Genomic DNA, 288,358 nt, shown 5'->3' with positions numbered 1-288,358 from the left:
GAGGCGGATGGACTCTTCATCAGTAACATTCCACAAAGCGGCAATCAGTAATACCTTTTGGCTATTATGTAAATGATGTGTAATCATTTGTTTATGCAATGGCTTGCAGCCTTTATGTGAAGTTATTCGAGACCAGCCGTGTTTCACTTCACTTACACTTTACAGATATGTCGACTTTACACAAGAGTTGAATGTTCCAAACTTCGTTTGCCTGTCGATGTGTGAGCTCGTCCAAACTGAGTAAAGTCAACCGAATGCCATCCTTGCTTTACTCTGTCTGCAGTAAACATCTTCTTCGGTACCGCCGACTGTTGTTATTGTACAACCAAAGTAACAGAGACTGTAGACGAATTCCAATGCGCAATGGCCAATTATCGGTACATGGCGTGAGCTGGTTTGATTGACTCTCATAGCCTTGGTCTTGGGAATGTTGACCCCCAGTCGCGACGACCAGTCCGCTAAAGAATTTGGCTGGCTAGATCATAAGAGATTATTTAGTAATTTTTATACCTAATTAGTAATTCGACTGAGATGTATTTACTCAAATTAAATAATGTTGTGGTTTTTAGGTGTTAATCATCAGCAAAAATTGTATTTATTCTTATTTTAATATATTACTTCTTCCGTTTTGTTAGTATTTTCACTTTAAAAATTCATTTTTAAAAAATAATTTTATGCGAAAAATTTTCTAGGTTCAGGTGAAAAAAGTAAGTACAGCCATAACTAGAAAAATTTGCAACCCAAAATTTATTAAAAACGCAACAAAAAAGGTAGGAAGTGAATTATGAGAATTTATGTATTGCGCATAAGTGATTTTGTATAGAAATTTCTATTACTTACATGAGTTTAGCTGAGTAAAAAAAAACAAAAAAAAAAAAAAAAAATCGCTCCAAGAAGTTGTTCGTTCTGCTCTCCATAACCTCTTAATATGTGCTCAACCGCCTCCACTGCCACTAACTCACTCACGTACAGCAAACAAATAAAAAACAATTATGATGTACAGGCAAGCACTTTCGTGTGGAACAACATAATCAATATCAGCAATGAATGAGGCAGTCAAGAAAACTTGCAAAGTTACCAAACGGGCAAAGAAAGAAAGCTGGCAAGCGGTTGTGGCGGCTGTATGGTTGCTGTTGTTGCGATTATTGTAGCGAGTTAATAACATCAATATTACGTGCACACACACCTATATATATATAACACATCCACACATATATATAGCATAAGAAGAATGAGCATCTAAGTATGTGTGCTTTTGTGGGTGTATGCGCGCGTGCAGTAGATGTGAAACCGCAAAAAACACGCCACGCAGTTGTGAAAACATGCACGCGTGCGAAAGTGTTTATTGAGTTGCACACGTACACCAGTGTGTGGCCAGAGTGGTAGCAGGTGTGTATGTATGCGAGCCAAACACCCAGCATTCCACTCCACTTCACTCATTTATGCTCTCACCACACAGTGTTAAGATTTTCGGATCAGCTATGCCATAATTTATATTTATTTACAAACTTGTATTGTATCAGAGGCGTTTGTATGAGTGTATGCGCGTGTGTAGTTGTGAGGCATGGAGGTTTGCCAAGAAATTGTTGCGTCTGTGTGAAAAATAAAACTGAACGCAACTAACTTTGCGGTCTACTTAAGTTCATTTAACATTTTACAAAATCAGGCAACTTCTGACGTTTACCGGTTTCCTTCCCACTCAGCTTAGTTGTGTGTCAAAGCCACTCCGGTATTGGCTCTTGTTATACACTTAACTACTCACACAACAACACTTTATATATCCGGCTATGCCCATTCGTGCGGTCAGCGCAGTGTTACCGTGTGGCAACAGAATCCAGTACTTTTAGTATGCTGAATCTAGAATCTATAAAATCTATGTTAGATTATGTCTAATAGCTGTCCCCAAATGTAAGTGGGCTCACTTGGTCTTGAATACTGAATTCGTTTAGGGCAGTGCCATTGAAGGCAAGGAGGAGAAACAGTAAACGGGGCTAGGTAATAACGAAAAGCACAGCGAATGATGACTAGTGGTGTCTTTTGTAATCTCTTCGTGCCGATGATGAAATTCAGAAACCGGTTAATTCCAGGCCTTTCAAAAGGCATGCCTAAATAGTGAAAGTCAAGGTGTTTGAATCTTTGTAATGTTAATGAATGGACGGGTTAGGCTAAAGCCTTTATGCACTGCGACCAGTTTAATCAATTGTGTGTTCCTAAATACTCAGTTATAATTATTGAGTATACCGAAGAATCGAACCAGCCTTTTAGGAGGGAGCAATTGTAGGTCTTCCTTCTCTGTAGGTACGAGCCCAGGATTCTGTGTCTTCTGTGGCCTAATGCCTCACAGTTGGTGATTAAGTGTTCCATAGACTCCTCTTCCTCACAGCAGAACCTGTACAATCTTGTATTAGATAACCCTATTGTGTTAAAGAGTTTATTACAGGCAAAGTGACTTATAAGTGCTCCGCAGAGTAATCTTAGGCCATTTTTCTCTAGGGTTAACAGATTTAGCTGTGTCTGAATCTTAGTCTCAGATGTTTCCACCTCATTCTCTGGACAGCTGTAACAAAAGAGACTCGAAGTGCTGTTAAGCCTCACCGCTTGGGTGCCTATCGAACATTGCCCGTTTAGTATGCATACCTGCACCAAAAGAGAGTAGAAGTTTTGTTAGCCTTAGGAGGTACTATCTCTAGTATCAAAACATTGGTTTTTTGTTCGAACAGCATAAAATATTATTCATACAACGTCTGTAAATGCTGAAGAATTGATCAAAACCAAAAACACTGATGAAAAAGGTGAACACTATATTTTAATATGCAACGGCCTGGGATGATAAAAGTGCAGAACTTCCATCCCAACCGGCTGCGAAGAAAGCTCGAATACAATGTAAAATCCTGTAACCATCTAATAACTAAGAGGAGTTGTGAAAATATTGTATCAAAAGTAGGGCTAACTTAGCTTCTCTAGAGACTTTTAAGTTAGTGACATGAAGATTTTGGATGAGAAGACTCCTAGTATAATTTTCCGGGGAATAATTTTCTAGCACATTTTAACCCCCCTAAACCAAACTTTCCAAATTTTATTTTTCAGGGGTCCCTTGAAGTAAGGGTCAAAACGACCCGATTAGGTGGGAGCAAATGGGTTAGAATGTTCTACGAAAATGTTCAACGTAGAATTTTACTTTACATAACTTAATCTTTAATTTTGCTGAGGCATACATTTTAATCATTTTTCAATTTTTGAAAACAACTGAGACCTTGACATGAAAAATTTAATAGTACTCGTATGCCATAAAAAAGTCGAGTCAACTTTTGCAAATCCATTTAGAGTTTTACTAATCGATAGGAATACCTTCAGGAAATACTAGCAACCTACGGCCTAGCTTGAGTTGCCATAAAATTGTCGCACAATTAAATTAATCCAGTTTTTTCGGTTACGGCAAACTGTACTCTCTTCGATACAAACCTCAAGAGACCGTAGTTCTCTTTCTTTTTGTGTTGGAAAAAACAGTAAGCAGATTTGTGGTATTCAATTCATCCATCCACGTATGAATTGGAGTAGCTTGCTAGTTTTTAAAGCACTCAGACACATGGCTAGTCAGCTTATTCATATTTTCTAAAAACCACTGCCCTGAACTTACCTGAGAAGGAATGAATCCATACAAAGTGTTTCGTTACCTCATCGTGAATGTTGTGGCTTGAACAATGAAGTTGTTTATAATGTTTAATTAGGGTATTTAAATCATGGATTCAGCAATTCAAAGAAGTACCTGCAGTATTTTTTATTCAATGAGTGCAGATGTCTTGATAGATCTTTTGAGTTTGAGGAGACTAACTATCTCTCATTACCTCTCAAACTTTACTAAGCCAAAGATGTCTGCACTTTATGATGGTAATTTCGAAAGCCTATGGGGATGTGCTATAACAGACTGAGAGACTGTAGACCATAGAAAACTTGGCCGAAGACTAGTCTGACCAAAATGTTAGATGTTTGATTTTCAGATAGTTCGTTTTTGGTTCATTTTTAAAAGGTCTTCCTTCTATTTACTTATAGTTACATAATGCAAAGCTTAGCTTAGTGTGGGCTGAGCTATCTTCAAAGAAACCTAAACTCTTTTCTGGCAATTCAGATGCGGTAATTTTGATATTTCCGACTCACATCGATCAGGAAGACCAACAACTTTAGACAATGACGTATTAGAGGTGGAAGCAAATCCATGTTAAACAATCGAGGAACTGTCAAATAATCTTAACCAACTTTGGTCAATCAATGGTCGATCATCTAAGAACATTTGCAACAAATTGGTAAAACAAACAGAACACAGCAGACGTTTGTATTCCGCATAATCTTACTGAAGAAAACAGAGCTAACCGGTCCACGGTATGTAACTTATAGCTTCAACGGTGCAATACAGAAACATTTTTTGATTGCTTGATCCCTGCAGATGAAAAATGGGTCCTGTATGATAATCCAAAATGCAAAAGGCAGTGATATGCCGAATAAACAGCCACGAAGGAGTGCTAAGCCAGGGTTTCTCCGCTTTTGTGTGGTAGGGGGTGTTTGCTTATATTCAAGCGCTTAAACCTGCAAAAAATTTTAATGCAGATCTTTATTGTGCACGATAATGCAACTTAAACTTAATAGAGGTCCTGACTCACCCGCCATACTGACCCAATATGGCGCTATCGGATTAACAAACAAAAAATTCAAAAATATGAAAAATGCCATATCCAGATATTTTACTGAAACCCCTATTAATTTTTATCGATCCGGCATTGACAAAAGGTTGTTGCTAAAAGAAATGTAAGAAATGTATTTATTCGAATTTACTTTACTTTCCGGCCCCCCAATATAAGTTCGGTTGCGATTTTTTGACTGTAGGCCAGTATAAATCTTTGGCACTAAAAAGTTGGAAGCATACTTACCCAACCTGGTGACAGAGCTTTAGCCTTGGGCTCAAACTTCAGGTTAGTAGAAATGTAATCCGACTGAAGATTTATTTTCTTAGATTTTTTTTCTTTTATTATTTATTCTAATTTTTATATTTGGTGTACAGAATTAAAAATTCTTGCAGGCTAAGAGCCATTTTCCCAACTTATCAATAGAGTAAGTTTTACTTCCGAGATGATAAATTGTTACTCACTTTAAAATACCCTTGACTCTTTTTGTTTTTTCAGCAATCCGTCAAATAACAATTTGCCAATTACGAAATTATGGCAACGCACGATTTGCCATACATTTCGGACTCAAACTGACCTACATAATTCGGAAGCAAATATCGAGAGTTTAATAGAGAGGCAGTGCCTGAGAGAACGAAAGTGCGTTTACAGTCGCTATAAGGTGGCCTGTTGAGTTAGAGGTTTGTTGAGAAAGCGGCAGTAAGTAAGACAAGATTAGGCCGATAGCCTCTGATACTAGCTGCCTTACTACTGTAATAAAATTAAATGTAATTATATTTCATATAAATAAAAAAAATAAAAATAAATATTAAAAAAAAATTACATTAATTAAGTACTCACAACTTTCATGCTAATATTTAAAAAAATTCTATTATTTAGAGTTTTTTAATAATTATTTTTTGTAAAAAATATTAAAGTAAAAAATTGAAGAAAAAGTTAAAATAATTAATTTTTCGAATTTAAAACTAATTTGGACACATAAAATCCTAAAAGGCAAGTGAGAAGGAGTGACGCACCTGAATCCAGGACCCACGGCTCTCCTAACAGATGGCTCAATGTTAAATATGGAGTCAGATATCGTACTTATTTAAATGAAAAAAAAAAATGCTATGGTCACACTGTTCTAAATACTAAATACTTTCCATGCTCATGCTGCCCTTTTCTCGTACGCTTGGCTCTCAATCACCTGCTGAGTTGTTGCTCAAAGGTTAGGCAATTGATTGATGCGCGCGGGTGCTAGTGAGTAGGCAAGGCCGAGCGTGAACGGGAAAGATGTGTTCGAACGGCAAATTATGGGGGTGAGTAAATGTGAGCTTGGCAGAGTGGGAAAAAGAGTGTGACAAAGAGTTTCGTGGGGTTCATAAAGTGTTGCGCTTACTTTTATTTTTTCTTTCTCTACATTCACACACACAAAGCTCTAATCGAAAGTGGATAAAGTTGATCATTTTTTGAGGTTATAAATAAGTTGATAACGTGTTTTACGTCATTGGCATACGAAATGAGGGACTCAGCACTTAACAGCAATAGCCCATATGAGGGGAAATACATATCTATAATACACACACGTGCGCACATACAGCCACTCACTCGGGGTCCCGAAAATGATGAAAGCGAAGTGAGTGTGAGGGGAATTATATACATACATACATACATACATTCATACATACATACATAAATATATATAGATACATATATATGTATGCGTATTTTGCTAGCGGCTTTGTGTGGTTCAGCATTTTATTTAGGATTCCATTTGCACAGATTAAACGGACGTTTGATGAGGGCCACTGTTACCCAGGGTATATGGCTTATATTTCTGGCTGATATCACTTTACTACCTCTCATTTAAGTAGATAAACAAACAAGTTTGCAGTTTGCTTATCAAATGCTTGTGCGAGTAGGTTTGCTTGATTTAAATACTATTTCCATTTGACAGCTTTGAGTTGGGTTTCAACGTCAAATCCGAGAAATAACTTAGTTTCGGCCACTCTTTCCTTTTCTCATTGTTTTGTCCGCAAGGCTCATTTAAATTCCAAATCTTTGCAGTTTTACTGATATCTAACTGGATTCTTTTTGCTAGCTGGTTTGCATGTATGTGTGTGTGTGAGCATGATTGTCGGAGTAATTGTGTTCGGCAAATCGTTTATATTTGTACGCCAGCAATTTAACTAAAGCTAATTTCGTTGGAAAAGCTTTTAGGCTATCGAATTTGGGTTCGCAATTAAACTCTTAAAAATTATTTGTTTTAAATCTTTTATCTTTTATTTTTCGAGCTTCTTTGGACTTTAAAGGCTATACACAATGAAGTAAAAAAGTAGATTTTTGTTTTTTGATAATCAAAACTTTTATGGAAAAATTAAAAAAAAAAAATTAGAATACTTAAAAAAAATTTTTAATATATTTTTTATTTTTTAAATTATTTTACTTGATATTTTTTTAACGAAATATTATTATAATTAATATAAGTAATTAAAAAAAATTAAAGAGATGAATTTTTCATACCCGGCGCTTTTTTAAGCTTCACGGTGCATGAGTGGAAATAAATTCTAAGTAAAAGAAATCTGCAATTTTTTGTAACTTAATAAAAAAGAAACAATTTTTTGTTAATTTAAATTCTAAGTGTACGAAAAAAAGAGAAGTTTTGTGGGTCATGAAATGAGATGCTTTTAAACTTTTGAGCATATCGACCTAGAAGACCTGCGCTCTAATATAGAGACGTTTTTCCTGGCCTGATTAAGTAGCGCCTTTGAGCGCCTGACGTTCCATTTTGGCCAAATTAATTATTTTTGTAGCGTTACATGTCATACTATCAACCCATCGCGTGTTGGCTGAAGTGGCAATGTTACTTGGACAATCTCCACACCAAGAGGACGACGAGTGGCAATGCCTTCTCCCTTAAGTGTATCGAGAAATTTAATCTACTAGGAATGCACAATTGTATCCGATTATTTGGGTCCCAGGACACAGGGGTATAAGTGGGAACGAACTAGCGAACGTATTGGCGAGAGAGGCTGCGAACTCGCCTTTAAGAGGACCCGAGTCCCTTCTTGCTGTGGGACAACACACCATCAAGGAGAAGCTCAGGAAGGAACAGTAGCTCTAGCTAATGGAGGTTTGCTGGCACCAAACTATGGGGCTACGTCAGGCGATGTCCTTATTGGGAGGGTGAAACCAAAAGAAGTTTAAAAGACTCATAACCCTCCCCAAGGATAATATGATAATGCTCACGGGCATCCGCACTGCTCACTGACCACTGGACTCTTGCCGTTTCTGCAACCAATCTCAGGAGAATCCGATGTTCCTGGAATGCAGCGCTATAGCGCGGAGAAGGTTGAGACATCTTGGCCAATTGTAGCTCTATCCTGAGTTTAATAAGGGGAGTGGGCTTGTATGAGCTGCTGTGCTGAGTAGAGGGAACAAAAGGCTATGATGTCGAAGTGCAAATCTCATATATCTATTTATTTATCTATCTAATACTTCTCTCGCTAATTTGTTTGCCTAACAACTCTCTGGTATGCCACTACACCCTGGCATCTATATCAAAGGGATGCAGAAATATTCTGCCATCTCGTTCAGAGAAGCCCGGCGTTTGCGAGCAATAATAGGATTAGTCGCAACCCCACCAAGAGATTTAGTCGCCGATTGGCTATCAGAATAAATATAGATTTGTCTAAAGGTAGCCACATTTTTGTCTAACTAGACATCCTCATTAATGGCTATAATTTCAGTCTGAAATACGCTACAGTGTTTAGGAAGACGAGATGAAACGCTTGCTTCAGGCTTTTTATAGTAGATGCCAAAGCCAATTTTATCGTCAAGCTTTGAGCCATCACTAAAGAACCATTAGCAGTTTTTCCTTTCCAGGTATCTCATCAACCCACTCAAGTCTAGGTGGAATTCCAGCATTAAATAACGTATTAAAAGTTGGTTCATCCAACCATAGTCAATAGGATCAGTGTGACGTAGATCGAATGTTATAGCCGTGTACCGAACATCTAAATCGCGCCATTGATTAGTTGCGGCAAGCCGAGCGGCAGAGTTTCCTGCATTTTGTTTACCAGCCAAAGAGCTAAGAAGAAAAGGGGAGGTAAGAAGAAACGAGTATTCAGAGCATCAGAGGATGTGATTTTAAGAGCGCCGCTGATACAAATAAGTGGCATACGTTGAACTTTCTGAAGCCTGTTTCTAACCTGGACCAATAATACGTCGGGAAAAAGTAATTTCAAACTCAATACCTTACTTGACGTATGCAACGACCACGATTAATATCATTTATCAGAGTAACTTCTTACGTATTTTCGGAGGTCTTTTTGGAATTTTTTATTTTTAATTTGGGTGGATGCATAACACACCGCGGCGTGGGAACACATCAAAATTTTAACTAGTTTTGGCTATTTTGCTCTTTTTTTATACATTCATTTATCATATTTTTGAAGCGTAGCTAATTGTCTACCAAAGTCCAAATCAATCGCATAAATTAAAAAAAATTCCAAAAATTTGTAATCCCAATTTCAGGGCTTCAACTCGAATCATTAAACAGTTTTTGTCACGCACTTTAATACTTTGTTAAATTTAGAATAATGAATTGTAGGTTTTAAGTAAATAAAAACTTCCGCTAATTTTTTCCTTAGCGGCGCGTTCATACAAGAAAAAAAAGAAGAAACTCGTAGATTTGCTATTCGAAAATGCAATTCAAGGGATTTATGACTTCTACTTAAAGAGTCTACCTGCAACTTCTGGAACTTAACATAGAAAGTTTGAGAATATTAATGGTTATATAGCAGGCTAATAAAATAATGACTTAAAATAATGGACTTACACTCTGTTAAAAAAGTGACCCGCGTGGATTATTTTAAGAGCCAGTTTAAACGGATTGTCATATTAAAAAAAAGAGGTCAGACGGTACATTTTTTTTTTAATTTTAATTTTGTTACGATTCTTATTAATTTTTTAGCACCTTTGTACAACTGCGCTTAGTATAGGGTGGGCCATGTAAAATTCGCTTTTTGAATCGGCTATAAAAAAAAAAACTAATCAATATTTTTTCAAACTTGCTTTTTTTATTTTGAAGATTGAACATTGTCATTTATGAGCAAAAAATAATATCGTTCAACGCCATGACTGGCTTTACAGTAGGCCATTCGACAAACCCAATTTTTAAGCACATTTTCGATTGTTTGGGCTCCAATTTCATGAACGGCAACTTCGATTTCGCGTTTTAAAGCATCAATCGTCTCTGGATGGTTCGCATAGTATTTGTCCTTAACGGCTCCCCACAAAAAATAGACCAACGGGCCTAAATCACAGCTCCGAGGCGGCCAATTGATATCGGAATTTCGGCTGATATTCGGTTTTCAAAAACGGTAGCCAAAAGTTCGAGTGTAACTTTGACAGTGTGACAAGTTGCACCGTCCTGTTGAAACCAAATGTCGTCCATGTCATCCTCTTCAATTTTTGGAAACAAAAACTCGTTGAGCATGTCACGGTAACGCTTGCCATTTACTGTAACCGCGGAAGAAGAAGAAGACTCACCACTTTGGAAATAGATTTTCAATATTTCCCAATTTTGTTCAAGCGCATAGCGTCCCGTTTTGTAAATGGATGCTAAGGATGCTAAGGAACAATTTCGCTCTGATTATTTAACCTGTTTTAAGAAGTATTTTACAATATCAGCACTACTCGCATTCCATAATGTCTGCCCGGTTCTGTTGTGCGCTTTAAATGTTTTTGAGAAGAACTCAGCTGAAGTAAGCTGGGTGCTACCTCTTTGACCTGATTTTTTAGTTGCTGTTTGTGAGCTATGGCAAGTTGCTTCGTTACTTCATTCACAGTAGATTTTGCAGCAAGAGAATGCACCTACTGCGGCAGGTTAATCAGCTACCCTCTCAGAAATTAGCGGCAGGCTAATCACCTACCCTACCAGAACTCAAATAGATTAACGTAACCAACGTAAGACAAATGTTTTGTCGAGGTTCTATACTCCCGAGAGGAGTGAACACGCATGGCTTTTCAAGCTATGAACTTAAAAAACATCAACCGTAGTCACCTGAAAAGGCTCCGGTTGACGTTTTTCGCATTCCGAAACTCAAATAACCACTTCGGCGCACCCACCTTCAGTTCCTAGAAGATAAAGAAAAACACAAAAAAAGAGAATTTGCGTCGAGAACTGAAGTCGGTTTTGGAAAATTAGTTTGAAAAATAATGGGTATGGGAATAAGTTTCCGTCCTCGTGAAAGAGGTGTCGCTGCTGATACTATTTTTGTGTTCACTCTTGTAGTATACAGTAGGTTCTGTTTTTATGCGGCTTTTTTTTATGCGGTTTTGAAATAGTGCGGTTTTTTTTTTTAAATTACAAAATGCATGTCGACCTATCGGGTATTGTACATATAAACAGGATTCTAAACCAGCTAAGCAAAAACTCATCACAGATTACATCAGAAATGCTAACCCTACAAGTATGGAACTGCCTGCATAACTATCTAGATCAGACGTGTACATTTAATAAAGTGACGAAAGTGATTGTACGCCAAATCCTAAGCGAACGCGCAACATGTGGGTATTGTCTGATTCTAATATTTCTGACTTAAATTTATTTTTCGATTCTGACGTTTCTTAAATAAAGATATAATTTTCAAAAATACAATATTTTGTTTATGCGATTTTATTTAATTATTTCAGATTCACGCGGTCTATGGAACATATCTATAGTTATAATATGGGACTAGTGCCCTTTTTTAAGCGATTTTATTACATTATTTCAGATTTATGCGGTTTTAGCATTTGAAACGTATCTATAGTTTTACTATAGAACTAGTAGCTTTTTTTATGCTGTTTTTTTTATGCTGTTTCTTGCGGAACGTATCTACCGCATAAAAACAGAACCTACTGTACTGGTGATTTGAAGGTGTATATGTGAAGTCTCGATCGCAGTAGTTGGCATTCGTTTGAAGCGTAAAGATCTTTGTTTATTTGATGTCAAAAATGTCTGCGTTCGTCCCGAAAAAACTGCATTTGCCAGGCTTCATTATTACCTTTTAAGGAAAAGTGCAGCTGAAACGTGTCGTATATTGATCAATATTTTCGGTAATCACGCTCCATCAAATACAACTTGTAAAGAGTGGCTTCGACGCTTCCAAAGTGGCAATTGCGACGTGAGTGATAAAGAGCATGAGGGGTACCGAAAAATTTCGAAGATACTCAACTACAACAATTATTGGATGAGGACATATGTCGAACCCTTGATGATATGTCTAAAGAGTTGAATTTTGACAGATCAACTGTCGGTAAACGTTTGCACGCAATGGGAATGATCCAGAAAGCAGATAACTGGGTGCCACATCAATTGAAGGAGAGGGAGGGATATCGAGAGACGTTTGGTGACGCGTGAAATGCTTCTTGAACGGCAGAAAAGAAAAGGTTTTCCGCATCACATCGGCACTGGCGATGAAAAATGGATCAATTATGATAACCCTAAGCGTCGAAAATGTTGGAGCCTGCCAGGTGAACCAGGTTCATTGACAGCGAAAAAAATATCCATGCTTTAAAGGCTATGTTGTGCATCTGGTGGAATCAGAAGGGTGTCATATACTATGAACACCTTAAACCATCTGAAATCATCACTGGTGATCGTTACCAACTGCATCTAATGCGTTTGAATCGAGCTCTCAAAGAAGACGGTAGACATGACAAACTGATTTTGCTGCATGACAACGCCAGGCCACACGTTGCTAAATCGCTCCAGAAATATTTAGAGGGACTGAATTGGGAAATCTCGCTCCACCCGCCGTATTCCGCAGACATTGCACCTTCGGATTACCATCTCTTCCAATTAATGCAGTCTGTCCTTATTAGAGAGCTATTCGCTTCTTACGAGAGCATCGCAAACTGGCTCAAAGAACGGATGAAGTCAAAACAACTCGAATTTTTCGTCAGAGGAATTCGTATGCTGCCTGAAGGATGGAGTAAAGTTGAAGCTTCCTATGGCACATACTTCACAAAGTTTCATGCATTATTTAATTGTTTTAATAACTCGTAACTTTGGCTAAGAAATGACGGAAACTTATTCCCATACCCAATATTTTATTGATTGAATTATTATTTAGCATAAGCGTATCATTCGAGAAAGCGATTAAGCTCGCAGGTGTTGTAATAAATTTGGCTGAATATAAATATATCGCTTTTCATTTACTCATTCCTGATACCTTATTGACAGAATGCACATTAGCGTGGCAGTTATTTGACCTGTTTTTTATATACAATATTTTTTCGCGGGCTACCCTAAAGTTTGGTTCCATTCTCTCCTCTGTGAAATTTGGTGCCAATCGGATAGGGGAAAGCCTTTCAATATGCAAAATTTACCCCAAAATGACAAAAAATTTTAATTTTATTAAAAGTGTGTTTTTTATTTTACATGAGTATATATACAGTGTAAATAAGGAGTAAAAGAATTTAATTGGTAAAGTATATTAAATTATACATATATAAATTGAAGAAGGAAATTATTATCCATACAGTATTTAGCATATATATGTAGTTCCATATGACGCTTACTTCATTGCAAATTAGTTTAATAACAACATATAAAAAAAACTAAAAAAAAGAAATAACTCATTGAAGAAAATAAAATAAAAATGAATTAAAAATCTTTATTTTTAGATATAGTTTGTTTATTGCTGTCTGGGAACTTCTGTCGATAGTCATTTACAACTTGGAGCACGCACTGCATTTGTCGCTCGTGTTTTGTATGTAAAGAAATTATATTTCTTATTATATTTATTACATTATATTACAATACATTACATTACATTATATTATATTACAATACATTACATTACATTACATTATATTACAATATATTACATTACATTACATTATATCACATTTTTTAACAAATCATGAGTTTTAACAAGTCATTTAAGCTGCAAGGTTAAAAGGGAAAGTTCGAGTAAAATACTTTAAATGTAGTTTCTTGTTTTAGGTAAGTTAATATTGTATTTAATTTTATTGCATATTAAAATAAAAATCTTGTTTTAGAACAAAGCAACTCGTTTAATTTATTAAGGAACAATATTCCCAGCAAATAAGACATAAACCGTCTTATAAAACTACATTTTCTAGTGGAAATCAATAAATTAAAATGGAGAAACTACGCTTCAAATTTGTTGTACTGGGGTCTACAGACGGAAAAACCAACGTAATAAACATAACCTCAATTGAAACACCAGACGGCCATTAAGGAAGCAATAAGATATTGGCAATACTGGTTAATAGGAAAGTCTTTTACGGTATATTCAGATCACAAACCATTGGAAAATTTAAATATTAAATCTAGAACGGATGATGAATTAGGAGACCTTACATATTATCTATCACAGTATGATTTTAAAATTAAATACTCACCGGGTAGAACAAATATAGAAGCAGACTGTTTGAGTAGGAATCCTGTGTTAGAAGCAAATGAAGACACACATGAACAATTAAAAATTGTAAACCTGATAACGAGGACAAAACGAAGTACCTCCTGTCTTCAAACAAACAGTCGGCGCACTCGCGTATCGGCACCCACGTCACTGTTGACAGTTATAATTTTGAGGTTGTAAAAGACTTCGTGTATTTAGGAACCAGCATTAACACCGATAACAATGTCAGCCTTGAAATCCAACGTAGAATTTCTCTTGCCAACAAGTGCTACTTTGGACTAAGTAGGCAATTGAGCAGTAAAGTCCTCTCTCGACGAACAAAACTAACACTCTACAAGACTCTCATCATGCCCGTCCTAACGTATGGCGCAGAAGCTTGGACGATGACAACATCCGATGAAGCGACGCTTGGAGTGTTCGAGAGAAAGATTCTGCGTAAGATTTTTGGACCTTTGCACGTTGGCAACGGCGAATATCGCAGACGATGGAACGATGAGCTGTATGAGCTTTACGACGACATAGACATAGCGCAGCGAATAAAGATCCAGCGGCTTCGTTGGCTGGGTCATGTCGTCCGAATGGATACAAACGCTCCGGCTTTGAAAGTATTCGATGCGGTACCAGCTGGTGGTAGCAGAGGAAGAGGAAGGCCTCCTCTGCGTTGGAAAGATCAGGTGGAGAAGGACTTGGCTTCACTTGGTGTGTCCAATTGGCTCCGGTTAGCACGAGAAAGAAACGACTGGCGCGCTTTGTTAATCTCGGCCAAAATCGCGTAAGCGGTTATCGCGCCAATTAAGAAGAAGAAGAAACCTGATAACATTAAATGATATTATTATAATAGGAATATGAATAAGTTCGTGCGGTTTTACAACAGATGGCGTAACTTCATTATTATTCCATCGATCCACATTTCCAAACATTCATTGGAGAGCTACTGTCGTAAGGCACAAACGTCAGTATAAGTTTTTTATTTGAAGCGTAAACAACAATATTTTTACCACACTTGAAAATGTCGAATTTCGTGCCAAATAATGTGTTTTTGCGGGGAATTCTTTAATATGAAGAAAAAAGCAGCCGAAAGTCATCGTATCTTGGTGGAAGTTTATGGTGAGCATGCTCTAGCTGAGCGAACGTGCCAGAAGTGGTTTGCACGCTTTAAAAGTGGTGATTTTGGCTTGGAAGACGAAGAACGCGAGGGTGCGCCGCCAAAGTTCATGGATACCGAATTGGAGGAATTGCTCGATCAAGATCCGGCTCAAACGCAAGAAGAGGTTGCAAAAACTTTGGGAGTTGATCAATCAACCATTTCCAAACGTTTAAAAGCCATGGGAATGATCCGAAAGGTAGGCCATTGGGTGCCGTATGAATTGAAGCCAAGAGACGTTGAACGCCGTTTTATGGCATGCGAACAACTGCTTCAACGGCACAAAAGAAAGGGTTTTTTGCATCGAATTGTGACTGGCGATGAAAAGTGGGTCCATTACGACAATCCAAAACGTCGGGCAACGTATGGATACCCTGGCCATGCTTCAACATCGACGTCGGCGCAGAATATTCATGGCCTGAAGGTTATGCTGTGTATCTGGTGGGACCAGCTGGGTGTTGTGTATTATGAGCTACTGAAACCGAATGAAACGATTACGGGAGATGTCTACCGACGACAATTGATGCGTTTGAGCCGAGCACTGCGAGAAAAACGGCCGCAATACGCCGATAGACACGACAAAGTTATTTTGCAACATGACAATGCTCGGCCACATGTTGCACAAGTGGTCAAAACATACTTAGAAACGCTCAAATGGGATGTCCTACCCCACCCGCCGTATAGTCCAGACCTTGCGCCATCCGATTACTATCTCTTCCGATCGATGCAACATGGCCTGGCTGACCAGCACTTCCGTAATTACGATGAAGTCAAAAAATGGATCGATTCGTGGATTGCGGCAAAACCGACCGAATTTTTCACAAAGGGAATCCGCGAATTGCCAGAAAGATGGGGAAAAGTAGTAGCAAGCGATGGACAATACTTTGAATATTAAATTTGTAACCATTTTACGTCAATAAAGTTTCAAATTTCGAAAAAAACCGCACGAACTTATTCATAGTCCTATTAGATCAAAAAAATAATAAACAAATCCAATACAAAAAAGACAAATTGATTTCAAAGCAGAATGTTTACTATAAAAAGATTAAAAAAAGAGATAAAATTATTTTATCAGAAGAACTTAGTAAAAAAATAATCAATGATGTACACAAAACCATGTGCCATATAGGTGTAAAACAAATGCAAAACAAAATAGGTTCAGTATATACGGCAAAAAATTTAACATTAAACATTAAAAATCAGTGCAAAAATTGCGAGATATGCATAAAAAATAAATCGAGAGGACAACAAAAATATGGTCTTATGTCACACTTAGGACCGGCGACAAAACCATTTCAAATAGCCTCAATTGTTACGATCGGTGGTTTTGGAGGCACACGATCAACAAAGAGATATCTACATCTATTACACTTTACACGATACGCCTACATAATTACATCAAAAACACAAAACGCTAATGATTTTATTAAATTAATTAACAACGTAATAGAATCATATTCAATTGGAATGCTTCTTGCTGATCAATACCCTGGGATAAATTCAAAAGAATTTAAACAATTTTTAAATGAAAAATCAATACCATTAGTCTTCACCGCAGTAAATGCCCCTTTTTCTAACGGACTAAATGAGAGACTTAATCAAACAATTGTTAACAAAATCAGATGTAAGATAAATGAAAATAGTAGTAAAAAAAAAGCTTGGACGACAATTGCTCATAATTGTATACGGGTTGGGTACAATATGATTTTGGTTCAAAATTCTGTATTTAAAATTCTGTATTCAATATTCTGTATTCAAAAATCTGTAATGCAAAATTCTGTAATGTTAAAATTCTGTATTGCGGAACACTGTAATTTTAAATTTTGTAAATCAAAATTATGTATTGTCAAAATTCTGCATTGCAAAATTCTGTATTGAAAAATCGGAAGAGCATGTGGATAAATAAAAAAAGTGCGCACTTTTTTTATTTTTCCATATGCTCTTCCGATTTTTCAATATAGAGTTTTGCAAAACAAAATACTGCCAATACATGACTTGTCTTGACCCATATGGTTTCCTATATTATCAAGAAAAATTTACATAAAGCATTTTATTTATAGCTTCAGAAACAATGTGAATGAAATTCGAGCAACCGTGCTAAAAAATATTGTAAAATAATTGCAATATTTTCTGTATACTTCGTTTTTTTTCTTTAATTGACGTATGTATATATACCATTGTTTCTATAAAATCAGAATTCCATTATTCATAAAATAAATGTGCTATTCAAGTAAGCGTGCTTATCTGGTTATCTGCTTATTTGGTTATATTTTTACAGCATTTTGATCGAAAATAATTTTGATTCCAGAATTTTAATATACAGAATTTCAGTTCTCCATCATTTTGATCATACAGAATTTTAAATACAGAATATTGAACCAAAAGAATTTAGGCTGGACAGAATTTTTTTTTTGATTTTTACAGAATTTTCATCCAAAAGAATTTTGAAAAGCAGAATTTAGTACCTCTCCCATTGTATACACCAATATAATAACACAATACATACAGTTACTGGTTTTGCACCAAAATACCTATTAGATGGTACAGATGTCTCAATTTTGCCAAGTGAACTTAAAAAAGATAAATCAGATGTAGAATGGGTCAAAGATAGAAAATTAGCATTAAGCAATTCAATTAAATCACATAACTACAATAAACAAATATTTGACAGAAATAGAATACAACTAAATTTCAATATAGGAGATATGGTATATGTTGAGAATGGGAATAAATTAAACAGAAACAAATTAGATGAGCTAAAGATTGGTCCATTTGAAATTGTAGAAAAACTATCAAATTCAATTTATAAAATTAATACAGGTTATAAAAAAAACAGAATCTAATCTTTTTCACATCACAAAACTCATACCAATTTTCAAATAGATCTAATTTTTACTAAAGACAAAATATAATATTGTATTTACAATAATTTTATTGCATATTAAAATAAAAATCTTGTTTTAGAACAAAGCAACTCGTTTAATTTATTAAGGAACAATATTCCCAGCAAATAAGACATAAACCGTCTTATATGTATATAACTTATTAAAATTCTCTACTAGTTTAACACCTCTCTCCGCCGTATCATTTGTTACTTTAAGTTTATTAACTACTTTTAAAGCTTGGACGAAATCTTCATGTTTGTGCCACCGGGCAGGATCTGTGCATAGGAATTCGTCATTTATGTTAAATCTTGCAAATAATCGTTTTGTTTTGTTGGAGACAAATTGTTCAAGTCCTTGGTTTAATAATTCAGGAACTTGGCTTGTTTCTACGGTTATCCTTTTAATACTTTTTTCACATTCAGTATCAGTTTCACGATTCAACGCCTTTACCATTTTAATTTTTGATTCTGCCGTCACATTTGGATCAAAGAAGGCCAAGGCGATGGATTCAGCTGATAAATACCACAAATGATTTTTGATTTTTTGTAAAGCCACACGAGAGATGTCTTCGTCAACTGTCCGGTATTTATAAATTTTAGAAAGAACACTGAAATCCAAAAATGGTGCTTTGGCTGCAGAAGGTTCACAAAACCACGCTTCGATATATATACTGATAAGGAAAATGCAAATATCACAAATTGCATTTTCCTCACGCGCTGATAATTTAAATTCATCGCGAAACATGAATATCTTAAAGCAATAAATAGCCTTAGCCATCCACCTTGCATGATGGATAGCTCCTGGAGCACGGAAGGATACTCCACGAGATAGTATTTCGCCAAGAAAAATAGCAGCCAATTGTAAAAATTCTCGATAATCCTCTCTCGGTTGTTGTCCTTGCAACGTGCTTCGTATAAAATCAAGAACTCGGGAAACATCGACCGGATCCAAATGTTTTCTGATCTTCTTATTCACGATTCCGGTTTTTAAATTATTTACATTTATTTTAGGCCAAGCAGTTTGGAACTTTTTTAAGATTGGTACGGTTGGGCCGGTAGTTTCACCCATCTTCTCCTCGAAAACGGCTTTTAAAATGATTTCGTATATGTGATGGCGGCAAGGCAAATATAAGAGATCTTTTTCTAGAAAGCTTTCAATCAAAACACACGCACCATTAAAAGCGCCCGTATTAGAGGCAGTAGTGTCAAAAGCCAATGCTTTTACATAGTCCTGAAGGCCCCATTCCGCAAGGGTTTCGCAAACAGCTGTTGCCTGTTCTTTACCACTCCCTGATTGCAATGCAGGTACACCAAGAAGTTGATCCGCACAGCAATTTGAAAGAATAACAGGAAGTCGGTCTACTGTCTCTTTACCTGTTAGTGATGGCAGTAATTTACTATCCCAATGTATCGTAGCGGCAGGCAATTCCTTATCCTTAAAGATATTTTTGATTTCGGTAGCTTTCTTTTCGCGGAGTTTCTCACGAGAATTGTTAATAGACCACCTGTTGATCGCAAAAGTCTCCACATCTCGACCAAGGGCTTCAAGTGTAGCTATAAGAATATGAACTGCATTCCTGTCACTGATCTTGCACTTACCCAAAGCAGCAGCAAGCTTAGGAGTTATTATTATTTGTCGTCCTCTTTTTTGTTTTGCTGGTACAGACAAATGTTTTGAGCATTGCGGAATTTCCTCTGAAGCACGCGTTTCTAAATCTTCTCCGCTGCTTGAACTCGACGTCATCAGTATATCAGATTGAGCTAGAAATAGTATTAACAATATAAGTACGATTTAGTTCGATATACATAAATATTCATGTTAAATAGGGAGAAGATGAAGATAAATACTTACTCAGTTGTAGAACTTCATTATTGCTTCGTTCTTTTCTCTTCTCCTCTCTTAATTTTCGCTCAGAAACTCGAGTCTCTTTCGCACTTAGCTGGTAATCAATTCCATACATAAACCCCGGGCGTCCTTTCATCCGATGATTGTTTAAGAACTACTTATCCTCTTCAATCGGTAGATTCTGCATTGAATATATATTTTTTAAGCGTAATAATTTGAATTATCATTGTAATGTGATAAACTAAGTGCTCGGCTACTTCATTTAGTACTAGTACTTATACTACGAATTTTCGGTTTTTTTGAAACTTTGAAGGCCCGGGGGCACACTTTCCACTTACCAGATTTACTTCAAACTTTTTTCCCACCATTTTTATATATAAAGGAACCAATCTGGGGGGTAGCACCACTAAAAAAAAAATCTTGCAAAATAACTGCCACCCTAATGTACATACAGGTGAGCCACAGCTGGTGAACAGAGCATCACCCGCCATAAAACCGTTTATCACGCAAGGTATTGCCAAATATTTATCAGCCCCATTAGCATACTTTTATTTCAAAACGAGTATTTACTGCTGCAGCAAAACCCTTTCCTCGACAAGCCAGTAAGTTGAAAGCGAAATTTATACTTGCGCACTAAACTTTTTGGCAATTTTTTTTCGATTGTGTTTCACTAACTTTTATTACTTTTTAATACTTTCCTTCAGTGCTATTTCCAAGTTTGCGTGTTTTTCTTATTGTACCTATGTTTTTTTTGCTGCAACAACTTTTCACTTTACGCTCTGACCTCACTTTACTGGACTTTTCATGTGTGTATGTATGTATTTGCAATACTCAATTTCCGTTCACAATCTCCTTTCAACTTTGTTTGTGTAAAACATTTCTTACAAACGAGTGCATTTGGAAAGGTAGCAAACCGAAACACATACGCACACTCATACACACACACACACAAATATATCAATTGTTTGTTTTACTTTACTTTCTCGATGTTTTCGTTACGTGCGTTACCTTTTTCGTGTGAAAAGTCAAAAGTTTTAGTTTTCACTCAACTATTATCAAGTGAGCTCAAAGCTCGGTTTACTTGCGCCACCGTTGCACCGCCTGCTACTCAAGCGCTTGTCGGCAATTTCCTTTGCATAAATTTTATAGCATTTCATTCGTAAAGTGAATATTTCATTGGAATATTCATGGCCTGAAAACCATGACAACAACCCGTTTGTACTGCTTTGAATGAATACGAGTACATGTATGTGTGTGGATGGTATCATCAAAGGTAGCATAGTTAAGAGAAATAACAACTAGAGTTGAGAAAAAAGTCCATACACTTTGATTGCTGCTGCAAAAATAAGATAAATTTTGATTTTGTTTGCTTCCTTTCGGTGCTATGCCTTTGCTGAGTCTTCTCTCTCTCTCTCTCTCTCGCACGCGCACATACAAACACATACACTCTGAAGTAATGCCATTTGTGGTTCCTCTTGTCGTAGCTAGAGCAGCTGCATTAATAGACTTCTTCTTTTGATGGACTTGTTTCAATATTGAATGTTATTGACACGACTCAGTAAAAACCGCAAAATAAACAAAGGCAAATGAAGGCAAACACAACAGCACATACAAATGCACACACACACAAATACATATGCGCATATTTAGCCACAACCAGCAATACATGACAAACAAGCCAGCACGAGCAGTAAAAACAATTATAAGAACAACAAATGCAGTAGCAGTCGCAATCAGTCGCAAACAGCAGCAGCAGCACCTCGAATACTAGGGTCATCTGAGAAGTTCGTACAAAGTCAGAGTGATGGCACTACTGGCGCGTGTCGCATCTTTTTAGTCAGTAGCATCTCTTGGAAGGACACACAGCAAGTTTCAGCCAAATCGGTTTGCTTCTTCGCGTTTGGCATTCGTTTGAATCGAGGAAGTCGAGTGATTTTCAGAAACTTTCTTTTCCATCAAGACAACGCATCAGCTCATGCCTCAGCAGTTATGGGCGCAAAATTAATGGAAATGGGATACCAACTCTCTTCACATTTTCCCTATTCTTCAGACGTGGCTGCCTCGGATCTCTCGAACTACTATTTATTCCTCAGTTTGAAGAAATGGCTGACGGGAAAAAGATTTTATTCAAACGAGGAGCTGATTGCCGAAACGATTGGTTATTTTCAGACTTGGGCAAAAATCCTATTATTGGGAAGGATCCAACAAACTAGAACAGCGTTGGACCAAGTGCATAAGCCTAAAAAGAGACTATGTCGAGAAATAATAAAATGTTTACCTCAAAGAAGTAAGTAGTTTTTATTTTTGCAAGCACTTTTCAAACGACCTTCGTACATACACCTGTGTTCGTAGTAGTAGCAGCGAGCCATAACGTAAGGTTTTGACTATTTATTTATTTTTTTTTAAGTTTTTATATTCCTTAATAAAAACACAATTTATGCTACAACAAAAATGATGTAATTTAAAGTAATATACAAATAAACAATATTTAAGAAAATTCAAGAAATTTTCAACCAAATTTCTAACATTTGAATCACAATTTTTAGAAAAAATTCGCATATGCAGTTTTGTAGCCAATCGAATTTTGGTATTACAAAGTGTAAACTTGAAGTGGCTCAAAAATCGTATTAATTTTTTAAAATTTTTTGTCTGGTGGTCTTTTGCATTTTCTTTATTTACAAAAATTTCGACAATCGTAAAGAAAAACAAAATTCTGAAAATTCGCATTGATTTTTGAGCCACTTAAAACGTGCGTTTTATAATACCAAAAGTGAATGGGCTACAAAGCTGCATGCTCACAATTTAACTGAAAAGTTGGAAATTTTTTTTAAAAGTACAATATTTAAATTTTTTTTTAATTTTATACAAAGTTTAAAACTTTGAGCCAAGTGGTTTTTACGCAGTATAAACTATATTTATATAAAAAAATTAAAAAAACTTGCTCAACAATTGACATGGGGATACTCACATCTCCCACCATTACTTTAGCGATTTATTAGCAGGCAGTTCGGCAAACGTGTTTTGATGTGAACGACCTTTTCGACGCATTTCTCTTATTTGGGTGCCTGGACATTGTGGTATTGTAGGGAACGAATTTGCTGATAAACTAATCTATGGATAAGTTCGTGCGGTTTTACAACAGATGGCGTAACTTGATTATTATTCCATCGATCCACATTTCCAAACATTCATTGGAGAGCTACTGTCGTAAGGCACAAACGTCAGTATAAGTTTTTTATTTGAAGCGTAAACAACAATATTTTTACCACACTTGAAAATGTCGAATTTCGTGCCAAATAATGTGTTTTTGCGGGGAATTTTTTGATATGAAGAAAAAAGCAGCCGAAAGTCATCGTATCTTGGTGGAAGTTTATGGTGAGCATGCTCTAGCTGAGCGAACGTGCCAGAAGTGGTTTGCACGCTTTAAAAGTGGTGATTTTGGCCGCGCCGCCAAAGTTCATGGATACCGAATTGGAGGAATTGCTCGATCAAGATCCGGCTCAAACGCAAGAAGAGGTTGCAAAAACTTTGGGAGTTGATCAATCAACCATTTCCAAACGTTTAAAAGCCATGGGAATGATCCGAAATTCAAATTTCGAAAAAAAACCGCACGAACTTATTCATAGCCCTATAGTAAATGAAGGCTCTGCTAGCATACCACTAGGCCCTTTCTAGGCGTTAATTCTGCATCGATTCAATTATGGATTGGCTATTTCATGAAGCTTACCCAAAAAAGACGTTAGTCTGAGTTGTATTACTGCAGAGTAGCCAAGTGTTTAGTGAAAGAATCAATCACGAAACTAGCGACCTTTCTCTTAAAACTTAGTAGGAAGGACCCAAGAGTACTGGGTGGGTGTAATCACAGGGCACAACGCCTGTGGTCAGCGTATGGCTACCATAGGAATCATTGACGACCCAATACCCACTTTATTTTCGGTTTCTGGCGCTTGCGAATTATATGCGTTTTCTTCTAGAAAATAATTGTCTTGAAAGAAGAAGAAAATATTCTTGAAATATAAAGTTTTTGATATAAAAAAACAACTCACTTAATTATGTTTTCCTTCACATTTTGACATTTTAATACTACACCTCGCGCCTCAATGTCAATTGCCGATCAGCTGATTATTATTTGGCCAACTACGACAAAATATATATGTAAAACTGCCAAGTAATGAGGCAACAAAGCTAATATGTCTTGCTGCTATTATTGTGCGCACAGCTGTAATTGTTTATATATTTATGAGACATACATAGGTATGTGTGACATCGAGTAAGTCAACTAGCAAAGGATCTCGTTCTGAAAATCCACATTGACATTGGTGTCATTGGCAATCGCAGCAACAACAATGCCAACAATATATCTTAGTGGTGACAATCGTTGAAGAAAAATTAAACAACAAATACTCTGAAGCACAATGAATTGCAACAATAACTTGCAGCATTCCAATCGAGCACAAAATATGCCCTGCTCATTCATATTTTCTCCACCTCTATGCATTTATTCGTGTATTTATAAGGCAGCAACAAATTCCGGTCGCCTTAGCCGCAAGGGTTTGTGTGTGACTACTGAGGACATGAAACATCAAATCTGTAGAATTTTGATAAAATGGCATATGTGGCTTTAACAGGTTGAGTTTTGAGATAAAAAAATCTGAACTGTCAAAGAAAAATTTAGTTGTTTGTCATGCTTTTATGAATTTGATTACTTAAGCAACGGCTTTGAATGACTATTTGAAAGAATTTAGTGCTTGACAGGAAAAAGGAGTAAATTAACTTAAGTTGTTTTGTCAAAAGTTCACAGAATTTTTTTAATTTTTTTAATTCCATTTATTCAATACAATCTGTCATGAAATGTCCATCACAAAAATGAAAAATTCACAGCAGGATAGAAGTCCACACCACAAATTGGAGAGGATGCTGAGCGAAAGACTTGACAACAGGTTCGGCAAGAGTTTTAGGATTGGATAATTACAAAACTGTTTTAAGCATCTCAAGTCGTTTATACTCATTTATTTCAGTTCTTCTGGTTCTTTTTTTTGCTAGAAAAATGCTTTTGTTTATGAATTTCAAATAATAACGCAAACCAGCTCTTGTTGCTCAAATGTAGCAAACATTTTTTTTATAACGTTTTTGCAGAAATATTTTGAAATCCAGACCTCTACCAATCTCACATAACTTCAAATATTGTCGAAATTCGTATTTTGCACAATTTAGAAGGAACTATCTGTAGAAGCTGTCAAGCGGAAGAGGCGAAGAAAAGTCTGTTCCACTATTTATGTGAATGTCCGGGACTAGCCAGGGCACGACTCCGATCCTTCGGTAAGCTTTTCCTACAGCAAATTAAGGAGATCTCAGTCATCGAGATAAAGGATTTGCTCCTATACTTGGACTTCACTAAATGGATCTGACTTGGAAACAACAAAAAAAAAAAAAATAAATAAATAAAAAAAAAATAAAAAACATCTCATCATTTCACGAGATAGTGGTAGTAAAACGGTGCCGGTCACTAATTAGGAGCATTTCAGCTAAGAAATGTTCAACCACCTCAACAACAACAACAACAACAGAAGGAACGTATTTGGGAACTAGGCAAATAGCGATGTCACATGACCTCAAATGTAGCCAAAATCTTGTTTTTGCCACTTTTGTGGAAAAATATCTTGAAAAATTTAACCTAAGGATATTACATAACCTCAAATATAGCTAAAATTGTGTGTTTTTTGCACAATTAAGAAGGAATATCTGGAAAACTAAACATCTAACGATGTAACATAGCCTCAAATATAGCAAAAAGTAGTTTTTTGTCGTTTTGTGAAGGAATGTCTCGAAATACCTATATCTCAGGATGTTAGATAACGTCAAATATAACCAAAATTGTTTGTATTTTGCACAATTTAGAAGGAATATCTCGAAAACTACACATCAAAGGATGTAACATAACCTCAAATATAGCAAATATTTGTTTTTTGCCGAAATTCTACATCTCAGGATGTTACATAACCTCAAATGTAGCCAAAAACTGTTTTTAGAACAATTAAAAGAAATATCCTTAAAATTGGAAATCTAACGATGCACATAACCTCAAAGTAGTCAACATTTTTTTACCACTTTTTTGAAGAGATATCTTCTGTATCAACGCATGCTACATAACCTCAAATATACCAAAAAACTGTGTGCTTGGCACAATTAAGCAGGAATACGGTAAAAACCTGACATGATTGCGTTATCCTGAGATTTGGATTCTTCAAATTCGAATACAGCAGGCCAAACATCTAAATCAGGATAAAAATTTGTTTCAGCCTTTGTTATCGTCTGTTACTTCTATTCATTTGATTCTGTAGAGAACTTTTTTGGGCATTCATCTTCGAAGGTATCATTTGCAATGAAGGTGTCTTCATCACCCTAAAATAGAGGGGCAACTCTATCGTAAGCACGTAAAATCAACAATCGCTACATTTAAAATTAATGAAGCACTTAACATTCAATCGCCTTTCAAGTGCAAATATGACTGCTCTTACTCCAGTTGTTGTTGCTGTTGGCAGCAATGTAATTAGAATCAATTTTGTGCTAATTTTAATGTCAAAAGTAAATGGTGTACACTTGCACACATACGCGCGCATATGCCAGTGCATGCAGGTGTGTAGGTATGTGTACATGTGCATTACTCTTTACAAACTCATTCATCAGCTTCAATGCAAATAATGATTTATTTGCTGTCGCAACGTTATTTTAATTATGTACAGCAATTACAAAAACACCAACATATTTGCTTACATGCACACATACAAACATGCATAGAAAGCTTCACTGTAACCACAGCTGTCACACTCGTATGTTGGTACTTATGTATGTATGTAGGCACAACTACCAGCACACATGTGAAGGTCTTGTAATCAGTGGCATTTGTTTGCTATAAATATTCGCTCGTACTTTTTGTTTTTGCAAACATGTTTGCTTGTCATTGCGCTGCCGTTTGCCGCCAGCCACAAAGGTAAAGTGTGAAAATTAATTCGTCAGCTCTTCATTTGCAGTAACTGTAACGGCGCTGACTGATGATGGTGATTGAAATGTGTATGTATGGATGTGTGTATGTGCGCGCAGGTAAGTTGGTAGGCAGTGTTGGGGGAAAAAGTTTCTGCCGTAACATTCTGCTTTATTTTGCATAAAATGTATCAAGAAGACAAGCAAATTGTCGAAAATCTTGCAATTATTTGAAGTGGTGGGTGGAGAAATATTTAACTGGCAGTGTTCTATAATTAAGTTCGTGGCTTAAATTCAAAATATTACATCAAGAAATAGGGATTTTGTTGACGTCTGAACTGGCAAAGAAAAAGCAAGTCACATTTTTAGCAAGAGTTGTAGGAAATTTATATATTTTCAAAATTTATTTCTAGAAGTGGTGAAATTGAGCCCAAAATAATCGTGTTGCGGTCGATGCTGATTGAGTGACAGTGTTTGACGCTTAATACGCCTGTAAGTATGCAGCAGGTATAGGTATTGCGCTTTTTGCTTAGCAGAAATATTTCTAATAGGGTTGCCAACTAATTGAAAAATGAGATTTGATTAAATATGTAATAAAATAAGTGAAGTATTTGAAGATTGGTTTAAAATGAAAGAAAATATATAGTAATAGTTCGTTCTTGTCGAACGTAGCTTTATTGAAAAATTCGTAAATTTATCAAAAATTAACCGAAATCATCGCTGAAATTCATGGAACCGGAGTTGGATATCTCCGAAACATCGATTAATCACATTTTAACTGATCATTTGGGCTTCCGAAAGGTATGTGCACGTTTCATTCCGTACAAGTGAACTGAGGGCCAAAAATTGCTTAGAATTCATCATTCGAAAGACCTCATTAAATAAGCGGGAAAAGACGAGAACTTCCTTTACAACAATGTCACTGGTGATAAAACGTGGTGTTTCCAACATGAACCTGAAACTAAGCGCCAAAGTGCGGAATGGAAGGCCCCAGACGAGCCACCACCCAAAAAAATCGCATTTGGAGAAGTCAAAAATCAAGTCTATGGTCATTTGTTTCTACGATTCCAAGAGAGTTGTCCACAAGGAGTTTGTGCCAATGGGCCAAACCGTCAATGACGTTTTGAAACGTTTGTTGCATCGCATTCGTCGAATTCGCTTTGAATACCGCGAAGTAGGAAGCTGGCGCTTATTGCAAGACAATTCACGGTCTCATCGATCCTCTCTTGTGACTGACTTTTTGACTAGAAATCGCACTTTAATAGATATGGCTCCCTCTGACTTCGACCTATTCGGAAATTGCATTTGGCCATGAATGGAGAACGTTTTGCATTCGTAGAGATCATCCAAAAGGCTTTTACCGACATCCTGAAGGACATTCCGGTCAATGACCTGAAATATTCTTTCGAAAAGCTTTTAGATCGCGCAAAACAGGGTATCGAGACCAGAGAGGAATAAATAAACTAGAAGTTATCAAAACAAAGCTCGTGTCGTTTCAATTTTAGCTCAGCCCTGTGTATTGGGCTTCACCTTGTATATGCATGCATGTATATTAGGTCTTATCAATTTGTATGGAACGATATTTGACGTTTGCTTTAACCCTCCGTTGGCCACCCGTGTCTGGCAAGACATTTTTCGACTTTGGATGTGAATTAAACATATTTCTATTATAGCTAACGGTTAGATCTTCCAGGTAGCGCCCTAAAATGTAATTTTCTATCGATTTATGTATATATATTAACTTTTTGAAAATGATCCTCGAACAGGACAAGAAAACAGGATTAAGAAAGTTACACCTCAGATCTGGGTGCACCCCTATACAAGTGTATGGAAATATGATGCATTTAAAACTAAAATTTTGAATTTTCCACAAAAAAATTTTTTTTTGCTTAAATTTAATTGAAATACTCGTATTCTTAGAACAATTTTAAAATGTTTTCGATAAAATATGTATCAGGTCAGTCCATAAGTTCATGCGTTTTTTAAAGGTGGTTTCAAAATTAATAAAAAAGATGGTTAAGGTATTTATTAATCAATAATATATTTTCCTTCATTATTTGCAATGTCTTCCCAACGTTTAGGCAAATTTTTAATTCCCTGCTCAAAAAATTGTTTGTCCTTGGAGCCAAAATACGCTTCGATACCCCTTTTTATAGCTTCTTTTGAGAAGTAGTTCTTGTTACTCATATGGGATTGAAGTCCACGGAAAAGGTGATAATCACAAGGTGCAACATCCGGAGAGTATGGTGGACACGGCATTAGCTCCCATCTGAGCTCGTTCAGCTTGCCTAATGTTTGCCTGGCGGTATGAGGTCTCGCGTTGTCGCGGTGAAACAACTTTTTACGTCTATTCACTAAAGACGGTCGATTTTTTTTAAATGCCTCATGCAGGTTTGATAGCTGATGGGAATAATAATCAGCAGTTATCGTCTGGTTTGGTTCCAGAAGTTCCTAATAAACAATACTGGCCTTATCCCACTAAATAGACAGGAGAATCTTCTTGGGGTGAAGGCCATTTCTAGTGGTCGGTTTTGGTGTTTCATCTTTATCCAACCATTGGCGTTTGCGAACAGGATTATTGTAAAGGACCCATTTTTCATCTTTCAAACTTTCATTTTCAAGCCGTTGCAGCAGCTGTGAAGACATATTCACTCTCTGCTGAAGGTTGGCTACAGAAAGTCTACGCCACCCATTTTTCCAGCTTTGAAACCCTTCCCAACTGAATCAGGTTCCTGTGAACTGTTCCATGCGATGAATTTAACCTCTGAGCTATCATATCGACAGTCAAATTTGGCTCAGCTTTCACGAGTTCGAGCAAGGCGTCGGAGTTACAGACTTCAGGACGACCAGCGCGAGGGGCATCCTCCACTTCGCAGTTACCACTTCGGAATTTTGAAAACCACTTTTGCGCAGTCTTTACACTCACGGTATTCTCTCCGCGAACAGTTTCTGCAGCAGCAGTTGTTGTATTTTTTTATAAATACAAAATATGCCTCTTATACGCGTTCGAAGATTCCATTTTATTTTTTAACAACACGTGCTTCTATCCGCGATCAAAATCACTTGTTGAATACACTAATATATATATCAAAGAAAATACAAATAGTTCCGTTACATTCCGCGAATAATTTTTTGTACGCAAAAACCGTATAAAAGTGAAATTATGGGTAAAATACGCATGAACTTATGGAGTGACCTGATGTTTATATAATAAGAGAGGCTATTTATATATATAAAACGCGGCAGGTGAGTGCAGGAAGCTTTGTTTATATTTTCCTTGTTTTCCTCGAAACGACATTTTTCAAAGCAGGAAGCATGATAACTCAAGCATTTTTCAACCGAGTGAACTAAAAATTGATTCATTTCTTTTAGAATACATTCAACAGAGAGTGGCGTAGGAAGTTTTCAATTGGTTGATAAAAAATAAAAATAAAAAATCTAAAATTCATAAAAAAATATTAATTAAGTGGCGTACGATTTTTTCAATTGGTTGATAAAAATTAAAAAAAAAATCTAAAATTCTATTTTTTTATAATTTATAATTTTAAAAAAAGAAAAAGAAAACTCTAGTGCTCCAATTTGATCAAAAATTAGAATTTTCCAAAAGTCTCTACATCACTCTGTAGATAAAACTGTACGAAAAAATCAAACTGAATCTGTTAGAGGGCAGAAAAAACAATTTATATAATTGTATCGGTGATTTGAAAGTTTACGTCAGAATTACATTTTAGCGGGGAGGTCAATGTTTTCACAATTTTGCACATTCTAATGGTAAATCGGCATAGAAAAATATGTGATGCGTACATTTTAGACAGCAAAGCTGAAAATTCAACTGAAATTGAACCAGAAATTAGTCAAACGAAAAATATTTGAGGGTTAATTTTATTAATGCCTATTGATAAAAACGTTTTGAGTAAAATCTCAATATAAGTTAGCATACGAAAGAAGGTCTTAGAATAGTAGAAATCTCGTTATTTAACCCTTTCGACCCGACATTCGCACAGCAATCCTGGAAGAAAATTGTTTATCGAAGTTGGTTAATTAGGTGATGTATAATTTAAAAATTATTAAAAATCTGAGATGCAATAGCAGGGTGGCGCGATGGGTGGTGGTAATCCGTTGTACCACTCGGGATATTATGTGGTACAAATAAGTACCAGCCGTCCTGTAAAACACACTTTAGAAATAAGAAATAATATACACAAAAATGTATATTTTATTTATTTATTTATTTTTTATATATATTTATTTTTTAATTGTTATATTATTCAAGAAAATTTTAGTGAAAAATATCTTTGTATTGTACATAAAATTCACGTATGGTAAGGTGCGAAGCAAGTTTTGCAAAGCGGTACTTCGCACTCTTTACATATCGTCTCAGTGCGAGTCTGAATTTTTTGAGAACTGCAACAGGTACAACGACGTCGTGTAGTAGCTTCAACAGGAAGGTATATTGCCTTGCGTTTGGCAATTTGTGGTGCTCGTCCAGGTTTTGAACGACGAACGGCTGTAGTTTGTAAGCGGTCCTGGATCAATGCCTCAGCTGAAGTAACTGAAAACTATTTGAGTGGTATCTTTTTTCCGATTGAGGTCGTTATAAATAACCCAAGCGTTCACTGTTGTCCTCATTATCAGACGGTAAACACATAAAGCCCAGACATCTGATCAACCAAGTCGACTTCTCCTGTTTTCAACGTTTTTGTAACATTAGTCACAGAAGGTTCGTGACAATTACTCAATACCAATACTTCTTTCGTTCCGTGTCTGATCTATACTTGAATGTCTTGGTATGTGGTTTGATATTGTGCAGTTCCAAAGTCCATAAAAAGTCTTTTTTTGGTACAAAATTTTCATCTGGAGTATTCCGAATAATATTTATTTTCGATGCGCCGGGGCTCGAAGCGACGTCATAAATGTCGCTTTCAGTACCATCGTTACCGCTCTTAGAGCTCAAGAATCTCTCGTCAGCATTCTCATTCTCCTCGTCTACTGAATCTTCGCTATCACTAGAAGTAGTGCAATCGCTTGGAAGAAAATTGTCGGAACTTCCCCTAGAGAAGTCTTCTGAGACGCTGGTAGTATCAGCTTCATCTTCCAGGATTTTTCGGATATCTTCAGGGTCCATTTTCTAAGGATAATATAAATTTTGATCAAAACGAAGAGTCACATTTTGTAATATTTATAAGACTTGTGGTACACATATGTACCACTATACCGGACGAATAGTACACACAAGCGCCATATGCTAAAATAAATGCAAACCAATATTTTTTTTTATAAATATTTACATGCAAAAATTGTAAACACTTTTAGAAATCTTTATTTTATTGTAATTTCTATATTTTTGGCACCTTCGCACTGAATATCTTAGAAAAACTCCGCGAAAACCAAGCGCGATTTTATTTTTAACTGCTTGCCAATGCAAACAAACAGACTCCGTTAGTACAGGCAACAAAAATTCTAACGGAACTTATCAGTATGTATTTAGAAAAGAGTAGAGATGATCAGGTGAATAGCATAAACCAGCAGAAATTTACTGAGTCATTATTGTGACATTTAATCTTCAAGTAGTACACATGTGTACCATTCGGGTCGAAAGGGTTAAGCAAGCTTTTATTTATTAAATAGTTTTTGGCTCCTGGAAGTTATATACCATAACACTGTGGAACAAATTCAGGTTAGCAAAAGTTAGGTCCATTCTGAGAGTGGCGGGTGAAAATAGAGGCGAAATTAGAAGACCCGTATCGCGGCGTTTGTTTATGTTAGTTCGAATTTTTTTTTAATCGGCCTTCGAAGTTTGCAGTCAAATGCCGATTTTCAGTATATTGTTTATATGGTTTTTTGGCTATAACTCGTCGACTAATTGATATTTTTTCAATCTGTAAAAGCCAAATTATTGCTAGAGACCTGTGCAATAATTACAATTTTTGAAAAAATTGATTTCGAAAATTTTTATGGTACTTATGAGGCAAAATGTTGGAAAAATTATTTTTTTTTCATGTTTTTTGAAAATATTTTCAACAAAACTAAGTCTTTTTTACATTTTGTGTGGTCTATAATATGCTTCTCAGTTTCTTAAATAAATGTAATTTGAAAAAAAATTGTCTTAGTCGACAATTTGCGCTTTAGGCATACAGTCATAATACAAAACTTGCGTTTTTTGAGCTTAATATTAATTTATTTCTCATTTTTTATTTACCAATTTTGTTCAGTGTTGGTTTTGAAGAAACATAGAAAAAGAAAATATAAAAATATGGAAAAAAATATAATTTTGAAATGTTAATAATGAAAAGTTTTAAGTAGAAAAATAAAATAAATTAAATTAATAATTTGGCCAGCTGCCGTTTAGCAGGCGGCTGTGGATCAACATCACTGCTCTCTCTAATGTCTTGGTCATCGTCATCATCATCAGAGAGATCGATTATTTCGTCCAACAGATATTCTGGATTTTCATCTGTGTCTTCCCCTTCTTCCTCTGTTTCCTCGTCTTCCTCTTCTTCAAAGGTGTTTTTATACCACCAACAAATTTCAGCGAGTATCGCATCTGGAGATTTCTTTCCTCTGTACCTGAAACGAAAATAGTTTTCAATCGTTAACATGTTTAAATTGTGCACTCTGACCAAGATATTAGAAAAATCTAGGAATTCAAAATATGCACACTCTATAGTTACCTTATTTCAAATGGAAGCGCAGTTTGGTGATGACGTTCGCCTTGCTCATCAGATTCAGTTGGCAACTGTTGAGCGAGTTTTTCAAGATGCTGATGCAAGAGATGAATTTTGTATGACATATTAACCCCAATTTCAGCGAAAGCTGCCAACATGTTTGCAACAGATTGCCTGTAGTTTTCTTCACGTTCTTTACCCAAAAGTCCTTTGATGACTGCTTTCAATGCGAGCCATCCATTTAATTCTCGGTCTGTCAGAACTTGCTCAAAATCTTGACGACTCATTAGTTTCCGTATGTCGGGACCATTAACAACCCCTTCCTGAATTTTGGCCTTACTTAGTCTTGGGAAAATATCTTTCAAGCGGTTGAATACTGCTGGTCTTTTTGCGATACATTTCAAAAAATTTTTAGCAATGCCAAGTTTAATGTGGAGCAACGGCAACAAAATTTTCATTTCAGGAACAAGACTTTCGTGTAGCCTATTGTCATTAGGCCATTTTCGCCCAATTCGACTACTCCAGTTATGTTGTTTGTACTGGTTTCTTCCTTTAATACCTTCTCCGTATCGTGAATCCCAATCGCACAAAAAACACGGATATTTTGGACGGCCAGATGCTGTTAAGCCTGTAATCAAGGAAACTACTTTGAGGTCGCAGCAAATGCGCCATTGGTGTTCGTTATATTCGACTACTTCCAGAATGTCTTTCAATTTATCGAAAGTTTCACTAGTGTCAGTGCTATACGCAATCGGAACAGAAGGCATTCTATTTGTCTTGTGCAAAAGCACAACTTTTAAGCTGATTAGTGAACTATCGATAAAGAGACGCCAATCATCTTTTTTATAGGTTAACCCTATCGCCTCCATTAACTTTTCAATATCGTTGCAATAAGCGAAATTTTTTGCATCATTGACATTGAAGAACTTTTGTAACTCTTTTTGGCGTTTTCGATATGCTGTTACTTTTGTACCTTTCGTCAGCAAATTATTTCCTTTCAAAAATGACGCCAGTCGTTCTGATTTTTTCTGAGTCAAACCCAAATTTGCAACAATTCCATCCAATTGGTTTTGTGTTATTAGGATTGGGTCCTTTGATGTTTTATTTGATGTACCTTCACCAGGGTTGAATTCTGAGGAGAAATCCATGGGTGTGGCAGGGGTGGTTGTAGTACTGATACCTGTTTGAAGATCAGTACTTCGGTATGTTGGTACTGGAACGAATTCTGAGTGCGGTAATGGTAATTGGACACTTGACACTGCTACATAAGTTTTATTCTTTGTTTTCCTTCTATTCAAAGTTTTATTGTAGTTGGTACATCCATAGCAATTTTCTTCTTGATGTGGGCTATTATCTGACCAAATCATTGGTACACCAAAAGGCATAGCCTTCTTCTTTTCACTTTTCCATTGCATAAGAATTGAATAGCAATTAAAGCAAACTTTTTTAGGGGCATAGTTTACGTCATTGATAAACTCTTGCGAGAAATATTGTCTATAGATTTCCAAAAAAGAATCAGTCACATTGCCGCATTTTTCATCGCTTACTATGAAACGTCCACAAATATTACAAAAATGGTTCATTTTACATGTTGGTTCCGACATTTTTAATACAATATATATTATAGAATGTTTTTTTTTGTTAATTTTATGAAACTGATACACTTAACTTAAATCACTCAATAAATGAAATAGGTTCCAAAAGAATGAATAGCAAATTTTATCACGACCGAGCGAAAATTAAAAGACATCAGCTTCGGCTGAGTTTCGAGTCTTAACTGAATCTTTATTTTTAAAATTAGTTCGCATGCAACACAAATGTTTACAAATATTATTTTAATAGCTATTGATTGTTCCTGGAAATTCCCTTTCTTAATTGTATTCTGGGAATTTCCTTTTCCTTAATTATTTTTGGAACATGCATTCTTCTCGGAAAATCCCTTTTTTAATCCATACTTAGCATTTCCTTTTCTTTAATTGTTTTTGGAATGTTCCTAATTCTTGAAACATCCCTTTTTAACTACTTCTACCGAAATCGATATTTATTTAATGGTTTCGGGAATTTTTAATTACTATGTGTTTACTAGGAATTTTGGGTTTTTTTACATTAGTTTTATGTAATGAATGTGTGTATATCGCACAAATTTTCGACTGATACTATATTTTTTTCCATGATATTTATGTCATGGATTGAAAACTATATTTTAGATAAGAAAAAAAGCGAAAAAAATGAGTTGCTTGCCAGATATTAAGAAATAATAAGGAAAACGTTAATTTTTCGAACATTTTGTGACTTTCGTCAAAGTAGCTGCCAAAGTATTTAATCCCGTAATTTTCTTTTCAAATTACATTTATTTAAGAAACTGAGAAGCATATTATAGACCACACAAAATGTAAAAAAGACTTAGTTTTGTTGAAAATATTTTCAAAAAACATGAAAAAAAAATAATTTTTCCAACATTTTGCCTCATAAGTACCATAAAAATTTTCGAAATCAATTTTTTCAAAAATTGTAATTATTGCACAGGTCTCTAGCAATAATTTGGCTTTTACAGATTGAAAAAATATCAATTAGTCGACGAGTTATAGCCAAAAAACCATATAAACAATATACTGAAAATCGGCATTTGACTGCAAACTTCGAAGGCCGATTAAAAAAAAATTCGAACTAACATAAACAAACGCCGCGATACGGGTCTTCTAATTTCGCCTCTATTTTCACCCGCCACTCTCAGAATGGACCTAACTTTTGCTAACCTGAATTTGTTCCACAGTGTAATCAGCCATGCCCAGTGAATTTCAGACATAATGGAATGAATACTCTTTGTAGCGCTCTTGAAATGGTGCAAATCCATTATAGGAGCCCTGCAGGATTTTGTCTTTTCTTGTAAAGTCTAATTTATCAAACTTTAACAAAAAGTTTCCATTTACTTATTTCAAAAGTGTTCCAGAAAAATTGCCTGACACGAAGGCCCTTAAAAGTTAGAAATTTTCCCTACGGCGGCTGCAGTAGCCGAATGTGTTGGTGCGTGACTACCATTCGGAATTCGGCGTACGTTGGTTCCAATCTCCGCGAAACACCAAAGTGAAGAAAAAAATTTTTTTTTAATAGCAGTTCCCCCTCGGCAGGCAATGGCAAACCTCCGCCACAAATAGGAGGAGGAGTTCGGCTAAGCACCCAAAAAGGGTGAAAAAGGGTCAAATCTACTAAACTTAAATAAATATTGTTTTTTTTTTTATTTTATTACTATTGCAATCTAGTTAACAAAACTAATAAGCAATTCATTTTACATATATTTAATTAAATTAAAACATCTCATGTAAAGACAAAATTTTGTGAAAAGAGATCATGCGGTTTCGTCCTTTTTAATCTTCTCGTGAGGTCATCAGTTACAAGTAGTTTTGCTGCTTCATCATTGATGTGCTGCTGAAGTCTCTCTTTATGTTTATTTGCGAATTTTTTTATGATATCCGTAATGCTGTCTATAAGGGTAAGGGATAAAAATCGATTTTTTTTTTTTGCATGTTATTGTAGTAAAACATTTCAAAAATACCGTGTTAAAATTTTAAGTCAATCCGAGCAAAACTTTTTAAGTTATAGAGCATAAAGCCGAGCCGCCTCAAACATCTGCCGAGACGCAGCAGTTGCGCGCGTAGTCCGTTACAAACTTTAAACGCAGTTTTCTCGAACCTTTTTTTTTTAAGTGCGTAGTCATTGGCATTTGAAAACTACTCAACCGATCCTTTTGAAATTTTGTACACATATTTTACATATAAAAAACCTCCCCCCAACGTATTTTTTTCGCCATTTTTTTTTTTTATATTAAGGTGGTTTTACACCTACAAAATGGCGGCATTTTTTCGTCAAAAATCACTTTTTACTTCAAACGACTACCAAATGGCTGAAAATGAAAATAAATCGTCAAAATAAACGTTGGGGGGAAGTTTAACTCATACTTTAACTAAATTATTCGATTTTTTTGATTTCAGATGATTCTACGCTGAGATATGCTGACTACTGTAAAATGTATTTTTGAAAAGACGTCTACGTAAATGTGCTCTCATTCGCTCATTTTGCAATATTTTTACATGGAAATTTTATCAAATATTCTTGAAATGTTACTTTATAATATGCAACAACTTTTAATAAACTGACTTGAACCGTTTCGCTACAATAAATTCATAAAAAAAGTGTTTTTTTTTAGCGTTTATCCCTTACCCCCCCTTAAGATCCTTATGTAGATTGCATCTAACGATGTCGCGTAATACTTTATTTTGGAATCGTTGAATGATGTTTTTGTTGCTTTCACTGATGCAGCCCCAGAGCTGTATGCCATATGACCACACTGGTTTCAGTATTTGGTTGTATAAAAGTATTTTGTTATAGATAGAGAGTTTAGAATGTTGGCCTAACAGCCAATACATTTTCTTATATTTAAGAATTAACTCCTCGCGTTTTTCATCCTTTCCATCTCAGCTTAGCATCTAAGGTCATTCCTAGATATTTTGCCGTATTTGCATGCGGTATTGCCGTATTATTGATAAGTATTGGTTTATAATTTATATTTATATTAGTTTAACTTGACACGCCATTTTTTGGTACAATTTTGAATTGCATTTACTGATGCTTTTAACTTCTGAATTGCTTCTAAGTGTTTTTCATCAGTTGCTAATACTGCAGTATCATCGGCAAATGTTGCAGTTGTTCTATTGCTGCATGTGGGTATATCGTTAGTTTACAAGATATACAAAACTGGCCCGAGTACACTGCCTTGCGGGACACCTGCATTAATATCATTCAGTTCTGAATAGATATCTGCTTGCTTTATTCTAAAGTATCTGCTCGTTAAGTAGGATTTTAAAATTTTTGAGTACTGGATTGGTAGAACTGCTTGAAGTTTATGGATTAGTCCCTCATGCCATACTTTATCAAAAGCTTGCGATACATCCAGGAATACCGCAGAACAGATTTGTTTTTCTTCCAGTGATTTTTCAATTACATGAGTAATGCGGTGCACTTGATCAATCGTTGAGTGCTCATTTCGAAAACCAAATTGATGGTTTGGTACAAGGCATTTTGCATCTAACAATGGTTTTAATCTTTTTCGCAAGATTTTTTCAAAAAGCTTATATAAAATTGGTAACAACGATATTGGTCGGTATGATGTCACATCGTGTGGTGGCTTTCCTGGTTGTGGAAGCATAATAACTCCCGCTATTTTCCATTGTTGCGGTACATATTCTAAACGAAATGCAGCATTAATTAAATATGTCAATTTGACATAGCATTATTGGGAAATTCTTTTAATATTTTCCCTGTTATAAGGTCATAACCGGGTGCTTTTTTGCTATCTATTTTATTTTTAATAGTGTCCTTTACCTCTTTAAAGGAAGTCAAGGGGATTTTATCGATTTTTTGTCGAATAAATGAGGTATATATTTTCTAACTCATCTCCTTCGTTAGGATGAAAAATGTTTTGAAGATATTCGGCAAATCTCTCAGCTTTTTGTTCGTTAGATTTGGCCCAGCTGCCATCATAATTTTTTATTGGTGGGGAATGCATAATAGGCCTTTTCAAGGTTTTAGTTGCCTTCCAAAGTGAATAGTCCGTACGTTTATCGCTCGTTAAATTTTCTAGAGCATCTCTAATTTAGTCATTTTTAAGTTGTTTTATTTCTTCTTTTAGTTGTGTAGAGAGTTTGTTGAGTTTGGCTTTGTCTTGTGGTGCTCTGTTTTGTTGCCATTTTCTTCTCAATCTACGTTTACTTTTTATTATCATTAAAATCTCCCTCGGATAACTATTTCCTTTAAGTCTTCTTTTTATTTCCGGTGTGCATTGCCAGGCCGCTTGTTGGATAATTTTGATATATTTTTCGATAAATAAATATGAAAAAGTACTACGACTTACAGTTTTATTAAAAAAAGAGAGATTTTTAACCATCTAATTTGCATGCTGTCATACTGGTGTTACACCTTACATATATATGTATTCAGAACAAACTCTTCGACAAACTCCAGTAATTTATACTTAAAAATGTTAAAAAAAAAAATGCCATACAAGTGAAGTAGTTAACCATTTTATGAGTTTCCCTTTGCAAAGTAAATTTAAAATCGGCAAAAAATGACTGAAAACATACAACAGCAAATGATTGCTGGTCAGCTGCCTAAAAACCGCAAATCGCACATCCTCAGCTCATTTTATAACCAATACTACTACGAGCATACATACATCGAAGTTGAGTTGTGCACGCGCAGCTCTCAAAAATCTCCAACTGCAACCGATTGTTGCTTAAGCCACAAACGCTTTCGTACTTTTCCGCAGAAATTTGCAAAAGTTCTTCAGTTTTTTTTTCACCAATTTTTATTTCATAGCTGAGTAGCGCCGCAATTGCAAAGGGGGGCTATTTCGATGGGTTTCAGTGATCGCTGTAACGGTACAGCAGCATAATAGCCACGCGCTAAAACCGGGTCAAGTGAAACTTTCTTTTCCGTGCGGATTTTACGCCATTCACGACTTTTGTTTTTTTGATGAATTTTATTTTTAATTTTTTAATCTTTGCATTTTTATTTAATTTTTTGTTTTCGCTACCTACACACTTTTGCATTTGCAAACAATACATGGCATGATTTTTTCGCATATTTTTTGAACGTTCCGTTGGCCTATTGTGTTTTTCCAACTTTTTCTCATTTTTCTCTCTGTTTTTTTTTGTGTATTTTGTGTTTTTGATTTTTTATATACTGTTTTTTCTTTTGTTCTTGCACAACGCTTTTTCCTTACTTAACTTTGTTGTTTTTCGCTTCAAGTGAACGTAATTGTGCGCTGCGCCGCAAATTGCATTGTTTTTGAAAAGTTTCATGCAACGGAAATTGCGAGCGGAGCGCCGCAGTAACAGCCGCCTCACTTGTGGTCATTGAGCGAAGCGGCAGGGGGGTGGTAAGCGGGGGGAAGGTGAAGTATGTGGGAGCAGTTGTAAGACAAGCGGTCGGTGGTACTCTCAAGCAAACTAAAGCAAACTCAAGTTTTACACTGGCTTGCACTTGTTAACCTTTCCTGTGCGCAATTTCAGTTTGCCAGCAAAGCAAAAAACAAACAAAACAAAAAAAAAAAGGAACAAGAAAAATAACGTTAATGGTTGCTTTATTTTTATTGCCAGTGAGTGGATAAACGGCGTGAATATGTGTATTTGTGTGCGTGTGCGCACTGGCAAGTTGTGGCCAAAAAAGTACCACAACGCTTTAAAAGGATATGCAAAAGACGTTTGTATGCGTGTATGTGTGTGTGGTGACACCCTGCAGTGAAATGACAACTCATACTCAGAAAACATTATAGCTCGTAAAATGACATTTGATGGAAGAAATCATACTAGTTGGAGAGGGACTAGTACTGCATCAGTTACAAAGTGAGCAATTGGAGATGTATGTAAAACAAATTTTGCTACTAGTACTATAACTAATAATAAATATTGTTCTACTAAGTTATGTACTAGTAGTGGACTAGTTGCAAATTGACCAATTAGAGATGTATGTTAAACAAATATTGCTCTACTAAGTACTTTAATTAATAACACATACTGTTACATTATGTAATGGACTAGTCCTGGACTAGTTGCAGAGTGACCAATTAGAGATGTATGTAAAACATATATTATTCTACTAAGTACTATGAATAAATATGCTTCAAACGTTGAGGATGCACACAGAATGTAGATGGAGTAAACGATCTGCTTGTTTTGTCCACTACGAAGTGTTTCATTATTTGGTATGAAACTGATGCAGAGGCTAAGTAGTCTACTAACTGGTATGAAACCGGTGCGAGACTACCTAGTTCTTTTACTGATATGAAACTAAAGCAGAGGCTAACTAGTTATTTAACTGGTGTCAAACCAGTGCAAAAACTAACTAGTTCACTAAATGATATGAAACTGGTGATAATCTAACTAGTCCACTAACTGTTATGAAACTGTTGATGAACTAATTCACTTTAAATTGTATGACGCTGACATTTGAGATGTGGAAGGAGAAAAATACCAGTAAAAGATGAAACTCCAACTAATTCAGCTGCACGCCAATCTCATATAAAATCACTTCAGAACTAGTAGATTTGACCGCAGGGTAGTTTGTGTCTGCGTTTGTGTGTGTGAATCGGTGGGTGAGTGGCGCATGTTTCATGCGGCCTCGTAAGTTTTGTGACCTCTTAAAATAATTAACAAACAAAAGCAGTTGCAATTTTTGTTTTTAATTTTTTATTGTTTTTTATTCTTTTTATTTTTGATAGCTCGAAAACCACAACGAGCAGAGAATTTTACCACAATTTGTTAAGTTAGTCAAGTGGTGGTGAATTTAAAAAGCTAAGCTTGTTAAGTGCACTAAAATTAATAGAATAAAGTGCGCTCCGAAAAAAAAAAACAAAAAAAAAAGATTTAATTAATTATGGAAACTGGAAAATCTGGGCATACTTATAAGTATAAGTAAAGTATATTAAACAGTAAAGGGAAGTTTGAAGGCTGCCTAACCGTACCACCGTGCAAAGTTGTGTCGCTCATTTGAACGATATCTTAGTCCATAAATAATGTCATAGATGGGTTTTTCGAATATAAAAAAAAGTTCTTTGATAGACATTTTTTAGCATTTTTATGTCATTCCAGTGCTTAGTAGAACAATATTTGCTCTGCATATATATCTAATTGGTCACTTTGCAACTGTTCCAGTACTAGTTTCTCCCGAAGTATGACTTCTTCCATCAAATCTCATTTCACGAGCCAAAATAATTTCTGAGTATTCGTTGTGATATCACATAGCACACACACAGCATTTTTTATGAATTGGCAGCACCACATATTTTAATTCAAGAAGGTGCCTTCAGATGAATCTAAAAGACAATTCAGCTCTAAGAAGTTATCTGCTTGGATGCTTTCTGCTGTAAAAGTCCAACAAGATTTGTTGGCGAGTGGCTTAAAGCTGCAGAGGAACTTTATCAGCCGAATAACAGAGCAGGCCGTTGTCCTAAGTGCGGTATTTAGACTGGTCTGTAGCTTTGGCCACTGTGTTCTGCTGGTATCCGTTGACCAAATTGGAGCTGTGTAGTTTAGTATCCCTCGACCGTGAACATTGCCGACAACTTTTCTTTACCGCAAATTTCTTTGCATTTCTCAGAGTGCGGCGGATAGCTTTTGGCGGCTCTGCTTCTTGTTTAAGAATTTATGTGTATGCTAGGCGAAGAGGTGTATGCTGTTGAAGGTAAGCCCACAAAGTTTTCGAATATAGCAGACATTTGGAAATATTAGTTGTTTTTAGGTTAATTTCTGATTTTATTTAATGCATGGAAAAATTGGAATTGAGAAATTCTTACCCCAGTACTTCTTATTTTGCTTTCTATTCTGCTAGAATAAACATTTTTCATAAGATTTTTTTTTTGTTTTGTTAGATGTGTCCAAAAATCAATTAAATAGTCTGGAGCGAAGTTTTTCGCTCACGAGTAATATTTTTTAAGGCGCTCGGCATAATTTTATGTTTTTTGTAATTTTTTAATTTGTAAAATAGCATTATTTGGAAATATGGTTCTAATTCTGAGAAAACTCTCCATCCAGAAATGTATTTTTGCAATAATTTTCAACAAATTTTTCCCAATTTAATGGTCTCAGAAACTATTTATTTTTCTTGACACAGACCTTTTTTATGTTATTAAAGTTTTCTAGATAAAACAAAAAATAAAAAAAAAAGTAAATAATTGACGCTTACACCCTTTTTGGGTGTTAGGTCGAGCTCCTTCGCCTATTTGTGGCATGCGTTTTGATTTTGTCCCAGAAATGGAGGAACCTACAATTTTAAGCCGACTGCGTGTGGCAAATGGTTTTTTTCATGGCAGAAATACACTCGAAGATTTGCCATTGCCTGCAGAGGGGCGACCGCTATTTTTTGCAATTGGCGCGCGTCGATTTTGGCGCCCTGTGGCAGCCATTTTGTTTTGATGACATCTGTCAAATCTTTTGTTTATTATTCAGTTGTTTATGCCAAATCATCATGGCAAGTTACACGATTGAACAGCATGTTCAAATGATAAAACTTTATTATCAAAATGAGTGTTCATTAACGCAAACGTTGCGCGCATTGCGCCCATTTTTCGGTAGACGTGGCGGCCCTTCCGATTGCTTATGGCCCATATTAAACCATATGGACCTAGACGACATAGATGTTTTTGAACATAGTTCTAATATTTGCGATTCTTTTACTGATCTTTGAAACCTTTTTTCATTCAGCAGTTAAATTTTTGCATAGCATGTAAGTTTTCTCTAAAGTATTTGAGAACCATAGAAATAGTCTTGTGCAAAAAGCTTAAAAAATTCTTTGCATATTTTGTTTTCGCTTCATTTTTCTGAGTAGTTTCGTTACCCCGATAGAAATTTTTTAACATGGACTTAATACTTGGTTTCCTTTAGACTTTTTACGTATAAAAACTTTTTTTTCAGGAGCCATTATTCAACCAAATATGTTTGTATATAAAATATTTGGAATCTTTCGAGGTTTTCAGCTCTCGAGCTGATGTATTTTAAAGTTCTTTGCAACAATTCCGGTGAAAATTTGAAGAAAAAAATGTATTCTTTTGAGTTAAAGGGAAGTTTTTTAGCGCTCTTCTTTATACTCCCTTCATGTGGAACAATGTTTTCCATGTTTTTTAACATAACTCTAATAATTGCCTTTAATTTTCTAACAACAAATATTAGCTTGGCGAAAAAGAAATCCATTATTTTTGCGTAAAAAATTGCTATTTTTATTCTGAAAAAATGGCTACAAGTAAATCATTGAAAGTATTGCTCATGACTGGCTACTACTTCTTCCCACCTTTCTGGTAGATACCTTCGTGGTAAAACTGTTCTTCTTTTGAGGCTATCCACGGATCAAGCCATTTTTTGATGTCTTCATTGGTTTCGCTTGGTTTTAACAGTTCATTATAAACAACACCAAATACATAGCATAGCCTTCGCAGCGTGAATATTCGGCCGAGGCGATGACGTAGAAGCATGACCGGACAGTCCCTTTTACTTTCTTTTCTTTGGATTGCTGTAATGAATCCATTTTTCATCACCCGTCACGATGCGATGAAGAAGACCCTTCCGTTTCAATGACGTTCAACATCACTTGGTTTTGGAAATTGATTGGCGGGTAACTCCTAATATTGAAACAAGCTCTTCCTGCGTTTGACACGGATCCTCATTGAGCAATGCCTCCAATTCAGCGTCTTCGAAGGTTCGTCAACATTAAAATCACCGTCTTTGAAGCGACGGAAACAATCTCGGCACGTTGTTTCACTTAAAGTAGCGTCTCTATAACGTTTTTGTAGCTTTCAATGCGCTTCAGTCGCCGTTTTTTTTTCGAATGAAAGAGGAAAATCAACACTTCCCGCAAATTACGATTATTCGGCACGAAATCAGACATTTTCACAAAACCAAAAGTATATGGTACCGAAACAAAATCACTAATGTGTCGAATCAGTTTGTTTTCCATATGTCTAAGCTTGGTTTATGACGTTTAGGTTATGTTAGAATCGATTAGCACACACTGCTGGTGCCATCTATTTACAAACAGCGGAAACTTAGTTGCGCACCTAATATAAATTTTGCCAATTATCAGATGTATCTGTTTAGTAACTGTGAGTGTACTGTATTTTGTTACTTTTTTGAAATATTTGCTATTTTCGCAATAGAAATAGAAAAGAAAAGTAATTTTATAAAAAAAAACTTATAGGCATTTATTTAAAGGCCCATGCAACAAAAACCTAATTGCAGCTGTCAATGATACTAATTTGGTAAACAATTTTGTTTAAGCGCGCCCCTAAAATCACGGAGGCTACTACGTAGAAAATTGCGTACCATTAATTTAGAAACATTTTTGTTTACATTTCAAACGCAAAGTTGCTCAATTATTTATTGTAGTTAAATTTAAATACTCAGAAATTCAACTCAACCCAATTCGGTGAGCGCTGCTGCAGCGCAACAACGAAATCTCCCACATATTGTAATCACCAGCGTAACCTACTTTTAGGCTGGCATTCTCTTTACGACAATATAGTTGCACGCAACAAAAATGACTATTGTTTAGAAAATGGAACTCACCAAAGCAGCCCTGACACTTTCGCTCATGATAGCCAGCCATGCATACATACATACACACATGCACACATGCAACCCCATACATAATTTACGCCCATAAAATTTACGTAAATCTCAGCTAGTGATTCTTGGGCAGCCAGAGGGGTTAGGAATTTCGGCATTAGTTTATGGAGTATAAATATAAATTCCTGAAAGTGTGCAATGAATAATAGTGCTGTGGGGAGGAGAGGGGATGGCACGCGGGGAGGCAGACAAATGCATAAATATAAACATCCGCATGCGAATGGAGAAAAGTTAGTGTTGCGAAAGCAAAATTACTGTGACACGCCCACATAGCGCGCATTAGCGTGCCGCCGGGATTGGCGAGGCAGCGTGGCGGGAAAATTGGGGTGAGCTGGGTGTTGATTACACACTCCTCTGTATGGATGCTCTGTGTTTTGGCAATTGCGTATTTTTGCCCAAAAGCATATTTTATGCTGCATCAGAGACTTTGTGATTGCATTAAAATGCATATTCATAAGTTTGTTGGTTGTTGCGGCCGATATGGTTGTTATTGTTGTGGCTGTTGCTGTTTTATTTAGCCTAGCAAATGTTTGTAGTTGTTGCTGTTGTTTGCATTTTCGCTAAATTGTGCCATTTGCCAAGAGCCACAGCCCCTTGCCGCCTGTAAATCGTTTGCCACGCATTCCGCAGCTCTCTAGTTCTGTCTCTCTCTCTCTCTTTCTATCTCTTTCTTTTTCTCTTTCCTTCATTCTACCTTCTTTTCTTACATCCTGCAACAAAATATGTATGTGTATTTCGATATACTTTCGCTACACGCTGGCAACTCTAACCCAACCAAGCGATCAAGCAAACCAACAGCAATCGCAAAATTTTGCGTTTTATACTCAATTGCCACAAAAACAAGGGCAAAACAAACAATCAGCAAATAACAACAATTCCTACAACAATAATATACAATTTTAATTGCTGATTGCAGGCGCTACGCTGCGCTGCATTGCATTGCACAGTGGCTGAACTGTGGTTAAAAACAGTTCATAAAATCTAAATAAATCACTAATGGCTAACTCAGCTTTCGGTGTAGTTCCTGCTTTTTATAAAGAGCTTTTGAACTGCTTATCTGGTTCTATTTCTTGTTGAAGGCTGATTTATGGCCATTGAACGCTTTCTGGGGCGTTCCTTCTGGATTTGTCTTTGGTGTAAGTTTCCACATAAAAACAAAATAAAGCAAACTAAATTTTGAAAATACTCATTATTTTAAAACTTTCAATGAAAAACATAAAAACTTCGAATGTATATTTATATGACGTTTTTCTGAATTTTTGGGAGAAATCTGTAAAACTTCTTTTATTAGAAATCACATTTTAATTCATCGCTCAGCAAATCACAATCTAGTTATAATTTTTTCGTTTCGTTGACTGTGGTCTTTGAAATTTTCGATTTACAAAAAAAAAAAAAAAATAAATTGCTAAAAAATCAAATTTTATTTCTGAGAGAAAAAAAATGATTAAAAAATAACGAAATCATCATTTCCGAGCGAGTAAATAGCACCTTGATCAAAAAGTTCCCAGAATATATTGAGAAAATCCAAAATACAAGCTTATTCCTCAAAAGTAATATCGAAAAAGGGACTGTAGGCTGCTGGTTAGACTGATGACGGAGGATGATACGGCGCACCACTTTCTGTGCATCTATCCGGCCTTCGTTCGAATTAGGGTTGAGGTCTTTGGCACTGATGTGTTAAGAAGCGACCATCTTGGCTCCTTGGCACAACAAAATCTACTCAGATTTCTTCGAAGATCGGGTAGATTGAAAGAAAATTAAAAAGGGAACGCGAGTGCTGACTTAATGTTGAGTCTGAGTGCTGTACTTGGTAGTTGTCCTTTCTTGTCGACAAAAAAAAATCAAAAAAAAAAAAAACAAACGCTTCCAAAGAACTCCCCTTGAACTCTCGACACATTTCTAGAACTCTACTATATTTTGATTTAACATACGAAAACAGCCATGATAGTCCGGCATTTCGCGACGATTGAGGAGATAAAAACCGATTCGCTGAGAGAGCTCAAGGACATACCAAGAAGTGCATTTCAGAACTGCTACGAGGATTGGAAAAAAACGCTTGCGCAAGTGTATTATGTATATCTGAGGGGGACTATTTTGAAGATGAAATATTTAGAAATTGATGAATAAATAAATGTTTTTGAGAAAAATGGAAACTCACCTTATTTGTTGAACACAACTCAAAACAAAAGGAATTTAGGCTAGCAGCAACGCACTCCCTTATTGAACCGCAATACTTATTAAACAACCTTGGATTAAATTTTTTTTTTTTACTGCATTTCAGCAGTTAAACCGCGTTAGCTGTAGTAGTTCTTTGACTCGATCGAACAGAAAAAAAACGCAGGGTGCCAAATCCATTAAATTCGATGGCTGTTGGATGCTATTCATTTCGTTCTGAGCCAAAAATGAATTTCCCACAAATCCTTTCTGTTTTTTGGCGAATTGCTTCACGTAAACGTCTCATAACGCCCAAATATTAGTCCTTTTTTAATTGGGTGGTTTTGTGCTGTAAAATGCCGTTGTGGTCCATAAAAACCATTAGCATTGCTTTCTATTTTGACTGAAAACGACATAGTTTGTTAGGCAACGTTTGTAGCTCTCTACTCACTCGCCTGATGTGTGGATTTCACGTTGTAGTCATAAACTCATGTCTCGTCTACAATAATGAGGCGTAATGATGAGTTTTGGTTCGGATTCAGTCTTGGAAATCTTGTGTTTGGTGGTATCAACGTGGTCTCTTTTTTGCATGAAATTTAGGTCCTTTGCGGCCAACTTTGCAGCAACATGCATCATCATCGTTATCCTTACTTTTGGGGAGATCTTGCTTCTGCAACTCATCAACTCAGCGTTCTTTCTGCCTCCCTCGTATTTTGCGTCTAATCGGTAGCCTATGGAACGTTGTACTGGCAGCTTAGTTATTGTGCATTCCGGCCGTATACTTTAACTAACTTTTTCTTTGCTTTTTGATGAAACGTATCGCATTTTCATGATGTATCAACTTCCCACCCTATAACACAAAAAATTTAATTTGGTCATGGTTAGGTTCTATCATTTACTTCAACTCTAGTACTTCCCAGTTATGGGTGAAATAAATTTATTTATTAACGTAGGAAAATGGCTGGTTTTATTATAATTAAAGACAGATATAAAAAATACTATACAGAATTCTAGAGTATTCAAATCTAATATTTCCATGACTCAAATTAGTTCGCTTTGTCCAGGCTGGTTTGCCCAAATTCTGTGTTCAAGTGGAACCTAACTAAGCCCTCAAATATGCCAGTCTTCGAATATATTCAATTTAAGCTAGAATGTTTGATTGATCGATAGGTAAGCATATACGAGTACTAATATTATGCATCTCAATACAGGGATTCCGGCCGGCGGCATCATTGGGCCGTATTTTTTTCAAAATGAGGCCGGTCAGGCAGTTACTGTGAATAGTGTTCGCTATCGTGAGATGATAACAAACTTTTTATGGCACGAATTGGAAGATATGGATGTGAACGATATGTGGTTTCAACAGGACGGTGTGGTTTCACACAGCTAACGAAACAATGGCTCTTTTGAGCGAAAAACTCGATGCCCGAATAGTCTCACGTCGCGGCTATGTCAATTGGCCGCCAAGATCATGTGATTTGACACCGTTGGACTTCTTTCTTTGGGGTTATTTTTTAAGCTTTTTCTATGATTGGATTTTTACGTCGTAATACGGAAGACTTTTCAGATCCTTTGACTTCGAAAGCACTCTACGTCTCCTTAATTCGAAGCCGACTAAATTATTGTTCTCTAATATGGAACCCATTTTACCAATATCATATAAATAAAATTGAAAGAGTCCAAAAAGTCTTTACCAAATATGTGTTGTGTAACCTGCGCTGGCCTAAAGGGCTCTCTAGTTATATAGGCAGACGCAAATTGATTGGACTGCAAAGCCTTGAGGACAGACGAATCTACTTTTCGATTCTCTTCTTGTATAATCTTTTAAATTTCAATATAAATTGCTGTGAGTTACAGAGTTTAATTACATATCAAACAAAGCAGCATGATTTAAGGCAGGCTCGTTTATTTGTAGATCAACGGTATAGAACTAACTATGCCCTCAATGAACCTTTGGTGAGATGCATTCGATTCTGCAACAATCCTAGCTTCGACTTTAGACTAAGTTTATATAATTTTAGGCAACAATTGTTTATAATCTTTAACTAATAATTAAAAATTGTCTAATATAGTCTGTAAGAATTATTTGTAGACTGAATAAACGAAATAAAAGAAAAGGTGTACATCGATAAGCCAGCAACAATTCAAGAGCTAAAGGATGAGATAATTCGGCTTATTAACGGCATAGAACCTCAATTATGCCTCAGCGCCATCGAAAATTTGGACCATCGGATGGAGGTGTACCGGCGAGGCCCCTGCGGCCATTTGGCCGATATTTTATGCCATACGTAATTGAGCTGTACCAGTATTATTATAATAGAGAGAAATGACAATAATTCCGAAAAAAATTGTATTTTATTCAAAAGCTATACCGGCGCTTGAAACTTAACCACCCTTTAGTAAAAAATGTAACACTAATTTTTTGGTTTTCTTTCTAACATGAAAGTCAATGTAAACATAAGTTTTACTTTGTTATAATACGCAACATTGAAACACTCAATTTTTTTATATTAAATAATATATATAAGTACGCAGAAAATCCTACTTGTTGTTGTTGTATCAGCATACTAAATCCTGTTAGTGCAATGTATGCTACCGGTCGTCTTCGTCTAGCTAACGGTACGCCTAGGAAAGTTGCTGTTTCGGCAGGTTGGGTCTAGAGGGAGAGGGGTGTTAGATGAATGTCTTTGTTGGAGTATGTGAAAAGGTGGTTAGTATCGTTACACTGCGAAATTTAGAACAGGACGACCAATTGTTTTAAATGTCGCCAGTAACATTTTTTTTCTCCAAGTCTTTTCTCCATTGTTTTTTCCCCAAGTACTGCCGGCTAGCGATTTGAGGAACTTGGACTTGTTGCGGGTTGCTTACTGTCCGTATTGGTGTATCGTCAACTTTAACCTTGAGCTGTAGTTTGACCTCCTTTGTCCAGGTTGTAAAGAGGTTTGTGGTGGATTTAGAGGGGCATGCTGTAGATTGCTCTCAGTGAAAAGTAGGGAAAGATTGGTGAGGTAATCATTTACTTTTGGGCACGCTATTACAATCGTTAGCTTAGGAGACTAGGGAGACTCTCTCTAGTGGTTGAGGGAGCTTCGATATAGACAAGTTGAAAAGCAAGGGTGAAAGGTGTAAATCCCACTAATTTCTGTATATTCCACCTAAATTACGCGAGATTCAACTAGAAAATACTTTGCTTACTTTTAAGATTTTTGCACCGAACTTTTTTCGACATCAATCCATCCATGTTTGTATATTATAAAAATATTATTAATAGCCTTGATAACTGTTGAGTAGCCAGTTTTTGAGAAATTTTTTATATGAATAGTTCGTGACTTTGGCTGATTGACTCCAAGGCGTTTGCAAACGTGAAAATATAATATAACCTAAGTGAATCCCGCAGCGGTGAAAAAAGTAAAGAAATGTTTAAGAAAAACGGGATCCTGAAAGGCTCGGTGTTGTAAAAATCGAAAAAATTTACGTCTATAGAACGTTTGTATAATATAAAAATATTTTGCAATTAATATTAAAAGTTAGTGACTTGGGCTGATTGACTTCAAGGCAGCTGCAAAAAAATATGGCCTGTGTAAATCTTGCAGTGGTGGAAACTAAAGAAATATTAAAAAAAAAAACACAAAACAAATTTCATCGATTCTCCACACTGTGCTTCGTTTTGCTTTGTTGCTCCACTGCTGTTGAAGCGTCAAGGCTTCTCAAACTTTTTGCCCGTAGCTCGGTTCTGTTGCTCGTTATTGCTGTCGATTTTGTTATTTGGTTACGCTTAATTTTTGCTGCTGTTTTTTGTGACCTGAACTTTGTTAAATGCATAATTGTTGCATTTATTCAAAAACATTTCAGATACAATTTTGTATTTTTTTTGCTTGCTTTTTTTCGCGTTTCCCCCTATTAATCTTTTTCAACCGTTTTGACTCTGCGCATTACTTCGTTCATATTTTAATTTTATTGCATTTCTTTTAGCTCAACGCAGTGATTAATATTGATGAGTTGTGTAAATTTTTTATGTTTTTAATGTTAAATGTCACAGAAAATCCGATAAAATGCAACAAGAGAAACGGAAAATTTCAGTAAATGGGGGGAATCATTTATGAGTTTGCAAACAATATTAATGAGTGACACACCATTTATATCAAAAAAAGATGTTTTGTATACAAAACAAAAAAAAAAAAAATACAAAAAAAAAATAAACATCACTAGATTTAAATGCCAACAAATATTATTATTATTTTTTATTTCTGTGGTTGTTTTTTTGGTTTTATCATGCACGTATGTATGTATGTATGTAAATATTTTGGGGAAGCAAATTTGTATAAATATACTGAAAAGATGTATCGGACCTCAGCGACTTTGGGCGAAGATAAACGACCAGAGACAGGAAATCGTTGTGTACAAAACTTACCTTTCTTTTGCCAACTCTCTGATCAATTGCCATATCAGCAAAAATTGCAAAAGAAATACTGAACCTAAGAATGTCCGTATCGGTTGGGCACCCGTGTCTGGCTGGATCCTTTTTAAAAGGTTATGTACATAAATCTATAAAAATTAAATTTTAGAAAGTTACCTGGAAGCTCAAGTCGTTAATAGAAATATGTTAAATTCACATTCGATGTCAAAAGAGCCAGTCTGGATGCTCCTGCCATTTTTTCGCTCACGTAACTTCTGTAGAGTGTGCGGCACTCAGCCTTTTAGTAATTCTGCAAGGTTATTAAGGAAATATTTCGCAGTATATTTTCGTCTCATTTAAGAGAGTGCTGAACAGTGCCAGTTATTATGATTGGAGCTCGCCTAATTTTCGCTTCTACTACAACTTCCTAATGTCCACTTTCCTCCGGAATCTTTCGCTTCCAATTTAGCTTCGTCTTCTTGTTTGACGCGATAAATACTTAAGCAATTTTGGTTGAGTTTAATGAAGCGCGCCAGTCGTTTCTTTATCGTGTTAACCGGCGCCAGTTGGACACATCAAGTGAAACCAAGTCTTTCTCAACTTGATCTATCCAACTCAGAGGAGGCCTTCCTCTATTACAACCAGCTGGTACTGCATCGAATACTTTCAGAGCCGGAGCGTTTGTACGTTTTCGTACACCATGGCCTAGCCAACGAAGTCGCTGGATCTTTATTCATTGCGCTACGTCTATGTCATCCTAAAGCTCATTTAGCTCATCGTTCCATCGCCTGCGATACTCACCGTCCCCAAAGTGGAAAGGCCCAAAAATTCTCCGCTGAATCTTGTTCTCCTATACACCAAGGGACGCCTCATCGGATGAAGACATCGTCCAAGCTTCTACGGCCAAGCTTCCAAGCGATGGGATGGAAGTGATCAGAGCTTTTTAAGTGTTATTTTTGGTCGTCGAAAGAAAGCTACGATTATGTTACCAGTTAATGATATACGTTACAATTGAAGGTTAGGTTAAATGGCTGCCCTAGCTAAAGAGCTCACTTAGACAAATGTAATTCGTCCGTTGTGGTGCCATACATGGGAGAGGGGAAAGGAGATGGGAAGGAAGAAGGAGCTTTGGGATTTGATACGGTGATGACCATACATTTTACGACGGCGCCGACGGGGGCTGATTTGCGTTCGTAGTTGGCCGTAACAAGCTACTAATGAACTTCATCAACTTTATGACATCTACACCGGCTATATCCGCAGGCGTAGCGAAAAAGTAAGAGCCCAGATATCTAAGTCTTTGCCAGGCGAGAGCAGGGCAGCTGAGAAGAAGGTGTTGAGATGAGTCCACCTCGTCCTCCAGACAGTTTCTGCAGAACGGACTTGAGGCAATCCCAAGTCTTACGGCGTGAACACCTAACGGACAGTGTCCTGTAAGGATGCCCACCAAATTTGAGAGCTGGGGTTTTGTTAGCCTTAGGAGTTCTCTTGAGCGTCCCCGATCTACCCGTGGCCAGAAGGATCTCGCGACCTTGCACGTTTGCGCAGTAGCCCAGCGCTCGCTGAGTTGACTCGAGGCCCATCTTTCCAGGAGCAGACCACAGCTTCTCAGGGGAACCCCAATTCTCTCATTACGCGACGAAACCGTCTACAAAGTTCTACAATTGAAGGAGAAGGATTTATTCAACTCCATTCTAAAGTTTAAAGCTTATACCGCGGTCATCTTGAACCGACATATGTTTGATACTGAGGATGCTGGTGAACTCATTAAAGATGCTCCTAATCGAGTCGTACCAACTGGTCGAACAATCCGGTGCTAGTTGCTCGACTCGAACCTGATAAATCCTTACGAGACGTGGTCTCCACCGGACTGGTCGTTCGGACGAGAAAATGCTGATGTGGCTGCCGATTTTGCTAAGAACGTAAAAGCAACAACCAGTCTACGAGCTATGCAATCGGGCATCACCGGACGGACCATACAGCAAACGTTAATGGCAGACTAACACATCTTCCCGTAAAAAATACAAACAGAGTACCACTCAGTGCCTGTTGACTGTCAGTCGCGTGTAAATTACCGTCAAGCCATCCTCAATATCCGCAATGAAGAGGACGATTTTTTGTAGAAAATTATGAGCGACAAGACGCATTTCTATTTAAGCGGTCACGTCAATAAGTAAAATCTTCGTTTTTGGGGCACGGAAAATCCGCGCGAGATGCACGAAGCGCCATTACATCCACTCAAAGCTATTGTGTGGTGCGGAGTTCACGCAGGAGAAGTGATTAGGTCGTGATTTGTTTGAGATCGTCATCGGCAATACGGTCATTGTTACTGGCGAGCACTACAGTGCCATTATAAACGACTTCTTACTGCCGGAGTTGGATGAGCGGGCTTTGGGCGTCATGTAGTTTTAACAAGATGGTGCAACCGCGCACACAGCGCTGACCACAATGCACATATCCTGGTCGCATAATCTCCTGTTTTGGCAATTTTGCATAGCCGGCAAGATGGACCGAATTAACCATCCCACACTACTGTTTGGAGCTACTTGAAGTCGTGGGCTTATGCCAGAAATCGTAGCTCTTATGGAGAATATTCGATAGAAATGCGAGCAGTTACCACCAGAAATCTTGCACAAAGTCATGGAAAATGCGTCAAAAGGAGCGAAAATGTAGATCAACACAGGCGGCAGTCATTTGACGGGTACCAGCTTCTTCACTTAACAGAAAAAATTATAAAAGTCCAAATAAAGATTTCCAGCGCTCAAAATATTTTTTTTATTTAGTACAAAAGTTATTTTAAAACGAAATCGGGTGATTAATTTTTCGTAAGACATATTTTTCCACAGTCAGCAACTTTTTAGACTTACATAAAAGAAAAAAGTAAATATTAAAAATAAAGTGAATAATAAAAAAATATGGCACCCACCACCATTTGGCATTTCAAACCCCACAAAAAAAAAAGAAAAAAATGTATTTTCCCACATTTCGTGTTTTCGATTTTCGCCACACTATGAAAATTCGAAAATTTCTACGCCACAAATCGGCCTCTCAAAAGCATTCACTCTGGCTCACACAAGCCTACATTGATGGCAAATGGCTGGACGCCGCGAACGGCGCTAAATTCGAAGTCCGTAATCCAGCAAATTTGGAAGTAATCGGCAGTGTGCCAGACATGACCGTTGACGAAGCACAGCGAGCGATTGATGCGGCGACTAAGGCATTTTATGCCCCAGAGTGGAAATTCATCACAGCGCGTGAGCGTTCTCAGTTACTGAAAGTGAGTAGCCTTTAAAACTCTGAAATCATTTACAAATTTGCGCTTCCTCCGTAGAATTGGTACGGACTAATAGCGCAGCACGGCGCCGAGCTAGCCGACATAATCACGGCCGAATGCGGCAAACCTTTATCAGAGTCAAGAGAGGAGGTGGCTTATGGCAGTTCGTTTGTGGAATGGTTTGCTGAGGAGGCGCGACGCATTGATGGACAGATCATTGCTAGTTCTATGGCAAATCAGGAAATATTAATACTGCGCGATCCAATTGGTGTTGTGGGACTTATAACACCATGGAACTTTCCGATGGCGCTAGTTTTACGTAAAGCAGCGGCGGCACTGGCATCGGGTGTGTAGAATAATTTTCTGCGCTCGCAAAGTGTGTTTACATGGCAAGCAGGCTCAGAAGAATATTTACTTTAAAAGATCTTTTTCTAAAAAAAGAGAGCATTACCTAAACTCTACTTACCCATTCACATAACTCTTTTTGCTTCTATTTTTATTTAGGCTGCACTGTCGTTGCGAAACCTTCTGAGGATACGCCACTTACCAGTCTGGCGCTTGCCAAGCTATCGGAGTGGGCCGGCATACCAGCAGGCGTTTTTAATGTGATCACTTCGAACACAGCTCCACCCATCGGTGAGCTCTTCTGTAGTAGTCCACTGGTGAACGGCATCTCCTTTACCGGCTCCACTGAAGTAGGCAAACACTTGTTTCGCCAGTCAGCTGGTTTACTTAAACGTGTCTCGTTGGAGCTTGGCGGCAATGCACCTTTCATTGTCTTCGAAACGGCTGACATAGCAGAGTCTGTGAAGGGCGCGATGGTTTCCAAGTTTCGCAATTCCGGGCAGACTTGTGTCTCTTCAAATCGATTCTACGTGCATTCTTGCATTTATGACACCTTTGTGGAGCAACTAAAAGCTCAAGTTGAGGCGCTCAAAATCGGTCCGGGTCAAGACAAGGAAGTGCAAATCGGTCCACTTATTAATGCAGCACAGCTAAAGAGAATTGAGTCCTTCATGAAGGATGCGCGACAGAGACACACGCGGATATTATGCGGTGGCAAGCAATTGGCGGACAAAGGGCCGCTTTTTTACGCGCCCACCATCATCACCGACGTAGATCGTACAGCGCGCATATACCGCGAAGAAGTATTTGGCCCAGTAATTGTTTTGGCAAAGTTCGAGACGGAAGATGAGGTTGTGCGTAGGGCGAATAACTCACTGCGTGGTTTGGCGGGTTATTTCTACAGTCAGGACTTGCAGCAAGTATTTCGGGTAGCGCGACAACTTGAGGTCGGCATGGTGGGCGTAAATGTGGGATTGATGTCGCAAGCGGAAGCGCCATTTGGTGGCATTAAAGAATCGGGCATTGGACGCGAAGGCAGTCACTATGGTGTTGATGAGTTCACTGAAGTGAAGTATATCTGCTTGGGTGGGCTGAAGTATGATTGAATGTAGGATGAGGTGGCTAATCAATATAGCAGTCATGCTTTCAGGGGGTTGAAGTGAGATTTAGACAGCAGCCATTGTGACATCGAGTACCTCATACAGGTGAAGTATATCTATTTGGGTAGGTTGGAGATTGATTTAGTGGGAGCAGTTGCGCTGAGAAGGAGTGGTAATCACTATGACATCAATCAATTAATGGAAGCAAAGCTTTGGGTGGATTAAAGCATGTTGGAGTGGGAGTAGACGCATTGAGGAGGAGGGATAATCACTATGGCATTAAGCAGTTTATGGGGGTGAAGTAAATCGGTTTGGGTGGACTGAAGTTATGATGGATTTGAGGTACTCGCATTGCGAAGAAGGAGTTATCGCCATGGCATCAATAAATTTATGACAGTGAAACTAATTTTTTTTTACGTGGACTGAAGTATGGTGGATTGGGAGTAGTTGCGTTGAGGAGGAGGGGTAGTCACTATGGCATCAATAAGTTTATGGCAGTCAAATATTATTTTTTTTTTGTCTGGTTGAACTGAGGTGTGTAGGAGTGTAAGTAGTTGGATTGAAAAAGAGGGCAGTCAATATGATATAAATGAGTTCGTGGAGGTGAAAAATATGTATTTGGGTGGAGTTGAAGGTGGCTGAAAAATAGATAAATGGAAAAAATGTATAACCTGCGATCCCCATCTTCCCAACTTATTCCATTAAACTATGTGTGTGTATTGTTTTTAATTTGTTTGAAATCACTTTATTACTAATTTTACATAGTTACTCTAAAATAATATATATGCACTTGTATATTATACTTAACTACATACATTTTTTTCTTTCTCATTTATCAATTTTTTTATTAGGTTTTGTTTTTCTTACGTGGTTCCTTGTGCTTGTTTAATTGGTTCTTTTTTGCTTACATCTTATTCGTAATTTTACATACCACTTAGTGTCTACTGCTATATAATTTTTCTCTTTTAATTCTGGTTTTTGTTTCTTTTTTTATATAATTCTACTGGGGTTTTTACAATTTTTATTTTCAATTCAGAATTTGGTTGCATTTTTTCAATTCACAATTCACAATTTTTATTTTATTTTAGTTAATTATTCTCAGCGCTAAATTTGCTGATTTGCGTTTCGAAAATTTGGAAAAGGGCTTGTGAGTTTTTCGGAATCGCAAAAAAATAGTTTTTATATCCATAGTTTTAGTTTTGTGGAATTATAAGGTGAAAATTTGTAAGATTTTCGTCTTGAGAAATTACGAATTTTTTAGACTAACAACAAGTACAAAGAGAAGCGCTGGTGGTGAAAATCATGTTTAGTACTCGCTTATAGTTTTCTATTTCTGTAACAAATCCCGAATTTATTGAACTTAAAAAATCCTAAGAGACTTCAATATATATATATATATATAATTGGCCCGTCAAATTTAGAAAGAAAAAGGAAAACAATTAGAGAAGCTCGATTGGTTTATGCAAATTCAACACTTGAGCAATTCCAATGTCAAGTGAATCAAGTATTTTGGACATCGTCATTAGTTCTTCTAAGCATTGGTGTATTTGTAGAGCTGAGTAACCAGAAAATATTTTGGAAAAATGTTATAGTTTTGAAAAGTGTTTAAAATTTTGGTATAGAGTTTTAAAGTGCAATATTTTTTTTTTCTATTTTTAGAGAAAATTAACATACAAAAAAGTTTGGGATTTTTTTTATTAAATAAAAGAATTATCTTTTTTTCCAAACCTCTGACAATTTTTTTTGTTCGTTGTTCAATAAAATAACAACAAATTTGGGATTTTTTTGAAAAAACTAACTGTAACTTCATGTTTAATTTTTATTCTTATTTTTTCACAAAAAAAATTGTTTACTTGTTATTTTATTCATAAAAATTGTTTTTTTAAGCTTTTTAATTTCAATTTTTTCCCCAAAACAAACGGTTTACGTGTTATTATATAAAAAAAAAAATTTGTTTGCCAAAAAAATGTTTACTTAATTTTTAATTTAAATTGCTGTTTCTTAATTTTTTTTTCCAAAAACAACTTTTTGTAGTTTGGGATTTTTTGGATTAAATAAAAGAATTATTTTTTTCCCAAGAAACTAAAATTTTTTTGGCTTTTTGAGTATAAACTAACACATGAAAAAAAACTGAAATTAAAAAAAAAAATTTAATAAAAGTAAATAAATAATTTTAATAAAAGTAATAAATAAAGTAAAATTTTAATAAACGCAAATAAATTGTTTTCTCCCCAAAAAAATGGGTGGTTGTTGTTATATTTAAAACTTTTTTTTTTGCTTTTTTAGAATAAATAGCACATGGAAAACAAATAAAAAAATTAGATTTATTAAAAAAAATTAAATTAATAAAAATTAATTTTTAATTTTTTTCCCAAAAACAGAAATGTTTGCTTGTTATTATAATTAAAAAATAAGAAATTTTTTTGCCAAATTTTATTTTTTTCCAAAAAAAAGTGTAAACGTTTTTTAGGATTATTTGGATTAAATAAAATTATTATCTTTTTTTCCAAACAACTAAACATTTTTGTTTCTTTGTTTGTGAAAAAAAAAAATATTCTCAAATAACTGTTTACTCAATTATTATTCTTATTTTCTCTTAAAAAAATGTTTACGTGTTATTTTATTCTCAAAAACAATTTACATTTTTGTAATGTTTTTTAATTTTAGATTTTAATTTTTCACAACAAAATTTTTTACGTTACTTTATTAAAAAAAAAATGTTGTAATTTTTACTTAATTTTTAATTTTAATTTTCATTTAAAAAAAAAATATTTTTTCCCCAAAACAAATGTTTATATTGTTAATGTAATATTCTTAAAAAAAAAATTTTTTTTTTAAGTTTCAAAGAGCGGAGATATTTTGCTTTAGAGACTCTATACCAAAATTTTCAGTATTGAATACATCTCAAAATTATGAACTTTTTTTCAAAACGTTTTCAGTCTATTTTCTATTACTACTGAAGCCTATAAAAAACTAATTTTTAACAAAAATGTTCAGCAATGTTCAGAATACTTCGATCACTTGCCATGGATTCGTTCTGTTACAGAACCCAGTAGAAGTGTGCAATCTGAGTAGACCATCAAAGAAAGTTCGATCATTCGTAAAAGTCATTGTTAATACACATTTGGGGTAGCAGCTAATTCTATACGCCTCAGTGACCTTAATCGTCAAGCTGCCAAACCTGGATTTTTATTTAGAAAGTGCTCAACAGTCTTCTTCTCTGAAAGAGAAGCTTCTGCAATGGGGGTTAAATGGTAGCCCTAGCTTTTTCGCGTACATATGTACCGATCGTCCAGTGACCTGTAAGCACAGCTTCGAGTTTGATAATTAGATGGTGAGGAGTCCAAAAGACATTCTGAGTCCTCCGAATATTGTACTGTGGCTAAAGGGTTTTCGAAATAGCACATGAAAAATTAGAGCTCCATCTTTTCTGCGCTTTCCTGAGAAATAATTTGTGGAGTTTCAATTCAGTCCCTTTCCTGGCGAGCTTATCAGCAATTTCATTTCCTTCTATGTTCTTATGTCCTGGAACCCAGATCAGAAAAATGTTACCTGCAGACCCGAGAGATTTGAACTCCTCCTTACATGAATTCACTAGTTTCGATCTGCACCACCCGCGTTCCCTAAGCATTTTGCATGTCTGCAGGATCGCAAAGATTTCTGCTTGAAAAACACTAGCAGTATTCGGCAGCTTAAAGGAGATAGATAAATCTGCGCTGATGCCAATGAAATTATAGCCCTTCCGAAGAGCTTCCCACCAAACTAGGCAACCATATGCTAAAATTGGCAGAACCACTGCGATGTACAGCCACAGCACGACTTGTGGCTAGAGTCCCCATTTTTTACCGAACATAGATTTGCAGGAATAGAAGGCTATACTGACCTATTTTACCCGATTTTCAAAGTGTAGCTTCCAATGGAGTTTGGAATCAAGTATCATTCCAAGATACCTAACTTCCGATGAGAGCGGGAGAACGTGGTTGTTTAATTTGGGGAGTCAAGAGGGTGGATGTTTATATTTTCTGGTAAATAGCACCAGCTCCGTTTTGTCAGAGTTGACTCGGAGGCCGCAAGTGTAGCCCAGCGACTGAGTACACAAGTGACTGGCTTGTGTGCTTTTATTCTTAAATCATTCAAAAGGTGACTATACAGGTACTCTAATCAAAATTAACCATTCCTCCAATGTTCGATTTTTGGATTTTGTTTTTATTTAACTTCAGTACATGAAAACGTCATTAGGTGGTCGATCTGGTATGTGTTCCGTTGACACTGACCATATTTCCATTGATCATTTGCCGTTTTTTTTTTATTTTCTCTAGAATTTTGTTTATAATCAAAAGCGCAATAATTTTACTGCTTATTTCATCTGCTATATGAAAAAAATTAGCTTGGGAAAATTGGATGTATAGGAAATCGCAACGTGTGAGCCTAATGATTAAACTTCCATCCGACTTGTCGCCTAGACCCTGAACGCAACATGTGGCGACTATGTACAGCAAGAGCTTCATTACACAGCATTTTTCTCTATTATAAACAATTTATTTCGGTATATTTATTATTAATTCTTTTTCGTTAAAAATCACAAATTTCAGTGTATCCCGGCAGCTTTTATGTTTCAAGGATGGTGAAATGAGAAAACAAAAATTATTTTGAGTACCTACAAAAAAAGAGACTTGCGTTTACTCTGATTTCGCGAGGGATTCGATTTTTACGGCTTCTAAACGTTAAGTTCAAGACATTTTAGAAAGTCTTGCATATTTTACACCCAAATAGAGAAAATCGAAGAGCTCGATATTCGTTTTTTGTTTTTAATTTCCATAATATTCTGCGAATTTCTCCATAACTCAAACAGGATTGTGCGTACAACGCCGTGGGACAAAATCAACTTTTTTCGGTATCAGAGAAAAATTCCATATGCATGGGAAACTATGGATTTTATGCAGTAATGCTGGGTAGTAAATTTTTTATTTTCTCATCAATTAAGTTTTTTAAAGGACTTTAAACTTTTGAAGAGAAAAACCTAAGCAGAGGCATCCACTGCGTATACTTTACGTCATAAGTGAAAACTTCAATTGTTTTTTACGTTTTTATGAAACAGCACGAAAAACAAAGTTGAAGTATATATTACTAAATACCTTTGTTCCTTAAACACATATTTTTTTCAAAATAATTCATTAGGAAATTTCAAAGATATTTAAGGTTATATTTTTCAAAAGGCTTTATTGTACTGCATTTGTCCTGGCGAAAGGTAAAAAAAATTCACTTTTTAATAGCCGAATGTTTCCTCTTTCATCTAATATCCGCATTAATATCATGGAGGGACTATAAATATTGAAAATCATTTTTTGAAAATTTAGTCCTTTTAAGTTTTAAAATCCTTTAACAAACTAAATTCATAAGAAAATGAAAAACTGAGTATGCAGCGTTTCCGGGTAAAACCTGGAATTTCAAGTGCATTGCAAATTCTCGTTGATAATTTTTACTGCTGCACAGCGCAATTAATGATTTCAGAGGCTCAAAGTTGGGAATATCCAGCCATCAAGATTATTTTCGAAAAAAAAAAACAACTAAAGCGCTTCCTGACTAGAACAAAAAAGTTTAGTAGTTCATTTCCTATTCATGGACTTTATTATTTTACTTAGGGTTCAACGCCTTTACACAAACTTACACTTAAAACATTTGTTTATGTGTCCACATTGAGGCATAGTAAATACAACTCATCAAGTTCTGTCAGTGGTCCTTTAGTATTTCTGTTAGCACTTTAAGGGTATAGATCAATTCGTTTTTTTTGTTTTTGTAATTTTCCTTGATTCTTTTTTCGCTTCAGTTGCAATAAGACTGAAATGCAAATACAAAAGTCTAAACTCGAGTTGTTTGCTTAAACTCTTAATGAGTAACTACAATTAGACCTTCTAATTTATTCATTTAATGCCCTCTTCATTTACTACTTAGCAGGCAACTATTTTTCGCTCAGTGGGTATTCCAAAAAGGTACAATACTTAAGTGTAGAAAACCAAAAACTTAACATTTAATACTTTCACATTAAAAATATATGTATGTATGTATTTTCCATAGCCGTTTACTACTACTGCGGCCCAAGCGCAAAGTAGGTATGCCTTCATCGACAACATCGCCATCTACCGACAGTGCCTCACCAGTGCCTGCCCCGCTGCGCACAACTGCTACACGTGCACGCCAAGCGGTTTGCCATGCAACCAACACTCGTACTTCTAGTATCTGCTGTGATAGGCATGACCCGGCCCCCGACACATGCGGCACAATATCGCCACGAATAGCGTCAGCATCAAGCTTAGGCCCAGCGTAATCAATATCAACTTGCCATAGGGCAATTCGCTCAACTCCTGACGCAGGCATATCTCTGGTGATTCGTCGTTTAGCACAAGTTCCTTGTAGTCGTGCGCACGATGCAGTAGACCGAGTTGCTCCAGATTCCACTCAATGTGCCGCGTTAGTTGAGCCATCGTAGAGATGTGCGTCACGTTCGGACAATTGTCGACACCGTTGCAAAGCAGGTGGCGTGGTATGCAGACCTCTGTGTCGCCGGGACAACGAAAGTCGCAGCCGCCGTCCTGTAGCAACGACGACGCCAAACTACCGTCGGGATTGCGTGGCAAATGGAACAGTTCGGTCCAGACCAAACGGAAGGCATTCTTGCCCGGCTGCCCATCGCCGGTATATTGTATCAGCACTGGCAGTGGTTCTTGATCGGCACCGAGTGCACCTAAATCGGCTGCCGAGAGTATGGGTAGATCGCGTGCTAAGGAGATATTCTCGGGGCACATAATGAAACGCGGTTCCAGTCGTCCCGCAAGGTATACTTCAATTTTGGCGCTATCACAACTGCGATCAGCAAAACGCGCTTTCTCCAAATTCAGCCACAGATCGCGTTGTGCCGCTACTTTCAGCTCCCAAATGCACTTTTCGCGACGGTAATGATGCTCAGGCACGGCGGCCATTGGGCCCGCCGCCATCGCCAATGCTTTTTTGAAGGGAAACACCAATTCACCATCGGGCGAGGGCCCCAATGTTATGGGACCGCATAGCGGACCGTGCGCAAACTCATAAGACGCCTCGAATAGTGGATTGGGATTCTTGAAATAGGACGTGATTGCATGTTGGCCCTGCACGATCATCTCGAGATTCATTTGATCGGCGGAGGAGATGACACGCACTGCACGCGGTATATTATCGCAGAAGCAGGCGAGATTATTCTGGAACTTCTCGCGCTCCTCCCAAATCACCAGCTTGTCGACGCGTTCTTCGTGACAACGCGTACAGGCGTTGTTGTTGTAAGGCAACTCCTTGAATGACACCGAAGTGACTTCGATGACAGCGCGCGCATACAGCCGACGATCGGTGACAAACTTATATTGACAGCGCACATCCGAACCACCGGTGCGTTTGAAGATCAGCGAGTTCATGGGCGAACGTATCTTGCCGCCCGGATGCTTCCAGGCGTACATAACCTCATCGCAGAGCGTATTCGGCACCGGATCACCAAAGCGGGTATTATTGAAGAAGTCATAGTGTGCCCAATAGTAGAGTGACGAGCCGCTGTAGGAACCTGTTTTCGAGTCGAATTGCACGTAGAGCGAAGGACTGGTGCTCACGAAGTCCACTTTTTCCATGGGACGCGAAAACGTGTCACAAAAGGTTTTGATAATTCGTGCAGGATCGGGATGATCAGAGTCGTAGATTGTGAGTGATTCGCCACAGTCGCCGTCATACTTGAGAATGGGCGATTCAATGCGATTGATACGGAAGCTGCAAAAAGAGGAAAAAGATGGAGTGAGAAGTTGAGCAAAAGAGAGTATTTATGCTGAAATTTTTGCTAGCAATGCTTTTACAATGATAAAATATCATGAGCAACATCTATTACTTAAAGTAACAGGCACTGCAAATAAAATGTCCTAATCCCAGTGCACTCAAAAGTTCGATCTGAGCACCAACTAAAGCCGGGATTTGGTGAGGATTTCCTTTAAGAGTCAAAAAACGGACGATGGCCACAACTTTGGTAACTTGGTAAAGGATGGAATTTATTAAAAGTCACCTGAAGAGAGGCTTTTCAGTTACAGAGAAGTATGATTGGTAGAGCTGGGGTTCTTTTAAACAACACGCAGAAGTGCTAGCCACGATGTTGTTGACATCCTCTGCCTAGTTTGAGATTAGAGGTACAGAAGAAGAAAAAGGATGTGTGGTGCCTATTTCGTGCCCTGCCGGAAGGCGCTTTAATGGATACTAAAAAATAGAATAGTCTTAACTCAGTTTCTAATATACAACTAAAGGCGATTGCTATCAGTGTCACATAAATTAGTTACTTTAAAGCCTCAGATCTGAGTTGACACTATCACGATTTTTTTGCTTTTACTTATGTAATTCAAAAAAAAAATTATGAGCCCACTATTTCCGCCTCCCGGAGCCTGAAGTTCTTATTTACTTGAGATGCAGAAAAATACGTGCCTTTATTATTTTTTTTTTTTTTCTTGTTTCAAAAAAAGCAAGGAAACTAAGTAAGCAGACATGTCTGGCAACGTGCCAGAGAAGAAGTGTCCCTGTAGTGTAGCAAAAACTTCATCTCCTCTACAAGTTGCACTTGTGCCCAGTTCACCTTCTTGCTGCTGGCCTAACTGTGACATCACCTTGTTACTGCACTTAATCCCCCAGAAATATACACACATCCCAAATATGGTAGAGTCGTATGGAGAATCTGAAATACGAAATGGTTCGTCCACACAATTTCCACTTCGTCAACACTGCTCTGAATTGGTTGACGCTGCAAAAGCCAGTTAGCACGACCGTACGATGAAGTCATGAAGATATGGTGTGACCAAAGTATACGATTTGTTTGTGTTTTTTTTTCTTGTGCGCTTTTCTTCATAAAATTGCATAACCTATGACACAAATACAGGCATACCTGTATAGCGCTATGAGTCGGCACTTATTGGTATACGCCCACCCAATCCGCTCGGGCAGCACAGCGAGGCACAAAATCTGCTACTGGCGCTAAAGCACGGAGCTCGGAAATTCTGAGCTGCCCTAAACCTCTGCTGCAAAGCCTACAGGTAGTGAAGGTGGGCAGCCAAGCAGCTAGGCAGCTTATCAAAGGGTATGAAAATATATGGATGTACGAACATATGGACCCATGTGTGTGCACCAGCAGGCAAGGTGATCATTTGCTGTTGCAGCACGAAATTTTGTGAACAGCCCGGCATGACAGTGGATTTCACACAGTCGTGCATACATGTGGGTGTATGAAGGGAAGGTTTGTGTCACCATAAGCTACCTACAAACTGGATTATGAGGATATGAGCACCGCCAGCACATCCCGTCGTGCAGCCGGCAGTCAGATAGGCGCAGCACTAGGCGCTCTTGGCGATTACGTAGCGTGCAAGATGCTATAACGCTGTTCAACATAGCGCTGCGTGTCATGTTTGTGTAGCCTACACGTAGCGTCCGTAAATATTTTTGTTGTGCGCTTGCGAATTGAGTTGCCATGGCATGAAGCGTGGAAAATGAAATTTGGTAATTGGCTGGGAAATAATGTGTGTACATGGTGTTCATAGTGACTAATTTTGTGCAAAAATTCAAAACTTTTTCTAAGTGGAATGTCTGGAATTTTCGGAACAGATGCGTTTTAAAGTCTGGCGCTATATGTGTGACTTTTGTTACTAAAGTTACGTAAATTTTTCTTAAGGGAACGTTTGGAATATTCGAAACATATGTAGTTTAGTTCTCTGTCGAATTAATCTCTACTCTTACTAGCACTATTTCTCTCGTTTATCTGATTCTCCACTGAAATTTGTATTTTAATGCGGCAACATGTACAATTTTCAAACGAAAATGGCTTAAAATATGAATATTATTAATACTCGTAAGCACGTACTTTCTGTTACATTTATCTAGATCTGACAAAAATTACAATAATTATTATTTTTTATTCTGAGTTCTCCACACAAAAATCTGATATTAAGATTTAATTTTTTTTAAGCTTATAACCAACCAGACTTTTATACAGGAATTAAAATTTTTATTATTATTTATTCATGTGTGAAAAATGCTTATATCTAAATATGCACAAGGAGTACTAAAGAGAAGTGTTAGCTTCCAGGACTAACGACTCTATGCAAATGAATATGAGTTAGGTGCTACGAAATTATAGCTAATTCATTTCATTCACTTAATTTATTCACCTGTTCAAAAATGTTGTTCCATTTCTCTATAAAATAAGAAGATACTCTTTCGTTGAGTTAATTTAGTTTATTAAAGAAAAACAATATCTCTAAAAAACAGAGTGAAGCTTCCAAACACATGACTTGTTGTGTTTTATTTCATTTTAGAGCATTTCATTTAAAACTTTAGTAGTTCACATATAATGAGAATTTAATAGGCCTTGAAAAATACTGTTGAAACTTATTGAAACTTCATAATGTACAATTTGTTCTGCAAAAAAATAACAAACGCATTGAAATATGTGCAAACTAATTTAAGGGGAACGAGTGGAATTTTCGAAACACTATATTTTTTCTATTATTTCAAGAGAATTATGGTATTTCAGCAAAATTTCCAAAAAAATGGTGAAATGGAACTAGTGGAAGTTACGAAACAATTCAAAACATTTTGCAAATCTATCTAATCATTTTTACCCTTTCTTCTACGTTTTCCACTATATGTATAGTGTAATTTTATTATACCCACGAAGGTGTATGCATACATACATACATATATACAATGAAGATAAAAAAATTGTATAAATGTTGCCATACTAACTGCCATTTTATATGGATGCTATGCTCTTTACAACCAACCTCTACCAACCTACTTAGGCTTGGTATTGCAGTCTATAATAAAATATTATGTCATATTTTATTAGGCAACGAAATGTAATTGTATGAATTCCAGCGCCCATTTAGCGCACAATTCCCCCCAAACTCGTTTCCTCTCACCCGCTACCTCGCGTTTTCTCTCTCTTGTTTGTGACTAAATATAACTTTTATGCTGCACGTAAATGCCCGTATGTGTTTGGGCGTATGTGTGTGTGCATAGCTATTATAGATATTTGTGTGAGAGCCTTAGTGCACTGCCCGAGCCTCAGTTGTAGTCGGTTGCTGAAACTGGCATTTTTGTGGTTAGCTGATTGTAAATGCTCAAGTTGGTTGGCGCTTTGCCTTTCACCATTGCTGTGGATCAAAAGCGAAAATTGGCTTAAACTAAGTTACTGTTATTATTATTTTCATTTCATTACGTTTACTAGTTTCATTTCGTGCAATTTTTATCTGCCATGTGAGTTCGCTTTTTCAGCTATTTAGTCACATTTGCTTTGAAAGTTTGCTGGTGTATGTGTGGAAGTAAGTGAGGGCATGGATTTGGATTCGTTTCCATTTTTCGCCAGCAGGTCACATTTTTATTTTTTTAATGCAGTCACGCGCCTTCTCTTACCTTAGTTTCCCTGCTACCTGCCATATGCGGTACATTTACTGCACACCGCACAGGAACAAACACACACACATGTATATATATATATGTAGGTGCTTTCAAATATGTTCCTCGTCTTGGCTGACTACTAGTCTGCTTGCTTGTGTGGCAACAATAACTACAAACGCTGACTTCTTCCCTCTCGAACACTTTGTTGCTTCTATTCTCGTTTGACGTCCATGCTCGTAATTGAAAAAGTTTTTGTCATCTGAATTGCTGAATTACATATACACCCCCCAGACGTACCGCAACAAATCGCTCTATCCGTACCTAAGTGGATTTTCAAAGCATCAACTTTGTGGCATGCAGCCTTGATGCAGATTTGCTAATAATAATATTTGGAGCATTTTTTGGATATTATTTTTCCATATTGTTTTATGAGGATTCCGTAATAACTTTCACATTCCTCATCCTTTGTATTGTGGTTTAAATGCATAAAAATACAGTACATTGCTGCATAAAATATATAAAGAATTTGTGGCAAGGTTTTTAATTAAAATATTATAGTAAAAGAATAATGTGGTTTTAGCGTTTAATTAAAAATAAACAGAAATAAATTGTTTTAGTAAAGGTAGTGCAGATTATGTTAGATGGTTTCGCAAATTTAGTTAGAAGCATATATTGAGTGAATTCTAAAAGCTAAAGAGTAATTATTTTTCAATTTTAAGTGCAAAATAGCGAAAAAATTGGGGGAACAAGTGGAATTTTCGAAACGTAACATGAAAATACAATTCTCGTTCAAGACCGACATTCATGTGCGAACTAAATTGGTGAGGAACAAATGGAATTTTCGAAACAAACAAAAAATAATAATAATAATGAGAATGATATATGTATATACGGAGAGTGAGAAGGATAGAGCATTTACTAATATATTATAAAAATTTCAATAAGTATTGTGTTATAAATGAAAAGCGACATGTTGGTCAACTCAAATCTGTGAGATTCAATTGAAATTGTGCTTGAATTTTTACAGGACACTCACAATATTCCAGGCAGTTATTACTTCGGTAATATTACTTTAACGCAGTTTTCACTGGACATTCGACTAGAATGCCACACAGACAACTGCTAATATTTGTTTCACGGTATTGAGTCAACTCATTGAAGCAGGCATAAAGAGAAATTTAGTTATGAAAACAAAAATAGAGCTCACAAAATACATTCCTAAACGGCATCTGGTATAGCAATAATAATGCTCCAGAAATACCGAAAATTATAACTTTGCTGCTCCTGAAATTTAAATAAAATTTGCGTTACTCAAGGAAAGTAGAGTGAAATCCAAGCCAAGCTAAAGTGTAATTCAGTTGGTTACAAAAATTGTATCTAATTTATTTTATCAAATGTTTTTGAGACATTTTTATCACTTGAACTGATTTGGGGAATCCTTTTCGAAGTAGTTTCAGGAAAACTATAAGATTAGTTATCGGAGATTTAGCCGAAATCAAGTAAGACAGGCGAGACAAATCACCTATTTAATATTGATATAAAGTTTATATTTGAGGTATAGTTTTTGAAAATTTTAAAAATAATGGAAAAGTTTGGTACTTTTGATAATTGATGTAGAAAAAAAAATAGAAATTAAAAACAAATACAATTTATAACTAAATTAATACTCAAGTTTAGTAAATTCTTAGCATAAACCTAAAAAGGAACAAATGGAATTTTCAAAACATATTTTAAATGAATGATTTTCTTAAAAAAAATGAAACAACTATATCCACTTACGAATAATATGAAAATATAGCTTGATAGGAACGAATGGAATTTTCGAAACATATATTCTGGCCTGAACTATTTACACATCTTTAATGTGCGCATATGTTATGTGTTTTTATGTAAGATTTTTTCACTTCATTAAATTCACTTTGCGCATTTTCACTTGAAGAACAGTCGTAATGGTATATTTGGCTTCCATTCAAAGGTTATAGGCAAGATTAAAGGCATTTATTTTAATAATTTATGCTGAAATCAATATGTTTACTTTAAAGTAATCGAATTTTTGAAAATTTATTTTCAAGATGCTTTAAAATTAGTGAACATTCGAGATTTTAAGCAACTTACAGCTCAGTTCTTAGGTGATTTTCTTATTTATATTTTTTCTTTTCTTTATTCACTTACACTTGTTCTTTACACTTTGTCCGTACTCTGCTCAACAGTTTTCGCCCTGCGATAATTCCGCAAACACTTGCTAAGCACAGGGATAATATCATTTTCATAACTTTTTCGAATATTTATACCATATATCGATAACATGCGCCAAGAAAAGCTTTTATTTCTATTTACTTTATGTTTCCAACAGCTTCTTTTTAAACTTTCGATGTAACACAAATATTTATTTATAATCGCAAAGTTTTTTTTGTTTTTTGGTTTTCTTGAGCGTAAAACATGTGGCGGAGGCATTAAGATTAACTGCCACAAAAAAAGTTCCTCTTATTCTATAGTGCAACTGCTATTCGACTTATTCTGTTTTCGGTACACACACATAATCTACGGAAGGGGTTTGGTTTCGGAAAATATGCTTTAATTTGCACTTATGCTGTGTGTCAGTGGAGATGGTATGGATTAACAGGGAGAAAGAGGGAGGTAATTAGAGGAGTGTAAAATCAAAGCTTATAAAATATTGATTAAAATTAACAGAGTTTTCTGTTGTATGACAGCTGGAAGTGTTTGTGTAAAAATTTGTGCTTTAATTAGACGATTGCATTTAGAACAGTGGGGTCCTTAGGCTTATTTTATTGCAAAAAAAGAGGGCACTTTATCTGAATATGGTTTGAAGCAGTAAAATATTTTTGTAATTGCAACAACAGTGGCCTTATCTGAATGTGTAAATAAAAAACGTGTACCATAATTTGGAATAAATGAACTTATCGAAGCAGAGCTCAATTTAAAAAGAAACCTTACAAATTTAGTAGTTATTTATAGTTCTTAAAACCTAAGCTCAGTGAATTTTATCAAATAAATTTTAAATTCCAAATATATAGTGCACGAATGCTCATAAAAGTAAGCAACGAATAATTAACACAGCTTTGGAACGCAAGGAATTTTCGAAACAGAAAATTATTGTGTATATCGCATTCGTTATTTTCAAGACGTATTCCCTATTTAGTTATCTAGGCATTAGAATTTTTTTTACCAAATTGGAACGAATGGAATTTTCGAAACACACATTTATTTTCATTAAATTTAAAAAAATTTCGTTACAAGTAAGTATACATGTTTTTTTTTTATTTCACTAGGCGTTGTGATAGCGCGCTACCATACCGCGGGACAACCGTCAAGCATTATTTCGCGGGGAGGGAAGGCGATTAGTCGCCGTTGCTGTGCCGCAGTCTTTCCAGACGCCTCATCTCTTTCATAATCTCGGCCACTAAGTCGCATGCCGCGCAGTATGTCATGTACAAATGTTTCTGGCGAAGGAGATTTTCCAAAGGTTCTATAGTGTCTTTCTTTTGCAGAACGGAAGCGCGAGCATGTGAAGAATATGTGTTGAACGTCCTCTAGAATGTATCCATCGCAGTAGTCGCAATAAGGATTGCCGTCGTGGTTAAACCTGTATAGATATGCTTTGAAGCATCCATGTCCACTCAAAAACTGGGTCAGGTAGAAGTCCACTTCTCCATGTGGCCTCTTTAACCAAAGCTTTAGGTTGGGAATGCATCTGTGCATCCAACGCCCTTTGGTCGAGTTGTCCCACCTAGTTTGCCACTCGTGGATGTAATTATCTCGTAACGCGGCCCGAGTAGACGGACTTATAGGACGCTTTGCTCTCGCTATTTGGGCAGTTTCCATTGCTAATATGTCTAGCGGGTACATGCCAGATACATATTATTAAAGCTGCATCGTCGGACACCGTTTCAAATGCGCTACATACGCGTAGTGCGCACAACCGGTAGGTAGACTGTAGACCTCGGAAGTATGATACGTGATCCGTTTTATTCGCCCAGATTGGAGCACTATCTTGGTTCTTTCTGGAATCCTGACACGGAGAACACCGTCGTACATTATATTCCACAGCAATGGCCCGAGAACAGATCTCTGTGGAACGTCACTTGTTATTTTAACTTTTTTTCGTCCCTTTGATGTACTGTACCATAGAATTCGGACATCGCAGTAACTGCGCAATATTCTCCTCAGGTATATGGAGACTCTAATTCGCTCTAGGGCGTCTAAAGTTTTCGCACAGTTTGTAGAGTTGAATGCATTTCTGACGTCTAGGGTGATAATCAGGCAGTACTCTTTGGTGTCATTTAGCCAGCGGATGCCGCTGATTGCTTTCGTTGCAATCTGGATTGCTGAAGATACTGCAGCTATCGTTGACTTCCCCTTTCTAAATCCGAATTGATTTTCGGACAGGCCTCCCTTTGATCTAACTTCCGCGTCTAGTCGATCGGATAAAATTCGTTCGAGCACCTTACCCGCAGAGTCGGTTAGACATATTGGTCTGTAGCTCGACGGCTCCTCCGCTGATTTACCTAGTTTTGGAAGCAAAATTAAATTTTGGCGTTTCCAAATTGACGGAAAGGTGCCCTCCGAAAGGCAACTATTAAATACGTTGCTAAACACTTTCATTTGTTGTGCGATTGCTAGCTTCAAGCATTTATTTGGCACTCCATCTGGTCCAGGGGCTTTTGGGTCTGTTAAACTGCTTGTAGCCCTTATTATTTCGTCCTTTGAAATGAAGTCGAAATTGGTTAACTTGGTGTTGTTGATTGGGGACACCAAACGTTTATGTTTTGGAAATATCGTATCCACGATTTTAGCCATGAAAGACGGGCACATAGGCGCTGCGGATTTGCTGCTCTTAAGCTTTTTGGCTACTATCCTGTATGCGGAACCCCAAGGGTTTCTTTCGGCGTCATCGCAAAGTTCCAAACAGCTTTTTCGCTTACTCTCTTTTATAGCGTTTTTAAAAGCTTTTCTTGCTGCTTTAAAATTTGCCATACTTTGTAGAAAGTTTACTCTCCCTCTAGACCTTTGGAATTTCCTTCTTGCCTTAGGCATTCATGGAAATTCTCTAATTCCACCAATTCTATGCGATTTATATGCAGTTTTTCTGTTCATCGATGCATCACAGGCCGCTGTAATACTCTTCATTACGCATTTAGCCATGTTGTTAGTGGAACCGGAACAGGAAGGGTTTTGTAGCATTATCTTAAACACTTCAGTATCAAGCGTGTTGATCTTCCAACCAGATGGCTGCCGAGTCGAGTCTGAATGTTTGTTGCTAGTTTTTATGTCGCAAATTATCACTGCGTGATCGCTGTGGGTGTAGACATCTTTTATGCCCCATTGGCATAGCGATACCTGAACTAGCAAACGTTAGATCCATGATCAACCCAAATCCGTTGCGACTAAAGGTGTGCTGCGTATCAGTATTGAGAAGGGCTACGTCTAAACATGCTATACTTTCGAGGAGGATTCTCCCTCTAGGGCTTGTTCTCGAGAAACCCCATTCCTGCGCCCAGGCATTGAAGTCGCCAGCAATACAGAATTTATTCCTACTCTCAGCGTCGATAACCATCTTCAAAACAGTCTGCGTATAGGTATCAATCGGAGCGCTGGGTGGTATATAGACACTATAAATACATATATAGGTCGTTTACTTTGGCACAGACAAATCCGGATTCCCTAATCTCATACGTCATGGTATTTGTTTGGTTTTTGCAGCACCAAATAGCTGATTTTCCGGTGGTGTCTTGCAGCCAGTTTGATGCCTTTGGCTTATAAGGCTCGCTGAGTACCGCTACATAAACGGTTTGGCTTAGGAGGTCTTGAGCTGTTTCGCAATGATTTGAGTTGAGTTGTAAAACTCTCATTATTTCCTAAGATTTTGTAAGGCTTCGAGATAAATAGGGCATTTGCTACTCCCGATGTAATGACCAATTTGGCTAGCATTATTTTTAATGCATAATATGCATATTGGTGAATTGGTGAACTTTTTAGAAAGGTTACCTTTCTCACCGTACTTAAAACAAGCGTCTTTGAAATCGTCATTGCTCGTACAATACCTGGACGTGTGGCCCAATCCAAGGCATTTGAAGCATTGTTGGGGTTGAAGTTTTTAACGTATGCGACAAACAACCCAACCTATACGTATTTTCCCGATGCTAATTAGTTTCATCGCCTAGTCCGTAGGTAGTGTCACAGAAGCAGTTTGGGTGCCACCGTATGCTTTATGCAAGGATCGAATGTTTGACGGCTCTGGGTTAAAATTAGCGAGGGGGCCATTAACGGCTTGACAGATTTCGTCATGAGTTGTAACCTCATCAATGTCACGGATTTCCAACTGTGTGATATCTGTGAGTTTTTTCACCTCTGCTTTTCCACCTAATACTTGCCCCACTGCAGCTTGAAGTTTAGAGGTATTTTCCTCAGAAGACTCGCTAAGTTGAAATAGCAGATCTCCTTGAGCCGTTTTTCGGATTTTTCGTACCATTGAACTCGTGCCTTTTAGAGTCTCTTCATTATTCACAATTTTGAGAATATCTGCATAGGAAAGATCTCCTGATTTCTTAACAACTATGGCATCGAGCGGTGCAGGCTTGCTTTTTGCACGTTTCTGCTTCACGACTTTTGTCCATTCTTCTGCCTGATTGGTTGCAGGGCCTTTAACATATGCCGGCTAGCCAATAGCAAGTTATCCTTCACAATTGATTTGGTGGGTGGGGAGAAGTTCGTGAACGTTTTCCTATTGGCTCAGTGATCGTGTTTGTTGCTCGATCGCTCTCAGTTAGCGACCTAGCTCTTTTCGCCTTATCATTCGAAACGATCAGTGCTGTTGTTTTTGTAGCTTTGGTCACCGTTGTTTTGGTGCCGTTCGTTGTTGTATATTTGCTCTCAACTGTCTCACAGAGTTTACATATATCTGAGAGCATGCTCTTCATTTGCTGATTGACATGCCGTTTCCCGTCCATCATCTTTTTTAGTGCTCCGAGTTTTCTACCCATGGCTTTGAGTGCTTCATTGTAGCCGAGAGAATAGATTTCTGCCGATTGGTTAGTATGAGTGGGCGTTGTGCTCAAAACTTCTCTACATGATGCCGGTGACTCCACCGCTTCCACTTCGCTATAGCACGCGGCCTCATCATTGGTGTCGATCTCATTGACAGTAGCCGGTTGACCGTTGTAAGTAAGTATATATGTAAGTATGCATTTTTGTATAAGTATGCATTAGACTGAATAATTTTAATAAAAGGCTAGGTGCACTACTTTACATTAGTGTGTAACCCCACGAGCTATGAAGCTCTAAAAAAATCCGTAAACCAGCTCGAACAGAGATTCTGCCAACACACCCTCAACAATTCGTTCTTCCACCTCTCTAAGCTAATCACTAACCTTTGTGTATAGATGCATTTTTAGAAAATTGGAACGAATCGAATATTAGAAACATATGTGGACTTACTTAATTATTCGACGAAATTTCAATTCTTACATACTGCATTCGAGCCCCGATCCCTACTCATGCGCCCACATCGAAATTTTGCAAAGGAAATTCAAACTTTCCAGGAGTCACGAAGACGTGCCAGCAGCCACAACCACAAAACCAAGCTGGCAAACTTAAAAATTAGAGTTAAACTTTGGGAGAAAATGAAAAAATAAAACTAAGCACTAAGCCGTTTCGCCAAGCAGTTGCCCATAGTATGTGGGCAAGAGCGGAATGGAGAAAAAGGCGAAATTGCAATTATAACCTACAATGGCACAGCAGGCAGCAAGTGTTTACAACTAGCAACAGAAACAAACAACAACAACAAAAACAACAAGGCTATCCTTTAACAGAGAGAGCAACTTGTAACAAACAAACTGTACAAATAATCTGTATGCCACGAGAATGACGCAATGAGCTGGCCAAGCAACTGGCTTTGGCTGCTCACTTTTGGCGAAGTGTTGCAGAAATGCAAAACAAGAAGAAGAGCAACACCAAATAATGCTGCATGCAAGTACATAAAACTTTTATACTTTTTCTTCAGTTCAGCATAAAACTAGCAACAGCATCGACAGCGTCTAGACAGTAGTGAAGACGAGGCGGAAGAATGTAGTCGTATAAGTCGTGCTATGATTGTAAAAATAGTCATACCTACGCAACAGTAACTCACAACAATAACTCACGGCCAATATGACGGCTATCTACCTATTTCGGCCGGTCAAGGTGAGCCGACAAGGCAGAAACTCTCTGTTAAACGAGATTGTTGCACTGATGGCTGAACGTGAATGAATATGGAATCATGGAATGATGGTTGAGGTGGTTGATATTTCACGACGAGAATAGCTGGCTGTGAAGTCTATATGTAGGAGTTGCTTTCTAAGTTATGTGAGTGAGCGTGTTTTGAAATGAGTGGCTTACTAAGAAATATATTCCGACCCTTGTCAGCCAACCTACTGGATCTAAAGCCGGTTATGTAAGAGTGTTCTGTGAGGTTGCAAAATTATAGGGACCGCCATACTGATTTTAATAATTTTCTTATTAACTAGCTGAATAGCAAATACGAATACTTTCGTTTGCCTTTTTCCCTTCTGAGCAAAGTTAGTAAGCGATCATAAATTTTCTTAACAACTGTACATGTCGACCATATGTTATGTCACACATAGGTCAAACGCGAGATTCGGCCCCTCACAATTTTTTTTATTTCTAGGACAGAAAGTTTTCGATGCGGTATCAGCTGGTGGTAGCAGCGGAAAAAGAAGATAGTCTGCACTTTAACTTCGCGTAGACCCTTTAAAATACGAGCACAAATCAAATTATACGTAGTCCACCCATTGATTCTTCAAAGAAGCCTACTGCATTACCTGTGGTTCAAGAAATCTATTGGTATCAAAGCCGCATAGATATACGAGCCGAATATGTTATGGAAAGAGTACAATTTTAACCCCCTTTCCTAAGCCACAATTTTATTGCATTGTATAAGTTAAGGCATGATACCGAAACCTAATATAGCAACAGCATTTCGTTGCACATACCTCACACACCCTACCGCTTTTTCTGTCAGCCCAGTGCTGACATCTAAGCTCAGTCGATGCAGCCTGACAACAGACTGGTATGATGTGAACACTTGCCTACAAAAACCCCATTGCCAACAACCCCAATATGCTCGCCATTGTGATATTGTTGCCTTTTATAATAACAAAATTTATCACAGCATAGCAACATCAATGCTCGAGTTTTATATGCAGTCCAACACCAACAAACATGATGATCACTACCTGCGCTTACCTTAGCAACAGCATGCTGGGCAGGCAGCGCAAATAGAAAGACTCTCGCCTGGCCTTACAAAACAACCCACTGCATAACAACAAACAGTGATCACTGCTTGCGCTTGGCTTGGCAACAGCATGTTAGGCAGGCAGACCAAAACACAACAATTGTTGAAAATGCTTAGCAGCACTACATGCGTGAGCTTAGCATGCAGATCAATTGCATGACAACAGCTCGATCAATGCTTGTGCCTGCCCTAGCAGCGTCGTGTTGGGTAGGTAGCCTAAAATGACAACGGTGCTTGCCTGCTTTAGTGAACCACTCATTGCATAGCAACGCATGGTTGACATGCTTGGTAGGCAGGCTAGCGGTACAACTTGTCATGCCATGATATCACCTCATGCGCTTGCAACAACACAATTGTGTTGCTAGCGGTAGAATCCAAGCGACCTTTTCGCGCAACAACACCTACAGGTGATTACCACTGATCGCGAGGGTATAAAAGGCGGTATCAATGTCTGTCGAGGACAGTTCTTGTGATGTTAAGGAGTTGCAAAGTCAACTTAAATTATAATTAAAAAGTTAATAAAGTGTTTAATTCAAACAAAGTGTTCAGTATTTTATTTTATAAGCAATATGACTTGCTTAACTTATATCATTTTATTGAAACAGTCGAATGTGAGTGGCACACTGCATAACTTTCGGCTTGAAAAATTAAGCGGGTCAAGGAAATCAATTTCGATATTCATTTTCTTGAAAGGACTGACTGTATTATTTACGGCCATCATTCTAACCGATGACGAAATTCGAATCAGCGCAGACGGTTCCAAATGAATATTAGAAAAAATTCGATCTATCTATTCTAACATATCTGGCGTCTTCTATTATCAACTTTTATTTGGATGAAAGTTTGAGACAACCCTAGTGTTTTTCAGGCTAAGATCGTTACATTTGGCATAATGGCGAGTTTGATAATAATAATGAACCTCGTTGCTTCAAAAATCGCCTATCTTATGGACAGTCTTGACCTTTGGTTGACTAGTATACTCCTTGGTCGACAAGGACTAACTTCTTGAGTGTTAAAGAATGTGAAAGGTTTCTAAAACCTCCTCGATGTGCGGTCAATGTCGCAGATTCTTAAAATTTCTTGTGTAGCACATTGCCAATTTATACTGAGTTCGGGGATATAGTCATATGCCGTTAAATGATAAAGCAGACAAGTGCGCGGGTAAAGCACTTTGGGAGCAAATAAGCACTTTCAAGATTCTAGCGCTCACAAGTTTAGGAAAAGCCATTGCAACAACCGACAAATGGTGGTCTTGTCGGTACAAATGCAGTGCTAGACATTTACTTCGAGCCATCTCTCTATGCACTAGGAAGCTTGAGTTTGCTCAGAACATCTAAAGTGGGCACACAGCTTATAACGAAAGCCCTTATGGAACACTAAACTGATTCGAAGCTCCACACAAATGTGGAAATATTAGGAAAATCGTCTCTAAACTGAATATACAGTTTCTCACGCGAATATAAACAAGAAACCATTAGTCTATTGGCCATGTGGTCACCATAGTTGGAGCTATAATACATATAACAATTTTTGCAGAAGCAGCAGGATGAGAAAGGAATACTTCTTGTGTGAACGTCCTCACTTTGAAGAATATATTTGAGCTTTTTGGGAGTCTATTTTTTCGAGAACCGAAAATTTTAAGGAATATTTTGACTGAAATGGCTCTTTGGATTCGACAAAAGATCGAAACAATTAAGAAATATGTAGGGATTCGTTGAAGAAAATCTTTTTCTGGGTATCCTAATAATCCTCTGTGGACATCGAGTGGACTATTGAAAAGTGTAGATCATTGTACTTAGCTAATCTAAATGAAGTATTGTTTGTCACTTTAATTCGTGAAATAATAGCCACTTGAATTCATCGGTCAACAAGCGACTTAACATAGAGCAAACCTTATCATTCTATCAGCGAGAGAACTGGTTACTGGGTTAGCAAAAGAAAAGAAAGCTGTAAATTTTGAAGATCATAAGTTTGAAATTTGTATTTCAAGTTATACATTTTGTAAGATGACTGGGAGTCTATCGCCAGCCTGGCAGGATAGAAATGTAAGTTGCAACCACTGGATTTGTTATGAACCGGAGCAGAGCTTCTATGTAGCTTCCTAAAGAGATTTATCCACAATTTATGCACTTACCAATACATACATGCATACACATACCACTATAAAGCCTGCTGTTTCCGGATATGATCCATCCATAATCACTCGCTTACAAAGCGTCTGGTTGTGTCACAGTCACATACATATTTAGGTATAGTATAAACGATAATACTATCACCTTAAAGACAAAATGTCACATAAATCTTTGCTCGAATTCTAATTAAAATACTTGAGATGACAATGAATGGAGAGCGAATGATGGCAGAAGAGGTAGAGCATCACTATCAGTAGCTTTAATGTCAGAAATCCAAATCCATTAAAATACTATCATATCTACACACATACATGCGAGTATTTGACGTGTGGCATGCGAGCGGCATGTGGCAAGTGAGTATGGTTGGTATGTAAGCAGTGTTGGGCAACAACAAGCTCATGTCATACCCCGTCGATTGCTGGCATTGCAAATAATGCTGTTATTTGCTGTGCTTTCTGCTTCGACGCTATTGCTTCCTCCGCTGCCTTCTTCATTTCGACTTCACTAGGAAACGCAAGAGCTCTTCATCTGCGTTAGCTTAACTTAAGCTTTTTGTGGTTTCAATGCTGTGGCATTGAGGCTGGTATTTAAGTTTGCTCACAAATAAATAACAGGCATTCGCAGAAGGCTCTAAGATGCTCTAGACGCTGCCAGACTATCAAATAATCTCGTTTCTCTCCACATACAGCCTGACTCATACTTTTGGTTTTGACTGAGTATTCCTGCTGCTTCCTCGTCATTTGCTGCTTCTTCGTTTAACTTTATTAAGAAATTGCATAATAAATTTCTGTCGAAAAGCGGAAAGTTATAAATAACAGTCGCCACATTGCCACAAAGCGAAGATTTATTGAGATATTTTAGAGCTACGAGTACTGACGTACATGCCTCGGCTTGGTTTGCATTATTGAATAAAACAACTGAGAATTCTCTCTGAATTTTTTCTATTTTTGTTTTTTTTTTAATGTGCTGGAATTTTTAACCAACATGAAGGCACTGGCATAATTAATGCTTTTACTCTTGCTGTGGTGTGGAAATATTTTTGAAATTGCATTTTATCGGCGCTAAATTTATCAAATACGAAATTGTATAAATATTACAAAATGTTACTCATACGCACCGCTGGGTGCAGGGCGAATGGAAACATTTTGTTAAGCGGGTAGAAATTGAAGAGTTCATTTGTTTGAATTGAATTTGTTATAGAAATTGGTTGAAAAGGAGAGCACATATTACTGTAAATATAATTATAATAAACAAAAAAATAAATAATGAAGCCGAAAAAGTGAAATTTCCACAGAGTTTATAATTGATAGTAACATCCAGTGGTCGAGTTATTAGATACCAAACGAAATTTAATTCATTTTTATTTTATTTTAAGGTTGAAAAATTGGAATACGTTCTATCACAAAGACGTAAGTGGAATTTTTATATGAGCTCCTTTTGAATTAGATACAATCATGAGTTCGAGCTACTAATTCTAGTGAACAAAATGGCTGGGAGACGTTATGAGAATGCCCAGAGAACAAATACTCGTAATACGAAAAGCGCTTGAATTGTGCCTGATTAGAACCTGAAGAAAAGCGCATTCAAGAAAAAGACGCCTCGAAGATGTGGAGGCAGACCTTAAAAACATAAATGTGAGGTATTGGAATAAATCGGATTTGAATAGGAAGAGAGGGCAAATTGTTATGAATGAAGCAATGGTTCATCAAGAACTAAGATGCTAAGAAGAAGACGAAGAAGATTTATATGCGTAAATTGAAAGATTTACATATATGGCGCAGAAGTGTGGACGATGACAACATCCACTGAAGCGACGTTTGGAGTGCTTGAGAGAAAGATTCTGCGCAAGATTTTTGGAACTTTGCACGTTGGCAACGGCGAATATCGTAGGCGATGGAACGATGAGCTGTACGAACTTTACGACGACATAGACATAGTGCAACGAATAAAGATCCAGCGGCTACGTTGGCTGGGTCATGTCGTCCGAATGGATACAAACGCTCCGGCTCTGAAAGTATTCGAGGAAAGTAAAGAGGAAGAGGAAGGCCTCCTCTGGAATCCCCTAATTATAAAATAGGCATTTTATTCGTAATTGCATGTAAGGAGTAAAATATTTCAGTGGCGGTTTTGGTTTGCAAATAGTGTTTCGTCTTATGTTTTATGGTAAAAATGAGTTCTAAACAACCCGTGTGCTTGACATTAAACAAAAGGTGAAAATTCTCGGCTTTTTAAAAAAGGGCTCATCTGTGACGATTTTAGCAAAGAAATATAATGTTGCTAAATCAGCAATTTGTAACAGTAAAGCGAAAAAGCAAGTGATTTGTAAATGCGTAAACAACACGTATTGTGGACCTGGAAATAAAAAAACACTGCATTCTTCAGAGTTGCCCAAAATGGAGAGAGCTCTTTATCGTTGGTTTATCCGAATGCGAGATAAAAACTGTCCAGTAAGTGCTCTAATGTTGAAAGAAAAGGCAAAAACACTGCATGTAAAATTTAAAGAAAATGAAGCAAACTTCTTCGCTAGTGATGGATGGCTCCAAGGATTCACGAAGAGGTACGGTATTCGCCTTCTTAATATATCAGGCGAAAAACTGTCTTCGCAACCTCAGCTAGTGGTTCCCTTTAAAGAGAAACTTACAGCTAAAATGACCGAATTGGAGTTGTGCAACGATCAGTTATATAATGCTGATGAGTTGGGGTTATCCTGGAGACTTTTGCCAGAGAAAACGTACGCGTCAAGTTTGGAGAAGAGAGCCCAGGGGTAAAGTCCGAGAAGCAGCGAATCACGTTTTTACGCCTGTTCGAACGCCACTGGATCCCACAAGCTTAAGCTTTTGGTAATTGGAAAGGCGAAGAATCCACGCTGCTTTAATAACCGACTATAAGAACTCGAAATCCGCCTGGATGACATCGGCTATTTTCAAGCAATGGTTTCATAAGTCATTTGTTCCACAGGTGAATACTCCTTTTAAGTTTTGCCCGATTTTTAAGGTTAACTGGTTGTTTTTTAAGGTTACATCGTTTTTAAAGGAGAAAGCTTTACCAATTAAAGCTCTCCTCCTAATCGTCAACGCTCCTCCTCACCCAAATGAGGCTGAACTGACAACGGAGAATGGGCAAATTTCGGCAATGTTTATGCCACCAAACGTTACTCTCCTCATTCAACCGATGGATCAGAATGCAATAAAAATCACTATATTGCATTAGAGAAACAGCCTTCTAGCTTCAATAGCAGCAACAAAGTCTGATTTGCTCGAGTCGTTGAAAAAATTAGCTTCAAAACAGCTATAAATCTTTTGGATGCGGCTGGGTCTCGTGTTGGTGCAGCAACAGTAGCTAAGTGCTAGAACATAATTTAAAATTTTGCGGTAAACAATGATGATCCCGAAGATAATGTTGGCGGTTTTAAAAGAAAAAATAGGAAGCTGAATTTCGAACCTTGGTGAGCAACACAGTCGATCTCCTTAGTAATTTAAATCCTCAGGTTCGTTCGTGTTCGCAGATATGCTCAAAGATATGTATGTGGGTTATTGAGCTTTTTTTTTATTAAAACTTTCAGATTGAATTCACGTTACCAGCCCTTCATGGATGGAACGAAAATATCGATGAGGGCAATGCAGATGACGATCATCTGCCTTGGTTTGAATTAGTTCACGTTATCGAGCGGGCGCTGCATTTGTAAAATATTTCGCTGACATTTTAATATTTATTTAAGTCCTTGCAACAAAGAGACCGCTGCCTTTTGCAAATGTGTGAGTAGTGTGCTTAGCCTTTGATTACAGCAATAAATTGTTTTATGGGAATAGCCATGGCACCTTTGGTGCGTAAAGTCTAAAAAGTTGCATTTAAAAGGTATACATCTAAGTGTAAAATTATCAAGTTGATAAAAAAATAATTTCTTTTTATCGAAATACTTAAAAAAAATGTGAAGATGTTACAACAAAAGAGTAAAAACTCAAGCTTATAGTGAAGAAGGGAAGTCTCAGGTTGAGATCGCCAATTTAGTGAGATGATTGCGTTGCACAGTCAAATGTGCTATTAAGCGATTTGTTGACATAAAATCCCATCATAAGAAATGAAGGCCGGAAGCTTCTACGCGAGCTTCTAAAGGAGCATAAAACATCCTCCTCTCACCTTGCAGCTACGCTGTCGGAAGATCCGTTAGTGCTCGAAAAACTAGAAGAAAGTTCTAGGAAGCAGGTTTAAATGAATGCAAAGCTTGAAAGAAGCTGCGGCTTTAAAAAAAAATCGTTTAGAACGGGGGCCCTCCGATACCAACATTTCACCGAAGAGGATTTGAGGAATGTTCTGTGATCTGATTAATCAAATTTCGAGGGAGACTAAGGTTAGGTAGTGCAGGTTGATCTGCAAAACGATCGCACTTTAACCCCCAGTGTCCATTATGTTGCCAGTGCTATGTATGTGGAGTCAAATATATCATTTTATATAATTCATTATGCACGTCTTCAAGCCGTTCAGCTTTTTATCAGCAATATCTCTCAATGATGAAAAATATGTTGGTCTTAAGCACATTTGCTTACAGAGAGCAGGGCATTGGCAAAGTACCATAGAAGTTCCAAAGTACCCCTAGCATTCGCTTCTTTGCATATGTTGAAGTAGGGTTAGCTCACATCATTTTAAAAACACGCTGCAGATGACTTAAGAGTGGAATTTGTGAACAGATTCCACATTTTAGCTTCCAACTCAAGTTTTGGCCAATATATGGCCATTTTTCCTTCATCCTTGGGAATTGTACTAAAATTGCGTTCAGAAAAGGAGATTGGCTCATAAGAATGCTCATCAGGTCATGAATTCCTTTTTGAAATATATGTAAGTTCCTTTTATTTAAAAAAATAAACTCGCACGTGCGAAACCCTGTACTTACACAAGTGCAGCATTCGCTCATGAAATGAAAAAAATATTGCTCATATGCTGACCTGCGTGGCTTTTATTATAAAATACCTTGAAGCAAAATATTTTGAACAAAAATAGTTAAATAATACCACAATGCACTCCAAGAGAAGAATTGCGAAGCACTCAACAAATACTGCACACTTTCACACACAGAAATATATGGCGCAGAACTGCATTTTAATATTTTAGGTGCATTACTTATGACGCATGTGTGTGCGTGTAGTTGCGCCTGTGTGCAAAAAATTTTAACAAATATAAAATATTTTGTAACATCCACTCAATGTTAAGCCCAGTTTGGTTTTTTTTTATTTAAATATGCACGCATATTTACATACAAACAATTCTTTTGTGCCTGATTTGGTAAAAAATAAGGGGGATTTTTGCTTGCAAAATTTATTGCAAAAATATTTGCCAATGAAAATAAAGCAACTTGAGGAGCATCATAGTTCGAAAAAAATCAAAAATAAAAAAACAAAAAAAACACTTCGAAGCTTTTAATTTACTTTACTTCGTAAAGTAAAATGCATGTTTTTTTCCCAATGAAAACCCAGTTAAAATATACCTTCAGAAATTTTCTTGCTCCGGTTAAAGTAGTAAAGTTATTAAATAAAAAATAAAAAAATGCGTTATAAGATTTACCAGTAAAGGAAAGCATTAGGCTGGGTGATTTTTCGTTTTCATAACTTTTGGCAGTCCTAGGCTTTCTAACCAATGATAAAAGAGTGTACAATATTATTTGCAGGAATCTTTGCCATAAGCCTCTTTTGAGTTCCTGGTCACAGCGACATTGCGGGAAACTGTGAGGCGGATGAGCTGGCCACACAAGGGACATATGACGTGATATCCCCGCGAAAGGATAGAATCGGGACTCCCCTGACTACCTGCCGTATGCTCCTGGAAAGATGGGCATCGCGCCATCTCAGCGAGCGCCGGGCAAGTACACAAACGAGTAAGGTCGCGAAATCCTTCTGGCCACGTGTGAACCGGAGGCGCTCAGGCGAGCTTCTGAGGTTGACAAAATATCAACTCTCTAATCTCGTGAGTTCTCTCACAAGACACAATGCGCTAGGAGTGCACGCTTTGAGACTTGGAATTACCTCAATTCCATTTTGCGATGCATGTATGGAGGATGAGGTGGAATCATCTCAGCACCTTCTGCTTAGCTGCTCTGCTCGGGCGGAGCTAAGATCTAGGCATATCGGCTCTTACTTCTTTGCTGCGCTTGCTGATATAGCTGGCATTGACATTAAAAATCTGATGAATTTCATTAGCAGCACAAAGCGGTTGACGCAAACGCAGCACATTCATCGTTCGTAATCCACACACTCTAAACCCACCCTCCTAACTATCGGTCTTCCTCTTTCACCTCACCTCGTTCATAATGGTATCACAAAGGACGGAACCATTTTTCTTCGTCCAAGTACCTATGCCTTGAGTAACCATACCAACCTAACCTATCCTATTTGCAGCATTGTATTCGCCAGATGCTTGCCTGTAGCACATCCGCAAATTGTCGCCCTTTTATCAAGTAGTCAGTCTAACCAACTTCTCCTTCTAATGCTCAAAAAGACTCTGCAGTTTTACAACGTGTAGTGTTGCTTTTGCAAAACACAGACGCTGCACTAGGATAAATTTTGTGAGATTGAGTTCAATGAGGATCACCTAGCTGAAGTACAAGTACCCTGTTCGACGGAATGTAGGAACTTTACTTGTGTAAAAAAAAAAACGCAAACTATTTCGCCAACTTCCAGATACCCTTCACATAAAACCGAGTCTCACTACTAACCCAATCAAGTTTAATATTTCTTCTTCTTCTTAATTGGCGCGATAACCGCTTACACGATTTTAGCTAGTTCAACAAAGCGCGCCAGTCGTTTCTTTCTCGTGCTAACCGGCGCCAATTGGACACAGCAAATGAAGCCAAGTCCTTCTCCACCTGATCTTTCCATCGCAGAGGAGGCCTTCCTCTTCCTCTACTACCACCAGCTGGTACCGCATCGAATACTTTCAAAGCCGGAGCGTTTGTATCCATTCGGACGACATGACCCAGCCAACGTAGCCGCTGGATCTTTATTCGCTGCGCTATGTCTATGTCGTCGTAAAGCTCATACAGCTCATCGTTCCATCGCCTGCGATATTCGCCGTTGCCAACGTGCAAAGGTCCAAAAATCTTCCGCTGAATCTTTCTCTAAAGCACTCCAAGCACTGGTGTTGAGGTCTAAACTAGTCTAAGCCCAAAGCCATGAGAATCTTAGCGCGATGATGGTATAGCATCTGATAAAAGTGGGCTGAGATGACTACTCTTCAACTTCCAAACAGCTTCTGGAGAAGATATTTGAAGCAATCTCAAGTCTCACCGCATGGATATCTAACGGACAAGGCATGTTAAGAACACCCACAAATTTACCAACTAAAATTTCTTTTTTTTGTTGTTTTTATATCCTTATTGACTCCGCTCGGGAGCATAGGGCTTCGTCAAGACTCTTCCCTCCTCTACGGTTCCGAGCTGTTATTTTTGCTCTGGCCCCACGTGATCCCGGCATCTGACAGCTCGCGCAACATCAACTTTCGCCAAATAATCTATGGCCGACCGCGACCACTGCTCTCTTGCGGGCTCCTGTCCAGTGCCTTTCTCGTGATGCTATCTGGTGGTTTTCTAAGCGTGTGACCAATCCATTGCCACTTTCTGTATTTGATTTGCCATTCGTTGATCTCCATAGCGCCTCGTTGCTGATGGTGTTCGACCAGTATATCCTACAGATGATGCGCAGCCAGTTGTTGACGAAAGACTGTAGCCTCTATGTGATGGTGTTAGAGACCAGCCATGCATCACTTCCGTACAACAATACCTAACTACACATATGAGCTTAATATTTGTAGTTTAGAGCGCTAGGAGATTTGTGAACTCGCCCGTACTCGCTCGTATGCAATCGCTCGAACGCCGCCCTTGCTTTGCTTAGCTTGCAGTTGACATCTTCATCTGCTTCGCTGTTTCTCGTGATAGTGCAACCAAGGTAGCAAAAGCTTTCGACAAATTCCACCGGGCGCCTGGTAGAGGGGACAAAAATTTACATGCATCGGCGAATAGGAAGTTTACATCTAAACTTTATTTTAGGAGTGCTCTAAGTTTTCACCTTTATGGTAAATCGGCAAATGAAATTCTGTGACCCTTGTATTTTAGATACATGAAGTGTTCAGCAGTTCTGTTTGAAAGGCAACATGAAATATTTCTGTGGAACATTTCGAATCTCTAACTCCTCCCTAGATAGATAGATAGAGATAGGTCTTTTTTGTCTATTTTGTGCGAAATGGCAAAAAAAAACCCATAGAAAAGAGATATAAAGGGTTAAAATTTATCATAAAAATAATTCTAATAAAATTATAGTATAAGATTGCTAGCAAAGTCAGTGCAACACTGCAGAAATGACGCAAAAGAGAAAATATGTATTATTGTTATTGAAAAAATTGCTTTTCCAAATTCAAATAACTATTCTTCTACTTACCTCGGAAAATAGAGCCGCACAATTTCGCCCGTTCGCCCTTTGATGTGATAGCTACACGACGTATTTGGTGGATACCAATGGGCAATACTCAAAAATATACCCTCACTAGCGCTGCTATCCTTCAACGAATCCGAGCTGAGTAACCAATCGCAAATGCCATGTTTAATGCCTGCCGTCTCGACATGACCGGGCCAATTGCCAACATTGAAGTGGAAGCCAGTATTGAGCAGTGGGCCCGCGGGTGAGGTGACGAACTCGACGTACATGAATTGTGAAGTGCCTGCAAAGCGGAAGAAGTAGAAAAAAGGCATTAATTAAGCGAAAGTGATAAAGACAAGAAGCGAGGCAGCAACCGAGGAAGAAGGAGGTGTAAGTAAAAAATTGCATGAACCCAGAGCTAAACTGCAAAATGTGTCTGCCCGTGCCTCAGCTTGTGGTGGGAAATTAGAAATTTGCAATTCTATTTCAGTATGATCCATGTGCTTGTGAAAGTGTGTGTGTGTATGTGTGCCTACGAGTGCGTGCACAGCCTGTAGCTGCTGAGCAAAATATTGCAACTGCGTGCGCGTAAATTTATAAATATTAATTGCATTAACCGCACAATAACCGAGCCAAGCGATGGCCATTGCCTAGCGCCACGAGCAGGTTAACCTCGGCATTTGTGGCGGAGACTAGTGTCTAATGGCGTGGATGGTTGGTTAGAGTGGTTGTTGGTGGTTGGAGCTGTTGCATTTACCATTAGTGAAATTGCAGTTGTTGCCTTTGCTTGATAATGTTCTTTTTGTTGTAGTTATTCTTGTTAGTCGTGAGCTCAACATGAATGTCCATTTAAATTGGCATAACTGACAATGTTTTATAATTGCGTTTCACCAATAAAAACAAAATTGTATTGCGCTGTTAAAACGAGCTTTGCTGGCAACAACAAAAAGCGCTTGCTTGTGGCGTATTCAATTTAAAAGAGAAGTGATTCTTTAAGGGGTGGATGAAACTTTTTCCAAAGTTCTAATATTTCTTGCTTATTCATACAGCTCTAGTTAAAAAGCACTTCATCATCTGCGGCCTACGCCTGAAAATAAAAACGCCTTCCTTCACTAATGAAACGGCCAGTTAGGGGCATAAAAGGTGTTAAGGTTGAAGTGAAAGCCAGTATACTCACGCTCATTGGAGGTAATGTGTGTTGGATAAAAAACAAAATTGAACACTCATATGAAAATATTTTTCTTATAATAGGAGAATATTTTTTCCATCTTAACGGAAAAGTAATAATAAAATATGTGTAAAAAAGTAATAATAACTATGTGAATTTGTGAAAAGTGTATTTTCCTACAAACCTTCACACATCTGGTCACGTGAATGACGCATTCAAATGTTTCATTTGCATTAAGAAAACTTAAAAGTCATATACTAGATATTCTAAATAAAATAAAAACAAAAAAAAAAGTATAAAAATTTCTAATTAATAATTTTTTCCATAAGTGGAATACTTTTGAGCTCCCGAAATTCAGTCGATAACAGAGATATTTTCATCTTCATCATTTCGACATAAAGTATCTGTTCCTGTCACCTACTAAATATATTTGTATAAGTGCTAAATCCTTTACTTATGATTGAGTCGAATTATTCAAATGCACAATATTTACAACAACAAAACTTATCCCTTTTTAATAAACCTTTAACTACGCTACTGCCTCTAGTACACACATTTGACGCTAAAGATAGAAAATATTGCCGATTGTTGCACTTTTACGCTAGGAAAAAGCGTATGCAACAACAATAAACAGTAACACCAAGAACATGATACGGCACGCACACACACACACATACGCGTATACGCCATAATTAGACTATAGAGTAGTTGCAGTCGAGCTTAGCGCTTCCCTGCCCCTTAGATATCCACAGCAAAAGCCATAACAACAACAGCAACAACTATGCCAATATGCCAATATGTGTTTGTAGCAGCACACCAGTCATTTATTATGCAATTTGGGCATTCACTTACACACACGCACACATATCTGAAACATCTGCCGTTACTTGCCGCGTCAACACTAGCGCCATATTCATTCTCATCAACGCAACAAAATGCCAATTTCATGTCGTATATGCAACATTTTGCCTGCCACGTGATTGTGATGGCTCTACCAATGCCATTGTTATAGTAACAATGATTGCTACTTGGACACGTATGTGTATATGCACACATACATATATGCACATTCATACCCTTTTCACAAAATTTCAGAAACTACTGTATTTGGTAAAATTAAGAAAGAAAAAAAATAAAAATTAATCGATTTCATTTCGAGTCCCTTTTGAAAGTTCGAAAAAACGGAGAATGTTGCGAGATATTTTTTATTTGCTTACTTCTGTAGAAAGAAAAATTCAGACAGAGAAACCATTATTGCTTTTTATGTTCATTTTCTCCCTTGTTTCGGCAAGAACCGAATATTTCACAGGTGTTGAGAAATGAAAAAACGGACCGACAAATTGGGCATCGGCCTATTTACAACAGTTTCTGCATATAAATTTTGGTGCAATTTTTAAGAGAGCTAGAGTTAAAAGTATTGCTGTTGAGCAAGGAGTGATTTCTGAATTTTGAATTACGAAATTAAAAACGGAATCGTTTATGGAATCCAGTCGAAAAATAAAATTTCACGCATTGAAGTATGAAACAAAAATCTATATTGAAGTCCAAGCCTTTTTGTTATCCAGTTCATAATTGCTTACTAAACTGAACACTGAAATCATTTTCACAATTTTTCTAGTAATGGATGGTACGAATGCTGGACAGACGAATCCACTGAACTACAGTAAAAGTTATCGAAATATGTTATTGTAAACGGAATTTTCCTAAATAAACGAAGAAGAAGAAGATTTTTGTGTTCTAAAAGAACTATAATCTTTTATTGCTTAATCAAGTGTAGAATTGGTTGTGAGGTGAGAGCTACAAACATTTTAAACGACATCGATTTTCAAAAGTCTTTGCGGATTTTTCTATGTAATCGATTAAAAAAAAAAAAAATTAATAGCAAAGTTATGCTCTTAACACTTTACTTATTTAATTAGGCCCAAAGTTGATAACGAAATCGAGTTTTGAAGTAATTTTCCAAATTTGCCATAAATCCGGTTTTCCAAATGAAATCGATAGTGTAATCTTCTTCTTAATTCTTTCAGTTCCAAAATTGGTTACGAATACTAGTTCCAGAATTGGTTACAAAATCAAATCCCAAGATAATTTCAGATTTTTTTTATCCCACATAATTTTCAAAATGGGAAAAATATATTTAAAATATACAAAATATAAGAAATAAATAAATTAATAGTCCAGAAATATTTCATCGAAGTAGTTCGGGTGTTTCAAGAAATTGATTTTCGAAATTAGTTTCAGATTTTTCTTTCAAATTGATTTTCATAAATATAGAGATCGGGTATTGTGGGCTATTCGGGTAATGTGGTCAACGTCTGTATTTTTCATAATAACGAACGTGCACTAGAAAGATTTCTTATAAACTTCAAAATTCATGTAACGGATGTTTTACGATGCTCGCCTTTTGAATTGGACTCTTTACTGATGAGCAGTTGATCAAAATATTTTGTGAAGTGCAGTCGATCTGTTTTTCAGTGGCTTCAGTGTAATATTAATGGTATTTTTGAGCAAATGATTATTTTTAGAGTGTGAAAGTTCAGACAGAATTAGTAAACTATTCTCCATTTTTTAATGCGGTAAGAAACTCTTTTTAAATTATTTAAACAAAAGTTTGTAATACTTTTTTCTTGTAAGTGGTACACAGGCCAATGTGGGCTAGTCAGCGTCGGGTATTGTGAACTAGGAGCCCACTCCCTTGCATTTTCTTAATTCTGGTTAATTTTCCTGTTTTGTATTTGTCAGCTATACATATTTAGACATGCCAAAAATGGAGAAATACGGAAATGGGACCCCGGTGTGTTGAAAAAAACCACTGCAGCTGTTAGGAATGAGGAGATGGGCACACTTTTTGCATCAAAGGCTTTTGAAGTGCCGCGTTTTACATTGGAAAGAATAGCAAGGAGTATTACATCCCCTAGCCTGCTTTTAAAAACCCCACTTGGACGTAAGCCAATACTGGACGAAGCCACAGAAAAAGGCTTTGTAAAATATATATTAGAAATGGAGTCAAGACTTTGCGGCCTTATAGGACATGATATTCGTTCCCTGGCGTTTCTATTGGCGGAATTGCCAAAGTGCCAAACAAATTTTCGGTCCCTAAGAAATTTGCAGGGAAAGGTTGGCTGCATAGATTCCTGCGCAGGCACAAAAAATGAGCTTGGCTTTCTCTCTCTAACGGGAACGTCTTTTAATAGAGCAAATTTCCATCATCTGCTATACATAATATGGATTTATATTTACCTAAGTTAAATTTTTTTTTTTTTCAAATAGTCAACCAAGAAGATCATTAATTAAAAAAAAAATATATACATGAATAAACTCGTTGACTTATTATTAACTCTTACATTTGTTTTTGGTGATTTTATCTAGTGGCCCACTTTACCCGAATACCCTGGGCCACATTACCCACCATTTTTCTTTTCATCAACTTTTAAGGTGGTTTCAGTTTTTCTTTATTATCCGACGGAAACGATTATATTAGGGTATATTTTGCAATAAAATGTAAAAATAATTCAATATCTGTTAGAAAGATAAAAATATCGCTTTTCCATTACGATTATTTTAGGAGAAATAAATATCAAGGTAAAATGGTGCTCACAATACCCGACTTTACTCTATCGATAAAAAAAATATTAACAGTTCATTATTTAAATAAGTTCAGAATTTTTTCATGTAACTGGTTTTCGAAATGAGATCGATAAAAGAAATCGCTGACTTAATTTGATGCAGGATTGAAATGAAATAATTTTCAGAATTTTTTGTTAAACCAGTTTTCAAAATGAAATAAAATAACAATAAAAATAAATTAAGCAAGCCGAACTAAGAGTTTTAAGGGGACAGATACCTTTCAAACGGAAATATTTTCCCTGATTTTCATTAAAGTTATTTAAAATGAAGAAGTCAATATATTTTTTTCAATATTGGCATACAGTTTATTTATACATTAAAATAATTTAAACATTTTCGCAAACTTGTAAATTCACATAGAAAGTAATATCATAGAAAATTTCGGCCAATAACTTTTCGAGTTATCGTGTACGCCAATTTGAAAAATGCAGTTTTGAGAAAAACGCGTCTAAAACTTGAATGCATGAAAACTCCTCTCCCAGCGTTCATACGCAGATACTTAAATTTACGTTCTAAACATTTTTTGACATATTCTTAAGGGATTATATTACATTTTATAAAAAAAAATGTATGTTTCGAAATTTTACAGGTATCTGTCTCCTTAAGAACAAAAAGTTTACTAGAAAATATTCAAAAGTAAATGTGATATGCCTTTTGGGAAATTTTAATCGGAATTTGTTACAAAGAAGAAAATGAAGTTACTTATTTTTAGATATTATTAAAAATTAGCTTTGGAAATCAACTTTCGAAATTTTTATTATTTTATTTTTATTTACTTCATTGTTTATTGCTTTTGTTAATTTACTTTAACTTATTTTGAAAAAAATATTAATTCAATCGTAAAATAAATACAATAAATAAAGCACTCTGAAATGGCTTATTGATTTTTTTTATTATCTAAATTGTTCAAAAATCGAAGAACTAAATTTTATGAAATTTTCTTTAAAACTTGAAAATTTTGGAAATTGTGCCACGAAATTATAAGAAAATCGTATTAAAGGTTGAAAGCAGCGCTCGGATTTGATTATAAGGTTTGATTTCGAAAACATTTCTAATTTCGAAAAGTTTTCTAAATTAAATAATGAAATTCTGGTCGGACTAAAAGAGTTTCGAAATAAATTTCCAATCAATGCAATCAGAAAATTAAGCCGGAACCCCTTATAAAATTGCTTTAAAACGATATTCAAATTCGTTGCAAAACTACATTGCAAATATTTTCGGAACTCTGTAGAAGATCGAGTTACACAACCGAATTTTACAATAAAATTCCAATAGCATTTTGTTAAAAAAGCTGGTTTTGTTTGAATTTGCATTGAGAGCTTCTTTGGAATTGATTTCAAAAGTCAGGCTGATCTCTTTTCAAAATTTGAATTTCATAAATTTTCCAAATATTTTTTCCAAAATTTCTCCATAGTGGCAACTCTCACTTTGTGTGAAACTGAAAATTTGGCCGTCCTCGGTTGCTCATTAATTTGTTAGATCGCTGTTGTGCCAATCCTAAATCCAGCATTTGCTCATAGCTGGTGTCACTTTTCGGCTGCTCTGGCTGTCCGAAATGAGGTCCCTCAAGCTTTCAAGTCATTGAGTGATTCAGCGGTTCATTTCGTTCACTCATAGCCAAATTCATTTATTCATTCAGCCATGCATTCATTCATTTCGACGTTGAAATGACTTTTGCCCGCGACCAGCCGAATGGATTTTAATTTCATTATTCGCTTTTGCTAGGCCTAGCTACCCCTCTACCTCTGTATTGCGTCATTGCAACCATCCCCTTGGTTCTTAATTTACTTTGTGCTTTTGCCTTTTCATGCATTTTAGGTTCACTGCTGATTGTCTTGCTACCTCGTCTCTCTTTTTTGCACACTTGCCTATTAGCCGGTATGTTGTTGGGGGATTGTGCAGGCTGATGGTTGTTATTTTGCATTTTCCATTTCGTAACTGCCATTTACCAATTTTTGAAATTTAGTTTGATATGCGTACATATGCATTTGCGTTCGGTATGTTTGTATGTATTTGGGCTAAGTTGCGTAATTGAAGTATTGTAATGTGTTGTACTTTATAGTGGAAACTATGTTTTATAAAAAGCATTATTGGTATGGAATTTATACAGAGGCACAAGCAGTGTGGGATTTTTGCAAAGTTTTGAGTAATTATTTATTCTTTTTTATTTTTATTTTTTTAGTTTTGTACGTTCAGTCCATGTAAAAAGCAACTTCGGAGATTCGTTATTCGAAAACCCCCAACTGTGTCAGTAAATAAAATCATCAAAAATCAACGCAAATTTTGATCCATTTTAAATTTTCACTTTATTATATCAAAATTTAATGAGCTACACAACTGAATACCCAGAACTTTTCTGAAAATACTGATAACAAAATTTTTAATTTTTGACTTTTTGAAATTTTATATAAACTTCGAAATTTTCAGAACATATGTATATGGTTTTTGTTGTTACTATTATTATATTATAAAATGGCTATTTGTGCACTGCGCCCTAAAAAGATATATTATGCAGCCATGTAGCCTACTCAAAAAGTTTTAGTCTATTAATAAATCCTAAAACTGCTATAGGCTTAATTTCTACCAGAAGCTTTGGATCCCAGTAAATTATTCTGTGTTGTGCCATTGCTGGGCAGTCGCATAGAACATGTTCTGTTGTTTCTTGTGCCTCTTTAAAGAGGCTACAATAATCATTTTCTGCCACACCAACTTTTTCCATGTGGTAATTGAGTTCACAATGTCCTGTTAGTAGTTTAGTGTAGAGTATGCCTTTTCTGCCGAGGTTAAAAATTGCCTTTACCTTTCTACGTTCTGAATCAATGAGTATTTTCGATTGCCCGTTTGTATGCCCGTTTTGGCCTCCAATGCTCGATTAAGCTTCGTTGTTCCCGTTCTCGTAAAAAGGCACTTTTGAATCAATTGCTTACCCCACAGAAAGGTTCGGGACCAAAGGAGGGAATGTTTGTGCTCTTTTTCGCTAAAGTGTCTGGAATTTCATTTCCTTCGGGTCCCTCATGTCCCGGTACACACATCAGAGCAACAAAGTTTCTTGATGGTAGAATTTAAAACATTCCCAGACCAACCTTGATTGAAATGAGAAGTTATCTAGCGATTCTAGAACTGCTTGACTGTGAGAGAAAATGTTGATATTGACACAACGCGTGCCCTTCGAAGACATTCCCTGGCACATAGTTCTAAGGCGTGCACCTCCGCCTGAAAGATGGAAGTCGTTTTTCCTATTGCAATTGCTTTCTTGAAGTGTGATCCGACAATTTCACTCCCGACACTGCCGTCTTCCATTGTGCATCCATCCGTAAACCAAACCTGTGCGCCCTGTTTTGAAGACATTTCATTGTTTCTCCACGCTGAGCGATCACTAATGACCACCTTGAAATTACTAGTGGTGGTTTTTGTTGTAGTATGACCTATATTTTTAGAGAAAGAATTAAACAGTAACCCCCTAAATAATGCAGCCAACTACGCAGGTACGCAATTGGGCGAAAACCTTACACAAAAACACAAATGAACTTGAAGTTGAAACAACTTTTTTGGTTCTTAAATAAAAATTTGAAATTATCAATAAACAACAAAGTTCTTATATAACGGGTGATTTTTTAGCTATTATCTTTTTAAACAGTTGGTTTAAACAGCGGACGCACGTTTCGTGTTTGGTTTCACTGTCAAACATCTTGAGTTTGGTCTATAATTTAATCATGAATCGTCTTACAAACGAACAATGCTTTCAAATCATTGAATTTTATTATAAAAATGCGTGTTCTGTTAAGAAAGTTTATCGCGCGCTTCTTCCATTTTATGGTCAGTTTAATAGACCCACTGAAGCGACTATTCGAGCTATTGTGACTAAATTTAGAACCAAATTTACATTATTGGACAACAAACCACCAACACGCTTACGTAGAGTGCGAACTGAAGAAAATATCGCAGCTGTATCGGCCAGTGTTAATGATGACCATCAATTATCGATTCGTCGCCGTTAGCAGCAATTGGGCTTCTGTTACCCAGATCGTGCGATATAATGCCTTTAGATTATTTTTTGTGGGGATATGTTAAAGCTCATGTCTATTCAGACAAACCTGCTTCAATTAACTCAGTGGGGGACAACATTAAAGCATTTATATGTGAGATACCGGCCGAAACATTGGAAGGAGTATGCCAAAATTGGACTAAGCGGATGGACCATTTGAAGCGCAGTCGCGGTCAACATTTACATGAAATAATCTTCAAGCATTAAATTATATGGACCGTACTATCGATTTAAATAAAAATTTGATACATTTTTCTGAATTTTACGTGTGTTTTTTTGAAAAACGTTCCTATAGCTCTTAAAAAATCACCCTTTATAATACAATAATAAAACCAGTATGGACATATGGACAACAACAGTGGGGTTCAGCAAAAAAGTCGAACCTAAACATTATTCAAAGGCAACAATCAAAAATATTACTACGGCTAATAGTAAATGCTCCTTGGTATATCACTAATAACGACATTCACCAAGATCTCATGGTCCCACCAAGAAGGCATTACTTCACCCTTGAAAAAAACAGTAACAATGAAGTTAATTTACTCCCAATAAAAGAACTGGCATCAAAAAGGAGGCTGCAAAGAAATCGACCCATCGACAAGTTATAAACATAGAAAATAAGTAAATAATTTTCATATACGCCATTTACTATAAAATGTTGGGGTGAAAATGGCCACCTCAACAAAATTCAACCGTTTATCATTAATAAGAAGTATGGAAATCTTAGTTTTAAGATAAATATATAAATACATTGGGGGAAAAAATAAAAAAAAACACCAAAAAAGAAGTCAACACTTTGCCAAGATCGCAGTGCTATAATTGCGATCCTCTTGAAGCGATATTTTACTTGGCTGCTGCGTTCAGCATAGATTGCAGCTTAGAGAAGTGGAAATATTCTCACAAGTAATACTTTTCGGGTGACTTTTGCAGAAATAAGGCACTCCATGGTTGGCTTCCTCAAATTTTCGAACTTTTTATTTAGAATTTTAGAAATCCAATTCTTTAAACTTTGTGCAAATTAAACAAAATTCACTAAACTTGCATCAATATTTAAGAAGTTTAAGTTTTAACAAAATTTTAGAAAAATTTATAGTATGCAGTTATACAGCCCATTAAATTCTTTTCTAACAAAGTGTAAGTTTGAAGTGGCTAAAACATTTCTTTGATTTTAGACAATTTTTTTTATGCCGGTTACATGGACAAAACAACGAATGTTATTAACAAAATTACCGCGAATTTGAAGCCACTTTAAACTTGAACTTCATTATAACAAATTTCAAGGGGCTATAAAACAGCATACCCCATTTTTTTCTAAAAATTCCAATTAAAAATTTTGAAATATTGATGAAAATTTCCTGGATTTTTTTTAATTTGCACAAAGTTTGAGACTTGGATTTGTATGGTTTTTGTAGGAGAACGAACAGTATTTGATGAAAGAATTATTAAATAAAATAAAATAAAATATAGGAATGTGTCAATAACGATTAATAATACGACAAATTAACGCATTGTAATTATGCTTATTATTTAGTTAGCTGCGATATGTATCCCAATGTTGTTTCGATATAAATGTAAATTATAATTTTTTTCCAAATGTTGCTTTTAAATATTCTTATGAAATTATTCAAGTAACAAAATGTTTCAGCTAGGCTTTTCAAATCAATTTTTAAGTCCTGCAAAGGAAAAATTCCTCCAAGTTTCATGCCAGCAAACTCTCGTTTTTATTTAATTTATTTTTATGTACACACATTTCCTACAGTTTTCAATAAAAAACAACAGCACAAAAACTCAAAAGAAACAAATACTCACCAATAATGCTAAACGGAAATTTGCCCAGCCCACAAAATTTGCCAATAAGTGGTGAATGCTCATCGCGGCCATCGTAGACGGCAAGCCAATCGTAGGGGCAGTGCTCCTTGCCGGAACCAATTGGCCGTATGGGACAGGTCATGACGTTTTCGCACCTGCAAAGAAAGAAAGAAGAAGAAAGCAAACACAAAATTACAAGTGGCCAAATACAAAAAAATGTATACATATATGTATGTGTATAAGTGCACAGTATAATAAAAATGTGAGAAAAGTAGGCGTTTGCTGGCACATTAAATATGCAAGCGCTACGATTAGGCGAAATGCGCCGAAAAATGCCAAAAGCAGTTAAGGCAATTGGGGGCAAATAGTTGCTGTGGGTATGCATATTTATGAATGCGATTGTTGCAAATTGGAAGACACGTTTTCGCGAACTGTGGGTTATAGATTCAAGTATAGCGATTGGGTGGTGTAAGAACCACTGAGGAGAATTTTCTAAGTTACTTAGGCAGTTTTAAAGTAGCTGGGTTTTGTGTAGAAAACTCACGAAAGAAGTATTTTCTGCCCTCTTAAATGGAAGTTGTAGCAATTCTTAGTAGGACTGTTAAGGGAACACAGACCCTTTGGGTGCCGTAGGACCAGCTAAGACACGATGAGAACTCAGTATTGTAGACAGCACAATAATCGTGTTAGACATGGGCATGGATGAACACGAAAAGTAATAGCTAATAACACTAGTTTACAGCCAAATAAGCCCAAGAATCATACTATTCATTTCTTGTCCTAAATCGGTCGCTGAGTTCCAAAATTTACATTACTTTTTTCGGCAGACCAAAAATTTCTAATATCTAAAGAACTCGTAAATCAAAACAAATGAAATATCAAGTCAAATATTATTCAATGTTTTCCTTCCCGTGCGAGTTTCATTTTTCATTAAAATTAAAAATTTCAAGATATCTGCAGAATTAAAAAAAAAAAAAACAAAAATACAATAAAAAAATACAAAGAAAAAATATTAAAGAAAACAATTTTCGTACAAACATTTTTTTTATCATTTCTGAAAATAACTTAGCAAGAAAAAATATATGATACAAATAAAAAAAATTAGTTTAAGGACAACTTAAATATATTTTTTTCATTGAAGCGGCCAACACAAAATCGATTTTTATGTGACCTTTAGTTGGTTTTCCTGGCTAGATTAGATTAGATTAGATTTGTGGTGGTTGGACAAGTCCAAGCACTCAGTCAGGAAGACTTTTGTACTACACCCGGATAGATTACGGTGGTAGGAATAGAGAGACAGGATAGATACAATATGGATGGTAAGACGGGCAAATTGGTTGAAGATCACTCTTGTACGAATCTTTTGGATTCATTGATGAATCTTAATAAATCCGCAAGAGGAAGAGTAAGAACTTTCCTGGTAACAAATTATTTTAGACTTAAGAAATAACAGCAAGAGCAGCGCTGCGGGCTTAAGAGAAAATTCGATAGATTGCTGACGTACCGGGTGTTTTTGTAGGCGCATGAGAACTATTGATATCGATAACTATGGTTTGACAGCTGAGAATGGAAAACTGTTTTAATATTTCTGATCAGTAAAGTTTGGCAAGCCATCATTAATCGTTTAATGTTAGAACTTTGAAAACAAAAAAATCATCGGCCCTTTTTTCTATTGAAATACAGATTCAGCTGCCGTTACGATCAATGGTGAGCATTATCGAGCCACGTTGACTGACTTTTTTATTCCCTAGAATTTATTAGGTAGACATCGTTGACATTTGGTTCCAAAAAAAAACGGCGCAAAGTGGTACAGCGCGTAACGCATTGGAAGCCAATACAAGGACTGTCACTCCAGCAGCATTCACCAAACCATTACGTTTATGTTGTTACAACAACAAACTACGTTCAACAAAAAAAAAACACAAAAAAACCGAAATTGCCTTGTAAAATACTTCACATTCTCCGCCGTTCGGAGGCGGCATTAAACTATAGATCTCCCCACTTGTGGCAATTGTGTAACAATTCGGTTAAACAACAAAATAAAGTTTAAGGCTGAGCTTACCAGGATTGTTCGCATAACTTCGCCAAAGACTTTTTTTGGCAAAACCGTAAGTGATTTGGAGCGGCTTTTAATTTGGTTTTGGAAAATTGGTTGGCCAAGACGGTCTTATGAGATATTAGTCGGGGCTAGTAGTGCGCACACTGACCGACGCATCGTAGTCCCTTACCGCAGCCCCTAGAGAATACAAAATTGAGCAAAACTTGTCCCATAGAAAACAACTGCGTTCTTTTAGTTACATATGTACACAATATATCGGTTTGTGTGTACTTGTGTTTGGTTGTATCTACACAATGTTGCCATTGATATGTTTGCTTACACACTTTTTCACACATCCGCGTTATCAGTTACAATTTTTCATTATTTAATAAGCCAAAGCCAAAAACCAACAAATACAAATAATTCATTTATCTATAACTAGCTGACCCGGCGAACTTTGTTCCGCCCTAGAAGCAATAAAAAAGCAGATTTATTAAGTTAATTTTTTTATTAATCAAGCATTTGATAAGTATGAAGTTTTAATAGATTGCACTCTTCAGTTAAGCACCTTGTGATACACGACATTTTTTTTTTTTTATTATCAGGTGCAAGAACAAACAACGGAGATGGTTTTCCGACCCGTGAACATGCCGTTTATCTACTCTGATCACGATTTTGTAGTCATCATTTGGCATGCGTTCCAAAGCACTCTTCCATTGATCCTTTGACGTCGATCATGTTGTTTTTCCAAGTTGCCCATGAAGTATATTTGTAAAAATTTATGCTGTGCATCTTTGAGAGGTTGCAATGATCCAATTCGATGGTAAAGCTGTCCTTGTATCTAATAGGACTATGAATAAGTTCGTGCGGTTTTACAACAGATGGCGTAACTTGATTATTATTCCATCGATCCACATTTCCAAACATTCATTGGAGAGCTACTGTCGTAAGGCACAAACGTCAGTATAAGTTTTTTATTTGAAGCGTAAACAACAATATTTTTACCACACTTGAAAATGTCGAATTTCGTGCCAAATAATGTGTTTTTGCGGGCAATTCTTCTTCATTATTTTAATATGAAGAAAAAAGCAGCCGAAAGTCATCGTATCTTGGTGGAAGTTTATGGTGAGCATGCTCTAGCTGAGCGAACGTGCCAGAAGTGGTTTGCACGCTTTAAAAGTGGTGATTTTGGCTTGGAAGACGAAGAACGCGAGGGTGCGCCGCCAAAGTTCATGTATACCGAATTGGAGGAATTGCTCGATCAAGATCCGGCTCAAACGCAAGAAGAGGTTGCAAAAACTTTGGGAGTTGATCAATCAACCATTTCCAAACGTTTACAAGCCATGGGAATGATCCGAAAGGTAGGCCATTGGGTGCCGTATGAATTGAAGCCAAGAGACGTTGAACGCCGTTTTATGGCATGCGAACAACTGCTTCAACGGCACAAAAGAAAGGGGTTTTTGCATCGAATTGTGACTGGCGATGAAAAGTGGGTCCATTACGACAATCCAAAACGTCGGGCAACGTATGGATACCCTGGCCATGCTTCAACATCGACGTCGGCGCAGAATATTCATGGCCTGAAGGTTATGCTGTGTATCTGGTGGGACCAGCTGGGTGTTGTGTATTATGAGCTACTGAAACCGAATGAAACGATTACGGGGGATGTCTACCGACGACAATTGATGCGTTTGAGCCGAGCACTGCGAGAAAAACGGCCGCAATACGCCGATAGACACGACAAAGTTATTTTGCAGCATGACAATGCTCGGCCACATGTTGCACAAGTGGTCAAAACATACTTAGAAACGCTCAAATGGGATGTCTTACCCCACCCGCCGTATAGTCCAGACCTTGCGCCATCCGATTACTATCTCTTCCGATCGATGCAACATGGCCTGGCTGACCAGCACTTCCGTAATTACGATGAAGTCAAAAAATGGATCGATTCGTGGATTGCGGCAAAACCGACCGAATTTTTCACAAAGGGAATCCGTGAATTGCCAGAAAGATGGGAAAAAGTAGTAGCAAGCGATGGACAATACTTTGAATATTAAATTTGTAACCATTTTACGTCAATAAAGTTTCAAATTTCGAAAAAAAAAACCCGCACGAACTTATTCATAGTCCTATTATAAAAAGCAAAATATTTCTTATTTATAAACACTTTTTAGTATAATCAGCAAACATAATACGTATGAAAAATTATAGTAAGTTCAAAAACAAATCAATAAAAACCTTGAATGCAGGATTAAATCCTCCTTCTTCGATAACGTCTGCCCCAAATGAGATCATTTGGAAACAACCATTGTATTTTTGAGTGTTTGCAAGGAAATGACGTGATTCTGGTGATTCACCACAAAGCAATGAATGCAATGGCTCAGGTGGCGGAGTCAATAATGGTAACTTCACTCTTCCACTAAGGCAGCACAATCCGGGCGTTTCTCCGGAAAACTTCAATGCGCCAAAATACTCGCAAACAACGTTCATTGGCCCAACGAAAACGCTAGGATGCAAGCAGTAATCAGTGTTGCAATCATATCGAAACGCTGCTCGATTCAAATCAGCACTTGATAATTCTGTTCTTGTGCGTTGAAAATAAGCTTTATGTTAATCTCTGTTATTCGCTCGACGATTTCGCATTGCCAACCGAGCCGTTTCAAAGGCTGCCTTGCTTTGCTCTTGTGATTGAGAAGCACGAAGTCGAGCCATACTAACGCGGCGCTCTTCACGGGCAATTCCTTGTGCTTCTTCTGTCGTTTCATTCGCAATGTTTCGTATCCTTCTTGCATTACGGCTTTGTCGGGAAAGATTCGATCGTCTTGGTTGCAGCATTGGTAATGATGATTCAATGAGAATACAAATTACTGTGATTATATATTTCTGACAAAATTTATATTATCCAATTTTCTACTTAACCATAGACAAAATTACGTTTAGCTGTCATTTGCGTTTTGTTATTTCATATCAGCTGCGTTTATTTTATACGAGTACCACATTTTATAGTGACTTCACGGAAACGCGTTCGAATGGGATAAAAAGTATCCTATGTCCGTCTCCTGGTTCTAAGCTACCCCTCCACCAATTCAGTTCAGCCGTTCTTGAGTTATAAATAGTGTAACTAACATGACTTTCTTTTATATAATATATATAGATTAACATTATTCAACAGTGTTTTTAAGTTATTTTAATAAAAATTATAATTTTTCTAAGTTTATTTTGCGAGTGATTTCGAAATGTACTGCTTGGCAACACTGTGTGGTAAGAGAGCAATCAGCTGATACGATTCTACGAAATTTTCCAAAATCCTACGACACAATCAACGATACTACGATGAGGAAAGGGTGGTAATTTCTCATTTACATGGGGCTCTCATTAATTTTATCGTAACAGCTTACACGATCTTGCTGTGTTTGATATTGTATTATTTCATAAAAAAAAGAAATCTCGCTTTTTCACAAATTCGATTTTTTCATTTATTTCACTTATTTATTTATTTTGTTACATTTTGAATTTATTTATTTACTTATGTTGTTATATTGTGACTTCCTCCTTTTATCCATCTAAATGAAATATAGGCGCATTTCTCACTCCTCACACCCTCCTTCATTCTACACTTTTTTCGATTCAAAAGCACAAACACCTTTCAATTAGTCATAATCAGTAGCTGTCACCAATAATTAGCCACCGTTAAAAAATACGAATCCCAAATATATGGATAATATTCTTATACGCGCTCACGCATGCAAACACAAAAACAAAAGCAAACATTTCATGGTAGAGTGTTGATTAAAAAATCTCTGCATATTTCAATTTGGATTAAAATAATCGACCGGAGGGCGAATTACTGACTACCCTTTGTGTGTTACACCTTACGCTCGCCCATAACTATTTATGTACAATCAGAGTCACTGCTGCATAGCTTGTTGTTGGTGTTGTTGTTTTTGTCGCCAACAACTGGCTACTTTTATGATTAATTAACAACGGAAAAAGATAATTTTTGCTATTATAAATCATAATGATTGGACAGACGATGGTGAAATCACAAACTGAAATGAGAACAAAGGTACTGTAGCGCCGCTTTGCGAGCGAAAGCAATGAGTGGAAGGGAACACTCGAGGCAGAGGAGAGTAAAATGGCAGCAGTAACCGGAATATCATAGCACAAATAATCAATGGGAAAATGAATGAGTTCAGAAATAATATTATGAATTTACACAATGCCAATTTACTTACGTACTCACATACATACATATGTGTGTGTGTGTTTATAAACGTGTACGGCGGTAAGGGAAAATTTATAGTTGTAGTTGGGCGGGTAAATGCGGTAATGTACAAGGAGTTGGTAATAAATAATATTGTATAAAAAATAAAAAACATTTAGCGCGAAAATTGGCGCTTGTATGTGTGCATACAGCTGACAAAATGGCGACTGCTTTGGAAGAGTGTGCAAGTGCGCAGCACAAGGGCTGCTCGAATGAATGGTGCGGTCTGTATAGTAAGATTTCAGACCAGGGGTGTCAAAAATTATGGATAGATTTCAACCCAAGGCAGGTAGTGAAAAGTGTGAAGCACATTTTTGACATAAAAATCTACTTACAAAAACTTATTTGAACTTTACAGTTGGCATTAAAGTGCAGATTCATTCAATTGTGAAAAAGATGGTTTCTAACATCACATACCTAGATTTGTGATAATAGAAATGAGAAATAGATGTCGCCACAAAGCAAGTAGCAGGTAACAGAAACATTCCAAATACTTTTTTAATACCACAATCTGCCCATAAGAGCATCCGCGCCCCCATCTTACTGAGGCCTCCATTATATTAAAAGTATGATACTAAAAGTATGATGGATGTCAACACCTCAGGTTTAGAATGTGAAACATGAAAGATAGATGTCGCTTCTAAGCACATTTCTGGCAAAAAAAGTCTTCGTAAAAAATCCATGCTCTCTTTAAAATTGATACTAAAATGTAAAGCCCATAAATTGGAAAAGAAAAGTAAAATGATTTCTAACACTTCAGGCTTGAGATACTAAAAATGGGAAACATATGAAGCCACAAAGCAAGTAACAGAAGGAATTTTGATTATTTTTTTATTCTTTTAAATTTCTTCTTCTTCTTGATTGGGGTGATAACCGCTAAAGCGTTTTTTTATTACCAAAATTATTTTTTAAATGTACCAAAATCTTATAACAACCATCCGAACCTCACATCTTACTAAGTAAAAATATGAAGAATGCCAATACATAAGATTTTGGATATGAAACATGAAAGATAAACGTCATCCCAAAGAAGGTAGTGGAAAACTTCTGAGCACATTTTTGGCATCAAAAGTCCTCTTATAAAATGCATTCGAACTTCAAAATTGGCACTATAAGTTAAGTTGTTGTAGAAAAGTTGGATGATCTTGAACACTTCAGGCTTGGGATATCCGAAATGAGAAAAAATGTAGACTCATCCGGTTATACCAAGAAGATTTGATAGATTGTATTATATCAGATTTGATGTATTAAATGAGAAATTCGTGTCGGCTTTTTACTGGTAGTGGAGTACTATTTCAGATCATATTTCTGACATGAACATTTTCTTACAGCCAATTGCATCTGAAGAGTAAGCAAAACCCCTTTCGCAATGGATGAGTTACTATTTCTGGTCTAAGTAGTCCTCTTATCTTTGATATCCTGATAACCCTATAACCCATGAGGAGTCCAACACCTCAGACTCCTGATACGAAAAATGAAAGATAGAAGTTACCCACAAGCCGGCAGAAGTTACCTCCCGACCTTGGAAATGAGAAAAAATGTAGACTCATCCGATTATACCAAAAAGATTTGATAGATTGTATTATATCAGATTTGATGTATCAAATGAGAAATTAGTGTCGGCTTTTTACCGGTAGTGGAGTACTATTTCAGATCATATTGCTGAAATGAACATTTTTTTACAGCCAATTGCATCTGAAGAGTAAGCAAAACCTCTTTCGCAATGGGTGAGTTACTATTTCTGGTCTAAGTAGTCCTCTTATCTTTGATATCCTGATAACCATATAACCCATGAGGAGTCCATCACCTCAGACTCCTAATACGAAAAATGAAAGATAGAAGTTACCCACAAGCCGACAGAAGTTACCTCCTGACCTTGGAATCGGCGCTAACAATTCGGGCTTGGAGTATCAAATATGAATGATAGATGTCGCCTGAAAGCAGGTAGTGGAACAACTCTGAGTCCATTTCTGATATGAATAATTTTTTATAAAAAGATCCAATTGTACAAGAAGAGTAAGGTGGAGTCCTATCACAATGTAAGAATTTTTAATTATTGTCGTCATGAGTCCTTTTATGCTTGAGGGCAACGATATAACCTATGAAGAAGTCCAACATCTCAGACTTCAGATATCAGAAATGAAAGATAGATGTCGCCTAAGGCAGGTAGTGCCAAATCGCTAAACTCTTCCAATTCGGCCACCAAAAACTTCTTATAAAAATCATCCAAGCCTCCTATACCTACATCAAACTATAGAGCGATCTGAAAAAGGCAGTTTGCTCTTCGCATACTGTATGATAAACGCGGCCCAAAGCTGACAACCACGTCACTATCATTATTATTAGCTAAATTTGTGCATATTATTGTTGTTGTATATACTTGTAGTTGTAATCTCTTTACGTGCGTGTAGTAGTGTGCGCAGCGAACCCTGGCAAGTCATCAATTATGTCCTCGGAAAGTTGTGAAAACTTTGCCACATCATTGTCGGCATCAATAACTGGTGCAACAACAACGCGAGAGAATTGGAAGAGCTGCAAGGGAGAGGAGGGATGAGTGTGTAGAGGAGTACGGTTGGCGTTGATCGGATAGCTTCGTTTGAACCGGGGCAGCAAATAGAAGTACGCAAATTATTTTTCACGCTGAATATTTTTTATATTCTATTTTTGTGCGCTTCTTTTATCACTCGCCAGTTTAGAATTTAAAGAGAAACTTTTTATGTGCGTTAATTACGTCGAATTTTGTGTTAATGTGAAATTAATTTGTGGTGAATTTTCAGCTAAATTATGGTTGACTGCTGTGTGAAAAAATTAGATACTAAATTCAGAAATTTAGAAATATAGAACATTTAGAATTTTTTTTTTTTTTTGAGTTTGATCTTTTCTATTCCTCGCAGAGCAAACAATTATTAAAACTTTTGTTATTCAAAATAAAACAAAGTATTTTTTTTTTAATTTATATGGATATAAATCTTAATTTGAAATCAACAAGTAGACTCGAAATGTCTTGGAAGTTGTTACTGGCCAGCGGCAGAATTTGTTTCTTTCTTTCAGACACGAAAAGTGAAGTTGCGTGAAGTAGCGGAGATTATCGGCATTCGATTTTTTCACGCTCTTTTAAAAAGCTTAAGCTTTGAGGATTCTGGACAAAATCGAAGACTAGTGCATAAGACAAGGTCTTTCCGTTCATCTGAACAAAACAACCATAGTCTTGTTTATGAAAAAACGGAAATTGGATGGACTCAGTCTTCCAACACTGAAAGGTGTGACTCTTGGTCTTTCCGGTGAAGTTAAATATCTAGGAGTAATTTTGGATAAGAAGCTGACTTGGGAGACACACGTTTCACTGAAAGTGAATCGCGCATTAAGGGTTTTTCAGCAATGGCGCAGAGCCTTTTGTAAAACCTGGGGGTCTGAAAATTGCTGTGGTCCTATGGATATACACAGCACTTATCAGACCAATCATCACTTACGCCTCTGTGGTCTGGTGGTGACGGAGCATGGTTAAGTCCTCAATCGGGGAACTAACTAACTGATGCCCTAAATGCTATGCTTGATTTGCTCCCTCTGGATCTTAAGATACAACAGGAAGCAATAAAAGCAATGTGCAGACTCTATAAATATGATTTCTGGCATGAAGACGGAACTTCGGGATACAGAGAAATCTTTAAGATGTTATTTGAGCAGTATCTACTGTTTTTAGCACCTAAAGACGACCGGGTATCAGGTTTCAGTTTGGAAGAAAATTTGATGTCAGATTTCCATTGCATGAGCAATGGAGCAATCCAGAATGCATTCAGGGAGGTTTGACGAATATTTTCTTTACCAATGGGTTCAAGAATGAAATAGGGTCTGGAGCCGGATGTTGCTTAAACGATAGTAATAAGTATCACTATGCTATGGGAGAAACGGCACCTGCTTTCCCAACGGAAGTTTTTGCCATCCTGAAAGTAGCCGAATGGATAACCGAGAGGAGATGGAGCGGGAATCAGATTGGAGTTTTCAGTGACAGTCAGGCTGCACTGAAAGCTCTGGAGAACACGAAGCCAGCCTCAAAGATTGTTCAAGAATATAAGAAGAAGCTTAGTTCTGTCGCAAGACAAAACAGTCTTGTACTTATATGGCTTTCAGGACACTCAAGTCTTCAAGGAAACGAAATTGCCGATGAATTGGGCAACGTGGATCAGCGGTTCCTCCACAAGGGCCAGAGACAATAATCGGGATCAGTTCCGCAGGAAGCATGAATTAGAACAGCGATTATGCAGGCAATATACATAAAGAGCGATGGTTCGGTCTAGAACGCTGCAGAACTACAAAGTGTTTTGTGACAAGTCCAAACAGAAAACTGTCAAACTTTCTACTAAAACTTGGAAGGAAAGACGTTCGGTTGATGGTCGGTATCAGTTATTACAGGACACAACCCATGGGGTCAGCATATGACCACCATTGGAATCATTGAGAACCCAATGTGTCTGTCGTGGTTGGAGGAGGCGGATAGCACTGAGGAATTTCTCTGTGAGTGCCCTGCCTTTGCTAGAGCAGGGCTACGAGTATTGGGTTCCGATGTCATGATAATGAGTAATATTCGTTCTCTAAAACTGGAGGATATTTACAGATTTGCCAAAGAATCTGGAAAATTCTCATAGGACTAACTATCTCTATCTCTGTCTCTATTCTTTATTATCTCTTTCTCTGATACTTTTCCCCTTCCCTCCTTGACTATCTACCCTCTTTTCGGAACTTTAAATGGGCTTTTAGCCTGAGTGTTTTAGGAGCCACCAAATCTTCGGGAGCTCCTTGGCTCGACGTTTTCAAATTTCAATTTTCAAGGTATGTTTAATATATAAATTTACCGAAATATTTCATTGAACATTTTCAAGGATATTTAAGGAAACATTTTTCAAACGACTTTATTGTACTATATTTATTTTGGCGGAAAGTAAGATATTAAACTGGCTTTTTTTTAATAGCTGGATATATTCTCTTTCATTCGATATCCATTTCAATATCATTGAGTAGGTACAAGTGTTTAAAACGATTTTTTGAAAATATAGTCCTTTGAAATTTTAAAGTCCTTCAAAAAATCAATTAGATGACCAAATGAAAAACTGAGTATGCATCATTACTATGTCTAATCTATTGCACCACCAACATATGAAAATTTTTCTTGATATCTTTTATTACATCTCAGTTTTAATTATTTCCAAAATGAAATTAAAATTTTCAGTAAAAAAAAAATGCATATATAATAAAATGCTGAGGCCATCACCGCAACAGATACCTGCTTTGAAGACCTTAAACAAATTTTTTGTTTGTACAAATATTCAAATGTTGGGGGACTGCTGGATTAAAAGCATTTTTCAGAAATAACCTGAGTTGCAGAATGAAAAGGACGTTCAGAAAAAAATTGCTACCTTTCTTTCCAGATTCGATACTTTTCATTTCATGCAGTTAGTATTTATAAATTTTGCAAAAATATTAGTATCCGGCAGGTCTTTCGTAAGCGATATATTTATTTTGTATTTTGGCGCTAGAAAGAGAAAAAAGCATTGACTGAGTTTTTTTTTTAGCAGTTTTTCGCATTTTCTTTCAATGTGTTATTTTTTCGTTTCACCCCTTCATTTACATTTCTCTATTTGATATCCGACCGAAAGCAATTAAGCAAACATATCACTTTTCTTCTAACCACAAGAGAGCACCCCTTTCAACCCGCATCTGATTTGTTTTTGTTTTTTGTTTTGAGACCGCACAGCTGCAATAACAATATTTTAGCAGTTTGAATTCACTTAAAAAACAAAACCTCGTCGTCACCTTTCAAACATTCCTTTCAAATCTCTTCTTTGCATTTCTGTTGGCGAACCATAAAAATTCAGCGAAATTTACATAAAACATTGAGAAATGCGAATATACATAAATGTGTATGCTTATGTGTATGTATGTGTGTGATATATAACACAACTAAAAATGAAAATAAAAATAAATAAACGCAAAAGGCATTGAAAAAATAATGCTTTCAAGAAGCAAAAGAACATAGAAGAAAATAAAAAAATACACAAAAATTTACTGCTTTATGAGAAGCATTAAGCACAAAGCAAAAAAGAACAGAAACGACCGAAATAACTGAAAAGAAATGACGCTGCAAAGATATTTGCATACCGGCCACACGCTTTGTGTATTTTAATTGGCGCACGTTCAACAATATGCTGGGGGGAAAAAGAATAATAAATAAATCAAAAAGAATGCCCTACATGCAATGCAAGTCGATCGTTGCTGCTTTTACCCTATATAAGACTATTTTGTTTCATCTCTAAAATATAAATATATTATATATACAGTGTATGTGAAAAGTATGCGGATTGGGAAATAAAGAACGCAGTTTAAAAATTTCGATAAAAACCGCCGATATATGGATTTAAACTCGGACATATACGAGCAGAAAACTTCAAAATTTTAACCGGTAGCCTAACCGCGATGAAAAGGATAATAAACTGGCTTTTTGCTAACTAAAACATTTCGTGAGTATGCGTAGAGATCTTTCGATTCAAATTAAGTCGATTTGCCTTCAGCTATATTATATTTTAACGATACTTTTGTGTTAAATGAAAAAATACTGAATGGCAAAAAAATTAATGAGACTCTTAATAAGGCAAAAATTCTTAGAATACGATAGGAAAATCTATGTTTCAGGAATATCACAAGCAGAGCAGGGCTTCATAGAGCTTCAATAAGTAAACCTTTTAAATATTTATTAGGCTGCTGAATTCAAAATACGCAAAAAGATAGACAGAATAATACGAAAGTCGAGCGTTCGCGAAAGGCTTGCATGATTTGTGCCTTAGCTGCGGATGTTATTAGATGGGTGAGGTGTACAACGGAGTTTATCCCAGAAGAAAACTTCTAATTGAGGTTGAAATATCGGTAAATAAGTAAAAGGAATTATATAAATTATTTATTTAAGAAAAAATTATAATAATACGAGAGCTAAATAACTAATTAAGTTGACAATGACTGCAGGAGAATGGCTTAGTTCCTACGTGAAGATCTGGCAAAGGCCACTTTTGTTTGAGAAGATTGAAAAAAGCGCGTGGAATGACCAAAAAGTAGGCGAATTTGGGAAAAATTCTACTTCAGAATGATATTTAATATTCTCTTGGATAGTTGGGTTTCGGAAATTTTTTTCCCATAGAATCGCAAATGTGTGGCATACAGCATGAGGTTGCTTTTCGGAGAAACGTTAGACAGTTAGACTCCCAAACCAAATACAGTGCACTCGCGATAACTCGAACTAATTAAAACAGGCGCTGTTCGATTTATCGAATTTGTTCGACTTATCAATTGAGTGTGCTATGTTAAAAAAACAGTCATCGATATCGATTTTTTTCAATTAAATTTATTTATTTACATATGGATATGAACATGAATATGTTTAAAATAATTAATTCGTTTCAATATTTTTCATCAAATATTTGGCAGTCTTTGTGTCAGTTACACAAAAAAAGTCAGCTTTAATAGAAAAGTTAGGCCGAAAAGAAAGTTGTAATGTGTGTTTGTCTTTTCTTGCCTGCAGCAATGTTGAAGAGTGTTAACCTTTGCGGGGCTTACTTGTTCAGTTGTGGCCCACTGAATTACCTTATTGATAGAGCTAACTGCCCCCTCAGATGATATCCGCTCACATGTCTCAGTTGTGTTGTTAAACTCAGACTCAGAATCACTAGTTTCAATTATTACTTCTGTGTCGGTAAATTCCGCACCATCATTCCATTTGTTAACATCATAAAGCGTAAATTCGACCTGTAAATTATGTTTTTCATGTTATGTTCTTTCAAGATGAGTCCACTTATTGGGTAATTCTTTTTTCTTTGGGACAGAAACCATTTGTATAAAGCGGCTTTCATTTTAGGAAACTCAGAAGCTTTTAAAGTTCTCCTCTTCCCAGGACCCAAAAACGTGTTGTTTACTGCTTTTAAAATTGCCTTGTCTTTCTTTTTTATAAGACTTATGGTGGACTTGGCTACCCCATATTCCTTCGCTAGAGAAGTAACACTACATCCACGTTTAATTTTGTTAAGGACTTCAGCCCTCTCTTTTAATGTTAAACACTTCAACCTTTTACGATCCATTACTCACATGCACTGATACACTACAAATGACAAATTTAAAGCAATTTGGTCAATGCAAGATGTTGTTCCCAGAAAACTAACGTGATATTAACGTCGAAATATTCATATGGACAATACACTAGTATACATATAATTTATATACATATACTATTACATATGTACATATGTATGTACAAAATGTACATGTTTGAAAAGAATGTGTGTACAAATAAATTTGTTTTTTTGTTCGAGTTATAGCGCTTTAATATTGTTCGAGTTACAAACTAGTCAATAGGGAAAAAAATGTGTTCGAGTTAGCACGTCGTTCGACTTAGCGGCTATTCGAGTTACCGCGAGTGCACTGTAATTTAATACAAAGATATTCAAAACGAACTTCGAGTGCAATGCTTCTTTTGCAAGGACTCTTCGCGAAGGTAATGAGGTCTCGAATTCCATTTCATTAGTACTAATTCAGTAGTCAGTAAGAACTTTTGAGTTTTTGACTAAAAAAAATTAATAAATAAATCAAAAAATAAAATATACTTCTGCCATAAGTCGAGCATATTCCTATAAGATTTTGTGTGCATCTTACAGACAAGGTAATATTGGGGGGAAATATTTTTAACTCATCTTTCAAATCGTACATTACGTATACTTTTCACACAACATGTACGTGAATGCATACTTCACATTTCATAAAAATGGTTTTGCATACTTTTCAGCATAAAAAAGGGTATATGTGGAGAAGAAAAATGAGATGTTGAAATTAATTTTTTTAGCTCCTCTTAAGGTTACTAGGATACAATAAATAAGAAGGGCAAAGCAATTTAGCGATTTTTATGTTTCTATTAATTACGATTGTCTTTCTTTTGGAATTTGTTTGCAATAGGTTGATGTGAGTAATGGATTGAATACTAAAGAAGCAGAAGGATATGGTAGGTTAAGAGGCTAGAAGGTCGGAAGGTTAGGAGGTTAGAAGATAAGGAGGAAAGAAGATTACCTTAGGTTAAGTAAGGATTTTGCATGCTTATAAGGCAGGAGAAGCCTATTGCGGATACCCGCGCTTGGAAATTTTGCCTAATTCGACTTATACTTATACTTATACTTATACTTATACTTATACTTATACTTATACTTATACTTATACTTATACTTATACTTATACTTATACTTATACTTATACTTATACTTATACTTATACTTATACTTATACTTATACTTATACTTATACTTATACTTATACTTATACTTATACTTATACTTATACTTATACTTATACTTATACTTATACTTATACTTATACTTATACTTATACTTATACTTATACTTATACTTATACTTATACTTATACTTATACTTATACTTATACTTATACTTATACTTATACTTATACTTATACTTATACTTATACTTATACTTATACTTATACTTATACTTATACTTATACTTATACTTATACTTATACTCATAATTATACTTATACATATACTTCTCTCTTGATTGCCTAGGCTTTCTATCATCGAATTTTCCACAACTTGTGATATGAAAAATAACCAGAGGATTTTAGATCATGGTGAAATTCCTGCGAAAGGCTTATATTTTCATAAATTTTAACACATTCCTCAAGATAACCAAAAAGTTGCAGCTGCTTTTTTAAACATTTCTTCACTGCTATGTTACTGTATGGACTCCCGCTATACTGGAATAGTCTGCACTGTTGTTGTAGCAGCATAAACATTCCCCATACTTACATACGGGAAATGCTGCTGGGGTGACAGTCCTTGGCCGGATATAAATCCGGGTCGTTTCGGTAACGTAGAACCGACTGTGTGGAAACAAATAGTCTGTACTCTTATAGCTTGCTTAAAAGGGATTTGCTGGGGATAACACCACCACACCTACTCCAGTAGCCATTTCTGATGTATCAGTGAGTGTCAGCACTCCTTGTGGGGAACGATATTAGATATAATTTCTTCAATCAGTTCTGAGGAAAAAAAAAATCTTGACCAAAGTCGATTTCCGAGGTTTGCCAAAGCAATTTATTTATTTAGTAGTTATTTATGCATTTCAAAGAGAAAAAAATGACCTTTGATCGTTAATCGCAGCTCTACGGCTTCTTTAAGTGTTAAGAATATTGCGTATTATTGAAAAAGAAATTATAAATAACTCTTTAAATTTTTCCATTATTTATATATTTGATTTTCTGGAATTTAAACTTTCTCTTTTCGAATACTAACTGCATCCACAACTTTCTTTTGCCACATTTTATTTAACTCTGAATCCAGCTTAAATACGTACTTGTGTATATTTATTTAACAACCTTTGATGCCTTTAAGTAGTTGAAGATTCAGTAAATGCAAAAATCTCAGTTTCACATTGTATACTAACCTCATTTGATGAGCAGCCCTTCACAGTTTCCTTTTCTGTATAATTCTACATTTTATTAAATACTCTGCACACTTGAAAGTCTCTGAGGACTTACCCATCGACTGACCCCATTTCGGATAACCGTATCCACTTAGATTCGCTTATTTGGTAAAACTCAAGTGCATCACTAATTAAGCGAAGCAGGCAACAACTGCATTACTATGTAAATAAGTAGGAATACAGATTCACCAATTACTTGTCAGTGCAACAAGCAACTGGGGAGTTGTTCCTATTCAGTCCGTAAATATACTTTTAGTTACAGTTGTAGTGGTAGGGATTGAGGAGTTGCGCACACAGCTTCTTGTGCTCGTTTACTCTTCGTGACTTACGGCGGGAGAAATGCTCTTTCAAAGCTGTCTACTCATTTATTTTAGTTTTATACTTACCAGGGTCTTTGGTGGTTCATAGCTTCGTTAAACAAAGTAAATGAAACGAAAAAATAAATGCACTTTAAGTCAAACTCGAAAGGGAGTCTATAACTATTTATATTTTTGGTAAGCTTTTCGACACTTTTTGACTTGATTTAACTATTATGGGCACTATTTTTTTAATTGAAGGAAATAACTCTGTGCTTGAGTTGCTCCTGAGTGTGATTTTTGTGCTATAGATCTTAAAAGAAAGGAGTAGATAAAATAGCGTATCACGTGAAGAATAAGTTCAGATCAATCTTGTAGAAAATTTGTTCTTGTAAAATGTAGAAATGCTAATATTAATACGCCTTTTCTCTTTAGATCATAATTGTAGGTATATATATGTATACATATAATTGGCGCGTGTATCCTTTTTGGGTGTTTGGCCGAGCTCCTCCTCCTATTTGTGGTGTGCGTCTTGATGTTCCACAAATGGATAGTTTCAAATGGACTCCAAAAGGTAAATGGTTTTTATGAGGAGTTTTTCCCTGACAGAACTACGCTCGGAGGTTTGCTATTGCCTGCCGAGAGGCGGCCGCTATTAGAAAAATGTTTTTATTAATTTTGGTGCTTCACGGAGATTCGAACCTACGAAAGGTAGTCACGCACCAACCCATTCGGCTATGGCAGCCGCCATCATAATTAGGTCCGTATAAAATCTGATTGCTGAATGTAGTAAAGATGATTTTCTACTATCATTGGAAGTAGGAACCTCTACTCACTTGAAGCCAATAAGTGACTGCTCTGTGGCATGCACTGTTCACTCTTCATTGAATTACTTTTCCTTTTTTTTTTGGTAATGTCAGAAGCATCATCAAAGGCATCGACGCACCACTAATAATATAACAATCCTTCACTCCGGGATTGAAAGAAATTTCATCAGAATGGAGCCACGTTTATGTCTGCTGGCACAACAGGTACCTGCGTCCAGGTTCCTCTCCTGTGGGCGTATGGAGACCCTACACCTTCCATAATATCCATTTCATCCTCAGCATGTTTTGAGTAAATGGTATATCGGAAATTTTGTGATAATGTGAAATTTACAAGCTGTTGCCTTGTCATCTGTCTAATACCTCCTTAGTGTTGAGTGTGAAAAGCATTCACATCCTTCTTCTACAAAAGCGAAACTCTGCCAAGTTCCGGCAGAAGAGGCAGTGACTATTGTCACTAATATACTCGAATCCATTTACAAGTAGATGGAACGTAGAAAGAAACTTGTTTCAGCTTCTCTTGAATTCACTCGATTTTAAGAGTTTGCTAGATATACCTGGATTGTAGGTATAGTTGTGATTTGAAAGCTCCGATATTTACGTTTTATCTAACTCATAATTTTTACACATCTTGAATACTAACAGCACACTTAAAGAGGCCAAGAGGCTAAACGGCTACACAAAGTCCACATAGTAAAGACTGTTTGTTGAGAAGTGCATCCATCGGTTTGACAAAAGTAAACAAGGAACGATTCAGTGAGAAAGTGAGATTAGAGGTATACATAGATATATTTTCACTGATTCTTGCGTTGACTCGCCTCATCATCAATCGTGAAGATTTCATAGCAGACCACCTTAGAACAGGTACAGCTTGTATTGTGATTAACTATGTTGAATTGGGTGCTGAGCGCCCTTTAATGCTGCAGTTTCAGACTGGAGTACGGGTCAGTGAACCTTAAAGCCAAAGGCAGGGATAAAGTTAATGCTTTTCTGAGTAGATTTCACTGCCAAACTTATTATTTAACATGGAACCATCAGTAAAGATGTAAGTCGATCCTGGTTTGAAGTTCTCACAATTTTTGCATGCATCCTTTCTGTGCTTTTTGTGATGAAGGTGTTTTGAAGGCAAATCGAGAGGAAGTTTAAACACCAAGGCTTATATAAATATAGGTTAGGTAGTGCTGCCTGATCAGTAAAAAAAATATCTCTCTTAGACCTCTAGAGTCCATTGTGTTACCAGTGCTATGTGTTTGGCGTCGAATTATTACTTTACATGAATATAGATGAATCAGAATCTTAGGATGTTCACGCTTAAGGTGCTTCCTTGTCTGAACGGCATGCAGCGACATTTCGTTTGCCACATAAATCTATCGGAAAAAGGTTAAGTAAAAGTTCGGGAGGAGCGCAAATTCGGTGTCGGATTTGTTGTGGGAGAGAGACTTCGTCGCCAAGTACTGTCGTTCACTCCGGTGGACGAGCGTCTCGCAACAATCCGCATCAAAGCGCGATTTTTTAACATCTCGCTAATTTGCGCCCACGCCCCGACGGAAGAGAAGGACGATGCGACCAAGGATTCTTTCTATGAGCGCTTGGAACGTTCCTATGAGCGCTGCCCCCGCCACGACATAAAAATCGTGCTTGGCGACTTCAACGCCAGGGTGGGCAAGGAGGGAATTTTTGGTCCCACAGTCGGAAAATTCAGCCTACACAACGAAACATCCGGTAACGGACAGAGGCTGATCGACTTCGCCGGGGCCCGAAACATGGTAGTCTGCAGCACCAGATTCCAGCATAAAAAGATACACCAAGCTACCTGGCTGTCTCCTGATCGAAAAACACGAAACCAGATCGATCATGTTGTGATAGATGGAAGACACGCTTCTAGTGTATTAGATGTACGTACAATCCGAGGACCCAACATCGACTCGGATCATTACCTTGTTGCAGCCAAACTGCGCACACGCCTCTGTGCAGCAAAAAACGTACATCTACCTACGCAAAGAATGTTCGACATCGAAAAGCTGCAATCACAACAGACAGCCAGAAGATTCGCCACTCGATTCTCACTCCTGCTCTCGGAGAGCACTGCCCAACACACCGGCATGCGCGAGCAATGGAGCAACATTTCTCGTTCCCTACGTACCGCCGCCGAAGAAGAAATCGGATTCCGGCGAGCCCGAAAAAACAATTGGTACGACGAGGAATGTCATGCTGCCGCCGAAAGAAAAGATGCCGCCTATAGAGCCACGCTGCGATCGGGCGCAACGCGAGCCATGTGGGATCGCTACAGAGAGCTGAAAAAGGAAGAGAGACGTATTATCCGACAGAAGAAACAAGAGGCCGAAATACGTGAGTGCGAGGAGCTTGAGATGCTGGCCAATAGGAACAACGCCCGAAAATTTTACCAGAAAGTTCGGCGGCTTACAGAAGGTTTTAAGACCGGGGCGTTGTCCTGTAAGAACAAAGACGGCGATCTGGTGACTGACGTACAGAGCAATCTTAAATTATGGAGGGAACACTTCTCGAACCTGTTAAACGGTGACAGCTGCGCATGTCATAGAGAATGTGAAGATCCCGATACCCCAATCGTTGACGACGGAATTGTCGTTCCGTTACCCGACCATGACGAGGTGAGAATAGCAATATCACGGCTAAAGAACAACAAAGCCGCGGGCGCCGACGGACTGCCGGCTGAGCTATTCAAACATGGCGGCGAGGAGCTGGTAAGGTGCATGCATCAGCTCCTATGCAGAATATGGTCGGATGAAAGCATGCCTGCCGATTGGAATTTAAGTGTGCTCTGCCCAATCCACAAGAAGGGCGATCCTGCAATTTGTGCCAATTACCGCGGGATTAGTCTTCTAAATATCGCCTATAAGGTTCTAGCGAGCGTATTGTGTGAAAGGCTGAAGCCCACCGTCAACCAACTGATTGGACCTTATCAGTGTGGCTTCAGACCTGGAAAGTCTACCATCGACCAAATATTCACGATACGCCAAATCTTGGAAAAGACCCATGAAAGGAGAATCGACACACACCATCTTTTCGTCGACTTCAAAGCTGCATTCGACAGTACGAAAAGGAGTTACCTGTATGCCGCCATGTCTGAATTTGGTATCCCCGCAAAACTAATACGGCTATGTAAGATGACGTTGCTCAACACCAGCAGCGCCGTCAGAATTGGGAAGGACCTCTCCGAGCCGTTTGATACCAAACGAGGTTTCAGACAGGGTGACTCGCTGTCGTGTGACTTCTTTAACCTGATGTTGGAGAGCATCGTACGAGCCGCAGAACTTAATCGCTCAGGCACAATTTTTTATAAGAGCGTACAATTGCTGGCGTATGCCGATGATATTGACATCATCGGCCTTAACAACCGCGCTGTTAGTTCTGCCTTCTCCAAACTGGATAAAGAGGCAAAGCGAATGGGTTTGGTGGTGAACGAGGACAAAACGAAGTACCTCCTGTCTTCAAACAAACAGTCGGCGCACTCGCGTATCGGCACCCACGTCACTGTTGACAGTTATAATTTTGAGGTTGTAAAAGACTTCGTGTATTTGGGAACCAGCATTAACACCGATAACAATGTCAGCCTTGAAATCCAACGTAGAATCTCTCTTGCCAACAAGTGCTACTTTGGACTAAGTAGGCAATTGAGCAGTAAAGTCCTCTCTCGACGAACAAAACTAACACTCTACAAGACTCTCATCATGCCCGTCCTAACGTTTGGCGCAGAAGCTTGGACGATGACAACATCCGATGAAGCGACGCTTGGAGTGTTCGAGAGAAAGATTATGCGTAAGATTTTTGGACCTTTGCACGTTGGCAACGGCGAATATCGCAGACGATGGAACGATGAGCTGTATGAGCTTTACGACGACATAGACATAGCGCAGCGAATAAAGATCCAGCGGCTTCGTTGGCTGGGTCATGTCGTCCGAATGGATACAAACGCTCCGGCTTTGAAAGTATTCGATGCGGTACCAGCTGGTGGTAGCAGAGGAAGAGGAAGGCCTCCTCTGCGTTGGAAAGATCAGGTGGAGAAGGACTTGGCTTCACTCGGTGTGTCCAATTGGCGCCGGTTAGCACGAGAAAGAAACGACTTACGCGCTTTGTTAATCTCGGCCAAAATCGCGTAAGCGGTTATCGCGCCAATTAAGAAGAAGAAAAGTTTTTGCAATCACGGATTTGGAATGAAATGGGACCTTGTGAAAAGCATGTCCAGTAATTGTAAACCATCATCTGTGCTGGTGGAAATGGTTGAGTTGTCAAGATAACGGGTGATCAATTAAGAGGAGTTTTTTTCATTTGCGTTTTTTTTACAGATCGCGCGCGAGTTATGGCAAACTGTCATCGTGGATTTGTTGAACAGCGTTTGGCATTTCATCATGGAAAGACTCACACCGCAACAACGTCTACAATTGTTCAACTGTGTCAGCGTTCTGTGACAAATGTTTTTCGTGCACTTAGACCGCATTATGGTCAACATAATCGGCCTGCCTTAAACACTATTCGACATACCATCAACAAATTTGAATCCGAATATTCATTGGTGGATAATTCTCGACCGAATAGACCACGTCCAGCAAGAAGCATTGAGAATATAGCGGCAGTAGCAGAGAGTGTACGTGAAAACCACGATGAATCGATTCGGCACCGTTCTCAGCAACTTGGACTGTCGTATGGAACAGCTTGGTCAATTTTACGGAAGGATCTTCATTTAAAAGCATACAAAATACAGCTCGTACAAGAACTAAAGCCAAATGACCTTCCTGCACGTCACCGTTTTGCTGATTGGGCTCTTGAAAAGATTGAAGAAGATCCGCTGTTTTCGAGCAAAATTTTGTTCAGCGATGAGGCACATTTCTGGCTCAACGGTTACGTCAATAAGCAAAATTGCCGTATTTGGGATGAAGAGCAACCAGAACAGGTTCAAGAGCTACCTTTACACCCAGAGAAAACAACGATGATATCGGACTTTTTGCTACCTGAAATTGAATCTAATGATCTCTACGACATTTGGTTTCAACAAGACGGAGCCACTTGCCATACAGCTCGTGAAACAATGACTTTATTGAAACAGATACCAGTCTATCTCGAAATTCGACGCCGCAAATGGAAATGGATCGGTCACACACTTCGAAAGCCATGTGGTGATATCACTAGAGCAGCCCTGGATTGGAACCCCCAAGGCAGCCGCAGACCTGGCAGACCATCTAACACGTGGAGGCGACTAGTAGAAACAGAAGTGCAACAAGCAGGCCGCTCCTGGCGGCAAATAAAATTCCTAGCTTCTAATAGATTTAACTTTAAATTGTTCATTGAGGCCCTTTGTTCCACCTAGGAACCACGGGAAAATATATATATATTTCGGAGAGCAGCTGATTTCACGTTTAGGACCTGTGAGTTGGCCACCAAGATCTTGTGATATCACACCTTTGGACTTTTTTCTTTGAGGATTCGTGAAGTCCAAGGTCTATGCTGATAAACCAGCTACGATTGAAGCTCTGGAAGCCAACATTACGCGTGTTATTCACGACATACCAGTCGATATGCTCGAACGAGTGATTGAAAATTGGACCTTCAGAATTGACCACCTTAAGCGTAGTTGCGGCCAACATTTGAATGAAGTCATATTCAAAAAGTAAATGTCAAAGAATGTCCTTTCAAATGATAGATAAAGGTTTTGAACATAATTTACATTTTTGGTTTTTTTTTACTATTGAAAAAAGCACCTCATGATTGATCACCCGATAGTTGCAAGAAGAAAACAGTAAATGGAAAAAAATTTCCAAATTACAGACTTTATATTCTCCAGTTCAGTCAGTTCCACGTATTAGCCTAATAAAAGGCCAATTTTAGTAAAAATTAAGTCTACAGTGCATTAGCTACTTGCCACAAGTTTGTGGAAATTTATTTCAATCTGTGAATTCTAAACAAGTTTAGCGCTCCAAGGCTAGACTCTTTGTCACACGTTCCCCGAGAGTCGGTTCTACGAGACCGGAACGACATGGATTTGTATCCGGCCAAGGACTGCCACTTCAGCAGCATTCCTCGTATATGTATGTGGAATGTTTATGCTGCTACAACAACAACAACAATTCGTTGTCATATTCGTCGAGTCCTGCGTTGTGCGACTTTTAGTTGTTTCCGAAGGCGACCCGAAAGAGCTGACAAAAAAACTCTGTTTAGAACGATCGAAGATTAGTTTAAAGTGTCGTTAGTGTAGAGAAAGGGTGTATTTTGAAGTTGATAATAAGTAAGAAGATAAACTAGTAAGTGTGGTATTGAGTGTTTTCTTCCGTATAAAGAAAAAAATCGCGCATTCGTTATATTGGGGAAATACACAAGACCGCCAATCTTCCAAATTTTTGAGCTACTTTAAACTTGCACTTCATTATACCGAAATTCAATGAACTATAAAACTGCATACCTGCTGTCGAAACAAATGCATAAAAGAGTCTGGATTTGGGGCTGAAATTAACAGCATAATGGTGCCTCAACTATCGTACCTGCTCATCGGACTTGGCCTTTTGCGCGTTTTTTTGCCCCCAAAAAGGAAAATACTTTGGAAAAGGCGGAAAGTTGGGACAATTATGGAGATAAAGCCCATATACTTGGCAAAGATCAGACCATACCTAAGCGCTTTTCATCAGAGGTGGCTCGAATTTCAAGAACAGCGTTAGAATAAGTGTATTATATCTGAGGGGGCTTACTTTGAAGTGGGCGAAATAGATATTGGTGAATAAATAAATATTTTTCGGGAACATTTTTTGTTTATAGTATTTACAAGAATTTCTCCTTTAAAGTATTAAAATTTGTTTAACTTTTGCATATTTGTGCCTCGTTTTTAACTCTTCGGATTTTTAAGTTTTATTTTTTATTTTATTTTTTTCTTAATAAAATGAAGGTTTCATATACAAAAATGAAGATAAATTAGAGCAACCAACAACTGCACGTTCTTTCAATTTTACGCGTTTGAACTGAGCAATGACGCGAAGAGCAAAGAGCACCAAACAAGGGAGCTTTGTTTTCCATCCAAGCCCATTGCAGGCATTTACTTAAACAAAACTTATTCGTGCAACCTGTAAACGCTACTAATTTTCTCAGCAATGCTTGCCAGCCGCTCCCTTGACACTACTTTGCACTTTAGTATAGCCTTTTATGTTTTGAAAGAAACGAAAACAAACAAAAATTTAAAGAATGCAAATTAAAAACAGATGGAATAAGAGGAAGGAAGAAAAATGGCACAACAAAGGCACATCGAGGTATAGAGCAGAACTATAAAGGGAAAACTGTACTGAGGGGCAAGCAGACTTGAAGTCAATGAAATTGAGGGAGTTGTTGTACAGACAAAACAGAGCACACAAAGCTTACACCTGTGCATATATAAATGCTTACCCACACCTCCTACATAATGGATGCTAAGTTTTATACACATAAATAAGCGCACTTCAAAACAGCAGCTTGGACGTAAATACCTGTAGAGGTGAAATGGCATTGAATGAATGCACAAAGCCCCTAAGGTATAGCAGGTACGGGTACTTGTATATGCACAATAAAATACGAGATCAAATGGCAGCGATAAGTTAAGAGGAAAAAAAGGACAAAAAGCAAAAACCCTAAATATGTGCTATGAATTTTAGCTTCCAGCGTAAAGAGGCAACTAGTGGAAGATGACATTAAATGCATGAAGCCACCTGCAGCAGGGAGGCAGGGCGACAAGTGGTAATCGAGACAAATGAATAGAGGAGGAAATGTATAACAACCAGCAGCAAACCAGTGAAATGAGTGGAAAGAGTGGAGCTAAGCTGAAAAAAGCGGTAAAAGGTGAAAATTTAATACAATATATGACAGGCTTGGCTGGCAGCTGTGTAAGGATAAGATTTTCTGCGCAAAGCGGGCGATCAGAAAGTCAGTACATATAATGAATGAGAAAGTGAAGCTAAGTGAAGTGAGCATTCAATATTTCATAGAATGCCGCAGCTGTAAGAAGAGCCAAGAAGCTATGGACCAAAAATATGCCTTTCGAACAACAGTACTGGCTAGCAATTCCTAGTTGACTGTACTTGCTAGCAAATATTAGATACTTTTTCCGTCATATGCGTTCTCCAAACGCAGTAAAGACTGCTGAACAGAACTTTGGGTTCCAAGTTAAAAGCTGCGCCAGCGATAGATTTATCCAGCAATATTATCGATCCTTATTTTATTCAGAGACGCCCGAAAATATCGAAAAGTAATAACAAACTTCAGTGTGCAGATGAATGAGTTTGGTAAGTGACTACCAATGCCCAGGTTGAAAACCCCGGACATGAAACATGTTTCTAATAGCGACTGTCCCTCGATAGCCAATGACAAACCTCCGAAGTGTATTGCTGCCATGAAAAAGCTTCTCATAAAAAGGTATGAGCCTGTCATAAATTATTATTTGTTTATAATTAAATTCTTTTTTTCGCGTTTACTTTTCTAAACTCATTTTGAAAAGTTGAGATTTTGCTATGCCATGCTCTGCTCTGCCGCTTGGAAAAACTTCGAAATTTTTGGCAACAACAAATTTGCAGCCTATAAAATATGTGTTGAGAATGTATATCAAAATGTAAATTCTACCATCATCCAGTGCTAAATATTTGTATTAAAACTATTGATGTAGTTATCAAATCTGGCAACCTTGTCTAAACCTGGAAATAAAGTTTAAGTCATTCGTTGCAAATCCATCCACGTGTGCTTTTCTTTCTTAAAAATATGTAATAAAAAATATGAAATTTTCGAGTAGTATTTGAAGTATTTCTGTGCGTAATAAAAAACTTTTTAAAGTATCTCAACAATAAAGTTTCGGCAGTTAAAATAGCTACACATATGAAGCGCAGGTTAAACTCCTGCTTATCCAGAATAGACCCCGACATAGTAAACATATGTCTTGCATGTGAAGACACTCCGCACGACACTAATCACCTTTTCACATGCACCTCTTGACCCAACCTGTCGTAACAACATGTTTCCTGGGCCTACCTTTAGATGAGTTACATGACGACGGCCGGTGGTATACACTACACTGACAGTGCTTGTACTGCTGCTACAACTGCGCTGTGATTACACTGTTGAGACTTCACCGCCACGCTTGCGAGGTATTCTGTCCTTTTCGAAATATTTTGATTGAAAAGAGCAATCATAAGTACACAGGACAGAAATCATTTTTAAGAACATTCATAGGTATATATGATATATATATAGGTATATTGTATAACTTCCCGATACCATTATTTGATTGCTCTCTCTTTCAGATAAGACTGGGAGAACCACAACTTAACTCAAGTAATGAAGAGGCATCCAGTTATCGTCTCTAATTTCGAAATCTCTAATTTTCTTAAGAAATAATAGCACTGATTTGAAAATCTCCAAATTTCTTAAGAATTGGAAGCATCAGGTGGCGTTTCGGAATCTATTGAAAAACGCGAAAAATACGAGTAACTACGAGTAGAATTAATTCAACAAGTGTAAGCGATCATTGATGAGGATCCTTCAAAGTCAATGAGGGCTCTTGCTCCCTCGTAATGTTTCTGAATGTTTTATCCGTCGAGATGTTAATGAAGATTTTCGGTATAAATCGTACGTTATGCGCAGAACGCCCTTTGAACAAAATTAAATAACCTGAAGCGCCCGAAATGTTATGGTTTTTTATGAAGAAAAAAAAAATTGTTGCCGAAGGCCAAGACACCAACCGCAGAAATGTCAGATGGGTGATATGTTTCAACCCTACAGAGGCTCTTGTTTTTGTGGACACGAAATCTGCAGCCACTGCTATGGTTTTAAGTGTTATGGGCAACAAAAGACGTGTCATGCCACCACTCTTCTTTACTCAAAGATTTCGAGTGAATTCTGCTGCATGTATCGAGGCTCTAGCGACAGTCGTGAAGCGCTGTATTGCTAGTGTATACGGCGACAGCCCATAAATCTTTCAGCAAGACTCACACAAAGCTATGGCGACACAAGATTGGATGGCTGAAAATTTCCATGACCATCCATGAATGAGAATGAGGTTTGCACTTTTGTGCCCTCTACTCTTCGCAGTACTTCAGCCAAACCCAGTTCGCTTAAAAACCTAAGATAGAGGATTGGGTTGAGCGCATGTGCCTTTCTTCTGTCAGAGAAGGGTGCTGAAGTTTCCGGGGGCTAGTCGTAGAAACGAGTGGAGTCAATGGATCATATCCCTATAATGTGCAGATGGTTACGCGATCTGCAGTGATCTGTGAGAGTGACCCTTAAACCTTAATCCCCTGGATATTACTGCATATGAGGCGTAGTTGAGCGTGAAATCTGAACTCTGCAATTAATACCGTTACGGTTAATATGAAGAAGGAGCATTCGATTCGGGCATGAAATCGTTTCTGGAATCGGATAGAAGAGGTTATGGCAGCTGACGGAAATTTTATTGAATGATTTTTAATATATAATAAGTTAATGTTGCGCAAAAAATTAGCGAAGTTTTATTAAATTTTGTTCAAAATAAAAGCGAACTCGTTTTACTCTCAAGTTGTTCTCAAATACCGTACGCTCTCTTTGTATAGAGAAATCGGTTTTTTCTTATCACAGCCAGTGAGGATGATTTTTAAGCTTAATATTTTGTCCCTTTGTAAAATACAGACAAAGCATATACAAAAAATGAATTTCCCTTCAATAATAAAAAAATATATTTTTTGATTTTTATAATTTAAATTTTCCACTCGTTTCTTTAATATACGCGATACGTTTTTTACCAATATTTATTCACTACTCGACACTTTGTTCCGATAGCAGAAACAGCTAAAAGTATCGATGCTAAGGTAGGATCGAATTATCACTATTCCTGGCATTGGCTCCATCATTGAGAAGTGAAAGAGAAAATAGATGCGTACAGGTGAACTTAATTAGGCCATCATTTTAAGGTACATGCAAGATAATATAAAATCTTATCAGAAAAATGCTGTAGGAAACCTACTAAGCGACGACAAAATTCTTCAAAAAACACCAACGAAATAAAGAAAGTGGCGAAAAAAATATATTCTTTTTATTGAAATGTCACGCATTTTCTTCCTTACAAGCAAAGGCTCGAATTTTTATAAGGAAGAAAAAGCACTGTAAAAAAATTGGCAATAATCCACGATATTTCGCAGTCATTTGAAACTTGCATTTTGATGCACGGGCATCAGCTGTCTGTCAGTTGACGAAAGGAGTGTCCACAGTATTGTTTACAAGCACGCGGAAGCATTTTGCCGAGAGTAAATGCGAAGAAAGAAAATCAGTAATGGATTTCAACCATAAAGCTGGAAAATTACAACCAGCAATTGTTCGTGAGCTCGATCACCTTAAAGTAAATAAAGCTTTTGTTTATCGCGCTATTACTCGTTACAATGAAATTGGTAGTATCGCGAAACGTCATGGAGGTGGTCATTAAAAAGCTGCAAAGTCACGTGAAATGGTTCAAAAAGTGCAGAAGCGACTTGAGCGTTTTTTTCAGATTGAATAATTCGTAAACTCCCCAGCGATAGGGTTTATTTGACCGAGAGAATTTGAGTCATCGATTGGCCAGGAGGCAGCACCCGCCACTCGTAATGGTTTAGGCCGCTGTAACCGCAGATGGGTGCTCTCCAATCGTTTCATCGAGCCTGGCGGCAAGGCTCATGCGAAATATTAACGGGAAAGTATTCTCTGGATGTTGTTTTGAAGCCGTGGGCTACAAATATATCGGTGGCAGATCATGAACGTTTCAACAGGACTCGGCCCCATCTCACAAAGCTCGAGTGAATCAATGGCTCTCAAATTCAACAGACACGAATTCGATGGACTATTTTCGTTGGGCCATTTTGGAGTGTAAGGTCTGAACTAAACGATTCACCAGTCTCGAGGCGCTGAAAAAAGCCATTGTCAGCTAAAAAACCTTTTTAAATGGTTACACTTCGAAAAAATGTAAAAAATCTTGAGGTAATTTTCTTAGCTTTCGAATGAACCCATTTTTCTAAGCGTGCGACTCCTACATAAAGTGATTTTTTTTAAATCCATTTCTTTATTGCGATCTGTTTTTTAAACATTAAGCAATAGTTTTACCGTTTAAAATATTTTACTAAATCTATTTAATTTATTTAAGAGAAACACACATTTATGAAATACACCCAGTGGTGCAACCATTTTAAAATACATAATAATTTAGCTATTTATTGTCACATGAGGTATTTTGTAGATTTTTCTTGAGTCTGGTGAAGGTAATGGGATTTGCAATTATTTCTGTGGCAAGAGAGTTTGTGTGCGATTGGAGTTGCGTGTTTTATGATGTGGCAAAGATACAGACGCACCTTCCTTGTGAGGCATAATACAAAAAACAAAAAAAAAAAAAACAAAAAATGGCTGTAATTTCTAGGGCATTCGAGTTGGACCACAACTTCTTGATTTCTTTCCTCTCAAATTGTTAAAAAACGCCCTGTGTAAACAGTTTAAGTACGTCAAGTCTCGCTATCCTATCGACAGCAAATATTTGCAAAATATACACCACTCATCCTGTGGTATCCCAAGAGGTTTTTATTATCGTCCGTTATTGTCGCTAATCTTCGAAAAATAAGGTCCAATGACATTGCCGGATAAATCATAGCTGGGATACAGCTTTCAGCGTTTAACCCAACGTTCTTGTCAGCAGATTCTATTATCTTTGGAGACTTCATGTGACGGAATTGGCTCATCTAAGTTTCTTCTCTTCAAGCTGCTCCCCAAGAATATAAGAAATAATTCTTTTCAATCCAAGCAGCTATTTAACAGGCGCTGGTGTTTATTTGCCAAATACTTTGAAGAGACTGAGCTGAAGATCACTCTCTTACTTTAAGCTTTTACTGAAGATTCCACATAGTGTATTTATTTACTTGCTACTACATTAATGATCTGCCTCTCTCTCCTTCTTTCTCCTAGCTTGAACTCAAAATTCAACATATGCTATTTTCCACATATTCACGTTCTCATAGAAGTTGAGGTTTTCAAAGCTGTAAGACAGCTGGAAAATGCTTATCTTCGAGAAACAGAGCAATTAATTCCAACAACCAACCACACCATATAACTAATACCAACTATTTCTTGAACCACCCTTCGTCAGATGTGCCTACAGAAAACACCATCTTTCTTACACAAGCACACATACATGCGTACATACAACAATACATGTAAATTATGGAAGGAGCCAGAACGTGGGACTAATTTAATAAAATACCAAGTAGCAAAGATCGAGAGGCAGCAGGCGCATTCGAAATAAATTTCTCTTAAATAACAGCAACAATAAAACTAAGCCGGAGCTGGAGATAGACTAAGAAGAAGAAAACGAAACGATACAAATTGTGTTAGAGAAGCTATTTGCAGCAGGCATCTTTGTGGCAGGTGCATAGAAGAATAAACAGTCGGGCATTTAAGGCAATAGATATACTATTAAAAAGCGCAGGAAGGGTTGGGCTGCTCGAGTGAGCCAGACTTCCACTTTGTGGAACGAGTGCACTGCTGTGCGTGGGCGAAATGAAAAATGGAAATTACAACATTGATACAACAGACACGCACTGGCAGGAAAGGACAGCTTGTGACAGCAGCAGCAAAACCAGACAGATAGACAAGACAGAGGGAAACAGACGAGGTAGATAGACAGAAAGACAAAATGAAAATTGTATGAATGGACAGTGCAGCTGCAGTGGAAGAGAAAGGAAGGTAAAGGAAGGGAAAAGAAGGAAAGGGAAAGGAAGGGCAGAGAAGAGAAGCGAAGGAAAGGGCAACTTGCTCGTTTGTTGCAATGGATTGTAAGTGAATATATGTATGCATTTACATATATAAAGAGTTCAATATGTTTGTATGTGTGCATGCATTTTCAGTGTAAATATGCGAATGCAGAGTAAGCAAAGCGTCAAGCGGCAGTTAAAGGGTTAAAGATAATATAAAAGTCTCACATAAACTCCTTCTTGTGTCTGCAGCGCCACCAATAGTTTACCTTGCCTACATAATTCCTCGTTATTTTATAGATTCCTTGGTGGCCATTTCTTTTAATTTAATACATTTCAGGTATGCAAAGCAGTGGCAAAGTTGGAAAATGGCAAATAAAAAATACAAAATGCCCTTTGAAGTTATGCATTGCAGCTGACCTTAAGTCTACTCATTTTTCTTGTTTTCTTCCTTTGTGTTTTTTTTTTGTTTTTTTTTAATTTTTTGTATAGAAATGTACGACACCAGGGTAGGCGGGCTTGCTTTGCTGCTACTTTGTGCTGCGATTCAATAATTTGTTGCTTGGGCAATGATAACAAATTCAAAGGATACGAGCAGACAGGTCACGCGCCACTGGGGCGACAGCGCAAAAAGCCAATCATAATGATTATTGAAGTGTAAAAGTGAATTAAAAAGCGAAGTAGAAGAGAGTAAAGAAATGGCGAATTCCTTTGCAAGGGCAAAAATGCAAATTGAGCAGCAATTATTTTTATCACAAAAAATGGTTATTTAATGGTTTACATACATATTTATATTATTTTTAATAAAGCAAAAAACAAAAATGAATAATTTAATCATTTGAATGCAACTCTACGATGGTAAATGACATCTACTGCTACCGTGTAAGGTTATAAGGGGGGTTTTTGTATAGGTGGAGGGCAATTTCATCCTATAAAAGTCGGTGCTTGCTCATAAATCTAAAATCACTAAATATTAGAAGGACTATTCTCTCCATTACTTCGCTTCTCGATTTGATAAATGGGGTTATTGACTCCCCATTGCTACTCGAAAAAGTCCATTTCAATATTCCTCAGCGAAGTTTACGCAATCAAGATTTTTTCTGGTTAGGGATGGTAAGAACTAATTATGAGTCCAATGCTCTGATTTCTGAACTTTAGTAGATTTTAATTCGCTTTCAAATCACACTGGCCTGGCTTTTTCTTCCACAAAGAACCACTTCAAATTGGTACTACAGGTAAATGAACTAAATTCTTAGTATTATCTAATAATTTTCCTCTGTAAATTATAAGAAATGTTATCTTTTTCTTTCACTTATTAGAATTGAAACTAGTTGATTATAAGTTTAATTTTACTTACTACGGCGGCCGCCGTAGCCGAATGGGTTGGTGCGTGATTACCATTCGGAATTAACAGAGAGGTCGTTGGTTCGAACCTCGGTGAAAGCAAAATTAATAAAAACATTTTTCGAATAAGCGGTTGCCCCTCGGCAGGCAATGGCAAACCTCCGAGTGTATTTCTGCCATGAAAAAGCTCCTCATAAAAAATGTCTGCCGTTCGGAATCGGCTTGAAACTGTAGGTCCCTCCATTTGTGGAACAACATGAAGACGCACACCACAAATAGGAGGAGGAGCTCGGCCAAACACCTAACAGAAGTGTACGCGCCAATTATTTATTTTTTTTTTTTTATTTAGAATTAATCTGTTTTCATAGTCTGTAAGAAATACTGTATTTTTTAGGCCATTAATTGAGTAAATAAATAAATAAATACTTAAAATGGAAATAAAACATAGAAATACGCTTCTAATATTTAGAAAATGGGCTTTATTTGACAGAGAAGTTTATGGAGTTCACGTTTGAATAAGATTTTGGCTCGCGGTCGCCGTGACTGGTGCACATTTTGCGTTATCTGAAGGTACAACTGCTCAGATTAGTTTTAGCAGATTTGTTGAAATTTTAAAGAAATCAACTACTAGGAAGCAATATCCGCTTGCTGCACAGTACGAAGAAAAAAATTTAAAATTAAGAAAAGGAAGCATAAAAAAATGTAATCATTCTGACCTTAAATTATAAAAAATAAAAATTATTGTATTAAATATTATTAAAAAATGAAAATAAAAACTATGCAAATTAAAAAAGGAAAAACAAAATTAACATTAAACAAAAAGGGGTAAAAAAATTTTTAAAAATTAATTTAATATAGAAAAGTAAAAAAAAAACTTAAAAATAATAATTTATATAAAGGGTGGTTAAATTTCAAAGGCCGATATTGAATGTAAACCACACCTAAACGTCAAGTTTTTTCTGCATTTTAGTTGACGTTTTTCAATCTCAGATTAATTCATTTTGAATCATGGAAAGATACACAATCGAGCAACGCGTTAAAGTTATTCAGGCTCATTAAGAAAACGGGCGTTCAAATCAACATGCATATCGCGCACTTCGTGATTTTTTCGGTCAATTTAATCGGGGTTTGCAGGAGATGTGTAAACACCAGTGCGTGCTCGTACAGCTCGTACTGCAGAAAACATTGCTGCTGTTCGCGATGGTGTCGTTGAAAAGCCGTCCATCTCAACTCGCCGTCGTGCCCAACAATTGCACCTCTCATGCTCGTCGTTGATGAACATTATGCATAAAGACTTGCATTTACACGCTTACAAGGTGCAATTGAATCAAGAAATAAATCCTCTTGACCATTTCAAGCGTCGTCAATGGTTAGAATGGTGGCAGACAATGGCAACAGTGAATGACCAATTTTCGAAGAAAATCATCTTCAGTGATGAGGCACATTTTCACCTCAGTGGATTCGTCAATAAGCAGAATTGCCGCATTTGCGCGAATGATAATCCAAGAGTGATTACCGAAAAACCAATGCTCCCACAAAGAGTAACTGTTTTCCAAAATGAGGCCGGTCAGGCAGTTACTGTGAATAGTGTTCGCTATTGTGAGATGATAACGAGCTTTTTATGGCCCGAATTGGAAGATATGGATGTGGACGATATGTGGTTTCAACAAGACGGTGACACTTGTCACACAGCTAACGAAGCAATGGCTCTTTTGCGCGAGAAAGTTGATGGCCGAATAATCTCACGTCGCGGCGAGGACAATTGGCCGCCAAGATCATGTGATTTGACACCGTTGGACTTCTTTCTTTGGGGTTATTTGAAAGAAAAAGTGTACGTCGATAAGCCAGCAACAATTCAAGAGCTAAAGGATGAGATAATTCGGCACATTAACGGCATAGAACTTCAATTATGCCTCAGCGTCATCGAAAATTTTGACCATCGGATGGAGGTGTGTCGCCGAGGCCGCGGCGGCTATTAGACCGGTATTTGGTTCCATGCGTAATTGAGCCGTACCAATATTATTATAATAAAGAGAAATGACAATAATTTCCTAAAACAATTGTATTTTATTCAAAATCAATACCGGCCCTTGAAACTTAACCATCCTTTAGAAAAGTTACAAAAACGCTTCTACTAGCCTTCCATCCACTGACTTCAAATATATGTAAATATGACTTATGAAATTTGCATTTTTTTTATTAAAAAACTTGAATGCTACTCACATTTTTATTTAAAAAGCTACACAAAAGTTTTACATTTTGATTCAAAATTTTACATATGAAAATATGGTCATATGTATCATTTTCACCAGAAAAGATAAGCAAAAAAATTAAATTTACATTCTGAATAGAAAATTCAAACGAAAATATGCTAGTGACATTTGTATTGAAAAATTCATGGAAAAATAGAGTATTTAATAAATATAAATAAATAGTATTTATATTTTGATTAAAAATTTCATGCTTAAAAAAATGTCCATATTTTTGGTAGAAAATTTAACCAAATATATAAATATATGAAATTTACATTTTTGTTAAACGACTCAAATAAAAAGGTGGTACTCACACTTTTATTAGAAAATTTATGGAAAAATATAAAATTTGCATATTATTAAAAAATTCAAACAAAAATACACTATTCCGGTTTTTATAAAAAATGTATGGAGAAATATATATAATTTTTTTTTTATTTTTTACATTTCAGTAGAAAAAATTTAAGCAAAAATATGGAATTTACATTTTAATTGAAAAATTCGAAAAATATGCTACTCACATTTTTATTTAAAAAGCTAAGCAAAAATATGAAATTTGCATTCTTATTAGAAAATTTAAACAAAAATATGCTACTCAGATTTTTATTAAAAAAATTCCATTTATATTTTGATCAAAAATTGTATATTTAAAAATATGCCTTTTATTTTTTTAATAGAAAATTTAAGCAAAAATATGACATTTAATTTTCATTAAGAGGGAACACCACTGTGATTTTTCAAAACAATAAATTTGTTGTTGCATTTTCTTAAAGAAAAATAATTTTAACTTAAAATCTTGAAAATTTACGAAGATATACCCAATACAATAAGTGCAGGTAGTGAGTTACAACGGCCAATGAAAACTTTAAACGCCTTTTCTCAAAACGACTTTTCTGAACACGGTGGCCTCGATTTCTCGAAGGCTTATGAACAGATTTTAATTTTGTTTTTTTTTTTAATTTTTGAACATGTTTCGCCTACTGTCGTACATAGCCGTTTTTAAAAATTCCAAAAATTATAGTTTTTCAAGCCTTTGGAAAACAAAAAAAGGGTAAAAACAAAAACTCATTTTTCAAACTTGCACCATTTTCTCAAAAAACAAAAAAAAAAAAACCGCCACGTACGATGATAGCCATTGATGTATAGATTAAGAATGGTTTTGTTTTTTTGCATTCAAATGATTTTTCACCGCTGTATCGTGGCCACCAGGGTGCATCAGTTTTTTATGACGTCATTGCATTAATATTAATAACAATTGTAGTTTTTAATACTGTTTAGCAAAAATTTGTGTCACTATAGTTGAATATATGCTAAATAAATTATAATTTGCCCAATCCTGAAATAATCATCCCTACTTATAAAAAAAAATTCATGAAAATCACGTAATTTTCACGCGTTCACAGTGCTGTTCCCCCTAGTTCAATAAATATATGAAATTTACATTTTTATTAAAAAATTCAATCAAACATATGCTTTTCACATTTTGAATAAAAAATTTAAGCTAGAAAAACTTTATTTGAAAATTTAGGCAAAAACAAAAATTTTAACAAAAAAATGCAATTTACATTTCAACTAAAAAAAGTTTAACGAAAATTTGCATTTTTGCATTAATTCAATAAATTTATATTTTGTCATTTCCACCACTGCATTTCACTTCAAAACTAACTTTGTGCACTCAATTTTCATTATTGCTGGCCCGAAATGACCAAAAAATTTTGTTTGCGCAGTTCTTATTTAGACATTTTTTTTTTTGCTGACATGAGTGACCTCAAACTTTTCTTGTGTATTTTTATTAGAAGCAAAATTTCTGTCATTTAAATTTTTTAAAGAAATTTTTTCTATTAGATTTGCGTTTTTTTACTGTTCACAGATTACCTCCTCGCTATCTAACTTAAATACAGTTTGAATTTCATTTCTTTTATGCTGCTCGCAATTATAATATTTTTTGCATTTGCAGAGAATCTCTCGCACGCTCAATTTGTTTTTATTAATTTTTTTTTTTTCAACTATGACTTAAAATCTTTCAATCACTCGCAATATTTCAAGCGCAAACAAACAAAGTTATGTAAATAAATATGTGTAAGTATTTAATCATGCATACATAAAAATGTTCACACACACGCATATTTACTTCCTATAGGGCCGCTTGGCGGTAAGCAATTTTATGCAGTTGCAGGTCCGACACTGGTGGGCATTCAATGCTCGTTTTTTATAAGAAATAACAAAAAAACCAAAACTAAACCAAAAAAAAAGAACCAAAAATATGTCACATGTGCGTGTGTGCTTGTTTGCTTCTGTGCATTAGAAAAATAAGTTTTTAATGTTTCGCAATTGACTGCCACATTTTTATAGTCAACACCAGCGTCGCTTTATTGCTCCGCAGCTTCTGCTTCTGTTGGTTTTTTGTTTTTTGTTTTGCGTCATTTCCAATATCAGCAAAAGCAATCCACTTTTCACTCTACACTCACGGTTGGCGCTGCTTACTCATTTCGTGGCATCAGTGAAAATTGTGCGAATTCAATGTAAAACTTTTGCATCAACAACACCAACTTCCAGACGAAAACTTTCTGACTCTACACCCTACATTTGCTCTTCTAGCACCCCAATATTTTAACCCCTTCCTTACTTACTGGTCTTTCACCACTCCACACTCTCACTTCCATCTTCTGGCAATCCCTATATGGTAAACAAACTTTTCTTCCGCCATTTATTATCAATGAGTTATGCCATGATATGGCCAAAAGTATAATAAAACTTTTTATGTTACTATTTCGCATCTCATTATGGCTCTATTGATGCTCAGCTTCGTAACCAAAAACTTGCAGTTACTTGCCTGCCATCGCTTTCCCTCTACCTATCTCTCTCTTCGCACACTACAGTCTGTGTAAGTATGTGTGTGTGTTTGCGCCCAAATTGAGTCGTTCGAACGCTTTCGGTTGATAATTTTCACTTCAACTCGAGAAGTAAAGCAAAAAATAATCGGCGTTGCATAAGCAAGTAGCTGCTTTATATCATCGACTGCATGGCGTGTTGCGCTCCAATATTTCTCAGCTCGATTGCAACAATTGCAATTACGTTTTTGTTTTTTATATGTTGGCGCCGATTTCGTGTGAATTATTATTGAGCTATTGGCTGTGGAATCAATGGCATGTGAATACATCGTAGAATAAGTGGAAATATGTATGAGTGTGTGTATGTGTGTATGTGCAATATGTGAAATAATGCGCAAATGAAGCAGCTGATTGCAGCAGCGCTTAAACTAATGAAAAGTTGGAATAAAACTTTCGACAGCGATATCTGGAAAATTGATAACGTAATGATACAGTTATGTGCGCGAGCAGAAGATATTACATTTTTTAAGGAATTTTGGGCGAAAAAATATAAAATTCGGTAAAGGAGAGGGAATACAATATGTTTAAGGCCATGCAAGTATAGAAAGAATTGAAAGTTAAGTAAATGGAAATGGAAGAGAATTGCTCAAGCAACTCAATGCCTTCGATTTTTTTTGGAAAATGTCCACAAATTAACTTGTATATCAACGTATGCGAAAGAACCCGTAAAAAAATTGCTTTCCATACAAATTATTAATAAGTTTTCCTTGAACATTGTTGAGAAAGGGTCAAAAATGCCCATATAAGTGGATGGTAAACCGATAAAATGTACTACGAACAAATTCTCCATTACATTGCACTATAAAAGTCTATGGACAGGAATAAGATATTAAATCCTTTTATACATGAAATGTTCGATGAACTATCCACACTTTCGCCCAAATTTTAAAACATTTGCCCACCATAAAAAAAACTCACACGCTCTGGGCTAGAACAGTATTCGGCAAAGTTGATCGCGATGATATCCTCTTTCATACTTATTGGCCTTTTTTATTATTATTGTTAGACAGTGTGGTTGATTTTAGTTTAAAAATTTTTAGTTTAACCATTTATATGCAACTCTACGATGGTTAATGGCGTCGACTGCAGCCGAGTAAGTTTATAAGTGGCGTTTTTTATAGCTGGAGGACATAAAATGGAAATGGAACATAGAAAAATCTGTCTAATGTCCAGAAAAGTGGCTTTATTTGGCAGATAACTTTAAAGGATTCATGTTTGAGTATGACTTAGGGCACGCGGTCGCTGTGACTGGCGCGTACGTGACTTTATCTGCAGGTATTAACATTCCATTCGATCACTTCTAATTACGAAGAAACATAAGAATTTTAATCATCCGACCTTAAACAAATAGCAAAATCAAACACAAAATAAAAAAATCTCATAAATAAAAATAAAAATCAAATGAAAAAACTTACATTGAAAAAAAAAAATTGAGAAAGTTAAAAAAATTCGACTAAATGGATGCATCCATGGCTTAAACTTTTGAAGAAAAAAACATACAAAACTAAAAAAAAAAAATTACCCCAAATAAATAGAGTAAAATATTAAAAAAAATTTTAACTCTCCGTTGAGCATCTCTGCACCTTTTCTTGACTTAAACTTCCTGGTACCTTCCTAAAATTTAATTTGTCCAATAATTTATGAATATAACTTTTTAAAAAGGATCCTCGAACAGAACGAGAAAAGGCCAGACCCGGGTGCCCAGCTGAAGGTTCTAAAAAAGGTGACCAACGGAAGGTTAAAAAAAAAAATGAAAACGCAACCGTCTGGAACTGCATCTGCTGACTTCAAAGTACCAACCAAACAACAAAAAATAAGTAAATATAGAGTGGGCACCGTAAAATTTGCTTTTTGAATCGGCTATAAAAAAAAAACTAATCAATACTTTTTGAAACTTTTTTTATTTTGAAGATTGAATATTGTCATTTATGAATAATATAGTTTTAAGGACTGCCACGATTGGCTTTACAGTAGGCCATTCGATCAACCCAATTTTTAAGCACATTTAAATATATAATAAATTAAAAAAAAAAATAAAATATAAATAAACAATAAAACACAAAACTTTTATAAATTACAAAAATTAATTAATTAGAAAACTGAGATTTGCCAAATTTGTTAACATATTCGTGACTTCAAATTATAATATTATAAAAAAAGAGGTTGTCTGTAAAGTCGGTTTACTGACGATAGTTTAACGTGACAACGTCATAAGAAAATACTGATGGAATGGTTGCATTTTTCAAAAGAAAATTTTAATTTTATTTGTTTGATAGATACTTTGTATGGATATAGAGAAGGAGGTAAATGAAATGGCAATGGAATAGGTCAAGTTACATTTACACAAACGAGAAAAATGACGAAACATTTATCAAATTCATGAAAGATATGTTCAATTTCGATTGTGCATCAGACGTTAATAAGTCAACAACACGAAGAGGCACCATCATCGATTTGACTTTTTCAAGACACATTACACTCGAAACACTTCCTTTCATTTCCTACTTTTCCTATCATCGTCCTATTTTCAACAGAGAAATGGTTCATTACCATGCCCACAGGAAGAAGGCATATGCAAATACAAATATGTGAATTTTTATATACAGTAGAAGCCCGATAAGTGCAATACCGATAACTGCAATTTCGCGGAAAGTACAATTCGATTTTGAGTCCATAGAAAACTCGAAAAGAGCAATAAAAAATTGCAATTTTCGGGCGCAAAAGAATTCTTGTTCGAAGAAATTTTTTACTTAATACGGCAATGTATTTGCGTTCATCACGCGCGAAGACACAGCTTTATAGCTATGCACAGTTATGGTTGTCGGAATTATTGCGACCAAAAACACTGTTCTCACGCTTTGTGATTTTTGATTTTTACAAATAACTGTAAAATTGTAGCGCTGATATCATAAAATATGGCATCGAATCGTTTGTGACATTCAACACGCGTTAGTTTCAAGCTGGTTCTTGAGAGTAAAACAATCGTTCGGAGTTTGAATCATTTTTTTTTTTTTTTGCTTTCATCAAATAAAATCATGGGAAAAGTGAAAAAGAATCTACATTTTCTTACATTGAAAGAAAGAGATGAGATTCTCCAAAAAATTGAAAAAGGCGTTAAACAACGAGATCTTGCATTCGAATACAACGTTGATTGCGCAACGATTTGCCGAATAAAAAAACAATCCCGTTCATTAAAAGAAAATGCATACAATTAATTTTCACTTGGAAATAAACGGAAAACTTTGCGGTTTGGCAATCATCCAGAGCTCGAGAAGCGTTTGTACCAGTTTTTCATGAATCAGCGGCGACGAAATGCTCTTGTTTCTAGCTTGATATTGAAAAGCAAAGCATTAAAAATATTTGATGAAATAAAAAAGGATGAAGAACAATTCCATACAAGTGATGGATGGTTTTCGCGATTCAAGAAACGCTTCGGACTTCGCTATTTGACTGTGACTGGTGAATCATTATCTTGTGATCCAGAAGCTATTGAGCCATTTAAGTAAAAATTGACGGCAAAATCGCTGAAAAAGGATATGTAACATCACAAATATATAATGCTGATGAAACGGGGCTCTTTTGGAAACTTTTGCCAAATAAAACCTACGTTTCGAAAGATGAAAAGAGTCCTCCAGGCAACAAAGTTTCAAAAGATCGAATCAGTGTTCTTTTGTGTGCAAATGGTAATGGCAGCCACAAAATAAAACCATTAACGATAGGCAAATCTATGAATCCGCGTTGTTTTAAAAATTTTCGTCTATCGGTGAATTATGCTAGCAACAAGACTGCTTGGATGACGCGGGATATTTTCAAAATGTGGTTTTTTGATAATTTTGTCGAAGAAGTGAAAAAATTCGCCAAAGAAAATGATGCTCCACCCAAAGCATTACTCTTGCTGGATCAAGCCCCATCTCATCCGCCCGAAGAAGAATTAGTTTGTGGTGAGATCGAAGTGATGTATTTTCCGGCCAATTGCACAGCGATTTTACAGCCAATGGATCAAGGTGTTATTAACTTGACAAAAATTCAATACAAATCATTGTTAATGGAAACCATAATTAGTGAAAAAGATTCTTCATTACATGAACTATTGAAGAAAATTGATTTTAAAACCGCCGTGATCATGTTGAGCCAAGCATGGGGAAATTGCTCCCTGAAACGATCGCTAAATGCTGGAAAAGCGTATTGGGTACAAGCCCAACAGTTGACGCGATTATTGAATCTAATCCAGACGATATGCCATTGGATTGTATTAATCGTAATCAAAGAAATTCTGTTTGTCTTAATCGTAATCGACTCGTTGCTACGAGTGTGTTTTATTGAATGAATTTTCAGTTGTTATATTACAATTTGGTTCTTACAGCTAAAGACAGCGTGGCTGCGCTGTCAGGGACGCCGGCAGAGGCGCGGTCAGCTTATGTATAATTCTTTATGTATTGTTTACATAAGAACGTCTAAGGGCTGACGCGGGTCGCAACGGCGGGGAGGAGGTAATATGTTCACTTGGTTGTTGAACCGTCGTGGTGTCCGGATCCGCTGCCGTGCAGTGCTTGCACGTGTATTGGCAGAACGCACTGTCCAATGGTCCCTCGCAGTCGTCTGGGCACTTCTTGGCTGGTTTACTGAGCTGGGCTTTTATTGCTCCTGGCTGGTTTAATTTGGGAATAGTGTTATCAATTGTTTTTATATGTCTTTGTGTGGTGTTAGAGGTTGAATGCTTATGGTTTGCCTTCTGGGCTTGATCAATCTGATCTAGGATATCGAAATTGACGACCCCCTTCTTGTTGGAGGATTTCAACGGTTAAATGAGATGGTCGAAAACTATGTGGGTGAAGCAGATACAGATGAAATCCGCAATTGGGTTTTGGAATTAGGAATAGATGAAGGTGATAGTGATAGTGAAGCCAATCAACCCGAAGATACTACTCAAGAAGAAACAACCGAAAAAGTCCAGCATGAATCGATTTTTAGCTGTGTCAATACAATTTTGAAATGGGGTAAACAGAACGATGTACTGTCATTCAATCAGATCGCTTGTTTGCATGATATCCGATCAAAAGCACTTGAAAACTGTTACGAGAAAACGCAATCGAAAATAACAAAGTTTTTCCAAAAAAAATAATTGTGCTCTTTGTCGTTCGTTCCGCGCTCTTGGTGGCAGTTCAAGCATGGTAACGCCATACGAGCAAGATAACAACGATTGAGCAAGATAACGACGCACTTTTTCGTGCGTGCAGCCGAGTAAATCGAATTATAAGACGTTATCACGCCAGAAAATAACAGAAAATGAAAAATTAAGTAATATAACATTAAAAAAAAAAAAATTATATTAGAAAAAACTGAAATTTAAAAAATATTAAAGAAACTGAATAATAATTATAATAAATATAAATTAATAATAAATATAAATTTATAATAGTAAAATAAATAATAGGTAATAAAAATACATAATAATAAATAATCCACTTCGGACGAATCAGTTCTACGAAATCAGGAATGCAATCTCAACGGATGATAAGACTCAAAGATGGTCTGAAATGGCTGTCCACGGCGTATATCGAAAAGACTTGCTGAGCCCACATGCCGACCTAAAATTGTCGCACTTATGGCTTACCAGCTGGTTGATATTCACCGAAATGGAGAGTACCATTTTTGTCATGCAAGATGTTGTGATTCCAAGAAGAATTTACATTAAATATGTAATGCGAGATGCAAATGCCGCTGCAGACAGATGTCGAAGATGCAATAGGCAGAGTGAGAGATTAGAACACATGCCAGCTGCATGCACCACACTGGAAAACTCTATGTATGTACCTGAAGCGACACAAAGACGTCGCGAAAATAATTCACCTAAAACTGACGCAGATGTATGTACAACTTCAATCAAAGCAAAATACCATACTTCAGATCCACCCCAGAACCTGTTCAAGAAGACTCCAACTACCTTCTATATTATGGCCAAACAATTTTAACAAATACAACAAGAGACCACAATAGGCCAGAGATTTTCCTGATCGATAAACCTCAAACGATTGGTTATATAGTTGATATTACTGTTCCTCTGAATAAAAACATGCAAAAAATATATGCAGAAAAAATATCCAAATATTCTGACTTAGGAATTGATGTCACATGCCAATGGAAGCTAGAGAATATGTACATACTGCCAATTATCATCTCTAATATTTTGTACCTGTTATAAATTATTGGCTTGCAGCTAGGCTGGCGCCAATTAATGGAAATCACTCGTTTTTGGGATGCAATAAAAATTAAATTCATAATAATAAAATAAAAATTAATACAAATTAATATTCATAAAAAACAATTCAAATAAAACCATTTGGAATGTCTAGGAATGTCCGACGATGTTGAATTACAAAAACCAAAAAAAAAAAAGAAACTGAAAATTTACAGAAAATGTAGAAAATAAAGGAAAAAATAAATAAAAATCAAAGACGAAAGAAATAAAAAAATAAAACCTGGTTTTTAATATTTTTTAATATATATATATATATATTTTTTTTATTTCATTTATTTATTTACAATATATCAATAGTACAAAGTAAGAGGTCTTTTAATCGTATTTACTTCAACATTAGTATATACAACTAGAATGATTTAAAACCTTTTTTTTTCAGGTAGCGTTTTTTATAAAATATACGTTTTTATATATTAGCTTTTTTCGGTAAAAGTTAGTTATATTATAAAAATTATATTTGATTTTATATTATTGTATTATATTATATTCCAGTTATGACTTTTTTAAGAATAATTTTTTTTTTTTTCATTTTTCTGCATTTCTACCTCGAACCAACTCTGTCTGATTATTTTTTCATCGATTTTATGGTTTTGATGTCGCTTCATTAGTGCAACCAATTTCACATGAATCGCCCATTTTTTATGCGAGTCGCATGAAAATCCGATTTCCCGTCTCTCCATTTTTCATGTTTCGTTCTTTGTGATTATTTATTCTCGGAAAGTAGGAATATAACAAGCGGCTTATTAAGTAATATTCGCAAGAACGCATTTCACAATTTATTGCACTCCACCACACCACTGACACGTGTGCGCAAGCTTTTCGACGCTTACTTTTACGCTTCACAAATAACAGTTACTTACTTTTGTATTTTAAAATTTTTCGCTTTTTTCGCGTTTGCAGCCACATCAACCAATTAAGGCGCTTCAATTACGAGGCCAATATTTTTTAAGACATAAAAGAGAGTAGCGACGAAATAGGGGCGAAGAAGAATATGGAAAAATAAAAAAAGTGTAAAATGGAAAAATAAGAAGGCAACAAAAGTAGCAAAATGGGTAAGCCGGATATCAGACCATAAAACATGGAAAGCTTGAAAAAATTGGCAACAAAAGCGACTGCTTTTTCTTTATATAAATGTATGTATGAATATGTATGTAAGTATCAAGAGCACAAATGGAAACGAAAAAATTATGTGAAACTCAATTCAACAAATAAAAGAAATGAAAAATAAGAAATACAAATCAAACAGTGTCACAAAAATAAATGCTACCGCGCTTTATGAGGGCCAACGTGCAGCATCATTAGTCACGCGCTCTCTGGCTGAAGCGCGGCTTGGCTGAGTGGCAGCAATGCCTGCGGTACCTGAGCGGCGACAGCAGGACTACTTTTTTCCAGCTATGCGCTTGTCAAATCGTCCAACCGCCACTTTGTAACTGCGTGCAGCTGTGACAAAGCTGCTTCAAAAGGTGGTTGCTGATTGTGTTTAGGGCAAAAAAGTAGTTCAGCCGAGGTGAAGCGCGCTTTGACATGCAAACAAAAGAAAAAAAAAAACACAAGCAGAAGAAAAATTTAATCCGAAACGAATACAAAATATAATAAATAACGAAATTTATAGAGCCAGCGTGGTATTTGTGCCTGTGCATGTATGTGTGTATGTGTGTGTGCACATGAAATGCGCCAATTTTTCTTTAGCTGTCAAATTGGCATTGTCAGCGTGCCAAATGCCACATCCAAATACAAGTGTTAGCTCACAGCGCGTTCTCTGTGCACCTCACATCGCCCTTGCTGAACTTCTATCCCTCTCTAAATATAGCTATCTGCCTCTCTCTCTCTCTATCTCGCTATTGGAACCACTGCCGTTTCACTTTGCCAGCTGTCGCTTTTATGCCGTCCGTCTGCCTGTCTATCGCAATTGCAAAGCCAAAGCGTGCCAAAATGACAAATTACCGAGTGTTAACTTTACGTTAATTTTGCTACATATCTATACAAGCACAGACACAGACTTACACAAACACACATGCGCTTATGTTCAGCATAGAAATGTTACGCCTCATACGCCTCGCCAGCTGGCGTTGCTACATTTCATTCGTATCATTCGCGCCATTAGCCCGCTTTCGTATTGTTGTTATTCACAGCGCTGGCAAGTGGCGCACCGTTTGCAATTTGCTAGTGACAGCCTAAGGCCTAAAAGTAGGCTATGCCGCACACTAGCGCACTCAACATAGCCAACAGTCAAATGCTGCAACAGTTCATTTGGTTTAGGGGTTTTGCGTTTTTCGTTTTTTCACTTCTTTTTCGCGTGTCGCAGTGATGATTTAGTGCCACTAGATTTTCACAAACACAAACATAAATTTGAATTTGAAATATGCTAAGATTTTTGTTATAGTGCTTTGAAAATAAATAAAAACTGTTTTTCACAAAGGGCGGCCCTTTTTCACTGACCACAATTTTGATTCAGTTATTGATGTTAAAAATACATTATTAAATTTGTTTAACTATAAAATTTGTTAGTAACATTGGTTTATTGTAAGCTTTGGTGATGTGTACTATTTGAATCCAATGGATTAACAAAAAGTAAAGTAACTAAAGATTAATCACCTATCAGAGCAACTGGTGCTTACAGTAACTCGACTTTACGAAAGGTAAAACAAACACAGAACAAACGAAGAAAATTTGAATAAGTACAATGAAGGGTATGTTTAGAACTAACGCTGAATGAGATGATGGCATTGGTGATAGCCAGATCAACCTAGAAAAGGTGTTTTAAGCGCGTAAACTATTTTTTTATTATTTTCTCGTTTACTTCCTTGAAGAGCCTCCATAAGGCTTCTCCAACATTCACGCTTAGATGCTATTGTCCTAGCATTGTCGGGGCTCGTGTTTATGGCAGATAAGTCATGCAGAATGAATCTTTTTCAGGTGTCCTTTGGTCGTTCGGGGCTTTTGCTTCTCTGAGGATTCTAAATCTATGTTCACGGTTTTAACAATATATCATATTGAGAGGCTTGTGAGAGGCATAAATACGACAGGTGTTCTTCGTGTTCGACGATATTCTGCTATCGAAGAAATGGATCAAAGAAGTTGCATCAAATTTTGTGTAAAAAATGGAAGTAAGTGCTTAAGAACACTTGAAATGTTGACGGTGAGAGCACTCTGACTCAAAACAATGTTTAGAAGTGGTTCAAGCTTTTCCCAGAAGGTCGAGAAGATGTGAATGACGACGCTCGCTCTGGATGCCCCAGCACATCAATAACAGATGAAAATGTTGAAAAGGTGAAGAAAATTGTTATGGTGAATCGTCGAATTACAATTAGAGAAGTTGCTGAAGATATCGGTATATCGGTTGGCTCATGCCATGCAATCTTTTCGGAAATTGTAGGCATGAAGCGTGTGGCAGCGAAGTTCGTTCCACATTTGCTGAATTTTGACCAAAAACAATGTCGCATGAGTATCGCTCAGGAGTTGTTGAATGACGTCAACGATGTTCCAGATTTGCTTAAAAGGATCATAACCGGTGACGAATCATGGGTATATTCGTATGGTTATGACATCGAAACTAAACCCCAAACGTTCCAATGAAAGAGTCCAGGAGAGCCAAGACCAAAAAAAGACCAAGTTCGATCAAATGTCAAGGTTTTGCTAACTGTTTTCATCGATTACCTCAGGAGCTCTTGCCACAAGGCCTTAAGGTAAATAAGGAGTATTACCTTGAAATTGGTGCCATTTACGTGAAGCTATACGAAATAACGCCCGGAATTGTAGAACAAGGGTTAAGGGATAAAAATCGATTTTTTTTTGCATGTTATTGTAGTAAAACATTTCAAAAATACCGTGTTAAAATTTTAAGTCAATCCGAGCAAAACTTTTTAAGTTATAGAGCATAAAGCCGAGCCGCCTCAAACATCTGCCGAGACGCAGCAGTTGCGCGCGTAGTCTGTTACAAACGTATACCTGCGTGCGGACTCAGGTATACTTTTGTATCTGTCTATTGCACCAAAAATATTTCTAGTACATTCTTTTGTATTCAATAACAGCTGCTGATGCTTCAAACTATGTATTATACCTATATAACAACTGTAAATCTCAAAGGGAGCAGAGAGAAGCATCAGTTTGTCGTGCGACGCTGACTTGAACGGTTGCGACGCTGTTACTTTTCTTTAGTATTGTATAATAGATTTTTGTAAATAGTTTTATTAAAATGCCGAGATTATCTAAAGTAACTAGAAAAGATCAACGTAAAGGAATTCGTTTAGACAGACCAAAAAAACGACCGAATCCGAATAAAAAACAGGAGGGTGACTTAGACACTAGCGGTGCGTCGGCGAAAAAAATCAAAGTTAACACAATTAATAGCGTACCGGAAGACACTGAAAAACATTACCGAATCATAGATTTTTTGTTGGTATTTAATACATTATCTACGCTAGTTCAGTGTAAACAGTGCGGCAAAGATCTCTCTTTCAAGTGTTGTAAGAAAGAAGGACTTGGTTTTGAAATCCAATTGAAGTGTGATTCGTGTTCGCCACGCTATGTGCCCTCGTGCGAAAAAATTGGACGATCATACGAGATAAATAGTCGATTTATTTCCGTTATGCGATCATTAGGTATCGGACAAGCTGGATGTAATAAGTTCTGTGGTCTTATGGATCTAACATGCAATTTTTTATCCAAACCAAGTTACTTCGAAGCTATGAAAAAAATTTGTGACAGCGTAAAAACCACTGCTGCACAGTTCCTTTATTTTGCAGCTCAAGAAGAAAAACGTGCAAATTTTAAGAATACACAATCTGACAACTTGACTGTTTCCGGAGACGGAACTTGGATGAAGCAAGGATTTAGCTCATTATTCGGCCTAACATCAATGATCGGCTATTGGACTGGCAAAGTAATTGATATTTTTGTGAGTAGTCTGTATTGCAACCTTTGCAAACTATGGCAAAACAAATTAAATACTTGTGAATTCGAAAGTTGGCACGAAGAGCATGTTGAAAACAACGAATGCCAAGCTAATCATATGGGACCTTCAGGTAACATGGAAACAGCTGCACTAATTGAGATGTTTTCTCGTTCAGAAGAACTTTACGAAGCGAAAATCGAAAATTACATCGGCGACGGTGACACTAAATCCTACGGTAACTTAGTGAAAGCGAAACCTTATGGTGAAAATTTTACAATTAACAAAAAAGAGTGCGTTGGCCACGTTCAGAAGCGGATGGGAGCGCGTTTACGCGATATTGTAAACAAAACAGTTGAGGAAAAAGAGGTAAAAACAGGTAAAAACGCTGGAAAGAAAAGAAGGAGTAAAATGCTTGGTGGTAAAGGCAAACTAACGGCTAAAGTTATTGATACTTTAAGCCGTTATTACGGATTGGCGATTAGGAACAACTGTGATTCCGTAGAAAAAATGAAAACCGCTATCTGGGCCACTTACTACCATCAGCAATCAACAGATGAAAATCCGCAACATGACAAATGTCCGGCCGGAGCGGATTCTTGGTGTGGTTACCAAAAGGCTTTGGCCGAAGGAAAACCATTTAAACATGAATACACCCCATTGCCAGAAGATGTTTTGAACTCAATAAAACCAATTTACGTAGATTTGAGTAAAGACGAACTTTTAGAGAGATGCCTGGGTGGTTTTACTCAAAACACTAACGAGAGTTTAAATCAGCTTATATGGAGGATTGCTCCGAAAAAACTCTCTGGCAGTACAAGTATCGTTCAACTGGCAGCTCTGGTAGCTGCATGCACCTTTAATGAAGGCACAGGTGCTTTGCTGCAGTTTATATATGACATGGGGATTAGCATTGGGCCAAGCGCTCACGAATATGCGAGAAGAGTGGACCAAACTCGCATCGAAAGATCTGACCAAAAATGCCACCAACAGACTAAGGAGGGCAGGATAGCTCGTAGACTTGCTAAAAAAGATGCTGAAGACAATGACAAAGCTAGTGGAAACATACTCTACGGTACTAGAATCGACGACTTCATGTAAGTAGAGAGAAAAAAGTATTTTCTTGACGTTTTCATAAGTTAAAACTTTAAACGCGGTTTTCTCGAACCTTTTTTTTTTAAGTGCGTAGTCATTGGCATTTGAAAACTACTCAACCGATCCTTTTGAAATTTTGCACACATATTTTACAAATAAAAAGCCTCCCCCCAACGTTTTTTTTCGCTAATTTTTTTTTTTTTTTAAGGTGGTTTTACACCTACAAAATGGTGGCATTTTTTCGTCAAAAATCACTTTTTACTTCAAACGACTACCAAATGGCTGAAAATGAAAATAAATCGTCAAAATAAACGTTGGGGGGAAGTTTAACTCATACTTTAACTAAATTATTCGATTTTTTTGATTTCAGATGATTCTACGCTGAGATATGCTGACTACTGCAAAATGTATTTTTGAAAAGACGTCTACGTAAATGTGCTCTCATTCGCTCATTTTGCAATATTTTTACATGAAAATTTTATCAAATATTCGTGAAATGTTACTTTATAATATGCAACAACTTTTTATAAACTGACTTGAACCGTTTCGCTACAATAAATTCATGAAAAAAGTGTTTTTTTTAGCGTTTATTTAACATTGCGTTGAGTGCCAGAGTAGGAGTCGTTCGAACCGCCCCACTGATTCCAATGAGTGCCGACCTCTGCCATACAAAGTTCGTTCAGAAACTTGTAAGCCTTCAAAAACTGGTCTTCCAAAAAATGGTCTGTCGCTGTATGAATGTCGCTATCGTGTGAAGTACGTTCTTTAAAACAAAAACAAAATTCACAAAATGGCGGACGTTCAAAGATGAAAACTCATTCTTTGTCTCTTTTTTTTTGACTTGAACGTACGAGAAAAATGCTAAAAATTTTTTTTTCCCGAATGATCGTAGTTCACACGATAACGACATTCATACTGAACAAGAACTTTTTGTCTTTTTGCTTTCAGACACGTGTGAGTGAGTCTATGAATCCGTGTCGCTAGCGACATACCTTTTTTTGCAAGACCATTTTTTGAAGGCTGACAAGTTTTTGAACGAACCTTATATGGCCGAAAAAAATTCTTATTTTTTAGAAATGGTTCAGAAAATAAAATACTCAAAACAAAAATAAAAAATCTTTCTTTGTTTTCACTTTACTTGCTTTTAAAGACACCCCAAAATACGACATATCATTGAGGCGAGGGTCTTAAAGCTCTAAAATATTAATACATCCGTGACAGAAGTATTTTATTAAATAAAATAAACTTTATATATGAAGCTTTTTGGTACAACCCTATCTGCACGTACATAAAAAATTTCAGATATTTTTTGCAGCTCAAAATATTAACTAGTAGAATTAGTTAAATAATAAAAACTGCATGGACAAGGAAATTTTCTGCTTGATAGCAATTTGCCGTTTCTAAAAATCGAGCATCAAATGCTACAGTTTTAACTAAGAATGAATTTTAGCCATTTTTAAGCTGGCCAAAAAAAAATTTTTTTCATTTCATCTTCCAAATATGCTTTCAAGTATGGGATGGACTTTTCAAATTTTTTTTCTTTTTAAGGACTGACACAGCCGAATGCACACAAATATAGATTTTGATAGTTTTTAGGGTGGTGAAAAAAAATCTTTTTTCGTTTCAAGCAACTCCCAATAAGCTGGTAAATTGTGCAATTTTTTGTTTTTTATTATATTTTTTTATAGGCAATATGATCCCGCCTAATGCACATGCAACTTTTACCGGAACTGCTACAACTATTCATCGTTTTTGACATTTCACTAATTTTTAAAATTTTTATTCTCTTATTTCAATTTAGTTTCAGTTGCTTTTCCTTTTGTTTTTACTATTTTTTCTTTGTGCTTCATTTCACTCACCTCTGTCCATCCACCGCGAATTGTTCATTCTGCAAATACAATTTTATGTACGGCTGTCGCGTATGCAATTTATAACGACAATTTAATGCACGCGGATATAGGCCAGGATATGCGGGCGATTGCACGTAACACGTTTGCAATCTGCAGTCGCGATACTCGCGCTCACAGTAGGACCTGCAATGAAGAGAGAAAAAGAAATGAAGCGGGAGTTAGTGAAATAAATGAAATGAAATATAGATGTGCCACAATGCGTTAGAAATAAGAGGAAAAAATTATAAAATTTACTCACTACAAAGTGGCAAAAGTAGCTTAAAGGAAGGAAAAAAAATAGAGAACTGTTTAAAAAAGGTTGTACCCACTACGTAAGCCTAAGAGCAAAAAAAATTGTGTTGCGCGTGCGGGTGTGCGTGTGCGACGCCTGTGTTGTCATGAAATGATTTAAAGCGTTCGAGATAATGCGCAAATATACGTACAGTAAGCGAGGTGGCGCACGGTGAGCCGGAAAAGCGTAAAGCCGGGCTAAAGTGATTAAGGTAAGTAGAAAAGTGCTGCATATATTTAGGCGCTGCGCGTTTTTTCTCGTTGCTGCTTTTTTTACTACAAATGACACAAAAATTCACAGCACACAGCTCATGAAAAAGTAATTTTTGCTGGAAAGTGTTTAATTTGTTGGAAATATTTGTAGAGCACTTCAAGGGTGATGCAAGGACTTTGACAGCAAATGCTTGCGAATGTTTTTTATTTTCAGAGAATTCATAGTAAAGATTTTTTCCAGCTAAGCTATAGAGCAATGGCCAGTTGAAAAGCTTGTAAAAGTTCTCCAAACGTTTCATAAAAATGTTCATTCTACAGGCAGTGCATTTCGCCTAGAATTGCAAGATTGCAGACAGAACAGATCGACAACAGGTACATATAAATGATTGGTGCTTACGCCCTTCTTGGGTGTTTGGTCGAGCTCCTTCTCCTATTTATAGCGTGCGTCTTGATGTTATTCTACAAATGGACGGCCCTAAAGGTTCTGAGCCGGCTCTGCACGGCAGATATTTTAATGAGAAGCATTTTCATGGCAGAAATTCACTCGGAGGTTTGCCATTGCCTATTCAGGGGCGACCGCTATTAGAAAAAAACTTTTTTTTTTATTAGAAAAATCATTTGGGTGTTTCAAGTATGGACATGCGAAACTACACTCTTCCGAATGTTAGTCACGCTCCAACCCATTCGGACCAAGATGGCCACCGTAAGAAGTTTCAATCATTTTAACGCGTTGTTCTATCGTGTAAAATTATACATCGGTATACTTGACAAATGTCAAAGAAGGCATAAAAAAGGTGCCGTCTACCAATTGTTCAATACTAACATCTAAACGGCACTTTTGAAAGATCCTTCATTTAAAGGATATTGTGTTTCATGCATAAATACCATAGCTTAAAAAAGATGATGAAATCGAAACAAAACATGTATATTTCGACAAATTGCTTTGTGTTTTATTTGTAAAAGAAAATATGCCATCTTATTGAATCACCATCTACAAAAACAAAATGTTGCCTTTTGTTGTAGGTTACATCTTTTTTAAAGCTAAGTTTTCTGTTGTCAAGCAATTTCTAGATCTCGATATTGCTTTCACATTATTCATTTGCTAATCACACCAAAGATTATGCATCGTAAAATACATTACTCGTCATTTCTCCTATAAGACGTCGCTTTGACGTTAAACGCTGGACTTCAAAGAGCACTATAGAGAAGTGAGAATAGGCCTCAAAAGGCCAACATTGCACTGCACACATATAAAAAAGCGGTCGGAATGAAATGGGGGTAAAGACCTCGCTCTAGGCTTTACACTTCGCTAGCTCGGCTTATTTTGCTATGTGTGGTGGCCATCAACTCTAAAGGCAAGTTATATGAAACTGCTGAGCAAGGTCCAAAGAACTGCGTTTTTATACATCACCGTCGCTTCACTCACCACCCCTAATAAAGCGCTCGAGGTGCCAGTCAACTTGCCTGCTCTAAATCTGGTAGGAAAACACGTGGCCGCCGCTTCAGCGCTTAGACTTAGTAGTATGGCGTTATGGAAGACCCGGTGGTTCGGCCTCGCTTCTACACTAAATACTATGAATAGTTATTATAAAGGGTGGTTAAATTTCATGGGCCGATGTTGAATGTGAACCACACCTAAACGTCAACGACACCGCTGGACTTCTTTTCTTGGGGTTATTTGAAATAAAAGATGTACATCGATAAGCCAGCAACAATTTAAGAGCTAAAGAATAAGATAATTTGGCACATTAATGGCATAGAACTTCAATTATGCCTCAGCGCCATCGAAAATTTTGACCATCGGATGGAGGTGTGCCGCCGAGGCTGCGGCGGCTATTTGACCGATATTTTGTTTTATACGTAATTGAGCCATACCAATATTATCATAATAAAGAAAAATGATAATAATTTTTTAAAAAAGTTGTATTTTATTCAAAATCAACACCGGCCCTTGAAACTTAACCTCCCTTTACTATTAAGAAATCGACTACTCTTCCCCTAAACTCATCTTCAAGGCCAACACCCCATCATCAAAAAGAGAGTGGCAAACTCAAAGCCCATGGAGAAGAGGGGAAATAAATTTTTACACCGATAGATTCAAGCCAACACAAGCACGCCGTAACAAAAACAACGATAAATATTTCTCGAATAACCAGGCGGCCATCGAATCAAGGGTTCCTGGCAGCTCAAAGGTAGCTGGCAGCTATAAATGATATTAGCACCGTCTTCAAGGTGAGTCTTGGATGGGTTCCGGGACGTAGAGGTAGTGAAGAAAATTATAAGGCCGATGAGCTAACCACAAAGGGTACTCATCTTGCGCTGCTTGAAAACAGAGGTAATATTGGAATTTCTATGGCAACTTGCAAATTAAGGATAAAAAATAATATTCTCCAGGTGACCAATTGGTTATGGAGAGAAGAAAATATTTGTGTTACAAACAGGTTAATTAGATCGCAAATAGAGAAGAAAAGGTCAGGAGAATTGTTCAACCTCTCAAGAGAGAACATCTCGAAGGTCGTGGCTTGTGCCACCCATCATTGGCGTCAGAGGTAAGTATACTAAGTAGACTAAGTCTTCAGGTTGTCTAGGAGTATTTTTTCATGAATATTGCAGAAGTTGTAGAGATGTAGAAGAGGAAGAATCAGTAGAACATTTCCTCCATAATTGTCCAACCTTAGCTAGGAGTAAAGCAAGTTTTGACTCTCTTACGAAACCATCCCGTGTTGGGATTCTATTTTATTCTATTCTACGCTTCTTAAGAGCATCTAAATGGTTCTATATATGAAGAATAAACATTGAGGTTCCCGTGTTGCACAGTGATCCCACTAGCAGCCTACCTGGTCCAAGTGAGTTGGCCGTTAAGGTTACCACAGAATTTTAATCCCATTTTATTCATTAATCCAGTAACCAATTTTTTTACCAATTTTGATCGAATCAAATATTCCACCCAATATTGCTAGAAAGCCACGACGTTTCTCCTGCTTTGCTCTTTAGCCGCTAAATTTTGTTCCATTACTTGTGATGATTTTTTTGAGCATATCAGTTTGAATTTTTCTTGGAAAATATGTAAATTTTTCTATAACAAGGGCACTTACTGAGTTCTATAACTAATCTATAAGTGATAGAAATATTTATTCGTATCCTGAGATTCCTACAGCACGCAACCTCTTTTTACTACGCTTATTTTGTTATTGTTACTTTTTATTTTTTGTTTATAGGGTTTTGGTCATTACATTTGTATAAACATAAGTGCTGCCTAGCAACCATCAAATAAATCCAAGTTCCAAACTCTATACAAAAATTAGAAAATTTCCACAAAGTTCTCATCACAATTCCACGGTTTTTAATACGAATTTTAATAAAATTTTGTGGTATGCAGGTTTTTAGCTTTTTAAATTTTAGTCTAACAAAGAGAAAGTTAGAAGTTTCAGAAAAATCCCGTTGAATTTTTATAATTTTTTTAACGCAACGTTGTTGCGCATTTGCGCCATGTAAAAAGTGGATGAGATGCTGTCCTTTTGTCACAGGCTGTAAATTTCTATTGCTTTCAGGATTGTACAGAAAGTTTATGAATCGTTCGGAACGTAAACTATACTTTTTTTTGGTTTTGAGAGCTAAAATAACCTATTTAAAGAGTGAAAATTTTAGTTTTTGGTAAAAAATGCGAATGACAAATGCGGCATTTTTCGTTTGAGAAATGTGGGAAATAATGGACTGAAGGACGCTTGCATTACCGAAAAATCAGTTTTACTGATGAAGCGCATTTTCACCTCGGCGAGGTGAAGGAACAAGTTTGTCACATTCGGGTTTGAAAAATCTACACACTGCCAATGCATCAATGGTGAGTGACTGGTTCGGACGAATTTTGATCGGGCGGCATCACTGAAATTTTTTATTTATAATTTTTGGTTTAGAAATGGTCCAAAAGCCGTCGCTAAAGTCAATAGGGAGCTTTAACAATCCATGTTGACTTCGTTCTTGTTTTTCACAGATTCAAGAGGATGCCACAGGTAGCCTTTGGGTTTTAACAAGACGGCATTACGTAGCACACAGCTAACCTCAAAATGAGAATGATGAATCTTAAGCTTGGATAATAATCGATTAATATTCTCTGTGCCCGTGTGTGCGTACTTTCTTTGGTGAATTCAAAAACTATCTGAGGAGTGAAGTATAGTAAAAGGTTGTCAATAAAATAATAAAAATCGTGAATTTTTAGAACTTCATTTGAAATTACACTGATCACATTTTACTGTATGTATGGATTTGTGTGTTTTGCATATTTCCCAATGCGCACAAAATAAATAAATAGAAATGAAAGTTCATGAACTGATTTGGAAATTCTTTGTCAACATGAGGTATTGGCTGTATAAAGTAAACGAAATGAATTCTAAGAAAATATGTGCACAGATAAAAAGACGTGTAAATACACACACATACACACATACATACACAAAAATGTTTTGTATGACACTACACACACTTTTTGGACTTTATACTAAGGCATGTGCTGAAAATAATTGCTTATTGATCAAAAAATTTCAAAACCAAAAACAAAAAATAGCATTGCAGTAAAATATATATTTTTCTTTATTTCCAAAAAGCCGTTCTTGCCTTGCTGCCACGAAAATACAGAAAGAAAAACACGATTTCATGCTATTGCCAGCAGCAGGTCGTCACACGCCACACAAAGCTAAATATTGCTACTAATAAAATATGTACATATTTTTCCTGTTTTTATGACATTTATTAGTTTTCTTTCTATACAAAAAAAAAAAAGAGAAATTGTTAGAAAAGTAGTGATTAGTTTGCGCATACAAGATTTAGGCCTGCAGCAATAGAAGCATAGAAGTTAGATATCCTTTATTATACTACAAAACTATGATGCTCCTTCCATCCTTTATTTGAATCCTCCCAATGTTTGAATTACTTGGAAATGGTTTCTTCTTTGCTCAAAGCAATCATCGGAAATGAGTTACTATGTACTTTGTACTGTGTTGACTGAGAAAATCGATGTTAGTATAACGATAAGTATGGACTGATAGAAAGCAAATTCATTGTTGTTTATCAACTCGACTGGTAATTGAATTTTACTTCAATGGCCGTGGAGTCCGATTGAGGGGGGATTTTGCTGTAGTGGGGCTAGGCGCAGTTGTTAAGAAAGGAAAGAAGGAAGAAAGGAAGGGAGGAAAGCGGCAACTGAAGTCAAAAGCGGAGCTAAAAACCGAATATGGGAAGAAGGGCGAACAAGCGGAGCCTGCTGGTTGGACAACCAACAGGAAGGAGAAGTTTAACAAATAAATTTAGAAAGCAGATAGGAATTTAATATTATTTATTTAATTTACTTTAAGGAGAATGCTGGGATGGAAATCTGAGCTGATTCCAGCTTCAGAAAGATAAAAAACTAGCCGTTTTCTGCAGTACTTGGTTGCTGGGATTGCTAAAGCATGAGGGAATGAACTCAGTAAAAATGAAAGAGGTGTAGACAAAGATAGGTTAAAGATAAAGATAAAGATAAAACAATCTACTCCTTTACTTCCAACTGAGTATATACCTATAAAATTAGACTTTCAGCTAATAGTCCATAGATGTCGCAAGGAGTATTTTTAAACACTCCCAAATGTCTTGTTTTTTTCGTCTGCCATCTGTCGACAATATTCAGTTCATTGTTTGTTACGTTTCATACAACAATGCATTTTTGTCGCTCTTAAAAATGTCGAATTTCGTGCCTTCAAATTACGATTTGCGGACATCGTTGATTTTCTATTATCAATTGAAGAAAAACGCTTCTCAAGCTCTTCAAATGCTTATAGAAGCTTATGTTTGTGGTGGGCATGCTCTAAGTAGAGCACAGTCAGCACGGCCACCGAAAAAGTTTGAGGACGCCGAATTATAAGCATTGTTTGGATGAAGATGATGGTCAAACGCAAGAAATGATGGCAGAGCAGTTGGGAATGACCCAAAAAATCCTTTCCAAATGATTGAAAGACATGGGCATGATTTTAAAGGTCGGAAGATGGGTGCTGCATGAACTGACTGAAAGGCAGCAAGAGAACCGAAAAACCACGTGTGAAATGCTGCTCTCTTGGCTCAAAAGGAAGTCTTTTTTGCATCAATCGTTACGGGTGATGAAAAAGTAAGCGTAGCAAGCGTAAACGATCGTATGGTCCGCCCGGCCTCAAGTCAAATCGCTTCGGCCGCAAGGCAATGCTGTGTGTTTTCTGGGATCAGCGTCGTATGATTTGGTACGAGCTATTAAAACCAGGTGAAATAGTTGACAGTGCACGCTACCAACGACAATTGGTCGATTTGAACAGCGCTATACACCGAAAACGCCCAGAATATGCCGATCGGCGTCTCAAAGTAATTTTTCTTGATGACAATGCACCGCCACATGCACCGCCACATCGAACAAGAGCGACCCAGGAATTGGTGGAGACGTACGGTTGGGAGCCGCTGGTGTATGCAGCTTACTCACCAGACTTGGCGCCTTCCGATTATCATTTGTTTGCATCGATGGGCCACGCACTTTTCGAGCAGCGCTTCAATTTTCACGAAGAAGCCAAAAAATCGCTCGATGATTGGTTTGCGGCCAAAGACAGCCAATTTTTTTGGCACGGCATCCACAAATTGCTTGAGAGATGGGAAAATGTGTCGTCATTTTATGTTAATAAACGTTTGAAATTGAAAAAAAGTCTCATTCTATAGGTATATACCTGGTACTATAACTAAGCTTCAGAATTTAAACGTAGTCTTGTACGTTCATTATTTATTTATTTATTTTGTTATTACTTTTAAACCAGCCTGTACAATCTAAAATGTGGTACGCAGTTCAATATTCAATTAGGTCGCTAATAAATTGATTACAGGGCGAAGGGCGCTTCAGAAGAAGAACAATCATTGAAAGTAATAACATTCCTCAGCGCAAACATTACTCCACTTTTTTATTGCACCTACCTATGTATGTAACTCGCTTCAATTTTCTGCTTACATTTCTGTTTTTTTTTGGTTTTTTTTTTCGTTCAACTTTTTTCTTTACCAACAGAAACCTCTTTAACATCGTTACTACCGTTACCATCGTGCTTGGCTGCGCATCGTCGCGCTTAGCAAAATATGATTACGGCAGCGGAAAGCACTTAAGTTACGCATAATAATAATAAAATTAAATTATTGCCTTGTCTCTGCAGCAGAGTGAAAACGAGCGTAAGGCAATCGAGGCAAAATGTATTGAGGGATGCTGGAAAAGGTCACAGCACGCAGCCCGGCGCAGGCAGGCAGGCAGGCGTCTAAGGCATCTAACGCAGATTGAAAACTACCAGCAGCCAGCGTACATTTGTGGCACCATGACACAACAATGAAACATTACCTCTCACTAACTACATTTGTATGTATTGTCGGTGGCGGTGAAGACAACGCGCCGCTGGCGTATACGTAACATTTAGCGCCAAGGCACTGCTGGTACGAGCATTTGAACTGAGCAAAATTGCAGGTGTTTGTGTGTCTATTGTTTTTTTTTTTGCCTTTTGGGTCTGTATTTTATGTAATAATATATATTTTTTAATGCGTCTAATGCATTTGTGCATGTGTATGTGTATGTATGTTTGCGCGTTTACCCACTTACCCTTGCACCACTTCGCCGCGTCGATTGGGATACAATTCCGGATGTTGGCCATAACGTAAATAAACTTCCGTTTGTTGCTCAGCACGCGAATCAAATGTGAAATATGTCTGTAAAGAGAAATGAAACGAGAAGAAGATTGAAATGAGTGATGTGCAAATACATAAATATATATGGAGGGAGTTTAATAATTATAGTGCACGAATTTGCTGATGAGATTTTTACAATTTGTTTGCTTCTTATTTAAATTTGATACATTTAAAAAAAAAATATAGTGAATTCTTTTACAAAAAGCATATAGATCCAAGTTTCAAAGTTTGTGCAAATTAAAAATTTAAACATTTTAAAAATAAAAAAAAATTTTAATTTAAAAAAAAAAAAAAATTCGAGTATGCAGTTTTGTAGCTCTTTGAATTTAATAAGAAACAAAAATTAAAAATTTGCTTCTTATTTAAAAAAAAAATTTTTTTTTTAAATACGAGTACCTAATTTTTTAGCTTCTTGAATTCTAATATAATAATATAGTTTGAAGAGCTCAAAAATCGCAATTTGAAATTGAATTTAAATTTTTTCGGTCTAGTGTGATTTTTTTGAATTTAACGAATTCTAGATTATTTTTATAAGGCAAAAGTCATCAGATTACACTGAGTGACAAAAAAAAACATTAAATATACTTTTATGGAGGCCTAGCACAACTTGTAGGTATAGTAAAACTAAGAAAAATGGTATAGGAGAAATTTCCAATACACCCCCAAAATCTCATTTTATGGCCATAAAACCGTTTTTCAGTAGGTTGATGTGAAGATTCACTCCTATCTTCGTAAATTTCCATCCTATTTCGAATTTGTTTTTTAGTTCGAAAGATCAAAAACAAGCTTTTTTGACAGTGTGTTGACAATGTTTCTAAAATGACAACTGACGAGACTGTACACGGCAGTATTTGGAAGTTTTTTATTTTTTCTCTATTTTTTCAACTTTATTCTCATTTAGCGTAAGTTATACCTACATACCAAATTCGTAAAAAAAAATAAAATCTTAAAATCCACACAACTCTTTTAATTTTAATTCAATTACAGTCAAATATAGCTCATTCGACGCAAAATTAAATTTACTAATATATAACAGTAGTGTACTAAAAAATTTACTAATATATAACAGTAGTGTACTAACAGTAGTGTGCCATAAAATGAGATTTTGGGGGTGTATTGGAAATTTCTCCTATACCATTTTTCTTAGTTTTACTATACCTACAAGTTGTACGAGGTCTCCATAAAAGTATAAAATCACTGTCGCACAGTGTTATTTTATTTTCCGTAGGTAATAACCCTTTTTAGTCGAAATTTTTTAATTTTTTTAATTTTTTTTTAAATTTGAAAACATTGATATATACAGTTCCTATATAAGAGAAAACTGTATTTTTACAAAAAAATTGATAAAATTATCAAATAAATTGTCAAAACTTTTCTATAAGTCCCCAAGCCCCCGAGCCATAGTTATTAGTATGTTATTGTGAAGTAGCAAAAGTAAAGGGTGACTAGTAGCAAAAATAAACCACGCACGGGCACTAAACCGAAAAAGCTTTACACTGTATTGCATATTTATATCATAAGAAGGTATTGTTGTGTACTTGTTGGCATTCCACTTTTTATAATTTTATTCGCTTATTCAACTTCTACTCAGCTTTACTCCATTTCCAGTTGCGGTTAGCACTTGGCTGTTGTTTGTTTGCAATTCAATTCCTTTCTGTCCCTTCCGGTCCATCAAAGTGCTTTGTCAATAAAACGTAAATTGAAATATATTTTATAGCTATTATAACACTTCACTTAAGTACTAACAATGCACACAGTAAAAATGCGCCTCACAAGATGTACAAAGCAAGAGTTATGATTAAGAAATGACTGCGATCAGATACAAGTATAGGTAAGAGAGAGTCCAAAGTAGGAAAGAAAAAGAAAAATATTCCGTTTATATAATCCGTATCATTTCAGGGAGTTACACATACCAGAAGCAGCATGCAGCAGGCTATCGAGGTAGTTATGTTATTTGAACTAAAAAACGTGTGTATAGGTGTACTAGCATCTAAAATTAGCTCTTGGTAGTTTTAGTTCTAGGATACCATGGCATCTAGGCAAGGTTACCCTTGAATGAGGGCACTAATAGCTAGCCAGAAGTAGTTTCTAGCTTACATAAGCGATAGCTGTATTGATAAAGAAGAGAATTTACCTCCATTATCTTTCGTCATAGTGTAACTATGGCGTCAGGCAGCAGAATGACGATACTCATATTTGCTGAATGCTCGCACACTCGCATAGCCTTAAGAGATCGTGCAGTCTATTTGCGAAATCAGAATTGCTAAAGCCATAGGCGCAGCACATAGCCTTTACAGAACACTTAGTCTATTGATGAAGCTAAGCTCTGTCACTCGAACAACTCATCGCAATTTTTACTTTTCAAATACACCTATATTGGTACCCACTCCAGAAGGCTCGGTATAGCTTCCACTAATTACTTCCGAAGTTGCTGCGATGAAAATGAACAAGAGAGAATTAAGCACCTGATGTGTAGATGAGCAGTTTTATTAGGGAAACATAGCGGTGACAATTCTCTGCAGTACTTGTCCAACTACAGCACCGACAAAATATTAAAATTTCGCAACTTCATTCCTTTAATTATTATGATATAAAAAGGGCTATTTGCTTACACTTCATTGCAGAACATTTTCACCTTCATCCTGATCCATTTCTGTCATAAAAATACCAGTCTAACGGTTAGCCGTAATAGAAGTGAAGCCTTCCGTAAAACAAACTGAGAGAGAATGAGACGAAAGCAGCATTAGGAGCGCGATAATTATAGGTGCATTATAATATTGCTATAAAGTTCATATTTTATTTTCTTCATTTTATTATTATTCATCCTCAATGTTTTCAATTTCAACAAATGATACGAGTGGCTTATGATAGCTAAAATATGATACAAATGCTTTGGTTTCGATGTTGTCAACATATCTTTGAAATACCGCGTCAATTGTTGTTTTTGATCGTGTTGTCGATTCAGTGCGATTGTTACACATTTTTAAATTGAATGTTGTATTGAGAAGGTCAATTAAAGGAACCGCTGTGTCCAATGCAAAATTTACGTTAGATCGCCACTTAAAATCATTGGAACTTTATCGTAATATTTTCTAAGTATCCGCGATACTTCTGGTGTATACTTCATTTTAGTTTGTTTTTTTCTTTCTTTTTTTTCTGTCGATATACACGACACTTTTCTGCATTATTTTTCGGCATAATTGCGATAAATATTTAAAAATGAAAATATTTACGAATATAAAAATACGGACGCAATACAGCACACGTGGTTGCTATTATGAGCATCGTAACGCGTATATTACACAGACGTACTAACATACACACAAACATTCGTAGGACGCTTGGTCTAAGCAAGTATTAGGTAGTCTGGTATAGGTATACATAATGCCTTCTCGCTCACCGTGGCTCCGTAATACGCAGGCGCGCACACATACGTACTAGCATACATACAAACATACACACGCATGACGCTTGAACTAAACACCAAAGCAAGTAATAGGCAGTGTAGTATACATACTACAATACTCACTATATTAGCGTGGCTCAGCAGTACGCAGCCACACACATATACGTATATCAACATATAACGCTTCGTAGCCAAGAGTGTCGCTTTTTCGTTTCATCGAGTTTCAAATCTCTCTCAACGATTCTAAAGAAGTTTTCACTTCAAAAAGCTACTTGTAAGCACTACCTTTAGTTCTGATTCGAAAGCTGATCCCCGATCGGTATCAATAATCGCACCCGAATTGTGAGTGTGGCAGTACATGGTGCGTAGTGTAACAGAGAGCTATAAAACGCGAAAGAATCCAGAGAAAGTAAAATGTAGGGCAGAAAAGGCCGAAAAGGAAAAATGAAGATATGAGAAGACGGAGGTTAACAGACGTGAGTTCTTTCCTTCAAGCATGTATTAATAATGAGTCGTGAAGATCTTAAAAGGATGTGAAAGTAAAGTCAAACATATTTACAATTTGGAAAAAGTTGGGCCTGAAATATTAGTTGGAAACGAGCTCCTCGAGACTTGGACTTTCTTTGTTTTAAGAAAAGGCCTGAATTTACTTCGCTTCGTCTTCATTTTTTCCTTAATTGTTTTATTTCCCATTGTGATTTGATTTTTCGTTTTGATTTCGTCTTCATTTTTATTTTATTTTTGCGTTGTCTTTTCGTTTACTTCTTTTTTGCTTTATTAAATTTTTTTTTTCGTTTTCATTCCCTTCCCTTCCCAGCTTTTTTTTTCCTTTTACTTTTCTTTTTCCTTTTCTCTTTCTTTTTCCATTCCTTTTCCTTACCTTTTCTTTTCTCTTTCTCTTTTCCTTCGCTTCGTCTCCATTTTTTCCTTTATTGTTTTATTTCTCGTTTTGGTTGGAGTTTTCATTTACGTTTTCGCTTTTCGGTTTTATTTTCCTTTGTCGTTTCATTTTCGTTTATTTTTCCTTTTGTTTACTTTATTTAATTTTTTTCGTTTTCCTTTTCTTTTTCTTTTTCTTTTTCTTTTTCTTTTTCTTTTACTTTTTCCTTTTCCTTTTCCTTTTCCTTTCCTTTTTCTTACCCTGTCTCTTCTCTTTCTTCTTTCCTTTTTTCTTTCCCTTTCCCTTTCTCCTTCTCCTTCTCTTTCTCTTTCTCTTTCTCTTTCTCTTTCTCTTTATCTTTCTCTTTCTCTTTCCCTTTACATTTTCCTTTTTCTTGGCTTTTCCCTTCCCCTTCCCTCTTCCCTTTCCCTTTCCCTTTCACTTGCCCTTCGCCTTTCCCTTTCCCTTACCTTTTTCCTTTCCTATTCCCATATATTTTGTCTTTACCTCTTCCAGTTTTTTCTTATATCGTTTAATTCCCCCTTTCCTTTATTTTTTTCTGTTTCGTTTTCATTCTACTTTTCCTTCTCCTTTTCTGTAATTCTCATTTACCTTCTTTTTAATATTTATTTTTCCTTTTCTTTTTCTTATTCCCTTTGTAGTTTGGTTCGTTTTATTTATACTTTTCGTTCACTTTTTCTATCTCTGTTTTTCCTTAATCTTCATTTTCGTTTTCTCTTTCTTTTCCTTTTACTTTTACATATATTTTTCTGTATATTTTTCTTTCCTTCTCTTTCTCATGCTTCTGCTCCGTCTACTTTTCCTTTCAGTTCTCCTTCAATACGAGATATCATTGAAGAGCTCAGAGAATAGCTGAGAAGGTAGAGAGAGATATTATAAATAAATGAGAGATTTCTTTTTATTCGACAGAAAAAGAGTTTCAGCCTGCCGTGAATCAGGATTGACGGATCAGTTAAGGGCTTGAAATAGTATTTGAAGTCAAATCTCTTTCGATTTGGACTTTCATCTGCCTGCTGTAATCACTGTGAAACTGTACGCAACGCTTTCCTAGCTGAAATCTTGAAGATGACTAATGAGTGGAAAACAATGCCATTTATAGAAGCGTCCCTCAAAGCATATATTGCTTATATGTATTAGGATCAAGCAGCTCACCAAAACGCTGCTTCGCTCAAGTGGCATCTGGGTAGCTCCAAAATAGCCTTCAGCGAGACGTTGAGCACTGATCAGATCAAACTAAAATGTTTCTAAGAATTCTTTGCTTTCACTTTTCTTTCGTTTGTACAGCTAACTGGAGGATTGTGAGACAGCTGGCTAGGACTAGTGAGGCCCAGTAGGGTCTTTTACCATGACTTAGGCTATCACTGATCCTAGAGTTACAGCAAGAAATATACTAGACTATTGCATTTGCAGGGACTCTATCTAAAACTCACGCCAGCAAAATACTTTTACACTAACATCTTTTCCAATTCTTGTGGGACATAAGGCATCAATTAGCCAAAAGTTGTCCTTAGTACCTATCCTAACCTCGCCTTCAAATTTGTTAAAGAAGCTTGGAATTGCGAAAAAACGCTGGTCCTCATATACCTCCTACTACCATTTTCGCCCTCTGACCATACGCTAGCCTTGCTGTTAGGTTCAGCAACATGGTCACAGAGTTCATGCACGTCGCTCTTCAGCTAAAACTTAGACTACTACACATTGCTGCCCTGCTCTCGCTGAATACAAAGTCGTCATTCATCGTTCACTGCATTGACTAGTTTGTGCTCGCGGTACGTTTGTAAGCGCTTCTACGAGGCAGAGAGTAAAATTTACACACACGCATATACGTCGAATTAAATATTAATTTACGTGGATTTTCAAATGCAGAGCTTCTAAAAATTCGGACGTGGCTGCTATCGCAATATAAAATACAGGGTGGCTGATGAATTTTGCTACATTAAGAAACTCAAATAACTTTTTTTTTAGTGTATGGAATTCATTTATGTTTTTTTTTCAAGATGAAGGTCATTAAATTTTATTAAATGTAGCTTAACTAGTTTTAAAAATAATTGAATTTAAATGCCTCCCATGCTCGTTGACACAAGTGCGGCATCTTAGTAAAAATTTGTTCATTGCTGCTTTGAGAGTTGCGACAGGAATAGCCGCAATTGCTGCCCGAATGGATTGTTTTAGTTCATCCAAATTTGTTGGCTTTGTTTTATAAACTTCTTGTTTATATAAACCCCACAAGAAAAAGTCAGGTGCAGTAAGGTCAGGCGACCTGGGGGGCCAACGAAATTCGGAGTTTCTTCAAATCAGTTTATTGGGAAATTTTCGTCGCAACTCTGTCATAACAGTCTGGGCTATGTGAGACGTTGCCCCATCTTGTTGAAACCACACAGAGTTGAAAGGAATTCTCTTTCGGCGTAGTTCTGGATAGAAAAATTCTTTCAGCATTTTCAAATAACGGTCTCCAGTAACCGTAACGGTGTGACCATTTTCTTCAAAAAAATAAGGCCCGACAATACAGCGTGAAGAAACCGCACACCACACTGTCACGCGAAGAGGATGCAATTCCGTCTCGTGGAGTATCTGTGGGTTAGAAGTACTCCATATTCGACAATTTTGTTTGTTCACATTGCCGTTTAAATCGAAATGGGCCTCATCAGACATGAAAAGGCAGTTTAACATGTTTTGGTCTTCTTCCAAAATTTGCAGGATCTTCTGGCAAAATTCCAAGCGAATCGGCAAGTCTGCTGCATTCAGTTTGTTAACCATTTGAATTTTGTAGGGAAATAAGTCTAAATCTTTGTGCATTATTGTTTTCAAAGACTGTCGGCTGACACCAAGTTGAGCAGATAAGCTTCTTGTTGAAACCCTTGGATTGCTTTGTATAGCTGCAGCTACAGCAGCGATCGTTTCCTCCGTCCGAACTGGTGGGTTTCGATGATAAGGCCTTCTTGCGACTGTTCCTTGCTCAGCAAAATTATTCACCAGTCTCATTATGGTCCATCTGCTCGGGGGATCGCCGCCAAACATCCGCCTGTACTCTCTCTGTACCAAAACTACGGACTCCAGTGCGTGATAGCGGCGGACTATCCAAATTCTTGTTTGCGTGTCCCAGGTATCCATTTTAATAAATTTTAAAGATCAATCTGCAAATTAAAACAAAAATGGAACAGATAACTTAAAAAGAAAAAAAGTTATTCAATTTTTTTTTGGGTAGCGGCTTTCATCAGCCACCCTGTACGTTATTTTAAGTGAACCTTCTAACTGTTACATTAATTATATTTGCTTTCAGAAAATTCACTTTAATTCATTCCCACGAAGCATTCCCTTCTTTCTTTATCCAGCATTATGGCCTCACATTTTGGCATTCTGCTATATTTTCTTGGTAAATAATAATTAAATCTCTGTGTTGAATTGGCGCTAGTTAGCAGTAAATTACCACAGTAGTAAATAACTATGATACGCACATTTGTATGTATAAGTGTGCACAAGTGTGTGTTAGGTATTTATACATGCAACCGCTAATAAAGGCAACCAAACAAGAGATGACGGTTGCAGTTGACGGGAACTACGAACATTATTTAGTATAGTTGCCAGCAGGTAATAAAGATGTGTGTTGCCTGCAAGTTGGCAAATAGGTACATTTGTAGACAAAGCTGTGCGTGTGTGTGTTTGTATGTAAGACATAATGCTTATTATCATGAATAAAGCGCGCCACAGGACCTCTTTTTTACACATACATACACACATAAGTGTGCGCAAGTGAATAATATCATACTTAGCAATAATGATAGTGTAAATTGTTGATGTGCATGATGGGTGTATCTTTGAAATCGCGAATTTTAAATTCATCCTATTTGTCCTCATATCGGCCTGTGTGGCCAATATTTTATTTCTCAGCTGCCGTCTGTGAGCGAAGAAAATTTTACCCGGAAATTGTAAAAAACTACTATCGAACTACTATTGAGAATTTCCGTCAGACGGTTCGAAAATATTGGTATTCCCCAAAGTCGCATTGTGAATTGACAAACTCTGTCTACTTTCTTTGGTCTCGGTTGTATAACAATGCGGCTACAGGCATAATTGACTCCTCGCCATTCTCATGGAGAGAAGCAACCAACGTAATCTAGTTTTAGGTTGAAGTACCTGCCAGCAGACTATATGGGCGCACTGGGTTCATGATTGTACCAATAGCAATAGGGCATACCACTTGGATCAAATACCCCGTATTATTTCAATCAAACTGAACTGTGTTCTGTACGACCTAAATGCTCAAAAAATTTTGAAGCCACGAATTTCCTGTTGTCAATTTTCCTTAAGTTTTCCAACACTTCTTCCTTGATAAAAAAGACTTGTGCTTAAGAAAATATATTCATCTGAAAGCCAATAAACTTATCTAGCAGATAAAATTATTTTTCGTTCAATCAGTTAGGTTATAATGGTTGCCCAGGAAAATGGGTCCACTTGGACGAAGAATTTTAGTTCATTCTTTGTGATACCATTGTGAAGGAAACTGATAAGACGAAAGGAGAGAGAGGAGAGGGTAGGGGGAACAAGGAGGGGGTTGAGTATATGTAGATTACGAACATTGACTAATTTGTGTTAATGCTAGCTGCTTTATGGTGCTGATGAAGTTCATCAGATTTATCAAGGCCTGCCATATCAGGCGGCTGCCGTAGCCGAATGGGTTGATGCGTGACTACCATTCGGAATTCACAGAGAGAACGTAGGTTCGAATCTCGGTGAAAAACCAAAATTAAGAAAAACATTTTTCTAATAGCGGTCGCCCCTCGGCAGGCAATGGCAAACCTCCGAGTGTATTTCTGCCATGAAAAAGCTCCTCATAAAAATAACTGCCATTCGGAGTCGGCTTAAACCTGTAGGTCCCTTCATTTATGGAACAACATCAAGACGCACACCGCAAATAGGAGGAGAAGCTCGGCCAAACACCCAAAAAGGGTGTACGTGCAAATTATATATATAGATACAGCGTTTTTCAATAGGTGCGCTTCAACTTTTTTCCGATAGGAAGGGCGAACGACGCAATATTTTTTATTTTTCGCTTGTCATTTGCAAACTTCATTAGTATACATTTTATCATGGAACGCTACACACTTAAGCATCGATTGCAAATCGTGCAAATTTTTTATGAAAATAATCGTTCTGTTGCTGCTAAATGATCCAGATTTTTTCCAAAAAATCATCTTCAGTGATGAAGCTCACTTTTGGCTCAATGGCTTTGTCAACAAGCAAAATATGCGTTACTGGGCAGAAAGCAATCCACACGTGATTCATGAGGCACCCTTGCATCCCGAAAAAATCACTGTTTGGTGCGGTTTACATGCCGGCGGCCTAATTGACCCATATTTTTTCGTTGACGAGAACGATCGCCACGTCACTGTGAATGGAAATCGATACCGCGACATGATAAACGATTATTTTTGGCCGCAATTGAATGGTATGGACTTAGACGACATGTGGTTTTAACAGGACGGGGCCACAAGCCACACAGCACACGCTACAATTGACTTGTTGAAGAGTAAGTTCGATGAGCGCATTATTTCCAGAAATGGACCGGTCGAATGGCCGCCGCGCTCGTGTGATTTGACGCCTCTAGACTATTTTCTTTGGGGTTATGTGAAGTCATTGGTCTACAGTAACAATCCGGCGACGAATTGTGAGCTCAGAGCCAATATTGAACGCGAAATTGCTGGAATTTCGGCCGATTTATGCAAAAGAGTTGTCGAAAATTGGGTTCAACGATTGGACTTCGTAAAAAGTGCACGCGCTGGTCACGCAAAAGAAATCGAATTTCATACTTAAATGTATATGTCCAACTCGATAATAAAAAAAAATTAGTTAAAAAGTCAAACCGTTTGTGTTTTATTCAAAAAAGTTCAAAAGTTGAAGCGCTCTTACTGAAAAACGCTATATAAATATATATATCAGCAGGCGTAGGAAAGGAGTTTGAACCAAGATGCTTAAATCGTAGTCCCACGAGAGCAGGAGGGCAGCTAAAGAGAAGGTGTTGAGATGATTCCATCTCATCTTCCATACAGCTGACGCAAAACGGACTCGAAGTAATTCCAAGTCTCACGGCATGCATACCTCGCGGATAGCGCACCGTGAGGAGACGCACGAAGTTTGAGAGCTGACGTTTTGTCATCCTCAGAATATCTCTCAAACGCCTCCGATCCACAAGTGGCCCAGCGCTCGCTGAGTTGACGCGAGTCCCATCGTTCCAGGAGTAGAGCGCAGGTTGTCAAGCGGACCCCGAACCTCACCTTTCGCAGGGAAACAACCTCACAGGTCCCTTGTCTGGCACGCTCGTGCATGAATTAAATATATTAAAAAATTAAAAAAAAAATTATAAAAAGATATTAAAAAAATAATTAATATTACAAAAATTTTAAAATTAAGAAAAATTTATTTTATCATTTTAAGATAATTTTTATTTAAAATACTTTTATCTTTAAAATAATTTTACACATTTAAAAATTAGAAAAAAATTCTTTTTGGGTTACGCCGTTTATTGAAGAAAAAACTAAATTGTGAAAAACACCCTGTATATATGGAAGCAAGCATTTAATACTTACACCTACTTTTTTATATGAAAACACTATTTTTTCATGATTTTCTTTCTTCATGTCAATAAGCCACTTCTATCGCCATATACATACCTAGATGCACATTAGGGTGCATCGCTCTCCTTACAAAAAAAAAAAAAACAACAGTAGTGTTTTTTCATTGAAATTATAAATGCATTATATTTCAAAAACTGCTCCAAAATATTTCGCTGGAGCTGGACCGATGGAAATTTCACCTTTTTCTACGAATAAAATTAGGTTTTAAAAATATTTTTTACAACAAATCACCTCAAATGATAGAAGAGTTTAGTTTTAAAAAGGTATGCTACAAGTGTACGCGATAAAGAGTTTAAAATTATGCCTAAAAACGTTTAAAATTTTATCAGTCGAAACAAAATATTGTGATATTTTAGATTTTAGACGTTTTTTGATTGGCACGATGAAGAAAACAAACTGTTTTTATATAAAAAATTCGATTGATTGGGATATTTCTAAATGAGTCCAGCTCACGCAAGTCTTCATATTTTTCTGAAGCATTTTAGTGGAAGTCTTTTAATTTACTACAATGAGTTTCACAATTCCAGTGCAAAATTTTTTTGGTGAGCCACCCTAATGTACCTACATATGTGCGTAGATATGCTCGCACCGAGAAAAGGGAAGCATTATTAGTCATATTAGTAATTATCCAGCTTTTCACGCTGCACTTTATTACTTCCACACCTCTTGTTTTGTGTAAACTAAAGTATGAAGTGAGGGGAAAGACGACAAGGTACATCTGTGTGCATTCATTTCAGTCACGCACACCACTTTACACCAACACCAATAACAGTGTTTATGTGCGTATAACCAGGTGCAACTTCCACATTTGTTTTCATTATTTTCACATAGTTTACTCTACTTTTCCAGTATCTCTTGTGCAATTTTTCCTGTTACCCGCCCATATCCCTTTGGTTTCCTTTGCACTCTGCCTTGCAATGCTGCACTTTAGCTTCTGCTTTGTTTACTATTTTTTTTTTTAATCGTTTAAAAAAAGTTTAAGGGTATAAAGATATCAATGCTGTGGCATCTTGGCCATAATTCCGAGGCGGGGAAGTTTTAAAAGTCTGCTGACTTACAAAAAGGGGTTTGACTTGACTGGTTGGTGAACCAGTTGATTGTTTTGTTTACTTGGTTGATTAACTTAGATTACTTGGACTGAACTTTTCATAGAGTGTAAGAAAAAGTTGAAGGAAGTGGTAAGCACTGCCAGTACTGAAGGTTTATGAACCACGGGGATCCAATATCTAGACAGGATAGACCACAAAGAGCTCCTAAAATGGAAATGGAAGGGGGCCAAAATAAAATAGGAAGCTTGCCAGTCATAAAGAATACGACTCCTAGGTTTCGCATATTGAAAATATTGGATTAAATTATACAATAAGATTAGTCCCAGAGCTTTATAAATCAATTTTAGGAGCTTAATGGTAACCTTAGCCACTCAGATTTCTACATAAAGAAGTGCTAAGTTAAATAAGATATTAAGATCATAAAAATATAGGGGTGGGTTTTTTTTTTTTTTACCGATAAAATGTATCATCCATATACCCAAGAAGGCTAATAACGGGTGATTGTTTAGCTCTTATCTTTTTAAATAGTTGGTTTAAACAGCTGACGCACATTTCATGTTTTGTTTCGCTCTCTATCGCAGCTGTCTCGGCCAGTGTTAATGATGACCATCAATTATCGATTCGTCGCCGTTCGAAGCAATTGGGCCTCTGTTACTCAACAACGTGGAAAATTTTGCGAAAATTTTTTGCCCAAAATGCAAGAGCTTGACTTGCATGCCATGTGGCTTCAGCAAGACGGTGCCACATGCCACACAGCACGCGTAACAATGGACTTGTTGAGAGGCGAGTTCGGTGAATATTTTATTTCACGTTCGGGACCTGTCAATTGGCCACCCAGATCGTGCGATATAACGCCTTTAGATTATTTTTTGTGGGGTTATGTTAAAGCTCATGTCTGTTCAGACAAGCCTGCTTCAATTAACGCATTGGAAGACAACATTAAAGCATTTATATGTGAGATACCTGCCGAAACATTGGAAAGAGTATGCCAAAATTGGACTCAGCGGATGGACCATTTGAAGCGCAGTCGCGGTCAATATTTGCATGAAATAATCTTCAAACATTAGACTATATGGACTGTATCATCGATTTAAATAAAAATTGCATGCATTTTTCTAAATTTTACGTGTGTTTTCTGAAAAACTTTCCTATAGCTCCTAAAAAATCACCCTTTATGTACTGGGTCTCCCGGACTCTTCTTAGAAGAGCGAAGTAAGGTAAGGATGTCGCAGACTCCTTATAGAGAACCTAATATAGACAAGCTTCGACGGCCGCCCTAGCCGAACGGGAGTGCATAGGTTCGAACCTCAGTACATGAAGCACAAAAATTAAGAAAAAGTGTTTTCTAATAGCGGTCGCCCCCCGCAAGCTAATGGCAAACCTTCAAACGTATTTCTACCATGAAAAGATCCTCACAAAAAAATTCTGCCATTCGGAGTCGGCTTAGAACTGTAGGTCCCTGAATTTATGGAGCAACATCAAGACGAAGGAGGAGCTCAGCCAAACACCAATTATTTATTTATTTTTTTTTTATTTTAAGGCTTTGAGTATTATAGCACAGATAGGGCACTGCATCCTAGAATATTTTATGCGTTCTTAAAAATATCCTCTAGCCAGTTTAATACCTTTAGCACTTAGCTATAGAAGCCTTAGAAGTCCTTGACAGCCGTCTTGCTATCAGCTACAGCAGCAAGATTTTCTTAGAAAACTGTAATCTAAAGCCAGTCAAAATAAATCCTTCACTTAATATGCGATGAGACGTCTCAAACTCTCCCAGAAATAGTTCGGGAATAGTCCCAAAAAAATATCCATTTAGTAGAGATGCGAGCTCTGTTGACAGTTCCCTGATGAAAAGCCCTGTGAAAAATATCTTAAGTCAATATCCACCGGTTTACGTTATTCCCACTAAAAGAGTGCCCAAAGGTGCTTGCTTGCGTGAGACTTCATGATGTTACAACTTAATGTTACTACAGCCACGGATAGACTCCAAGTTACTTAGCCTACCAGCGCACGACTACTTTCGTAGCTGTGAGTGGATGCCAGCTTATGTAAAGCTTGTTTTTCACAAGCGCGTCTGCGAACTCAACCGCGATCGTGATGTTACGGAGCATTCTGTGAAGCTGCTGTTTAAGGCATTGGCGTATTAGCTCCGCTACTGGTTCGCCATACTTAGCCATGGGGATGGTTGGGCCTGAGGTTTCGACGGATTTGCAAATTTCCAGCAGCTCCAATGCCTTCAGCCTTCACACAATGAAGATTGATTTCAATTTTTAAATGTCTCTCCGAAATCTAAGACGCTCGCTGGGTATGCGCCTGATACCACCTAAATTTTTTCAACTACGTGGTTTTTATAAAATGGATTTTAAGATTTTTTCCATGTTTCCTCATTAAAAAGTGGTCATTAGCAGCTGTGTGGCTATTGATAGATTCCTCTATTTTGAATTAATATGGGCATAATCACTTCGTAATCAAAAATTATGCCACCTTACATAATAAAAAACCTTCGATCGGAGGATAATCCAAATAATACCCGAAACGCATGCAAATATTTGAAGTTTTACTATAAAAACAGCCACATCAGTTTTAAAGTAGGCCTTCTGCTGTATACTCCTCAATTGCATCGATCAATGCGAAAAGTTCCGGCCTTTTTGGCTCAGAAAACTCAAGTTTACTGCTGAACACATTTTATTTTAGGTTAGGTTAGATAGTTGTTGGATGTGAGTTCTAATTCAACCGTTGTGATATCTTTGAAAGGAAGAAGAAAAAGAGTGATGCGTTAGGGTGATACCTAATTACGAAACTGAGAAACTCTGCACACTGTTGATAAAATTTAGCAGGAGGCGAATAGCCAAAACTGCATCTATGCAGTTGTACTTGAGTAGCAAAGTACAAGATGCCTAAATTTTAGTCTCACGAGAGTGCGGTACATGAAGAGTAGGTTCTGAGAATTTTCACAGCTTTCTGCTAAGAACTGCTGGAAAATAGAGACTCAGAGCTATGTTAAGTTTCACCAGGCCATGCGCGGCCAAAATATTCCACAGAATTGAGAACTGTGGCTTTGTCAGCCTGAGCAGCTCAAGCTCTTTGATCTACATGTGTCCCCCAGATGGGTCTTATGAATGTATATGCTAATATTTTTGCACAGGGCTCACCGAGTTTACACAACTAACTCGAAAAGAGAAAAATTATCAATTCACGTTCAATTTGTATTCATCACCAGCCACCTCCAGGTGTTCCTCCCATATATTATAGTCATGTGTAATACGTAATATCGAGACATTATGACGCCCCTGTGCCGCTATTGCAAAATCTATTATTTAAAACCATCATTTGCAGCAAATGCATGAGAAGAGAAAAAAAAAACGAATTTGAGTTCAACAAAGCCAGTCAAGTAGTTGGTTAGTGAAACAGACAGAAAAGCTAGCGACTAGCAACTCAGACAACCAATCCACCAAAAAGCTTTCACTGTCTGACAAGCCGTCAAGCAGACGATTCACAAGTTTGCGTGTCAGAAGGTCGGCTAACAATGATAAAGCAGTCCGCACAGTTCGAGCAGCTCTAGTCGGAGCGGAGTGCACGTGCAACATGGAAAGCATCGGACGGCGGTTATCAACGTGTTAGTCGTTTTGTGCCGCTGTGTTTTGCGCGCGGAGTTGGTTGCTTTTTTTCGCCATATAGCGTCTTTTTTATTTACTTCAAACTCGGGCGCGCCAGGCGGCGCTATTGCGCAACTGGTATTGCCGCGGCAACATACCCTGGTGTTGTGTTCCGTCAATTGTTTCTTATTTTTTATTTTTATTTTTGCTTTTATGGCACCTGCCGTTATTATTGCTGCGTCTTTTGCACCTTAATAGAGTCATAAATATTTATGAAAACTTGTTTGCACATTTTCATCTCTACTTTTGTTCACACGCAAAGCGCAAATGTGCTATCTATCTTTTTGAGGATGTGTGTGTGCACAATATAATGTGACGCCCACCGACGGAGGCTTTGACTAAAGATCTGCGCTCGTGCAAAAAGACGAAAATAGTGAAAGAGATATGGGAGAAGAAGAAAAACGATATGTGTGAAGTGAAAAGTTGCTATTTGCAGGATATTAGCGAACATTTGCCGGCATAGATAGCAAAGAAAATATGAAGAAGCGCAAACATGCACACATACATGCAAATACAACCAAGTTTGAGCAAACCTAGGCAAGTATTTGACCAAGCTGAATGTGTATTATTAAAAAAAAAGCTTTGAAAGGTCTTAAATCAATGTTGTTAGCCCTTTTCATCCATTTCTATTATGAAGGTTGTGCAACATAAATTAGTGGTCTGCGCAAACTATTGCTATACTATGGCAAGAATTTTGAGAAACGTTTTAAAATTTAAATTCCCGCTAGTTTCAAATGCAACTTTTAGCTCAAACACGTCTCAAATTTGCGCAAACTTTAGCTACGCTAATGTAAAAGCTTTGTAACTGGTTTCAAATCAACACTACAGTGAAGCTCCATCTATTTCAAAAGTATATTTGACGATCTCTTGGCTCGCGGTTCTGTATGCATTTATTAAGTGTTAGGTGTTAAAGGTGATTGTTTTGTGGATAATGAAGAAAATTTTGTTGAGAGGCTGGAGCAACCATTTTAATGAGGTTTTATTCTAATATACAAATAATCGGATGGCTTACTCTTTCTGATGAAGTGAAAGTCATTGAAAGCATGTCCAAGAGAGAGAGAAAAAAAAAAAAATTTAAATAAATAAAAAAAATGTAAATAAAATTTTAAGAAAATAAAATAAAACTAAATTAAGACTTAAAGTGTTGCAATATAACACAAGCACTATAAAACTAAAATAATGTAAAAAGAATTTTAGAAAAATAAATTAATAATAAAAATACAAATTAAAAGCTAAGCTAAAACGAAGAAATTTTGCAACACAAAATAAAAATTTTGGAATATAAAATGAAAAAAAAATCTTTACTATACATGTATAAACACACAATTAAGTATATTATAAAAAAATTAAAATTGAATTTTAAATAAATATAATGAATAAATGAATAAATTTAAATTAAAAAATAAATAAAATAAAAATTTACGTAAATAAAAAAATTAAGTTAGGGTGAAAAATTAGAATAGAATAGGAAAATAAATATTTTTTTAAATAAAATATCGATATAAACCAAAAATAAAAAATTAATAGAAAATAAATTTTAAATAAAAATGTTTGGGATATTAAATGAAATTAAAATTTGAATAAATTTGTATACTATATAAAATAAAATAAACAAAAGATAATTTAAATAGCTTTTTTACGACGTACAATAAAAATAAAAACAGAAAGGAATACCAAGTAAAATGTAAATAAAATTTTTTACACGAAATACGACAAGAAATAAAAATATAAAAATTAATAAAAAATAAAATTTGAATAAATTTTTTTACAATATATTATAAAATAAAAATGAAAACAAAAATGTGTGTAAAATAAAATGTAAATAAATTTTTCTAGGGTATAAAATAAAGAAGAGAAAGTAAATCAAACACTGTTTCCAAAAACTTGGCATTCCATTGAAACTGATTGAACCACTTCATATTGAAGAATGCTACTAGTAAGGTGCTAGTACAAGGCGAAATGTCTGAACCCTTCCAGGTCCTGTCTGGTGTTAAACAAGGAGACCCATTGTCCGCTCTTATTTTTAACCTTATGTTGCACACAGTTGTAAAAGAAATTAACTTGCCCGGATCAATATTTCACAAAGATTTCCAAATATGTGCTTATGCTCATCATGGCAAAAAACAAAAATAAGCAAACTCACATATTCAAGCTACTAGAAACAAAAGCAAAAATTATAGGACTGAATGTCAACGCCGAAAAAAATAAGTTCATGTTCGCTCAGCACGTAATATGGATGCCAACAATCTAGCCATAGATGATTTTGTTTTTGAAAGTGTAAATGAATTCAAATTCGTAGGATTTGTTCTATCAGCGAGTAAAGATATGTACATCAATTGCAAGAGATGAAAGAATTAAATCTGCTAATAAGGCGTACTATGCAAATATAAAATTGTTCAGAAAGGTTTTATCAAGAATGCAGAAAATCAAGGTGTATAAGACGTTACGTCCGGTTCTTACTGAATCTGGACCCTGAAAGCTAATGATATAAACCAGCTTTTGCGATTTGAAAGATCCAGAATGAGAAAAATCTACGGTCCTATCCGGCTTGAAAATGGCAAGTATCGCATCCATTATAACAACAAACTTGAAAATATTATTGGTGGTGAAAATGTAATACATTTTATTAAAGCGCAGCGGATTAGATGGATTGGTCACATCATAAGAATGCCCAACGAAAGAATCCAAAAAAGGGTGTTTACTTTGCGTCCAATTGGAAGAAGAAAGAGAGGCCTACCAAAAAACAGATGGCTTTATGACGTAGAAGTAGACTTAAAAGCGATGAACGTTCGTAATTGGAGAAATTGGGCAAGAGAGAGACTGAGCTGTATAAGTTAGATTCAGTAAACAAAACCATGTATTTATTTAAAAAATCCGCTTTATAAAATTTCTTCATCTACGGATGATTTGTTTAGCAATATTTCGGTAGAAGCTATAAAATACGCCGAGTTTAAAGATTCGGTTAAAAAAAAATATCTATATATATTTTTTTACGAGACACCTTAAAATGCAAAAGCGATACATTTTTAAGCGCGAAAACAAATCAGTCAACAAGAAATGAAAGAAAATACGCGTCGAAGCCTCGGACCTCCATAGTTTACGGTCTATAAAATACAAAGCCATACTCGTATAAAAACGTGATGTGTCAATGTTTGTGCAAGCACCGATAGCGCTACTTCCTGTTTATGCATGGCTAAGCTGCAAATAGCGCGCAGAAGCTGCGAATTTGATGCCGGTGTTTTGTTAGGTGTTAAAAATATATGCAGATAAAATAATGTTGTTGCCAAGCACATCGCCGTACATACGCGTATACAAATATTTACTTAGTATACATGCGCTCCTCCAAAGCACTTCCTCACCATGCAACACTCAACCTATATATCCGCCAGCTATTAAGATTATACTTCAGCTTCTGCTTCTCACTTCAAACAGCTTTATTCGCCGGCATCGCCTGCCTTTCGCATGTTTGAAAATTTATAAACATTTATATGCAAGAATGTTTGTTTGCACCCTTTTCAGCACATGTGTACGTGGATATGCGGGTGTGTGGGTGTGCGGGTGTATGTTTTTTCTGCAATGCATTGTTTAGTGCGAATATAAAAAAATAGCTTCACATAATGTGCTTGCTGAAAAGTCTGTCAATGTATGTGTGCGGGTGTGTGTGTGCTATTATTTTCTTTATATTTCCATGCTGATGCTTCATATCTATGTCTATTTATTGTTGTTTCTATGCTTCTTTGCTTAGTTTTTTTTTTGCACGCATTTTTTGTTGCTTCTATTTTTATAACAGCTCGGCAATCTTGTTGTTCTTGTGCACTGTTGTTTCGTTACGCTTTCCAACCATTTTTTATGTATTTTTAACACAAACACACATATTAGTACACACACTCACACAACGAGTCGTACACACATACATTCTTATGCATATTTTGTTGTTCGCAAAGCAGACAGCCAAAACAGCCTTGAAGAGTGTGAGGTAGACCAAGAAGCAGAAGAAAAAAGCATAAAAGCCGGAAGGAAGCTGCAGGCGTCAAGTCATTGAACTTGCCAGGTGAGTGTGAAAATCCATATTTGCAGCTCCGGCGACGGACTATTGTTGTGAGTCCTTCACTCACTGCTGCTATTGTGAGTGCTCTAAGGCAGTGAACATGCATTCATACATAAGAGTACTTGTATGTATAGGTGTTGCTTTAAATCAAATATTTATGCGTTTATTAGTTTATTGCACTTGAGGCTTTAAGATTGTTTAAAATTTAAACTATTTATTCTTGCTGTTCACAAGTTCATTTTTCGACTTAATTCTCTACTCAAGTACTTCTTCTTGCTTCTCCATTTTGATACTTCTTCGTTTAATATTTCGCATGCAGAGAGGGCCTCCTGCTCCTAATACAAAAGTGGGCATAACAGAGCACAGCCATTTGTGTTAGTTTTAAAATTCAATCATTTTCTTTTTAAAACTCACATAGAGCTTTTCGAGAGCCACAACTAAGCTTTAATATTTTTTTAACTGCATTCAAATCATTCAAGTTTTCTTTCAAAAGCGCACATTTTACCAAATGTTTCAATTATAAAATCAAAAGCTAATAAGCTTCCAATAAGAGTTTTTTGTGCTTTCTTTTGTATTACTATGTGCAAACTTCTCAATTTTTATTCAAAGGTTATATACAAAACCTTCATTTGGAATTTTTATTTCGGGATTATTTAAAGTTTTTCAAAAGCTCCAACTGAGCTTTGATAAATGGGTCATTGCAGTAATTCTACTAATATATTTTTGTGAAATTAGTGGCCTTTTTTTTCAAAATATTCGTTTAAGAAATCAGTAACTTTAAAGCTTCTAATAAGAGCTTTTGGGCTTTCTGTAGTATTATTCTTATTTATAACAAAAAGTAAATAAATTTCGGTTTACAGTTTATTTAGAAGGCTTTTATATGAACTAGTTATTATATAAAGCTTTTTCAAAAGATCCAACCAAATTTTTATGTTAATTTTATTGCAGTTAATTCACTATTTTTGTAAAACCAAAAGCCCATGCTTCCAAAATATTAATTTAAGAAATCAAAAATTTGAAAGCTTCGAATGAAAGCTTTGGAGCCTTGTCTAGTATTACTACCTACATGCATAGCTTTCTGATTTCTAACAAAAAGTAAATAAATTTTGGTTCAAACTTATTTAAAAAATTTTTATAGAGATAAGTGATTGTGCAAAGCTTTTTGAAAAGCACCAACTCAACTTAAATATAATATAAAGCAGGCCGCCGTGGCCAAATGGGTTGGTGCGTGACTACCATTCGGAATTCAGAGAGAGAACGTCGGTTCGAATCTCGGTGTAAGATCAAAAATTAAGAAAAAGTTTTTTCTAATAGCGGTCGCCCCTCGGCAGGCAATGGCAAAACCTCCGAGTGTATCTGCCATGAAAAAGCTCCACTGTAGGGCCCTCCATTTGTGAAACAACATCAAGACGCACACCACAAATAGGAGGAGGAGCTCGGCCAAACACCCAAAAAGGGTGTACGTGCCAACTAAATGTATATATATATAATTTTAGTATTTTTGTAAAATAAAATGACCATTTTTCTAAATATTATATTAAGAAATCAAGAACTAAAAAGCTGATACGTAAGCTTTTGTGCTTTCCTTCATATTACTACTTACAGTTTTCCGCATTTTGAAAATGACTAATCAGTTTTTTGTTTTAATTTTATATACAAAGCTTTCATATGGACCTTTTGATTTAGTGATCACTAAAAGTGTCTTTCAAAAGCTGCAGCTAAGCTTTCATATATTTGTGTTTGATTGCGTTATTTTTTTAATTTGTAAAACTAGTAGACCATACAACTTTAAAGCTACCGACTTAAGTTTTTGTGCTTTCTCTCGTATGCCGAATATATAGTCCAGCTAAAGTATTTTGATTTAAAGTTTACATAGAAATCTTTCATACGATTGTTTTGTTTCTACTACTAAACCTTCACCCTTATTTCATTTTTCTACAATTAGCAAATTTTTTCAAAGTCCGCGACTAAAAAGTTAGTAGCTTAAAAGCTTCTCCTGAAAGTTTTTGTACTTTTCGCGCATTTGCATGCAGTTGTTTACTTCCTAAAATAAATAATTTTGGAACTTAATTGCACATACAAAACTTTTATGCAGAGCTTTTTCCCACTGGTTCACTGTATTTTACTCAAGTAAGTAAGTATATTTTCCAAACTTTAAACAGTTTTCAAAATATCCCTTTAAGAAATCAGGAGTTACCCGCAAATCTTGTTATGTAAGCCTTTGCGCTTTTTCTAAGATTCACTTTTTTCTTCCGCAATTCATTAACATTTATGTAACACCTTTTTTAACGCATCCTTTGCTTTTATTTCCGCCAGCATCTACTCCTAACAGCTCAAACTGGGACTAAAAGTTATACACCATCATGTGACATACGCTATATTGATTTTAAAAGGTCAGTGTTTGAAGCAGTGAGTTAACACCTTAACCTTAATTTGGCCTGTAATTTATCCACATTTGAATAACTCATGACGCACTGTATCCTTCATTAACTTCACCTCAATCAATTACATACTTATTCGCCACTGTACAATGTTGTCATAGCTGAGTTTTGAGGAAAATATGCCTCTATATTGACCTAGAACCAATTTTAACCCCTTTCCTTTATTCATAAACAAAACCAACCATCGCTGCATAAAACCAACTAGCACTTTGAACCAGCCGTACATTCAGCTGGCCCATCATATCCATCAAAGCCAGGAGCACCCGTACGATATGCGGGATATCGAAGAATGAATGGGAAAAATAAAACTGTCAAACGGTGAAATGTAACACAGGGTACAGCAGCAGCAGCAGGGCGTTCACTGGACCATCACTGACAAATGTTGTCTGCTCCAGATTGGTCTTTACACAAACCAAATACCCCCTGCTGTCCAACATTGATGGTCTCATCCGCGAAAAGCAGCGACTCTGGACGCTACATGGCAAAGTCTTAATGCAAGCGATTATTTCCACCAATCAACTTAATGCATGTGCAGGTAGAAAAATGAAAGAGATTGAGTTATAGCTATGGTGAAGAGGACGAGGAAGAGGACGAGAATGCTGCGATAGAGCAAGAGGCAGTAAAACAGGCAGCGATTATCCGCTTTTTGATGGTCTCGCATATCATTGTGGCCCGCATGAATATGCAGCGAGTATAAATCTGCAACAATATCAATGGTGGACCAACAATCAGGCTCGCTCCATATACATACTCGTACGTCTTCTTTAGTCACTTCTTTATTTTAATTGCCCTGGCAGAAAATATGCGAATATATGCATAAATACTTGCCTAGCAAGATTGAGTGCAGCGCCACAACGGGGTGAATTCCTTTGTAGCATAAATTAATGACTGCTTCCATTTTATGCAGGTAAAGGTTTTTCATTGATCCACTTACATGCATATTTACACGCTCAACAATAATTAATGAATCAACGGAATTCAGAGTGGGAAGGAAACAAAAAGTTGCCTCACGGTTTTAAATCTACAGGCTGTGAAAGTATGCAGGTTTGTAATTTGCCTTCAACAAATAACGCAGTATAAAGGGAAGAAGCTGCAATTCGGGAACGTTTTTTTAACTATTCGATTGCTCGCTGTTGTGGAGATGGCTGCTATTTACAGAGGTATGCGTACGTAACCGCGCTTGGCACAGCCAATTCCAATTTTTTACAAACGGTTGTAGCAGGCATTCGATTCTTTATGCGAATTGTGTTTGAGGGCACTAAGAGTGGGTGCATGGATCGCATGCTTCCCTAGTCGGGTAGAATGATAGAGAGCATGCACGATCGCATATTGCAAGATCACGGAGGGAAGACTCGCCTGTTTTTATAATATCTTGCGGCAACAGATCAACATGCGACATGCTATGTCAGCACTATGACATTTTAAGTAATATCACTAAACGCGTCCAGCACAGCTATCACGCTAGTGGCGAAGGCGAACGTCAGTTAGTATCGAATCTTGAGGAAAGAGCATCGAAACCGTAGTCGAGCTGCGACTCTGGCTCAACATTAAAACAAGTAAGATAAAGGAGAGTACCAGGCGGAATATTTCTAGCAGTGAGTGGATGAAATGAAAAAAAATTAAAGAAAAGTAACTTAAGAAACAAAAAGCTAATTAATTGAGCCGCATAAGATAAGTTATATGCACCAAGATTGGAGAAAAAATTTTTTTTTCAAATTCATTTTGATAAGTTTTTTTTTATAAAAACTTAATTTATTCTATAACAAAAATCTACATAAATTCTATAATAGTTTAAAGTGTATGCACATTTATCCACTTTCGATCAAAATTTTATACATTTTATTTAGAATTTTCAAAAACGTATGTTTATTGTTAGTTTTATAGCCCATTAAATTTTACTATAACAAAACGCATAGTTGAAGTGGCTTAAAATCGCTTTGATTTTTGATAATTTTTTTTGTTGGCGGTTTTGCTTGTTCTTCCATGCAAAAAACAAGTCGGGCGTTCGTTACATGGAGGAAATGCGCAACATTGCCACAGAAAAAAAATTGCCAAAAATTAACAAGAAGTTACAACCACTTGAAACTTGCAATTTTATACTAAAATTGAAGGGGCTATAAAACTGTCTACTTAAATTTTCTTTTTAAAAAATTTAAAAAATTTTAATATTTTTTTAAAACTTGTGCAATGCTTTAAACTTGAATTCACATGATATTTGTGATAGTTTGAACTAAGTACAATATTTATAAAAAAGTAATTAAAATTAAAAAAAAAAATACTAGAAAAAGTAGTCAAACCTTGTCAATATGTAGTGCCTTTGGAATTTTGCGTTTACGTCTACAGATGTTTTTTCATTATATCCTAGTTTTGTCCTAGTTTCTACTAACTTCAACAAACACATATCAAATTTCCCTCTCCGCACACACGACTCTTCAGAGAAAACTATTTTAGTGCTAAAATTTTATCAGGCAAGCATTGACATGTGCTTTCGATAATTTCAATTCCTGTCCAAAGTTTTCAACTGGCACTTAAAAACCAAAAAAAAATTCATGGAAAAGAGAATAGATCAGTGCTCAAATTTTGCTATTAACCAGGCATGCAGAAAAGTGTAAGAAGCGACGGCGAAAATAATACAACTCACATCCTTCCATATTAATCTCTTCAAATACATTAGCCCATAACTCCTACTCTTGGTCCCAGGACCTAAGGTTGCTAAACCAGGATATTCCAAATACGGTAAAAATGGAATTATGGTTAAACACTGTTTCCAGTGATATTTATATTTGGTGCTGGTAGGAAATTTAGAAAACTTACTTGTTTCTGCAACCTATTCGTAAAAGCTGGGTACTACAAGGTTCGACGCTTAGTTTCAGGTTCATGTTGGAAACATCACGTTTTATCACCAGTGACATTGTTGTAAACGAAATTCCCGTCACAACCATCTCTGAAACGTGTAAACCACTCATGAACTCTGGCAGGAGATAGACTATCATCGCCATATACTTTTTCCATCAATTCAAATGTTTCGGTAAACGTTTCACGAAAACGAAATTCCCGTCATAACCATCTATGAAACGTGTAAACCACTCATGATCTCTGGCAGGAGATAGACTATCATCGCCATATACTTTTTCCATCAATTCAAAGGTTTCGGTAAACGTTTCACCGATTTTAAAACCAAAATTTGATATTAGCTCTTTGTTCGAAATTCATTTTTGTACCGATGACGCAAACATACTGACACTTTAGACGCAATAACTTCGCTTCCTCTGAACTGAATGTCAACAAGCTTTCACTGGAAGTCAGCTAGGGATGTAACTTTCAACGCACTAACTCATTAAAAAGATGGCGTCATCAAAAACATTTTTATGACCCCAGTCTTGTTTATTTTGTACTTCACCTTGCATATTTGGCTGAGAATTTGTGGACATTACTTTACTTTACTTCGACTAACGAAACTGAACAAAAAGTTTACTTTAAGCGTCTCTCATTCTGCCCGTCCTATTACTTATATTTGGCGCCGAAGATTACCTGATGACAACATACGTTGAGACGACACTTGAAGTGCGCTAGAGAAAGATTCTGCCGAAGATTTATAGACCGATTCGCGTTGGAAATAGCGATTAACGCAGGCTTTGGAACAGTGTGCAGTATGAGGTTTACAACGGCATAGACATACAAACTATATCCAATAAAGTTTCAACGGCTTTTGCTGACCAGTGTATGTAGTGCGAATGGATACAAATGATTCAGTCTTCAAGGTATACGAACGCAAGAAGAGGAAGGATCTCACTTCAGTTGGAAATATTAAGTGGAGAAGGAATTGGCTTCACTCGCTGTGCCTAACTGGCGAAATTTGTATGCGAAAGAAATGATTGGCACGCTTTTTTGAACTCGTTTAACTTCGCTGAATCAAGTAGGAGAAAAAACGAATGGAGAATTTGAATAAATATCTGAATGAACTCGCGAAACGCGTGCTACCTCGTTACATAATTACAAAGGCAAATTGAAACAAAAGCAATTGCATTAACGTCAAAAGTAAGAACAACTCATATATGAGAGAAATTATGGAACTACGACAGTAAAATATAAAAGAGATACACGCAGATATTACTCGAGTATGTATGTGCGCCTTTACCTTTAACCATCCTTACTGCAAATTTGCCGGCATCAACCAGCAATCGCCAAGGCCACAGTCATCATCGTGGGGGGGCAACCTCTTCATAGGCGTTAATGACATTTGTGAGAGGCGTGTCATTATTTAATGAGTCGGTTGCGTAAATGACATTTCGCGTTTAACGATGTGGCGAGTGCAATGGCCATGGAGTATGTCAATGCAATTTGTAGTTGCATGGAAGGGATGTTGTATAGTACAGAGTTTCATTAAATGAGATCTCAAAACGATCTCAGTAGTGGGGGACAAATCGTTCTACTATAGAAAAGTAGGTAAGTACACTCTTCAGAATGCGTGATTTAACATTTCAATGGACTATTCAAGTAAAGTACGATTTAGAGAATTACTGTTCAAAGCACAAATCTACGCTGCGGATTAAAAATGAACTTTTAGTCAGTTTTCCGCGAAACTAGAAAAATAGAGGATTTTTTGTATTATTAATTTTTATTTATTTTTTTTTTTTTTTTTTATTGTTTGTTTTTTTGTTTTTTATTTTTGTTGTGGAAATCCAGTGGCACAATATTTTCTTTTCAGGTTTAGCTTTCATGCCATTGCGGCTTCCCCTTTTTCACCTCTTCGTGCCCAAAGCATCTACAGGGTTTGATTGAAAAGTAATGAGCCTTCCCGCGCGGAGCGTTTGCCAAGCGATCAACCGAATCGGCTGGTGGGGGAAAATGATCGTTGGACCTCCCCTTCCACTAGCAACCGGTCCCAGTTCGCTGACAACAGCGGTGCAGTCAACATCACTCCGCGCAAGGAAGTTGTTTTAAAAGTGTGTTAGGATTTTGCAGTGGCGAAAATGCAGCGATCGTTGGAGCAACGTTAATCGATCAAACTCCTCAAGTAGTTTGTACCTCCAGGAAGCACTGTAAACGCGGCATTTTACAAAGAAGTGCTCCTTCGGCTGAAAAACCGCGTCGCCCGGGTTCGGCACGACCTCGTCAACAATTGGACCCTTCATCACGACAATGCGCCGGCGCACACCGCCTTCCTCTGCACCTCTGCATTGGCCAAGATGGGGGTTCCGGTGCTCCCCCACCCTCCCTACTGCCCTGACTAGTCCCCTCCGAACTTCTTCTTGCTCCCGCGCCTGAAAGCAAAGCTGAAGGGGAGGCGTTTCGACCCCATCGAGGCGATCCAAAAAACTGTGACAGCCGAATTGAATGCGATTCCGGCGGATGAGTTTAAAAAATGTGTCCTGCAGTGGAAGGACCGCTACCAGCGGTGTATTGACGCTCAAGGGTCCTATTTTGAAGAATATTAGTTTTAAAGGGGTTTTCAATTGGCGTGGGTCTATTTTGGCGCCCTGTGGCAGCCATTTTGTTTTGGTGACATCTGTCAAATGTTTTGTTTATTATTCAGTTGCTTATGCCAAATCATCATGGCAAGTTACACGATTGAACAGCACGTTCAAATGATAAAACTTTATTATCAAAATGAGTGTTCATTAACGCAAACGTTGCGCGCATTGCGCCCATTTTTCGGTAGACGTTGCGGCCCTTCCAATTTCTTATGGCCCATATTGAACCATATGGACCTAGACGACATGTGGTTCCAGCAGGACGGCGCTACGTGCTACACAGCAAACGCCATTTTATTCCATTTCAACATCTACCCGCCCTTATTGAAAATCCCTATATAAGCCAAAAGGTTTAATAAAACTGCCTAAAAAAATAAGGCTCATTATTTTTCAATCAAACACTGTATACACCTATACTTTCTCGAATCACTCTTACCCTTCACTTCATACCCCTAAGTTTCCAACTACGAAAACATTTCTTCAAACTAAGTTCAGAACGTTTTGAAATTTTTCAAAATTCCGTCAAAACTTTTTAAACAGAATTTTTAGAATTTTTCTGCGTACGCAGTTTTATAGCCAATGTAATTCTATAATACTAAACTAAAGTGCCAGTTTCAAGTGACTATAAAGTAAAGATGATTTTTGAAATTTTTTTGTTACTGCCCGTTTTGAATCTTTATTGCCACTTAAAAAATGTCGAGCTGCGTCATTTGGACAAAATGCATTCAACCGCCAGCAAAATAGAAAATTGTAAAAAAAAACGCATTTTTTTAGCCACTTCAAACTTAAACTTTCGACACTAGAATTAAACAGGCTATAAAACTGCGTGCCTGAACTTTTTTTAAAAATCTGATTAAAAAGTTCGAAATTTTCATGTCCATTTTTTTGAAGTTTTATAAATCTTGCAGAGAGTGTGAAACCAAGAATTAGTTACAAAGGCTAAAGAATAGCATAAAAAAGGTTGCAAACCAATTCTAAAATTTTTTTGGAAATTAGTTGAATGTTTAAAAATTTTGCGCACAGTTCGAAACTCGAATTTATGTGGTTTTTGTTATATAGAGGAATTTATTCTTTAAAAATTTAAAAATTAATTTGAAAATAAAATATATATATAAGTTTTTAAAACATGTTAGCACGTGGTGTGGTCTTAATATTATCCCACTCATTTCATACTTTGAACTAGAAAATAGAATTATGTTGAGCCTCAAAAATGAGTAAAAATGAAAAATTTCCATACTACTTACACATAAGATGGCATTTTTGGCCCCACAAATATAATGAAAAAACTTCTATTGCAGATTCTTTTCAATACTGCAATTTGCAGTTTTAATCACGGGTGACGAGAGTAAAATAATTTTTTTTTAATTCAAAGTAATTCAGGAGTAACAGAGGCGATGTGTTTTACCTTCTACAGCTTTACCTTTGAGGCTTGCCATTGCCTGTCAAGGGGCGAACGCTATTAGAATCTTACATCTTGTTTTTTTTTTGGTATTTTGTTAGTTAATAAGTTGCGCATTTTAATTATCTGTATATAGATTATCGGTTTGAAACGATAACTTTCGTCGTTTTTTTTAAATCTTACACGCCATTTTTAAAAACAAGGTTTTGAGAAAACGTGTTTCAAAGTTTTCAGAAGGTAGACGAGCTCGGCTGACGAGGGGCGGTACACAGGCCTGTAACTCCGAAATCTCTTTGAATTTCGCTAAAAAAATTTGAGGGCATATTCTCCTATAATATATCTATCGATTTCAGTGAAAAACAAAAATCGATTTTTTAAAGCCGACTGATAGTAGACCCCCCTTAATAAGAAGCTTACAATTGCGAGACAGGTAGCTTCTCTTGGAAGTTGGTCAGCCCTACAGTTTTCTGGTATATCCCTGTGGCCTGGAACCCAGCATAAGATGATATGATATTATTTTGCCATCTCATTAACAATTTGGCGGCAATGTAAGACGACACTCCTTGATGTTATTTGGAATGCATCCCCTAGGGCAGTTTGGCTGTCTGATAGAATGCAGATATCTGTTAATGATATTCTGTTTATTTCTAATCATTTGCTTTCATTCATTTCTAATCCGCTTGAAAAACGCTACAGTGATCCGGTAGTTTAAAGGATTCACTAATAGAAAGCTCTTCGCAAAATAACCCTGATCCTACACCGGTGTCCATTTTAGATCCGTCCGTGTAGATCTTAACGGGTGTTTTGGGTGTTGGATCTTCTTGAAGCCATTCCAGTCTAGAAGGGATTTTCATTAAGAAATTCATTTCGAAGCATATAATGGGAGGGCGATAGTCACAATCGCTGGGTATATCCATCATAGAGGTTGATTGTCCATGTGTGACAGTCTTCTATTGTGAGCTCGCTCTGAGCCTTAAAGCGGAACAGGCCGCTGAGTATTTGCAGAAGAGATCAAGATATCAGTAGTGAATAATTTCTAGATGGTTTTATGTAATCTACAGATGTGCAACACTCTACACAATAGAGCAACTCCTTAAAATTATTAAAAGTTATTATGAAAATGGTCGGTCTTTAAGTACAACATATCGCAGGGTTAGTGATTTTTTCGGCGTAAATAATCATCCGAATGAGTGGAAAAATACTCATTTCAAGAAACTAATTCAGTTGAGGATAGAAAGAGGACTGGCAGTCCAAAAACTCGACATTCTTTTGAGAATACTGCCTCCGTAGCGCAAAGAGTTGCCGAACAACCTTCACCATAGATATCTCGACGTTCTCAACAAATTTGATATTCATAAATTAACATTTTAGTGATGTTATTCTTCACATGAGACGGCCCAAAAGCAATAGCTCAGAACCGTGCACGATGGGAGAGTCTTGTCGAGGCCCTATGCTCCCGAGTGGAGTGAACAAGAAAAAAAAAATGTTCTTCACATGAATGAAGAATGAAAATAGTGAATCTTGAAAGAATCTAAATTTGCAAATGTTTTATATCACGAAAAGAAAACTTTTAGGCACCTCTTTTGAAAGACGCTTTACAATGTCTCTTACTCGAAAAATTTCTTTTTCTTTGAGGTAATTTTAAAATAAATCCTGACTTGGTGATGAAAAACTAAGAACTTCGCATCTATTAGAAGTATTCTTTTTTTCAGTATTTCATTAGCCTACCAGAAATTGTAATTTATTACAGACGACCAATACATATAATGGTGTAATGCTTTACCCTATGATCAAAAAGTACCGGTAATGTTTAATTTAAACGAACAGCGCACGTGGGAACCGGTGCATATTTTTTTCTTATGTTGGAAGGACTGTAAGACACACATCTGTCACTTTTTAGCGCCATCGGATCATGAGTGTCTGCCTGCATGCCGCAAATGGCCGGAAATGTGGGCAAATGGATTTTGGATTTTGCATAATGATGACGCGCCATCGCACCGAGTCCAAATTGTGCTGGATTATTTGACCAAACACCAAGTAAATACCATCGTGATGGCACCGCATTTACATGATTTGGCCCCGAGTAACTTCTTTTTGTTTCGCAAGTTGAAGTTACCACTTCGTGGAAGGAGATTTCATTCGATGGAGGAGATCAAAGAGAATGCGACGAAGGAACTGAAAGCCATCCCTTCGTCGGCCTACCAGGGGTGCGTGGAGAACTTGCTTAAACGTTGGCACATATGTGTTGCTTCAAATGGGTCATATTTGGAAGGAGATAAAATAAATTTGCCTGAAATTTAACTCTGTTTTGTTTTATTTAAACATTCCCGGTACTTTCTGATCATAGGGTATTTCATCTGAAACAAGAAGCTTAGTGAAACGCATACAACAGCACCACTTTACACAGCAGCACCTCCTTCAATATCAGTCACCTCCACTGCATCGACCTCATCAGCCACCCGCGTTGCCGCCATCAGCAATATATTATTTTCATTTCATTTAAATTTGCATAATATTCAAGTGTACTGCGTGACAACTCTATCAGAGATGGCAACTCGCCTGATCACCGCCGCAGTGCTCGCTAATAACAGAACTATCAGTGCCTGCACTTCTCACCCACTTCACGACAGCAGTTAACCCTTCGTTTTCACAATTTCATTTGCCTGCATCTTTCACCTGCAGCCTTATTTCACACATACACTCACACTTGCATATATGTATATATATATGTATTGTATACACGTACATACAATGGCTCATAGAAGTGTGTCAGTGAGTTTATGCCATCATCATCGCTATTTACCGTTTTGCCGCATGGCATTACGTTGTTAATTTCCCGTCGAATGTGATCGAATAAATTAAGAATCAGCAATGAACAGCCGACAAGTCACTCGCCCGCCAACAGCCAAGCATCAGCCAACAAGCTATGAACCAACAAGTCAGTTGGTCCCAGCACCGCTCAGGTAACCAACCAGACAGCCAACCAACCAAGCAGCCAAGCAGCCAGCTAGTCATTCGCATTCAACCATCATCTCGCTCTGGTGTATGACCAGCATCCAACGTGGCATCGTGACTTGATGTGAAGTGCGCTCACGCGGATTACCGTTAGTCGACGTGTGCACTGCTTTATTGCATTTATTTGCGGATATCATTTCGAGTTATTGATTTTCGAATATTCAGTTGCTATGCACAACCACACACACACACCCACTCACCCTTACACAGGTGTATTCATACTAGCTCATACACACAAACACTTCACTGCATTCATGCAATTGCGGTTGATGGCTCACGTTGCTTGTTGCCTCGACTCGCTCGCCTGTTCTGGCTGCCTGCTGACAATGATGCAACTTTGCTTCAATATGTGATTATATGTTTAAACACACACTTACAGACATACATGCATTAATGGACTTATACTCGTTCAGAGTTAAAGCATGTGCTGGGTGTGTGTGTGTGTATGATTGTGAGTGCGCGCGGCCGCTCATTGTGGTCGTTATACAATATTTTCATTATTTCCACTTTTCGTAACCGTCAACCACCAAACGGCCACCAGTCAATGACGGTCAGCCAGTCAGCCAGCCAGCCAGCCAGCCAGGCTGTCTGACAGTCGGCCGCACAGCCACCGCAGGCAGCCGTGCAGCAAACAGTGGTATAAATGACACCGCCTCCTCTGCTTCTCAATAATTATCCTTTAACTGCTCAATTTTCATTGCAATATTCATGTTTTGAATTAATAGAGATTTATGATATTAATCAGGAAAAGACTACCACATGGCATGTGTATGTATAATATATGTGTGTATTGCATGGACAGCATTGATGCAGCCACATTTGCATGGTGTTGTTAATGTTGGTATCGTTTTTGCTATTTTTGTTTTTTCGCTATTTTTTCTTGCTTGTTGCTGCTTTCAATATGGAGCCTATTTTTGGTTTTTTTTTTATGTTTTAATTTTTTATTTTTTTAATGGGAGATATTTTACTTTTTAAGGCCCATGATTTTCTTTCTTCTTTCGCTATTTAATTTTTGTTGTTTTGTTTGTGCGCATATTGCACGGCCTTTTGTTTTAATATATTTTTTCAAAATATTATATTAACCATTGGTTTGTTTAAATGTTATATTTAATTTTTTTTAATCTTTTTTTTAATATTTTTTTGTTTTTGTTTAATTTGTATTTACATGTTTTTATTTGGTTTATTATACTAAAAGGTTGGAGGGTTAAGCGGGAAAGAGATACATGAGAATATTATTATATGCGTCATTGCTGACTAATTTGGTTAGAAGATATGACGTCCTAAACTTAATCGTTTTCGAGTTATTCGATTTCAAAAATTATTTAAAAAAAATATTTTTTTTTTCTTAGAAGTGCACCTTTTGGTAAATGTTAGTTGAAGGATATAATTTAATTTTTTTTTTGGTTTTATTTAAAGAGTTGCGCATTAATATATTAAAAAAACAAAAAAAATTTCAACCAAGCTCTGACAGTTAAAAATGGCTACTTGATAGAATTTTGAATGTAAAATTTTTCACTGAAGATTTCCTACTTCACATCATTAAAAAACATAATTTTTTGTATGAAAAGTGTTCTACAATTTCTTCCAAAAACAATTATGTCTTTTAGCTTTCTATGGGGAGTTGCTTGTCTCGAATCGCCCAGGCGCATCGGGGAATGCTCCGCAGATACGCAGCGTAATGGTGGGGAATAAAATACCACTCGCGGACCAAATTAATTAAAATACCTGGACGGAGGTGCCGATAGAATTCTATCACCCAGCCAGAGCAGCCAGGCAAGTAACTTACTTGACTGATATTTGACTTGCTACCGAATCGTCAACTGCAGACTACCTATGTTTCAAACAGGAGTTAAAGAGCCCATATTCGTGTATATATTTTTAACTTTCCTGGTATCCTATAGTAAATTATATATATAGTTTTTCTAAATGAAGTCATTAAAAATACTGATATCTCTAATAAAATCTCTGCTAGGGCATTCAGTCCCCTCGAGATCCAAACGAAATTTCTCATATTTTGCATACTTGGAGACAATAATTTTAATTCTTTTCCATTGTTGGCTCAAATCTTATTTTATTAGAACCAAAACATGAAAAAAGTAATACTATTTGATATTAAAAATGTGCACCAAAATTTTAATATTTTTTTGGAAACTAAAGGTGCTCCGCTGTGGCTGAATGAGTTGGTGCGTGGCTACTCCTCGGTAGTGCCCAGGCTCAAAAGCCCGAACATGAAACACCAAATCATAGAAAAGGTTTTCTCTAACAGCGACCGCTCCTCAGAAGGCAATGCAATACCTCCGAGTTCATTTCTGTCATATAAAAAATTCCCTGTAAAGAACCATCTAAAATTTATTAAAAAATTAAGCAAAAAAATTTGTATTGTATTTTGGTCGAAGTAAAAAGCAGAGAAAATTTTGTATTTAATTAAAGACCAGAAAAAAATATTTGTTAAAATTATGTTAATATTTTCTGAAGTTGAAATATCGTGCAGATAAATAAAGCATACAAAAATGCTGCGGTTTATCCAAATTCTGGCCTTGAGCTCACTTCTTTGTTAATACCTATTCTTTGTATTTGGAAATAAAAAAGTTTTAAATGTTTAATTGAAAATATCCTTTTTCCACCGGTTTTTATGTATTAGAAATTAAAGAAGCAGATTTTCCCATTTTTCGTTATTTTTTTTGTTCTGAGCGATATAACTATCACATAAGTGTAATTATATTAATATGAACAATTAAAAAAAAATTTCTGAAATTTTTGCGTCAGCGTGTGACAGCAGCAACAAAGTTCGCAATCGATTGTCTCATTTGTTGGCAATGGAAGTAGTAGAGACATACATTGTATTAACGCTAGTGAGGAGAAAAAAACGATGCAATGAACAAACAAAAAACCAGGCAGCAGCACACTCGTATTTAGTTAATAAAATGGCCAATCGTTCAGGAATTAATTAATGAAAATCAGTAAAAATCAGCCATAAATAATATTTAAAATTTTAATTGAATTTAACGCCTGTGAAATGGAAGCGGCAATATTGTGTATGTTAGTGAGTGTAGGTGCGGGCGTTTGTGACACCAAATACATTTATATATTAATATATGCCTATATAAACATATATGTATCAGGTCAGTCCATAAGTTCGTGCGTTTTTTAAAGGTGGTTTTAAAATTAATAAAAAATATGTTTAAAGTACTTATTAATCAATAATATATTCCTTCATTATTTGCAATGCATTCCCAATGTTTAGGCAAATTTTTAATTCCCTGCTCAAAAACTTTTTTGTCCTTGGAGCCAAAATACGCTTCGATATCTTTTTCTATAGCTTCCTTTGAGGAATAGTTCTTGTTACTTATATGGGATTGAAGTCCACGGAAAAGGTGATAATCACAAGGTGCAATATCCGGAGAGTATGGTGGATGCGGCATTAGCTCCCATCCGAGCACGTTCAGCTTGCCTAATGTTTGCCTTGCGGAATAAGGTCTTGCGTTCTCGTTTTGAAAAAAAACTTTGCGTCTATTCACTAAAGACGGTCGATTTTTGTTAAGTGCCTCATTCAGGTTTGATAGCTGATGGAAGTAATAATCAGCAGTTATCGTCTGGGTTGGTTCTAGAAGTTCATAATACCGGCCATATCCCACCAAATAGGCGGGAGAATCTTCTTGGGGTGAAGGCCATCTCTAGGGATCGGTTCTGGTGTTTCATCTTTATCTAACCATTGACGTATGCGAACAGGATTATTTTAAAGGGCCCATTTTTCATCACCAGTAACGATACGGTGCAAAAAACTTTAATTTTCAAGCCGTTGCAGCAGCTGAGAATACACATTCACTCTCTGCTAAAGGTTGGCGACGGAAAGTCTATGCGGAACCCATTTTCCCAGCTTTGAAACCTTTCCCAACTGAACCAGGTGCCTGTGAACTGTTCCATGCAATGAATTTAACCTCTGAGCTATCATATCGACTGTCACCAAGGCGTCGGAGTTAAAGACTTCAGGACGACCAGAGCGCGGGACATCCTCCACGTCGCAGTTACCACTTCGGAATTTTGAAAACCACTTTTGCGCAGTCCTTATACTCACGGTATCCTCTCCGTGAACAGTGTTTATTTCTACAGCAGCAGTTGCTGCATTTTTACCACTTTTATAAAAAAATACAAAATATGCCTCTTATACGCGTTCGAAGATTCTATTTTATTTTTTAACAACACGTGCTTCTATTTGCGATTAAAATCACTTGTTGAATGCACAATATATCAAAGAAAATATAAAAAGTTCCGTTATATTTCGCGAATAATTTTTTGTATGCAAAAATCGTGCAAAAGTGAAATTATGGGTAAACTACGCACGAACTTATGGACTGACCTGATATATGCTCTTAGTTGGATATGTAAAAGAGGTTTATTTAACAATTCTTATTTTCTGTTTTTTTTTTTGAGATATGAATGTGATATAAGTGCAAATGTGTGCGTAATTGTTTTTATTAAAGCAGAGATATAAATATATTATAGCGTTTAAATTTAAGTGGCATAGTGCACACACATCATTAATAATTGAAGAATTAGCCAAGATTTTATGAACTGGAATTTATATATTTGAGCCACTTTCGTTGAAAGTGGTCTATGGCCACTTTCGCAAAAACATAGCTTATGATAAAAATGGATAAAGTTTACTATGAGCTTTATTTTTATAAACTTTTTCCAAAAAAATCTGTTAATTCATTGTGTGTTCATTGTTTTTATCATTACAAATTTTCGTAGTTACTGAAGTTACAAATATAATTACTATAAAAATGGTGTAAGTCCGCTTTCGATTTTTTTAAATAATTATCATAGGGGTATTTTCTCGAAGATCTGAAAAATATTTCCAGAGGCCGCTATATTGTTAATTACAAAAATAAAGCTTCGATCAGGCACAAGATTATCTATTAATAAAACTAATTTCTCTTGTCCGATTGATTTTAGATGGATCTCCAAGGACTTATAATGATTACCGCAAGCGACTTCTGGAAAAACGAGCTCCACACAAACAGCGACAACTTTTACAATTTTCAATTTTTTTTTTTTTGAAATTTTGCTAAAGTCAAATCGAAATATAATGCATTAATGCCATATTTTTATTTTTGTAAAATAAAGCAACTGACTAGCAAAAAAGCGTTATGCAAAATCATCAGTGATTTATTGCCTTATATCCCTACAATACATCATGACTATTTAAAATATATTAATAGTAAGAATATAAATAATTTTGGCTGAATAGTAAATTTTGAAATCAAGCTATTTTATTTTCTTACTTTTTAATTATTTTTATTGTTGAAGTAATATACTTAAAAACCCTTCCTAAAAACTGGTTTATTTCTACTGAGATCCCGGAGTTAATATTTTGCAAATGTAAGATGTTTTCTTTTCGTTGACTTTGAAAGTGGTGTAAGTTCTTTTGCTGTCATTAAAAGTACACATTTTTGTTAATCCCATGAAATAAAATTATTCCTTTATAAATTTAAGTAAATTCAATGTAGAAAATTATCTCCATATAAAGTAAAATACACTTACACCACTATCAAAAAAAAAAAACGGCTCATTTACTGCAAGATAGTACATACAATCTATCCAGCACAAAATTTCTATGCACGTGAAACTATGTGTTTTATATACAGGGTGAACGATATTAAGTGTTGCCAACTTCACAGTGCTTGTATCTGTAAAACAGCTCATGACATCAACGTGAAATGTTCTAATGAGAGTTCAATATATTGTTTATAAGCCATCAAAAGCATTTGCGTCTCAATTTTGTTGAATTTTTTTTTCTGTGATGGAATTCAAACGTAATAGTGTGATTGCATTATATTTGGCTGGAAAATCCCGACCAGCGGTTGTTCATGAGTTCGAGCACTTTAAAGTAAATAAAGTTTTTATTTCTTGCACCATTACTCATTACGATGATACTGGTAGCATTGCAAAACGCTATGGAGGTGGACCAAAAAAACCGCAAGAACGCCAGAAATGGTTCGTAAAGTGAAGGCTTAACTTGGACGGAATCCACGTCGAAGTGGAAGAAAAATGGCCAAAGAACTGAAAATATCGCTCAAGGTCAAGGCTTACAAGTTCCAAAAAGCACACGATCTTTCACCCCAGCAAAAAAAAGTTCGGTGCGAAAGAGCAAAGGAGTTGTTGCGCTTGCACGAATGTGGCGAATTTCCTAACATTGTGCTTTCTGATGAAAAAAATTTCCCAACTGAGCAGTTTATAAACACTCCAAATGATCGTGTTTACTTGACCGAACACTCATACGAGAATTTGAGCCTACGTATGGCCACTCGAAGCAATTTCCCATCGCAAGTAATGGTTTGGGCCGCAGTGACCGCTGACGGACGCTCTCCAATCGTTTTTATCGAGCTTGGTGTCAAAGTGAATGCGACTTATTATCGGGAAAATGTTTTAGAAGCTGCTTTAGAGTCGTGGACACGCAAACATTTGGGTCGTAGACCATGGACGTTGCAACAGAACTCGGTACCTTCTCATAAAGCTCATGTGAACCAAGAATGGTTAAAAAATCATGTTCCACACTTCATTTCGTCCACACAATGGCTTTCGAATTCGCCAGACGCAAATCCGATGGACTTCTCCATCTGGTCCATTTTGGAGAGCAAGGTGAGGACTAAAAATTAAAAAATAAATTTTGTCTTTGAAATCAATAAAAACTAATTTCACACAAAAAAGTTATGGTGTTTTGAATAGGTAACACTTCATATCGTTTACTCTGTAGTAATGCTGCATACCCAGCTTTTAATTTTATCATCAATTTGATTTTTGAAAGGACTTTAAATTTTCAGATGACTAAATTTTCAAAAATATGTTTTAAATACTTGCACTCATTCTGTGTGCTGTTAATGCGGATATCTCATGAAAAAGCATATTTCGAGCTATGAAAAAAAATATTTATTTAATTTTTGCCAAGACAAATACAGTAGAATAATACTCTTTGAAAAATGTTTTCTTAAATATATTTTTGAAATTCCATAAAGAATTATTGTGGAAAAAAAAGTTTAATGGTAAAATATGTGTTAAATGTAAAAATACATATCTTCATCATCATCAACTTCTTTGCTCTTGCTGTTTTATAAAATCGTAAAAAATAGAAGAACTTTCCGCCAATGACATAAAGTATACGCCGTAGGGACCTCGCTTTCATTTTCCTCTTTCAAACTTTAAAGCGCTTTAAATAAGTTCATTGAGGAGAAAATGAGAAACTAAGTAGGCACCATTACTATAGTTTTGTATCGGCAGAGTGCTCAATGGCCGACATTTCGACCTAAAAGATCCTGTGCGCAACTACATTTTTCAGAAGTAAGTAATAACACATGGGGTGAAAAGTCCCGGGACTAACACATAGATGGCACTAGTTTTATTACATTCACCACTTTTTCAGTTAGTACTAGCTTTAAAAATATAGCTTTTAAAATTTCTTGATATTCTGATATTCTATGATATTTATTAATAGTTCGTGAGTTTTTGTGCTAAGAGTGACGCCCCTTTTGCTATTTTCAAAACGATGCATCAAAAAGAATTTCGTGTTTTAATATTACACTGCGTCTCGATGGGAAAAATACCACTCCAGCGAAACAATGACTTCAAAAGTTTTATGAGGGCTCTGCCTCATCAGAAAGAACAATAAAACGAAGTTTTGCTGACTTCAAACGTGGCCGTGGAGACACCGATTGATGCACAACGCAAAGGACGTCCAAACGAGGTGGTAATACCAGAAAACATCAAAAAAATTCACAAAATCGTTTTGAATGATCGAAAAGTGAAGTTTCTTGATTTAGCTGGCATCGTAAAGATATAAAAAGAACCTGTTGGCTTTATATTGCGTCAGCATTTGACTATGAGAAAGCTCTGTTCAAAGTCGGTGCCGCGTTTGCTCATCATTTTGTTTCATCAAGACAGCGCACCGTGTCACAAATTAAACAAAATAATGGCTAAACTATATGAATTGAACTTCAAATTGCTCCCACATTCACGGTATACACCAGATTTGGCACCCACCTATTACTGGCTACTCGCTTTTCGCGAATCTAAACAAAATGCTCGCCGAAATGAAGAGGTTTCGCTCGTACGAAGAGGTTATCGCTGAAACTGAAGCCTATTTTGAAGCAAAACATAAATCGCTCCATAAAAGTGGTATTGAATTATAATAATAATTATTAGAGCGGCGATGGGAGGATTGCGTTGTTCTTGATGGAAATTACGTTGAAGAATATAGCTAATTTTGACTACAAAAATGTGTTTTCTTTGTTAGCCCCGGTACTTTTCAGTCTGTGTGTTACTAGTCCTATGGACTGGCACTACTGCCATTAAATCCATGTTGCATCAGTTTCTAGTTAACTTATATTTCCTGCCCTAGGCTGATAATTGGTTGATCGCCAAATTATTTTCGTAAATTTGTCCGTAATCTTTACATTGTTAATTTCATTCGGATCCATTTGATCTCGAAGAAAGATGTGCAGTCTTGCTTTTGCCAAGGCAATATAGTTGCACAAGGTTGTGGTTTTGTCATTCTCCTGACAGAGTCTACATTCTGTCGCATCCCCAATGTGTAAAATAAGTAATAGTGTTATGTAATTCCCTTTAAGGTAAAAGATCTTGTAAGCCCTTTGGTTTGACGAAGTTCGTGTGTGACTCTCCAATGGGTATTTTTTTGCCCAACTTTCTCCCAACTTTCCTTTGTTTTCTCCCAACTATTTACCCTGCACTAAGCTTATGCCCAGTTGATACCTTAGTACGGTTCTGGTCGGTGAAAATCTGCTACTGACTCTGCCTTAGTAAGTTTATCAGCAATTTCATTATATTTTATTCCAGAGCGATCCATAACCCAGCAAAGCTTATCCATTTTTTATTGCATTAAGTTGGTTTGTGTTGTTAAGTCAGTCGTACACTCGTTCTGGTTCCACAGAATGTGAAGGTAGTGCTTTTAATGCCGCTTGACTGCCAGAATATAAAGCTATGTGCGTACCTTTGCTGCCCCTCATGCGATTTATTCTCGCACAGATTGAAATTGCTTGAATATCAGCCTGAGAGACGCTCGGCTATTTGCCGTTTGGTTCGGAGATTTTCGTGCTCAGATCATAGAATCCCGCAGTCGCATTACTATACGAAATCTATAGTTTTTCCTGGCTAACAAAAAATAATAATTTTTGTCTCATAATTTTTGTCCCATTTTTCAGTTCTGCATACCGAAATAAATGGAATATTTTAACTGTTTGAACGCGTGAAACTGCTTCTGTTGGAGTAATCAGTTTATTTCGATAATACCTATGGGGGATTAGTCAAGGCTTCCTATTTCAATGTTAGAGCTGCTACCTCTGATAGCATACAACGAGTACTTTTCCTATGGACATGCCATTGTTTATATAGTGAGCCTTAAGCCTGTGGTCAGATACTGCATTTTGCCTTAAGGGTAGAATTGTGTTATGTGAGTTGTTCACAGCTTTGGTGCTTACCCTCGACCTTACCGCCTTGTGTCGCATGACAGGCGGGATTTTTGCACTTATTCTCGCAGATTTTTTCTATTTGTTCTCAAAAACTTATGGAAAGTTTTTACATTTATACTGTGAAAGTTTTCAAAACATAAAATTATCACACTGCAACTGACGAATGGTTAAGTTTCTTTTTATTGTTCTAGCTACCATCAAGCGTTTGATGAAAAGAGTTACTTTTTTTAATTAAAATTAAAATTTTTTTTTTACTTTAATTTTTAATAAAAATTCTTAATTAAAATTTTTGTTTTTTTTAATTTAATTTTTAATTGAAATTTTAAATTTTTTTTTTTAATTTAATATAATAATTTATTTAATTTAACAAAAATTCTTAATTCAACTTTTTAATTCTTTTTTTATTTCATTTTTAATAAAAATTCTTAATTAAAATGTTTAATTTTCTTTATTTAATTTTTAATAAACATTTTTAATAAAAATTTTTATTTTTGTTTTTTAGTTTTTTTTTTTTTAACATTATTTTTAATTTAAATTTCAATTCGCCAATGGCATTGTCTTTAATTTTCAGCATCAGTCTGAGCATTTTATTTTTTCTCAGCTGCATTCGCTTCACTTGTTCGATTTAACGAGTTTTCACTGTACATCTGAAATAATACCTATAAAGCTCGACATGTCTGAATGCATTGGAATCAAATATTTCCTCGCTTGATTTTTGCAATGTTTTTTAGAGCGGAAAAATATTAATATTTATATGTAATTCTTTTATTTCTTGTTTTTGTACCCACCTGATCAGTAAAATTATCCGTGTGGAAGAGCACTTTGACATAGTTCGTCTCACTGATGAATGTCTGTGGCTGCTCCGCCTCGCCACAAAACATGCCTGGCTCACGGCGATTGGAAACATCCGTCTTCGCATTGCCATCAACAATCTAAAAAAGCAAGGAAAAAAGGAAATATACAAATACAAGTATTAGAAATGTAATACAAATTTGAAAAAGAAGGAAAAAAGCAGCAGAGGAATATGCAAAAATGTATTTGAGAGACTTGGCATAAAATTCCAATTTACAAATAATTTACGTGCTTCGAGGTGGAACAGATAGAAAACAAACAAAGTTGAATTGTATGGACGCGCATAAATTTCGAGACTTCGTATCTTTGCCGCCTTCGCATCTGCGAATTTCTTCAATTTTATTTATTTCCGCTTTTTTGGGGGTACACTTTTGCTATTGACTGCGGATTTGATTTACTTCGCAAAGAAAAACTTTTCGGCATTATTTTGCTATGTATTTGGTCTTGAAAGCGTTTTCGTTAAGGGAATTTTATCATGCCGAATAGAGTGAAGTAGGATGTGCGGCAAAAATAGACTGACACTACAGTACACCGATCACGCGCTAGGCTGTATAGGCATATGAAAGGCATACGTGTGTGCGTGCGTTTTAATTTTTGCTTTCTTTTGCCACTTTCTATTGCTCTCGCAGTCCCATATGTCATCATTTACGCTGTCAGTTCCTTGACAAAACAACAAAAAAAAAAAAAAAATGACTCCCAGACACTCTCCGCCAAGCACTCAACACAAAGCAGTGGCATATGGCACAGTAAAGCCGCGAAAAAAGTGCGTCCAAAAAATACTCTTGCCTTTACCAGCAGGCGCCTGACCATGCTGTGCTCATATGCATGGACTGCCATTCAGTTCCAATTGCGTTGCTACACTCCCACAGAGCTGAGTAAGTCATAAATTACTGGCTGTTTTTTTTTCAAGCGGCACAGCCGGGTGAGGGGCACAGCTTGCCACACTTGTCCACTGCCATAAATCAGTTTTCCCATTGCACAGCTGTACTTAGTGAACATACGTGAGTGGGGAAGTATGTGTGTGTGTGTGTAAGTGCATATGAAGCGTTAGAAATTATTGCATGCTTTCAGGCGCGACAGCAACCCAAAAAGCGCACAACAAAGCTATTGAATGTCTTATTTGCACACCGCATGCAATATATTGCTGTTATTGCACGCTTTGTCCTCTAGCATTTCGCAAAACAAACACGGTTTACTTACGCGAAAATATTTTCCGAAGGTATTTTTCATATTGAGCCAACACGCAAAAGTATGCTATAAATTGTTTTGAGTGCTTGCCCAAGTGGTCGTTCCTTTGTTATGCGCATACAAATGTCTCTCTTTCTTTTCTCGCTCTGTCACACACTTACTTTCCTCTTTCCCTCTCTTTCTCTCTCTCTCTCTTTCTCTCTGTTCACTCACCTGTAAATAGCCGCCCTCACAGTGTGTTGCATTAAATAGCGTGCCAACTTTAAATTTTTTAAAACGCAACCGCAACACAAAGTCACGTGGTGCCCCCTTTAGCGTACGGAACCGGTACCAGCAGGTTAACGGCCGTCCCACATTTAGGTTATTCACCTCTGGCGAACTGACATCCTCGAAGATGTCCACCGTTTTGTTGCACTGATCCTTGGTGAGGTCCGCTGCACCGCTGCCTGCAATGAGGTGAAAAGTAGGGAAAATAAAGTTGAGTGGGTGTTTCTTAGATGAGTGCGTATATGTTAGTGTTTGAGCAGGAGTGTGAAATACATGAGTGGTTGGCATATTTTTAGGCGCTTTTATAAATGGTTGATGAAAGAGTTGGAGAAAAAACTTATGAATTAAAAAGTATTACATTTTCATTATACAGTACTCTCTTGATTAATGAGTCGCTGGAGTTGCACGAAGCTTTGATTAAAGCAGCGCGCTGAATCTGAGGGTGTAAAATGTGATTTTTTTACATTACTAAACTTGGTAAATGCACTACTTAAATTTTTTGTATTTAAATTTTTTTTTTTTGTTTTTGTAAAGAACTTGGAGAATCGTGAAGTTGTTAAAACGAAAAAAGTGGACACGCTAACAAAGCGCTTAATGGTGAAGTAGCTCAAAAAGGAGCTAACTTGATGAAATTTGATTTCACGTGGCTTTTTGCCAATTTAATTTAATTTAATTTGTTTTTAGTTTCATTTCCAAAACAAACAGAAGTGGATTCAAAATATTTGTTATTATTTTCATTTTTAGCAGATCAAAATTTTCTGAAATATACGACCTACAAATCTCTCAGAGTCAGTGTTAACCTGTGGTATTTCTTTTACAGCCTATTCCAAGCTTTTAATTGCATTTTGCGTAACCCCTCTTTGTTTTGCTGATGAAGTTCATCAGATTTTTAATGCTATATCAGCAGGCATAGCAAAGAAGTAAGAGCCAAGATGCCTAGATCTTAGCCCAGCCAGATCAGGGCAGCTAAGGAGAAGGTGCTGAGATGATTTCATTTCATCCTCCATACATCCATCGCTAAAAGGAATTGAGGTAATTCCAAGACTCACAGCATACACTCCTCGCGCATAGTATCCTGTGAGAAAACCCACCAGGATCGAGAGCTGAGGGGCGCCCGAGCGCCCACGATCCACAGGTGGCGAGAAGGATTTCGCGACCTTACAAATTAGTGTACTTGCCCAGCGCTCGCTGAGTTGGCACTAAGCCGATCTTTCCCGGAGCAGACCGTAGGTAGTCAGAGGGATCCCAATGTTCTCCCATCGCGGGGAAACCACCTCACATGTCCCTTATCTGGCCAGCTGATCCACCTCGCATTTACCTGCAATGGTAGTTTTTTATTCTTATTAATAACTTATTAGTAGTTGCGACTATTCTCAGTAATCTATGCAAGCTTCATAATGGGATTCGCCTAACTTTTGGAGCAATATTGAAATACTTATAGCAAATCAGTGGAAAACACCGCGCTAGCTTAGGTGGGTAGGTATAAGTGGCAGTCGGTCTGCTGCTTTAGCTTAATGACCACAAAAATTCTAGCCGATATTATTTGACATTACATAAGCAGAATTTCTGCACACTGTATGAATGAAAAATTTCCTATTGCATATTTTGTTGCGCCTTTTTTTGTTTTTTATTATCTATTTTTATCTACCTTTTATTAGATCCTTCCGAACCATATTAGCGCTTGCTATCAAGCGTATTAGCTGGAATTACCTTTATAGTTTCATGCTGCAAAAGAAAAAGTCTGCCAACTTTACTTCATAATTTCAGAAGCAGCACAAATATAATATTAAAAATTTTGAAAGAAACTTTTAATCAAAAAGAGATAAAATACAGAATCAGCTTAAATCACCGCCTTTTAAAATTTGCAAAGCCGTCTATAATGATCCGTTTTTTTCGTTTCTGTCGTTTTTTTCTTTATTTTTTTGTTGCCTTTTTTGTGTTTTTGTTTGTTTTTGGTTTTTGTGCAACTTTTAGTTATTAAATCTAACCTACTTGTCAGCCAAGCAATCATCAGTCAACTGAAAATTCGCTGCATACTTTTGTGCGCATTGTCCGCTCTGCTGGATTGCCAGTTTTTTTATTTTTATTTTTTATTATTAAACGAGTACCAAAGGCGGTTGTTGTAAGGCGCAAAAATGGCTGTCCAACTCAGTTTGTCATATTATTACTCAGGCTTTTCACATTCGAGTTTCTGTGCGCTTTTTTCTATGAATTGTAGTAGGAACTCCATTTATCGTGGCGTTGCCAGCCAGCTCATCATGATTTTTCACTTTGTTGAAAAGTGAGCGTTCGCGCTTTTCGGTGGTCGAAATGCGAAAAAAATGATATGAAAGAAAAATAGTATTCACTTTTCCGCCATTGTCTGCTATATTTGAGGTATTTATTTTCATACATTTTTTTATGTTTATTTTTTTTTTTGCGTCTTCCCACACTACTTGCTCCTGTTCTGCTATTCAGCGGTATGGCAGGCACTCAGCGCACCACTTTTTCACTTCTTTTCCATCGTTTTGAATTTATCTTTTTTCCTACGCTGATGGACTTCATTATTGTCCTTAATTTATTTTGCGGATTTTGCAAATGAACAAAAGGACATTGTGCTGAATTTGTAATTGACGTTGTCGCCTTTTGTGTGTGCTGGCCGGAGAACCGCACCTCGCGCATACCAAATAGTTCCAAGTGCGGCGCAACTTCCCGCCTTCTAAAAAGCCCAGCTTCACTGCTATGCCAACTCCATTGTAAGCAAGCAATTTTACTCAACAACTTCAGTTGGTCGCTGCTGCTTGAAATGGAACAAAGAACCACCGCGAATGTTGATGGAAAAGGGGAACGCGCACAGTAGGCGGTCGTTGGTAGGTAACCGAGGCGCTTGCAGTTGGCCAAATATAACGTTCGCCACCACTTTTCTCTCGAACACTTCAAATAATACAAAGCCGCGTGTACTTCAAAACTTACAACAGCTGAGTGAATTTTTCTTACTTTACTTTGTGTTGAATGGATGGAATAAAATTGAAATTGAAAAGGTGTATGAAGATGAAAAGAAAATCGAAATGAAAGGGACATAAGCAATCAGCTTTTGGAATTGAACTGAGTGAAGGAAAAAAATGGGGAGGAATGAAAGTATTGAAGAGTTTGTTACTTTGGGCAAGCACTCACTACCTATTGAGTGACTGAATGCACGAGTGGTAAGGGAGGCAAGAATGTTTATTAAATTAAATTTTGGTTTAGAAATATACATCGGAGTAAGGAATTTTTGGTTTTCCTTGTTCACTGCTTTCGGTAGCATAGGGTCTCGACAAGACTCAGTCTTGAGTTGGCTTCGTTAATTTATTCTGATTTCTGACAGGGTAGGTGATTAGCCTGCCGCTACCAGTCCTAACTAGTGGGAATGCCCACGTGTCGTTGCTTAGGAAGAACGCCTTCTTACTGCCAGGAGCGCCATCTGTGTTTCACATTTTTCTGCCAGAAGCATCGCCAAGTTGGTTGAGGACTTCGTTAAATTCGGTGTGTCTGCGCTATTACCGTGGATGACCGCTTCCTCTTCCTGTCGCCACTTGATGCAATGTGTAACTGTGTTCTGTTTTTGTTTTTTTAGCTTGTTTTAGCAGCCACAATGTAAATAATGCGCTGACTATTACGAGGGAATAAGGATGGAAAGGATACGTTTTTAGAGTTGAGGGGTGAATTATTGTTTTGTTTCTTGTTTTGTTTAGAAACAGGGAAAATAGGTAAATTTAGAAATGGGCGTGAACATTGCTTTACGTGGGATTCAAATCCAAAACCTTTGGGATAGCTGGCTAGTGAACTTACGCTAGACTACCGAGGCTGCACAGAGTAAGAAATAACTTCTGCTCAAATATGAAGGAGACGGTATCAATAAAACGGTCCGCGGATGACATTTGGCAAAAATAAATTTTTTGTTTTTTGGTAGGACTGTTATAAGCTTACATGGCAAATTTCAGCGTGATATGTCACATAGTTTGTTTTCTGTGCTACCGTAAACAAGTCAAGCTCGAGTGTGTTCTTCGAATTTAACGATGGAAATTCAAGTTGAACAAAGAATTTGTTTGAAATTTTGTTATTCCAACAAAATTTCGGCTTCAGACGCCTTAAAAATGTTGCAGACAACCTATGGGGACTCTGCTCTATCGCGTGCACGTGTTTTCCAGTGGTACAAATCGTTCAAAGAGGGCCGTACATCGGTTGAAAACTTGCCTCATGAACGTCGTCCACCAATATCAGTAAACGACGAAAACATCGGAAAAGTAAAGGAAATTGTGCTTGAAAATCGCACAAATCGCAAAATCGGTTAATGCTGAATATTATTTAGACGTTTTAAAGCGTTTGCGCGAGAACATTCGTCTTAAAAGGAAGGAATTGTGGGACAACAAGTCATGGTTCTTGCATCACGATAATGCACCAGCTCACACATCACGTCTTGTTCGCGATTATTTGAACAAAAATAATGTTAATATCGTTCCGCAAGCACCGTATTCGCCTGATATGGCTCCATGTGACTTTTTCCTGTTTCCCAAGCTCAAGTTGCCGCTCCGTGGAAAACATTTTGAGACAATTGAAGTCATAAAAGAGAATTCGAAGAACACACTCGAGCTTGACTTGTTTACAGTAGCACAAAAAAACAAACTATGTGACATATCACGCTGAAATTTGCCATGTAAGCTTATAATAGTCCTACCAAAAAACAAAAAAATTATTTTTGCCATATGTCATCCGCGGATCGTTTTATAGATACCGTCTCGTTCATATTTGAGCAGAAGTATTCATATAAAAAATATTTATCTAATTTATCGAATAACAATTCCTCTAGTTAATGATTTTTTTGCGCTTTCTCACTTAGCCTCCCCTTTTTGCTTGGCACAAAACCAAATATGGGTCGACTCTTGTAATTTTTCTTATTCACGATTCCTTCTTTCTCCGGCTGTTTAAGAGCAACTTCTATGGGGCTAAACATTTAAAATGAAACAAGGTATAGCCTCTGCCACCTATACATGCTCAACAGAAGATAACCCTCACCTACGAGTTTATCAGAATAAAAATTAGTTGCGAACATGAAATTTTTCTCGCAATTGCTCTCATTCTTTACTTCAAAGAGGTTATGTATGTAGGTACACATGTGTGAACAATAAAAGCAGCGAAACTTATTGCAAAATTTTGCCTACTTATTTATTTTTTATTTAATTTAACTTATTAATTTTATAAAATATAATAAAACAAACATCAAGAAAAACAATGTAACTCAAACTTTCAAACTTTAAAAAAAGTTCAAGAAGTTGTCCCCAATATTTCTAAAGTTTTAATCTGCTTTAAATTTAGGGTATGCAGGACTATGGACCATTGAATTTTGATATACTATTGTAAAAGTTTGAAGTGGCTAAAAAACCGCATTAACTGTTAACACTTTTTTCTTGCCGTCTAGTGCATTTTCTCGATATAAAATAGTTTTGAGCATTCGTTATATGGAAGAAATTGTTTTACAGCATCAACTGTCAAAATAACTTGTAGTACATTAAAAATCCACAAAAATCCAAGCCACTTTAAACTAAAACAGAACTAATCAAAATTCAATGTGCTAAAAACTGCATACCCAGAATTTGTCCAAAAATTCTGATAAAATGTTTGAAATTTAGATGAACTATTATAAGAATAAAAAATATTTTTTGTTTTTTAAATTCGTATAATGAACTAGATATTTTTGTACAAAAAATAAAAATAATTTTTTTTTAATCAAAGAAAAACACATTTTTTTTATGTTGACGATAATAATCATTTTATTTGGTTCAAGTAGATTTGTGGACATCACTTTTTGAATATGATATCTCTCAAATGGCCGCCTTGAGCCTGTACGGCGTATTGTGCCCATTTTGCAGCATTTTCCATAGTTTTAGCTAACATTTCGGCTGGAATGGCGGCTATTTCCTCACGGATGTTGTTCTTGAGCTCTTCTATGGTCTTTGGCTTATTAATATAAACCTTTGATTTTAAATATCCCCACAAGAAGAAGTCAGGTGACGTTAAATCGGGCGAACGCGGTGGCCAGTCAAAATCGCCATTTTTTGACATCAAACGACGAGGAAACAATTTCTTCAAAAAATTGATTATGGTGCGAGCTGTGTGTGGTGGAGCGCCGTCTTCTTGAAACCAGAACTGCCTCATACGCTTTCGACGAATAATTGGCATCACAATTTTCTTCTTTTCTTCTTCTTCTTTTCACAATTGACTTCTTTTATTGAATGTAAATTTCAACAATTTGGGAGCGCTCGCGCGAAGTACACTGTTCCATCTGCTTGGACTGACGCTTCCAACGCGGTATGTCATTAAGCGATCTGACGTCTTTGTCAAAAGATATTTTTTGTTTAATTCAAACAATGAAATATTTTTGAACAAAAAATAAAAATAAAAATTTTTTAATAATATATAATATAAAAAACTAAAAATTTAAGAAAAAATTTAAATACAATTTTTTAATATAAAAAAATAAAAAACTAAGAAAATATTTTTTTTTAAGTCTAAAAAAATATTTTTTTTTTAATTCCATTGGTATGACTATTTTTGTATAACAAAAAAATAAATGGTTTTTGATAAAATAAAATATTCTTCTTTGTTCATACAATGAACAATTTTTTTTCATAAAAAAAATTAAAAACAAAAAAATTATCAAAAGTTTTCATGAAAAAAAAAACAAAAAAAAAAAATAAATTATAAATGCCAAAATTTTGCAATAAATCACGCTGTTATTATTGTGAACACAGGTGTAGGTGTCTAAATAGCAGTAGTTGCGGCTAAGCTTAAAAAATATACAAGTGCTAATGACCATTAAAATTTAAACTCCTGCTGGCACATAACCTGCAGTTATATATCCAGTGCTCTGAGCTTCTGGATATTTAAGAAAACTTGTAAGGGAATTAAAAGTCCGAGATGCCTAACAGCTTTCCTTTATGAAAACACATCTTCAATAGAAGAAAATAGCCAACATTGCGCTCATCAGTAAAGATATAGTTGGCAACGCCAAAAGTGTTCTCTGTTTATTATGTTTATTAATATTATTACTACTATAGGTCTAGTGAACTGTGACCAAAAGAGATCCATTGTGCAAAGCCTGCTGAGGTACCCCATATTTCAAAGCATTTTAAAAATTTTAGCGTTTCGAGACTTATTTTTAAATTGTGAAACATGGCAGCTCGGCAATAGCACCAAGGTGGTGGAGGCTTTTTCTGAGGGATATTTACAAAGAATGTGTTCTGAATTTTCAGCGTCTATTCCACAGAATCCATAGTTAATGGCCTCAGAGAAACCAGACCAATTTTATTGAAATGATACCTGAGGCTACAGTAGCCTGTAAAGTAACCAGTGAACAGTTTTGAGTCTAGTCTAATGAGCGAAAGTTTTTTTTCCTCCTGATTACTCTTTTGAGGAGCATACGACATTTACAAGCTTTTTTCACGTACGCGATTATACGGCAATCATGCGTTCGAGGTATTTGAGATGTATTATTCACTATAATCGAAGTAAGTATTCTAGCAAAGTAGCTGATTAACCTGCCGTTGCAGATCTTAGATGATGGACTGCAATCTGTCGCTGCCTAAGAACAGCGCAACTCCATAAGCTTGTTGTGTCACCCAGTACAGTTTTTCGGAATAGAGAGTGGGTAGCGGTGGTGGGGCTTATGTCTATGCTAACGATCGAAGCTCTCTACTTCAGACTCCATTATCATCTCGCTTGTTAAACAGCATTGAGGAAAGCTCTTATTGCTTTTTTTAGTTATTTTTAGTTGAAGAAGTGCACAGGCTGCAAGTGATGAGTAATACAGGAAATTAAGAAGAGGATTTAGATTTTTTTTTGGGAAGGGACATACTTGGAATAATTAGAAATAATGATTATCCATGCAGAAAGACGCAAAAAACGGAAAAGAGGAAGAGTGCAGTCTATGCCCGTGGTTGAGTCGAACCTACGACCTCTGGCATGATTGGCTACTGCGCTCCCCTAGCCTATCGAGGCGGCCGAGTTTCGCTCCGTAGCTTATCAAAAATTCTTGTGTCCGGTGTTAGGAATTGTTTCGCTTGTCGCTTGACCTCTTGTAAGGGCATACAAAGAATCAGAACGAACAAGAGCCATTTTGCCTCTTTTTATTGTAGCTAAATGATCAGCCATTTCATTTTTCGCATTACCCTCATGTCCAGTAAACCAATCTAATAATACTGTGCTGAAGCTTCCTAACGTAATAAGAGTAGTCGATTACCATTTTTGACGTGCTTATAGTTGATAAAAGGGCTGGCAAAGGCGCTTGACTATCTCCTACGTAGAAATTCCCTTACGCATATTCTGAAAGACATAACAACTCATTGGATTCAATTTTTCTTTATTTCGGTTCATTAATTCCCGCCCCTGTCCTACCAACTTTTAATTTCGATCCAGCAGCTAGCCACAAAGTAAAATTTGTAGTTGATAGGATTATTTCTCCGGACCATACGTTCGTTAATAAGAAGTTGGAAGTTGCTGAAGAGAACGGGTTTGAGTGATAGTGTTTCATTCACATAAAACTAGAATTATGTTGAAAGTCTTCTCTCTAAATATGTTTGCATGCCTCCCTCTTTTTAGATAGGAGTTGCTTTTTAATCTTGAAGTGCTCAAATGAGCTTCCTTTCCTGTGTTTAAGTATTCTCCATTTTTGATTCTGAGTAGTTAAATAGAAAGCCATGGAGGTAGATGAAAGTGGCTGGCACTAAGCTAGAGACTCATTTCAAGCCATTCTAGTCCTCTACTAAGCCAAAGGGTAGAAGAAGTAGTACTATTATGCAGTAAAAAAAACTCCTGTTTAGCTTAATCGTCAGTTAGAGTACTTCATTTTGAAGGTTTTTAATTCTCATTTAACTGAGTTAGTATAACCTTTTGCTGGACTGTTATATGGTACCATATTCCAGAGCCTGCAGCAGTGTTTGTCTTGGCTTCAGGCATATAATTTTTTAAAGCATAGCAATGAGTAGAAATATAATAATTTGGTTAACGTGGATTGGCGCTGATGAGTACAGAGAGGGGCATGTCAACTTTTCCAATACATAAGCACCACTTTTCAAGAAAAAAAAAATGTCAAACAGCTCTTTAAATACGCTCCACTATCGGTTATAGTCCGGGAGCCAGGGGTCGATTTTGGACTGCGTTTTTATACCGTTATACTTGTGATTTAGCTTTCATGAATAACGAAAGTGAACGTCACCTGGCGCACCCGCGTTGGGTGTGATTGTGGGAAGGTACGAAACGTGTTGAAAAGTAATATAATTTCCACCAACTCATTTTATACCGGCTGAAATTTTTTTCATGTATTGTTGACATTTAGTAGAATAAAAAAAGATAGTCAGCTGCGCGGTAGAGGGCGAATCACGTCAGCTGAACAGGTGAACTTGGAAAAAAAAATTGAAAAGTAAAACTACTTTATGCCGATTTAAATTTTTTTACATAATTTTCAGTCCGGGAGCCAGGGGTCATTTTGATCTCATAATTTCATGCCGACTAATTTTAATATGGAAGGCAGACGAAATTAACCGTCAGCTGGTCCAGTAGCGGTGGGTACGTGAGTGGGATGCTGCGAAACGTGTCGAAAAAAAATTTAACAACTCATTTAATACCGGCTGAAATTATCCATCAAACAAAAACTGTTGAATATCGAATTTATCATCAGCGAACTAACTAACATTTTCCGACCCCTAAGCGCAAAATAAATACTTTCTTAGGAAAGTGGCATAAGTTCTACACCTTTTAATTATTAATTTCTATTTGTATTACGAACTCAGAGCAAACAAACCAAGCAGCAGCTGCGTGGAAATTAACAAACACACTTAAGCACCTAAAAGCATGCCATGAAAGGCGGCAGAAACAACCATTTCCGCATTTTTCACACGATGTTTGACTACTACCATCAATGAAAGATGAGCCATTTTGGCAAAATGATAATGCTGTTTCGCGACTATCAAAAGATAAAACGCGCTTTTATTTATATTGTATATTTCAGCACACTTTTAGGGGCTCAACGCACTTCTGCTCTTCTCGAATTTTGCGCGCACTAATCAATTTATACTCTATTTGTTTAGTTAACAGAACAGGCGAAGAATTTGTTTGAGCTGCCGCTTTGGCAGTACTTAAAAACGAATGTTGGATCGTGTAAACAAGAGCACAACTTTAGATTCATTCGTTGGCCACCTTGAAGCTCTGGTCCACCCACCAACCGGCAGTCTAACCAATTTGACCATCTATCACCATATTTGCTTTGTCATGCAGCACCTGCGCTTATCCTCTGTCGACCACAACACCACAGCACCACCAACCAACTTCCCAACTCAATAATTCAAACGTCAAAAGAACACACTTGCGTGCGATAATGCGGGAAATCTCACCGAAGTTAGTTTGAATCCATTTAGCGTGTCGCGTTGTGGCGCAGAGCTCAGCCAACTAACCAACCAAGCGAACGACCGACCAACCAGCCACGCAGTGTGCCAGCAATGCAAATATCAGCTAAAGCACTGCTTTATACCATGCATTAGCGATATACACAGCACAGCACAGCAGTGACCCCGAGATTTGCTCTATTCCAACGCAATAATCACAAACTCCACGGCACTTTTGTATCTCTGTTCTGCGGGTGCGCTCGTTGGTGCGGTTGTTGGTGTGTGTGTGTCTGTGAGCTAGCCTTGTATTTCAATGTCGCGCATGCTATTCTCCTTATCATTTCGTTCGCTGTGGTCACTGAGGCGCACAACGGGCGTTATGGGTCGCCTGTTTGAACGTTTAACCCCATCGCACTATTTTCATGTACTCTCATTGCTCTATTCTGCGCCGCATTGTCGGTGCGTTGGTCCGCTGAGTGTCTTTGGACATTTTTGCCACTGATACGCTTTGTAAATACATATCTACATAAAATCCGCTTTTGAATTCCTGCTGGATTTGCTACTTTGTGAATTTTTACGCTGGCACTGCTTGTTTTTGAAGAATTTGAAATTGAAAAGCAAATCGGAAGTGATTTATATACCCTCTCATGCAGCTGAAGAATGTTAAATTAAATTTAATTTATAATTTGGAGTGGATTTTTGGTACTACACCATTTGAAGACGGGTGAGTGCAAATAAGAGGGTCAGCTATGCAGTTCCCCACAAATGATAATAATTTTGTTAATTTTGATTTTTTTATTTTTATTTTTAATGTTCATTGTTTTTTTTTCTTATAAAAGTATAGCACTTTGTGGTCGCCGTAGTCATGCGTGACTACCAAGTAGGTTCGAATCCCGAAGAAAACTTTGTTTAATAATAGGGGTCACACCTCGGCAGGCAATGGCAAACCTCCGAGTGTATTTCTGCCATGAAAAAGCTCCTCGTAAAACCCATTTGCCGTTCGAAGTCGGCTTGAAACCGTAGGCCACAAATAGGAAAAGGGGCTCAGCCAAACAACTAATAGAAGTGTAAACATCAATTTTTTTTAATTTTTTTTTATAGCTCTTTGTCTAACAAAATCCGTATAAATGTAAGCTTGAAACTTTATTAAAATTAGAAAAATTCCAAAAATGTTTCATTTTAACTCTATGATTTTTAATTCAAATTAAAAAAAAAAAACGGGTATGGCTTCGACAAGGCTCTTCCATCGTACACGGTTCTGTGCTGTTGTTTTTGCAGCATCTGCTTGTTCGCGCAGCATCGACCTCCTCCATGTATTGCTTGGCCGACCTCGACCTCTGCTCCCTTTCGGGTTCCAGTCCAGAGCCATTCTCGTGATGCTGTCTGGTGGTTTTCTCAATGTGTGACCTATGCGTTTGATTTGCTTAAGGATGGGATGCAGTTTTATAGCTTATTAAATTGCAGTGCAATAAATTGCAAGTTTGAATTTGCTAAAAAATCTCATCGATTTTTTATAATTTTTTCCCCTGACGGTGTTGCACATTTTTTCCATATAACAAGGAGGTTGTCCATTGATAGTCAAGGATCGACCGCTATTAGAAAAAAATCTTCTCCATCAATTCATCGGTCATGTCACAGTGGGCATCGAAAACATCACCAACTATATGATGGCTTGTTCATCAGGGCTCATCCAGGCAACAGTCGCTGAAATACCGTTCTACATACTTTCTTGACGCTTCCTTGAAAATAGTTCCTCTTACTTAGTATTTAAAATCATAAAGCTGAAGAGTATTTGCATCAGTAGTATACAGTAGTACCTCAGGATGCTTCCGCGACCTAAGCAGTGAGTTTTCTAAGGTTACTCCTCCGAACTGCTGCTTCGAAATCTAAGTATGGGTTTTCCAATAAGAGGTGGTATTTTGATATTCAAAGAAAAATGCTACTTTTTAATATAAATGATTGGATGTTTATTGCATTATAAAAAGGAAGGTGTACAGACAAACTCGTTTGTTTGTCCGGCGGCAATGCTGAGAAAAAGCGTTATAATTCAACGAACTCCAAAAGTGTACTGTTTTATTTTTAATGTACGCTTGCTTATATACATACACATATACTTAATTCTAAAGGTTCTAATTCTAATTTGGTCCCCTTTAATCACCTAATGTTCAAGGTTGGTCTCCTTTAATCACCTGATGTTCAAGGTTGCGGGAATGCAATGCAGGGGCGGATCAAGTGATGCGGTCAAAAGGGCGCTCATAATATGACCAATCATGTGCAGGGGCGGATCAAAGGATGCGGTCAAAAAGGGCGCATATAATGTGACCAAACATCCCGGGCCCGTTGAAATGTATTTCAAGCAGGTAGTACAGCTATTTTATGAACTGGTCGGCGTAAGATTCCTCTTGAAGTTTTAACATCGACGACTCTAATGCGATTATCACTGCCAGCAATGCACTTAATGATACGTCCCATAGTCCATCGCTGTGGAGGTGCGTTCTCGTCTTGGATAATCACTAGCAATCCTTCGAATACATTAGGATTACCACTCGTCCATTTGGTCCGTGCTTGCAAGCTGTTTATATATTCATGTGACCATCTTCGCCAAAACGATTGTTTGATCGCAACAGTGCGAGCCCATTTGCTGATATGATCCATGTTGGTGCACATTTCCTCTCGCTCTGGGATTGCTTTAAGAGAGCTACCTATTAAAAAATGGCCTGGAGTCAGTGCTTCAAGGTCGTTCGGGTCTGATGACAAAGGTGAAATTGGCCGTGAATTTAGTATCGCTTCGATAGAAATCATAACTGTGTTCAGTTCCTCGAAGGTAAGGCGACCATTCGCCATACTGCGGTTCAAAAGACCCTTTGCTGACTTCACAGCGGCCTCCCATAGGCCTCCAAAATGCGGAGCCCTAGGGGGAATAAAGTGGAAATTTATAAAGTGATTAGTACAATAATTTATGATTGACTCTTGATGTTTTTGATGAAATAAAAACTTCTTCAACTCTTGAAGTTTTCTGCTGGCACCTACAAAATTAGTCGCGTTATCGCAGTATATATCAGTTGGTAATCCTCGCCTGCCGATCATACGCTTCAGTGCGGCCAGAAATGCATCTGTTGACAAGTCAGATACTATTTCTATGTGCACTGCCTTCGTTGAGAAGCACACAAATATGGCTATATAAGTTTTGTATGGTCCTTTGCCTCGAATGCGCAGGTATGTTTCAATTGGTCCGCAAAAGTCAATACCACACCGTGCGAACGGTCTTGATGGCGTAAGACGTGATACAGGAAGATTGCCCATCATCTGTTGAAATAATTTCGGCTTATATCTTACACAATGTATGCAAGATCTCACAATGCGACGTGCCACATCTCTTGCATTTATGACCCAGAATTGAAGACGTAGTAATGCCACCTGTGCTTTAGCACCTGCATGGTAATGCGTAATGTGTAAATGTCGAATATAGAGCTCCACGAAGTGGCATTTTCCTGGCAATATGATAGGGTGTTTCTGAAAATCTGCCAAATCTGCTAGCTCAAGACGCCCACCAACTAGTAGTAGACGAAAACCACCTTGAATCTGCAGAAACGGGTTGAGAAATTTAAGTTGCCCAGATATTGTTTTGTTTTGGTTGATCAGCCGTATTTCGTCAGCGAAGTGCTGTTGTTGCACATTCCAAACAATGCACCACAGCGCTTGCTTCAAATCTTGAGGTGATAGAGTTCCTTTGTCTAGGTGAGTTTCAAGCGGCCTGCTTGTTAATTGATGAAAACGAAATAGCCAGGCTACAACTCGTAAGCAATGATTGTATGTACTGTTTCTCTCAAGCACCTTCAAAATGTAGTTTTCTTCGATGACTGCTTTAAAAGCTAACTTACGTTTTTCTCGAGAAACTTCTTCCATATCGAGTTGGCCACATTGATTGCTGGGCCAGTTTTCGGGTTCAAGTTGTAGGAATGACGGTCCTGAAAACCAAATTGAATTGTTTAGTTCAAGTGCAGTACAGCCTCGTGACACGATATCAGCCGGGTTGCACTTTGTTGGGACATGCCGCCAACTTACGTCTGCTGTGAGATCTTGAATCTCTGACACTCGATTACCGACGAATGTTGATAGGGTAGCTGAGTGCAGTTCAAGCCAATGTAGCACAATTTGTGAATCAGTCCACAGAAATACAGTGGTGTTGGCGTTGAATAGAGGTTTTATTTTTGCTAGTAGACGTGCCAACAGCAAGGCGCCACACAACTCGAGTTTAGGTAACGATTGCTTCTTAATTGGAGCTACACGCGACTTGGCAGTCAAAAGGGTGACAGTAGGTTTGCCTTCTGTCGATTTCGAGCGAAGATAAATAGCACAGCCATAGGCTCGAATTGACGAGTCACAAAACCCATGAATTTGTAAAGAGTTGTGATTTGTTGATCCGGAATACCTTGGAACTGAGAGCGTACTCAGATGAGCAATGTCCTTGAGAAATCGTTCCCAAGCCGTTTGTAGGTTCTGCGGCACCGACTCGTCCCAATTCAGCTTCAAAAGCCATATTTCTTGTAATATGATCTTTGCAGTAATAATAACCGGAGCGAGAAGTCCCAAAGGATCGAAAAGCGCTGATGCAATAGATAAGATTGATCTCTTAGTTCCACGTCCATTCACAGGTTGTTTCGACTGAAAAGAGAATAAGAAAATATCTCGTATTTGATCCCATTTTATACCTAAAGTGCTCGTTGTAAAACTTTCGTCGATATTTAAATCTTTCATGGTGTCATCGTCTCGAAATTTATGGTGGTTTGAATGCCACTTCGCCAAGGGGAAACAACCACGCCTCAGTATCTCCGTGACTTCGTATTTGATTCGCGATAGCTCTGCCAGGGTATCGGCACCGCATAAAAGATCATCAACGTAGAATGACGTTTTAATTGTGCTGGCACCGAGCGCATACTCCGATTCGTATGCATCAGCAATGTAGTTTAGGCTCTGTACAGCGAGATAAGGAGCGGACGCCGTACCATATGTTACCGTGTTTAACTGGTAAGTGCGTATTTCATCGTGGGGCGTACTTCTCCATAAGATGTATTGGAATTTGCGATCGTTTTTATTCACCAAAATTTGTCTATACATCTTTACGATATCAGCAGTAAGTGTGTAACGATATAATCGAAACCGTAGTAGCAAGATGTATAGATCGTTCTGCAGAGTAGGACCCACAGCAAGAATATCGTTGAGCGATCTTTGGGTTGTACTCTTGCAGGAAGCTTCGAATACTACCCTGAGTTTAGTTGTTGTGCTAGTTGGCTTCAGGACGTAATGATGAGGCACATAGTAATGTGGATTATCGAAATCCACCCTTTTAACGACGCTCATATGCCCAAGGCGGGAATACTCTTCCATAAATGCGATGTATCGTTGGTGAAGGTCAGGACAGCGCGTTATACGCCGCTCCTGAGCAATAAATCTTCGAAGTGCAGTTGCGTACGACTGGCCAAGACAATGAGGGGCCTCTTTAAACGGTAGCTTGACAACAACTCTCCCCTCGATGTTTCTCTGCACGGTTTGCATGTAACTTTGTTCACAATTCCTTTGCTCAGTGGTCCACATGTCTGCCTTTGATGGTTCATCCAGCTTCCAGAGGCGTTGCAAATTGGCATCCACTGATTCCTCAACTGACAGTAGACAAATTGATGATGAATTCTCTATAGGTCGTTGATATCGGCCAGAGACGACCCAACCTAATAAAGTCTTCTGTAGTGACGGTAACCCAGGTGCTAACTTTATTTGCCCAATAGACAGGATGTCGAAAAAGATTTCTGTGCCGATGAGTAGGTCTACACGTGTTGGCTTGAAGAAATTTTCGTCGGCGAGTTCAATGTTAGCCGGCAAGTTCCAAGATGTGATATTAAATTCAGCCTCTGGCTGATAAGCGATCTGCGAGGTAACATGGAACGATAATGGTGTCTCATAGTCACACATTCGAGATTTGACAGTGGCTGATGTCTTGTGTTTGATGTTTGTTACCGAGTCCCCAATGCTCTGGATTTCAGCGTGGTGCTTTTCCCTTGGGAGGCGTAATTTTCGGGAAAACTCCTCGGTAATAAAATTTACTTGGGAGCAGGAGTCGAGTAGCGCTCTACCCAATTGAAAACAGCCAGACGCATCTCGGATGAGTACCACTGCAGTTGCTAGTATGACTTGGTCTTGTGGCGATTTTTCTTGATGTGTGTGCGCAGCTGCAGTACTTACAGGTTGCGTTGGTTGCTCAAGTGATGATGTAGGAAGCGATGCTGACTGCATTTTGTTTGAAGTAGGAGCACGATGAAGTAGACTGTGATGAGAACGAGCACAATGTTTACATCTGAATGCGGACGAGCAATGTGCTAGTTGGTGTTTATTAGACAAACAATTTAGGCACAGACCTAACCTTTTAACCTCTTTGAAGCGGTCAGCAATCTCCATTTGCTTGAAGCGAGAGCAACTGCCAATCAAGTGGTCTGAATTAGAACATAATGCGCAAGAGCGATTTGTACATGAAAACGAATAGCCCTTACGTGGCGGCTTATTCCTGTTTTCCTGTTTGTAGCTGGATTTTCCAGAATCACCAAACGAGAGGGAGCCCGATGCTGACTCTAAAAACTGACAGCGTCGTTCGAGAACCTTTGCGCATAACGACTTGATGGTTTCCATGAAGATGAGCGTGCTATTGTCGTAACGGGACTTTAATCTGTCTAATGCCTTTGAGTAGTTCTCGCTGGTGATTTGGAACGCCTTCACAGTCTCCAAGGCCTGTCCTTGTAAACAATTGAGGAGATGGTTGAACTTCTCAATATTAGACAGCGATGACTCATTTCCGATGACGTGCATGAATGATGCGATGAAATTTTTATATTCTGAGTACCTTCCACAGAATACGGGTAATTTTAATGCTGGTATTTTTGAATGCGAAACAGGAATTGTTGCTGTTGATTCACGGAACGTTGAGTTGTGTTCATCTTCACCGAGCTGCATTTGGATGTTTGAACGGATGGTGACGTAGAGGTCTTCCAGGTCACCCCGACCATTGTCTTCTGGATCGAGCTTCTCGATTTGCGTTTGATAGCCCAATCCTTGCTTAAAATAGGAATCTAAAATTCCGAGTCGACACTTGAGTTCGATGGGCGAAAGTATTTTTCCAGTTTTACTTTCGCTTGTCTCCACTATTGTCCTTATGCGGGACATGTTTTTCCGGGTTAGTAAGCGCTGCTGCTTGACTTCTTCCAGCGACATGATTCACCAAATAAATTTTGCGAAAAGGTATGGATGTGTGATTTGCGAAATAACAAAACGATGAAAATGCTGAGCCGAAAATTATTTGGTGGTTGGTGAATCACTGCAGTAAAACTTAAGTTTTATGCCAAACAGCAAAAGTTGACAATAAACCACGGTTGCGAAAAATGCTATTGCTGAACCGATATTTATTCCGTTATCAGCGGTTGCCACTAAAAATTAAGACACACTATATGTATGCCCCACGTTGGGCGCCTCGTTTGTTTGTCCGGCGGCAATGCTGAGAAAAAGCGTTATAATTCAACGAACTCCAAAAGTGTACTGTTTTATTTTTAATGTACGCTTGCTTATATACATACACATATACTTAATTCTAAAGGTTCTAATTCTAATTTGGTCCCCTTTAATCACCTAATGTTCAAGGTTGGTCTCCTTTAATCACCTGATGTTCAAGGTTGCGGGAATGCAATGCAGGGGCGGATCAAGTGATGCGGTCAAAAGGGCGCTCATAATATGACCAATCATGTGCAGGGGCGGATCAAAGGATGCGGTCAAAAAGGGCGCATATAATGTGACCAAACAGAAGGTATGCCGTTAATAGTAAAAAATAACATCAGGCAAATCACCATCACGACCACGCTTACAGGACAGTATCCTTTTCATGAAATTTTCCATAACCGAATTGCAAAGTGACTGCCCTATGTCCTCGATAGCCTCACGAGTTCCATCTTTGAGGTCTTGAATCGACCCTGAGCTTTTGGTGTAGACCTCCTCTTTCACGTGGCTCCAAAGGGAAAAGTCACAAGGTGTTAAATCACAAGATCTCGGTGGCCAATTGTGATCACCTCTTCGAGAGATAACACGGTCCGGAAGCTTTTCGCGTAAAAGATGAATGGTTTCGTTATTTGTGTGGCACGTAGCGCCGTCTTGTTGAAAATAAATGTTGTCCAGATCAATACCATCCAATTCCGGCCATGAAAAATCGTTAATCATCTCTCGATAGCGCAATCCATTCACCTGTAATACCTGTTATTGGAAAACCCTTTACTTTAACAACTCAGCTACTCGTCGCACGCCCATGTGAAGTATAAAATTTGCTACATAAACGACATTGATATTCTGCTGCGTTTCACCTCTCACTAATTCATGCCTTCCACTCCTCCCCTTGTTCACGTTCATTACAGCTAGCTAGTTTTCCATAACTGTTTTTTTTTTTGCCTTTTTCTTTTTTTTCGTTTTTGCAATAGTCTGTCTGCCCAAAGCAGCCTTGCTCTCGAATGCACAGAAGCGCTTTGTGTGCATTAGCAGTGACGGCCAAAAAATTGGGAAGAGAGAGTGAAAGGGGAAACAGGAGAGAATAAAAGCAATACTATACTTTTACAACGATAACCATTACTGTTGCCGGGTATTATACCACCAAACCCACTACCATCATTGAGTTTTTACTACTCTACGCTCGACTTAAGGGAATTTAATTGTGAAAAGATTCTAAAGTAGAATTTGTGCATTGTTTTGAGGTAAATTTTTGGGGACATTTTAATTTCGTGGAATCAGTGTCACCGCCAACTATAGTAACAATAGCTATACCACCACAGCTTTCGTGCCGCATACACTGCCACTACCAACTGCAAGCACTTGCAACACTAAATACCATCATGCGCTGCCGAAGCCCGTACCCAGTTCCTCCAGAACCCGAACTATGTAGACGTACTCGCATATTCAATTCACTGTGGCATGTTGCATGTGCGGCTAAAATGAATTTACTTACATAGTTTTATTTTAATTCCATTTCGGGTTGTTGGATTTGTTAGTGAATTTGTTGTTTGTGTGAGAGGACGCGCGCCCCCGTCCATTCGCTTAGTTTGGCATTAGAAAAACGAAAAAGAAAAACAAAAAACGAAGTGTGCGATTGTGTAGCGAATTAAAAATATTCACAAAGCCATACACTAAAACACACAACTAAACCATATAAACGTTTATATGTATGTGAATGCAGTAAAAGCAACAGCAAATAAATGCACGGAAATCTAAAAATTCAAATTGAGTTGGCACATTCCGAATGCTTTTCAATAGCCGCAACGCTTGACAGCGCCGATTCTAGCCGAGTGTCGGCATCGTCGTTTACCCGCACACAAAAGCCCGCCACAACAGCAGCTTAAGTGGCAGATAATGCCGCAGTACTAGTGGTAAATATTTTTCTATTTGATGTTTTTGTTAGGTTTGTTACCCCTGTTGCTGTTGTTGTTGCGATTGTCATTGTTATTTTTATGCTATTGCTACTTTTCGTGTTGTTGCAAGTGTTAAGCCGGCATAGAAATACCGTACATAGTGAGCCGTGCTTGAGTGTAGCACAGCTAAAGGCGCTTTAAAGGTAATTGATGGAATTTGTTTAGCGCGAATGCGTTGGAGAGAAAAAAATGCAAAAAAACTCAAAAAAAATTTTCATAAAATAGAAAGTGTTTGCTTAGAGAAAGCTGCGGATTTTATTTAACTAGTTTATTGTATTCAGCGAGTAAAAGGTACTGATTGAAGCTTGCACGCGATTTATTTTATTGTAGTTTCAATTGGTACAATTTAATTAAAATTGATGAAAGAAAGTTATCTAGCTGAACGGAGAAGAATAAAAAAACAGTTGCTGTTGTTGGTGCAGCGCAAATATTCCCCATTCATGTCCGGGGAATGCTGCTGGAGAAGCAGCTCTTGGCCGACTATAAATCCAGGTCGTTCGGGTTACGTAGAATCGACTGCCATGGGAGTTCTAGCATATAAAGCGTAATAGGAATAATAATGATTGTCATGAACTAAGCAAACAATCTTTCAATTCATGCTGGTCCTTCTAGCAGCTAGAAACCCCAAGACATTACATTCAAGTACTTGGATGATAAAAAAAGGTGTCGGAAGCCACGAATATGAATATTAATATTTAAGGGACCTGAAATCACAGTCATTAATTTTTTAGCTGTCTGAAAGTTCTTGATATGATTTGCAAGGTACCTCGCGAGCACTTTATCATATATTTTTAATCGTTTAAATTTACGACACCTCCTTGTGAATACTCCAAATACAGGGTGCGCCATCTTTATGTTGGTATGATTTATATAAGTGAGGTATTTTTATTTCGTTTCGTTATTTACAATTTATTAAAACTATTTTTTGAACACAATATCAATCAAGTGACCATCTTTATTAGCAATCACAAACTGCGATCTTTTTTCTGCGTTTGTCTTCGCCTTGTCAAGCATTTCGGGTTTTATAGCGTCGATTTCGGCCTGATCAATAGTCTGCGGCTTATTGGCGTAAGCCTTACTTTTCAGATAACCCCACAAAAATAGGTCCTGGGGGGTTAAGCCAAGTGATCTGGCGGGCCAGTCGATGTCGTCTCTTTTTTACACTAGACGTCCCGGGAATTTTCAGAACTTCAATTGTTGCATTCGCAGTGTGCCATGGCGTACAGTCTTGTTGAAACCAGTAATCGTCTCACCTTTCTCATTTGCGGGTAGGCATAATGAGCCAATATCCATCGATATCGGTTTCCATCGACCGTTTCGTTTACTCGGTAAAAATATGGCCCAATGATGGTTATGGCTCAAATGCCCGGCCCAAACAGTTACTTTCCGGTCATGCAATGGCATTTCATGGACCTCGTGTGGATTCTTAGATCCCCAAATGCGGCAATTTTGTTTATTCACGCTGCCCGAGAGGTTCAAATGTGCCTCGTCAGTCATTAAAATTTGCTTCCAAAAATTGGGTTCAGTGTTAACCATATTCCAAGCGACGTGAATGGTCAGTCGGCAATATCCTTTGTGACAATTGCACTTGACACCGAAACAGATTTAAATCATCCTTTAAAATGCGCCGCATTGTGGTTTCACTCACGCCAAAATGCTGAGCGTGACGACCATACGACACTGTTGCCTCCTGGGCAACGCTCTCCCTCACTGCTTCAACAAGTTCATTGTAACGTCTTGGTCGTTGATGAACGGCATGTTGACGATCTAATACTGTCCCGTGCTCAAAAAAATTCGACACCAAACGACAAATAGTATTGTCAGACAGTGCCTGTTTGCCACGCTATTTTTTGCGATAAGCGCGTTGAGTTAGAACAACAGAATGACTATTTTCGACGTAAGTGTCCCTATTTCAGCGCGTTGTTTCGGGGTAAAGCGATCCATGGCTGAAATTGTACTAAATTGACGTATCGAAAACATGTATGTTGAGGTCGATCGGTTAGTAAGAGGCAGAGTTATTCAGTGTTTACATACCGACATAAAATGTGGCGCACTCTGTATATATATAATTACGAAGAGCAGACAAAAGGCCAGGAATTTCGTTTATTTGAGACCTTATTTTAACGATGACCAAAGCGTAACAGAGCAGGCAATTTTTTGAGAGTCCTTATACCGGATGGTTTTAGCTGTTGCATGAGAATAATCGATATCGATAACTATGGTTTCATAGCTGCCCAGTAAGATTTTACTAGTCAACATGAATCGCTTAACGCCAGAATTGTGAAAACCGAATGAGAACGGTATTGTGGAAATTTGTTTTAAAAAAATTAATCTCTTCGCGAAGTTAATAAAGCGAAGTATTGAAGAAGACGCCGAAATGCCGATTCGTCATCGTTCTCAATTAATGGGCCTTTGCTCTTCGACCACGTGGAAAATCTTACATAGGAATCTTAGCCTGCTTGCCTAGAAAATACAGCTCGAATTGAAGCCAAACGACCATTGCTTGCGTCGCATTTTTGCTGATTGGACTCATTTAGATTTATTGTTCAGATTTATTGGAAAAAATAGTCAAAAATTGGGCTGATTGAATGGACCATTTAAGTCGTAGCTGCGATGGACATATGCCGGATATCATTTTCATGTAATAAATGCCAATAAAATGTCTACCAGATTATAATAAAAACAAAAAATTTATTCCCAAAATTTTTCTGTTTTGTGTTACCATTTTATGTTCTCAAGCTCTTAAAAAACACTTGTATGATTCTAAATACTTTTTTAAGACTCTTTTAATTGAATTCAACTAAATTTTAAATAAATTAAAGCACCAGAAAATATTTCGCAAATTGTTTACGATGAATTCTAACAGCCATTTGTGGCCTAGCAACCACATGATCCTACTCAATTCATGGCCATGTTTCACAACTAAAATGAATACTTACTTTTTCTCAATTATTAAAACAGAAAGAAATCTTACGCCCTTGCGCTGCATTTATGCAATTTGTGCAGCAGCCAGCGAAGCAAGAAGAACAGCCATAGAACATGAGATACACATTTAAATTTATTTGAAGAAAAAAAGTTTTGTTTTTTTCGCCCAGAATTAAAGGGAGATAGAGACGGAGATAGAGGCAGAGGTAGAGGCAGTGACATTTTTCCATTAACCTACACCAAATATATAGAGCTCGTGGATGGTGCTGCGTGGTAAACGACGTCGTTTCGAGTTAGATGGAAATGCCGGAAGTATTAAAAGTGCTTTACTACTTTTGTGCAAGAAATCTGAATTGCCTGCGCTGAATATAAGAAGCTTAGAGGATAGCGACAACGGTGTAAGTGGGCTGGGCATGCAGAGCCAGATGTGGACAAGTGAGTGCAACATAGCAAATGATAGTTGGTAGGATTGATATTTTCTGTGCCACAGACAGGCAGATAGTTAAGGGGGTTTATGCATAACGAGACCGTTGGACAGATATATTTATGATTACATACATACGAGTACACAAAAGTACTTATGTAAGTATATGCAAAGTTCACGTTCAGAAATGCAAACCCGCAAACACACACACACACAAAGAGATAGGCAACATACTCAGCTAGACGTGCAGTCAGTCAGCGTAAGATAGACAGTCGAATACATGGTAGTGAGCCTGCATCAGGCAAGAATTCAGACAACGACTCGCAAAATAAGCTTGAATAGAAGCGACAAAGACAAAAAGGAAAAAATTGTATAAGCGAAATAGAAGAGTAAAGAATGGTAAAAACCGAAAAATAATAGTCGGAATTAGTGTTGGAATTGAAGTTGTTGGCGTACAGCGTAGTAGAGTTGGAGTTGTTGGTTGAGTGTGCCGCTTTCCACTACGCTGCTTATGCATAACCTCTTTTATATCAGCGATGCTTCCGCTTCTTTTGACTGCAACAATTTTTTTTCGTGAACCACTTTATATGATTTTTTATTCGAAATAGTTGTGGAGTCAGTCTGAGATAGCAAAAGCAAATGTTAGGAATTTCACTTTGACGTTGCCGCTCAACGTGGCGTATGGGTGACATAGCGACGTACACTTCTATGTAAAATGGAATAATGGAGACTATGTAAGTATCATAGTTATATTTGTTTGTTGTCATTTAGATACCGTTGCTGTTATTTTTTCAGTTTTTCATTTTAATTAAGAATTATTCATTTGCCTCGCAGACTTGCAACAAAGAAAGTTTGCTTAAAATAGGGATCGAATTTCAACACACGCCATATTCGTAACTGGAGAGGTAGTAAATATGAAATTTAAAAAAAATTAAGAAAGCTTTAAAAATCATTAAAGCTAAAAAACGAAAAGTAAAATGTGAAAAAAAATTAATTTTTACTTTAGTTAATAGGATACATATTAACTTACATACTTACATACCTCAACGTTTTTTCGATCAGAACTGAAATATAATACAATAGTTTGTGAATATCTACTCTCAAAATTAATTTTCGCAATTGGGTTATGAACTTCTTCTTAGTGCAGAGCTGAATAAAGTTATTATGAGCTGTTCTCAATGGCACGTGTATAATTTTGCGCATTCATATTGTAGGTAAGGCCTATAAAGATACGAGCGATTTATAACCGTATTCCTTTAAAAACTGTTCCCTTTATTATGTGTTCCCAAAGACAGAAATTTAAAGGCCGAAGATCTTTATAAGCTCAAGTTGAAACATAGAGCTACATTATTTTAAAAACTGTTCCCTCTATGAACTGTTCCCAAAAACCAAACTTTAAAAACTCTTCACAAGCTCAAGAAAACTTGCAACTAATATGAGTATTGTTTGATTAATATTTAAGTGTTCCCACTCTAGAACTCTGCACTCCCAAAACAAATTTATGCCAAAAAAGCCTCTCATTTTCTTCGTATGTCTTCTTCTTAATTCCCTCATACAATTATATTTATTTGAAAACTATTCGCCATATAAACTATTCCTAAAAACCAATCTTTAAAAACAGAAGCTATACAAAAGCTTAAACGGCACCTACAACTAATATGAGAGTTTTTTTGATTAATATTTAAGTGTTTTCACGCCCAAACTCTTGACTTCCAAAATAAATTTCTGCCAAAAAAAAGCAACTCATTTTCTTCTGTATCTTTGCTACATCCCCATATAAACTGTTCCCAAAAACAAAACTTTAAAAAATGAAACTCTTCATAAGCTTAAGTCGCACTTGCAACTAGTTTGGGTGTTTTTTGATTATTAGTTAAGTGTTCCCACGCCAAAACTCTTCACTCCCAAAACAAAGATCTACAAAAAGAAAAAAAAATTATTTTTTTCATTATCTCTACTACATATTCATACGATAATATTTATTTGAAAACTGTTCCCTATATAAAGTGTTCCCAAAAACAAAACTTTAAAAGCAGAAGCTCTTTACAAGCTTAAAATAAACCTGCAACTAATATGAGTTTTGTTTGATTAATATTTGAGTATTCCGACGCCAAAACTCTTCACACCCCAAACACATTTCAGTAAAAAACTGTGTGCAATTAATTTTCCTCATCATCTTCGATATATCTTCGTGAAGTTTTACATATTTAAAAACTGTTCCCTATATTAGCTGTTCTCAAGCCTAAAAAAATTCAGTCCTATATTTCAGTGTTTCTTCTATAAAGCCAATTTTAATATAGCACTGTTCTCAACCATACTATGTTCACATGACTTTACTCAGTACAAATACTGTTTGTTCTATGAACTGGTCGGTGTTTAAAAAAATTAATTCTGAAACTCTTCACTTTGAAGCTATAGATGTTTAGTATGCTTATTTTGATTGTAGTTTTCCTAGCCAAAAAATTTTTGCTTCCGAACTAAGTTTCTATGTGCTTAACTACTTCACTCTTCTCAAACTCATAAATTTATTGCCTGAAATTCATCCCAAATCTTGAATTTGTACGTAAAATTTCAATGTGTATACAACCTAGTTGATTTAATGCCTTTGAGGCAATTTACATATTCCCACTTCATGTTTTTCCCGTACGTTAAGATATTTCGATTTTTTCCAAGTAGACTAATACAAATGAGATTTCTGTCAATTTCAACTGTTCCCACTTCAATCTGTTCTCAGGCTGAATCTGTTCCCATTTCGCTTTTATTCTACTGAAACATTTTCTCAAACGCAAGTTTAGTTGGCGCAAGTAGAATATGCACCCATTTCGTTTGTATGGTACTTACCCATGGTATGGTACTGAGAAGGCCAACTGTTTCCTTCCCTTGCACTTAGAAACTGCTTCCAATCCAAAACCATTTTTATTATTATACCTTACAATAAACCTGCAAACACACAAGTTTCTTCATAAAATGTTTCTAGAATAATACCCAAATACTTTTCCTTATAAATGTAGGTGCCATTAAATATATACATTATCATATCATACATGTGTACATGTATTGCACATATCTGTGTGTGTGTGTGAATGCATTTTAACCTCGCCATTAGTTCCTTGCGCTTTCCTCCTACCACTCAAACATCTTGTCAAACACGCGCGCTCCGCTTGCTACCAGTTGACTGACACTCCTCCGCCTCTTACCACTGCGAAACTCGCACTGTCACAATACAATGAAACTTTGATAAATTAAACAGATTTATTACCACGCTGCCATTGTTGCCGACAACGTCGCCGCAGTTACTCCCTAGCGGAGCGTAATTCTGCTGCTGCGCTGCTGTGTCTACCAAATCTGTTCAGCTATCTATTCTTATTCCTTCGTGTCACATCAGTCGCCTGTCTTCTTGCCATTCCTTCCGGCGTTTTGTCGCCGCTCTTCTGCTTCTACTGACTTTATTTTATTTTTTGCTTCATTCCTCAATTCATTCGCTAGCGGCTTAGTTGACGCTGCTGCTGTAGCTGTGGCTGTCGCTGTCTTTGCCGCTGCCACCGATGCTGATGCTGTCACCAATGCCGGCAATGCTGAGGTTGTCGCTGCCGCCATTCCTTATTTGCCACTGAGCTTCTTTCTATCAAACAACTCCCCCACTGGCCGCACTGTCGCTGCTTTTGTGTGTTGTTGGTGTTGGTGTTGCTATAGCTGATTTTACTCATTGCTAACTGCTTGTTGTGGTGGCTTTGGCATGTTCTGCCTTAAATTATTCCGCTTGACAGTCGCACTCCATCTTCTGCGCTGACTAACCGACTCGTCGTCATTCCATGCTACCCTCGTGGCTGTGCTTCTTTGTTATGGTTGGCTTTGGTTGCTTTTGGTTCTGTTGCCGCCTCAAATTTGTTGCCCTCCATTAGATTTCTAGCTTCATATATTTGCTTTTTTGTTGTCATTAATGCTACTCAAACTTATTGTTGTTACTATTATTCTTTTCTATCGTTCATGTAGCTGTTTCTTTTTTTTTATTGGATGTATTTTTTTTTACTTTTGTTTGCGTCTAATGTCGTTCTGCCTCCTGTTGGCATCTTTGTTTAGCTGTGTGTGTGATGTGTCTGTGTGTGTGATGTGTCTGTTAATAGCATTATTGGTGACATAGTGTATTTTACTTAGCCTCCATTCACTTTATCTTTTTATTGTATTTGACATTAATCTTTTGATGTCACATTACTCATAATCAGTCGCAAATAAATAAACGTCTGAGCTTACACCTCTGAATAACACAAACACCACGAGCATAATTTTTTTGTATTTTTTTTTTTGTGTGAAATACCTAACAAATGACAAATATTATTCTACTTAAACTGTTATCAAATTTTGTTTTTTTATTTTTGGAATTCTCAAAGTAGCCTCTTGCCTTAGGGCATTGTCTCCACTCTTGTCGTTTTCGTTCACGCATAGGCATTTTTAAATCGTACACAAGCCAAAGCAAATATATCAAGGTGGTATTACTTATACAAATGAAAAACCTCCATCTATTTTTCTTTTTTTAATTTCGATAGGCTTAATATCGAAAATCTGCATTTACCTTCGGTTGTACCGTCAATGTTGTTCGGTTGTACCAGAAATGTCAGATTTCTCTCGCATTTTGGCAGTACATCCATCAAGGTCAAGCGAAATTAAAAAAGTCACCCATCAAGTAATACAACTTTGATAAGCTCGCCTTGCCACAAACCGTCTTCTCGCCTAGCCACAAACCGTCTTCTACTTCTGCAGCACATACTGCGACGGATATGAGCGGACTGAACTTTTACTAGGAAGTCATGAGTTAGTCATGAGAGGTGTGTGCCCTCTATCAAACCTCGTATGCTTGCAAAGTGCAGCTCTCTGACATTAATTAAGTCCATTGTACTACACTTGGATTTCCTTTGAATTTTCTTTAAATCTACCCGATCTTCGAAGAAATCTGAGTAGATCTTGTTGTGCCAAGGAGCCAAGATGGACGCTTTTTAACACATCAGTGCCAAAGACCTCAAACCTGATTCGAGCGAAGGCGGGACAGACGCACAGGAAGTGGTCCGCCGTCTCCTCTTCACAAGCTGGACAGAGTACCCTGTCTGAGATGCCCAACCTTTCCATGTGCTTCGCCCACAGAAAGTGGCCTGTCATCAGTGGGTCAAAGGACCTGCGAGTGATCTTTTTTGACTCTGCAATAATTGACATTTCTTACCAAAATTTTAGATATCCGCATAAGCTTGATACCGATCTAAAGTTTGGATATATCAGCTTTTGTTAACTTTAATGCTGATAGAGTATTAACCCGTAATATACGAATTCTATTCGAAAAGTAGGATGACTTCTTTCAAATGGTGACTTTTTCACAAAAAAATATTTACTTATTGCTCAACATCGATATCGTCCGCTATTTTGTCTTATAAAACGTAGTTCGAAAGTACTTATTGAATGTACCTTATCAGCGAAATTTGAGAAATCACATCTCTGTTGGAACACACCTCGTATACGTATAAGCTAGTTTTTTCACTTCGCAAGACAGCTTTTAGCGTCAGTAATTTTGACAAAATCGAGACATTTCATTAAGAGTGGAACCTTTTTCTTATTTCTTCTCTCAATAGCCCCATAAGCAAGCTAAATATTTGGGTTTGGAATGAATAAAACCTGAAAGCTATGGTTCGTACGTCATTACATCCAAAAATATCCACTATTTTGTGTCCTTTATATGCTGATGGATGGAATGGCTACAACATCATAGTTTCTAGCCAATGTTGGCTGAACGGAGTCTTGCGATGCTCAAAGTGATTTGCTTTGCCTGCTCTTTGAAATCTTCAATTTGATTGCTGATAGGCTGATAGCATTTTTCGCGGCCATCATTAGCGTTCGTAATCAGCAAATCCTCTTCGATCGAATACAACCTGCGTTGAAATTAGTTGACTCTCTCTCCGTTAAACATTTGAACAAAGTTCAAGTTGTTTACAACGAAAATGAAGGTGTTAACTATTCAATCAAGTTAGCTGACAGTGCGAAATATTAAGGAATTTGGCTGAAACCACTCTAAGCTTTATGTGGAAACACTATCGAATTATTGTGGGTGCGTAAAGGTGTATCTGGCAGGTCTTTAAAGCTTACTCCGTAAGTTATCCAAGGGACATATGCCTATATTTCAAGCATTATATTCTATACAGGACGTTGATGTGGGTGTTTCTCCAGTCATCCCGTGGCAAGTGGGCAGACAAGCGGTCTGCTTAGAAGCGGGCAATCCAGCTGAAAATGTGTCTTATGTAACTATATGAAACCGATTTATGTATTTAGTTTCAAGTTCAGCCTACAATCCTGTTGAAAGCTGTGATTCCGCTTGCTCGCAATCGCACTTATGGCCACTTTCTCAATTACATTCCAGGTGACAGACGCCTTTCTTCTTACAAAGGAACAGTGTCTATGTACGGTGGCCAGCCAGGAATTGCAAGCAGTTTTAAATATAGGTATTTTATAGATTCCAAATCAAATACTTGGGTATTTTTTGTCTAGAAAATGGTTTATTTGGGAGCTTCAATGTAATAAGAAGTAAAATGAAAACATTTTGAAAAATTTTGAAAATTTACACGAAAATTTATTTTTCTGGTTAATTTTTTAGATACTTAAAGACAATATTTTTTGAAAATATATTGGAAACTAAGTTTTTGACGTGATAACGTCTTATAATTCGATTTATTAGCCGGTTGCACGCACGAAAAAATGTGTAGTTATCTTGCTCAATCGTCGTTATCTTGCTCATTCGTCGTTACCTTGCTTGAACTGCAAGCGAGAGCGCGGAACGAACGACAAAGTGGCACAATCGGCCCCCGCGTTGGGCAACATTCGACATCTGGCTCTCTCCAACTTGAGTGAGCATATATATGTATGTATATGCGCATATGTACCTATATAAATTCTCATATTTGTATTTGCATATGCCTTCTTCCTGTGTGCATGGTAATGAACCATTTCTCTGTTGAGAATAGGTCGATGATAGGAAAAGTAGGAAATGAAAGGGGGTGTTTCGAGGGTAATGTGTCTTGAAAAAGGCAAATCGATGATGTTGCCTCTTAGTGTTGTTGACTTATTAACGTCTAATGCACAATCGAAATTGAACAGATCTTTCATGAATTTAATAAATGTTTCGTCATTTTTCACGTTTGTGTAAATGTAACTTGACCTATTCCATTGCGATTCCATTTACCTCCTTCTTTATATCAATACAAAAAATCTATCAAACAAATAAAATTAAAAATTTGTTTTGAAAATTGCAACCATTACATCAGTATTTTCTTATGACGTTGTCACGTTAAACTATCGTCAGTAAATCGACTTTACAGACAACCTCATTTTTCGCTAAAAATTTTTGATATAATTGAAATAACTCTTTTTTTATAACTTGAAATGTTTTAAAAATCACAAAAAATTTAATTTTTTTTTAATTTGTCATTTTTTCTTATTCTTAAAAAAGTTTATTTACTTAATTTTTAACCTGAAAGGAATACAATGGGCTTTTAAGCCTGAGCGTTTTAGGAGTCACCAAATCTCTTGGTGCTCGACCAATTCAAATTTCAACCTGAAAGTAAAATTAAAAAAATTATAAAGATATAAACTGAATCGTAGATATTCCACTTTTAAAACTCTCCATATCAAAATTTTCATCATTGAATCAATCAGAAAAATCTATTATTTTTTTATTTTTTATTATACTCAAGCCTTAAAAAAAAAAAACAATTTTTAAAGAATTGACATTATTGTCTAAAATATTTCGATCATATCGAGCGACTCAATGTTAGCTCAATAAAACTATAAAAACTGTTAACCACTACCAGGTGAAAGGGGGAAATCACGTACATTATATATTCTATAAAGAAAACCTAATTTACAGAAATTATTTCCATTCGCCTATAGCTCCCAAAACCGGTAATCTCTTGTAAACGCGGAAATACAAATATTTTTTTTTCTTTCTGCTTTTCATACCATCCTCCACAAGTGGACATCTCTTATGGCTATACAAAAGCATTGAAATCATGATCGCCTAAGAGACTTTTTATATATCGCCATCGGACAATAATTTTCACTTTTTATTGCTTATTTGTGCCTTTCTGCAAGCAATATAGTATGTGTGTTTGTATGTGTGTATGTATGTTTATTTATCCCTTCCCTTATGGTAAGTATTTGCCTGTGTTACTACATCGTTAAACTTTGTAAATTAGCCGAGAGAGATTTGAAACTGTGCTCCATAACAATAAAAAATCCAATTAATACGTTTTAATGAGCTTAATTTTCCACTAAGTTATTTTTGTTGTTGTCGGGGCAATTATAAGCAAAATACTTAGAGAATTCAAAGCACCGGAAAGTAAGAGATTTTAAGTCATGTCTTGCCACTTAAGTAAACAGTCATGGGGGCAACAACATGAAAAGCGCAACAAGATTACGAAATCAAAAAAGGAATGGCATAGAAAAGATGAGATCGTAAATGTAAAAAGCAAACGCAAAAGAATTATATACTTCAAAGTCTTATGCTTTGTTGTTGTCTACCAAGAAACACTAATGCAAAAGTTATAAAGTATTTAAGAAAATTACGTGTTTACCATGTCAGTGGCTGAGTTTCGGCGATTTCATTTATATAGCATTGCGTGTGTGTGAGTATGTGTGTTCTTGTATGTGTATATGTGAGTTTGATGTGTTTTTTCTTCAACGGCGTTTGTGGGAAACAAAGGACAAATATTTAATGCTTACTTACGCATTGCCAGCTGTGTGAGTGCGCGCGTGTGTGTGTGTGTATGTGTGTGTATCAAATTGAGGATGCTGTAATCTATTTTTGCCATTAAACAGCATTAAATTCATTGTACTACTTACTACATATCTACACTTGTGACATAAATGTAAGCTCTAAGCTTAAGTCTTTGCTACTGGGACTCAATATGAAAGCAACAAGAACAAGCACACGGTAAATATGTACGTATAGCATTATTGCTTTGCACTAAAGCCTCCAAGGCTCATCATCTGCGTCAAAATGCTAAAAGCGCTTTTACCAGATTATTTACTTAAGTATATTTCCTTAAGAGAATTTATTTATAAAAGTAGCCTATACTCGTATTAGTGGGTTAGGCTAAGTCACAATGATGGCAAAGAATTCAATGTTCATATGACATTTAAGTTCCATTTAAATAACCTAGTTTCTTGATGAGCTGGTTGAAACTAGTCAGTATGAGTTTGTATGGTGGCTTTAATTGGAAACATTCTGGTCCATCGCTGCGCTGCTACACAGAAGCTGCTGAAAGGTCTCCTGTTCATTTCCTTTTCTAAAATTTCTGCTGGCGTGAGTCGCATTAAGACAAAGCCTTGCTCGAACTGCAATGTAACTCTCAACGTCGGACTTGGCTGTTGCTAGCAGCATAAATATTCTCTTGAGGTTATATTTGGGTCTTATGAAGGTTCATTCAAACAATATGATGTCTATATTTAGCCTGACATCAAAAGCCATATACGGTGCAATTACTGCAGAAGTAATTTCCGCTACAATAATAAATTGATAAAATAATAAAGCGCCTATTCAGAAGTCTTTTATATGCATTGAAGAAAATGCTCAATCCCTAAGCGAAAAAAATTGTGAAAAACTAACGATAATTTTCAGCCACTTCAAACTTGCACTTTGTTGCGCTAATATTGAAGGAGTAGCACGCTGGTAACAATTGAGGACATCGAAAACTTCTGCTACCTGGGCAGCATAGTGTCAAAAAATGGTGGAGCGGAAGCTGATGTAAGTTTCCGCATAAACAAAGCTCGCCACGCTTTCCACAGGATGAATTGAATCTGGTCATCAAGACATATCAGCACAAAAACAAAATTGCGGATTTTCAATACAAGCATCAAACCAGTGTTACTTTATGAGAGCGAAACATGAAAAGTCACAGATATTATATGCAATAGCCTACAAGCATTTATCAACAGATGTCTGCGCATTATTCACCGCATATTTTGGCCAAGAGTTATCACCAACAAAAATCTTTTAAATATTTCAATGTGCAATCCCATCGCAGCTGATATCAAGGAAAGGAAATGGCTTTGGATTGGGCACACCTTACGCAAAGAAGACAATGACATCGCAAAGATAGCCCTAGAATGGAATCCACAAGGGTCTAGAAGAAGAGGACGACCACGAGCAACTTGGATGCGATCAACACACGCGGAATACCAACAAGATGTTCCTGGCATGAAATTCGAAAAATTGCAAAAGATCGCTCACGTTGGTCTGAGTTTGTTACCGCCCTATGCTCTGATTAAGAACGGTATTTTTTCATATAACTATATTCAAAATTTCATGTACAAACTATTTATTATTAATTTGGCAAGAGATATCAAGGAATAAAAAACAAAAATATAAAAATGCATACTCAGAATTTTTCTAGAAATTTCTGAGATTCTAGAATTTTTCTGAAAGAAAAATTGGAATTTTTGACGAATTTATTTTCTTTTTAATTTATTAAATTTTTAAAACTTTATCACAAAGTTTTTAACTTTGAGTTTTATGATTTTAGTTGTAAAATGCATTATAATTTTATACTAAAAAATACAAAAAATTAAATACAAAAAAAATGTTCAAAACAGATGTAATTAAAAAATGGTATCCGGCAGATATCCAGCACGACCGCGTTTACAGTAGGTGATTCTTCCATCAAATTTTTAATCACTTGTGGCAAAAGCGAGTCTCTAATTCGACTTGACTAAAGTCTCTAAACTACAAAGCGCACGAACAGCTCAAATTGAACATAGAAAGGCTTCTCCACAATGGCTCTCAAATTTTCAGAAGCTTGCGATTTTTTCTCTTCAGCGATATTACATGGTTTACTACAGAATGGCGGGCGGTGGTTCAGCCCGTGATGGTTTTCGTGTAGGATTTGGTTCTCGTGGTGGGCGAGCTAGCCGTGAACATGGCCGTGGAGGCAAAGCAGATTCATAGGTCTCGGCTACTAAAGTGGGTCACTTGATGCATAACGGAAAACTCATTTGTTGTAAGAAATCTACATAGTACCTTCACTGGTTGCCCATTAAACAGCTTGAAATCACCAATTGCTTTGCGCACCCAACTCTTCGTTATACCTGAATATGAAGCCTGTTCAAAAGCAGAAGCCCGTTTCGAAGCTTTTGTTGTCGTTGAAGGTAATAATGATCATATTGGCCTGAGTGTAAAGTGCGGCAAGGAGATAACTATTCATGGGCTGTTCGTAGGACCATCATGCTGGCTAAACTGTCAGTCATTCTCATGCGTCGAGGCCACTGGGGTAACAGAATTGTTGACCCTCGCACTGTACCATGTAAATTCATTGGCAAGTCTTGCTCCACGCGGTACTGGTATTATACGAAGGTTATTTGAAAAGTCCATACAAGGTCCACTACAGGCACATGTCGAGGCTATGTTTAGTTAGTAGCATCTCTTGGAAAAACATACACCAAGTTTCAGCCAGATTGGTCTATTTCCTTGTGTTTGGCATTCGTGAGTATCGGAGAGGAAGTCGGGTGATTTTTCTTTCATTTCTTTCAGCCCATTACTCAGCAGTTGTGGTCACAAAATTAATTAATAGAGTTCCACCTCGTTTCGTTTTCCCTACTTTCTCCAGACTTGGCTTCCCGAGATCCTTTGGACCCCTATTTGGTCCTCAATTCGAAGAAATGGCTGGCAGAAAAAAATTTTTATTCAAACGACGAGGTGATTGAAGTAACGAATTGCTATTAGACTTAAAAAAACATCTAATTAGTCGAAGTGATCAACAAGCTAGAACAGCGTTGGACGAAGTGTATAAGCTTTAAACGACACTAAGTCGAAAAATAAATAAAGATTTACCCCCAACAATTAAGTGGTTTTTATTTTTGCACGAACTTTTCAAACGACCCTCGATATATAAAATTCGGATATAGCAGCTTTTATAAGCTGTAATGTTGACAGAACAATACTTTGTAATATAGGAGTTTTATACAAAAAGTAGTCGACCAAAAACTTGCTGAACTTGACAGCTAGTAAGGATTGTAATTCTTCCGCTCGTGGTGGAACTGGCTGTTTAGGTAACTTCGCCAAAAAAAAAACTTATGCTGCCAAAGCTGTGCTTTTCACACCTGCTTTGCGGGAGGAAATGCCTTTGCGTACCACTAAAAATGGAGAGAATGAGAGACCAATCAATGCTGCACGGCGCCAAGTCGAGGCTTAAATTTCTAAGTAATGAAAGAAATGCGGCTATTCTGCTGCTTTTTTTTGTTGTTGTTGTTGTAGCAGCATAAACATTCCCCGTGCATATACGAGGAATGCTGCTGAAGTGACAGTCCTTGGCCGGATATAAATCCAGGTCGATCCGGTTACGTAGAACCAACTGTCGTGGGAACGCGGCTATTTTGCTAGTTGACTTTGTAGGCTAACGAAAATGAGCTTCGTCTGAAAAAATGAACCTACGTTAAAGTGAATGATCAGTTGGCTTCAATTCGTGCAGCAGTTGCACCTTACAAGCTTCAGAGCCAAATATTTACGTAAAATTCACCATTTGGTCGTTATAAATAGCCCCAATTGCTGAGAAATCGAAGAAATAATAAATTCCGATCTTCCTCAACAAGGTGCGTTATTTTCTCTTCAACAACTTCCTACAACGCGATCAAATTTATCGATCAAATTCTTTTTCATGGCAGCATGTAATCGTCCTTACGTTGACTGAATGTATCAAAATTTTTTCAAAATTTAATTTTTAGCAATGCACAGTTTTAATAGCCGAATTTTACAATTTTCAAGCGCTTTCAGCGAAAATTTTGGTTCACTTTAACAACATCCGTCATCGTCATCTTGCAAATCAAGTCCAACTCCTCTTCCTTTTTTCGCCTATTTGCTTCTTTTCCTTCTGTTTTTTCTTTGTATGGCATCAGAGTGGCCGAATTTTAATTTTTTGTCCAAGTGGGCCCATTTTTCTGTCCTAATAATTTCCACACTTCTACTGTGCACAGGTCAAAATAATGAAATGTCAAAACTGATACGATTTTAGACTTTGCCCTATTTGAGCAAGCTGTCCTTGAAAACCCCTGTATATGTATGTAGTACCCGCATGACTATTGTACGCTTCGGTTTAAGAAAATCAAATCAACTTCTATCAAAATATTATTAACAAAGTAAAACATAGTTTTAATCCTTTTAACACTGTACAACTAACCCAACATTTCTGCTTAATCTCAAAGTCTTTTTGCTGTTACAATCTAAGTTGCAATACCTACTTTGTGATGCCATATTTACAAAGCAATCGTTCACAGAAAATTTTCTATTTACATTACACACATCTTTGATGTCAAAAACAAGCAGACAATTTTAATTCAACTGCCAAAGCTAAGCGACAAAGCAAAGCCTGCAAAGATACTCCTCGTAATGTTGTTTAGTTTTGCAGAGATGCCGCTGGCTGCTGCAGAAGCATAAGAACAACAACCACTTGAAATAACAACAAGAAGAGAGCAAATATTTGCATTTATTCTTAATTAATGCGAAACACCAACTCAATTACAAGCACGTATGGGTGTGTGTGTGTTCACAAATAAACAGGCTGTTTGACAAGTATTTGCTTAAGAAACAACATTTTTGTGAGCAACTATCTCAGTTTCAGAGTGAAGGGAAAGTTTGCAGAGGTAGGACGTCAAATTATAAGCTACAAATTTCATATATCCAAGGGGGCACAAAATTAATCACCCTATCAAAAGATATATAGTTTTTGCAAATGGCGTCGTACGTCAATCATATTTGGCACTTTGGTATGTACTAAACAGCTGCTGTATGCAAACAGACAAGACATTTTACAAAAAAATTATTCAAAAACAAAATAATTACTTTTATTACTATGATTACTGATATGCTACGGGGAGCAGCTATATGGGGCAAACCAGCTTCATAATTTTTCTTCTAAAATAGCTGCATCATATTTTCTTGAGTTGCCTTATATGGTATTTAAATGTATACACAAACTAGCGGTAGTTTTAAGGTATTTTGTATTTTACTTCACTTCCCTTTACGTTTGAGCGTTGCTGAAATTTGAGTTTCTTGAAGAAAACTGTTATAAGGCACAAATGCTTTCGTTAAGGTCTTATTTCTTATTGTGGCAATTGCGTGATATTTTTATACACATTTCACAATTTACATGTTTGCTTAAGGTAAGCTGAGTAGTTTCCATTAACTTTCATGCGGGGAAAATTACTTTTTAGGACACTGTGCCAAAGGGAACGCTAGTATTTTAGCTTACTTCCGCTTGACTGGGAGTCTCAGTTCGAAAAATAGCGCTAAAGTCAACGAAAATAAAAATACAAGCCAAAAATATTTGAAAAATCCTGATGGGTATTAAAAAAGATCTAAGAACTGATCCAAAGCCTAAGATTGGCAACAGGTGTAATAGAGAGATAAGACGATGGGCTGTCAAATGAGCATCAGCCCCAACCAAATTAGATGTGCACTTTCTCCCAATGTTACGAAAAGAAGAGCACAGCAAATTTTGAGTGAAGTTTCGAATTTAAAATATTAAAAAAGATTGGCTAAACCGAAACCTACACCACGCCACAAGGCGGATGGATTCAAATTCGTCGATAATCATAAGTTGTGGGATGCTAAATGGCAATTCATCACTTTTAGTGTCACTCACATTTTTAGTAGTCACTCCTGAAACTTCCACGGTGGCTCCCTCAGACCTGGGGTGCTTTTAGCAACAGTGGCAAGACCCCAATTCGTTCTATTTCTCATAAATGAACGCGAAAAATTAAGTTGAGGCCTTGGATTATGATTTATTGAATTTTGCCGAAGAGTTTCACGGTGGGTCTTGGCCGCATCAAGAGGACAATGCTTTAGTCCACAGCGGCAAGTGTATAAAGGAGTTTTTCGAAAAATATTCCTGTGCTGAAGTGGCCGGCACTGAGTCCAGACCTAAGTCCAATGGAGAACCTGGAGCACTCTTAGCAAGCAAGTTCATAAATTGGGCCTTCTAACAGCTATTCAAGAGGAATGGTCAAAAATCGACCTTAGCGTCCCTCATTTACTCGTAAATTCGATGCTACGACGACTAGTATCAGTTACAATAAATAACGGAGGGCATAAAAGCTATTGAACATTATTTTATATTATATTACTTTCCAAAAATTTCATTTAATATTAGCTTTGTCCCACATATCTAAATATTTCCTTTTACGCCTTTGATAATTATTATTTTTAGGCAATAAATAATTGGATGTGTTTTACTCTTACGTTTGTTTCCTTCGCTTATACTGAAAGGTTAACAGATTTAATCTCTGATTATTTTATTACAAAGCAAATTATTTTTTTACTGTGTCCCATATAGCTTTTTCGCTTGATGTACATATACGAGGTGTGTTCAAAAAGTATCGCGAATTTCGAATTTTATTTGAATTATTATTTGAATGTTCTGTTAATTGTTGACAGCTGCTTTGCTTACACGTGTTTCGGCTCGTCCTCGATTTTTACCTATTCAAAAAGATGGATCAAAGAACTTGTATCAAATTTTGTGGCTGTGTGCGAATGTTGACTGTGTCATACGGAGAAGCTACTTTGGATCAAAACAACGTTTATCGGTGGTACAGAATTTTCTTAGCACTTCAACAATAGACGAAAAAATTGATGAAGTGAAGAAAATGGTATTGGCCAATCGTCGAATCACCGTTAGAGAAGTTTCTGATGACCTTGATATATCGATTGGCTCGTACCGATTTGCCGATTTTTTTCAATGATTTGGGCCAAATTTGTACCAAAACAGCTCAATTTCGACAAAAAGCAGCATCGCATGAACATTACTAGTGAGATGTTGGACTCTGTCCGCGACGACCCAAATTTGCGCCAGAGGGTCACAACTGGTGACGAATCGTGGGTTTATGATTAAGACGTGGAAGCCAAAGCTCAATCATCTCAATGGAAGCTGCCGCACGAACTAAGACCGAAAAAAGTGCGCCAACTTGAGTCGAATGTACAAGTTTTGCTTACCGTTTTCTTCGATTGCAGGGGCGTTGTGCATCATGAGTTCTTGTCACAGGGCAAAACGGTCAGTAAGGAATACTCGTATTACCTGCAAGTTATGCGCAATTTACGATCCGGCAGAAACGCCCGGATTTGTGAAAGAACATTGGCTCTTGCATCACGATAACGCCCCTGCTCACACATCGTTGCTTGTGCGCGACTTTTTGACCAAAAACACAAAAACATCACACTAATGATGCCACAGCCACCGTATTCCCCAGATCTGGCCCCCTGAGACTTTTTCTTGTTCCCGGAACTGAAGAGGCCCATGAACGGACGACGCTACGCTACGATTGACGGGATAAAGACGTTCGATGTGGAGGAGCTGAACAAGATAAAACAAATGATTTTTTTCAAGTGCTTTGAAGATTGGGGATTATGTACTTTGAAGGGGACAAAATAGATATTAATGAATAAAGAAATAATTTTTGAAAAAATACAAAATCCGCGATACTTTTCGAACACACCTCGTACATATATTTTATGCAGGGATTAAAGGAAAATTATATTTATTATTTATATAATTAAAAGTTGTAATACGTGCTAATTAATTTAAAAATCTTCTGTTCGATTCTAATTTAATTTTTTTATTTTCTTACTTGTCGCTTGGGTGCAAATGGACTTATTTCAAATGTATACCTTGGGGCTGATGGTAATTACCTGCAATGAAAGTCAATGAAAATACCGTTAGTAATGTGCGTGTTGTCCGTTTGCAAATAATTCAGTAATTAATAATTTATTTTCGGGTTCAGCTACTCAAAACTAATGTAAACAAACCTTGTTAACGAGGGTTCGCTCTTCAAGGAAATATTTGCATGTTGTGTAATTATTTTTTATATCATTTTTTTAGCTTTTTGTGCAGTTTAAAATATTAATGATTATGAAAATTTCAGATGAAAAATTACGAGCTATAAAATGTTGTACATTCTTGTATAATAAATTTACGCAAGGTACCCCTTTTTCAAGGAAATAAATACTTACATATGTAAATATGTCTATTTAAAAAATATATGGCTGATGTACAGAGATCAGCAGATTATTTAAGATCTTTCCACAAACTCTGGTACATCCAGTTGTGCGCTTAAGTATGATAAGCTCCGAAGCCGCTGAACTAAACTTGACGGAATGTTAACTGATGAATAAACCAAACTTTTCGAGGAGGTTGTAGGTTACTTTTCATGCCAAAAATCTTATTCTCCAGGTGGCGCAAGTATCGAAACATTTCTAAAATCCGCATTAATGGTCCCACCTGGTTTGTATTCAAAACATTAAATACCAGGTGGCGCAAAATTAATCACCCTATCGGATGATTTATAAAATTTGCAAATGGCGCTGTACGTCCGTCATGTTTGATACTTGTGAACTAGACAGCTGTAGTACACAAATTGACAAATAACGAGGCACGTAATGGGCCACGTAAACATCAAAATCATTTTTTTTTATTTAGTAAAAAGTTATTAAAAAAAGAAATAAAAAATTAGTTCATTAATTTTGAGCCACCTTATATAAAGAACTGCCAATAAATATATATTCCAGATCACTTTCAGTAACTCTAGGTCATTGCTTTTGAAATTTCTGAAGGCGCTAAGTGCATTGAAGTAAAATGTGATCAGAAAGTACCGGGAATGTTTAAATAAAAGCAAACAAACAGCGTTAAATTTCTGGAAAATTTATTTTATCTCCTTCAAAATATGATCCGTCTGAGTCAACACACACGTGCCACCGTTTAAACCAGTCCTCCATGCCCCCCTGGTAGACCGACGAAGGGATGGCCTTCAGTTCCTTCATCGCATTCTCTTTGATCTCCTCTATCGACTGAAATCTTCTTCCACGAAGTGGTAACTTCAACTCGGGAAACAAAAAGAAGTCTCACGATGGTATTTACTTGGTGTATGGTCATATAACCCAACACAATTTGGGCTCGGTGCTATGGTGAATTATCGCGATGGATAAATAATATTCTTTATTGTCTTACAGTCCAACCGTTAAGAGTATTTTTCACTCTATCCCGCGAAAGAGCCAAAAAAGGCCATCTTTTACATAAAACTAAATTTAGAAAAAATATTACAAAAAGCAAAAACAAAAAAATTACTCGCTAAGTGGCAATCGGATCGAATTTCAGTAATTAGTATTTTTAAAATCGAGTTTTTAACTCGTTTTACTTCAAATTCAGAATATTTCCGCTGCGCACACAAACACACCGCAAACCAATTTCATACGAAAACACAAAAAAGCCATAAAGACTTGTCGTATCCATTAAAAAACAAGGTTTTACGTTTTGTTTTTTATACTCCAAAAATTTCCTATTAATTTATATATATCTATTATTAAGTAGCATTTACCAAATGCATATTTTTTTGTTTTTTTTTAGATTTGCTTTTTATAGGTAAAATTCGACTGAAGTGCTTCAACCAACAGGTTGCTAATAAGCAATTTATGCCCCTTTAACATTTTTAATATTTTTATGTTTTCAGTTTTTCAATTTTTGCTTTTTCTATTTATATCCCCACAAACAAAGTGATATCCTGCCCCCTCGCCGAGCCCCTCGCCATACTTTTATAATCCCATAAACAAATTCATCTTCCTCAGCTGCCAACAGCTTACGACTGGATTTTTACCAACATTGTGCCTATCGTCGCCATTCAATTGTTACTATTGCATATTTGTTTGCTTTTGTGAAGCTGTGTTTTGTTATTGCTGTTGTCTCACGTCATGTTGTAACGTTTTAAAATTTATATTACATTGTGGCATTTGTCATTTAAATGTCAAGCGTTCACTTTGTTTGCATATCCGCAAATGTACAATGTCACAGACGGCAACAACATGAAAACGCATTCATACACGCAGATATTTACAACTCCATGCTTTGCGAAGCGCACTCACCTGGTACTTGAGGCACGGCTTCGGTGATAAAAAGAGGCGCAAAGGAACAATTGTAATGGAATTTACATTTTGGAGAGCGACTGTCGAATAGCGCATATGCATGCAGGTATAAGAGCCATTCACACTGGTTATACACGCGCACACACGCACTAACGAGCATAACTTCATTGGCCTTTTGCTCTTGCATTACTGAAACCTCGGCTGTTGAATTAATTGTTTCGCATTTCGTTTTTGTTTTTGTTATTGTTTTTATTCCCTTTTTAATCGTGCATGTGCACTCACTTGTTTATGTTATTGTTTTCTCTACTTGTTTTTGTGTTTATTTTTTTGTTAAAATTGTTGTTGCCGTTGCTGTTGCTGCCCTCCTATTTGTTATTACAGTTGCCATTGCTATACTTGTGTGCGCGTTTCTACGTGTGTGTGTGTGCGCTTGTGTTTGTGTTATTGTTTCTTGTTACTGTTAGCTGCCACATTTGTTTGCATACGCAGACACATTTTTTCTACATTTTCGCTACTCACATACACACTCTCGACTACGCAAACACACATGCAAAGAAAATAAATTATTCCATAATAAATATCACCACGCGCACCTTCCCAGCTTTTCTTTACTTCCGTTGTTGTCTTCTTTTAGGCGCATGTTTATGTTAGTTCAACTGCAATCTCTTTCCCGTTTTACCTTAAATACAGTATCTGGTCAATGAATTGTGATGGGTAGGCATTTCTTATGAATTTGAAAATCTTAAGCAGCAGATATGCAGACCGACTCTGAAGCCAAAAGAAAACATTTCAGTTACGAAGCAGATTTAATGCGGTGAAGGTGCTTATGGTGGGCTCAACTGTAAAGTTTAATAGCCTTTTTCCACCACGAACTTAACTGCAGTTAAGGGTTACGTTAAATTTAATAAAAATATCAAATGTTTCCACCCCAGTAGTTTCAACTCAAATAGCTGATATTTGTGCGCATTTCAATTTTATAGGCAAAATATGGCTAGCAGAGATGTTTGCATTGTTATAAGTACTAAATAGTATCGTCCGTCGTCGAAAATCTGACCAATAAAAAATCGCATTATAATTAGTTACTTATATTCCATTTCAGTTGAATATTTGGCTTATTATCCATATACTCCACTCCATCTTCGTCTCCTTATCTTTAACCCTATCTATATCCTTGCTACAAAGTTCCACCGAATACTTCTGATCAAGCGTAAAAACGAAATATAGGCAACCGACTTTGATTACAGAATTTATTCAAGTGAATTCTTAGTTCTAACAATTATTGTGTGAAGTCTTTGCGAAAGGTAAATAAGGAAAGATTGATAAATGAGAGAAAATTAAATATACGTTTGGATTGCAGAGTTGCCAAATCGACATTATGCAACAATCCTTTTATGAATCTTAATCTCCAAATCTATCCTTTCCTTTATCTTTTTTCGAATTTCACCTTTCTCCCTATCTTTATCCTCGTTTCTATTTTTATACCTATCTTTATCTTTACTTATTTTCCTTATCTACACTCAAGTGTCTACCTCCAACTTTGTCCTTATAATATGTATTTAAATGTAGTTTCATTTCACGTTTCTTTATTTTTATTTGTATTTTTGCCTCTATTCTTTTTTAATTCACATAACCCCCATTACATCCATCCTTGTATTATTCTTAAAGGAAATCTTAATGTAGAGAAAACTGACGTAACAAACCCATCTGTAGAATCGCCTGACAATTGCGGCCGATTTTCTAGGATAATCTCACACCATCCCTGCTACGCAAAAAAAAAAGCATAGACTTAGCACACTGATTTCCGTTATACTCGTAGCAGGGCACTGCTTAATAGGCAGACATGCCCATGCGATAGGCATGCAAACACATTACAAGATGCATCTCTTGCATCTCTTGTGCCATTGTTCTGCTCTATCCAGAGATAGACAATTTTTAAATGAGTTGAAAGATCTGCTTAGTGTGGAAATCAGGGTTCTTCTAATATTTTTCAAAAGTTTTAGGGAGATCAGGATAAGTTCTCCATGCGGTATCACAATAAACAATGAGCCTAAGTTTGTCTCATAAAGGATAGCCGCTGCAACTTAAATCAACCTTACCTAAAAATCAAGTGCGGCCGTAAAAGTTTTGTGAAAAAAGCATTTATTTCCTATTTATATGTAAGGTTGTACCTTTTTTAAAGCGATACAAAATAATATTATGTATCAAAAGTGTACCTTAGAAGTTTCACCTATTTTACTAGAATTATTGGAATATTTTCACATTAAAAGGCATATTTACTTTACTAATTACAAAAAACGCATATTTATGCTAAAAAATAAGCATTCATGCTAAAAAATAACATTCTGTACGAAAATTCTATCACGCCTCATATATTTAATAACATCTCTTTTACTCATATAGTTGCTGCTTTCAGAGCCGTTGAGAGTAAGCTGTAAAAAATGTAGCATCAGTGAGTACGGCCACCACTGTTAGCATAACATTTTCTGTTAGATCAGCGAAATTACACTAGCTCTGTTTGGAAAGGGAGAAGCTGTGATCAAGTAACATTTGCATGCATGTTAGTGCTGTATTCAACTGCTGATAAGCGTAAACTGCAGTTCAGCCTTTTATTAATATTAATAAGGCATAACCTACTAAAGCAAGGCTGTTGAAAATTATTCTAAGGGCTTTTGTGTGAAAAATAATGATAATTTTTATAATCTGTTTATTTAAACAGCACTTTAAGTGACTAATGCTGCTTTGCTGCAGTGGCTTAAGTCACAAATTACAAACAGATGAGAAAGAGACAACAATTTTTCACCTCATTCAGCAGAGAAAGACCCACTTTTGGTAATGATTTCAAGCTGAATTTTCGGTAAAGAAACTGGTTCAGTACATTTGTTCAGTTAATAATGCTGAGAAATCAGTACGTTTCGATGCAGAATAATAATCTGGTATAATTTGAAATTCTGTGGCGTATTTCTCAAATAATTATGATTGAAGCTTTACAGGTTTGTAGCTTGGAAACCCGTCAGACTTGCATCTTAGCTGAAGTTGGTGATTTTGCTTTAAAATAAGGTGAGGAAACTAAAAAATAATACCTACATTAACAATTTTGCACGAAAATATGAAGAATGCGCTAAAACGATGCCGAATTGTACGAGAAAACAAACTGTAACAGTAACCAGTAACCGCACACAAGAAATGTGTTAAATAGTAGGGAGAGAAAATATGACAAAATATTGCATGGAAAATATGCACCTTGGAAAAACTTGTTTCAATGGCATAAATAATATAATATAGCACTAAACTTCTTTAAAATACTCCCAGTACTTTCCTTCTTATGGCTGGCTACACATTTTCGAAAAGGACTTAAAAAAGCGTGAAGCATATCGCAAACTTGTGAATGAGCCTTCAAAGATTCCTAAATATGAAAACTTCAAGAAGAACACACGTACTTTGGGTACCAAATGTACTTCAGAAAGCACTAAATGAGCCACAGAGTAATTGTAGTGCAGAATTCGGTAGATACGTTTCAGACTACTCTCAAAATATTCAACTGTATGAATGACAATGTATTTTTTTTAAATATTTAAAGAGTACTGTATGCTTCGAAGATAAAACGAAGCAGCCCAAACATTGTGAACAGTTCTGAGTATTCTTTTTTTTCTGAATTTCCATTATTTTTTTACAAAAGTGCAACGTATTTTCTAACAAAAATCATATAAATTTAAATATCTAACTTTGCATAAAAATAAAAAAAAATCTACAAACGTTTCATCGCCCCTTCTTGGTTTTAATTAGATTTTTCTAAATTCCACAAACTCTTCATCACCACTTCCCGGCATTAATTCGAATTTTTAGAACATTTTTTGGTACGCAGTTTCAATTTCAAATTAATTCAATTTCAGTAAAGTGCTAAGTACGAGTTGCTAGTTAAAATTTGCTAAAAAATTTCCTTACTTTTATAAATTTTTCAGCACTTTTTCCATATAAAAAATTATTTGCGCTTCACGCTCTATGAAATTCAATAAACGTTTTCTGCCGTATAACTTTTCTATGCTCGCTGTTGTACATATGTATATACCTATATGGTATAACTGTGTCTGAAGTGCTACTATAAAATTGTTAATCGAAAAAGTGTTTGTAGTATTTTCCTAACATTCCTAGTTAGTTGCCCGTATACTGTATAAACGTCATCAGCTTATCTGCAAGTCGCTCTTGTTTACTTATTCGTTTTTGACTATTTGCCTGTTTGCCAAGTTGTCGCTTAGCTGATTCCTGGAAATGTGTCTTGCTTAAATTTTTAAGTACTTTTGCTTTGCCTATATTTATTGTGCACTTGTACGCAATTCGTAACGATTATCCATTTAAAGTACGGTCTGGGAGTTTTTAGTTAAATAGGAGTAAATTGGATAGTAAAAGGAGACCAATTTTTAAGGCAATCACGTCATAGTTGGCATAAGGCACTTAAAGCCTCAAATAAGAATTTACGACACGGACTAAAACGAAGCAAAAAGTGTTAATCGCTTCGCTACAGCTCTTTTGGTGTCCAAGTCTTTTGAAAAGTCAAACCAAGAATTGAAAAGCACCTCCAATTCCATCGAAACTGCTTCGACACATTAGGGACTCTGTTTTGGTATCATATACTTTTGGTTTTGTGAAAATGTCTGATTTTGTGCCGAATAATCGTCATTTGACAGAAGCGTTGATTTTCCTTTTTCATTCGAAAAAGAACGGCAGCTGAAACACATTGAGAGCCATATAAAGTTTAAGGAGATACTGCTTTAAGTGAAACAACGTGCCGAGATCGGTTCCGTCGCTTCAAAGACGGTGATTTTAATGTTGACGACCGTCCGCGTGAAGGAAGGCCAAAACTTTCGAAGGCGCTGAATTGGAGGCATTGCTCAATGAGGATCCGTGACAAACGCAAGAAGAGTTTGCTTCAGTATTAGGAGTTACCCGCCAATCCATTTCCAAGCGATTGTATGCTTAAAACCACCTGCAACAACTGCTCCAGTGGCAAAAAAGGAAGGGTTTTCTTCATCGCATCGTGGCGGGTGATGGAAAATGGATTAATTACAGCAATCCAAAGAAAAGTAAGTCATAGGGACTGCCCGGTCATGCTTCTACCTCGTCGCCTAGGCCGAATATTCACTCTGCGAAAGTTATGCAATGTATTTGGTGGGCCCAAATTGGTGTTATTTATTATGAACTGTTAAAACCAAGCAAAACCATCTCTGGGGATCGGTATCGACTTCAATTAATGCGATTGAGCCGAGCACTGCGCGAGAAGCGGCCACAATAAAATGATTCTACAGCATGACAATGCTCGGCCTTACTTTGCCAAACCCGTTAAAACCTACCTGGAACCACTGAATCGGGGAATCCTACCCCACGCGCCATATTCTTCAGATATTGCGCCGTCCGATTATCACCTGGCACATGGTGTAGCTGACCAGCAGTTCCATTCATATGAAGACATCAAAAAATGGCTTGATCCGTGGATAGCTTCAAAAGATGAACAATTTTACCGCGACGGTATAGGAGATCTACCAGAAAGATGGGAAAAAGTAGTAGCCAGCGATGGGCAATACTTTCAATGATTCACTTGTAGACACTTTTTCAGAATAAATAATAATAATATTTTTTGTTCCACTTGTGGAACAACATCAAGACCCAAAAAGGGCGTAAGCGCCAATTATATTTTCTTTGACATCCAGAATAGAAAGTCTTACTGAGACGTTGTAAGATCCCTAAAAATGGTGATAGACCTCTTGAAATTTTGGGACCTCGAAACTGACTTTAGAGTTATGATCCACTAGTCTTTGTTTTTTCTTAGAAGTTTATGCAGTATCGGATTCTGTAAAGAAGACAGTCGCAATACTCTTACATAAAAATTAACCCGCCTTATACTCGTACACATATACCTCCATGAGCTCTAGTCCATTTTGGAAGCGTTTCTAATTTAGAATTTTCTTCTTGAGTATGAATTCCTTTTTATTCCATATTTCACTGCATAATTGTACTAAAAACATCCTTAACTATGCAGCAAATTTTGTACGAAATTAAAATCCCCTCAAATTAAATAAATTGCAACCAGCTTTCATATCCCGAGCAAAAACGAAAATACGTAAAATTAATTCACAATATTTTAGTAAAAGCTCAGTGAAAATCTGAAAGGTCATCCAAACTATAATATTACCAAGGCTTCAGTGCTGGTGCTGATGCTTTTATTATGGAAATATGAGAAAATTTTTGGCAAACAAAAAAGTTGAAAAAAAAATAACGGAGAGAGAAATAGAAAACTGCCAACAAAATATCGCTCAAATTACCACCAGCTGAAAAATATCAGCAAACACTTTAAAATGTGTCTCAATATATATATTTTTTAATACTAAAAGCAGCAAGCGATGAAGGCATGCAACGGCAACGGCAATCGGTAGTAGTGAAAACAAATTTTATATGCCCGAAAATATGCAAATTATGTGCTGCGTCAAAGTTTGTTATCAGTTTTTTCACAAATATTTACTCTCAGCCATGCTATACTAGTGAATATACAAAAATATAAGTGGAGGAAAAACCGAAAGTTGAGAAAATAAGTAAATTCGAAAAATATACACATTTATATAAGTAGGTACAAAAAATGTTGAAGCTACAAGTCAAGTCAGCTGAACTCGACAACATGTCGAAGCGTTCTATCATAAATATGTATGCATATATGTGTGTGTGCGTGCGCATGTGTGTGTGAATTTCAAACATTGCTAAGCAGTATTTTGGTAAAAAAAAACAACAATAAAAAAACAAAAAGCTTTTTATAGTGGCGCTAGATTTGCCTTTTGATGGTAGTGCGCCTAAAAATATGCAAATTAATGTTTAGAAACTCTGAAATGCACAGGCTGCTCGATTGAAGGCCTCAAATTTGATTGTCGAACGCAGCTGTTGCAACGTTTTCTAAGCGTCTAACAAAACTGCTTGTTTGTTTTTTTTTTTTGCTTTTCTAAAACTTCTTAAGTTATTCGTTAAATTCTATTTCATGTCTAAATTGTTGACAGCAAATGTAGAGGCACCAGCTTATGTGCACATTTTTGGGTGACAAATTTGGTCTGTTTATTTTTAATTTAAAATTTATTTCCCTTTTCCCCATTTAAGCCCAAGCATTTAAGGCTATTCATGTTGGAGTCATTTCATATTTGTATTGAGAATTTTACGGAAAACTGGGTATATTTTATTTTTAATTTATCACCATTACTGACTTGCGAAGAATTTGGTAGCTGAGCTACGGATTAAGTTGAAATAAATACTTCACGCCCTGCACGATCGTTTCGAAAGTTAAGTGATTTGTTCGGCATAGACGCTTTTGTATTATATAGCCAACTTCTAGTGCTATCTACATCTTTACGTTGGAAAAATAGCTAGAAACCGGCTCTTGAGCAGCTTAGGTTAAGCTAATTTGGCTAATCAAGATTGGTCTCATATAGACCAGAACTGGTCCCAAGCGTTGCCAGGATTTTTAATATGTACATATATGGAGGCGAAAACTTTAGATTATACTCGTAATGCACTGTTTCGTAATGTACTCGTAATTCAATGTTTCTTTTCGAATCCGCATTGAAGGGTATAGTGGGTAATAATAGAATAGAAAAGGTGCGCTGTACCTTCGTGACTGCGCCAGAATCTCGTCATTATCTCAGCTTTTAATCTACAATATGGAGCCTTTAGAAAAAACATAGAATGAATGTGGTCGAAGCAGTTGAACAGGACTAAATATAATCGTATTATAAATAAACAAAATCAAGTTATGGAACTAAATTGAAATTTTGATGGACTGCGTTTGAATAACAACTGGATATCCGTATAAATATAATAAAGTGAGTACAAAAATTGGTGTATAAAGTTGGCTGGGTCATGTCATCCGAATAGATACAAACGCTATGGCCCTGAAAGTATTCGATGCGGGACCAACTGAGGGTAGCAGAGGAAAAGAATGGCCTCCACTTGAATTCACTTGGCCTATCCAACTAGCGCGATTTTTTTAATTCAGATTCTTCAAGGTTTAAAGTCCTTTAAAAAATTTAACTGGTAAGAAAATGAAAAACTGAATATGCAACTTTACTATTATATATAAAATTTATAGTTTCACATGCAAATGAAATTGTTTCCGGCTAACGAAAAAAATTAGTCCTAATGGCACGATATTTTTAAACAGAAATTTATTGAAAATCTGAACAGCCTACTCTATAATTTCATTTGCTTCCCAGAAGTCTTAGAGAGTCTAGTAAACGACTTTAAAACCAGAACTGTAGAAACTGAACACCTCGCCATTTATTATTTTACGCGTGGTTCCAGAACCTTGTGTGAGGCCATACTGAAACGAAGTGCCTTTTTTAATGCTTTACTGTACTTAAGTATTTTACAATAAGGATAAAACCAAGAACAATTCGCCTACATAACAAAACAAAAAACCAGTCTGGCAGTGTCATTAAGCTCTTAAACTAAAAGCTTTCCATTTTTCGCCCTATTTTTGTTTGTTGCCAACACTCCAGTTCTGTTGTTTGTGCCTGTAAAAATGTCGATGAATTTATGCCAAAATGTTATTAAAATATTTATGAAAATCCACTCGTCACTAACAGCAACTACACACACACACACAGGCACACCCATGCATACACCTATCACTTTCCACACTGTCAGTAATAACGGCAGAGATTAGAGAGAGCCTTGGCAACAGGCATTTACATTTCAAACGCAATTGAGCGCAAATGCTAAAGAGGAACAGAGGAAAGGGGAGATAGAAAAGTGAAAGGATCGATTTAGAAAGCGGAGGGGGGGAGTACAAAAAGGATGAGTAAAAATGAGGATAAAAAGGGGGTGCAAGTAGGTGCAAGTGGAGACAAATACAAATTGAAACTAGAGCAAAAAGTGGCTAAATGTATTAGAAGGGAAAGGGAAATTGAAAATGTATGTAAGTGAAAGACTAAAGTGGAAACCATTTTTAGTTCAATTTTTCAAACGATTTTCATAATCGATTTACATCAGTTTTGCACTTAGGCACAAACACACACATAATCCACATAGCCAGGCATGGCAGCCATGGCATGCACGCATTTTTGTCGGTTAGCAAATGTGTGCTGTACGAGCTGTCACCCTTCATCATAGCTAGCCTAGCCACATTTGGCAAAAACGATTTGTGGGGTAATATCCCGCCCCATAAAAAGCTCACAAACGCTCATAGACTTTAAGCTGCCAATTGTTAACTCAGCAAGCTAGCGGCCTCGATGGGCTGCATGCCAAGGGATGGCAGTGAGTCTCGCATACATGTTGACAGCGTGTTAGCGCGTGTGGAATTCAAAAACAACCGCAACAACAATAACAAAAACAACAAAAGAATGCATGATAAACATAAAACCATTCAAAAAAGTGTGTGCACAAAACAACAGCAATAACAATAAGCACAAATATGACCGTGAAGTATGAGACATTTGTGAAAAAGAAGCAGCAGCAGGAAAATAGAAAATTGCAGTCTAGAAAACGACAAAAAGAACAAAACGCAAAGTTGATGAAAACAATTTTTCTTTCACACGACACTGACGACAGCATACTTCGTCAAGCTTACGTATGTTCGTGGTATGACGAAACGTTGGACAATGTGGAAGATGCCAAGTAAGGCACTTAACGTACACATATTACTCATACGCCGCGCTGGACCCCGAGGTAAAAGGCAGAGCGTATGCGTAACCTGTAGCGCAATGAAGGCACTTTAAAGTGGGAAGTGGGCGGCGATAAGAAATGTATGCGAAGTGCGTGACTATGGTATTTTTATTTTTTATTTTTATTTTATCAAATTATTAGTATGATTTTCATATATACTTACGCTTAGGAGGATGAACATTGAAAAAACAAAAAACAAATATTTTATGGCACGTGCAGAGACTGTCGGTTATTTCTTGTTTTTTTTTTATTATAATTTCTTTTTCGTTGGGAACTCATGTTTCCCATTTATGTCAATTTTCAAAAAGGATTTAGCAGCCGATGTATCTAGTTTTTGTCCACGAAAGTGTAATATAAAGAGTTTTTCAACAAGCTCTACGTTTTTCAAAACAAAATAATACAAAGAACTTAGATGAAAATTACTAAACTTTGTATTGCATTAGAAAGACTGAAGTTGTAAATGGTAAGTTGAGTTTATAAAGGCAAGATTATTCATGAAAAATTATTAAAAATGGGCAGATATCAACCATGACCAGAATTACTAATGTCGATTTCGTCTACAAAACTTTCTATACCTTTTTCATTTTCGGGCGCCGCATGATATGTGGCACCGTTTTGCTGAAACCACATGCCCTTAATATGCATATCATCAATAATAGGTCAAGATTCAGCTGCCAAAATTTTGTAATAGCGCAATCCATTAAGCGTAACCACATTTATAGGCGAATTTTCGAAAAAAAATTAGCCAGTCCCACCTCCAGGCCACATAACACACCAAATATTTTTTTATATATTTTTTAATTTTATCGACTCATTTCGAACTCATTGTAACGATTACCAAAGCTTCTGTATGTCAAAAAACGAAATGTCTATTGGTTCCAATAAAACTATTGTTCATAAAAAATAGTTCTATTTAATTTTAGCGATATTTTTTAACTGATATAAATATAATAATGTAAAACATTATTAAAAAAAATTGGCGAATTGTATTTGCTAACACAGAATTACCAGTCTAAACCATTTTTTTCTAATTTTAAAAATCTAAAATATTAAAAAAAATATTTCTCATAAATAGAAAAAAATTAAGCCGTAAATTTATTAAATTGCAAAACTTTTTCGATGTCTTATTAAAAAATAAAAAATGTGAAGTAGGATTTAAAAATTGCATAGTATTTTTTCATAATTCCTCCATTTTATGCGCACCCTAATATATTTGCGCTTACACTTATGTACTTATATACACTTATAGATATGGACGTCTCTGCGTATGCCAATGAATTGTGCAGCCAAGCGTGTTGTTGTCAACTTGCGGATTTTTTAAACTTCATCAAACGAGTTGTCAACGAGTTGCGCTAAGTTGTTAGCACGAAAACTCAACTTTTCCAATTTTTTCCCTCTTCACATCCTTTGCAGCGACTTTCTTTGCGTCGCTCTAAGCATCCGCTCATCGCCAAGGCTATACGTGTGTGTCAGCAACTTTAAATCGCTTGCAGAAACAATTTCATCCCTGACCGCATAATCGCAACTTATGGACAAGCGGTTGTCGTAGTAGTTCTAGTGCTTTCTCTTTTTTTTTTTTTGTGTTCTTCGTTTGGTGTTATTGGTATATCTGTTGCTTTTTTCTGTTTTTATTTTCAGCCCTAAAGTTTCTTCTTCTTGTTACCTTTTTCTCGTCTTGTTTGTGATCTCATCGGATTTTTACTGGTTTTTACAAATAGGTAAAGCAAGGATATAAAATCTGTTTCGATTTGATTGTTTTCCGTTCATTGACTATCTCTTGGCTTTCTGTGAAATTTGAACTGCATTGAGCTGCTAAGAGTGACACACAGTTGAGTGAGTATGCTAGAGCTGTGATTGTCAAAATTTATTCTGGGAAGCTGAATGTTGCCTTTTCCCCGCTTAAAAGGTTAGCTTAGGCTTGAAAGCTATTATTATGACGCCTGGAAAACTTGCCCTTATCTCTCCTAAAACTAGTGTGATCCGGCCATCTCGTTAGCAGATTGGTTTAAGGGTTATTGATTGCTAAGTGAGGAATTTTATCGCCGCCTGGCTACAAGTGGAAATATATGGCTTGGTACTGCACCAGTGTTACGTCTTCTACTCTTACCGTCAGCTTAGCCTGAAATATACTGCAGTAGTCGGAAGACTGAAAACTAAAAAATATTTTCAGATGATCGGAAACCCTGACTAGTTGCAAAGGAGGCTCCGACCTCATCGCCATTATGTTGATGTACATAAATATAGTTGTTTCTTTGTTTTGCATCTGGCACCGATTATTTCACTAAATATAGGTGGATGCCAAATCTTGCATAGTATCCACCTAACGCCGGCTTCCAGACCTATTATATCACCTACAACTTAGTGTGCGAGAGTGCCTTCGATGGAGGTTCTTTTTAATTAGACGAGACTAGAAAATTAAACAAAAATTTACTTTCACCATCACCATAAGTAGACTTACGAAACTGAAGTCGGTGGAATCAAAGATCTAAGAATCGCACGCGACAATTGAAAACTTTTGAATACCGGCATGTTGGCACTTAACTTTCACACTTCACCTACTACAGCAGAATGACCAATCTTAAGGGGGGAGCCTGGTTTATAAGGTCAAAAAATCAATTTTTTTTTTCGTTTTAAGCGATTCCTAATATATTTCAGAATATTCACACAAAGTTACAGAGCCTAATTCTCAATATTTCCGTAGATACAAAGCTAAAGGTAGGCGAGCGTTAGGTAGTTACGCTGTGACCGGACAGCTATAGTACTCGTACAAACTTTATCTTCTTTTCTCGCCTTTTCAGTTTTATGATTTCTTTGAACATGAGTGAAAAAAAACTAATGAACCTTTTGAAATGAATCATAGCTTGTTCCCTTCAGTATTAATTTCTCTTCTATTTGAACTAACAAAATAGATAAAAAAAAAATTTTCAAGATTTGTATACCAAGTTGAAGTGAATTTTTTTTTATAGAAAGTAATTTTTTTCTTTAAAACCTCCAAAAAGTTGAAATTTTGGAATTTGTCTCAGTTTTCTTAGTTCATCTAGAATAAAAAATCATGATAATTAGAAATCCATTTGAATTTTTTGCTTTAGATAATAATGACGAGCTGTATCTTGTACGCCAGTTGGAAAGTCCAGCGTTGCAGCGCTCTACTAATTTCTATGTTAACCATTTTTTTCAACTTATTTTAGCCAGTACAAAAATTGTTTATATTTTTTAAATGTTCATTAAAAGATAGAAAAAACTTTGCAGTGCTAAATTAATTTTTTCCTTTGAACAAAAAATCGCGAAGAGATGCAATTTTTAGACCTCATAAGCCAGGCTGTCCCCTTAAGTTGATTAAAAAGATGAAGAACGCCAGACGAACCTAATGCACCGTCAGTATTGCAGCGATAGAAGTAAAGGGCCACAGTCTGCTAGCCAACGAAATTGAACGATCTTCAAAATCTCATTACCTTTATGCATTTATAGCGACATAATGGAGATTCGGGAATCGACGCACGGGAGCAAAATAGAAATGCTGACGTAAGCAAAATATCTGTTAAAGAACTATCAGGTATATCGATATATCACAGACTCAGAAAATGAGCCCGGCAAACACTGTTTTCGCATTTTTACGGATGGCTCCAGGACCGAGCATGGCTCCGGCTCTGGGGCCTACGTGGAATCCAGCGGCACAAAACTGCACTTTGCTCTTGGAATGCATGCATCTGTGCTTCAAGCGGAGGTGTATGCAGTTCAAGAAGCGATGAACTTTGTTGTGGAAAACCAATGGAGAGGCAGATCTATACGTGTCTGCAGCGACAGCCAAGCTGCGCTTATGGCCTTAGACAGCCCCCCAACCACATTAGGGGTAGTCAAGTCCTGTAAATCTAGGCGGAACTATGTCGGTAGACATAATAGCCTGATGCTAACATGGGTCCGGGGACACGTGGGTATCACGGGTAACGAGACCTCTGACTCCTTAGCTAAGATGGGCTCTGAGGCAAACTTCTTTGACTCAGAGCCCGTTTTGCCACTCCATACTGCGGCCACCACAGCCACGGTTAGCAAATGGGTAACTATCACCCCCAAGCGAGCTTGGTAGGCTGAGAGAGGCTGCAGATGGACTAAACTGATGTTACCTGTCATGTCCGATCGACTGCCGCAAACCATTCTGTCATTAAGCAGAGGGGAGTGCAGATGGCTGGTTGGACTTATGACGGGTCACTTTCTGTGGGCAAAGCACATGGAAAGGTTGGGCATCTCAGACAGTGTACTCTGCCCAGCTTGTGAAGAGGAGGATGAGACGGCGGACCACTTTCTGTGCGTCTGCCCCGCCTTCACTCGAATCAGGTTTGAGAAAAAAAAAATCAGATATATCTGCCTTAGATCCACGGAGCATCAGTACTCTTCGCCAAAACAAATAAGCGACTATACAAACTTTTTATACCCCACAACGTATACGGAGACTGACCGATATCAAAGGCAGAGTAAATGAAGAAAGCGGATGTATATAGACAAAGGCAAGCTTGGCCAATATCATCTCTAACTTTTGACTTGATACAGCGTATTTTTGATTTTTTACTACAGGACTTTGAATCCTCTTTAGATTTTAAGTATTCTAGTGAGCCTAGTTTTCATTATTGTTATATCCCAATAGGACACAAGGTTGGCAGCGCAAATCCGACATTCGCTAATGTTCAGTTTGATAACTTTTTCACTGTATCTCAACTCTAGCTCGCGGTATCAAACTCGGCTCCACGACTGGCATATTTATAAAATTTGATCAATTTTGGATCCTCTCTAGCATTTTAATAAAATTACTAGCTGAGGCAAGTCATATTCAAAGTAATATTCTGTGGCAACACGTGAGCGACACTTCGTAAATTAATTGATGAATGTAACTGCATACCAAAGGAGGCAAATGAAGCCGAGTGAAAGCAGCTTTAAAGGGTTTCCGCAGAATTCCGTATCTTCTTCACGTAGAATGTGAAGAGTAGTTCTGCTCCATACTAAAAAATGAGGAGATGGAGCTTATGGCAACCTTCAAAAACAATATTTTTGGCATGAACCTGAGGGCCAGATTACCACAAACATGCATGAATGTTGGCTGGAGCCTGTCTCAAAATAAATTGGCAGCCTGCTAGCATGTCTGTGAAAAATTGTCTTTACCAGCGCGCTGAAAATTAATTTTGCATTCAAAATTTGACAAATTCCGACAAAAATTTTATTAATATCACAGTCCAATAATTTCACTAAAATGTTTGCCAATAAGAACAAAAGCTAGTAATTATGAAAGAGGTTGCCACTGCGATCAACTTCTCGAAGACTATACTAGTCCAGAAAGTCTGCACTGTTTTTACGGAGGGTTAAAGTTTTAAAATCATGGTTGAAGTAGTGAATATTTTATTAAAAATAATTATATATAAAACGACTTCAAATATAATTTCTCCCCTTAGATTTTTATAGTAGAACTGATCGCGTTATTTTTGTGTAGTATATTTTAACCCCCTCATTCCTATTTTAATAATTTTGACCATTTTTTTAATTTTCTTCAAACTCAGCAAAATTATTTCACTAAATATCAGTCAACTGTGATAAAAACATCCAACAAAAAACATAGAAAGCAAAGAAATAAAAGAGCTAAAAAAAGAATAAGTCGACTTATCTCCAAAACCGTTACTTTAGTGACCTATGTTTAAGACTTGATTGCTTTGTTTTGTTCAAACTTCTGCTTCCTTAAATATTTAAATTTCGTCTTTTTTGACAATTTGTATCTATACCAAATTCAGTAGCATTGAAAACTGGCTCTTAGATTAAAATATTTGCATTTCTTACCCAACATTATCATGTCTATCATGACCTTTCAAATTTTTTTCCGTCATTTCAGCCTTACCCTGCTTGGGGCCATGTGAGCGCAGTCCTTCCTGGTGCGCGATTTGAATATTTTCATGCACTCACTCATTCGTGCAATCGTACGACTTCTCATGACTGCACTTATATATATAAATATAATTATACTGGGTGGTCCATATAGCGTTGGGAATTTACTTTAGTTTTGTTTATTTATTTATAAGTAAAGTCTATGTATAAAAAATTCTTACAGACTGCTGATACAAATTAAATAAGATTTTATACAAGATTTCAGAACCTAAACGAAAACATTATTAGATAAAGAAAAAGCAAGCTCAAAAAGACACGAAATCTGATTGAACTCATTAAGAAGGCGTTTCGAGCTTAATTTAACTTTTTTATTACTTCCACAAAAAGGGTAGGAATTTCGAATTTCCCTTTTAGGATCATTAAAGTTTATGTTTTCGAGAAGAGCAATACAGTAAAAATCTCCCTTAATAATGTCATAATAACAAAAGTTAGGGTTTGAAATTTAAAGTGTAGTGAAGTAGTGAAGTGTAGAGCAATTTTAATATGAATGAAATGAAGCATCGCATAAGATTTAGAAATCATCAAGTTGATGTTATTGCCGAACGTAAACTTCGTATCAAAAATATTACAGAAACATTTGATTTGATCAACAGTCTGCAGAACATGGCAAAATGATAGCAGCTTTCGAAAATAAAACGCCATTAAGAGTAAGTGGCATGAAATCATTTTTTAATATTTAATCAAACATGAGATCTACCGCTCCACAAATAAAGATTTTCACACTCAGCTGCAGAAATTACTAATGAGTAAATTTTCAAGTCATCGGCGTACAACAGAAACTTAGCACATGAAAAGCAAGAGCTAACGTCATTAACGAGCAATACGAAAAGAAGCGGACTTGGAATAATACCCTGAGAAACGCCGGACATTGTACGGAAGGGTTCTGATGGCACGCCGCCAATAGAGACAGAACACCACCCATTGCTTAAATACGACTTAACACATTGCAGAAACAACGAGTAAAAGCCTGGGCAACTTAGTTTATAAATCAGTATCCCAGGAGAGACTTTATCGAAAACTGTGGAGAAATCAGTGTAGATACAAACGACTTGGCATCCAGATTAAAATGCGAAGGTACAGGAATCACTAAAAACTGCAAAGTTCGAAACTGTATAACGCCCTGTGACAAAACCATGTGGGTTAGAGGAGATTAAAATTTCAACGGCAAAATACATCTTATCCTTAACTATGTGTGTAGGTATGCTTTGAAACAACCTGTGTAGGTATGCTTTGAAACAACCGTGTTCAGTCACCAATTGTGTGATACAAAAATCAATATCTCCGTGTTTTTGCTCAATCCACTTCGCAATGTTTCGAATCAGTTCAAAGGTCTTTCTCGGATTGCTCCCATCGTATCTGCCATTTTTCAATTGTTCCAATTGTTCTCAGAGAAGGTCGATAGGCCCCATTACCGTTATCACATGGATTGCATCATCTGGCACTGGCTACTCGCAGGGCGACAAGTCTGTATGTAGCTCGAATGTGTTGGAGGGACGATGGCTTCGTTTTTGCCCAGATTGGTGCTGCGTACAGAATCACTGAGCTCGTGACTGTTAACAGGAGTCTCCGTATACTTGCGCGAGGGCTGCCAATATTACGCATTAGTCTAGTCAACGCGTTATTTATTCTTACGGGTTTTTCACTGATTGACTGTAAATTATGCTTAAATGTCATTTTCGACTCAATGAGTACTCCCAGATATTTGATATATGGCTGCGACCTTATATCATGGTCAGCTAGCATAAACACTAACTCTTCACGTACCCGTCGTGTTGTCAGTATACGACTTCAGTTTTTTGAGCCATCTTCTAATTCTTACCATTGCATCGTTGTATAACGCTTGCAAAACGTCCAGATGCTTTCCCACTACCACCAACGCAATGTCGTCTGCGTATCCAATGAGGGTAGCTTCATCTTCAGGAAACTCAGCTTGAGGATACCGTCATACATAGCATTCCTAAGTGTTGGACCAAGCACCGAGCCTTGTGGGGCACCGCCAGTTACTTTATATGTGCCTATTCCGTTGTCAGTATCATAAAGCAAGAGCCTGTTTTCAGAGTAGCTTGATATGATTTTTTGCAGGTATTTCGGCACCACGAATCCTCTCAGTGCACTCATAATCTGGAGCCAGCTTGCGGAGTTGAACGCATTTTTTATGTCTAGGATAACAACAGCGCAGTATTTCTTCGTGCCACCTTTCCATTTCCTGCCGCTAGTGGCTTTACGAGCAATACTCATTACAGCTTGTATTGCGTCCACGGTTGAACGGCTTTTTCTAAAGCCGTATTGATTTGGGGAAAGCCCTGTTGGTTTTTCTAGAAACTCTTGCATTCGGTTACATATGATGCGTTCTAGTATTTTGCCGTGTGTATCTAGCATACACAGTGGACGATATGACGATGGATGGTCCGGCGGCTTTTCTGGTTTGAGTAGCAGTACCAACCTCTGTTTCTTCCACACTTTTGGAAAAACGTCTTCGTTGAGACATGTGTTGTACAATTTAGCAAAAACCTCGGGTGTTGATTTAATTGCTGCTTTCACAGCTACATTCGGCAAGCCATCTAAGCCCGGAGCTTTGTTATCAGCAATGCGCTGTACTGTGGAAAGCACTTCTTGTGTGGTGACTTCTGGGATGTCAACCGCTATCACCCGTTGTGTCTGTCGTGGGTTTGACTCCACCTGATATGGAAATAATGTGGAAACCACTGCTCGCAATAGGGCTGGGCACGTTGGCTGTGCTCCTCTTAGATTCTTAATAGTTCTCATTACAACCTTATATCCCATTCGCCGGGGGTCGACGGGGGTTAAGTTAAGTCCAGTTTTTTAATACATTTTCGTGTGTGCCGAAATCACAACAATGACAACTTAGATTTCATTTTTGCACACTAGAATCATCTCTTAATGACTGGCATAACATTTCTTTTACAAAAAATTATTTAATATACAGAAAACTCAGCTTCAACACTGCCAATTGACACCAGCTTTTCCGTTGCTGATACGATTTTAAGAATTTCCAATTTTTTTTTTATATTTCAAAACTTTTCTTAAGCCAAATGCGACACCTTTTCCAAATCCCTATCGATGAACTAAGCTTCTGACACATCACAAATTTTATTTTATTTCCACACTTTTTATTATGCATTTCCACACAAAATATGTACCACCCTGTATGTAGCTAAATAATTGTCCTTCATTTCCTTTTTTTACAGCAATGTGATAATTACGAAAATTTGCATAGCAATTACATTGTTTCAAGCAAAAGCAAGCAAGGCACCAGCCAAGCACAGCTTTTTCCATATTTTCCCAGCCTTTGGCTGCCCATCATCATTATTTTTTGTCTCTCTCTTGTTCATTTTTTTCGGTTTTTTTTTGGGTGAGACAACTGTCTGCCCGCGCTGTACATAAATAAGTATCGCTTGTAATTTCCGTCTGGCGACTTAATATTTGCATTAGCAAATCAACGAGATTTTTGTGTCTTTTCAGCTCGCAATTTGCGCCTCAGCACTGGCTTGTGCTCTGTATCTCTTAGCACAAAATTTTTTCTTATTCATTTTATCTTTTTTTTATGTTTTGTTATATTCTTCTTCTTGCTTGAGCTGAATTAACATATCCGGCGGCAATCATTTTTCAAATCCGCTACCAAAAAATAAAAGAAATAATATTAAAACACAGAAAAACTGCAAAAATGAGATAACAAATGAAGAAAGGCAGAAGCGAGCAGACACAGTCAAACAAGACAGACAGACAGACAACTACAAGCTGTTTTACTTGCCAACAAATTTCGCACCCAATTTGATATTATGCAGTCATCAACGAGCAGCGAAAGCACCAAAACAAAAAAGGAAGAAAAAAACTAAAATCAGCACCAAATAAATTTCATTGAAAATATGAAAAATGTTGGCAAATTAGAAAATGAAGCGAATGCTTAAAATATGCTACATTCACAGCAACCGCTTTCAGCACCAATACCGCCCACCAATACCGCATAGAAAGCATTTCAAGCAGAACGCTCCTTTCTTGCTTGGGTCCTTTTCTGCTTAGGTCTTGCAATATTACTGCCAACTGGTCGTACTGGTGCTGCTTCTGTTGCTGCGGCCTTCCGCACCGAGGGCATCAAATCAAAATAAATGGCGTCACACTTCAATTACTAATCGCCAGCAAATTCTCTGATTAGATTGTTTACAAGGGGTCAGTGTTCATGGGATCGCCACCACCAACGCCAAATTATCCAACTCGGTTCAATTGCGACACCTCAGCTGCTGCTACAGCACATTAAGCCAGCCAATCCCTACCCCCATTTGGCCTCCTTTTCTACTCGCTCCCTTTCGTCCTTTGGCACTTAGCCACTAATGCCATTTAACCTTCGAATTTTTTGTTGTTTTTGTGCTTAAATGCTTCGGTTATTTTTCACATTTCTACGGCTTTGCTCACTTACGCATTCATTCGTTTATTCATTTGTCATTTTGCGCTCCTCACTTTAACACTACCACACCTACAAAGTGTATACGTATATTGTGTAATATTGCTTGTGTCCTTTTGTCGCCATTTGATATTCTGAAACTCATTGTATTCCACTCATTCCACTCATTTTTTGTGCTGCCTTCGCATATCTGCTGATAGATTTACTGTAACGGTGATGGATCATTTACTTAAATAATTTCAAATGCCTAAGCCATTCATTTATGGGCCTATGCTTTACGCACTCCTCCATAACCCCGCATAGTTTCGAAAGAATGTTGGCTATGCGTTGTAAAGACCATTTCAGGCACATTTGTGTAGAAGTTTTTTTGCCTTCGATGATTTTGTGGGACAGTGGCGTAAATTATAGCGTACAGTGATATTTACCATAGATAAAGAAATAACTGGAGTTTTTGATGAAAAATGCAACAGACTACTGCCAAAGGGCTATGGTTTGAAGGCATGAACCTGGAGCGTCGGCACACTTAATATGGAAGTGGCTCTACTTAATGTTCAAGGCATCGTCTATGGCCGACATTATTGCTAATAGGCATATAAGGAAGAGATATTTATACAGCGTGAGACAGAGCGAGCAGAAAAACTAACGAACTTTGCGATCGCTACAATGCAAAGGAGCAAAGACAAAGTAGGAAATACTAAGTGAAACGATGCAGGTTATGTGGGATTCGGTGAAATAGCTGCCCCGTAGAAGGATAAAGAAGACACTCGCTGACAATTTATATAAAAGGCAGATTATAGGTAATATCAAATGTGATACCAATAGCAAAAAACTCAGTAGTGGAAGAGCAGAAAGGTCGAAATATACTGCAGTAAAAATCGGCCATAGCACCATTAAGCTGCGAAACACCAAGTAAGGTTGCAGAGAGTGCAGCTACCCATCATTTATTTCTTTCATATCTCGCAATATTGACACTATGCTGCATGACAAATAAAGGTTCAGAAACAAGAACCGCCCATCTCTTACTCCTCTAATCTTCATCGGAATTGGCAGGATTCGATCGCCTCGTCCATCAATCGTTTCTTTTGATATTTGATTAGAGAAGATGGCGATATTATTGCTAACACTAACTCTGTGCAATTAAATCGAACTTCTCTGATTTGAACATGGAGCACAAGCAGTTTTTAGTGAACTAGACCCAGACGGAGTCTCTCATGTCATCCAGTAAACAGTCGAATTGTGGCTCACACACAGCTGTTGACATAGCTCGAGGTAATCAAAGATTTCCCTTTTTTTTTTAGTGGTACGGAAGTTAAGTGGAGTGAAGGATCACAATTTGATATAATTTGTGTTTGATATGATTTAGTGAGCGTCATAATTTTCCTTAATTCAACCCCACCTCACGGCTTCCTTGCCGTAAAAGTTGCCTCCTCGCGTTTTGCAGAGTTATATATTTTTTTAATATAATTAAAATTTCAATTTAATTTTTTTTTAACTTAAAATAATACACTTACATACTCCGACAAAAATCTACCATAGATAGATACATTTTTTTTTATTTTGTACTTTTTTTATTGAAGTGAACCAATTGAAATGTCAAGTCTTTTCCTTTCTTTTCTTAACAATAAGAGAGATACAAAATTTTAATTTTTTTTGGTTTTTTTATTGCAAAAAAAATTTAATATTATTTTTATTACTTAATTTTTTTTTCTTTAAATGATAAATTTATGTATTATTGAAAGAAAAAAATTAAGTAATTTTATTTTTTTTTAATATTTCTTTAAAAAAAATTATGTAGTATTTTTTTATTTCTTAAAAATAAAATATTTACATATTCCGACAAAAATTAAGGAAATTAAAAGATTTTCATTTAATTTTTTTTTTGTTTTTTTTCAATACATTTAAAATTATAGTTGTTTATTTTTATTTGTTTTTTGTTATAATAGAAATTAACAATAATAAATAAAAATTTAAAAATTATGTGATTTGAAAGTTAAATTATTGAAATTTAATTTAATCAAAAAACAAAAAAAAAGAATAAATGTACATTTTGTAAGTTTCTTATTTTTTGTCGGATGCACAATTTTGAGCAAAAAAGTTTTTTTCAATTTCTTTTTTGAATTAAAAAAAATTTAAATTTTTACTTTAATTTTTATATATTTTTTTAAACTTCAAATCAAAAATAAATTCCTTTTTCTTTGCTTATTTCGCTCAATACTTAGTCACTGTACCACAATTTGTAAGGCTCTTCCTACCCTACTCTAATTGCATACCCAATAAAATACTATAATTTATATAAATGAATATCCCATCGTTGGCGCAGCACACAAACTGCCAAGCGGTCAGCCGACTTAGACAAGCAAAAGAAACAAAACAACAAAGACGAAGCCAAAATGGTCAAGGTTTCAAATTCAGCAATCTTTCGCAAGCCCACTCTCACTAAATCACTTTCCTCAAACTTTCTTACACACTTCTACACACCATTTCCTTTTAATTTTCTTCTTGTTTTTTTTTTTTTTTTTGAGTGAGCGCATCCTTTTGCGCTATCAGGCCGACCAGCTGCTGCGTTTCGGTGTTTAGGTCGTTTGCTTAGATGAGACGGCCGGCTGTCACGCTGTCACTCGAGCGCATTTGGTTTCGTGAGATTTATAATTTTATCAACATGAAAATCCATTAAAAAGTTTGCTTCATCACGCTCACTGGTCGTAGAGTTTTGTGTGGTTTACTTGGTTTCGCATATTTTTTTCGGGCTTTTTATAAAAATTTGCTTGCATTTTTTACTTTTTATTTGTATTTATATTTTTTTAACTTACTTGTACGTATTTTTTCATTTCTGTTTTTCCTATTTTTGTTACAGGTTTTCTTTTGTGTTGGCCTATTTCACCGGCATCAATTTATTGTTGATGTTGCTTTTGTTGTCGACCCACATTGTGGCATTCTGTTGTATAAACTTTTTAACTTCCACGACATGTTTCTTTTTTTTTTTTTTTGTTTTGGTTTGCTTTTGTTTGGTTGTCTGTTGCTGTCACCTTTCATTTCCTTTGCTCATCTCTACCAGCCACCTTTGCTCATGTCATTTATGTCCTTTTTACTCCTATCAAATTTACGGCCACTGATTCTTGACAAATTTTATCTATTAACCAGGAAATAAATTACGCGTCAGTTTACTTATTTAACCCCAAATGATGCCAACCTTAGACAGTTAAAGTCTTGTCAGCGGTATAGTATTTGCTACATCTCCTGCTCCTTCTCGCAGCTTCTCAAATTAAACCATTGAGTTCCGCGAAGGTTGGTCACATTCAGCAGCAATTCGCGACCCAAACTTTCGAATGCAGCGCACACGGCATGGCGTAGCGGAATAGCACAAGAATTGAAGATGAAAGTAAAAGTGTGTAGTTGAAACAACAACAATGTGGTTACAAATACAAAGAAGCGCCCTAAGCAGGTGCGACAGGCTGCGGCAATTGTCCTGCTGCTGTTGACTTCAAGTTTGGCTCGGCGCTCCTCATACAAGCCTTCAGCTGTTTTCGTCGCATGACTGACTGGTAGACTGACTGACAGACAGGCTGATGCAGAAAAGAAATAAAGAAATGTTTTGCTCAAGAAATATTTGTTGGCTGCACTTTTTATGTACTTTTGTATTTATTTGGAATTTTTTTGCTTCAGCGTGGCTTTTTACTTTCATCTTTGACTGTTTCTTTAAAGAGTTACTTGCTTTCAAAGTCTTCAAAAAGGATTGCATTCAAACTTTTTTTTAGGGAAAGAGCATTGCTCTTTTATTCTGGCTGAGAGGTAGCAGTTTTTCTGCAAACTTTAAGTTTATTCTGACAAATATGTGTTTGCAATGAAACGTGTGATGTATTCTAAAGAGATAAAAAAAAAAAATACTGGGCAAAACCACTTTCGCTTGAGGTTGCTCGGCTATGCGGATGCCCCAAACGGTGCATTTCGATAGCTTTATACGAGGGGAAGATGAAAACGATAAATGAAAAAAGAGCAGATTAATGGGATTAATAGTTCAGCTCATATATCGAAAGCAATAATCCGCCTGATGGTGCTGAAATCGAGATTTGTCAATTTCACTCCATCCATTCTACAATTCAGATTACCTAGGTTAGGTTAGGTTGCGATGGTTCCCACTCTCCATTAAGATGTAGAGTGGCCCATTGTAATGTTACTTTTGTGGACACGAGTGCGCCCTCTAATTCCCTTAACTAAGCTATCTAAGCCTTGAAGAGATAAGAGACTGATCCTGCAATGCTTTAACTAAAATTCTTAGCATAATACATTTAAGGGATGCCGGCAGATTCACTGCAGTGATAACTGGCTTCTGGTAGAAAAAGGAAACTAACTTCCATTTCCTTTGTGAATGCCCTGTCCTATGGAAAGCGAGGATATTAACCCTTGGCAAAACGTTTTTTTGCAAACCTCGAAGCGCTGTTTCGCATAGACATAAGCAACCTTGTAAGATTTCTCAATCGCACTGGCTGGATATAGTCGAGAAGGAGTAGTCGTATAATTGTTGGTAGCTAGGATGTTTCAAATGTTGTGGAAGCACTAATTGTATTCTTGGTGAATCAATAACCTCAAGCAAACAACAAATCAAGTTTTAAGATTTCATAGTTGAGCAGTTCCATGCCAAAAGATCTAAGTATTGCGGACACTGTTGCCAATTTTTCTGAAAATTGTTCAATTGTAGTCTTCAGCATAATAAGAAATAAACAGAAAAAATTAAATACAAAATTTATTGCTTTTGGTATAGAGTTTTTTAAGATGAAATATCCTTGTTTCTCTTAAATTTTTTAAATTTAATGAAAATTAAAAACTAAAAATCAAAAACTAATTTTAATAAGAAATAGATTAAATAAATTTTTTTAATAAAATAAATAAACATTTTGGTACAGAGTTCTTTAAAGTGAAGTGTCTTTGATTTTCTTTAATTTTTTAAATTTTATGAAAAATCGAAAACTAAAAATTTGAAATTAAATTTTTTTTAATAAAATAAATGAAAATTGGAATAGAGTTTTTTTTAAATGGTATATATCTGTTTCTCTTTAATTTTTAAAATTTCTGAAAAGTTAATATAAAAACAAATTATTAATATAATAAATAGATTAAATAAATTTTTTAATAAAAAAATTCAAAATTTTGGTTTAGAGTTTTTTAAAATGAAATATCCTTCTTTCTCTTTAATTTTTTTAAATTTATGAGTTTTTTAAAGTGAAATATCTTTGTTTTTCTGTAATTTTTTAAATTTTATGAAAAATTGAAAACTAAAAATTGGAAATTAAATTTTTTTTTAACAAAATAAATGAACATTTTTTTAAATAAATATTTTTGTTTCTTTTTAATTTTTAAAATTTCTCAAAGATTAAGAATAAAAACAAAATTTAAAAAATTAGTAAAAAAAAATTGTTATTAAAACAATTTGTTTAATAAAAATTTGTTTAATAAAATTTTTTTTAATAATTTTTTTTTTTGTTTTTTTTTTTGTTTAATAAAAATTTTTTTAATAAAATTTTTTTTTAATAATTATTTTTTGTTCAAAATTTTTTGGAAAAAAAATTAGTTGCCCATTTTTCAAATCGATCGAGACTTCGCTACCTACGTACATTAGTAAACAGATGCACTGTATTTTTCACTGACGTGCTGAACATCTTCGCATGTGTTTTTATTTTATTTTATTATTTATTTATTACGTTATTATTTGCTATATTTTAAATCAAACATATCGCAAAAACCGATTCTTCCTTGTTAAGCAAATAGAACAACAGTTTGAACTCTGCGAAAGTTAAGCTGGTATTCCTCAAGGCAGTGCAATGGGTCCCATTCAATATCTGATTTACGCACATGACTTACTAGCATCCGAAAAAGTAATTGATGGCAACTTAGCAGACAAAGTGCTGATTATCACTTCCACAATTGTCCTCACTCAATTCCAGTTCTGGCGGTGAATTAAGTGAAAAGAAAAAAGTAATATCTTTACGAAACGCAAGACGCTGGTAAAGAAGCTCCGAAACCTACACTGGTAATAAACTCAAAATTCCAAGACCCACTTCAGAGTGAGCGTTTACCCTATTCAGCTGTTTTGAAACCAATCTGCGCTTATGGAATACAACTGTGGCAGCCTCAAGTATAGAGATTCTCCAAATATTCCAATCAAAGACTGTTAGAATGATTGTGAACGCTCCATTCTATGTCACAAACAATCAAATTTAACGTGATTTTGCTCTTGCTCTCTAATAAAAAATTATTGATCACCCAAATGCTATTATTTCTATACCTACTTCTGAAAAAGTGGCTTTTCAGTGACTTAAAAGAATCAATATTAGGTCTGTAATATTGAAAACCTGTACATAAAATATAGATGTCCCACCGGGTGCACTTCATGCACGATATTTAGTTTGAAATTAATGAATTTTAAATTTTCAACTTTTTTTAATTTTTTTGTTTTAAAAATTATTATTGCTCGGTATTTATTTTCTCTTAATATTTTTACAATTTTCAATAAAAATATATTATTACACTCAGGCGAAAGGCTATGTAGCTAACGCATTTTCTAGCTGGTACGATAATTTTGTTTTTTGTTTTTTATACAAGCTTCGCTAAATAAAAAAAATATTTGTGCACACATACATGCTAAATTTAAATTGTTAAAAGTATTAAGCATTCAGAGTAATTGAAGAGAACAGAGGTAATGCCGAAAAGCAAGGGAGTTCCATTTAAGGAAAGAAAAAAGGAAGAAGGAATAAAAAAAAAGAGGTTGTCTGTAAAGTCGGTTTACTGACGATAGTTTAACGTGACAACGTCACAAGAAAATATTGATGGAATGGTTGCAATTTTCAAAACAAAATTTTAATTTTATTTGTTTGATAGATATTTTGTATGGATATAGAGGAGGAGGTAAATGGAATTGCAATGGAATAGGTCAAGTTACATTTACACAAACGTGAAAAATGACGAAACATTTATCAAATTCACGAAAGATATCTTCAATTTCGATTGTGCATCAGACGTTAATAAGTCAACAACACGAAGAGGCACCATCATCGATTTGCCTTTTTCAAGGCACTTTACACTCGAAACACTCCCTTTCATTTCCTACTTTTTCTATCATCGTCCTATTCTCAACAGAGAAATGGTTCATTACCATGCACACAGGAAAAAGGCATATGCAAATACAAATATGTGAATTTATATACCTACATATGCGCTTATACATACATACATATACACTCAAGTAGGACAGAGCCAGATGTCGAACGTTGCCGAACGCGAGGGCCGATTGTGCTCTTTGTCGTTCGTTCCGCGCTCTCGCTTGCAGTTCAAGCACATTAGCTTACATTTGCTTGCGTACGGAATAGATTCGTATATTTCATATGTCCATATGATTTGTATGCATCTTTACATACAGATTTGTTCTTTTTGAAAATTGCGCGAAATTGTATATGTATATGCATGTTTATATACATATATTAGTATACAATATATCTTATAAGGTATATGGTAAATATTACCATACATTTTGTCCTTCAAATATAATAAAAAAAATAAGAATAATAACATTAAAACAACAGGTATTATTAACAAACTTGGTTTTATTTTAAATTCTTCAAGTGAATCAAATTAATAATAATCAATAAGAAGGCATATGCAAATACAAATACGTGAATTTATATATGTACATATGCGCATATACATACATATATACGCTCACCTAAGTAGGAGAGAGCAAGATGTCGAACGTCGCCGTTCGTTTGCTTTGTTCGTTCCGCGCTTCCGCTTGCAGTTCATTCAAGGTAACGACAAATGAGCAAGGTAACGACAAATGAGCAAGGTAACACTAATGAGCAAGGTAACGACACATTTTTTCGTGCGTGCAGCCTGTTAAATCGAATTATAAGACGTTATCACGTCAAAAACTGAACTTCAGAAATGAAAAAAGTTCTTTCCTTAAAAATGTTTAACAAAAAAAAATCGAAAAAAATTATTAATCTATAATATTTTTTTGTTTTTTTTAATTTTTCAGTTTACTTCTTACTATACTCCAGCTTACAAATACTATAACCTAATTTTAAAAAAAATATGCCACAATTTGCAAAATACTTGGATGAGTTATCATAGAATAGCTGAGTTAAATCACGCAATTATTCCTTTGGCTCTCTTTCGGGCTGTGAATATGCATAATCGATGCGCAAACAATATCGTGTTTATCCAACTAATGACTTGTCTGCGCAAATAAGCTTTTCATAAATACCAATTCGCCAATATACAAACAATTTATTATTTACTAATCATACCCGCAAGTCATAAAATGTCTGGAACTCAATAGCGTTTAGTAATGCCCAGCGGCCAAAAATTCATCATTTATGGGAGTCAATAAGAGACTTAGTCAATCAGTCAGCCAGGCAGCCAGCGAATGATAACAGCACAACGAGCCAATGTATAAGTGTGTACGTTATACTCGTAAATAGATATATTTATATGTGTATGTGTGCGTTTATTATATTTCAACATGCTGACATAAAATTTCTGTTAATTATGCTTAATAAATACCGTTTGTGCTCGTCTGGGAGTTGTGCCTTATGGCAACCTACATACTTTATATTCACACATACACGCATACATACAAACATAGCTACATCGAACATTGCCACTTGCCACTTGCCATAAGCCACGACGGAAGCGCACATAAACAAAGTGAGTAGCGCTCAGACTCACACATATACATACACGTACAAACAGGCATACACAACAGTTAAATCGAGTATTTGCGAAATTCGAAAACTCATGCAAAATTAACTGGCTTCGTTTGCAAGTCGAAATAACTAAGAAGAGCTACCAACACCAGCGCCTTCATTTTCGCCCCTACCTCCAATACAATGCTGGTCTTACATTAAATGTGAAGGCATAGCAGCGCAAACAATTTGCGAATGACTTGCAAAACATTTATAGCAGCAGTTCAACAGCAAAAGGAGGTAGGGCAGCGGAAAAGAGAGTGGGAGAGAAAATAAAAGAGTGAATGATAGAACGAGGTTGTGTTTTAGGAAGCGCTTGGTACCACAACCCCAACCCACCGCAACTGCTCACACTTGCTTGCTGATACTGATCTGCTTGTTTTCTGTTTCTGTAGCAGCAGCTGCTGCTGTTGCTCCTCTTTGACTTTCCGCCTTCGCGCTTCTGCCTCTCGCTCTCCACACTTACTCAGTGCTTTCTACCCTCCAGCTGTGCGTCGATGCATTAAATTAAAAATAAGGGAATTTACTGTGAAATTTTATTACAGTCAATTCAGTCGATGTAAGATATGTTTTGTATTTAGCTAATAATGGCAAATAAACCGGATTTGCGGCAGATAAGAAGCACAAAACAGAGAGGGAGCAACAACTCTGAATTCTGTTTCGCACACCCGAGTGTCGGAAGAACCAAAGGAGTGCTCATAAAGTGAAATGAATGATGATTGTTGGTAAGTGCGTATGTGTGTGTATGTGCATATGCTGCCCTCGCTTGCACGAGGTTGTATGTGGTTGAATACTTGAGTGCAATATAAATGAACATATGCATGTATGTTTGTATGTGTAGGTATGCATATGAAAGCCAGGGGAGCTGCCAATTCGGTTCATTAAACTACGCAATGGATTTGTGAAACGAAAATGAATTTGAAGCAGACCAACTGAACGAATTGCTAGCTAAAAAATGTGCTTGAGAGCGATATGCAATTGAAATGCGTATATAGATTAAGGATTAGAAGAAAATTAAAACAAAATAGAAAAAAAAATTTAAAATTTAAAATTTAAAAAATACAGAAATAAAGTATTTTTATATTTTTTTTTGGGATTGATTAAGCACTTGTGGCATAAGATGGAATTAAAAATTCTTCAAATAACCTCGTTATTTACTAGAACCGTGGACACAGAGATATTAGGAATTGCATCGGGGAAGAGCTGACTAGGAGGGAAACTGATCTTAAATCCGTCAATTCTGCCCAATATGTGCGCATTCTGAAGCGAGCTCTGGATTAGGACGGTTTACAGGTAGCAAACCAAGCATAGATGGACCACGGAGCACACTTGTGAGATAACTTGACAGATTTGGCTGAGTACAGAATTAGGTGCCTCATCAATCTGCACCAAACCTCCATTAGTACGGTGGTTGTTGGCAGGGCCGTAGAGAGCATCCGGGCCCCGGGGGAAAATTGCAAATGCGTGCCCTTTCCAATTATGTCTAATTAATATAATTCGAATTACTCTTGAGTCCGGGCCCCTCTGAGAACTCCGGGCCTGGGGTAAAAAGTCCCCGATCTCCCCTCCTCTCGTCGGGCCTGGTTGTTGGTATCATCACCGGGCACTGCCTTATGAGAATACGTGGTAAACGTATGGGGCTTCTCCTCAAATGACTTCTCTCGCAGGCAGAAGTAACAAATTGGAATATGGAATATCACATCAATCCACCTTTCATGGCTATCATGGCAGTGCTTTAAGCGGTCCGTCCCATTTTAAGGAACGACGAATTGCCTGCGCATTAGATCCATGTCGACGATTGACCTCAACACCAATTTCACGTTGCCTATTTATAACTGAGCTGGAAATATAACAAATATTTTAAATAATTTCAACACGTGCAACAATCGCGAAGCAATGCGTGATGAATATTTATATTCATCCCGAATATTTTGGAATGTGGGCGTCATTGGTATGTTTGGCAGCAGCTGAAAAAAATTATTATTTCGTTTTGCTCACCCTATTTTTTGCAAAACAACGCGTGATAGAAAAAAGTTCAGACAATTTTTGTTGAATTATTTTTTATAATTTTGTAACTCTCTCCAAGCAATTGATTGCAAATAAAACAAAAAATTATTCCGACGGCAGGAGTATCCCATTTTATAAATAGAAGTATTCGATACTAGAAGTTACATATGTACTACGTTTTCAAGACAGATGTTTTTAAAGTGAAGAGGAAAAACAAAAATGGAAATAAAAATAAAAATAAAATTTTAAATAGAAATAGACAAAAACTAAATTAGAAGAAGAAAAAATTAAAATAAAATAAAAGAAAAAATTAAATAAAAGCTACAAATAAAACTAAGACACCACATACAAATATAAAAAAAATGTTAAAATAAAATAAAAGTAAGATAGAAATAAACAAAATTGAAATAAAAATAAAAATAAAAATAAAAAGAAAACGAAAAATAAAAATAAAAGCAAAAGCAATAATAAAAATGTATATCAAAACCGGTATAAAAATAAAAGTACACATACAAAACAAAAAAACAAAGAGTGCTTAATTAAAAATTATAAAACCCAAATGAGCCTTTAAAATTTAAAATATTACGAAAAAAATATTTTTAATATTTAAAGTATTAAAATATTAATATTTAAAATATTAAAATATTAAAAATCAAAGTTTTAAGATTCAAAAAAATTAAAAAAAAATTTACTTCAAAATATTAGAACAAAAATAATCCTCAATATTAATAATAATCATTAAAATTAGGAAAATAAAGAATTTTTAAAATTTAAAATACTACAAAACATGGAGTTTTTAATATTGAAAAAAAATGGAGCTTTTCAAATATAATTAACGGTGATTTTAATATTTAATAAATTCCTAAGAAAAAAATGTTTACGATTTAAAAGCTTATAACACAAAAAAATATGTTAAATTAAAAAAATTAAGAAAATAAAGAATTTTTAAAATTTCAAAAATCAAGAAAAAGAGGAATTTAAGATTTAAAAGTTCACAAAAACAAAAATTTTTACAAAAAAAGACTTTCAAAATTAAAAAAATAAGAAATAAAAGAATTTGTTAAATTTAAAAAATATTTAAATAATCTTTTAATTAAAAAAATATTAACAAAATAAAGAATATTTGAAATTTAAAAAGTTACAAAGAAATGGAGTTTTTAAGATTAAAATTTTTTTTAAAAAGTTAAAAAAATAAAAAAACGATATTTTTTTAAATTTAATGTTTTAAGCAAAGTCTACAATTTCTGCCTAAAATTATATTTTAAATTAAAAAAATGAAGAAAATAAAGAATTTCTAAATTTTAAAACATTCAAAAATAAATGGAGCTTTTAAGATTTAAATACTAACAAAAAAAGAGTTTTTAAAATTTTAAAAATTACAAAAAAATTTCTTTAAGATTTTACAAATTACAAAAAAATATCTTTAAAATAAAAAAAGAAGAAAAGAATTTGTAAAATTTTAGCAATTAATACAAAAAATGCATGAATGCTATATCGAAATGGAATAAGTATCTTGACCATTCGGCCATACTGAACAGGAACACCATCACCACCCTTGCTATTCTCCTGTTCACTTCCAACTAGGGAAGAATGGAAGACAAATCTTACCGAAATCGATGGCCCTCTGATTTATATACAGATGGTTCAAAACAAGACGGCAAAGTGGGATTTGGAATCTTTTCCAATTCCCCTCACATCAATCTATCATTTAGATTACCCGACTACTGTAGCGTATTCCAAGCGGAAGTATGCGCTATCTGGTATGCTGCGAAAACTCTCTTAGAAAATAGAATATCACTAGAGGATATCCGCTTTTTCACCGACAGTCAAGCGGCCGTTCCAGCACTCAGCTCCTCTTATACCCACTCAGATGTCGAACTACATCTTAACGAGATAAGTGTTCAGAATTCTGTCCAAGTTATCTGGATACCGGGTAACAGTGGATTCGAAGGTAACTGCAAAGCTGATGAGCTCGCAAGAGCTGGAGCTGCGCAATCAAATGTTAGTAACTTACCCACAATCCACATTTCGCTCTCAACATGTAAAATGCTCATCGATCGAGAATTTCACAGCATTGCTGATCGGAGGTGGCGAGTGGAAACTACTTGCGTTACGACCAGACAAATCTGGCCATCCTACAATCTGAAACAGACAAAAACCCTTATAAGTCTTTCGAAACACGAACTAAGGCATATAATATCTCTTATCACCGGCCACTGCCTTTTGGGCACTCACGCACGTCGGCTCGGGGTTCCTCAAAACGACCTGTGCAGATACTGCGAGGACGAAGATGAGGAAGTATCGAGCACACATTTGCTGTGCAGTTGTCCCGGTCTAGCCAGAAGTCGACTCGCTCTTCTAGGCTCTCCAACAATTGAATTAATATCTTTGACCAAAATCTACAATAAAAATCTCGGTTAGGTGGGGAAATCATTGAAAATAATGAGCTCTAGGGCAACACAACGGACCCAACTTGCGGTTTATGTGGCATTCCGATGCGGGGTCACCCTTAAACCAACCAACCAATACAAAAAATAATATTTTAATTAAAAAAAATTAAGAAAATAAAAAATTTTTCAAATTCAAAAAGTTACAAAAAAATAGAGTTTTTAAGATTTAAAAAAAGATATTTTAAAAAGTTTAAATATGAGAAAAACGGAATTTTTAGAATTTATGGTTTTACAAAAAAAATTGAAATTCTTTTAATGCTGAGAGTATATTGTTCAATATGAAAAAAGAGCTCCATTGCAGAGAAAATATGAAATTTTACTGAAGCAAAGTCTGATATTTCTGAGATCTTCTCCAGAAAAATTGAAGGCCTAGCCAAGATATTTTTAGTGATAGCATAAATGAAATTTATGACGAAGCTGAAAAACAATTGATCGTAAAAGAGAACAAAACAGAAAGTAAAAACAATTATATATTTCATTTCATACCCATTCTTTCTTCCATAAACCTTTTGACTTCCCCTTCCATATACACTTTATATATCTGCCTAACAAACACACGTCCCAGATCGCTTATAGCACATCAATTTGCATGCTCTTCACTCATTTCTCAGCTTTATTGTCGTAAATTTCTAACAATTTGTAATATTTTATCTCACTGCTTGACTGACAGACTGCCAGAGCGCCAATGCGTTGATATGTCTACATATGTAAATTTATTTCATTGCTTGTGTGCGTGTGGGTACTGGGGCCTGTGTGATTGACCCCAAACGTTTTGTTGTTGCTGTTGCTGTTGCTATCATTATCAACGTTCCATTTCCGCCACTTCCTACTCTGCAAGCCACCAGTCAGCCAGGAAGATGGCTATGCAGTCAAGAGAGAGAGAGAGAGTAATAGACAAGCACATGAGGCACATACAAAGGCAGTTTGTTGGCGTACGTGCAAATGTTTTGTGTCACACCCCTGGGAATTTGCAAAAATGGCAGACTTCAATTTAAACAATTTATTAGTTGTATTAGGACAAATGTTTACGATTCACTTGCTGGCAGAGTGCAGAGCTTCAGGTTGTAGCGAGTAGAGTTTACGTATTCAACTCACATAAATATTTGTATGTGTGTGTGTGGGTGGATATGCATTTAGTTTCTATATTATATACTTACATACATATATTTGTATGCAAAAGTTGTCACTCAGTGAACTTTTATTTACCCAATGAAAGGTTCTAGGAAATCATAGTTTCTAGAAAATTTAAATTTCCTGTTTTTTCTTTATTTTATAAGGAAGAGTGGGCTTGTGAGTGTCTACCAATCAGTTGTTACATGTCTGAGTGTCCACTGTGGATATAAAATAATAAATTATAGAAAGATTTTTACTAATAACGGTCCCGTCTTATGAGTAGTAAATCACTGAGCGCATTTCTGCGATTAAAGTAAGAGAATCATAAAAACTGTGGGATTACTGGAAGTTGGAGGTGACTATTTCACGGAACACATTTGGGGAAGCAACTCGGTCAGATACCTGTACGCGCAGAATGTACGCGCCATTTATGTATATATGTATATTTACGGGCGGGGTTACCATCGAATTAAAATTTTATGAAAAAATTTAGAGAGTTGCATATTCTTATATCCCCTAACTACAGTGTTATCATAGAATACACGTTTAATAAATATGAAGTGTATTGATTTATGTTTGTAAATAGGCAGGGTTGCCATAAAACAACTAAAAATTTATTAAAAATCGAATATGAATATTATTAGATATTTCTTCGACTTCATCTATATTTTATAAATTTTTAATAGGCATATAGCAACTCTGGCCGCACAAATATTAATATGTAAGTGCAACTACTTTCGTACCAGCGACCAAATAGAGGAATTTGCACAGAAATACAATATTTATTAGTCTAATATTAGTGAATTTTGTTAATTAAAACCCTACATGGCAGCCCTATCTGAAACTATTATCGACTCCAAAATAATTTGGTTCTAAATTCATATAATTCAGAGTCCATAAAATAATAAATATTTTTTCGAAGAAATGTTAAATGTGCCAAAATTAATGTTTTAACCCTCTAGGAGCCTCTAGCTCAACTAAGCTTTAAATACACTTCATCATGCCTCAATTTATCTTGCTGATAAACATATGAAAGTAACATCAACTCTAAAACCTACTAAGATATCGGTCGGATCATATTTAAAAGTATATTGAAGTACTCTTTAAACTCTACTTAAAATTTTGTAGTTAGGTTGAAAGTAAAAGTAGTAAAGTAAAATAAAAAAAGTAAGGCCATGAAGTAAGGAGATTGCTTTTCCCATTTCGGCAATATGAGCCTTGAAAATAGTTGAAACTGTTCATGCAAGTGAATAATTTCCTCGAAAACCACAGAAAAGTACTTGGTGAATTACTTATGAAGCTTCTCTTGTGCTTAATTCCAAGAGGTATAAGAAATATTGAAGGACAATAAAACCACAACTGAGCCTCAGCTTGTGGTTTCCCGGCCCCTATAAAAGCTCTGCTGGCTGAAGTGACAATGATAAGGAAAGCAATAACATCTTGGGAGTCTGTTTATCACTTTTCTAATTATATGTAAGCCAAAGGACAGTTAATTAGCATACAACGAGCAGCCTGTACAGAAATAACTCGAGTTATGAAATCATGTCCAACAAAGGCACTAAATGTCATACTAAACCAGTTACTAATAGATTTGCAACTACGACTACTGCAGCAAATATCGAAATCGGAATAAAACAGGGTAATTTTTGGAGTGCTAGGATCTTTGGGCATAATGCAATTCTTTATAGCTGAAGGCTAAACGGCAATCAGACTACATTACCGCTACCTTAGACTTCCGACTAGAGTTTAAGGTAAAGTTTCCCAGCCAAACTTAATGGGCGTTGAATTTAATAGTCAAGGAAAATACCACCGCACCTTACACCAATGGATTCGGGAAGAGTTGCGGCGTCGGTGCGAGTATATATTCGAAAGACCTCGAAACTTCCAAGTTGTCTTAGGGAATGGGAAGATTATCTTTCAAGCAGAGGTTCTCGAGATAAGGGAAGGTTGCAGAATAATCAGAAATCATCCACAACAACTATCAGAAGCACGTATTTTTGCAGTTAGTCAAGCAACTATCTTAGCAATAAAGTCACCAACAACGAATCCAAAAATCGTCAGACAATGCAAAGGTGAATTAAATGCCTTAGCAGGCACAACAGGCATCACTCTCATCTAGGTATCTTGACATAGTTGCAAAGAAGTAAACGAGAAAGCTGATGAACTGGCAAGACAGAGGCTTCCTCTAGATTATCCGAAGTGGAAGAAGTGGGCTGCCGCCAAAATAAAATGGAAATTTTCTTGCAATTCCAGAAGCAGATTGTTGAAAAATGAACCAACACCGATACCTGCAAAATAGCGAACTGACGAGCTGTTAAGAAAGGCAAGAGCAGACATCTTCAAAATTATATCAACCTTAACCGGCCATTGACTTTACACGGTAGATGTAGAAGCTGCAATCAAGAAGAATCTGAGGAAACAGTCTTTCACTATCTGTGTGAGCGCTAAAGTCTTGCTGCTCTACGACATAAAAAGCTGAGGGAATTCTCAGTGAATAACTTGGTAGAAATTGCAGAAAAGAAAATATATGTGATCTATTCACAGATTAAGATGGTTCGACTACATAACGGCAGTAATTCACCTAGTGGCGTACCACAATGGCACCTTTTGTGAAAAATGAGTCTGGGATGTGTCACTCAGACAGCACCTCTGCCAAGCAACCAACGTCAAAAATGAAGTTTATTGCTAAAAATGATTTTTTTTTGGTACTTCTTAAGCCTACAAATTAACCAATTTGAAGAAAAATTGCCGGCAAAATACTTGGATTACTTAACATGGACTGCTTACCCTGTTGTTGTCGAAGCTCCTGCAGGATATTATGCGAAAATATTACCGCGAACACAACAGAAACAAGAAATATGAGGTGAATAAATGATTTATTAACTCCTTTACAACAGTGTCCGCTCAGTGTGCTAATATTAGCAAAATTCGGTAGCTGCCACCGTTTTCAAGCTGCCGTAAATCAAGTGTCCAGTGTTGCTGTGAAAGGTTTGAGCGACTATTTTTCTACAAAACAAAAACTAAAACAAATCCAGAATATCAGAATATAGCTGTTTTCCCCCTAAGTATGTAGCTTTTTGGAAGCAAACCCCTGTTTTACCCACGTAATTCGCTTGTCAAAGAATAAAGACATATTTTTAGTTTACACATTTCTTAAAACAAACAAATCTCCGTAATTTACCACTGTTATTATTCAAGTGCTGTTCTAGTTAAATGCTGTTTTCCTCCAGCTAAACTGCATTCCAATATTAAAAACCTTAATTTTTTTACCTTTTTAATTCGCTTACCCTCCGTTCAAATATTTAAAGTAACTAAGCTTCGGTTCCCTAGAAATACCTTCCCCTTAATGCAGATGTTTTTGTTTACATACAAACACCAGCATACCAACGCAAATGAGGTTTCCCCCGTAAGCCTTAAGCCACAAAGGATATTATACCAGTGTGAGTATGCTGGATTACTCATACGCCCCAGCGGTGCCTCAGTCATCGGCCCCCAACCACACAGCATGCGTTGCTATTGCTGCCGTTTAATGCCACAATTATCGAATTACGTTCGCAAACGCACTTTCACTTTAACGCACAGCAATATCCTGCATAAGCAAATGAAAGCTTCAAAGCAGTCGATTCTCTTCAATGGAATCCAGCTACAGATTTCCCCGGAGGGCGGACGCTGTTTCTACTACTCATATAACTAAGTAAATGTGAAATCGACTAATGAACTCATATAAATGCCGCGAACAGAAAACCACAGGCTGATGCAATAACAAAAGAGATAAATGGGAGCATACTATGTGAAAAAAAACAACATGGAACAACAACAGCATATCCGGTTTGTGGTAGGCAACATACAGACAAAATAATTGTAAAAGGCGGAGATGAACACAGCCATGCTGTAGATTCGCAGTAACAATTTCGCTAGCAACAAAAGCATTCGCCACATAATACGCGAACGTTAGCACAATAACAGCAACAAAAACAATCAGAATAACATAATAACAGCAGCAAGCGAATGCTCGAGAAAGTGTAGTTGAGTACCACAAAGGCTTTGGCCGCAAAGCTGACTGACTTGTGGCACTCAGTTGCCGCATGCCGTCTCGTACTGCCCCCGCTACATACAAGTATACACACAAACACACGTACTAGTTTGTTAGTATCTTATTTTGCATGTGAGTTGTGCATGGATTTCAGCGCGTCTCGGCATGACACTGTTGGGCGGCTTAAACTTTGGCATTCGAAGCTGTAGTAAACACATGCAAACACAAGTAAGTAAATGTCAATAAATGTAAGTGTATGTGTTACATGTGCACATGTGTGTATGCCTTGAATTAGAATTTATGTATCCTTGAGGAGGTAATGAAAAGACATTTGATTAAATTGTAAATCCTTACAATAATGTGGTGATATAAAAGAGCCGAAAAGGGGACGGAAAAGCGGCTGGAAGGCAAAACTGAAAACAGCAAAGCCAGCAAAGGCAAATGAAAATACTCCAAGGAGACAATACAAGGCATGTATGCAAGTTTTTATACACATGCCCACAACACCGTGCAACAAAAATATACTTGTTTTGTTATCCGGGTAGAATTTCATGTGCACAGGAAACTATGGATTTTGTGAAGCAATGCTGCCCACTCAGTTTCACATCTTTTTCCATTTTCTCATAATTAAATTTCTTTTGTACTAGGATTAAGTTTTTAACATTTTGTAACTTCCCATTTGCAGATGTATTGTAAAAGACTTAAAGATTTACATATGCAGTCACATATCCTAGATGAATAAAATTTGCGTATCAATTGTTTCCATACACTTACATATAAGCTTTCAAACTTCCTTAAAACTTCAAAGGCGAAATGGTATGCAGTGGTATTCATTGCGAATATTTTATTTCATAGAAGCAGTGTGCAAAAAAAAATTTTTAACGTTTTTTTAAATGGCACGAGGAAGGAAGTGGAGGTACGTACTACAAGTATTTACATATATTTACTTTTAACGTAATTTTTTTCGAGATAATTCATTCGATCATAACAAATTTCAAGCTCATTTAAGAACACATTTTTCAAAGGAAGTTCTTGTACTATATTTATACTAGCAAAAAGTAAATAAAATTTTGTTTTGTCATAGGTGGCTATATCCTCCATCCATTTTTTGGAGTTTTTGCCACTACTTTTCTCAAACCCGGAAATAATAGCAGCCCAAAAAAGGATACGGAGGGATTTAACTAAAACTTTATTTTATGCCCGCCATTTTGAATTTAGTAAAACTGTCCTGAATTAATCAGGCTGTGGATCTGATTCAAAAAAGGTACTGATAGGCACGAAGAAAAAACACAGAAAAAACAAATAGCGTTCTTTTTCAAGTCCTTAGCTAAAGTTTTTGAAATTTTTAGCCGTCATTTTGAATTTTGAAAAACTGTCCTGGATTCATTAAGCTGTGGGTCTGATTCAACAAAGGCACTGATATCTACCCAAAAAGCACAGAGTGGTGATTCTCACAACCTCAAGAGACATATTTTTTAAATTTTTGGCCGTCGTTTTGAGTTTTGGAAAACTGTCCTAGATTAATTAAACTGTAGACCTGTTCTATAAAAGGTATTGATAGCCACCAACAAACACAAAAAAAACGAAACAGAGCGTTGATTTTCAGGACCATAGCTAAAATTTTCAAAATTGTTGGACGCCATTTTGAATTTTGAAACATTCTCCGAAGTTAATCAACCCACTATTTTGAAATGTGAAAAACTGTCCATAGTTAATTAAACTGTAGATCTGTATCATAACAGGCACAGGTAGCCACCAAAAGAACAAAAAAAAACAAGAGAGCGTTGATTTTCAGAACTACAGTTAATATTCTAAAAAATTTTGGCCGTCATTTTGAGTTTGGAAAACGGTCCTAGATTAAGTAAGCTGGATACCTGTTTCATAAAAAGCATGATGGCGTGATGACCATCTACGAAACACAGATCATTGATTTTCGCTGCTTTATCTAAACATTTTTACTTTTTGCCCACCATTTTTGATTTTGCAGAAGTGTCCTGGATAAATTAAACTGTATAATTGTTACAAAAAATGCACTGCTAGCCACCAAAAAACACACAGAGCGTTCATTTTCAGGGCTTTAGCTGAAATTGTTGAATTTTTGACACCCATTTGGAATTTTGAAAAACTGCTCCAGATGAATAAATCTGTAGGTCCCTTTCATAAAATGCACTGATAACCACCACAGAAACCAGCAAAAAACGTAAAGCGTTTTTTTTTCAGGACCTTAGCTAAAATTTTTTAAATTTTTGGTCGGTACCAGTAACGCTAACTGCCTTCGTATCTTCTGTTTTGAAAAGTAATATAAATTAAATAGGTAACATTTTAAATTAAATAAAAAAAATTAAATAATGCTTTTTTCGAGATTTATTAAGCTTCAGCCGTGCGACACCAACTAAGCTAGAGACTGACCAAAGATAATTTTATAGTAAAACTCTAATGCAACTTTCAATGACTTTTCCGCTCATTCAAAAATTACTTTACATCCTACACCAATCGGATTTAATTGGACGGCAAGTTGAAGTCTTCTCTCAAAAGATATTCCTATTAAAGAGTGTACACAGGTCGAGTTGTTGATGATGCGGTCATATCGACAAATTTGTGTTCCTGGTAACATTCACTTCTACAGCGGTAATGGCTTGTCCAGTGCGCACGGTAGGAACCGGTAACGAATGCCTAATTTCCATAAAAGTAGTCAAAGATTTAGGTTTATTGCTTACCTGCTGTTAGGTGGCTGCTATGGTCACGGTAATGTGTGTAAAGAGCTCCGGTTACTCTAAAAAAATTGCCTGAAAATATGTGTGATCGAACAAATTTAACTGAATTGAATTTATTTCCGAAATTCGCCTTATGGCTTTAATAATATGGATGAAGAGCTCTGAAATACATTCACGATTTGTAAAATTTGTTACACTGTAAGTATTTTCGAGGTCATTTTTCAATAATATCAAAAATATGTCAAATATCAAAAATATATATGTACGAGTACTTATGTATGCATGTGTCTACTCCGACAGCTTGTCTGACAGATAACTCCACAGAGAATTCTATTCTATATTCCATTTGCAAAAATTATAAATCCTCCGATAGAGTGATTAATTTTGTGCCACCTTGTACTTATACCAACATTTAAGCTGTATCCATTTTCGTCTAACGGTATTGGCGAGTAGTTGTACATGTTTGTGTTTGTGTCTGTTTGTGAATGGCCTCTTATGTCTGTGACAACCGCTGACTGGTATGACTTAGTGCTACCGGGCTATTTCGTACTTACGGCGTATATCGACAACAAGGCGATAATAAGAGACATCCATGTGAAGATGTAAGCGGATGGAAGTGTAACACTACCAAAGGGAAATACAAATGTCGGCATATTATGCAAATGCATAATGATGTGCCGAAATGGACGAGTGGACAAGCTTGCGGAACTGGAATTCTCTTGTGACTTACTTGACTTACGTTTGTGGTTTGGTAGCTGTGTGGCATGCCAAGGATCCTTTTGGGTGTTGCACACAACAGGTTTCTAGTAGAATTTATGTAATTGCGAATTAACTATGAAAATAGGAGTCTAAATCTAAAATAGGAGTCGAAACTACCAGCAAGAAAAATTACATTCGAAATGAGAGTGCGAGTTAAAAAGCAAGAAGCTGATTACAGAAAATGCAAAAAAAGACATTCGATTTTAAGGGGGGAGCCTGGTTTATAAGGTCAAAAAAATCAATTTTTGTTTCTCGTTTTAAGCGATTCCTAATATATTTCAGAATGTTCACACAAAGTTACAGAGCCTAATTCTCAATATTTCCGTAGATACGAAGCTAAAGGTAGGCAAGCGTTAGGTAGTTACGCTGTGACCAGTCAGCTATAGTACAAACATTATCTTCTTTTCTCGACTTTTCATTTATATGATTTCTTTGAATTGGCGTACATGAATGAAAAAAAACTAATGAACCTTTTGAAATGAGTCATAGCTTGTTCCCTTCAGTATTAAATTTTCTTCTATCTGAACTAACAAAATAGATAAAAAAAAAATTTTTCAAGATTTTAATACCAAGTTGAAGTGATTTTTTTTTATAGAAAGGCATTTTTTTCTTTAAAACCTCCAAAAAGTTGAAATTTTGGAATTTCTCTCAGTTTTCTTAGTTCATCTAGAATAAAAAATCATGATAATTAGAAATCCATTTGAATTTTTTGCTTTAGATAATAATTACGAGTTGTATCTTGTACGCCAGTTGGAAAGTCCAGCGTTGCAGCGCTCTACTAATTTCTATGTTAAACATTTTTTTTAACTTGTTTTAACCAGTACAAAAATTTTTTATTCTTTTTAAATGTTCATTAAAAGATAGAAAAAACTTTACAGTGCTAAATTAATTTTTTCCTTAAAAAAAATCGCAAAGAGATGCAATTTTTAGACCTCATAAACCAGGCTCCCCCCTTAAATGCTCTAGGGGGCTCAGCACAGTCTGAGTTTACGCAATATCACAAAAGAAAAGGAACTCGACGCCTGAAGATGTTTAGGAAATAGAGGAAAAATTTAGGAAAACTCTTTCAAATATAAT

The 288,358-nt window shown here is 36.6% G+C and overlaps 2 protein-coding genes across 2 annotated transcripts; one reads left to right on the top strand and one right to left on the bottom strand.

The window, feature by feature from the left end:
* The first annotated feature begins 55,320 nt into the window (after positions 1 to 55,320).
* On the top strand, positions 55,321 to 58,111 carry LOC129246128 (succinate-semialdehyde dehydrogenase [NADP(+)] GabD-like). The gene is made up of 3 exons (XM_054884689.1): positions 55,321 to 55,612; positions 55,667 to 55,955; positions 56,114 to 58,111. The coding sequence occupies exons 1-3, from the start codon at positions 55,346 to 55,348 to the stop codon at positions 57,058 to 57,060; spliced, it is 1,503 nt and encodes a 500-aa protein (XP_054740664.1). The 5' UTR covers positions 55,321 to 55,345; the 3' UTR covers positions 57,061 to 58,111.
* A 4,315-nt stretch (positions 58,112 to 62,426) lies between these two features.
* On the bottom strand, positions 62,427 to 204,545 carry LOC129244324 (uncharacterized). The gene is made up of 8 exons (XM_054881942.1): positions 204,464 to 204,545; positions 203,232 to 203,464; positions 201,767 to 201,910; positions 159,390 to 159,496; positions 151,238 to 151,411; positions 98,987 to 99,141; positions 88,359 to 88,638; positions 62,427 to 64,839 (listed from the first exon to the last, which is right to left on the bottom strand). Exons 1-8 carry the CDS (start codon positions 204,543 to 204,545, stop codon positions 63,285 to 63,287), a joined length of 2,730 nt encoding a protein of 909 aa, XP_054737917.1. The 3' UTR covers positions 62,427 to 63,284.
* Between the last annotated feature and the right edge of the window lie 83,813 nt (positions 204,546 to 288,358).

Source organism: Anastrepha obliqua, chromosome 4 (assembly GCF_027943255.1).
Source record: "Anastrepha obliqua isolate idAnaObli1 chromosome 4, idAnaObli1_1.0, whole genome shotgun sequence".
NCBI classification, from domain to species: Eukaryota; Metazoa; Arthropoda; class Insecta; order Diptera; family Tephritidae; genus Anastrepha; species Anastrepha obliqua.
The sequence above is the reverse complement of the archived record's forward strand: the minus strand, read 5'-3'. Positions and strand labels throughout refer to the sequence as shown.

Bases quoted from the DNA above. Each gene is read 5' to 3' on its own strand.
- LOC129246128 (XM_054884689.1), top strand. From the start codon at position 55,346: ATGAAAATTCGAAAATTTCTACGCCACAAATCGGCCTCTCAAAAGCAT. The intron at 55,613-55,666 runs GTGAGTAGCCTT...CTTCCTCCGTAG, and splicing joins AGCGTTCTCAGTTACTGAAA to AATTGGTACGGACTAATAGC. The intron at 55,956-56,113 runs GTGTGTAGAATA...ATTTTTATTTAG, and splicing joins AGCGGCGGCACTGGCATCGG to GCTGCACTGTCGTTGCGAAA.
- LOC129244324 (XM_054881942.1), bottom strand. From the start codon at position 204,545: ATGGGAGAACATTGGGATCCCTCTGACTACCTACGGTCTGCTCCGGGA. The intron at 201,911-203,231 runs GTGAGTGAACAG...TTGCTTTTTTAG, and splicing joins GTGAGGGCGGCTATTTACAG to ATTGTTGATGGCAATGCGAA. The intron at 88,639-98,986 runs GTGAGTATTTGT...TCCGCTTTGCAG, and splicing joins ATTTCCGTTTAGCATTATTG to GCACTTCACAATTCATGTAC.